The 240,975-nt window shown below is 47.1% G+C and overlaps 9 protein-coding genes and 2 long non-coding RNA genes across 17 annotated transcripts; 10 read left to right on the forward strand and 1 right to left on the reverse strand.

Moving 5' to 3' along the window:
* Positions 1-37,561: 37,561 nt before the first annotated feature.
* IGSF10 (immunoglobulin superfamily member 10) lies at positions 37,562-51,245 on the forward strand. The gene is made up of 7 exons (XM_075761868.1): positions 37,562-37,755; positions 39,426-39,555; positions 41,426-41,816; positions 42,521-45,261; positions 45,697-46,843; positions 47,508-48,408; positions 49,298-51,245. Exons 1-7 carry the CDS (start codon positions 37,562-37,564, stop codon positions 51,204-51,206), a joined length of 7,413 nt encoding a protein of 2,470 aa, XP_075617983.1. The 3' UTR covers positions 51,207-51,245.
* A 2,612-nt stretch (positions 51,246-53,857) lies between these two features.
* On the reverse strand, positions 53,858-203,482 carry MED12L (mediator complex subunit 12L). 2 transcript variants are annotated; one of them, XM_075761762.1, is made up of 44 exons: positions 203,243-203,482; positions 196,738-196,842; positions 194,015-194,206; positions 191,979-192,138; positions 187,998-188,167; positions 187,258-187,368; positions 186,565-186,834; positions 184,268-184,418; positions 183,636-183,734; positions 183,313-183,449; positions 171,721-171,852; positions 170,441-170,567; positions 168,294-168,508; positions 167,074-167,178; positions 165,935-166,111; positions 97,761-97,908; positions 97,063-97,181; positions 95,780-95,923; positions 95,011-95,174; positions 94,423-94,554; positions 91,319-91,546; positions 89,614-89,755; positions 88,633-88,753; positions 87,813-87,914; positions 85,980-86,093; positions 84,390-84,589; positions 83,650-83,838; positions 82,612-82,686; positions 82,299-82,489; positions 81,810-81,971; positions 79,079-79,190; positions 77,816-77,905; positions 75,365-75,474; positions 74,725-74,860; positions 74,044-74,205; positions 72,200-72,562; positions 71,013-71,166; positions 69,634-69,851; positions 62,901-62,990; positions 62,048-62,268; positions 59,979-60,135; positions 59,012-59,101; positions 55,032-55,113; positions 53,858-54,612 (listed from the first exon to the last, which is right to left on the reverse strand). In XM_075761762.1, exons 1-44 carry the CDS (start codon positions 203,339-203,341, stop codon positions 54,563-54,565), a joined length of 6,516 nt encoding a protein of 2,171 aa, XP_075617877.1. In that variant the 5' UTR covers positions 203,342-203,482; the 3' UTR covers positions 53,858-54,562. The 2 variants fall into 2 exon arrangements, with proteins under 2 accessions (XP_075617877.1, XP_075617878.1); XM_075761763.1 differs by lacking the exon at positions 167,074-167,178.
* Positions 92,780-103,042, forward strand: P2RY12 (purinergic receptor P2Y12). 2 transcript variants are annotated; one of them, XM_075761767.1, is made up of 3 exons: positions 92,780-93,063; positions 98,772-99,027; positions 101,313-103,042. In XM_075761767.1, exon 3 carries the CDS (start codon positions 101,338-101,340, stop codon positions 102,355-102,357), a length of 1,020 nt encoding a protein of 339 aa, XP_075617882.1. In that variant the 5' UTR covers positions 92,780-93,063; positions 98,772-99,027; positions 101,313-101,337; the 3' UTR covers positions 102,358-103,042. The 2 variants fall into 2 exon arrangements, with proteins under 2 accessions (XP_075617882.1, XP_075617883.1); XM_075761768.1 differs by lacking the exon at positions 92,780-93,063 and adding an exon at positions 94,384-94,481.
* On the forward strand, positions 104,889-107,759 carry P2RY13 (purinergic receptor P2Y13). Of its 2 annotated transcripts, XM_075761766.1 has the most exons (3): positions 104,889-105,187; positions 105,727-106,399; positions 106,519-107,759. In XM_075761766.1, the coding sequence occupies exons 2-3, from the start codon at positions 105,740-105,742 to the stop codon at positions 106,735-106,737; spliced, it is 879 nt and encodes a 292-aa protein (XP_075617881.1). In that variant the 5' UTR covers positions 104,889-105,187; positions 105,727-105,739; the 3' UTR covers positions 106,738-107,759. The 2 variants fall into 2 exon arrangements, with proteins under 2 accessions (XP_075617881.1, XP_010303165.2); XM_010304863.2 differs by having other exon boundaries at positions 105,727-107,759.
* GPR87 (G protein-coupled receptor 87) lies at positions 127,477-129,839 on the forward strand. The gene is made up of 2 exons (XM_075761764.1): positions 127,477-127,612; positions 128,803-129,839. The coding sequence occupies exons 1-2, from the start codon at positions 127,576-127,578 to the stop codon at positions 129,837-129,839; spliced, it is 1,074 nt and encodes a 357-aa protein (XP_075617879.1). The 5' UTR covers positions 127,477-127,575.
* LOC142602966 (uncharacterized) lies at positions 140,852-145,776 on the forward strand. Its single transcript, XR_012836831.1, has 3 exons — positions 140,852-142,566; positions 142,700-142,788; positions 145,652-145,776. It is a non-coding gene; the product is annotated as an uncharacterized LOC142602966 (long non-coding RNA).
* On the forward strand, positions 145,785-151,373 carry LOC142602965 (uncharacterized). Of its 2 annotated transcripts, none has more exons than XR_012836830.1 (2): positions 145,785-145,916; positions 151,288-151,373. It is a non-coding gene; the product is annotated as an uncharacterized LOC142602965 (long non-coding RNA). The 2 variants fall into 2 exon arrangements; XR_012836829.1 differs by lacking the exon at positions 145,785-145,916 and adding an exon at positions 145,991-146,998.
* Positions 151,890-154,682, forward strand: P2RY14 (purinergic receptor P2Y14). The gene has a single exon (XM_010311711.2). It carries the CDS (start codon positions 152,896-152,898, stop codon positions 153,904-153,906), a length of 1,011 nt encoding a protein of 336 aa, XP_010310013.1. The 5' UTR covers positions 151,890-152,895; the 3' UTR covers positions 153,907-154,682.
* Positions 161,462-164,778, forward strand: GPR171 (G protein-coupled receptor 171). Of its 2 annotated transcripts, none has more exons than XM_075761770.1 (2): positions 161,462-161,696; positions 162,871-164,778. In XM_075761770.1, exon 2 carries the CDS (start codon positions 163,190-163,192, stop codon positions 164,153-164,155), a length of 966 nt encoding a protein of 321 aa, XP_075617885.1. In that variant the 5' UTR covers positions 161,462-161,696; positions 162,871-163,189; the 3' UTR covers positions 164,156-164,778. The 2 variants fall into 2 exon arrangements, with proteins under 2 accessions (XP_075617885.1, XP_075617884.1); XM_075761769.1 differs by having other exon boundaries at positions 163,141-164,778.
* Positions 203,483-210,069: 6,587 nt separating the features above from the next.
* Positions 210,070-221,261, forward strand: CLRN1 (clarin 1). 2 transcript variants are annotated; one of them, XM_075761772.1, is made up of 3 exons: positions 210,070-210,613; positions 217,657-217,836; positions 218,849-221,261. In XM_075761772.1, the coding sequence occupies exons 1-3, from the start codon at positions 210,361-210,363 to the stop codon at positions 219,112-219,114; spliced, it is 699 nt and encodes a 232-aa protein (XP_075617887.1). In that variant the 5' UTR covers positions 210,070-210,360; the 3' UTR covers positions 219,115-221,261. The 2 variants fall into 2 exon arrangements, with proteins under 2 accessions (XP_075617887.1, XP_075617888.1); XM_075761773.1 differs by having other exon boundaries at positions 217,723-217,836.
* A 1,929-nt stretch (positions 221,262-223,190) lies between these two features.
* Positions 223,191-235,959, forward strand: MINDY4B (MINDY family member 4B). Its single transcript, XM_075761831.1, has 14 exons — positions 223,191-223,343; positions 225,263-225,396; positions 225,634-225,661; positions 226,271-226,402; positions 226,748-226,924; positions 227,972-228,091; positions 229,753-229,844; positions 230,461-230,626; positions 231,073-231,138; positions 231,678-231,748; positions 232,593-232,665; positions 232,967-233,119; positions 233,233-233,413; positions 235,031-235,959. The coding sequence occupies exons 1-14, from the start codon at positions 223,191-223,193 to the stop codon at positions 235,183-235,185; spliced, it is 1,701 nt and encodes a 566-aa protein (XP_075617946.1). The 3' UTR covers positions 235,186-235,959.
* Positions 235,960-240,975: the final 5,016 nt, after the last annotated feature.

Raw genomic sequence — 240,975 nt, forward strand, 5'->3', positions numbered from 1 at the left:
TTCGCAGAGTTGAGCTGGTGGAAATCCCTCCAGGAACAGTCTCACCACTGTAAGGTCCAGAAGAGTGCGGATTCAATCAAGGTCCAGTACAGTAGCTCCATCTTTCAATCTGCCAGAGCTGTATGAAAACCAGAAGAAAATAGTGCAGAACACATTTGGTTGATGTTAAAAGTCAAACCATTTAAAGCCAAATTTTAAAGCCAAATCAGAAAATACGTGACCTCAATAAACACTATGAGGGGAAAAAACCCTTTTGTGTATGTATAATCATGTCAATATACTATGGACATTTACCTTATTGCTTCGTTTTTATCTTATGCTAACTTGGACCCAAGGAATAACTATAATGTGATAACTGATAAAAGTTAATGAAATAAAGAGGAAAAAGAATAAATCAAGTGTTAAAACACCCATAGTTTGGTATTTCAGAGATTTCCCCTCCCATCCTTCACCTCACAGCCACCCCCCTCAGTCGGAGCGAGCTCATCAGCACACAACTCCTGGCACCTTCTCTTCCTTGCACTCTTCCCAGCTTTGTCCCCTGGTCTCTGCGTTACCAGAGGCACCGTACCCGCACGGTCCCCGGGCCAGGCGGTGCTACCAGCCACCGACACTCGTGCAGCTGGCCGAGCCCAGGTGAGTAACACGGATCACACTAGAGGCTCTTCTGAGGCTGGGGCTGTACCAGGCGCAGAGGACCTGTTTGTGCTGCCCGACATCCCACTCCAGGAGTGGCAGTGGTGGATCTCCACGCACGCCTGTGTGCGGCAGGTACCATGGCCCCTGCAGCCAGAGCACAGTGTGTCCTACGGCAGAGCCAGCAGCGCTTCCCGCTGTGCTCCTGAGGCAGCTACCTCTTCCAGCTGTTAGTTGGGGTTTTTTTCCAAGTTAATTTTGTTAGACTCGCTGGGGTGGCAGCTGAGGTTGGAGCACAAGAAACCAAAATCTCCCTTCTTGTTCTTTCCTTTTTTCTTTCTGTAAAAGAAAACACATTGATTTTTTTTTTCCTATCCTGCAATGCATTTTTCACTTTAAAAAAAGTGATTTCTTACAAGTCTGAGATGGCCGTTACTGAGCCATAATCATACTAGTCAACCCTACATACATGCCTTTGAACATTCATTTGAGCATGTATTCATGCTCAAATTCAAAATTCAGCTCAAGCATCAACCCAACATCAACCCAACCCGTCTACAAATGCCAGCATAAGGTAACGGTACAGCAATTCCCAGCTTCATGTACCGTCCTGCCTTCTAACAGCCTAATCATAACCACAGAGTGCTGTAGGGATTTGAGAGCTAAAATTTGCCCTGAAATGCAAATTCCAGGGCTGCTTGTAAGAATAGGAAAGCAGTGAGTTTCCATGTAGCAGTTGTTTTGTTGTTATTTTAATGGCAACTTCTGACCTACAACAATTTCCCACAGACTAAACATGAGGCTTTCTGAGAGCACTTCCTTCACACTATTACTTTCAGAACTGCAAATACTGAATGTAGCGACAAGCATTTTCACTACAAAAACAATATACTTAATACAAATATTAAGTCTTCTGTAAAGTTTGAAAAAATATTTAGATATTCCATCTGTAAATCCTTATAATGGGAATTTTGTTCTTATTTTGTCTTTATTCCTATTTTATTGCTGACTGAACATAAGGAATTTGAAGAGAGTCACGGCATGCGTTGCTTTGATGTCTCTTTTTGTAGCCAACCTGCCTTTTTTAAGGGATACCCAGGTGTATCTCTCTGATACTTTCACAGTCTATCTGCTTGCCAGAAAAAAGGCCAGAGTAGTGCATCTATTTTCAGTGGGAAATACGTTATTCATGCTCAGTAAATTAGTGCTTTGAATGAATACACACAGGGTTTAGCCTCAGAATAATTCTGAGAAATCTTGCAATATCAAATAATTTTAATACGCATTAAGGACATGGATTTGCAATAACCAATTGTTAGTGTTTATTAACTGAAGGTTCATTACAGAGACATTTATGTTTTAAAACACCTACAGTGCCCAGCTGGTTGCAGTGCTGCTGCAGAATTCCTGCTCAGTCTCCAGCAAGAGACTCAAGATGCTCAAGCTGAAGCAACCTCAATGTACGTGCCACTGCGACAACGCAGCTGAGTCCGCAAGGTTCAGCAGCTCTGTGGCTCAGGTTCCGCCGTTACAGCAGAGCCAGTGCCCGTACTCCTCACTGGGTGTTCTGAAAACTACCTACAACTGTAACTTGCCAAAACCTTTAAAAATCATTTCTGACTCCAATAATAATAGTGCAAGCTAAGCAAATAACTCTCAAACCACTTTCCTAAGTGTGAAATAGGTTCCAAGACTCTGCATCTCACCTCTGGGAAAACGAAGACAGAAATGGGAAGCAACTTGCCTCTTTGCACCGGCCAAGCGAAAAAGGCAAACCTGAGCGGCAGTACCTGCTGGCTGCCAGGCAGTTTTCACACTCACAGCTCAGACTGCTTTGTGGCCTGACAAAAGCATTTTGGAAAGCACATCCCATAGTTTTCTCATGTGCAAGAACATCAAACAAGCTGCAAGAGAATCCACAGCCATTGCCAATAACCAACACAGCTGAGTAAAATACTCAGAATACTAACAGACTGAAAATACTGCTAGGAATTTCAAGAAGTATTGACCAAACACCTCACAGCAATAGTCTTGGAATGAAAATGGTGTCAAAGACTGAAGAACCATACACCCCTTGCTTTTTAAATAATCCCAGTGATTAGCAACCAGCTTTTCTCATCTCACCACAGGCTAGTGTCCTTCAGTGAGCTGCTTATAACATTTTCCTCCAAGGCATAATGTGTAGCTATCACCAAATCCCTCGTGCCTTGTGCTCGCAGGGAACAGGAGCCACGTGTGCACAGCAAGCGCTGCCTTCCAGGGGCTGCTGGGGAGGCCACACAGGCAGTGCGGCGCGGGAGAGGTGGGCAGTCACCAGATCTGGGGGGAAAAAGGGTTTCTTGGGAAAAAGGGTTTCTTGGAAGCCTGTGTTAAGTACGTTAGTCCGGGGCTTCATCCAGCTTTCACAGGAGCCAATGGAAAGTGTCCCCAGGGTGAACCACATACCTGCACCACAGTTCATACGTGGCAAGAGGGTTTTTCATCCTTAGTAAGCGATACAAAGCTGCCAGTTTTTAAGTCCAGTGGGATTTAATCTAAAGTAATTGAGTCGCACAGACAATACACCTAATTTTGAAATAAAAATACCTTTGCCTGCAGTTTTGTTAACTCTAATAAAATGCAATTCTACAAGAAAAAGTATTTTTAAAATTGTAAAATGCATTACAGAAGATTTAGTTTCTACACAAAACAGAAAAATCAGCTTATTGAGGAATCTTACTTCAAGCCACAAAAAGGCAAATATGAAATTATCACAGTGTATATTTAAATGGAAAGTCTGAGTTCCTGAGAAACTTCATCCCTTCTGTAATCCTGCCATGAGCAGGAACTTGTACTGTCATCCCTGCTGTAATCCTGCCACAACCAGAAACCTCTACTGTTTCTCCTTTCTGGCTAGAAACGTAAATTCTGGCTTTAGCTCCCTCGGCAAGTTTATTCTAGAGGCGATCACAAAGCCAACATTGAAGTGGAGAGCACAGCAGAGTACTTTGCTGGCAGCCACTTCCAGCAGGAAACTGGCCATTAATTACAGCAGCCTTACAACACAACACAGCTCTGGTTTCCCACCTGCCTCGCACCCAGGAGGGAACAGACACCCGCCTGGGGACTGACCCATTGTACCTTCTGGGTGCTGCCGGGAGAGAGGAATGTCACCTCCTGCCAGACAGGGACCCCCGGCACGGCCGCAGGGGGCTGGGTCCAGCAGGGAAGCGGGGAGGAGAAGACATTGTCGCTCCGTTGAAGGAGCTGACAGACCCGGGCCCTCGGTGTCTGACCCCGAGGGCCACGCGGTGCTTGTCGGGAGGCGTCGGCACAAGCAGCAGACATGGCCTCGCTGGAGCTCCCACCATCCAGCCCTGCGGCTGCTCTCCCTGGGGATCCCATCCGTGCCAGTTCCTGTGAAGCAGACGTTTTCCGCATTTAGTTCCTGGGCTACTTAAATAAAAAGCAGGGAAGGCCTGAGAGTTGTCAGTCTGTGGATTTGTACCAGCAGTGGATCTGACCCAGTGTTTTCCCAGGACTTGCTGCCCTCCGCCCGTGGATCCTTCCCAGATACCTGCCCGCTGCGAAGGGCCTACGTGACCCGACGTTTCGGCAAGAACAGCACTTTTTGTCAGATTTTCGGAAGAAAACAGAAATGAGCGCTAGATCCCAGTCAACCAAAGCCAAGAAAGCTACTATCTCTGGGAATGAGCTAATGTGTTAGACATGTCATTCAGGCTTCCTGGCTTGTCTTGGTCTTGAAATAAAAGTTATTTAAATAACTACATCTGGAAACATAACACAGCCTCCTAATGACTCTGCATTACACCAGGCGCCTACACACAATTTAAGCACAACCTGCTTGTGCGAGTGGAAAAGGCTCGCTCTCTCCTCCTAGCGTGTTTCCACAGGCTCGGGAGGAACACAACACACACCCCCTGCCCCCCGAAGTTCTGGGCTCTGCTCCACACCAGAGCGAGGAGGGGCAGGCAGACACAGACAGACCCCCAAGGGATTCCTGTCCCCAAGGGATTCCCCCAAGGACATACCTGCCACTCACCAGTGTTCCCATGCTGGCCAGCCAACACAGCCTCAGCTTGCAGCTCGCACTCCCCGCTGTCAGCAGTGGGCTTTAATGGTTTTGTAGTTGGCCGCCTGGGGCACAAGTCCCTCGCCTGCAGGTGAAGGCTGGAAGGTTGGGCGCTGCCAGGTGGAGGGCAGCAGCTCTGACCAGGCCATGGAGCTGGGAGCAGGAGGAGCTGCATGCTGCTGCAGTGGAGACAGCTGATACCACAGCAATTAGCAATATCCAGATAATGAGATGCCAACATAATCCCTCCAGGCTGTGCTCTAGTACAATCTGATCTGCAAGTGTGTTGGGTTTGGGTGGCAAGGTTTTGGTAGTGGGGGGGGCTACAGGGGTGGCTTCTGTGAGAAGCTGCCAGAAGCTTCCCCTGTGTCTGATAGGGCCAATGCCAGCCAGCTCCAAGACGGACCCGCCGCTGGCCAAGGCAATCAGCACCTCTGGGATAACATATTTAAGAAGGAAAAAAACAGTTAGAGGGAGCTTTTGCAGCCAGAGAGAAAAGATGTAAGGAACTCTGCAGACACCCAGGTCAGTGCAGAAGGAGGGGCAGGAGGTGCTCCAGGCGCCGGAGCAGAGATCCCCCTGCAGCCCATGGTGAAGACCATGGTGAAGCAGGCTGTCCCCCTGCAGCCCATGGAGGGAGGATGAGGGGGTGTAGAGATTCCACCTGCAGCCCATGGAGGACCCCACACTGGAGCAGGTGGAGGCACCTGAAGGAGGCTGTGGCCCTGTGGGAAGCCCACACTGGAGCAAGCTCCTGGCAGGACCTGTGGACCCATGGAGAGAGGAGCCCACGCCAGAGCAGGTTTGCTGGCAGGACTTGTGACCCTGTGGGGGACCCACGCTGGAGCAGTTTGCTCCTGAAGGTCCGCACCCCGTGGAGGAGAGCCACGCCGGAGCAGTTCATGAAGGACTGTAGCCTGTGGGAGAGACTCACGTTGGAGAAGTTTGTGAAGGACTGTCTCCCGTGGGAGGTACTCCATGTTGGAGCAGAGGAATGATTAAGAGGAGTCCTCCCCCTGAGGAGGAAGAAGCAGCAGAAACACCACGTGATGAACTGACCGTAACCCCCATTCCCTATCCCCCTGTGCTACTGAGGGGGGGCAGAGGTTGAAGCCAGGAATGAAGTTGAGCCCGGGAAGATGGGAGGGGTGGGGGCAGGTGTTTTTAAGATTTGATTTTATTTCTCATTCCTCTACTCTGTTTTGCATAGTAATAAGTTAGATGAATTCCCTCTCTAAGTTCAGTCTGTTTTGCTCGTGACGATAATTAGTGAGCGATCTCTCCCTGTCCTTATCTTGACCCATAAGCTTTTCATTATACTTTTTCTCCCCTGTCTAGTGAATGAGGGGAGTGATAGAGCAGCTCTGGGGGGCACCTGGCCCCCAGCCAGGGTCAACCCACCACAGCGAGCAAAGACAAGCTGTGGGAAGGGTGGCAGAGCTCCCCGTACCCCACACGGAGAGCAGAGCCCCAGCACCACCAGCCCCGCAGAGCGGCACTGCCGCTGGGTTGCCGTGCAGCACCCAAGCTGTGTTTTCCACACCACGGCATGAAGCGTGTGTGTTTGTAGGTGTGCAGCCCAGACCTCTCCTGACCAGGGGAAGCTTCCTGAAAGGACTGGTGCACCCAGGAGCTCCAGCAGTGCAGAAATGCCCTGGCAAAGCCTGGGCACCCTGCTAACATGGCAGGCATAACAGGATTTGGGAGAGGAAATACTTTCAGTAATTGACAGAAGCTTCAAACAGGCTGTTTCACCTTCACAGTATCATCTGCAAGGCTATGGTTTTGCATTTTCACCTAGTCTTTAAGCTTGGTCGCTACCTGGATTACCCTGAATTGCTGGGGTTGAATCACATAACTTGGAACCCTGTGCACAACAAGTACTGCTTGAGAATTGTAAATGAAGAATTTGCTGCCTTCCAATTAGTTTTATGTTCCAATGAAAATACGTTTCACATTTCACCTCCACGTTGCACCTCTAACTGCAAATTACTCAAAAATTTTAAAGCTGTTTCAGAATGTAACTTTAAACACCCAGAGGTGCCTTCCCACACCTCTGCCCACCCCAGGAGCTCCAACCCCAGAGGGACCCCAGCGTTCCGTCCCAGCAGCGATCTGTTCCCAGCCCCACTCCCAGCTGCGCCAGGGGCTGCTCAGGTGCCTCCTTCACCACAGTGACTTTGTATTAAGGAAACAGAAAGCTTTCTAGGGCCTTTGGCCTTCCCTAACCTCTTCCTTAGAGGATGGCTGTTGCCATTTGCCATCGTTGCCAGTTCTTCTGAAAAACAGGCATGAAGCTGATCGGAGGGCTGGAGCAGGCTGAGAGAGTTGGGATTGTTCAGCCTGGAGAAAAGACGGCTCCAGGGAGATCTAATTGCGGCCTTCCAGTACCTGAAAGGGCCTACAGGGAAGATGGAGAGGGACTGTTCATGAGGGAGTGTAGTGACAGGACAAGGGGTAACGGGTTCAAGCTGAAGGAGGGTCGATTTAGATTAGATGTTAGAAAGAAATTCTTTACTGTGAGAGTGGTGAGGCCCTGGCACAGGTTGCCCAGAGAAGCTGTGGATGCCCCATCCCTGGCAGTGTTCAAGGCCAGGTTGGATGGGGCTTTGGGCAACCTGGGCTAGTGGAGGGTGTCCCTGCCCGCAGCAGGGGGATTGGAACTGGATGGTCTTTAAGGTCCCTTCCAGCCCAAACCATTCTATGATTCTATGTAATTACTTAAAGAGACAGATACTCTTCCTGTTACATACACTACAAACAAGCTATCACAGAAAAGTGTGCAATAACTCCTATCTGTCAAAACACTCCCCAGAATAACCCCTTCCTCTCATTTCTATTAAGATCCAGGGCTGACATTTTTTCCAGTACTACTGATACAAAATAACGGCTATGCCAGACTATAAGCAGTGGCAGAAAAAACCCAACACCACACATTTACAACATTTTCCCTTGTTTAACAAAACCACTCTTCCATGCGGTTTGGTGCTGCCCTGCCGAGGCATCCCGAGAGCCGAGGGACAGGCCCCATGGCTGGCAGGGACAGGAACAGGCCAGCTCCCCGTATGGGGCCTGCCAACAGCGTGGGCAGAGAACAGACAACGCAAATGATAGTCTGACACAGGAAGAGAGTCATACAACGCTTCTGGACAGATTCATCTAGAAGACCTTTTCACTGGAAAGCAAAGCCAAACTATGGTCTTCCAGCAGCAGTCAAGAGGTACAAACAAGAGAACAGAGTACGCTATGGATTTAAAAACATCCATGATAAAATGCACTGGAAGAGTGTAGAGTATGACTTTAATTAGAGCCATTAGAGTATGAGTTAAATTAGAGCCATTAGCAGGAAGAACACCATCACTAGCAAACATCTGCACAGTTAAGATTAATTTAGGTGCCATATTAAGGGACAAAACACCCAATGTCATGGTTTAACCCCAGCTGGCAGCTCAGCCCCACACAGCCGCTCGCTCACTCCCCCACAGTGGGATGGGGGAGAGAATCAAAAGGGTAAAAGCATGAAAACTCATGGGCAGAGATAAAGGTAGTTTAATAGGTAAAGCAAAAGCTGCACACAAGCACGAACCCAGGAATTCATTCCCCACTTCCTGTGGCAGGCAGGTGCTCAGCCATCCCCAGGGAAGCCAGGCTCCATCACACATAACGGTGACTTGGGAAGACAAACGCCGTCACTCTGAACATCCCCCTTACTGCTTCTTCCTCCAGCTTTATAAGCTGAGCATGACATCATAAGGTATGGAATATCCCTTTGGTCAATGGGGTCAGCTGTCCCGGCTGGTCCCCTCCCAACCCTTACATGCTGGTGGGGTGAGAAGCAGAAAAGCCCTTGACTTGTGTAAGCACTGCTCAGCAACAACAAAAACAACACTTTTCAGCACAAATCCAAAACATGCACCATACCAGCTACTGTGAAGAAAATTAACTCTATCCCAGCTAAAACCAGCAACCCAACAACCCCACAGGACACCAACAGCTCTACAGGGGGGGAATATGTTATTCACTCTCAGTAAATTAGTGCTTTGGATGAATACACACAGGGTTTAGCCTCAGAATAATTCTTGCTCTCCTTGCATCAGCCAGCTGACTTCACCAAAACAGCGAGATTTACATCAGGAAATTCTGACCTGCTTATTGGCTTCAAGCACAACTAAGACAAGTATTTCAACTGCACCAGATCTCCCAGTGCAGCCTGTGACTCAGGAGGAGGATCTGTCGATTTTCCTCTCATTTGTGCTTTCTCTCTGATTTTCCAAAAAGCTCATCCCGTAACCAGGCCACAATACCCCATGCATCCATGGGGCATGCCAGAGATCTCAGAATGTGCTGCAAAATACAGATGTCATGCTTATATGAGTTTGTATTTAAGGGCCTAAAATACAGAAAGATTTTAATATGGTATTACAAGGAAATAATTTTCCAAGTTTTAATCCCTGTTTTTAGCTATTGGGAAGCTGACATTTATTAAAGGAACATTGATAGTTTTTTATTATTTGCACTTCACATGAAATTGCTTATCTGGCAATGACTTCAAATATTTGTTGTAATTCTCCATTACTGAGATCTAATTGCTGTCACCCTTGTTTCTGGCCTCTGAGGTTCAGGCAGACCAATTTCTGGTAAATTCCTCCCTCTGAAAACTCCCCGACCTCCTGCCTTCAGCTCTTCTGCCTGGGCTGCCTTCAGCTGGCAGCTGCAGCTTCTCTCCCAGGGTTGTCCCCTTTGAAGGCAGCAGTTGCAGCAGATGGCTGGTCTTGCTTCTTAGCCCTTACAAACTTTGTCCTTTATGGATTCTTTGCAGTTCCTTCAAGAGCTCTGTACTAAGAGCACCAAGCCAGAGACCTGGCAAAACACCAATGCTTTTTTCCTTCCCTCAATTATTAACTTTAGAAGAAAGTGCCAGCCACATTTATGCCAAAGCAAACATTTATCCGTTATTGCTATGCTTTGCATCCTAAGGCCTGCTGCATGAAAAAACATACAATGCTGAAAAACAGAAGGCCAGATAGATACTACATAAACCATGCTCTAAATTAACTTATTTAAATTTTGATGGAGCTCCATGACACTTGCAACTTAAAAGGACTACTTCTCTCCCTCCCCCCCATAAAAAATTTCAAACCAAACAAAAACCCACAGAAGCAAGAAGTACAGACTACAGATAAGCAGTCCCAGACAAACAGAAGGGAAAGGACCGTCCCAGATCACCAAACTTTGTGCTGCAGTGCACAGCCTTACACCAAATAATCTGAAATATCAACTGAAATGTTGATTAACATCTAGCGACAGCACAGCAAGAGAAGGCAGTTGCATCTGACTGCACTCACACCTCACCTCAGACTCAGCAGAAAAACTCAAGGTAGAAATAGGAAAAAAAAAATAATATCCCTTTCAATATCATTGACACTTACCAGTGATGACTTCTGCTTCTTAGACCCTTGCTCATCATTCCACACTTTTTATTAACAATTTCTGGGCAAAGCACTTTAAACAGCCATTAGAAACACTTCAAAAGGCTTTCAAACCCTACAGAGGTTTGTGCTAGCTGTGAAAAAAAGTGAAGCCTGGGCAGATGTGGACACAGACCAGACCATGGATGCTGAGAAGGTCTGGTGAACCAACGCGAGTCCTCCAGCTACTTCAGCCCATTCCTTGACCTGGTCTTCTCCATTCCCTTCTACCTCACCTTGTGTCAATATCACCAGGAAAATTTAGAGAGAAATGGCTTTTCAAGCACATATTAAGTCCTGCCAAATAAAACAATTTTCCAATGAAAACAAGTATGTTAGTGCTAAGACTCAAAAGTCTGAGTGCTGCATTGGTGCTAGTAAGCTTGAGCAATATGCCTTGAACAAAAGAAACACAGAATGAAGAGCAACATTACCAAGTGAGTATCAACCAAATAGGCAAAGGTTTCCTTGAGCCTAGACATATATAGCAGGAAGTGCGATAAGAAATAGAGTTGATAGTTATCTAAGATCACAGCATATTTCATGGTGGAAAGTGTAATTAAATACAAGCCCAGTAGTAATAGCCAAGTCCACCAGCAATGGAAAGCATGCACAGCAGCTTCTAGAGTGACTGTGGCACCAGACACCTAAGTGAAGGAATGCAAGAGCTGTCAGATTTCATAAAAGTGTTTAATGTTTCATCACAGAGAGCTCAGCCAGACATCAGTATTCAAGCCAAGAGTCCTGTTACATTATTCCTAGCTATGAGAAACAATTACCCACTATCTGAGAATGGTTAGTTGGTATAGTGCAATTCCAGATTAATTACTCCCTTAAGTAGAGAGAATGATATTCATATAATAACTTTGTATTCCCAATAACTAGTTTCCAAAAGCCACGGGGGGGGGGGGGGGGGGGGGGGCAGCAGAGTAGAGAAAAGGCACATTTTTCTTGCTAACTAAAGCACTAAAGTCAGCAAGATTCTTTAAGTGTCTTGTAAAGTGATAATACATGATGCCTCAAGCAGGTTGAGGAGCTACCTACATGAAAGTTGTACTGGCATAACTAGAAGTGCAATACTGAAGTAACAAACAGGCTGCATGGCCACAATTTCAGCTCAAATTGTGGCACTTCTGATTTGTACACTCAGAATGATTAAGGTAAGAATGACTCAAAGTGCTCCTAAAGTCCTTATTTCCTGTGAAACCTTTAACAGAAAAATAATTACCACCTTTCCTATAGGTACGCATAGACAATCTCCAACACCTATAATACATCACTTTTGTATTTCTCTAGAACCTGTTTGACAGGTTTGAAACTACTGGCAAGACCAGTAATTTCATAAAGCAAAGTAGTGTTTTCCATTTATGCAAATCACACGCTCCTTTACTGCCGTGCTTACAAGAATGAGTTCCTGAGATGTGTGAAGGGGGGGGGGGGGGTTAGGGGTGGAAACCCTTTAACTGAGCCCAATTGCCCAAACCTTGCTACAGATGGCATTTTCCCTTTGCAGTACTAACTGTGGTTGGAATGAGACGTACTTTGGAGACAGTCAGTAATCAAGTGGTCAAAAAAAGCATTGCTAGTATACCAGGATAAACTGAAGCAGTTGCTTCTCACTTCACAGCGCACAGAAACCGGGATCCTATCACTAACAAGCTCACACGTCCGTTTTAATGGTTGCATGCATTTTTGTGGCAATTCTGCAGTTGTGTCTCAAATAATTAAATACATTTAAATAAGAATGTTGGGAAGGATTTCAGTAATGGATAGAAAAGAAATGTTTATTCACGTGGTTTTTGATGAAACAGTCTACCAACTCTTGAGATTCATACACAGGAGAAAAAACACAAGTCTCCCTACCACTAACATTCAAGTTGTCCGTTCCTTAAGATGCTGATCTCACACAGTCACTGCTGCAGGCACTTGGCACACATGGCGGTGCACAAGTGCAGCTTTAGCTGTCCCTTGAAACATCATCTGTTATTTCAGTGCAGGCAAGGAAGGTTACAGCCATATTTTACTACCAACTTACCTTCAGGAAACTGGTACAGGAGACCAAATCCAAATACCAGTGGTATATTACCACTGACATCAACACTAGCACTTTTACAGGACAGAAGTCAGTGGATCATCAAGTTTTAGATGCTCAACAAGTCACATAGTCTACTTAACAGCATTTTTTTCAAAAAGAAAATAATTAAGGCTTAAGGCATGGATGTTGTCTACCTGGATTTTAGTAAAGCCTTTAGCACCATTTCCCACAGCATTCTCCTGGAAAAACTGGCTGCTCCCACTGCTTGGACAGGCACACTCCTCACTGGGTAAAGAACTGGCTGGACAGCCGGGCCCAAAGAGAGTGGTGAATGGAGTTAACTCCAGTTGGTGGACAGTCACAAGTGGTGTCCCCCAGGGCTCAGTACTGGGACCACTTCTCTCTAATATCTTTATCAAAGACCTGGACGAGGGGATCAAGTGCACCCTCAGCAAGTTTGCAGATGACACCGCATTGGGCATGAGTGTTGATCTGCTCAAGGGTAGGCAGGCTCTGCAGAGGGAGCTGGACAGGCTGGATTGATGGCCAAGGCCAACTGTATGAGGTTCAACAAGGCTCAGTGCCGGGTCCTGCACTTGGGTCACAACAACCCCAGGCAACGCTACAGGCTTGGGGCAGAGTGGCTGGAAAGCTGCCTGGAGGAAAAGGACCTGGGGGTGCTGGTTGACAGCCGGCTGAACATGAGCCAGCAGTGTGCCCAGGTGGCCAAGGCGGCCAACAGCATCCTGGCTTGTACCAGAAATACTGTGGCCAGCAGGAGCAGGGCAGTGACCATCCCCCTGTACTCAGCACTGGTGAGGCCACCCCTCAAGTGCTGGGTTCAGTTTTGGGCCCCTCGCTCCAAGAAGGACATTGAGGTGCTGGAGCGTGTCCAGAGATGGGCAACAGAGTGGTGAAGGGTCTGGAGCACAAGTCTGATGAGGAGCGGCTGAGGGACCTGGGGTTGTTCAGTCTGGAGAAGAGGAGGCTGAGGGGAGACCTTATTGCTCTCTGCAACTACCTGAAAGGAAATTGTGGCCAGCTGGTGGTCAGTCTCTTCTCCCAAGCAACAAGTGATAGGACAAGAGGAAATGGCCTGAAATTGCTCCAGGGGAGGTTCAGATTGGAGATCAGGAAAAGTGTCCGCCCCAAAGGGTTGTCCATCCCTGGAACAGGCTGCCCAGGGCAGTGGTGGAGTCCCCATCCCTGGAGGGCTTTAACAGACATGTAGATGTGGTGCTTGGGGACATGGGTTAGCGGTGGGCTGGGCAGTGCTGGGTTAATGGTTGGACTTGATGATCCTAAAGGGCTTTTCCAACCTAGACAATTTTATACACTATGTTTCTCTACCCCTTTCTCAGACAGATATTTTTGAACCTAGTAAATGATCTTTTAGTCAAACTAATGATTTTCAGGAACACTTAAACAATTTGATCCCAAACCATTCCTATTACAGTCCTCGTTTTTAGTCTGTAACTGATGACACTATTTCTCTCAGCCACACTTTAAGTTTCCACACCTGCACCTATTTGTAATCCACCCCCCACGGTCACTGCCTGGAGCCCATTCTGCAGTGTCCCATCACACCACGGCAGGCAGGTCTGAGCTCACTGTCAGTCAGCAGGACAGTGTTGGTGAGCAGACACACACAAGCACACCTATGGCAGATTGCACAACTGCCCTGAGCAGACACATCCTTACCTGCATGACCTTGCTTAACTTTATCTTATCTCAGTCTTAACAGGTAGGTATCAGCTATAAAACATGTGCCAAAGTAAGAAATTGTGGAAGAGCTTTATTTCCAGGCCACAGCTACATACGGTGTGTGCAATTCCAGGGAAACGCCACAGATACCACCAATTGTACTTGGTTGTACTGCAGTGTCATGCTGACCAGGGCCTCAGTACACACAAAAAGGAGCAAGCAGTCAGAATTTATCCACATGACCAAACCCATTAAAGCACCAAGGAGAGACACACTGATCCAAACTGTATGAGCCAGGAAAGACGGGGAGAAGGCTATTTACTCCTTCGACATCACTCTCCTGCCCTTGGGTTTGGCACAAAGCACAGCTCTTGCCAAGCTGAGACATAGCATTCACGGTTTGTTAAAAGCCTCTTAGTTCTGAACGCACTTTACCCGTACTTTTCCCTGTATTTATCTAGACAGTTGTTTTACACAAGACACTAGCAATCATTTTGAAAGCGCAGCAGAGGTAGATTGATCATGGTGCACACAACAGATGTTCACCAATACACTGAAAGTGTTAAAGTATTAACGAGCATGGTTCATGCACAAACAAAAATCCCAAGTATCACAAAACTGGCAGGGAAATGAAACCTTGACCTGTTTTGCAAAGAAAAAACAGGTATGATTTTCTTAAGTATCATTTCTCTACATCTTACCCAACAGCATGCCTCAGGTGCTGCCTGAAGTTTCATTAGAGCAGTTGAACCATGGGAGACACCAAGTTGCAGGAGCTGCAGTAATTCTGATACACTGAGTGATCCGCGTGTATTCAAACCATTACTAAGATCACCCGCGCTACTTGGGGATCAGTAAACGAAGGTGTTTTGAACTCACCACACACATATGTAAAGTAGTGTTTTAATCTCCAACTGTTTCGAGTCGGTGTGAGTTTCAAAGTGATGTCACAAGCTGATGCGATTTAGGCAACAGATCTTGCATACAACATTTCGAGTGCTGCCTGCTGCATGCATGGCAGTTACCACAGGAACTACTGCGAAAAACAGGAAACTACAGAAGAACCAGCACAGAATAGCTAGGTGCCCAGGAAAGCAGAGGGGAGGAGGCCCCAGTGAGCAGAGCCTGAAACAAACTTGTTAAGCCATTGCACTGAGCAAAGCATGTTATGTTCGGCATTCCTGAATTCCCTGCGGACTGTTGCTTCTGTGCAGTATTTCAGTTTTAACACAAACCCATAGCTTGTAATATTGGTGAACAGAAAAGTAATGAAGACAACCAGTGTGTACACCCAGAAAGACAGTGGAAATTTCCACATTTGCTTGTCAAGCCAGTTCAGAAAGGAAATTAAGCTGAAACACTCGCTCGGTACAGGCATCCCACAGTCCTGCTGACAGCTATGGAACACACATTATTTGAAGGAACAGATTTGTGAAGCTTAGTGCTAAAATCTTTGTACTTGCATATCTGATTTAGGATACTATTTGATAGTTGCACATGAAATCAGACATTCACACGTCCAAACAGTTCCTCACCAGCTACTCTCAAACTCACCATCTCTGCACATCAAACATGTTTTCCTACCTGAGCAAAACAAGGTGTGAGACAGTAAGGGTTTGAAGGAAAGCTGAATCTGATTCTACCTAATCAACACAACTTCTGAGTAAAGCATCCCCTATCCCACAGTCCTGCTGAGCTGACTAAACGTCACCCACCTTCACGCACTGCACAGAAACCAAAGAAATCAATCCGTAGGAAGGCTGAGCTTAACTGGAACAAAGCCAGTGACATTTCCGTGGCACGTTTGGATCTATCCTGCAGAGCAGGGATTTTTAAGCAGAAAAATAAGTGCCATTCTCAAAAAGAACTCAAGTCTCACTTGAAGCCAGATCCTTTTTAAATCCTAAATTTCCACACTATTAAAACTTATTTCACCTTTTTACAACTTTATTACTAATAACAGTAATATGATTTTAAATACTAGTGATCCCAAAACTTGTTTAAAAATCCCATTTATGCTTCAGTAAAAGTTTCTCAGATGCTCCCTGCAAGGCTTGCATGACAAGCTGTCTGTAATTTACAGCCACATTACTCATTCAGTAACAGGTCTCCAGGGAACCTCGCCTGCTGAGTTCCTTCCCCACAACATAGTTCACTTTGAAGTTCTCGGCCACAGACCTGGGGTCCATGTGTACTTGTTTAGCTGAGCCAATAAATCATGCCCGTTCAGCCTCCCTGTTACAGAACTGTCTCTTGTCTACAGTGATTTATTAGAAAAATAGCAATATCACTACACTTTTTTTTTCCTGAAGGTTTTTATCTTTTGATTAGTCTGAAGTTTTTGAAGCAAACACTCGAAGGAGTCATTGCCTTGCTCACTTTTTCATTTGTTTAATTTCTAGGCTCACTAAATTGACATCAGCTGCAAAATCAGTGCTGTGATGTTGCAAGCACAAGATTTATATCTAGCACAGTGAGCAACAGACACTTTGAGATGCAATACTGCCCCAGATCAAACACAACAGGCTTTGCAGCACCTAATAAGCAAAAACATCTTGTGGATATTTGTTTTTCCATCTTGCATCACTCCTGTACATCAGCTGCTGAAAGCGAGTTTTCCTGAGGTTACCATTCCTATTAGAACCGTAAGGCTATATTTCACTGTCCTTTCAGTATGTGCAATAGAATTGTTGAAATTGTTGCACGCACATTCCGCTTATCTCGACATCAGGATAAACAAATAACCCTTGTTCAATACTTGCACTGCAAGACCTTCGGGGCAAGTACTGGATCCAAATATTTTTACACTGGCTATAACATTAGTGGCACATGCAAAGTATTTCTTTTGCTTTAAAAAATCATTTATTCATATGAAATAACACAGGGTTTCATCTCAGCACACTTCTACCCACCATAAATGAAAGTGCCATGAAAATCTAGGTGGTATTTCAGCTTCACATGTGACACCCCAGCAGCAAGACAAGGGCGGGAAGCCCTCGCTCGGGGCTGCGGGAAGCGCTGCGGGGAAGGAGGCAGCTGCGGGGAGCTCGCACAGCCCCGCCAGCGCCCACTGCCAGGGGAAAACAGGGCTGGCCGAGACAAGGTCTGAGATCTTTGTAAGGCCCCTCCACTGCGTGGGGTTGATGGCATTTCTATGTATTTAATGTCATTTATACCCTCTAATACATCCAAGACACTTCAGCACTCACATAAACATCTGAACTGGAAAAAAAAATGGAGTGCTGGCAGAAAGTAAGCCAAGTGTGTTTGTCAGAGGTACTTGGACTTGCAAAATTAAGTCCTCTACAGCCAAATCTGAATCCTTGGAAACCAGTGGGAGTTTACCTATGTCATCACTGGATCAGAATTTGGTCCCTCATCCTTACTTATTATGACCTAGAAATTAAATCCAGCTCATACACAACCAGCCAGGTATTTTCTATACATATTCACAAGGGAAAAGCCTTCAGAGCTAGCAGAGGAAGCAGTATGGCACACTTACTTTGCTTCAGAAGACTTGAAGCAAAATTATGAGGGGAAAGGGAAAAGCCAACAAAAGACCATCCCTAAAAGAATGTCTGGTGGAGCAGAGGCTCAGCGTTAAGGAAAGCGTAATATGTTTCAGCAAAGAAAACATAAGCTCCATGTTTTTACACTACTTTCCAAAGCATCTGCACTTAAAAGATTTGATCTGTTTGGCCTCTCTGCCAGATGTTTCTTACTCTTTTTATAGCAGAGATGGGTGAGAACAAGCAGAGTGCATCTCCGAGGTCAGAGCAGCCTGCATAGGAGTGACTGTATTCCCTCGTCTCCCTCGGAGGCAACCTGAGCTTCACAGAGCTTGATTTGACTGTTTGTGCCACAGATTATTGCAGTTCTACACAATTTTCAATATGCAAGAGTAAAAAAAAAGTTTTGTTTTGTGTTGAGCAAGCAATTGCATTCAACTCCAAGTGCTTTATTTTAAAGCAAGCAAATTTTTAACCATTTTTCAGTGAAGTCACAAAAAGATTACATGAATTTGAGAACCACTTCTGTCACAAAATCCAAATAACCCACAAAGAAAAGTTTTGACAAAGAGTTGTGCCATGCTGAAATATTTGCAATGCAGTTCTGTCAAAAATCAGGCAAGAACCCTATCTGCTGTGAAATCAAATCTCCATTTGAAGGTGTTATCAAAGCGTAGGTACAAAGCGGACTCGGGCTCCCTGCCAGTGGCCAGCCACACGCCAGGAGGGGCACGAAGGGCAGGTCGGTGCTCGCCGGGGCACACGCCTGCCTCTCCTCCGACCAGCAAGGCACATTCACCTACGGGTGTCCGGCCAGAGCTCCAGGCAGAGCAGCTGCGAGGAAACGTGGGTGCGTTCACACCAGCGTGTGCAGCGAACGCACCAGCCTCACCCCTCCGTCCTCCTGCCAGGCTGTGAAACAAGCTGCAACAGTCTCAGTCCCCTCAAAAAGCGTTTATTAACTCCAAGTTTACACATCTGGAAGATAATTGTCAAAGTTTTGGTTGTGAGCACAGCATTGTAGTGCCACTCCTCAGTGCAGCAATGGAACCCTTCTTAAGTCGATGTAGTTTTATTACCACCAGGTGAGATAACCTTCTGAGCTCCAAGAACATCCAAGTAAGCAGAGCTCAAAGTTGTGACAGCCAGAAGTGTTCATGCACACGTACATGCAGCAGTGGAGACCTGAGACTTCCCTTCCTGGTCCACGACCATTTAGCCTCCTCTCCTAGTGACATCTCCATATGTTTAACTTGCTTTGCAGGCTTTCTGAACTTTCTCTTCCATTTGTGTTTAAAAAAGAAAAACTGCTGCCGCAGACCTTCCCACCCCCAAAAATAAAACCAATTGTCCTCATGTGCCAAGACTGCAGAGCAAGGGTTCCTCTCTGAGCTGCTCTGGGTGCTGCTCCATTCCCCCTCCCCAAGACGTTTTCCCCATGGCTTAAGCAGCAGCACCAGCCACCAGTGACTTTCCCAGTAAGGCACAGGCTGGATGTCCAAGCATCCAGCCACCAGGAGCGAGCACAGCCATGGGAAAGCAGCTGAAGGTTTCAGCAGAAGGACCCGCCATCGCCTCGGGGCTGGCACTCCAAGGTCAGAGCCCACCTGGGACAGCAGCCGGTTTCTCAGGGCAGTTGGAGGCTGTGGGACAAGCTCTCAAGGGCTGTGGCCACAGCAGCCCCATCGCCTTGTCCGACAGCCTCGCTGCTGGAGCGGTGGCACACCGCACAGAGCCCACGGCACATCCCTCCTGCACCGCCACCCAAAATGAAACCCCCACCACCCAGCTCCTGCTGAAAGGAACTCACAGATGCTTGATGCTGCTCTGGGATGGGCACAATAAAACATTATTTTTAATTACACTTAATGCCATCACAGGATGAATGTGGCACAGAAGTCTCCAGTTTTGCACACAAAATTGCTCTCACAACTGTCTAACATCCTTCTGGTGAAGTCACTCTGGACTTCACATTGTAAACAAAACCAGAACAGAGCTCAAGGTTATCTGCTAAATACACAGCACATAAAACAAGTGAGAAGTGAAGAGCATGTGAGTTTACATCTAAGTACTTCCAGACTGTGACCCTCTGGTCTTGGCTAATCTCAGTGTCAGAAAATGTTTTTCCAGGATGGGTGTTTTTTGGGGGGAAGGATTCAGAAACGAACCGAGTCTTTAAAAAAGAAAAAGCCAAGTTGTCCTCTTCATCATTCTTTTCTTTCAGTGAAAAGAGTTCTGAAAAAGTCTTTTCAAGAAGAGGAAAGACTGGTTTAGTTCAAATGCTGGAGAACTGATGATTTTGGCCAGGTAGTCTTGGGTTATTCCATCTATGCTCTGCTTTCAGCACAGAGCGGGTAACTTTCCCTCCTCAGCTGCTCCAAGGGCCACGCAGGGGAAAAAAGCAAGTACTGCTCCGAGGCCGCTGCAAGCACAGCGCTGTACTCCCCGGGCACCAACGCAAGTCAACGCACAGAAGAGAGGAACAGTGCTTTTAAAGCAGCTTCACTTCACATACTCGCTGTTTTCAATGTGTAACTAGTGCCTTTATTCTGTTATGAAACAAAAGGAAAAAATGTGCCAAATATTCACAAATTAAGATGAAAATCTTCTGTGACTAAACATATTTACTTGAAGTAAATGTGGTATTTAGAGATTTGGGTTTAAGTGCTTTGAACATAAACAACTTTATAAATATGCTGGAAAGTGTTTAAACTTCAGCCAGAGATGACTGTTTCATTTCAGAAAGGAACATTGGCTTTGGGCTGACAGAGGAATAGCTCAGCATGACAACAAAGCATCAGCTGGCCTTTTGATGAAGACCAGTTTACAGCAACAGGTTTCCCAGCTTACAGCTGCAATGCACCCCGTGTTACATCGCCTTACAGGGCTAAGCTTGCTTTGGAAAGAATTTGTTCACATACATTACCCAGGTACCAGCAGCCTTAAGACAGCATTGAGAAAAAAAGCATTTTTTCTTCATACCAAGAAAAATGCTGGAAAGCATGAAAGTGAGATGAATGTTGTTGCAGAACTAAGAAAAACATTGCTCAGGTTTCCGAACGGAGCAGTTGAGCATGTGGCTTCAGAACTGCTGAAAGAATTAAGGGCACATTCCTTTCAGCTTGATTCAACAATTTTCTTCATATAAAAATTACAGCATTAAGCTTACTGTTATGGAAAGAAAACATATTTACTAGCTTTTAATAGAAAACTTTCAGCCAGTATTCACAATCCACTGTAGTTTTATCCAAGACAGGCATTAAAATCTTTATTGGTCTAACTATTTAGAGTTACTCATTTCAGTCATTCAAAAGCAGAGCTATTGCCAATGTCCTGATCTAAGTAAAAGGTTATATAAATAACAGCAATATATTTTACCTACAGATACCTCCCCACAGCCAGCCAAAACGGCCATTTCCGATACCTTTGCCTGGGAAACAACAGCCAAACACCACCACGAGACACAACTGCCAGCGTCCGAGCACAAGGACCAGCCACGCCGGGTACCAGACTGCATCTCAGCCGTGCGCCACCGTCCGGGGGTGCCCTGGGCAGCCGCCCACCCGCCATCCCCAGCGAGGCCACATCCCCGTGCCTCTGGCCGAGACGACACGTGCCATGACGCTGCCTGGGTCAGCGGCACGCACTGCTCCCATTCCAGCACAAACCCAACCCCCCGGGGGCAGACTCCAGTGCACACCCACTCTTTGCAAAGCCCAGATGTGGGGTGTCTTCCTCACCCCCTCCGAAGAGCCCAACTGACTGTCACACCCTGGGACCCCTCCTGCGTGCAAATGCTTTTGAAGCAGACCCTTGCACATATGATCCCCCCCCCCATTAACTGATTTCACAGCCTTTGTTTCTCAGGGCTGAGAAATACACTCCATTATGCATGGCAAAGAGGAACAAAACCTTTAGAAAGCAAGAGATGTTTAAATTTGGACTGTTAAAAACGCCATTTAGAAGCCTTTACAAGCACCTGCAGGCTGTAGCACAGGCTGTAACGTTCAGCAGTTAGCCTGCACCACAAAAGCACGACACCACAAGTTTGCCGGTGGCAGCATCGCAAGCCGGAGAACACATCGTGGTCCTGCCCTCCCCGGTCCGCCAGCACAGGGCAAGCTGCAGAGCTGCGGCTCCTCTCCAGCCCACGCCACCGCCGCAGAAGGCGAGGTTTGGCCACGGCGCTGCTTCCCTGCAGGAGGGGCAGGCGGCCTTTGAACATGCCAGACCTCGGGACTGAGCAGCCCTGGACACAGACAGGAGGGAGCCAAGCCCAGGAACATCCATCTCGACATTTCTGGGAAAGTTGAAACAGCAACTGAGCCAGTACGGCATTCTGCTGCTGTTGCACTTTTCGCTTGTTAGCTGTTCTGCTTTCATCTCCTGCTCTCGAAGGCAGAGTTTTGCCTGGTTCTTCCTCCATCATCTTCACAGCTTTTTAAACACACAACTCCATCCCTTCCTCCCTGCATCCAAGCACCTACGTATCACTGAGGGGCACATGGGGAGGAAGGATCCCCCCTCCCTCTCTGCCGTAGGTGGAGGGGACCCCCCCCCCCGAATCTCATTCCAAACCTGCCCACCCCCCCACAGACCTTTGCACCCGGGTCCTGCCCTTCCTCGCCCCACCAGCAATCCAGGCTCCCAGGACGAAGGGTTCCTTCGCAGTGGTTACTCTAGTGAGATACCTAACAGACACCGTGCAATGGAAAAACAACATATTCACTATGTGCTCAGCAAGCTTATGGCTTACAGGCTGAATTGTGAATGAAGGCATGCCTTGAAAAATGCCGTATTGATCATCTGAAATTTGTCTGTGTCAGGTTAGTAAACAGAACTTAGCTACTGACAGACTTATTAATTTCTTTTTGTAAAAAAGGTCACATATATTAGGCTGTTCTGATTCATACACAGTATTAAATATAGCCAGCCTCTTTAAAGTAATTTTTTCCTAGTGCAACAAAAAAAGGAAGTCATGCTTTTGTTTTTGACCAGTATTCAATTAAAGACTTTGGGAAGACAGTCCAAGTTTTAGATTCTTAATGCATCACCATTTAATTTCTGAATGCAAGCCAAGGAATAAACAGAAAAGAACATTTATTTTACAGGCTGTTGAGTTGCTTCCAAATGCTCTCTCTATTCCACATCCCTAATAGAAAACTAATAAATAAAACCAGATTATGCTGGGCCGAACACGAGGAATGCCCAAGCCCAGAGCCCAGCTGCTCACCAGAGGATCCCTGCTCGCCCTGCATCACCTCCTGCCCGCAGAAACACCCCCCAGCCCGACAGCCCCCACCTGCAGCAACGTGCCCAGGGCAAGGGCTGCCGGAGCTGCGCTGCTGCACCCCCCCGCCCTCCCGCACCCACCACTGACGCATTGGTGCCAAGGAGCTGCCGCAGCGCTCCCAGCAGCCGCACAGCACCGGGGCCCGTCCTGGCACACAGCACCTGCCCTGGACAGCGATTGCACCAAGGGTTGTGCCGACAGCAACCGGGAGACAAGAAATGGGAGTAATAAATAAATTTAGGTTTAATGTATTCTGATCTGTATGCAAACATCAGATTTGTGACTTTTAGCACTGCAGCCCGATATTCTATAAGAGGTTTTTATGGAAGAAAACTGTTTTGGAACAGTTTGCAACATTCATCCTTGGAGAGTATATTACATTCAGTAATGGAAAGGTCACTCGAACTGACTTACAGTTCTGACACAAACCAACAGAAACATACAGTTAATCTGAAATATACAGCACATTTCCAAAACAAAGGAAACATAATAGCAGTCACTTAGGAAACGCTCTGTCCCCCACCAGCCCCGTCTCGCCCTACGAATGCACCAGTACAAAACTGCTTTGTTCCACCCAGCGCTGCTGGAGGGTGCCCAGTCTCGGTCGCCAAGCTCAGGATCAGCAGCTATTCCAGAAGAGCTGGTGTAACGGCGTTGCCTCCTCCGTACCCCTTACCCCGATGAACGTCCTCGGAAGTCAGCGCTGATGGAGCCAGCTCTCACAGGAAGCCTTAAAGCTAACAGGCAGGACAAAGCCCCATTTCACACCCAGCTCAGACCAAGTAATGGCAACCACCAAAAAAGTGCTCCCCAGGTAAATCAATGCTATTGCCAATAGCAGCCTGTACACTTCCTTGGATGTATCAGCTTGGGCTCTGGATCCATGGAACCGAGGGAAATCCACTCTAGTGATAGAAACAAGTTCTTACGGACCCCTGAGCCCAAGGAACCTAGACCTGTGGACTTACCAATACATCCACAGCTCAGAGCCACCCCACTGCAACAGAGCTCAAAGCGTTCTAGAAATATCTTTAGCCATGTAGTTAATTAAAAATTCCCACTTTTCCTTTTGATCAGCAAGTCAGTGCAGGACACTAGCAGCACAGGCTTTTAGCCGCCACCTGTACGGAGCTCCTTGGGAGTGACACAGATGATCTCAGTGTCACTGCGAGTTCAGTAGCGTACGCTCCTGGACAGCCCACCTCACGTGTTACCAAGGTCACCTCTCCTCGAGGCACCAGGTATTTGATTTGGGGCCCAGTGTTACACTGAACTTATTTATACACTTTATCAGACTTCAGGCATTTCTACCATTACAGTTAAAACCAAAGTCATCCATGTTTAACTGCAGAGCTATGTTTGCCTTGTACAGAAAAGCATCTGAACTATTGTACAAGTACTGGGTTAAACACGATCTGGACAACTATTCTGTAGGACACAGAAAAAGAAACCGCACCACGTTATTCAATACTAGAACATAAGTAAACAACACAGCCTCCGGAGATCTCATCCCAAGGTGTTTGTAAAGTCACCCTTGGAAGAGACCTGGACTTTCCCTGTGGGGATCCATTTTAAACCAGAACACAAAATAAACACGTTAAATCTAATAAACGACAGTGTAGCCTTAGCATCGTTTGAACGCTGACCTACAACACGTTCAAAGCAGAGTTCAAAGCCAGGCAGTCACTTATTTAATTTTGCCATAGGAGACAGCTATTGGAAGAGCCGCTACCAACAGTCACTGCAAACCATTCGAGAAGCCACAGGACAATATTGTTTAGACAAAAGTAGCAGAACAGACACACAGAGATCATTCTCTAGCTATAACCCCATGACTACATAATGAGAATTAATTTAAGTATTTTTAGTTAGGCATTTTATATTGAAAATGATTGAGATGCACTCTGCTGAACAAACTAATGGGGAAAAAAGGAGAAAGCAACAAGTTTAAATTCTTCACTTTCCACATTTTCAATCCATATTACACTTTCTCACTGTTTTCTCCTCCCAAATGACTTTTCAGATGCTAATCAAGAGAAAAATTATTCAATTACCTAAAGTTGAAATTTTTAGGAAGCCACACCCAGGGAGCATTGCCCCCTCAATCAACTTATTGACACAAGTTCTCCACAATACCAACACCAGTATTACTTCATGAGCATACTCGGTCCCAGAGCCCACACATTTACTAACTGCTAGTACAACTATAGCAGAAAAGCCTTCTAACATAAGCTAAACTTACACAGGAAAGCATACTTTTGATTTTATGCAACCTATCATGGCAAGGTCAACAAATAAAATAATAAATAAAAAAGCTAAAAGCATTCTTACTTCCTATACTGACAACAGGGATATTCTAATACAACACTCAGGCTTTCTTACCTGTGGAACAGGCACCTTCTCTTCCCTCCTCCCCATAGTCCAACCAAGAGAACCACCAATTTTCTAGTGCTGACCTTGACTTAGACCCATACAAGAACTCCTGCACTTGTAGGACAGGTTACATCCTGCTGGTCTGCAGGCACACACCCCAAACAGAACAGAAACCCCCACCAAGAGCAGAGCTGAGCCTCTGCCAACCTTTAAATAGTCCCCGTAGGCTGGCGTGCAAAGCATGAGGCACGGTGTGACTCACCCTTCTAACATCTGACAATAATTAAGTTCTCCAGCTAATTAAAAAAGCTGACAAATTGAGAGCAAAACCTATCAGCTGTGCAGGAGATAGGCTGCAGTCGTGACCTGAAAAGCTAGCATACATGAAAGCATTCCACTGGTAAAATTTTAATGGTAACTGGGAAATAAAACATAATATCATTCAGAAAGACACTCTCACCTGTAGCTTGGCAATAAGCAGCCGTGCCTTGTTTCCTCTACCCAGAGGTACCTGCTTGCGCTGCGGGCAGAGGGGGGTTGGTTCAGGTGGGGGGGTGGTTTTTTTCAAAAAGCTGAATTAAAGGCCATTGTGCAGGGCTATCTTCATGATGACAAATTCTTGCTTCATTACAAGTAAAAATGATCCATGGCATGCATCAGCTTTTTGTTTTCAATTGGCTGGCAGGCAGGTTTTAAGTGTCTTGTTAATGAAGTGCCAGAACACCTTTAACTTGCTGCACCATACCTATAGGTTACATAGGCTTAGAGATTTGTAAGTAGCAACATACTGCCCTTTGGACTCTCTTACTTTTACCTAATTATAATTAGCAATTGTCAAATGGTTAAAGATGATATCAGCTATTAAACAATTATGCTATTCCAATTCCCACTGATACATTACATCATTAAAGATAATCTTTTTAGCCATGTGTGTATATATATGTGTGTGTATATTCATGCCATTTTTGCATCAGAGGAACTGTGATCACATCATTTTATTCGTTAATCTCCCAGTGAGATGAAGTACAGCTTTACCCAGAGCATCATGATAAACAAAAGACATGAAGAACCCTGCTTTTTTGAAAGCGATTGTCAGGACTCGCTCTCCGGGCCGGCTGGGTACCACGCAGCAGGTGCCGATGCCTCCTGGGGGGGACGCGCTCTGCAGCCACCGTGGCCACGTTTGGAGGGAGTCACTTCGAAACTATCAGGCTCGGCGGTCTGAGTTTAGGACTTTCAGTCCCACCTCGAAGTACGCAGAAAATGATGGAAACACCCCAGCTGGTTCTGGCAGGAGCTGAGAGTGGGAATCCCATCAGGGAAAGAACTTGAGGGAAAGGCTCGTCTCGGAAACCTCCCAGGTTTGAATTCCCATCATGCCCGGTCTGCTCAGTTCCCACCACGACACATGGACTTCTCCAAAGTGCCTCGGCCCCCGGGAGGCTCGGGAGATGGGTGTGCTAGGAGAGAAGAGAGCTTGAGCACCAACAAAGTCACTCTGCCCGAAAAACATCCGTCCTGGCTCCAGAAGGAGGGAGATTAATCCTTCAACCTCACGAGATTTCTCACTTTGCAAACTATTTGCTGATACATGTATTTTAAAACACATTGGTCACATTCAGCAAGAAATAAACCCAAACCAAAGCTGCTGGTGGGTTGGTGTAGCCGGGGGAAAACAGGGGAAGCATGCAAATGAAAACTCAAACCTCAATCACGCTTTCTGCACACTATACAAACCTTTTTGCGCCACACCCATTAATCAAAGCTATCGATTCATGGCAAGGTTACTGGCTGGGTGGGAGAAGATACGGTCAGGGTTGGTTTGCTGTTTCTTGTTTTTTAATATACGAACTGCTCACATCAAAACAACAAGGGGAGTTAAATTCCTTAGCTAAAGGCACCTGACTAATTTTGTGGAGATGCAGAAACGTTTCATACTCTCAGCATAACTTTCTTTTCTTTTTGACTGCACGTGCAGGACTCTTCTAATGTATTTCTTTGCCTCAGATCAAACAATATTGTGGCGGAAATCACAAGTCACTTAGACCAATCAAGGCTGGTTGTAAGAATTTCTGAGCCGTGGGGTTATTTTGTGAGTAAGATTGGCATTTTGGATTGAACAGATTCACTCAGATCCTGACAACTTGGCAGAAACCATCTACAAAAGTACGTACTCTAAATGTAAATTCTCCAATTCCGAGGTCAGTTTTGAAAGCTAAGGGGGTGTCTGGAAGGAACCCTGGAACATTTACAAGGCCCAGAGACTTACCAAGTGCAAGAGAATCGGTGCCGCACTATTTAACTGCTTGTGTTTGTGTAGGTAATTTTGCTGACGTTTTATAAAGCCGCCTTCATGCAACTTTTTGGTTCTTCTCCTGTTTTACTTCGTACCGAGGCAGTCGCAGCTGAGCGTTGCTGGGAAGCAGCTGGCTGCCCTGGCTGCCCGGAGAGCCTTGCCGTGGAAGAGCAGCGACTCACCGCTCCGCTACCATGACCGTCCTCCCCTGTCCGTCAGGGACAACGAGCACCGACACCAGCCTGAGGAACCAGACCTGTCGTACAAGACGCGCACCAAATCCTCCCACCCTCCAGGATCCAACCCGCACGCACTCGGCATCAGAAGCCTTACCAAGTCCGATACAGCGTTGTCTCTGGAACTCACAGCATGAAGGGGAAAAGAGCAACCAGCATCTTCCCCCCTCTGACGACCGAGGCCCCTGAAGTTTCCCAAGATGCTAGATCTAATCTTGCATTCATCCTGGTGGCCTGTTTACGCTGCACACTGCTAGAATATTCCTTTCCAGAGCAAGTAAACAAGACGTTACAGCTGCTTCTTCAAATTTAAATTAAATTTAAACAATTCTATCATCCTTGTGCCTTTAACGACACAAATAACCAGCAGCCATCAAGGAACACTGACGTGCCAGGTGAAGCATCCTCACAATACACCTACAGAATGCAACAGAGAGGCCTTCAAACTCTGATTGCAATACTGCCTTTGAAATTCCAAGGGTTAAAACCCCTCCAGCCAGTGTTTGGGATGAGCACTGGGACATCCAGTCGACACCTGCGATAACACTTAACAGCAGTGTCTGCGTTTCAGCTCATCCGCTGCGTGAGCAGATTTGCAGGTGAACGTCTCTGCTCGGAGGAGGTCTGACGGGAGAGCACAGATCTCACTGACAGCACAGGAACTACTGATTGTACGTGTCGCTGTAGATCAAACGCGTAATTACCCTGTTTGAGGGTACGCTCCAGTAACGAGGATAGCAGATTTTCCCCAGGCACAGAGTTTTAAACAAGCTCTAAACTCTAAACTCGAGTGACAGACGATCCCTCTCTTTATGCCCACCTCTAAAAACCACCCAGCTGGAAGGGAAAGATGTTACGGCTTTGCACAAGGCAAGAAAAGACAGCTCTTTCTCGATTAAACGGGTTATTATCTGCGAGCCCGTATTAAATGCACCAAGCAGGAGCTTTTGATGTGGCTGCCAATACTGCGGATGATTGCCGGGCCCCTTGTCATCTGCGCTGGAGAGAGCTCAAAGCGCGGCCGGTGGGAGCCCCCGCCTGCGCAGAGCCGGGGCGGGCATCGGTAACAGCAAAGATGAATTACCTCCCGACCGCACGTCTGAGGCACTCACCGGCCAGGCGGGCAGGCGAGAAGAACAAAGGCAAGCCCCGACTTTTGGAACAGAACTGTGCCTTAAAACACCTGAGCCTGGCAGCATCACCTACACAATTCTGATCGCATTACTGTATTAAAACCATCATCCCGTACCCTTCCTCAGACCCTTTACCACGGGCAGCACCCGCAACTGACACTGTCTAACATTTTCCAGAGCATCTTAAAGAGCTGAGAAGAATCCACATGGAAGCCAGGAGGTGGTAACTTCCACGTCAGAAAGAGAGCTTTTTCCCTCAACTGGTTCTAGCAATCTGCCCGGGCAAAATCTGCATCAATTTAATTTGTTTTGTGTGGTAAGATGCTAACTGGCAATACCTGTCACATGCAGAAGATAAAGGACCAGCTTTATAGCTGACGGGAGTTGGCGATAGCTGCGAAACAGCTGGGTTCACCCTGGACGCCGCTCTCCATTGCTACACGTGCTCACAGCACACGCAGGAGCCTTACTGATGCCCGGTAAGGTTTTTACGTTGCTGCAGTTCCACTGAAATCAGCTAAACTTCTCTTAAGCATTAACAGAGAAGTAGGAGCGGCCCCAGGAGCAGTAAATCCAAGGTGCGCTGTGGAGTCAGCCACGCACGGCCGGAAGGTGACAAAGCCATTCGTTTCCCCAGGAGTAAAACTGGACCCTCACGGGATTACTGCCGTGGCACTTGGGCCCTGGGAAACGGGACCCATGGCCGGCTGCCTTGTTCTTTCTACTTCCGTAGAACAATTTATTTGAGCTTTATCAGAGTTGCACACTAAACCACCAAGGTTCAGGCTGTATGCCCAAATCTGTCTGCTTATACGTCTGAGGGAATCTCCGTCCTTGTTACGTACATTCCTCTGACGTACTGCCTGGTTTCTTGCAGATCAGCATACAGCACTGCGTCGCACAAAGCAGATGTGACTTATAGTCCCCGTATAAATATTGGCATAAATACACTAGAAGCTCAAATCCACGGGCTGTGTTTTCAGAATCAGCTGATGCTTCGCTGGGAGCTTGTCTGGGTCCGTACAATGGAAGTTAAGTGCCTGACTGTGGCCCTGAGCCACAGCAGAATTGTACCGTTACTGTGAAAATTCCCAACGAGGCGCTCCGAGAGTCATGTAGGCCTTTTGAAGGCTGTCCAACAAGCCACTGAGACAGCCCTTAACAAAACCTTGTCGCGCTCATGTTAGTTGCCCTGTTGGTAACCCACGTTGCACAGTCTGGCGAAGGAGATCGCTCGCTTTAAAGCTTATTTAAGGAACCTGATTCGCATCACAAGCTTCAATCAGATGCCAGAGTCCTTTATTGCACTGGAGGTACTGTGATCACATCTAAAAACTGCCGGATTTGCTTTAGAAAACCAGTTAAGACTACCTGAAGAGGTGTTGCTCTGGCTTACTGTGTAAGTTAAGACACTGTAAGTCAACATAAACTTTGCCCTGAAGTCTAAGAACTTGAATATATTGCATATTAAAGCAGAATTTTCTGCATGCTCACTCAAGCACACTTTCCTCAGCTTCTCAAGCACTCAGCCTCAGAAGTGAGAGCCACAGCTCTGAAGAGTACATTGGAAATACCACACTGAAATGTAAAATACCAGCCTGCTTCTGGCACTGTCGGAATGCTCAATTCTGCATAAATACCCAGATATCTAATTTGGAGCATATAAGGTTAGGTTAGCTGAGAAACTAGAAATGTTTTACTGATGGTGCTGCACAATTCTGTGCTTACAGCCTCATCCCCGGGCTCGGACTCGGTGCTCACGTTGTGCACGGAGGAGGTACGGGGACGCACAGCGACTGCTCCAGGGAACCGGCTCCCAACAGGGACTGCTTTCCAGCTGTAGCAGTACTCGCTGCCGAAGATGTGACCTGGGTGTCCTCTCATCTCAGAGCTGTTCTTTCAGGCTTCAAAAACTCTGGCAGATGCACCTGCACCAAGTCGGGTTTTTCCAAGTGTAAACTATGGCAGAAGCCATTCCTTTTTCCAGGGAAAGCGGGTTTTGACAGAAGCACGGGGCTCTCGGAGCTTAGCGACTCCTCGAGCACATGCCCCCTGGTCCGTTTGGACAGATTCCCGCTCGTCTGCCTGTTGCAGAAACCGAGACAGCGGGCGGCCTTGTGCCCTGCGAAGCGAGTCCTTCATGCTGAGTTACGTTCCTGGGTAGGTTTGGATCTCCCACACTTCTGTTAGCTTTCTTTTTCCAACATGAATTTAAAATAACATATTCCTACATCGACAAGAGATGCTGACGTGCTGCTCTATCACAAATTTTAATATTTTATTTTGTTTGTTGTTACCTCCCCGTTTAAGAAAACAGTAGGACAATCCGGTTCTGGCACAATCAGACACAGGATCTGGTACCACACTGTGAACTGGCACAGAAGACATCAAAAGAATTTGGCCAGCAAGGAGCTGTGAAGAAAAAGAACAACATGAAAACATTTTGCAAAGGGCCTTTAAGGAGAACTGGCGCAATATGGAGGGAAGGGATAGCATAAGGAGGGCCTGGAGTCCTGCTCTGCAAAACGGCCAGATCAGTGTCACAAGGAAACTGGGAACGGCCAGCATCTGCAACGGAGGAACAAGTTAAAGAGCAAACACCAATCAAAGGAAAAACGGGTACATAATTCAGGTACATAATTCAGAACAGAATTGCACCAAAAAAAAAAAAAAAAATCCTTTGCTGACATTGATGCATAAAACACATCGGTATGGTGTTCTTTACAATTGTCCTGCCCTCTTAATGTAGTTTCTTTTGACTCCTGTAAATAAAGGGATCGTCCACAATTTCCTTTGAGATTCCAGCTTTGTGCTGCAGCCCCATCACGATTTGCTTGAAGGAAGCTGATAATACACCTAAAGATGCAGCAGCCTTATGCAACAGCTCCTGGTGAGCAGGAAACACGTGCAGCTCCCCTGCACCGCCAGCAATACCAGCATTCTGCCTTGTCAACGGCCTTGGCCACTACAGATGCAGGCTTGCTGCTTGAAAAGACTGTTCCCATTTTCCAAGAAAAGAAACGAGGAATCATTCCTTCCAGACATCATTTGCTCTCTGTGACTTCGTTCCCTGCTTGAGTCATTTTGCACTGACGACTTTGTGCTGAGGAATAAGAAGAAGAAAATGCTCATTACATAAGTAAACAAAAAAATTGAAAAGTGAAATGAGAGCACCGCATTATGAACTCCAGTACAGGGCGGATTAGTGCGTGCACTCGAAAAGTCGGTGCCTGTTTGAATTCGTAGGCCTGGCTTTCTTCAAGGATACCGAGCTGTAAGTGATGTTGAAATACGTAACAAACGAAGCAGCGCTCAGTTCCCGGGCCTAGACGTCTGCTTGATTTGAGCGGTATTTTTGCCCGAATGAAGAGCTCGGCATTGAAGTTTGGAACTATGAATTTTACACTGACACGCTGAACTAAGGTTGAGGAGACTGGTTTGTTTCGTCCCTCGGCGGGAGGCACTGACGCAGCACCCAGCGTGCACCCCTCTCTCCGCGGCGCTCCCCCGGGCTCGGGGTGCCTGCCCGCCCCGTGCCCCGAAGCAGCCCTCTCCTCAGGCAAGCAGCGAGCTGCTCTCGGGGCCAAAAGCCTGACGCCAGCAAACGTCAGACCCGCACGAGCGTAACGCGGAGGAATGCAACCTGCCCCCCGTGCGCTGCACCGCTGCGACAAGCGCGCCGCCTACACGAACTGCCTTTCCTCCCCGCTCGTACGCTGTCGGGCTGTCCCACAGCCATGCGCGTTAGGAACCAAAGCGCTAAAACCCAAACGGAAATTGCGTTCCGTTTGTGGTACGTATCATTCGCTGTGAAGACCCGGTTCAAAAGTACTTTCTTCAGTCAGCTTTCCCCTTCTTAGCACTACCGTGCTTACGCTCAACCACGCTTCCTTGCCAAAAGGTAGTTTCACTTAGCAAAAAGCTCCCTTGCTTCTCCCCGGTAATGAATTCCATCTCAAGCAATGTATTTTGATATCTGACGTGGGCCAGAATTTGCCAGCAAAACAGAGATCAGCGTGGGTTTGTGTAACCATTGTATTTTCCGTAAGGCAGCCCCATTAAATCACAACCACATTATAATGTAAAATATTCCTCTTCAGCAATCTTCTGCAGGGAGAACTCTGTATTTTTTGTAAGTTAATACTCTGTTTCTCAGAAGCGTGGTTAAGAGCTGGGGTTTAATTACAATATACATAGTGTATCCCTAGATGAATACTCTTTTCTTAAAACTTTGACAAGGTACCTTGTAAATTTAACATTTTTTTTTTAATTTTAATGCAGATTTTCAAGTATGTGCTTTTGGAAAATGTTCTCAGAAGAAACTTTCAGTCCCTTTCCTACCACAAGTTATGGAGACTAGTACAAATCATTACAAAATGTCTTCTAGCTCATGTTTACACCCACAAAAAACCAACATTGGAATGTGTCACTGCAGAAGCCTTGACCTCAGTAATCTAATAGAAAAAAAATTACTCATAAAAGCAATTCATCCTTCACCCCTCAGACTGTAATTAAGAAAATATGCCTAATGATAGACCTGCAATCCTGTTGTCACGGCTCAGGGGCAGCAGGGACAGCGCGATCTCAAGTTCTTCCTCGTTCTCAGGCAGCACCTGCAGACGCCAGCCCGTGGTTTCGTGCCCGTGCTCAGCCCCATCCGGCACACACGGCTCAGCGGCTCCTGACAGACGCTCCGGTGCTGAACCCAACTACGACCACCGACGTGTTTCACAGAGCAGCCACCCCGACGATAAGGAACGTCGTCCAGCAGGTACCTCAGGTAAAGTTCTCGCTGGCGTACGCATAAAATCACGTCACTACCAACTTCCCCAACCTCCCATAGTTTGCGTTACGTTTCACAGTTTCAGAATAATTTCATTTTTAAGCACAGATCATGATGTTCTTCACTACTAAGCGTGCACTGTCACTTTATGGATTTAGATCGCTTCCTCATTTGTTTGATTTTGAATTTGTCTGAAAAAATTTAGAACCTTTAAAAGATATTTTTGAGGCTTTACTTTATCTTTTAAAGTTTTACCTTGCCATTACTGCGCCAATTATACATTTGCTATTTGCAAAGAAAACACAGCATTAGCTCATCATAGGATGTTTAGTCATCAAATTAGCCCAAGAAATAATATAGACAATTATTTATATCAGTCAGCCACCGTAGTAATATCATGCCTGCAAAAAAAGATAAAGCAATTTTGAGTTCACATACAAGAATTCACTAAATTGTTCATGTTTTGCGTCTCATTATGTCTTTCATTGTTAATCTTAAGAAAAATTGATAGTCACCCTAACCAGACTCAAATAATACCACCGGTGTCCACTCAAATCTGTGATACCTGGCGCTTATAGTTACCTTTTCCCAAGTATTCTGAGGCTTAGTCAATATTGAAAAATGCTGTCGTGCTGTGGATTAAGTGTTTTCAATTCTCCATGTAGTGTTAATATGGGTTATTTTGCCATTCCAATAAATTAATCCCACTGTATATGCTTAATCCCTCTTCCTGGCTTTAGATAACCTCTGCCTAGAAGGGACTCTCATAGATACTCCAAAAGCCTTTTCTTAGTTATTTCCCCTGGACGGAAGTGTGATTTAGCAAATAACCCACTCCGTCTGAGGACAACCGCGGAAGCATCACACCAGGACTGTCAGCCTCCTGCGATAAGCAGGCAACTTCATCCAGGTCAGGCACAGCACACCTCTTCAGAGTCCATAAATAGGCAAATCCTACCTGATGTTCACGTCGGTGGCGTTCTTCCAGAAACGTCTGACTAGCTGTAGTTTCGGCTTCTTCTTACAGCCCTCACGATAGGACAGGCTGACGTACCAAAATGTGGCAGCATCATCCAAACAGCACAGTACACTCCACCCATGGAAATAAGAGGCAAGCCATCTGAGTAAGTGAGAAAGTTATCTTCAATATATCATTCTCAGAGAATTACTGTTGGTATGTGTGTAGAAACAAGTGTGAAGCACTTAATTAGTTTTCTTGATTCTGCAAGAACAGGGATCTTCACACATTTTTACCAAAAGAGTCTAACAGATTTGGTTTGTCCTAGAAGGAGGCTGACAAGAAAAGAGAAATACTGGGGTACACACACTGCAGCTTCTGCTTGGCACCACGCCGCAGAGGCAGACGTAAGCAGATTCACGCTGACTTCAGATGCTTTGGCTTTCCTCATAGAAAACTGAAACATTTGGCAAAACTAACATGTCTCCAAGAGAAATATCAATCCTGTGGAAAGTGCAAAATCTCGGGGAAAAAAAACCTCAAAACATTTTGGCTGAAAACTCCTACTCAGTCCCAGGCATAAACGTCAATCTTGTCTGAAGGTTCACGTGAAGTCAGTGGCCGGGCAGCGTCCGCTTCCCCACGGACTTCCTTACGCACTGAAAGCACGACCACCGACGTTATGTGGATTACGCTGGTTTCCTCTTCTTCCTCTTGCAAGAAATTATTAGAAATTGCTAGGCAGATTTATTTATGACTGACACAACAACCTGAACGTTTCTCCGTAAGAAAGCAGGGATGGGCTGTTAGTCTGTCCAAACCAACCCAGAGCGTTATGCCGTGGTGACTTTGCCCAGCTTGGCATAGCTATTCTCCATACACATTTTTTGGTGGAAGATGTTTTAGCAACTCCATCAAATACAATCACCAATGATTCCTGAGGCATCATATCTCAGATAAACAGGAGTATTTCTGCAAAAAGAATGTGGGGTTTATGCCACATTGTTAAGGAACTTGTTTCCTGAAACAATTCTCTGCTAATTTGGAACATAGAGATGGGGCCACAAATGTGCAATTTAATCAGAACTGTCATAAAACTGAGTGACGGTTGAATAATGCGTGTGTCTCACCCAAAGTATCTAAAACTCAGCTGCTGTTTCCATGCACAGATAGAATGAATTTTGTGGCCGGACAGTGAACAGCCACGTGAAGGCAATTACTAATGTGCTGCACGTTCAACCAACTGATCTCTGAGGAAGAGAAAACTGAAAGGAATCAGAGACAAGGAGTGGGGAAAATTCAGGTGCTGGACAAAAATCGGCAGTGCTAGTACACGTGGTGGTGTTGGCAGATAATGATATAGAGTAAGAGGCAGAGAGGGGAGTAAGGACCTGCGGGGCTTCTTCCAGAGCCGTTCGGAAGATGCATTTGGAGTCACAGAATCCCAGACTGGTTTGGGTTGGAAGGGACCTTTAAAGATCACCTAGTTCCACGCTCTGCCACGGGCAGGGACATCTTTGACTAGACCAGGCTGGTCCGCGCCCCGTCCAAGCTGGCCTTGAACATTCCAAGGGTTTTCCTTGAAAGTGTCTCAGTTTTCACTTTTGCAAGCAGTGAGGTACTAGAAATTTCCTGCGGCTTAGAGGGTTCCTGTTTAACTTTTGACCGCATAAGGACATAGTAATTTGGTGTTAATCAAAGCATCTATTAAAATGCAACTGTAAAGTTTAGCAGTTCAAGAGCTATCAGAGCGCGAGGTAATCCTGCGTTAAAGTATCTACGAACCTTTTCTCAGACGTACTTTCTGGAGAAACATGCCATCACTCAAGTTAGTCACTGTTAGGAACACCATTTCAAAACGCAAGGCGCCGAAGTATTGATGGGCTCGATCGGAAAAGGCAGATGAATCGTTCCCCCAAACGCAAACGCAGCGGTGGTTCTGAGGCGCCAGCAGCCCGTTCTGTGGCGGGACCGCGCCCGGATCCCCCCGCCCCCCGCCCCGGCACGGTTTAGCGGTTTGGGGCCCGCAGTGGCAAGGGCTGGGGCCGGGCCGGACCCCCCCCGCCTGCCCGCGGCCGCGGAGAGCCCTGCGGGGCGGCGGTGCCCGGGGCAGGGGGAGCGGGCGGCCCCGCCGGGCCCTCAGCACCCCGGGACGCGGCGGGGGGCACACGGGCGGGCTGGCGGCTCCCCGGCCCCCCCACAAGCGCGGCGGCGCCTCCCGGGAGGAGGAGCCGGCGGCGGCGGGGCTCTCCCTGCCCGGCCCGGCTCTGCCCCGAGGTAGCGGCCCCGCCGGGGACTGCGGCCGCCAGCGCGGCCCGGCGGGAGCCGCCGCCGCGGAGGTCGCGCAGGTAGGGGCGGGCGGGGCGGGCGCTGCCGCCGGGCGCTCCGCAGCCTCGGCCAGGTGCCGGCGCGGCCCCGGCCCCGCACCCGGGCGCAGGTGGGGAGAAGCGCGGGGCCGGCGCCGGGAGGGGCCGGGGGGGGCGCGGGTATGTGCGGGGGGCCGGGGGGGCGCGGGTATGTGCGGGGGGCCGGGGCCGGGGGGGCCGGGGGGGCGCGGGGCCGGGCCCGCCGCACGGCGGCTCTGCGCGCGGGCTTCCAAATTAGTTAATTTTGCTTGGGATAATTACTGGCAAGAAAGGAGCTGACGTGTGCCTTCCCCAGGATAAATTGCTAGCAGATTTGTACACGCTCCGCGAAACCGGAGTCGTGATGTAACGACGGCCGAACGCTTTCCACGTTTGCATCCTCCAAGAATTAAAACTTTACCTGGTAGCAGCTGCTCATGGGGCACATCGCACCGAGACGAAGGAGTCGTGAGGCTGTTTCTTTAGAACGACCAGCATTTTCGATCATTGCACAGATCTAAAAACCAAGGGGAAACCCGAGAGCTTTGGGTCTGTTTTGTGGGTTGGTTTTTCTTTCAAGTTACAAAACTCTTCTTGTGCTCACAGCTTCAAACCGAGCAGCTCAGCGCGGCTGGCACCGTAAAGGCTTGTGTGCTTTGTTTTCCTTGCAGGAGTCTGTTCGCTTGTGCCGTGAAGGCTGGCGGCGTGTTTCCCTGCGGGATGAAGGCACTACGCCGGGGCAGCCCCGGGTGGCTGGCCGCCCTCCTCGCCGCCTGCCTGGCTGCCCTCCCCGGCAGCATCGCCTGCCCCCGGCTCTGCGCCTGCTACGTCCCCACCGAGGTGCACTGCACGTTCCGGTACTTCACAGCCGTCCCACCGCACATCCCTCCAAACGTGGAGCGCATCAATCTGGGGTATGTTTAACATCGAGGTTTTAAATATTGTGACCAGTTACCTTTCAGCACTTTGCAAAGCAGTAACTCAGAGTTTCCAGATTTAGGGCTAAAATTTAAACAAAGCAATAAATAGATCTTAATAACTTAATGTTCTGCAGTATTCAGAAGTTGATACAGTCACAGCTAGCAAAGCCTAAGACCTCCAACACTAAGTGGAAATTTTGGGGATGCATCACAGGGCACGTAAGAACTTCAAAAAGTTTTGAACTTAAATGACTTCTTTTATATTACTCGAACATTTTGCATCCATAACATGGAACTCGGGAGTCTGAAATAGAATTCTTTCTGGGAAAAGATAGTTCAGAGCTCAGACAGTGGGCTGGAAAATTGGTATGTGTATTAAAATCTTCAGAGACTTTGGTGTGACTTTAGAATGTCACACAATGCTATTATCCATGCTTGCGCCTATCGAGTCTATGGGAAATAACACTCGTCTGAATATTTCAGCTTCCCAAATGGTTCTGTGCTGTGAGTGGTTAAAAGGAACAGGGAATAGATGATACCCAGGCTCAGCTGGCCCGTTAACGCAGTTTCCAGCAGGTATTCTCTGTCATACAATCCAATGATGAGACCAGTCAGCAATATCTGACTGATCCTTGTATCACTTTTCATACACATAACCTTTGAGTCGTCCATATGTGTATGCAGAACACATAAAAGGAAGTTTCCTTGATGTCTTCCCCCTCATCTGCCTTCTGCTTCCGGGCACGACATATCCAGATGCCAGCTCCTGGCCCCTGGCTGCCCGTTCCTTCCGCTGCTTCTGTCAGCGCTGGCCAGAAGTGCCGTATCCGAAGCCCTGCAGTTAAGTACCAGTACTTTGAGAGGACTGTGGGTTACCCGAGGTGTGGGACATATGTTTGAAATACATTAATTACTACTATGGAAGGCCCGTCTATCTGACTGGTGAAATAATGCAACTTATTTGTCACCACTGGGCATAGGAGGTGTGACTGCAGCGCGAGGAGAGTCCCTGCGTTAGCTAATCACGTCATGCAAGTGTGGTAGCAGTCATGAAGTCAAAGGCATCGCAGAGCAGGTACTCACCATTTGCGAGGCTTATGCAACACCACGAACCCTGGGGTAGCGTAGCATGCCAAGGCCGAGGGCGGGACTGGAAGACACTCTGCAAACCCACCCGCACCGTAGCCTGGGCACGGCCGTCGTCATCCAGGTCCCAGGGGGAAGGTGACACCCGGTGCCCTTGGCTTTTCCTAGTTCCCAGCGGACAGCAGAGGAGGCTCTCTGGTTCGTGGTCCGCTCTGGGATACCACAGCGTTGGGAAGAGAGGCATCGATGCGTTGCCAGCCTCTGCCGTTACAGGAGCTCCTTGCTCTTCTCCGTTGAAGCCCCAAACCGGCATTCTTGGCTGCACGTCTTTGCGGCTGTTTCCCAACCCGTTGTGAATACAGTCTTCAGAAAGCTGCCCTGGAAAAGTTACCAAATTTTGTGCTAGCATGAAGGAATGACTTAAAAATCTCATCTTAGCAAACACAAGTGCTGCCTACCTCTATGCATTTCCAAAGAGTTGTTCGTTTGGTTTGGTTTGGTTTGGTTTGTTTGTTTTAAAACTTGTGAAGTTTAGCTGTCTGACTAAACCCAGGTCTGGGATGAAATGTTTGTTACAGCTACAACAGCTTGCTTAAACTGACGGAAACAGATTTTTCTGGCCTGGAGAAACTGGAGTTACTGATGCTGCACAGCAATGAGATAAATACAATCCCTGATAAGGTGTTCAGTGGTTTATATTCATTACAGGTAAGAATCTTAATTAGGAGATGACCTAATCTTAATTCTTGTTCTACCTTTTAAACAATCTGCAGTAATACTGATAAATGGGAGCAGACTAGCAGCCTGTAGCATTGTGGTTTCCTGTTTCTTACCGTATCCACATGAAAGGTGAGGGCCTCCAGCATCCAGTATCCCCCCGGGAAATGTCCACCCTTCCCAGGTGGGCAGATTAAAGAGTGTGACCAACATAGTGGTAGGTATGTCAGCAATATCTGAATGGGCAACTGCAGTTGGATCTCGCTGTCACACGAGAGAGAAAGATTGCAGAGCTCCAAGTACTGCGGCGGTGGTAGGAAACTTGCCTTCCGTTAATTTGTTAGTCAATTTTACTTTATTTTTTTTAGAATTGTTTTCCATCTAGATTTTCCCTTCAGTACAGTACAGTTCTGTCCCTTTCTGGCCTTCGTTTAAAAAAAAAAAAGGCTCCTACTGAACAGACACTGGACATATTACATATAAACATTGTAATGCTGTAAAAACCCTACAGCTCCTTGGTTTTATAATTTAACATCTATTTGTGGACTTTTAAAATACAGTGTTTGATGTCTGTTTTGTTCTTTAGCTGAAATATTGCCTATTTTTAACATATGACCTATATTTACATATATTGTAAAATTTAGTAAACGTGTGATACAGGGATTCTGGAGCTGTCTCAGCATCACGCTGTGCCATACTCATATATAAAGAAGTACTTACACGATTATTTAGGAACAGCCATTCCCAGGTAATTACACTTACTCTCCAGTTAACTTTCCATCTAGAGCTGTTCTTAACGGCTGTAGCGCAATAATAGTGGTGTAGCTGTGCTGAACTGAGAACGTGAGACCTGAACTGTTCAGCCGGAGAACCTGGGCCTGGCTCCGTTGCTGGTTTAGAGGATTAGTGGGCAGGGGCGGGAGGGACAGGAGAAACTGGGCAGGCGGTGGAGCGTACGGATCTTTGGGTTTATTAGCCCTCGTGGAGGGTGGTGCTGTGCCTGAAGGCTTGCTTGGTAACTCCTTGCAACTCGATGAAATAAGCTTTATGGAGCCTATAAACTTTCCTCCCTTATCAACAAGCAAGATGGCAACACAATTATAGATAGTTTTAATGGAATTATATTTGGCAAATAAAATAAACTTGCAGGTTATTGTGATTTTGTACTTTTTTCCCTCACTAATTTTCAAAATACAGACTTTGCGACTGTAACAGTATAATTCTGACAGGAAAAGTAACAACAGAAGGGGTGTCTTGGGTCCCATATTTAATTCTTAATAGGCCAGTTTTGTTCATCGCATAGTTAGGAATTTGACTTTTAACCTGTCAGCAACAAAATGCCACCTGAGAGCTGAGGTTTGGCAAGTACACATCTTGCATGACACAAATCCTGAAACTGGGAACGCACTTGGCGTTTCGGTTAAACATCAAACACAACAGGCTTTCCTGTGCATTTTTATAGTCTCGGAACTGGCTGGAACAAAAATCACTACCACAGCTTATGCTCAAATTCTGCTTCCCCTTTTCGTAAGTGTGGTTTAAGTGGGATTTTTTTTTTTTTTTTTTTTGAATGAGAAGTAAGCATTGCTTTATTTTATTTTTTAATCACTGCATTTTGTAAATGTGACTGCAGAAATGCCACCTTGATGGACTGGTGGAACAAGAAAGCATCCCTGTAGTCCTGCAACTAACATTGCATTTTTAAAAATAATTCCTCCTACTAAGTTTTTTTCCAATCACTCACATAATTGGTCTGATGAAGTACTTTCACTTCACAGAATAACCGTCAATCAAAATTTGTTAGGTATCTTATAACAATATAGCATGGGTTGATATACACTTGTTGCTTTTTCATCAACAGGTCTTAAAAATGAGTTATAACAAGGTCAGAGTACTTCAGGAGGATGTTTTTTATGGTCTAAAGAGCTTGGTACGGTTGCATATAGACCACAATAAAATTGAATTTGTAAATCCCAACGTTTTCTACGGACTCACATCGCTGAGGTTGGTCCACTTGGAAGGAAATTTACTTAAGCAGCTTCATCCAGATACTTTTGTCACCTTGCGCTATGGACAAATATTTAAAATATCCTTCATGAAGCACATTTATTTGTCTGACAATGTGTTGACTTCACTACCACAAGAAATGTTTTCCTACTTGTCTGAGCTAGAGAGCATTTACCTTCATGGAAACCCATGGTCCTGTGATTGCAATCTACAGCGGTTTGCAGCGTGGGCAAAACAGAGACCAGGTGAGCTGAAGGCTTTGTTTATGCTTTTTAATCATGTTATAGCGTCTTATTCTTTCTGATAAAGGTAACCGTCCTCTATTTATTATTCTCCCAGAAAAGACTGGAAGACAGGATTTTTGTAGGTGCATGTAATGAGGATAAACAGATTGAAACCCTTCAGTTTCCCAGATTAAATGAATCTAGTGGTCTTAACCCATTCCTGAGTGCAGCTTTCCTTAATGGAACATTTTCCTTGGCCAGTCTAAAGCTTCTGTGCACCAGGAGAATCCACAGGGAATAAGGAAGCTAATTTTTATGTGATTGGCAAGAGCGAAGGACGCGTTGCACTCAATTCTTCAAAAAAGCAACAAGGAATGGGGCTCAGGGGCTTCTCTGTTGCTGCCCTGAGTAGAGGTTGCACATGACCGTGTAGCGTTACCCCCAGACTGCTAGAGCCCCCCTCTCAGATCAAAGCTACGGTCGCGTACCACAGCAGAGCCCTTCTTGCGTGGTGTGAAACCTCTGGGACAGGGCGTCGTACTGAGCTGCAGCAGCAACAGTCCTTAAGCAGTTTCAGCTGAGAAAATTCATAGGTTTTCATAGGTTACTTTAGGACTAACTTTGTTAATACTGTATTCAAGAGAACAACTTGCTGGTAGCTATATGTCTTTTTTAATACTAAAAATTGTATCACTAAAAATTGTATGCATTTTTCTTCCCTTCAGATGTTATAAAGTGCAAAAAAGACAGAAGTTCTGGTGCTCAGCAATGCCCAGTTTGCGCTAGTCCCACGACTCGTAAAGGGAGAAGCTTAGTGGATATTCCTTCTGCATCTTTAACCTGCACTAAGCCAGCCATACATGACTCCCTGAAACTGAAAAACCTCACGGTGCCGGGTGATGGGGATTTCAGTTCCGTATCTCCCAAGGACTTCATAGCGCCCATAGGATCCATGGTTTTGAACATGACGGACCAAGCAGGAAGTCGAGGTAACTTGGTTTGCAACATCCAAAAGCCTAAAGAAATGTCTCCCATCTCATTTGACAAAGATGGCAACAGTACGGTACTCAAAGCATCGTTCTCAGCATTTCTTGTGTGCGGCATTGAGTATGAACATATTCAGCAGCTATGGAGCATACTGGCACTGTACAGTAATTCTCCCTTAAAGCTGGAAAGGAATGTCCTAGCAACTCACGTGCCTTCTGTTGGTTACAAATATAAACAAATCTACTCAGAAAAAGACGAACTTTTTACCAATATAGAGACTGAACTGAGAGCTGAACCGTCTTGGTTAATGCAAAGCAGAGTGGCATTACAGCTAGACCGGACAGCAACCACACTTAACACGTTGCACATCCAATACTTTACAGATGCTGAGATTATTTTGCCCAGTGCTGACAAAAAACAGGTGAGAAATAACTGGACCATCATCTCCAGGGACAACAAAACACAGACGGAGCACACTGTTTTAGTCGGAGGGGCCGTCGAACTAGAGTGCCGAGCAATTGGAGACCCCGCTCCTGCAATAGAGTGGATACTGGCTGATGGGAGCAAAGTGAGAGCCCCTTATGTCAGTGAGGATGGAAGAATCATCGTAGTTAAAACTGGAACATTCACGTTACGGACAGCTGACACGTTTGACACTGGGCTTTATCACTGCATAGGCACAAATTACAACGATGCAGATACTCTCACATTTAGAATTACTGTGGTCGATCCTTACGTGGAGCACAACAGCGTAAATGGAGCCCAAGTTTCTGCGTTTGTTGGCAGCACGCTCTACCTTCCCTGTACATCCACCGCCGTTCCAGATGCTGCCATTAGTTGGGTGTTACCTGAGCATGCAATTCTTCAGCATTCTGTGAGAAACAAACATATTTTTGACAATGGTACCTTGAGAATACAAGGGGTAACAGAGCAAGACCGTGGCTACTTCAAATGTGTTGCAGCCAACCAGTATGGCGTTGATCTGTTGGTTTTCCAAGTGCTAGTTAGGAAGGACGAAACCACTCTAAAGAAAAAACATGTAGCTGTGGGAGAATGGGAAGAGGGCGATGGCTCTGGCAATGCAGTGCTGGCCTCTGCCACAACACAGGAGCATCCTTCCGCTACTCTAGCTACCTTGACAGCTGATCAGATCTCTGCCACTACAGCATCCAGAAATCAGGTCACACAGAGCACACACAAAAGGAATGGCTACGGGAAGATGACTTACAGGCACTACAGGGACAAAATAAGCAGGCGGTTTAGAGGACACAGAAGACAGTTTGTTTCCTCAGCCAGGAGAGCTGATCCACAGCGCTGGGCAGCCTTGTTGGAAAAAACAAGGAGGAACTCGACATTGATAGAAAAGCAAGCAGAAGTTGCAACGAAACCACCTCTTCAAGTCCGTAAGTTCTCAGAAGTACCTGGGAATGAGGAGGAAACATCTGGTGATCTCATATCTCCAGAAGAAGAATTCATGATACCAGTAACAGAGACAACCACTGTATCTACTCTGGGGACCATGACAACTGCAGGGCCCCAGATGACCATGAGTAACACTCTTGCTAGGAAAACCTCTCTCCTGGTTGCAGAGGCAGTAACTCCCTTACCCTCTCCTTTTTCACAGTCTGCGTCATCTGACAGCAGAAGGCCTCAAACATATCTAAACCCCACAATTACACACTCGAGGGAAAGATCTGATTTAAGTCAAATGTCAGCAAATGGTATGAAACAATCAGCTGTATCAAATGGAGCAAGTAGAACATCTACACTCTTCCCTGCTGGGAAAACGTTGGTGTATTCTGGGGAAAGTAATAAGCAGCATTTAAAATCTGTATCTACAACACTCGTGACAAACGTTGTGGCCACCAGCAAGTCTGTCGCTTCCCAAACTGCAGCGGACAAGCTACATGTTTTTACTGAGTCTGTTGATAAGATTTCGTCCAAAACAGATCACCAGATACCTGTAGTGACAGTCAGTGAACCAAGCCCTGGATTTAGTCACGTTTATTTTCATGTTACTCAGAAACAAGTAACTCCTAAGCCACCATTGGCCTCAACTACCATTACTCATCAGCAAATTCAGACTATTCAGGATGTTACAACTCATACACCCCAGGCCCAGCAGCAATATGGAAGACGGAGGAAAATTTCTAGTAGGAGACGATTTGTTAGACCAGGACGCATTCCAGGTATGAAAGAGCACAGGTACAATTTGGGGAGGCCAGGATCTGTCAGAGGAAGTACAGCTGTGGCTCCAGATGTTCAAATGAATATGAAATATGTATCAAATTTACCAACCTTAAATAATTTAAACCACTCCATCAACCCACTTAGCCCAGCAGCACCTCTGTCCTCCCCCTCTACCATGACTATGCCATTGGAGCACCCAGCAGGTTCTCATCAAAACACAGCATTCCTTGGGGAAGAGGAAAACAAAGATAACGCAAGGCAAAAAACTACTCCGACAGCCCTGCCTTTCATTACAACGGGAGTCCAACCTTTTAGCATCAGACCACCAACAACGGCAATCCACACAGCTCATACTGCTACAGAAATTACAAATACCATAAGCACTAAGATACCTTCTACCCTTGAGTCAGTCTCACCCAGCGCTAAGCCTAGAACCTCACCAAAAAATTCCCAAAGAGGAAAAATTAGTTGGGAACATCTCTTTGGAAATGGTGCACAAAAAGAGGTTCTGGAGAAGGTACCAAACCAACAGACAGATGTGTTTCCATCAATAGAGGTATCGACCATGCTTCCTAAAACTACGGCAGCATTATCCATGTCCAAAATGTCTCCTTTGCACTTTACGCCTATTTCAACAGGTGGGACTCATAGCAGTGGTTTCTCGTCTATAAACAAACTCATTAAGTCAGAAGAACATCTTCCCACTGCAAAACCACATTCTTACTCTAGTCTTGCAACGAGTGCAACCAAAGAAATGGATGTAACAAGTTTGGGGCCAACAGTCATACCTATTATTACTCCTCAAACTGACTCCAAAATCACCAAAAGTAAAACATTCAGAGTGGGAAGGAAGAGAGGTCAGAGGAGGAGGAGGCCCCCTAAAACACCTGCTTCACCAAGCGTGACTGCAGGCCGCAGCACCGTGGCGATTCCATCGGGGAACGCAGCCCTGCCTGTCCTGACAACAGGTCAATCATTAACGATGCCTACAAGTCTTAGGCCTGCAGAACCTCTCTCCGAGGGTGCAAACGCAGCCTCAGCGACACAAGTGCCACTCAACAGACCGATGGCACCTCAGGACGTGCCTGCGGCAGCCACGCAGACGTCAGCGACCCCCGTCACACCGAGGACTCTCCCGTCAACCACGCCGCCCCCCGACAGTGGGATTGCTCAGAGCCCCGCCGTGCCGCCCCAAACCACACCGCAGCTTTCTGAGCCTTTCATGAGCGCACGGCCTGCCACAGGCCACGCGGCCTCGGGGTCAGAACCCGCCCGGGAAATCAAAGCCACTGCAACCGTGGCTGCAAAGTCTCACCCGAGAACGGAAGAGGGGGTTCTCCAGGAACACCACGTAGCACAGCCTCCATTCCTGGCAAGAACCACGCCAAGTACCAGAGCTCCCGCTGCACCCACAGACATCGCCCGCCCCAGTGCTCGGCACCCCGCCCCGCTGCCAGCCCCCACAGCCGTTGTGCCACCCGCACGGACAGAGAGAACCCACGCGCCTCCGTGGGGGGGAACCCAACGCTGGCAGAAGGCCTCTGCTATGGTGACAGGCAGAGGCCAGGCAGCGCCTGCCCATACATGGACCGCCCTGAGGCCGATGCAGACGGCGAGTCCCCGTGCTCCGCTGCGGGATGGGGACAGGGACAGTTCTGCCAAAGGCTGGTCAGGAAAGAGACAAGATCAGGAGGCTGCCACCAACAGTCCTACTGCCTTGGACTCTTTAAGCAGAAATCATTTTGCAAAGCCCAGAATAATTGGAGGAAAATTAGCTGCTTTTACTGTGCTAGCTAATTCAGATGCTTTTATTCCTTGCGAAGCCACTGGTAACCCCCGTCCAACAATAGAGTGGACCAAGATGTCATCAGGTAAGATTGATAAACCTCCCCAGAAATTACCTCCCGTTACAATCTTGTAATTTGGCAGATGTTTTGTGTGCCGAACTCAAGTATTGCTTCATTTAAGAGTACCGTGAAAGAACAGTGAAAAGATGAACTTGGAAACAGTGGAAAGAAAGATATCCCGGCACACTTGCGGAGTGTCTTACTGCTAATACATGAAACGGTTCTTTAGGGAACTAAAGAAATATATAATCTATATTTAACCATAATTCTGTCTTTATTGTAAGAAGATTTCAATATTTATTGTACGTTACCTGTTATTCCAGAGCAGTGAGACAAGTGAAAAGAAAAATCTGTCTGTGGTAACAAACCATCAAATCAAGTTAAAGCTATGCCAAAATATCTGTGAGTACGCAAAGCTCACAGCTCTGCCAAAGGATTTTTGGATCTGCAGAGCCCCGTCTGCTTTATCCAAATGTTGTCTCTACTGAGGACTAAATTTTGGGTTTTACTTTAAAGCTTTGTCATTGTATTTGCAAAATAGTCTTATTTCTGTCTTTCTTACCACGATTGTTTTAGTTATTTGGGCAAAGTGGAGCAGGACAGGGAGAGCGTTTTCAGGGACCGAGTGAAAAGAAGCTCAAGGAGAGATGTTCTGACGTTCTGCAGCGTTGTCCCCTTGCTTCCGTAGGGACCGATGCTCTGGCAGGCCGAGGTGACGGCAGATGGATGGTGTTTGCCAACGGCACGCTCTCCATTGCCCGAGTGGGCCTGGAGGACCGCGGGCAGTACCTGTGCACTGCGGCCAACCCGCACGGCACCGCACGGCTCCTGGCCACCTTGTCGGTAGTGGCCTACCCACCGCGCATCACCGGCGGCAGGTGGCAGCTCCTCACCGCTCACTCCGGAAAGCCCGTGGCAGTGAGGTGCAAAGCTGAGGGAAGGCCTCCCCCCACCGTCTCCTGGGTTCTAGCAAATAAGACGCACGTCTCCGACTCTTCTTCAGGAAATAACCAAGTTCACGTGCAACCAGACGGCACTTTAATTATCAAGGAAGTCACTGTTTACGACAGGGGCCTCTACACATGCGTGGCTAAAAACCCAGCGGGCAGTGACACGCTGGTTGTAAAACTGCAGGTCATCGCGGCACCTCCCGCTATTCTGGAAGAGAAGAGACAACGTGTTGAAGGAACGATGGGGGAAAATCTGAAACTCCCTTGCACCGTGAAAGGGAACCCTCAGCCCAGCGTCCACTGGGTCCTCTTCGATGGCACGGTGGTGAAACCTCTGCAGTTTGTCAACGCAAAGCTGTTCCTCTTCTCCAATGGGACCCTCCACCTCAGCAACGTCGCCCCTTCCGACAGCGGGAATTACGAGTGCATAGCCACAAGCTCGACTGGCTCGGAAAGGAGGGTGGTGAGCCTCGTGGTGGAACACAGGAACACGCTTCCAAAAATAGCTACCGCCTCCCCAGAAAAGACTCAGTTGAACTTTGGGGATAAGTTGCTTCTGAACTGCACAGCGACGGGGGAGCCAAAGCCCAGGATCATCTGGAGGTTGCCTTCCAAGGCAGTTGTCGACCAATGGCACAGGTAGGAGTCTTTATTTCCCCTCCCCCACCTCTTTGACACTGCAAATGCTATCTTCTCTGGCGCTCGTATAAGAGATCATTACATCACTGAAACAATACATTGTGAACTAAACTCACTTTTAAACATTTAACAGGGATGAAACATCTGTGATGATGGCTTGTTATTATACTCCTCGTTACAGACCACATCGATTGTCATAAGTGAGTGAGGTCTTACCAAAATGAATACAAGTCTTATTTGAATTAAGGAATCAGCTGTTAATCGTGCATCGGCTGAATTTTGTCATTTTATAGGAGGAAAAGTTATTTAGAAGAGATTTGTGTAGTCTCTGCCAAGTCTGCCTCTGAGGGTCTCCCCCCGCAGTTACACTTCACCTTCGCTTTGGGAGGGACAGCCCTGGCTCAGGATGTTCCGAGCAGGCTCACAAGAACTCGCAGCTGGGCTGAGGGAGATCCAGGTCCGTGCCCCGCTGCAGGAAAGGCAGCCAGAGGGCAATCACTCGGTGCCAAGTGTCGTTCTGGACAACCCGTGGCAGCACGGCCAGCTGGCCCTGGCCAGGGGCGAGTACCACAGGTTGTCTGCAAGGAGAAGCATGAGGGAGAGGAGCAGGGGCTGGTGGGATGAGGGACGTAAGGTTCAGCAGAGGCGGCATCATGCAGCTTTGCACACCTACGTGGGTCAGCAGGCACGTGCACTTCCACGTAACTACGAAAGCAACAACTACATCAGGTTATAACCCGCTGGGTCTGTGGGTGATGCGGACACAGCGTCGTTGGAGAGAGCTTCTGTATCGTGTTGTGCTGTTACCACTGTCAGTCACTTTCGGTGCTCAGTATTCACCTCCAACATTTTGTTCCATAATTCTTTTCCTCTTTCTCCCCCACAACAGAATGGGAAGTCGAATCCACGTGTACCCCAATGGATCCTTGGTTATTGAGGCAGTTACTGAAAAGGATGCAGGTGACTATCTGTGTGTCGCAAGAAACAAAATTGGAGATGATCTGATATGGATGAAAGTCAGCATCACAATGAAACCAGCCAAGATTGACCAGAAACAGTCTTTCAAGAAACTGGTGCCATACGGAAAAGATTTCAAAGTGGACTGCAAGGCCTCTGGGTCACCCGCCCCAGAAATATCCTGGAGTTTGCCAGATGGGACGGTGGTCAACAATGCGATGCTGGCAGATGACAGTGGACACAGGTCTCGCAGATACATCCTCTTTGACAATGGAACTCTGTATCTCAACAAAGTCGGAGTAAGAGAAGGAGGAGATTATACCTGCTATGCTCAAAACACCCTGGGAAGAGACGAAATGAAGATACGTATCACGGTCGTCGTGGCAGCCCCTCAGATAAAGCACAACTACAAGACGTACATTACAGTGAAAGCTGGAGATACGGCATTACTGGACTGTGAAGCTGTTGGCGAACCCAAGCCAAAAATATTCTGGTTGCTGCCTTCCAGCGACATGATCTCCTCATCAACAGACAGACACTTCCTGGGCGCCAATGGCTCTCTGTCAGTCAGTCAAGTCAGGCTGTTAGATGCCGGGGAGTACATGTGTGTTGCTCGCAATCCTGGAGGGGATGACACAAAATTGTATAAACTGGATGTTGTTGCTAAACCACCCATCATAAACGGTTTATACGTGAACAAAACAATCATGAAAGTGACGGCAGTGAGGCATTCAAAGAAACAAATTGACTGTAGGGCAGAAGGGACACCTCCTCCTCAGATTATGTGGATCATGCCTGATAATATTTTCCTAACAGCTCCGTATTATGGGAGCAGGATTGCAGTACACAAAAACGGGACACTGGAGATCCGGAACATAAGGCCTTCTGACACAGGAGATTTTATCTGCGTGGCACGTAATGACGGGGGGGAGAGTATGCTGGTGGTGCAGCTGGAGGTATTAGAAATGCTAAGGCGACCGATGTTTAAAAATCCATTCAATGAAAAAATAATAGCAAAACCTGGAAAAACTACCACACTGAATTGTTCTGTGGATGGAAACCCTCCACCCGACATCAGCTGGATGGTGCCTAACGGCACGTGGTTTTCCAGCGGCATCAGGAGTTCCCAGTTCCTCACAGGGAGCAGCGGCACCCTTACCATCTACAGTCCTGACAGAGACAAAGCAGGGAAGTATCGCTGCGCCGCCAGGAATAAAGTTGGCTATATTGAGAAGATGATCATCCTGGAAGTGGGCCAGAAGCCCAATATCCTCACGCACCCAACGGGGCCGGTGAAGGGCGTCAGCGGGGAGTCGTTATCGCTGCACTGCCTGTCTGACGGGAGTCCCAAACCAAACACGGCGTGGACTCTGCCCGGTGGCCACGTGCTGGAGCGACCGCAGATCAGCAGGAAGTACATACTGCTGGAAAACGGTACTTTGGTCATACGAGAGGCCACCATTCATGACAGAGGAAATTACGTGTGCAAGGCCCACAATAATGCCGGAGACTCCTCTGTGACTGTTCCTGTGGTGATTGTAGCCTATCCCCCCAGGATTACGCACAGACCCCCGCAGACCATACGCACGATGCCTGGGGCAGCAGTTCAGCTCCACTGCGTGGCACTGGGAATACCAAACCCAGAGATTACCTGGGAGTTACCTGACCACTCGGTACTGTCTGCGGGTCGCCAAGGCCGAGCTTCTGGGAGCGAACTGCTTCACCCCCCAGGGACGTTACTCATCCAGAATCCCCGACCCTCCGATTCCGGCGCGTACAAGTGCACAGCGAAAAACTATCTTGGCAGTGATTTCACAATAACATATGTTCACGTCATTTGAAATAAGAAATACAGCATGAGTGATTGTTAACAAAGTCTACAGCTGGACCGAGTTCATTCTTGGAATAAGTTTAATCAAAGGCAGCCATAGGCATGTAAGTGCCTAAATACATTTACAGTATTCAGTCTGCGATGACCGTGCCAAAAAAGAGAGGAAGGGATGGGGAAATTAGAGCCAGCATTATTATCTAGCGTTGGTTCTTTTGGTGATTAAATGGCCTTTAATAGAAACAACCCTAAAGCACTTTTGCTCTGCCAGCAAACACCAACTATCAAATACAATTACTTTCTGGAAATGTACCTAGAGATATTCAGTAAAGGACAGCCTTTTTCATATTAGTTTAATATCATCCACCTTGTGTGACTGTCATCAGCATGGATCATATAAAGCAGGTGTATCTGAGAACCAAAGAGCAGATTTGATTGTGATGCAGATTACCTTCATATCTTTGAATATTTAGTATGTTTTTTTAATAAATATTCAATGGTGAAACAAGTAGTGAAGTATTTCTAATACTACAGCTCTGTTTCACACAGTCCTTTTTGCAGAACTTTGGGATGACACATACAGAACAACCTTGTTCTCATGTTTAAACAAGAGAGTAAGCCCTGTTTAGTGCTGTTTAGAAAAAGTACACAGACCACAGGTAGAAACACTCTAGCCTGGTATCATTTTTCTATTGTCACAAAAGTATTTTTTTGAAGATTTCTCACTAGAAAACAATTGCATCACTTTGCATATAAATTTAGCATTCTCTCAATTCAGTAGATAGGGCTAAGAAGCAACCTTCCGTACACGAGGGGAAAAATGCCTTCACAGCGGTAGGAAATGCTTAGCTGCACATTTTACACCAATGAATCACAGCTTGGACTGGTCAAATAAATCCTTAAAAGCCAGTAACTAAGCCAGTAACTAAAGCTCAGAGCTTCTTATAGTCTTCCTGAGAGATGAATGTCAGGCCAGAGGGGTCAAAATACACACAGTGCAGCCTTTCCCCTTAACTCCGTGAACTGGGGACACGTCTCACAGAGGAAAGGATCCCTTGGCCCCAGCCAGCCCCAGAGCTGCCAGCGCCTGGCACTGCCTGGTCTCGCTGGGATGTGTGAAGGGTTCAGTGGAACCGCCCCCTGCCTCGCCAACAACTCATAGACTCGTAGAATGGTTTGGGTGGCCAGGGACCTCCCAGCCCATCCAGTGCCACCCCTGCCATGGGCAAGGACACCCTCCACTAGCCCAGGTTGCCCAAAGCCCCATCCAGCCTGGCCTTGAACACTGCCAGGGAGCCAGGGGCAGCCACAGCTTCTCTGGGCACCCTGTGCCAGGGCCTCAGCACCCTCACAGGGAAGGATTTCTGTCAGAAAAACAACTGAGGTAATGCGGTTCTGGACAACCTCTTGAAGTGCAGGTCTCATCCTAAACTCTAGTCAGTGGAGATCGACTTGAGGCCCAAGCCACTCTTAAAATATAGCTGACAGCTGCTACAACTTCAGGAGCTTCTATCCAATAAAATGCATTAAACTGCTGAAACTCACCCAGCAATCGAGAATCAAACCCGGAATTTCAAATACTCACCATACAACATCGGTAGCAGACACAGGAATTACTCATTAGGGCGACTTCAATACAACGAGCTGTCAGCTATGGCAGCGCCGAAACCACAGAAGGGGCTTTGGTGGCTTTCACAGAACCCCAGACTGGTCGGGATTGGAAGGGACCTCTGGAGATCATCTCGTCCAACCCCCCGCTAAAGCAGGATCACCCAGAGCAGGTTGCACAGGATCGTGTCCAGGCAAGTTTTCAATCTCCCCAGAGAAGGAGACTCCACAACCTCTCTGGGCAGCCTGTCCCAGGGCTCGCTCACCCTCAGAGGGAAGAAGTTTTTCCTCATGTTCAGGTGGAACTTCCCGTGTTCCAGTTTGTGCCCGTTGCCCCTTGTCCTGTCACTGGGCACCACTGAAAAGAGTCTGGCCCCTTCCTCTTGACACCCACCCTTTAGATATTGATAAGCATTGATCAGATCCCCTCTCAGCCTTCTCTTCTCCAGGCTAACCAGCCCCAGCTCTCTCAGCCTTTCCTCACACCAGAGATGCCCCAGGCCCCTCATCATCCTCACAGCCCTCCGCTGGACTCTCCCCAGTAGTTCCCTGTCTGTCTGGAACTGGGGAGCCCAGACCTGGACACAATATTCCAGATGTGACCTCAGCAGGGCAGAGCAGAGGGGGAGGAGAACCTCCCTCGACCTGCTGGCCACGCTCTTCTCCGTGCACCCCAGGCACCACTGACCTTCTTGGCCACGAGGGCACGCTGCTGGTCATGGAGAGCTTGTGTCCACCAGGACTGCCAGGTCCTTCTCTGCAGCGCTGCTTCCCAGCAGGTCACCCCCACCCTGTCCTGGTGCTGGGGTTATTCCTCCCTGGGTGCACGACACTCTCCACCCCAACTCTGTGAAAGCTGGTAGGAGATTTGTTACTAAGGCACCAAGTCAGACACGGAGATCCGTTTCCTGTGAGGCTTTACCAGGACTTGGAGATTTCCCTACGCAAGTGGAGCAAAACCCACTCTGAGGGTTCAATCCGTTACTCTGTCGTGCATGCCGTGACAACTGCTCACCAGTGAATGGCATATTAAAAAGACCAAATATGAAACGCTGCTACTTCTAGTAGGTTTATTAACGTTACATTGTGGCTTTTAATAGAAACTTTAAGAAGTTCTAATACAAGCAATAAACCCACTTCAGCACCTTCTTACCACAATAAGAGCAAGAGAAAATTGGTACTTTAAACAAAGAACTTTATAAAGTGCATATGAAAATTACAGTCAAATAAACACAATTTAAATTGAGGCTTGTTCTACCAACAAAGAGGTGAATATTTTAATGAACAAATTAACTTCTATGCCAAAATTGTAAGTGCCTTTCAATTCAGTAGTTTGGTCCAGTGCAGTTCTTTTAAAAAAAAAAAAAAGAACAAAAAAGCCCCAACAAAACCACAAACCAACCCACCCCCCCAAAAAAAACAACAAAAAAAGTGTTTCCCACAAATAAATAAATCCAGCATTCTTTGTCCTCTTTAAAAGTAACAGGACCTAAAAAGCACCAAATTCATAAAATCTGCAATAACATTCTTCAAATGCGCCCACAAGTCCATACATTTAAATCTAGTTAAACGCAAAAAAAATTCCCCAAACCCAAAAAACCCACCTTGTTACATATTCACATCAACTGCAGCACAAAATAATTACTGAAATAATAAGAGAAGAAAACTGAACTCTGCTTTCTAGCAATAACTAGTGCATTGAATTTTGAATGTTCTGTACTTCAGTGCAAACGTAACACGCCGTCTCCTTCCATCTCCGGTTCAGAAGTGTGAAGGATGTCCGTACTGGTTCACTCCTTGTGGCTGGTTACCTGGTTGATAAAGCGAAGGGAAGCGTTTGTACAGGAACGCAGGAGCCCACCTGTGCTTCAGGCAGCACACCCCAGCCCAGAGGGTCCCTCCACGCGGACCTAAAGGCGGCACGAGGCGCTCCGTTCCCCGGGACTGCGCCTGCGGTAGGACTAGGGGAGTGGGGGGAGGCAACAGGCAGCAGATCGTGACGGGGCCAGCGGCCCCAGCCCCGAGGTGACTCAGGCTTCTCTGGGGACCGGCGGAAATCTGTGGGATGCACCAGAATTTTGGTATGAGATCACTACTGGGATGGGTAACCAGCTGGCAGTATAAATTACATCTATATAGGGCAGCATTTAAACGGGCAGCACACCTCTGGAAAGAGAATTCCGTATTCAAACACGCGTCTGCACTTAGGGACACCCCCGCGCACACTCACTGGAGAGCTGCTTCTGGAGCTGCCTGACCAGCGCCGCTGTCTGCTGCTGCTGCTGCGTCTGCTGTAAGCCTTGCCTCGGAAACTGCAAAAGAAACGGGGAAGATGAAAGGAAGAGCGCGAGGGCCAGGCCAGGCAACTGCGGAAGCGTTCAGCTCGTGCTGCCCCTCGGCTGCGGACAGGGCAGGCAGGGGGGACAGCCGGGGGCGGCCCACGTGCCTCCACAGCGCGTCCCCACCCTTTTTAACAGCGCGGGGGGACACGCCGAGCACGCCAAACTTGAGGAACACGCGTTCTCTTCATTCCCTGGAATGTCCCCCATTTCCAGCTGCGTCGCAGGCATCCCGGGGCCCAGCCAGACACAAGGCCCAGCGTCGCTCTCCATCTGTTCCTGCTCTGGAGGGGCCAGTGTTCATCCTGCAAGTCACTCTAAGCAGCGTTGCTGTCCGCATTGTTCAAAGACAAAGCGAATCAAAACTGCAAATCAAAATTAACAGCCTTTTTAGCATGTTTAAATGCTCACGTGTGATCGATGTATAATAGGCAAATGAAGCTTCTCAAAAAACACTTTTCCCAGGGCAGCGGCACCTCAGGTAAGAAGAGGGGTCAGCCCACAGCCCCTCGCTGCGCTGCACCCTGCTGCGGGCTCCGGCTGCAGACGCGGTTCTGGGCTCCAGTGGAAGGGGAGACGGAGCAGTGCCCAGCCAACCGGGCCCACCCCTCCACTCAGCAGAACAGACATCGTGCCGATCCTCAGCCGAAGCCCGCGGGGATGGAGACAAGGCTCTTCCAGTCCATGGCATTGAGCACAATGGGATTAGACACAAGAAACCTCCAAAGGAATCTGCTGTTAATGAATTAAATCATGTCTTCAATCACTTTGAAAGTACTCTTGGCGTAAATGCATTGACTTTCACCAATTTCCACCTTATTTATGCTTGCATCAAAGCAGAACTGAGTCTTTATTTGCTCCAGCTGACAGCACGCGTTATTCCCTAGTTAGCCGACCCGCGCAGTCTGTGTTTCAAGGATGGGTAGGAGAACGAGCACTGCTTTGCCTTCCACACTCCTGGCTGTCACTCAGAAAAAAAGTCATTCTCTGTTGACAACTTTTATTGATGACACCACGCTACTGAGCTTGACAGACAGATGTGACACAGACCATCGGTGTGCTCCGCTGGGATGGATACCTCTGGTCCCCAAGGCCTGCCTACACAAGAAACATTCCTTCCCTTGGGAAACACATCACCCGTGTGAAAGAAAAACGCCTGTGACCCCGAGGACAGAGAGCTGACGGCACAACTCCCTTGTACCTACCTACTCCTGGGAGGGAAATCGCGATGAGCAGGTACTGCTCTGCTAGCAAGCACAAAAAAACCCCAACCTGCACCATTTACTGTCTGTCATCCTCGGGTCTCTCAGCTCTCTAGATCTGTTTCCTAAGCCCTGGAGTTTTCCTTCTTATTACATCTGCAGAAAATGCATGTGCCTCTAATTAAGTGATTTTTTTTGTGCTTCTTCACAAGGATACACAATACACCTGACCAGTTTGAAAACCTGACGTGTTGAATAAAAATGGAGTTATTTAATGCTCTAATAACATCACATGCGCTACAGAAAACGCCCATGCTTCGTTTCAGCGAAACGTTTCGCTTACTGAAGGGAGTTTCAGTGTTTTACAAGACTTCAGCGTCTTTTCCCTTTCTGAAACCAAATCCTTCACTTAAAATACATTGTGTAATCTTTTGGCTAACAGTCCGTAGTAAATGCTGAGGTTAGTCAAAAGCATTAACCACACCAGGGTTTCTTGGGGACACAAAACCAACACACAGAAAGCTCTCTGCTGCGCTGAGTGCTGGACGAGGCAGGTGCTCTGTCTCTGTGACAGTCCTTCACATAAACACCATTAAGAAAAACTCAAAAATGATCTTTCAATAGCTATCAGATAAACATCTTCCATTTACTGTTACTCTTGCACTTACAAGCCGCCTCTGAGTTTCTCTGTCAGATCCCATTCATTAATGCTTTTAAACTCGGAAGCTAGCAATTTCAGCATTTGCTTGTATTTTCTCCATTTTTCTATAGCGAACTTTTTCTAGTTATCCTCACCGACCTTAAATAAGTCTGGAAAAACTGCCCGAATACAGGAAACAACCATAATGACATGGTAATTCAGTGGACATGTCCAAAAAAATTACTTGGTAGTGGTATTGATTTGGTAAAATCATTCACTAAATGATAAAAGGCTCCAATTCAGCATAAAGGAGTGTCTCAAGTGATTTTGTTTGTACAGTTGTCTTCAGCTCTGTTTTATGACTAACAATTTAATTTTAAAGGACCTTCAAACAACAACCCCCCTTTTCTCCCCAGCACGTTAGCAGGACAACCTAGAAACCAAAGGCCTGAAGTCACTCACCATCCCTTGTGACGTGACTTAAGGCAGGGACTGGAGTTTGGTAGCGGTGGAGCTGCCGGCGTCCGCAGCCGACGCCAGAGGGGCGGAGGGAGCGCGGATGCTCGCACACACTCGGCACAAGCATGGCAGCGTGGAGACGTGCCAACCATCAGCACCTTGCGTTCCCAAGCCAGGGCTGCTCTTGGCGTTACAGCAAAAACTAGTTCCACAAGTAGCCCCAACTGTACACCTCATCCTGCTTTCACTTCGACATACTACAGAGACAGAAAAATCCACCAATTTATACGCGTCAGCAGCAACTACAGATTTCTCATCAAGTTTTTACAGTTAGCAGGGGCTATTCATTATTACTATGATATATTAATAAGGATTACAGTTACAAAAAATCCATAGCACAGCAAGCATGAACTGGGAAAATTAATTCCTGCAGCAGTAAGGCCTTAATTTCCCTTAGCTTGCTGCTCTGGGACTACTAAATGGCATCCTTAGACTCCTGGAAAAAAAGATCCCTGACTTTCAGTGGAGCTTACAGCACTTGGTTCTCTATCAGATTTTCAAAATAGTCATTTATTTACACTGCACTAGCAGTAAGACTGAGGATGACTTTAAAGCATCTCATTTTCCTCCCCCTTTGAATTCACATAAAGAGATTTAAGGCAGTTAGTCTGGGTAGTCTTATTTTACTGGTGATGGAAAAAGAGATGTACAGAATTAGAAAAGCACCGGTACCCATTGTGTAACTACACCCCCGAGTAAGTCTCAAAAGAACTGCTACAGGTGGTTATTTCTATTGTTTGGGATATTAACCATTAGTTTTAAATCAATACTGCTAAGTCTAATTTCAGAAAGATATGTTGAAATGAAGCGTTTGAACTTTTCCCATGCACACACAAATCTTTTCTCAGCCAAAACAACGTGGTATCAGTTTTGAGTACACTGGTGAGCGACCCATGGGGGCGCAGGAGGCAGCGTGCGCTCCGGTCCCAGAGGAGCACCTCCGAACAGCAAACTCGGATGTGCTGCTGCAGAGGCGCTGGGGGCTGAGCCGGGCAGCGCACGAGCGCTCCTTGCAAAGTTCAAAGCTGCATTTGCCTCCCCATCAGAGGTCAGCAGGCGAGGTCACCTCCAGCAACACCTCAGCACAAGCGTAACCCACCTCTTGCCACGTGTCGGCAAGATGGACACATCTACGCGGTCTTCTGTGGACAGATGCGATCTTCCCCGGCACAGGGCTGGAGCCAGCTAGGAGGTTCCTGAAGCACGAGCTGGCTGTCGAGCCCAGCTCATACGCTCTGTTATCACAGCTACAGCTCGTGGCCAGCTCGGGACGCGGGCAAAACGAGCCTCTCGCCGCTGGCACCAGGCACGCACTCCTACGGCGTTCAGAGCGGTGGAGGTGCGGCACTGCAGGCGCCGTGCCGGCAGCGGCAGGGCAGTTGGCGATGCGGGGAAGCTTACACAAACCCTCTCCCCAGGCTGCCACGCTGCCCGTCGCCGTAAGTGACAAAAGCCACCCTGTCACTACCCTCGCACCTCCCCAAAATACCCGGCAGTCCCCTCTGCTTACCAAAGGCTGCTGCGGTTGCACGGGCTGGAGTCCAAGCGCCTGCTGCTGCCCCGGCTGCTGCCCCGGCTGCTGCCCCTGCTGCTGCTGCAACTGAAAGAAGACGGGCATTGAAAGAGCAGCGCCACGGCGCACACCGCCTCAGGGAACAGCTACGAGCCGCCAGTACGGCCTGTCCCGGCTGGCGTCCAGCAGAGCAGCCCCCAGCATGGGTTACTGAGGGCCCCGCTTGGGAGATCAGCCTCACGGCTCTCCACTTTGATCATCAGCCACACCGAGGCTGACAAGGAGCACCGTTAATGGACAAAAAAATACTCAAAAGCTGGTACGTTTAGTTTACTACAATATCAAAATATTTAGATAAAGTACATTATCATTCGACAAGAACTGGCACAGATAGCTATTGAACTAGAATAAAAACATGAAAATAATTGCAACTATCAAAGGGCTACGGGAAGGATCTTTTAATGTAATTTACTTCCCCTCTGCCAAGCCCTACGTATTTAGCTGATAACCTGATACTTACCTCCAAATTAAAAATAAATCATCAAATCAGAATATAGGAGGAAATAGGCCAGACAGGGAGCAGGGCCTTCGATTTCATTCTGCTATACATTATAAGGCCAGACAGGGGAGAGCGCAACCATGGCTTTTGTCTCAGCACAGCTAGGCTGTTCTCAAATTTACCTTCTCCAGAGGCATTCTGCAATCTTGAAAAATCAAAGTACTGAATTTTGCATGTATGTCCAGAGCTCTCTTTTGGGATCCCAAATGTAAACAACGAATTACTGCACTGGAGTAAAAGCAGTTCAGGTTTATAGCACCAGCTATAGTTTATAGCAGCAGCTCTGCTGCTTTAGACTTGAATACACGTGCAAGCGAGCACGTAAGAGCATCACCCGATACAGTGAGTTTACAGCCCTTCCTGCACTGAAATATCTCCGGCCTCTAGTGCAGCCGAGTCCCTCACCTGGAAGAGTCTCTGCTGTCGCATCTGCTGCTGTCTCTGCCTGATGGGCTCCGGAGGCAGCTGTACTGAGTTCAGGGTCGGATGAGGACCCGCGGTCGATGCACTGTCCAGTCCTCCTCCGACCAGTGAATTCGGCTGCAGAGGCTGATGGCTCAATCTGATTGGGGAAAAAATGACGGCTTACACTTCATTTATAGACAGAGCGCGAGTTAATCTAGGAGTACTCAACTATAAGCTGCGACATCGTACTTCCATAGATTTAAAAGACAGGAAGAATGTATTTCCAAATATCAATGCTTTGAAAAATATCCCGCAATAGAAGCCGTGCCGTGCTATTGCCCCGTAACTGATGTAGGTAATAACACGTTCCTCTAAACACGAACAGATCCAAGCATTCAACTTTTGCTTTATTAGGAAGAACGATGAGTTTCTACATTTCAAGTGAGAATTCCACAGAAGCACTAAAATGTTCTCCAGACCAGAACATCTCATAGTTATATTACCATGAATTTAAAACTGATTATAAAGACTTCTTACTTTCTAAAATACTGAAAAAACACACCAAGCAAGAAATACTTTCTTGGGATGTTATGAGAGTAATTAACATTGGCAAAGCAGAAAAATATACATGGGGAAAACATGTTAGCTAGCTTGTAGTTTACCTTGGCTCCTTAAAACTCAGTAAGGACAAACAAATTCAGGTTAGCAGCTTTATTCCTAACACAAGGCACCCTGTAGGTTTTCATACAAGGCTGTCAACCAAGTCAAGGCCAAACTTTTTGAAGAGGTGCAAACATACCCAAAATTGATCATACTCTTAAGATATCCAGGCTTGCAGGAATTTAAAAGAAGTTAAGGAACCAGTGATTATTGCAGAATATAAGGTAACATTCACAATTCTAGAAACGCTGATTTCATTAACAGTAACAAGAGTTGAGAGAGCTGCATAGCCACATACAGGACAATTCACATTCTGCTTACAGCAAGCAATCGATGAGCAAGTCATTTAAGTAACCTGAACTTAGCATCTGAAGGAGATTTTCATTTTAGGATCAAATTAGAGCTGAAGCAGAGAAAGAAGAATATCTCTGCTTGGTAACAGAGCTCATCAGTGGTACCCCAGGAGAAATTGCCCGGGATGAGCGAGAGAGGACCGAAGCTCCGCTGACCCCCTGTGATGACTGACATTTTCGTACTCTGCTGTTCCAATGGACTTGCGACCCGACCCGGGGAGAGCGCTGCACTGCGCAGGTACTCCAGCACAGACCTTGCACGTTGTGACGGGGGTTTTTCCCCACTACCTCTTTAATTGAAGCCTGTGGTTTTTGGGAGTCACTCTACTGAGCATGTCTATTTGAAATGAAAACTAAGAGTGGCAAAATTTCTGGATTCAGTTAAGAGCAGAGTTAGACATACCTAAGCTAGACTGTTAGAAAAAAAAAATCTGATTCAAGACTCTCTCACTGGCAACTCCAGTTTTCCACTCTACTTACACTGTAACACTCCCTTTACAGATTTCATTCCTGCTTCATCTGCCTTCTGTTTCATTGCATTTCTTTACCAGTGAATTCTTCCTGTTTCTCACAGGCACTGCAACTTGGCTGTACTTCCAAACTGAAGTCAATTTGGACTTATTGTGTATTCAAGCTTAAGAAAAATTCCTATGTCTACTGCTAGTTAAACCACCAAGTTGGTCTTGTGTTTTCTTGACTAATGAATATTTGGTAAACCTGGAATGTTTATTAATGTTCAATACCACACATTTGCATAACATGGCTATCATATCTCTGTGTGTGGTCAAATAGGGTCCAACACCCGTCTCTACATTTTTATGTTGTACACACAGGACAACTGGGCTACAACATGTGCCAAGACCAACTTAAAATAAAAATTAAATGAAGGAAAAAATGGGGAAATTGGAGAGAAAGGCAAATTTATTGCTGGTTAGACCCAGCGTTGACCTCATTTTTATTAAGACACTTTATTTTAAATAGAGCTTTAGACATCTAAATCAAAGTTGCCACAAAACTCCTGCAACGTTACCAGCCATGAGAACTGCAGAGGCTCACCGCTGAGTGCCCGCCAAAGGCTGGATGTAGGCAGCAGCCTGCTGTTGGATGTATCCGCCGGGCGGCTGCTGCATCTGCCGCAGCCTCTCCATCAGCGTGGGGCTGGACCGAGCTGCTGCGTACGCTCGGGGGTTGTAGCTGGGGGAAAGCACTACGGCACCAGGCTGCTGCTGCTGCAAAGGCATCGGAGTGCTGTACATCGTGTACCCATGAGGCATGCTCTGCAGGGAAAACGGACAGAAGAGGGACTTCACTGTGCCCATACCTACACGAGCTCAGCTATAAAAGGAAGAGATGGCCTTTAGCAAAGAGCCAAAGCCTGGACAACCGGAGGCAAGCCAGCAAGGTGCAGTGCTGTACCCACGCACCGACCTGCAAGTCCCCCGCCCCAGTTGTTCCCCGCTTCTGTCAGTGGGTCCAGGCAGCCGCAGCGCGGTCACAGGCAGCAGGATGGAACTTGCACCGTGCCGCTCTTCCCCGAGAGGCGCTGAGCCAGAGCGGGGCTCTGCTCCACAGCTCCGCCCTCTCATTTCTTTGTTCCCCCCCGAATCCCAGTGACATAATGGAGAGCCACTGGTATCACTATCTCACCAAAAACTGGCCCAATTGCAGGCTCAACACTGAAGTACGCTTGCCTTTACCAGCAACATTAGGGAAAACTGGGAAGCGACCACGTTAAAAACGTTTACGAGCTACAGCATGCGCAGGTCGCAAGCATCCTAGCACGAGGCCTCACGTTACCCCAGGCCACAGGCGCGAGGCAGGGCCCAAGCCCAGAAAGGCAGGCTGGGAGGTAAAGGAGCGCTCTGTAAAAGCATTTGTGTGGGGTTGCTCCGTGGGAGCAGCGCAGTACCTGTGCTTGCTGCAACCCTGGGTACTGTGGAAGCTGAGACGGGGGTCGAACTTGCGGAGTGAAAATAGCAGCTTGGTCCATCGGCTGACCCTGAAAGACACATCACCCATCAGATACGGCCTCCACACCCCCAACGAGTCCGGTTCTGGACACAAACCCCACCAAGTTGTGTCCTAAAGAGTCACGGAGAGACTGGACTGTTTCCTTCAAGACAGCACCGCTGCTTGCCAACACTGCTGAACTCTATTTACTCATAGGGAGATGGAAGAATTTACTTTTGTTTGATTTCTGACACTACTGTGACACTGCAGCAGTGAAGAAACAGCCATTTACTGAACAGAGGTCTTGCAGACACCCTTTAAAATGGGGCTTTGCAAAGGATTAGAACAAAAAATTCTAGCTGTCTTGAAGACAGTACATTAAATTATACAGGAAGCTTAGAGTGAATGAAAATCTCTAGTAGAAATGCACAGTTGGTATCTCTCTCAGGCTACCTGGTTACTAGCTCTCCCCCAGATGAAGCAGGCAAAATGCTGATTAGCAGATTTTATGATGCCATACAAAATACCAGTATGATAAATGGGTAACGCAAGCATCTCCAGCTCCCAACCAGTACAGCTCGGAAACACAGTCCGTATTTGTGATCAGCAGGCAGCCTAGTCTGCTCATTTCAAATTGCCTCAATATTAATGCCCAATTAATGGCAAATCATTTAAAGATTTCAACTCTAACTGCACTAGTATGCTTTGAAACACCAGAAAAGAGGAAAAAATAAAATGTTAGGCAATTTTAGGACCAAGATTGTAAAACCTGGTGAATGAGAATTTGCCAAGGATAGAATCAAGCCTGTGTATTTTCTGTGCGATTGTGATGCTGCACAACTGCACTTGATCATTTTTAAAATCATTATTCTCAAAAAAGCTCAGTGGCAGACATGAGATGGAAGCAGTGATGCTCCTTCCCTGTAGCTGCCCAGGTCACTTCAAAAACAAACAAAAATTCCAAATCCTCCAACAAAGCCTTTGCCATTTTAATCAGGATATCCTTCCAGAGATGTATTATAAATTAAGGCTAAAAGTGACTTTCATAACACACCGCAAGCAGCAGCATTACAATCAGGGCTACCCGGTGGAAAAGAAAATCTCACACGGGATAAAATACTGAAGCACCATCGGAACTCTCCCTCTTTGTCTGCTCCCATCCCTTAGTGGTAACTGTACCAAGTGTGGACAAGTCTGTAAGCACAAGCAGCAGTCCTCTGGTTCAATTATTATTTTGGATTTGGCTTAAAATCATGTGCATCCTCATCGACAGAGCCAGGACACGAGCAGAGCTACCTCTTGTGAAGGGGAATCGCTCAGGGAAGCAGCACAGTAGAGAGGTTCCAGCTTCCACCGCGCCAGCCCCAGGAGGCATGAACCGCTGGGAGCCGGGCTGGATTAACTGCCCTCTACTTTGGGTAGAGAACAGACAGAAGAGGTCAAAACCAGGGGCAAAGCTACCACAGGGTGCCACAGGGCTGTCACACATGCATTTTTTTATACCTTCCTTTCTTTTACAGGCAAACCAAAAAAGGCTGACCGAGCAAGGCTCTGTGCCAGCCCCCGGGACCACCGCCAGAGGAGTCACTACGGGGCAGAGGCAGTGGGGAGCTACGCTAAGGAGGCAGGAGCTACACCAGGGATTAGTTTTAAAAACAAGCCAGTATCTCATGGAAAAATCTGAAAAACAAATTAGGGACTACAGGAGGTATGAACAGATTAACATCTATCAGTCCTGACAAACATTCAGACAAAATTAAATTTATCTGGGAAAACATCTGTAAAATCAGATGGGGAGCTCTCAAAGCAACAACCCGATAGGCGAGAAACTGAAACGCTGAACAGAACATACGCCTTGCAGATGGGATGCACATAAAACATGTCAGCCAAGTACACAGGGAAGGAACTTAAGATATTCTTTTTTTTAAACAGAGGCAAAAGAAGAAAAACAAAAAAAAAAAGAACAATAATTTCTCCAAGGAAATTGCTTCTGAAACTTCTTCATAAGGTGCTAACCACAGGCTAGATAAAGATGTAACTTGAAGTCACTGAAAGGTGAAATCTGGAAAAACCATGACTGATTTCTCAGAAAACCAGTGCCATAAGCTACTCCGTGCAGTAATACAACCCCCTTGGGGGTTCTGCGGAAGCTGGTCTGAGGAGCAGTGCTCCATCGTTATCCTGGTGCTGCTCTCAGTGACAGCTAACCTGGCGTGCCCAAGAGCACAATCTGTCCACTCATGCCCATGCAGTGGAAACAGCGTCCCTCTGCAGCCCGTGGAAGTTACACCAATGGAAATTGGATCAGGCCCTAATTCTGTACGAACACACTAAATAAGCAGCTGCACGATGCCAGCGATGCGTGGTGGGCAGAGCCACAAGCGAGTCTTGCCCACCGACCCCTGCCCGCCACACGACGCGCACAGAGCAGGGTGCGGGACGCAGAGCAGCGCTCCCGTACTGGGGGCACCGCTTCCCCGGGCCAGGCCAGCACCGCGCACAGAACCACGTGCGGAGCGGGAGCAGAAAGCTGTTCCGTAAGCAGCGACGGATCAAGTTATTCCACGGCAGCACACAGCCACAGAGCAAGTTCCCGTGTGGTGAGAGCGCGCTCTGCATTCCTGAGCAGCAACAGCAGATGTTGCTAAATTCAAAGGGACTTCTCCCTCCAGGCATAACTTAGTAAAGAGTTAACTAAACATGCGAACCAATTGCTGCAAGCCAGAACTGTGCATGCATGTCAAAAAAAAAACCCAAAACAAAACAAAAAAAGGAGAAAAAACCCCAAACACTTTCATTCAATGCTGACGCAATGTTATAGTAATAACCACTGTTCTCTTTGTTCTACTCACACTTTAAATTGAAGCAAAACTTACTGCTTTTTCCTGTTCAGGTATGTGACCATATATTCAGAAGGAATTTTCTTTTCTAGGTGGTGCTGGGACTGGCAAAGGGGACTGTAGCAGCCATGGCGCTGCAGGCTGATTTGACCAAAATCTGACCAAATCTGACTTTGAAAGCAGGTAGTGAAACACTAACATTTACGTAGCTAAGAAGATGACGATAGATTTGAGAGACATTGCTGTATACTTGCTGCATATCTAGGTGTGCCTAATTAACTGCAAATATGGTGATCTAGACCCTGTTCTGACATGCTCCCAGTAATAACAGGAACGATTGCACTTATATAAAATATGGACAATAGGGTAAGCAACAAAGCCTTTTTAAAAACACATTTTGCTTTGTCTTTCCTATTTTAACAACGATGCAGTTTCCCTAAGACAGGAAGAAGGTCCTGCAAGCTAACTCTGAAACAGCTTTTCTAATTAATAGTATCTGGAAGGCTTTCCGACACAGATATTAGGGATGAAACTTCATGCTACCCTTGTTCTTCCCCAGAAACAACTGAATTCTGTGAAACTTAATATTAGCTGTTACTTGTTTTGGAAGTAACAAAATACAGTTATTCTAATAACCGCACATCCTGCCATAGCTCGGGAACAGGCCATCGGGCAGTGCACTGCCATGCTCAGGTGGGACAAGAACCGTTTTGGAAACTACTGCTCCGGCGGGGCCGGGGAGCTGACCCTGACTGGCCGAGCTGAGCGGCACCACCGCGTGCCATCGCAGCGGCAGCAGGCCACGCCGGAACGGCTCCCAGCGCTGCCTGGGAAGCGCTGGTGGCACGCGCCGGCCAGAGGACGTGTGGTCCGTCCCTTGGTGCTCCTCCGGCACCGCAGTCACCGCTCCCCACCTCACGCCCCGGCAGAAGCTGCCAGAGTGGGCGGCGGCAGAGGGGCAGCGGGGGGGATGAGGGCAGCAGGGGAACACACAGACGGCGTCGGACACATCATGCAGCTACTCTAATCTTTCACAGCGAGAAACACAATGGAAGAGGAAAAAAAATAAATTATGCAGTTATTGGAAATATTTGTGAGAAAAAAATATTCTACGTGTGCAAGTGTATTCACAGCCTTCCCACATGCAGCCACTGCGCTACCTGGGCGAGAGGAGTGCCAAAGCGTATCATTCTCATCAGAAGCAAAGTGTGCAGCCTGTATGTTGAAAGAAATGCATGTTTGTGCGAAAGGAAAAATAAAGAGAAGTTCACAGTATTAGAGTGGTTACCATTATGTTGTCAAAGCCATCCTGAAGGGATACAGCAGTGCTACAGACATCCTAAAGGAAAAGGACAGGCGAGAAAATAGCAAACAATACAAAGAATATACACGATTAGGCTCGGCTTGTTAGTGGATCCATACAGCACCTTTACAGAGCTCACTTGTACGTACTCAAAGAATGCCGGTGTTTAGGAACGTTAACAAGGTCCTTTCAGGTGGTTTTTATGCTAATGAACCTCAATACTTTTATGAAATTCATGAACAGAAACTCTAAATGTGGAAAGGACTCCTTGCCATCCACAGGAGCCTATTAATTCTGTCCATAGTACTCAACATTTTTTTAGCAAGTGTGAGTTCTTAAAGACCTTGCACCGTAGCTATTTGCTTTCTGGAGCACAGCACACACGGCACAGCACTGACGGGCAGAGTCCTTCTGGACTGATTTGACAGAACTGTTCACACCGGTGCTGGCAGAACTGTTCACACCGGTGCTGGCAGCTTCAAGCTGATGGGTAATTTCATTCTGCAGCTGCAGAGACATAAAACCCAAAGAAACCTTCCCTATTTAAGTGCTACCTACCAACATACACTGCATAGCAGCAGTGCTTACAGATCATCTTGCTCCTAAATTTTCAAATGCTTGTACCCTGCCACTGCATTTCCCCTCTAAATGCAGGACTGCAGGAAGAACTGCCACAAGCTGCCTAGGGATGCGGTTCCGAACTGGAGCACCGTGCACGCAGGCGGGCGTCCCGTGGGGCAGCCCACAGTGCAGGGAGCGGGCAAAGCCCAGTGCCACCGGGACCTCGGAGGGGTTTCTCTGGTGCCAGCGCTGCCAGCACGTGCCGAGACAACAAGGAAAGCAAATGGGACGGTCTGGTGAATTGATCAGTCATTTCATTAGTGAAAGTTTTCACACAGCAGGCTGAATGAGTCTTCCCAAACATCCTGTAAGGCCAAATGTTAAGAGGACGTGTCCGTCCATGGTGCTCCCCAGCACACCGCACAGGGCCTGGCTCTGCATCCACTGGGGAAGTAACTGGGAACAAAGGCTGGGTTCGGATGGCTCTGGAGAGACTTGGTTTACAGCAGTTTAACTTACACTGACTTATTGCTGAAAGAAAAGCAGGGCTGATACGGAACCGTTGACTGATGAACATCCAGCACATCATATGTTGGCTGAAATACGCACCTGAACCCACCCTGCTGGATTTTAGCACCACTTTTACATTGTAAAAGTTCAATCCATGTCTTATGAAAAAGTTAATTGCAGACACCTTATTAAACTTATTTAGGCATGGATTCATGTCTTCGTAAGAAGTTTACTGTGCTGACAACCTCTCTATGCAGCACTCTGGAGAAGTTAACCGTTGTTCTTAACACCTCAGATACTGTCCTTGTTTGAAACCAAAAGGGTAGTGTAACATCTCTTGTCCTCTAAGCATGACAGTGCTAAATAACAGCATTTCTTAAAGGGGAGAATAATGTGTCATTTTAGATCTTCAGTTATTACTTTTTGATCCACCTAGCCCTAAGCAGTGATCAGCATTTGTTTACTCAAGGCTCTTCTTTAAGCCTGTATTTTATCACAGTAAATGAAAGCCAGATGGGCATAACACTAAAACAGCGAGATGTTGCCTAATGTAAGAAATACTACAGGGTTAACTGTAGAGCCCCGTGCCCGTTTAGGGTACCTAATCCTTAGTAGCTCATAGTTGCCCACAGGACACCAATGAGGGATCAAATATCCACCGTACTACTGATATTATAACACACACATCCAGAGCTTTTGGGCACTGTACCTTTTTTTTTTTTTTTTTTTAAGGTAGAAGACAGGACACTTACAGGGAAACCCTATGTTCACAATTATGGACGGCCCCATATGGGGCTGCAATGAGGGTAAGAATGGGTACGGAAGGACTTTAAAATAAAGGTGAGAATTAATCGGTTTTACCACCAACTACTGCGTACATCTTTCTGGTTATCTGGGACTCAAAACCCAATTTTCTATTCTTACACCATCAGTTCAAAAGCAGCCTGTCTGTAGCCATACTCTGAAATGAGCTCAGGCTCTGAAGGGTGTTGCACAATAGCCATGTGTGGTTTGGCACACAGCGGCTGTACTCTGCAAAAATGTTAGGAGAAATACCAGCTATTTCTAGAGAACATGGACGTCTGTGTGCACGTATGTATGGAAACGGCTCCTGCTGGACTTCCTGGATTTTTAATTGTGAAGAGCATTGCTGTGCCTCTGCTGCTCTTGTAGCTTGGTGGTACACAGCACCATGCGATTCCACTATGAAAGCCTCTGTGACACAACAGGAAACACAAATATCATCACGTAGCAAAAGCAAAACCTGATTTATGAAACATGGGAAAAATAGAAGGGACTAAGAGACGAAAGGGCAAATGAAGTTTACAAGCAGATGGCTCTGGTTAAGCAATATTTAGGGAATTACTGCAGCTCTAAGTATCAGCTGGCTCTCCACTCGGTAAGCCTACGCAGGGCAAGCAGCCCCACGGAACGCAAAACCACCGTGTTGCCTTTCAGACTTGGGGGTTTGGACAAACCTGTTGGAGAGGCCGTGACTGTGCTTGCTGCCTGAGGAGCCGCTGCTGCTGCTGCTCTTGCTGCAGGAGTTTCATCTGGAGCAACTGCTGCTGAGGCGCGATTGCATGGATAGAGGGGGGCTGCATCATGGTGCCGGAGCGCCGCTGCAGCATGTTCGACAGGGCTTGCTTCGTATTAGTTGGAACAAAGGAGCCTGTCGGATCCAGCCTGGAACCACCTAAAAACCACCCAAAACACAAATGTGTTCTCTGCCTTCCATAAGAACGTTGTTGGTACAGATCACTGCTACTTCATCAGCTCCTATTTGGTTAGCTCTACAGTAACGATGATAAACTTACCTCTGGAAAAGGCAGTGAAGTGGATTAAACCAGATTACTGGCCTGAAAAATTAAATGGGCAACATAACTTTGAAGACTACCGCTTATAAATGAGAACAAAAAGTAAAAATGCTACGGGCTGTTGCACGTTCTACATCACATAAAACGTTTGACTACTACTGAAAAAACAAAGTTGCATGTCAGATCAAAAGCATGATATGAACAGCTAGTGATGTCAGGACAATTTTATCATGAGATAGCAATAATTTATGCACTCTATGCTATTTGATAAAAATCACGTACCTAACTGTATGTTAGACTTTTGAAGGTAACCTTACACGTATTTTTTTAAATCAGCATTTCCTTAACTCTGTAGCCACCATCTGGTATTTTCTGAAGACTTTTGTGCACTTAAATACAGATCTAGTTGTATTTGGAGCTTCAGAAAAATTATTTAACATTTATAATTGGAACCAAACTTCCAAACTTCTCCTGCATAGTACCTGAGAAGGACACGATAGTATTTCTCAAAACATCATAAACTGCTGCCCCCTAGAGCAAGTAAAATACCTACGTTAAGCTGTGTACACATTAACTGGAAGAAACAAAACAAGTCTACAAATAATTAAGCACATATCACAAATCCTGAAGAAAAAGTGAGCCCATGGATATATTTATCCCATCTAGCAGATGTTAAATTAGCCACCACGGCTCTTGGCATCAGTCAAAGAAGAAATAACCCAAAGGTCATTTGTTCCTTTTAATCATCCCTCTCTTATTTCACTCCTCACTGAACTTCTACCAGCTTTCTCACGCTATCACCACAGTAGGTCATTTTTGCTTATCTACCAAAAAAGATTTATAGCTTAACAGAGACAGACCTACCACCGGTAACAGAAAGCCCTTCAAAAATCTGCCCAACTAAAGAATAAAGTAAATGGCCTCGGCAGACACCGCCTGCTTCAGAGAAAGTTGGAAACAAAACACGGTTACAAGAAGTCAATTTTTATCTTACACGGAACAATAACGCCCGTGCCTGCGAGGCGAAGGCTTGCGCGTACCTGGAGGGAGGGGCTGGTTCTGCACAAAGAAGCCAGGCTGCGGCTGCCCCATCACGTTGTAACCCCACAGGGCAGGCTGCGGGTGGTGCATCATCGGAGAGGAAAGCGGTGAGTAAGGGGGAGGCACTCTGTATAAGCTGTTCTGTGGATATTCCTTAAAATACACAGTAAAAGTGAATGTTACTGACATTCATACCTTACTAACTCATAAATAATGCCAATTTTCCTACTAAATTATTAAAGGACAGAGACAGTTCCCATTGTCATTTGCAATGATGTAAAAAACAGATTAAGTCTCAGGCTGCCCACAGGTAATTAACACTAACAACTTCACAGATGCACCATCCATTTTTACCTTATTAGCACATATTTTCTGCAGGCTATAATTAGGTATAACACAAGGACAGCTTACTCTATCAGTATATAAATAACAGGAAGAACTTAACTGAAATATCAAAAAGGCCAGAAAATTATTTTAAAGTTACAGCTACTTAAAACACAACACACTGACAAACCGGCTGGACGCTGGCAGAACACTGTGGTGTCTACAACACATACGACTGCCCTGGCAGCAGCGTGCCGAGGACGTAATCACACGGAATGCTGCTGCTGGAAACGTACATTATCATTCAAGTGGTGCCATGCGTGTTTTTCAAACCTGTGCTCTGTGTGATTCTTCAGCTTAGGAACCCACACCTCAAAAAGCCATTAAAACCAAAAGGAGAAGTGTCTCAGAAACCAGAACAAACTGCACAGTACAACAGTTTAGCTGAGTGAAAGAGTGTCTTTCGCAGCGGTTTCCATTTGAATGGGACCTGGGTTTGAACCAACACGTTTGCTCTCAACATAACTGGAACAGGAGGAATTTTAGAAATGGATACAAACAGTAACAGCTGTACTTTACACCCAACAAGAGAAAGCATATGTGGAACTCGGATAACATTTACTGAGCAAGACCCAGTCTAGCACATTTTACATAGCACATAAGGTCCTAAGCCCAGGAGGTTCCTCTAGACTCAGCTCTATTTGATAGAAATCCACCCTCCTGACCTTCTCCATTCAATCCCTTGATTGGGATCCACTCCTCCAGGCACAGAGCAATTTCTGAAGGTAGCTAAGACAGCACCACACCACTACAATGCTTCGGCGAGGTATTTCAAGTTTTGTATCGGGCACTAACTACTTACATCAGCCCTTGAGCTTGACTTTGACTTTCGTTTCCTGCCCTTTGTCTTCTTCTCGTCATCCATGACAAGTTTTCCCTGATCCGAGAGCTCTCCTGACTTTCTTTCTGGTTCCTGAGAGACAGGTGTGGTGGGCTCTTCCTCCTCCTCCTCTGGAGGAAGGGGCAAGGGCTCGAGGTAGTAACTCCGTGGTTTGGGCTTGGTGTGTGTGTGGTACAGGAGGAGATGCTGCTGCTCCTCATATTTTATCACTTTCCTGTCGACACGAACTGTACCAAACCATGCCCAGGAGAGAGGAGCAGGATTTTTGTGACCTTCAAATAAATCCCAAGGGGACACCTTTTGTTTTGTTGAAACCTGAAGACCCTGTTTCACAGTAAAAGTGAAGTTAGTATTTTAAGACAGTTGAACACAAGAGCAGACGACTTGTTTTTGTACACCATTATTTGAGTGAGAAAAATCCAGTAAGGATTCTTTCCCCTCCACAAGACGTACCAAATGCACACTGGTGGGATTTTAACCTCTGTCCAAGGTTGCCACTAGATAAAAGCAACTATATTTTTGTAGTACCATTTGCTTATAGCTATGCTAAAAATCTCAAGTTTCATCTATGCTATTTGGAGGAGAAGTCAAATACATATCAAAAATCACTAATCTGAGAATACACTTGCTAAAAGTTTACATATTCAAACAAGGGGAGAAAGCCTAAGCACAGTATCACAAAAAATGCCTACGCAGTCTGCAGAATAAAAAGCCCTATCCTAAGCTCTATCCTTCTCTTTCAAACAAGTTAACTTAAAAAAAATATGCACCCCTTCATATTCCCCAAAAACCCCCAAACAACTAATACACTCCCCCTGCTCCTTTTCCTCTCTTTTTTGTAAGCAGGATCACATCCTCCATCTTCCTCCCAGCAAGTAACAGGTCAAAAGGTTCCCAGGTCAAATGAGTTCTCAAATGTAGGATTCTGCTTGAAAAGCGAATACTTTTGTAAGAGCTTCTGCTGCTCAACTCCAAGTCAAATCTAATTTCCTTTTTTGGCAACTTTTGTGGAGTTGGCCGATATCAGTCAAGACTCTATATTGCAAAACTGAGCAAGCTCACGTCAACACTCCTCACATGAGCAGTTACAAATTGACTGTGTACTCTGTGGATTTAACAAGAAGGGCAGGCAGCAAACACAATGAGTGCATTTTACACAAGTCAGAAAGCAAAAGGTTACCCAAACTCTCAAATTTGTACGAGTGGCATAAACCTGTTTCCATTAAAGATGCACATATATCTAAAGCTCTGAGACCATCTGCAAGTATCAGCGAATTGTCAGGGAGAGGAGGACGGAATTGCTGGGGTGCTGCTGCAGGGGTGGTGATGCTGGTGCACGGTCCCAGTCACTCCGGGCTGCTCGAACTCCTTCAGCCCGGCTGTACCAGCTCCCCTCGTGCCGCTCTGAACCCACTCCAGGTTTCACACTCTGCCTGACAATTTTCACACAGGTTGTGCAAACAAAGACTGTGCAAGAACATTTGGAACAGAAATGCATTTGCTACCAAAAAAGGGTCTGTCGTTTGCACCTATTTTTAAAGGCATTATTCTACAAGCCCAGCATTCCTCACGTTTGGCGTCACTGCTCATAGAAAGCCTACCTGTTTGAAGGAGGGTGCATTGCTCTGGCTGAAGCACAGCAATGACTGAGAGTGCGTTAGAAAGCTGCGCTACAGCAGAAGTGCAATGCTTTTACGATACTGCATGTAGGCGCATGTACTGTACAAGCTGTACCTGTTTGCTTGAACTTCCTATGCTTCAAAAATCATGGAAAAACTGAGATGAAAGCAAACATTTACTCTTGCCTGTTTCTTATCAATGGAGTCAAATCCTGCAATTTTGTTCCCCTTGGTGTCGATCAAGGATCCCATGGGCTCACAAGTAATAATGTCACACGTCTGCTTTGGCAAAGGGAGCAGCTGGCGAACCTTGTCAATGCTTTCTGACCGCTTGTCTCCCAGCTCTTTCTAAAGAATAAATACATCTATCAGTCACACAGAAAGGGGAGAGAAGGAAGAGAAACAATGCACTGCTTTCACTATTAGAAAAAGTCCCGTTTCTGGATGAATCATTTCCTTGTACTTTTACTAAATTTAAACAAGTGGCTTTGCAAGGGTTTTTGTGTTTTCTTTTGCTTTTTTTAAGAATGTAAGTTATCTTTTCATCTCTTGTTTGAGCAGAATATAGAAAATACATATTACAAATTAAATACAAATCTATTGTCTCAAACATGAATGAAAGTAACTAAGTGTCTTGCAGGGTCCCTAACTGTAATTTAATACGAAGAAACTATTAGAAGTCCATCTTCCCACACCCCCATTCCTGTATTTTTATTTTCTTCTTTTTCTCCTTGTTATCAGCAGTGCTGTTTCAGTCTCTCCTCTTTTTCCAAGAGGCATTCCCAGAATTAGAAACCACAGGATTACAAGAGGAGCACAGAATGCGACTCAAAAGAAATGTTGAAAAGGACAAGACATAACACTTACTTTTAATTTTTTCACCAGATTCATGTAAGCCCTTTTGTTTTCCTCAGGCCCTCCTTGGGAAGCGTTCGACAAGTCCGAGGCAAGCGTCCCGTTGATGAGGACGCCCAGCATATCAAGCACGGTTGTGAACAATTCGCTGAGAGTAAAGACAAGTATTACCCGGAGGAACTACCGATTGCTGAGAGATCCGGGGACAGACGCTCACGGCAAAGGCCACAAACGCAGCTCTTCAGACAAGCCGGGGTGTTCCGGGCTTTCTGCATGCACACACATCCCAGCTTGCATGCAGAAGCCCCAGCATATACGTGCAGGTAGGCTGTCAAGACGTGCACACGGATCTTATTATAAAGCCCAGCTCAGAGCTAAGACAGCACAAACTGCTAACAGACAGTCGTTAGGAATTATGGGCTCCGACTTAGGAAAGTGCTCAGGTACGTGCTGGTTAAGGAAGAATGTAAATAGCGGCTCCAGAGCTTTCCAAAATAGAGGTGCTGCCCAACCAAGACCAGCACTGAGCGCGTAAGTTGTACTCAAGCAGTAATAGGATAATAGTAAGAAAAATATAACAATAACATACATGCAATCTAAACTTAAAAGCACTAAGGATAGGAATTAGCTTGTTTAAATAGCGCAGACATACTTGTTGGTCTGCATATCAACAGTTCCTGAAGTGATTATCTGGAGGAGCAGAAGTGCCCAGTCTGTGGTCCACTGGGTACTCCTCTGCACAGTGTCAAACATGCCACCTACCTGCAAAATACACAGCAGATAACAAGGTTCTGCACATACTTCACAGGTGCACCTTCCCTTATCATGTGTATTACTTCTGAATAAAACTGCTGCCCTGTCCCATGAGTTCTTGTGTGCTGAATGCCATCTTGAAGTGCTGACTTTAAATAACTTTTCCTCCCCACCCCATGCTCCCAGTAAAAAGCTTCTCCTGAGAAGGAACTATAGAAAAGCAAAATGTAATTACATTGCTCCTTCAGTTTCACATCTTCGCTTTCATGTTTCATGCAACAAACTGAAGTCAGCGAAAAAATTCTCAGCACTGAAAAGGTGTTGAATTAAAACTTCATAGTTATCACCTTCCTTCCGCACACAAAAATCAGACAATAATGTCCAGTGCAAAGAGAAAAAAAATCTGAACAACATAGCATTGACTGAAAATGAAAACTGCTAAATGATGTACTTTACCCTATGAACACCTTTTCACTATTTCTACCAGTCTAGTATGACACTGTAAAATATGCCTTGGCTTTGAGAAGGAGCCATTTTACCAAAACTCATCCTTCAAAGGATCAAATCGCAGTAACACAAGATACCCACTCAGGTTGCAAGCCCAATTACCAAATGGTCAGAAGAGTCCAAATCCCGAATTTCAAAGGTACACCACTTCTAGCTAACAAAAGCTCAGCTCAAGCCTTCAGACAGTGACAGCCCTGTGAAAGACAAACACCTCCCTGTTGCACAAGCTGATGCCCGAGGGAGCTTTCATCAGGCTGACACTGCTCTCCCCTTACTGCTGCGCTGCAGCCCAGGGTCTTCCTACTCTGCCACGATGCCACTGTCACTTCGTTGTTTTGCACATCATCCCTGCACCCAGTGTCGGCACCAAATCATCTTTCCTGATGCTTCCCACTTCACAACTCTCCAAAAATAAACCTTTTTATTTTGTCATCTTTATAATCACTCTAAATCCCTTCACTCTTTGTGCTTGCAGTTGTTTCACTTCACACAATTCTTACCAGTGCTTAAAGCTTATTTCAGGGTTCTGTCTTGCCCAGCAAACACAGAGACTGTTTCAATCCTCAGTACCTGCTCTTAGCTCCTAAACCTTGCTGAGTTGGTATCAAAGATTACTCCTTGAACTACATAAGTGGTTTATGGTTTACAAAATATAAAATCTTGCTGCTTTAATAATAAACCAAATATTGCCCATACCAAGAGTTCTCCCAACCCATGATGAAGTACCTGTCTCCGTGGTACTCAGGGGCAGGTGACAGCTGCTTTACTTCAAGCACAGCCACAGCAATCCCCAATCAAGTCCCCTTGGCCTGAGCCAGCGGCAGCGTAAGGCCGTGCGTACCCCTCTGGTTGCACATCTAAGCAGCTTCCAAAGAGGTGGGAAGAGAACAACGCTGTACTGTTACTCCTACCTTGGTGCTCCCTCATTTGGCCTTACGCGCAGTCTCCACACACCTACGCACTGTGCTAAACGAGCCGCGGGGCCCTGACATCCGGTAGAGAGCTTTCAAGAGATGTGGGATGTCAGAGAACTTGATGGAAACTAAGTTGATTAATACATGTATCCAAGTAGCAGCAACTGAAATTGCGCAGGTAAGTTAAATAGCCAAATGTTACACTCCCCAAGAACTCTGAAAGTCTCAACTAGATTATTAACTGCCTAATTCCAGAAAATCCTCACATGTTACATGGGGATAAGCCATCAGCAGACAATGGCTTTGAATGTCCACAAAAATATGACACATTTCTGAAAAGTTCCAGGGACAGTGAAGGAAGAAAGCAGCACAAAAATAAGGCGCAAATAAGGAATAGGCTGTCTTTCCCATTTATTTTTTATGAACAGTGTCCAAACGTTACGGCCAGGAGGCATCAGCTGAAACAAGAGAGATGGAAGAGCAGAGGTGACACCAGTGGAGCAGAGACCACCCCTGTGCCAGGGTAGATGGGACACTAACAGCCCGGGCTGTCCCTGGCCAGCCCCACTTGGGGCCACCTCCAGCCCAGGAGCCCCAGGTCAGGAGCCTCAGCCTGTCCCCATGGCCCTGCCTGGCCATGCCAGGGCTGCCTCGGACCCTGGCTTCCCTCGCCAGGGACCCTGAGCCCCCACACCATGGGCTGACGTCCTGGCATGGCCTCAGCCCGTCCCCACCCCAGTGGGGGTGCCTGATGCCTGGGGCTGCGGGCTTGAGGGACCCCCCAGCTGCCTGCTCTCAGGGAGCCCTGGCCCCCATGGTGCCCTGACACAGTGCTGCTTGCTCCTTACACCTACTCCAGAGGTGCTACACCTACTCCTAGCTGCTACATCTTTTTATAACGTCAGGATAACCACGTCCATTTTTCTTACCAAGTTAAGACGAAGTTGTAGGGCTTCATGCATCATTTGCCTAGCTTTAACATCGTCCTGGTACCGTTCTTCCCTCCAGTTACTAAGGATCTAAGAAAAAACATTTGATTAAGGTTATTTTCTTCCTGTAAAGGAATGTTCTCCCTTTGAAATTAAAGTATTATCCATTATCTATAAGGAATCATAAAAGATTTTTAACCTTTTAACCTCATCCCTGTTTAAGGCTTAGAGCAGATTAAGCAAACTATCGGGGGAAAAAATTAATTTGTAAAGAGCTGATAATCTGCTATCAATTGTGTGACTAGATCTTCCTGTTGTGGCACAAAGAAAATAAGCAGCTTCCTGATGCATTTATTAAAAATATGGTTTCAAACACCCTATTTAACTGTTCACCACAGGTAAGTAAATAGATCTCTTGCACTGGATGCAGCTTCCCAACAGGGTCTGGAGGGATCTCAGGATGAGACCAGCTGCATTTCAGGGGAGAATGCATACAGCAAAAGGAAAGCCCAAGTGGCAGTAACACCCAAAAAAACCCATCAAAGGAATGAATTTAGCTAGGATGTGGACCTACATCATAGCCTGGACCTCAGCTGAGAGGCAATATGAGAAAATAACGGCTCTGTGGGTATCAATTTTCACTGTCACAGAAATTCATAGAAACTAAAGACAGAAAAAAGTAAACATGCACCCACTACACTGGGCACTGTGTATACTCATTTTAAAGACAGTCTTAAGGAGCTGTTGTAGGCTAGAGGATGAACCGGATGGGAGCAGGACGTCTAGAGCAGGACCAGCAGATATGAGCAAGCACAAGTGATCCAAAGGAAGAGCTGCAGGCAATGGGCCAGTTTGGGACTAGCAATATTGTTTTTTAAAATATGACAAACTCTTCATCTGTACCAGCTGGGGAAGTTGAAGGGTCTTCCTAAAGAAGGAAAGTTTCAAACTTATAAAAACTTTTTATGATCAAGTAGCGACTGAGAAGACTGTTCCTCTCAGGACTAACATATTTTATTATTTTTCCTGGAAAGAACGGAAATCAGACTCAAGTTCATTATGTTTCTCTGTAACAATTTTAGCAAAAAGATGTATTCACTCTCTATAAAGGAACAAACACCTCCCCATTCTTCCTTCCTTGGACTTCCTTTTAGCATACCACTGCATTATAATTGTCCTGGTTTTACACCATCGTACATACATAAAACTGATGACACATAAAACACGTAACGAAGGGTGCTCACGGTTACGTGCTTGTTTTACCTGATTAACTTGATTCTGCAGTGATGTTAGAAGCCCTTCCCGTTGCTCATCCTGCCCCTTAAGGCAAGTAAGTACCAATGAAAGGAAAGGTTGCTGACTCAAGAGAGACATGCTTTAAGAGAGGCAAACACAGAAGTCAATTAGTAAAGTTACTTTGATACTTCCCGTCCTCGCTCCCTTCCTTGTTGGTCTACTTTTTTTCCTGGAAGTGGCATTGCCTGCATCTGTGTCTGTTTCTGGTTTAGTAGATGAAAGCCTTGCCAGAGGAATTAAAAGAACATGCACACAAGACAGAGCACCAGCCAGTCCAACGCACGTGTAAGGCATGTCATTACTGAGAGCCCACCTAGCTCAGGGCATTGAATGACCAAGATTTTTGCATGGACAATTTAAGGCCTGACTCAGAAACAGAACACGTTATTTTACAACTGCTTTAATTAACCAGGGATATAATTTTAGTGGAAATTAGGCAGACAAAGTTTCCAATCCATGTTAGTGGTGTGAGGTGAATCCCAAGTGGGTTTCCTTTGGAGCACCGATTAGAACGACAGCTGCCTGAACTCCACTAAAATTCTAACACGGCCTTACTGTAAGTAAACTGAGATGCAGCTGTAGCTGGAGATGCCATACCAATCTAAGTGCTTTCAGATTTTCTAATTTTTTTATTTTTTTTAGATTTGTGTGTACCCATATACACAAAGATGAATTTGGAAGTACAACATGTGAAGTAGAAGTTAAAAATGTCAGCAAAGGGACTGGAGTAACAGGTCATGCAATGATTTTTGCAGTTTAGGTATTTAAGCTCCTAGAAAATTACATGCATTAGTAAACACAATATAAATACATATCCACACATACACATGTGTATTTATTACACGTATTCATTTCAACAGGTTTTTTAATTTGGCATTTAACCTCCCTTCAACAATTTAGGTGATGATTAGGATAAATGAATGGCAAAATCCCAAGGTCCCATAAAAGGAGCAAAATAGAAAGTCTGCGTTTTCAAAAGTCATGTTAACCAGTGATTTTTCAGATTTTAGGAGCAGCATGGTTCATTTTCTTCTTCATTTTCTCATGAATTTCCATAAGGAAAATTTACAATTTCCCAGACAGTTGTTATTGCGATTGCTATCCCTGCCACACAAAGCAGAGTTTGAAAAAAGAAAAAGAGATCTTCTATATGTTATGTGAGATTTCATACTTTCCCATAGTATGATGGGTTTTGTCACTCACAGAGCAGTAAAGCTTGTTTTCAGTCAAGAACAGATATTGAAAAGTTTCAAAAAGCACACAAATAATTTATTGTTAGAACTAGAACAACTTTGTAAATGCTTTTACTTCTGTGAATAAGCAGCACTATGGAGGAAAGGCTTGATGGTTTCTATGGGCATTTTATCTGGGCTTTGAAAGAGGCTTGGTTTAGATTTTCTACACTAGAGCTCTCCCGTAGGAAAAGAAACAGAAGACAGAGAGAGGTTCCATATTGCTTTCTACTGATGCAAGCAGCGAGAGAGCCAGTGAATCACAGAAAAGTGCTGAAAAGCCCAGAAACACCTAACAAAGATCCGGAAAGCAAGATGCCTTTTTTATCCAACAACAGATGGAACAGGTATTACAAATTCATCAGAAGGACGAGGAAGAGATGGCTTCATAAAGCTAACACAAAGCATACTTAACTCAAAAACTGAACATGGCAAACAGAACTTGTACAGGTCAATACATCCCGTAAGAAGCTTATTAAAGAGACAGTCCAGATGAACTAGGAGGGCCAGCACAACAGAGAGTAATGGGCATACTGCAATTCTGATGGAAGGAAAAAAATTACATTTTCTAACCTTAAAGGGAAAACAAGTTAGGTGGAAGAGGCCGGAAAAGAGTACTAGATTTAAAAGGCTCCACAGAATTTAATGACAACCACAAGTCAAAATCAATACACGCACCACAGGTTTACAAGAGCACTACAAAGCGGTGACGCCCAATTATTGGCCCCACGCTCAGGGAAAGCACACTGCATGAACATCGAAGGTGATCAAAAGACAATGCACAGTAGTAACTCATAAGAACAAGGAACTCGTGGTGGGACCATATCCAAAAACCAAATACCACAAGCCTTTAACAAGTGATTTGTTTTGTTGAACAACTGTACTTTGGAAGAGCTTCACGACAAGAAGAATGGTTGGTATTTGAAGCTAAGAGAACTTGCTATGTATAGTATTTAACGTAACTTCTATCGTAACTCTAAGAAAGTACAAAAAAAATATAGGCACTGTGGAAGAATATTTTACTAAAGGAAAATCAATAACCAGTAAATCATTACAATTCTCACGCACTTGGAAAGTTAGAGATGAGCTTAAGCTTAATTCCCAACAGGAATTAAGTCACATCTTACAACACTTATGGGATCTTAATGGCAAGAAAAGTGGCCTACTGCCACACAAGGGAAGAGATGACAGGTGCTCTAACTGTTCTTTTAAATCTCTACCATTTCTCATCACCAAGCTGCTGACTGGACACTGGAAGATGTGTTACAAAGCCTTCACATTTCCTCCTCTGAAACCAATGATATTTCTTCAATCTGAATGCAACCTGAACCCTGTTTGTGGTTGATAATTTTTTGCTTCACAAAAGTGAACCAATGAGGTTTTGTGAGCCAAGATCCACTCCTCAGTACACTCCTCCTTCAAAAATACCTTTCAGTTCTGCGTACAGGGATTTCCCAAGGGCATACCTTTTTTGTTTCTGTCTATCTCTTTCCTTCTTAGAAGATGACCCCAAATGCTGACCTTTCTCCAGCTCCTCTCCTGCAGCTTTCAAGACCCTACCTTGAACTGAGGTAGGCAGTTTTGCAATCAAGGGAGCCACCAGCCACACTCCTCGCCGCTCAGAGGAACTAGAAGTACAACAAATTTATTTCAGCCAAAATATCCATGTAGTTTTGCAACCAGTATTAGCTGTTGTACGACTGAACTGCTTTTATTAAAGTAGGTGACACAATGCATCTGGAGTAACTACTGTGGACTGAGCAGTCACAATTTCTGGTTTCCAGAAAATTCAAGAACAGCAACTATATTTACTGTTAAACAAAAGTAAATAGCAGTAACCTTCAGGTAACTCATTTCTGTACGTTCCTGTTTCAAGTGCAAAAAAGTCTAGGCAATCTACACATAATTAAGCATCGCATTGGCCAAAATAATTAAAAAGGTGCTACAAAAAATACCTTAGGAATGTCTTTTTACCATTCTGTCTTGTATTACTTGTGTCAGCATTTCCAACAGAGTTTGGATTGAAGAGGCCTATACCAGAGTTAGAAGAGTTATTGTTTAGATCAGCGGATTGCTGAAACACCTCTATTGTCGCCTTTGCAATATTATCCAACAAGCTGTTCATTTCAGCCACAGACCCAGAACCCTACAGTAAAACATAAGTAAACTAGCACATTCATGGTATGTTTGCTCATGGACTACGTTAAAATTTAACATACTTATTTGCATTAAATATTTAGATAAGAAAGTCTGAAAACAAATACTCACAGGCTCCTTCATGCACTGTTTGATCATTAGTTGCAGCTCCAACCAAGACTGCCGGAGTGTCCACTGATCTAAATTCTAGGTAAGAATTAACATGAGAAATACAAGTGTCAACACTTTACAGGTCTGAAGGAAAAAAAGTCTCATAATTGAATACATTACATGCAAAAGCCTCATCTTATAAGCAGATCATCAGTCACTATTCTTTTTAGTAGCCTAGTGACATCCCAAAATATCAGACCTATTAAAGAATGTCTGTTAACTTGCACATCTTTGCAGCCAATATTGTTACTCAGTACTTTTAACTGTGCAACTTTTCTGAATAAAAATCTCACTCTCTGCAAAACCTGAGTTTAGTTAAATATGAATGTAGAAAACATAATTTGTTCTTTCATCAGTAATTACATTAATCCATGGCGTTGCCATCCAAGTGGACACGTTTGTATTTAGCACAAGGCCACCCAGACACTATTAAAGTAAAAGCAGCAGCTGAAGCGATTGTTCTGCAGGACACTGATCGCTGTTTGTCCTGGTCCAGATATCGCCGACTTGATTCTTCACAGCTCTACTCAAGACAATCCATTTTGTACTTTAAGACATGGAGTGTCCCTAACGCAGCTGAATTTGAAGACACGATCAGTTTAGGACTGCCTGTGAAGGCGTCTGAGCCTTTTCCATGGAGCAGGAGTGTCTTTCACCACAGTACTGTCACAGAGCCCTACTCCCACCTCAGCAGCCCTACAAGCAGCTCCCTTTTCAGTGGCTGCCTAATGACTGGCAATGATGAACAACAATGATGAGTGTGCTGCACGCTTGTTTCCTCCACAACTGTGGAGTCAGAAGTAACGAGACACCAGAAGTCCCACAAGAAGACATTTGCCGCAGACTGGGGATCCTGAGCACATACAGTCTTTAAAGAGGAATCTAATGCTTGGTTGCACCAGAGGCTGCAAATCAATGTCACTTGGGAGTGCTGCTGAATGACGGGGTTAGAGTCAGCGCAACACAGGTCGTTTGTCCACCTTTTCCCCACTGCATTACCTGAAGTATGCGTTTGATGTGCTGCCTCTGAGGGTTGTCACCCTCCATGCACTCTTTAACGCCATGAGGGTAACAGATAAGTTGAAGGAGTTTCTGTGCTTGTTTGTTTGAAAGAACAGGATCCAAAATAAGATCTTTGTCTGTGCACAGCCTCTCAGGTTCTTTTAAACAGTGCTCTCCAACCCATTCCTGTAAGTAATCAGATAACAGATTCACAAGATAGGCAATATTAACTTTTGGTAAGCTAAACAGAAAAGTGATTTTTCCATATGCAAAACCTGAAGTGACTGTGGTTAATGCAACATGTGAGATTAGAAACGTCTTCTGTCATTCAGTACCACCTGAAAGTATAAGACTGTTTACAGGTTTTCCAAAATTCATTTCTTCTATCCTTGGAAAGTGACTTTGCAATAAAACAAATGCTACTGCAAAAGCATTTGAGCAGACAGCTGATGGAATGGTCCTACTGTCTTCTCAAAGTGCTCGAGAGTCAGGTAGGACAAACAAACACCTCAATTCTAACAGAGTGCAGGGAGATGCTAATAACTAACTAAAGCAATTTTTTTCCCCCGCTTAACATACTACTTGGTGCATAAATTGTCCAAGCCAGGAAACCCAACTAGAACTCAACTATTGAGTTGACTTCAACAGTCTTTTTGCACCAAAATGTATGTTACACTTTTCAGATAAAACAACATTGTTTCTCCAAATGAAGACAGAAGAGTAGTTTTACACATTACCTGTTGGCAAATTGTTCTTAGCACGTATCTAGCATACTCGCTTAAACTAGCGGTTTCTATGGAAACAGCTTTTCCACATGATTTCAAAGTGTGAGAGGAACCCCAGATTTCATCCTCATTGAGTTCATCTAATAAGCCTCTCATATGGAAGTCTTCACTCTTCAAGGAGCTGACACTGTTGCTGCCAATTTCTGCGTCACCTGTACAGCAGAAGCACAGAAGCACAGGGTGAACTGTTACCCAAGGCCCCGAGCCCCCAGACCGCTTACCCGCCAAGGGACGCCTTCGGAGGCACAGGCCAGCTGAGGAGTAAAGCAGGAGTGAGGCAGTCGCATTCAAAAGGGCAGCACTAACGGACTCTGAAAATCACCATGTTCAAAGCATTGTCTGCTTGCTTCATTTTGCATAGCATCTTGTGACTGGGTATTTCAGAAGTAGGAAAAGGTTTATACAAATCAAACACAAATAAAGCCACTACGTGCTCACCAGGAAAAGGTCTGTGAGTGAATGGAACTGCTTTGGCAGATAAGGAAGAGTTGGGTTTCTCGCTCTTCTCAGATGTCCCTTTTCCAAGTATTCTCTCTTACTTTGATTTATTAACACTCCACGGATCAAGAACCCCAGCAAATCAAGTACAGTCTGTAATAACTAATGCAGGGTGCCAACAAGAGACATCTCCGAGTATAGTATTTTGGTACAGGAGGAGATGTGCTGCAGTGAAGGCACAAACTAACGGCGTGCCTAAACCTTCCTTGGTACCACCCTGCACCAGACCCTATCCAAACCACGTCCCTGCAGAGAGATGAATCCAGGTGTTCACACCACACACCATTAATGAGAAATAGCACATCGCAGCACTCTGAATAGCAAGGGAACATAGATAATGGCCATAAATGTATTTCAAACTCATTCTCAGATTCATCAGTCCATCCCAGATGGCTAACAGCTTTCCCAGTACAGTCACATCACCAAGGATCATGGGGTTTTTGAGGCAGTTCTGAGACACCGGCCAATAAAGGCACTCCAGCTGGAGGTAATCCTCTGTGGGTATGTCCACATCTGGAAGCTCTTGCTTGTTTAACTGCACATTTACTTAACTTCAAAAATACACATCACCAGAGGTCACAAGAGCTTTAACTGAACTTAAGCCAAACCAAAGCTCTGAGGTGGTTATTTGTTTGGAAAAATAACACACTTGTCGTTTGTGGAGAGTTGCTTAGCAGTGATTCTTTTGCACTTTCCACAGTAACAGACACACGTGATTTGTGGTAAAACACAGAAAAAGGTGGGAAAAATGATCTGAGACCGTATTTCCTCTCTGTATTTGAGAGGGACTCTGTGGCTGGGGTAAGGGTCAAAATGTGAAAGTCAGATCAGCTGGGGCTGACTCACCAGAGAAAAATTCTGTCTCTTGACCTGTGGGGGAAATGCCACTCACATGCTACAGAAGTACGGACAGCATCCACATTTTTCTCCTGTCATCAGGGTTTTCCTTTCCCAGGAGCATCCCCAGGGAAGTGAACTAGCACGATCTGTTTTCTACCTGAACGCTAGAACAAAAACATTACACGTGACTCTGCGTAATCTTACCAAGCATCAAAATTGCTTTTAAGACTGCAAACACAGCTCCCACTTCTATACTGTTGTGAGCAGCAGCCAAGAGGTGACGATCACAGGAAGAACGAATTCCAGGAAATAACTTCCCTATGGAAAGAAGAGTAAATCTTGTAGAAAGTGGTTGTTATCTACCGACTAAAATTTCCTTTGTACAAAATCCTTCTCATCTACAATAGCTACAGAAGCACAATAACTGAATGAAGAACTGAATTTTCTGAAATTGAAACTGAAGACCTACAGGTAGGTCATTAAAATCAACTGGGATGCATGGGTATGATGTATTATTATCAAAATAAGCTATGATCTTTTAAATAGAAAAAGGAGCCTGTCATTTCACTGTGTCCACGTAAACACTGAATTTAACTACCATGAGACACTGAAGTGTATTTTGGTTTTGACTTCCCAGATTTCGGAAACTACGTCCCCTCATGTAAGCTTCATAACAAATGAGGCAAAATGAATTAATATAAATGCCTGTTGCACAGTTAAGCCGAAGTCTGCAGCTCAGCAGCAGACTGCAAAAGAAGTCAGTGTTCTTCTAACTTCACGGAGAAGGTAAACAGACTGAAAGGCAGGGAGGGAGGGAGACAGGAAGGATGAATCCACCACCTTTCTCAGGTGGTTAATTGGGCCATGTGTAAGACAAGACTGCGACGTGGCCACATTGTGTTTGATTTGTAGAGTTGAGACATGATTTTTCCTATCCATTCAAATCCACTTTTATTTCTAGGGAAGCCTGGGACCATGTAACATATGTCTGTTCCTCAGACAGTATTCTTCATGCCTCTCTTACTTGTTTTCCTCAAATACGCAACAAAAGCTCATTCATTTCTGGTCAAAAGAAATTTAATATTACTTTTAGATGCAAGATTTTGATACCACTGAAAAGCTGAATTTTTTTTTCTTTCAGTTCCGTTTTTCCATAGAAATAGTCTTGTCATCCAATTTGCTGAAATAGTAAGTCAAAACACAGGTTATTTCCAGGCTTGTTTCCTTTTAATTGTCAAGTGCTTGTTCCTTGCCTTTTTCCTTCCTCTTTTGGTCTGTGGCAAACACACACAGGTCAGACCACAGAATATTCAAATTTAAAAGGAAAGAGAATTCCATTAATATATTCTGAGAACTATTTCCTCATGTTTCTTCTGTTGGACTAGATGCTTTATTATACCCTATTTAAAATCACATTTAATTTCAATTTTCATGCAAGGCTACCGAACTGCGTGATGTGAATCCCTACTAGTTTCTATACCGCCGCAAGATGAGCCACTGCAGGAGCCGTCACTGCACCGACAGAAGTTCACACGAAGGAGGGTGGGGACTGTGGTAAGTGCTACCCCTGCCAGCAGCCACACTGGCACAAAACCAGTATTAATAGGTCCCAGAGTCACACGACTGTTTCAAAGAAATTCAAAAGCAAAACAAGAACTATTGACAGAACAGTTCTTCTAAACGTGTTCCTCTTTGCTGAAGTGTACACAGATGCTGTGTTAAAAATTAATTTTCTTTTTTTAAGATGTAATATCAATATGGCTGAGTTTTACGTCAACATTATGCCACACCTGGGTGGCCAGGTGTTGGTAAAGAATAAGTTTCAGCAAACTTCTATCGTTTTACATGAATATAAAACATCTCCTAAACAAGTGAGAATAGTATGTATCAACTTCTCATGAGTGACACTTCTGTAATTTTAAACAGGCTATTGTTTCTACTCGCACTATGGGTATTTTCACACATGAAATGTGAAGCCATCAAAAACCCTCTGGGTTCACTTTCTGAAGCGAAAGGCACACACAGCAGGCCACTTACCTGCTCCCTGGGGAAAGAGGCAGACCTGGGGTGTCCTGAAGAGGTGCAGGAGTAGCCGACAGGTCATCCTCGCCCCAGGCTCAGCATCCGGATCTCCACAGGCTACGGAAGATGGGACGTGGACATCAGACATCTGCCCAGAACCTCTCAAGTCCCAGTGGCAGGCCTGGAAATGTTCTACCTCACAGCCCCATTTTAAATGGGAATACAATAATTTCATCAACAGGAATCAGCATTTATGGCCTTGAGTCATTAAAAACAGGAAAGGATAGTATGGCTTTTGGTAAGCAAGAGATGTAATTAATGGCAGAAAAGAATACATGGCTAAAATGGCTTTTGACAGTCAAAGCAGAAATAAGAAACACAAATCCAAGCAGTAAGTGAAAAGAAATGTGTGAAGTGGCCGACAAAGAGGACCATAGCTACAGTACTCCAGGGCTGGAGGCAAAGACGATGAGGTCAGAAGGAAAATGCCAACGTCAGGCAGATTGATGCCAGAAGGAAGTGCACAACCTGAGTAGATCTGGCAGACATTTGAGCATATAGCGCAGAGCAGAAAAGAGCCGTGAGCAGAAGGTGAGGCTGCATAACAGAAGGGGACAGTGCGCTGTCAGCAACTCTGATACCACTTGTCACGTGTGGGTTCTCTGATCTAACTTGGCGTCGCTCCTTTTGGGAACTGCAGGGACACACATGCTGCAATGCATAATAGGTGGCATTCCACACAAGAACGCGGTTCAGAACACACTACTTATTCAATCAATGGAGACTTCTTAAGAAGTCTTTTTTCATTTAAGTTTATCTCTTGGTAATTTCTTACCAGCTGCAAGAAGAGAAGGCAATGCAACATGCTGAACTACATCTTCCAGAGAAAAGCACTGCCGGGCAATCAGCACAGCGATGAAAGTGGCCAGGGAATCGTGGAACGACAGGTCGCTCACCTCGAAGGAAAAACATTGCAAGGCTTCACACAACAGTGCACACACCACTGCCATGATTGTTAAGGAATTAACGATAAGAATAAACAGTAACGTGTTTACGCATAAGCATTTGTCTCTACATTTTAATGCATTTCCCAAACATTTTATGGCAAATACCAATAGCTCTGAACTTCACTTTAACAAAAAACCTACTTCCACAAATTCTGAAATAAAAAACATTAGTCTTATAAAAACTTGAGGAAATTGTATCATTCTACAAAAACTGGTAACACCAATGCTCATTCCTTAGCTTCAGGACAAGAATACATCCCCAAAGTACACAGCTTCAATCTGTTCCCAAAGGCATATGTAATCAAACTATAGATAAATATATTGAATCAGATATTGGGTAACATTAGTCACCAGAATCCTGTTGACTTTAACAGGACTATGGTAACTTACACCGGGTGGGTAAGGAACAGCAAAGTGCACCACCCCTTCTACAATCTGAGAATCAATGCCAAAACAGGGTCTTTAAAATCCAAATAGTGATTTGCACATCCATCAGCATTTTAGAAAAAGTATATGGACGTGGCTGCTCCTTTCAAGGAGTACCTTTGATATTCCTTATCATTCCGTAATAAAGAAAAAAAAAATTACAAAGAGAAAACTCTAAGCACTGCCCAAATTCTACATTAACCCTGAAGATGCAGGAAAGAATAAAAATCAATCAGGATTCTCACTGGAAGTCTTGAAAACTCAAATGGATACAGGACTAAATTTGTGTGCAGCATTTTGTATTGAATGGAAACCTTACTACACCTCTAAGCTCACCCCAGGTAAATAGGTTTAACAGGTACTTCAGCAGCTATTGAACTTACATCCACACTGCAGAGCAGATCATTGAAACCCCAGACGTGATTTGAGGAGCAGCAAAGAGCTTTTACGACCCCCAACCACTCTGAGCTGAGCACTGTGCAGCATGCCGTCAGCTCTGCGCAAAGGTTTGCTATGTCATTAATCCTAGGAAAGAAGAGAAAAACTAATACAGAAGCAAGATATTTTGTAAATAATAAATGTTTAGGTCAAAGCAGGTCAGCGCTTGGCAGAAGAACTGGTGTTTCCTTACTCAAGGTGGGGGTTTATGGCCAAATGTGACTATGCTCCTGTACATATAACCTAGTGGTATTCAGTTGTGGACAACTGGAGCATCTGGGGAAAAAACAGTACGTGACTTGCACCCTGTAACTTGCACTCATCCAATCTACGTAGCACAGGGCCTTTATTTATTTTGTGTGAGCCCTACTCTGTTTGCCCTGCATTCCTACCAGCTTCCCGAGCTGTGCTGAGCTGCCCCGGAGGAGGGATGGAGCACCCAAACCCCCGCCGCCTGAGCCCACCCCTCTCTACAGGGGCACACTCCAGCCTTTCCTCAGTGCTGGCGGACAAACAGCAGCTCCATCCTCTCTCATGCAAAACATCACGGGAAAGTGGTGTGTATGGTGCACATCTCCCCAGCCCCAGGCCAGCACTACTGTTTAGGAGGGAGGAGAGTCACAAAATCAATGGACATTAATGAATTTTGCTTCATATTGTGTTATGTGTGACTCGGTGTATGATTCAGAGTTATGTAACATTTTAAAGAACCCAGCAGAGTTGACTCATCCCAGTACAAGTTATTTTTTCTCTGTTCCACAGTGAAACTCGTTTGGCCACATTTAGATGTTCCTCTTTGCTGCTCTTACAAAACTGCTTCCTCTCAGGTACTCTGCTCTGCCCACATTTCACAGAACCCCAGCCTGGTTTGGGTGGGCAGGCACCTCCCAGCCCATCCAGTGCCACCCCTGCCATGGGCAGGGACACCCTCCACTAGCCCAGGTTGCCCAAAGCCCCATCCAACCTGGCCTTGACCACTGCCAGGGAGCCAGGGGCAGCCACAGCTTCTCTGGGCAACCTGTGCCAGGGCCTCAGCACCCTCACAGGGAAGGATTTCTGTCAGAAAAACAACCGAGGTAATGCGGTTCTGGACAACCTCTTGAAGTGCAGGTCTCATCCTAAACTCTAGTCAGTGGAGATCAACTTGAGGCCCAAGCCACTCTTAAAATATAGCTGACAGCTGCTACAACTTCAGGAGCTTCTATCCAATAAAACTCTTAATAGTTTAAAAAAATATTTTTGGAAAAATCTACAAATTACCTGTGAAGATGAATTCCATAACGAATAAATTACACATTTAATAAATTCTGATTGGATCAGAAGGAGGAAATGACCTAATGCAGAACCTTCCCTCATTTACAGGCTTCTAATGAGCAAAGCTTGTGCTGAGCTGTCCTGTCTGAAACGGCACAACTGCTGACTGTCTTACAGCAAGCACTTCCCACTTGTTACTCCCTTCTGTTAAATTATGCAGACCGATTTAATGAAATAACTCAGAGAAAACTTATTCAATAAATTTTCAGCAATCAGAAAGAGTACTGAATGAAAATAATTGCAAAAAAACCCCACAAAATGAAAAGGTGAAAGGAAACCTCATATAAACCACATAAAAAATCCATCCAGTTCCGATTCCAGCACTGTTTGCCTTACCTCCCTGCGTCCTGGTGCCCCATGCACACATTCATTAGTGCATTGCAGACAAAGCTGTAGCGGTTGGCTGCGTTATCGCTCAGGATCTTGCCCAGCATTGAGTAGTTAATGCTGTGAGCAGAAGGATTCTCGATAAAATCTAGCATGAACTCCGGGTCCCACAGTAAATTGGAATTTGAAGGCTGAACATTGCTGTATATCGTTTGCTTCACCTTAGAACAGGCACTACTGAGGACCAAAAAAAGAGAGAGTTGCCAAAAAACGTACTGTGCAGAAATGCTGTTGAACATACCGTGTGGGATTAGAAAATCCTAGTGTGGTTACCATTCTGTACACATTCTCAAACTCATTTTTGATAAGGACCATCTACCAGAAAATAACGCTGATAAATCAATTTCATTTAAGTTTTCCTGCAAATAAAGTCTCGAGTTTCCAAATCGCTTCTATGCCTTTTTTGTGACTGGAGCTGTGAGCAGCTGGCTAAGGACCACACATTCGTCCCTTACTAGCAATGACTTCCCAGAGCATCAGATGCCTCTCCGTGAACTGGAACATTGCTCCCTTTCTTTCTGTGTTATGGCATAGCTAGCTGCAACAGTGGTAAGAAGAGTTAATTAAGGAAAAAAGAGAAAATTTATCTAAATTGAAAACCTCTATATTTGGTAATAACGTGACACAGCAGACAACTTTTTGAAAGATGAAATCAGTAAACAGAGAAAAGACAGTTAAAGGTCATATTTTGTCATTAACGATTATGACAAAACGTCAGGAAACGTTCCAGGCTAGGAATACCTGTATGTTAATTGGCTTTCTTCAGGGGGAAAAAAAAAGGTCTTAGTGAAGAATGCAAATTTCACACACAAAATGTTCTAAGGAGCATTTGCCTCAAGCATTGGGTTTTATACCACAGCTGGAAACAACACCCACATGGACAAACTTCACAACTGGGAAGACTTCCTCATTATGGAAAAAAAAAAAAATCTACTGATTGAAATTAACTCAAAAGACATAAAACCTTTGGGAAGTTTTAGAACTCCACTGGCCCCAGGATGAAAAGACAGAGGAAGCATTGTGCCACCTGGAAGGTATCTGTGACCTGAGGAAGGGTCTGGGCAGCAGCGCCAGGATGTGGGGCTTGGAGGACAGCTCTGGGGACACCCAGGGAGGGCAGCCCTGGGGACACCCTGCCACTGCCAGCCCCTGCACACACACTGCTCCTCCTGGATGCTCCAGGGCAGGAGGAAGAGGCCATTAGCAGGATAATTAATCTACTGGAAGGGTAATGCCTGACGTTAACCCTTTGCTCTAACAGCCAGCATACCAGCAAAGAAAGAAAACCAACCAGTAGAAAACAAACACCCCATACCTCACACACCAGGCACTACGTGAACGGGCATCCTGGGCACACATACGTCCTGACACTCTGTCATCGCAGCATTTACCTACGCTTACCCCATGGGTCACAGAAAGACAGGTCCAAAACCCAAATAACACAATACTGAGTCCTGAGCAAAGCAGCCTCTGAAGCTGTACTTGCGCAGGAAGTAACGCTGGGGGAGTGGTCAGAAGATAAGATTCAAAAAAAAAAGTGAAGGAATGATTTAAAAAAGGAAGCTTAGTGAATACAGCTAAATATACCAAGCATACTAAACCAAAACATGCAGCTCACTTAGTAAAACCCAGTCATGAAAAACACTGCAGATGGTATCAGAAGCCATTTTCAAAGCACTGCAGTAATACGGAAGGTAAGTCTCTAAATTTGAACATTTACGACTGTACTTTGTTGTTGCTTCAAAATGACTTAGAGAGAGAAAAAGCTGGACTTACAGCATGCTAAGAAGGAGCTTATTAAGTTGCCATGTACAGACAACTGGGTTTGGTTTTGTTCCAGTTGCAGCAAGGAAGCCAAAAAGAAAATGAGTGTAGCACTATTACCTGATACACAGCTGTTTAAAAAATGTATACAGAAATGTTATTACCAGTTTTCAGAGAGTTTCTAACTTCACTTGTCTGAAAAAAGGGGCTTCAAATCAAGTACCGTATATCACATATTTAATATATGACTTAATACCCTAAGTATCTCTATATTACTAGATGATGTTTTGATTTGCCCTTGTAGGTTAGTATTAATAAAAATGTTATTTTTTTATTGTGTTACTGAACTTTAGGTTTTAAGCGGAAAAATGAACATACAGCTAAGACACTTCTGTATTTCTTCTATATTTCATATTTCTTTTTCCTAGTGTTTCTCATATTAAATGCTATGGTTCCCATGTGTTTGTAAACCTATTAAAACATTAAGATTATTACTGAGAACTCTTTTCCTGCTCCCCATGAAATGAAAACCACAAATCTGCAATACGCAAACCAAACCCAGGTACATAAACTAGGAGGGGAACCAGTAACTGAAGTGGTTTGTAAGTCTCACAAGATGTGTATTTGCATATGAAAGGTCTCTGCTCTCCCTTTAAAAAGTAAGAGCCAGAAATACAGCGTATGGGTACCTAAAATACTTTTTTTAATTTAAAAATCAAGGAACTGACCATTTGAGCATAAAACTTCACAAACTCAAACATGTTTGTGCCTCTCCCCACATCAAAGGCAATATTTAATAGAATATTACATCTGCACCAGCCAAGATCTAGTTATGTTTTCCTCCACCACTGATTGTATTACAGCCAGGTTGCTGATGCATTAACGGAACTGAATCAGTCACCTCACAACCTGCAAAGCAGAGGTGTGCGGGGAGGGGTCCCGCTGTGCGGGCGCAGCTGCCTCGGCAGCCGACCCGATGCCGATGGTCCCCATGTCCCACACGCCAGCGCTGTGTGCTGGAGCAACCCGCTAAGCTAACCACAGCGCTGCGAGGAGGGCTCAGCCTCTGCTCCTCCACGGCAGGTACCAGCACAGCGCGAGCACTTCGCAGGCTCGGGACCACATGCTCTGCTGCCACACTCGGCACAGGCAAGAGAATTGCACCGCTGTAGGTAAAGCAGCAGAGGCAACGGCGTGTTTTCCAGGGAAAGCAACCCAAACTGAAACCACGGTAGCCTGCGTCAGTGTACAGGCTAGGCAGTGGTGAGAAAAATCCCCTTACCACTCACCTGAAGAGGTCTCCAAACTTGCTTCTCAGGTGACTGCAGGACACGTACAGATCATAGAGGTAAGCTAAAATACACCTCTCTGGGGAGGAACACTCTGAGGGATTAACGACGTGCTTTACCACCCCACACAACCTGCAAAAAGAAAAATAAAACCATTCTGAGTTCATTCTGACGCGCCTTAAAAACACATCTCATATAGTTACATATCATATAAACCCCACCATTAGCTGGACGAGGTGATGACAGACCTTGCACCTACAAGCTGCCGAGGCTCATGTGAAGCCTGGTGCCACCCGTGCGCTTGCCTGGGCGCCAGGGAGGACAGGACAGGACACAGAGGCACTCAGGGAGCCCAGCACAGGGCCAATGGGTGGAAGCCCACAGTCCCCCTTTTCCTCGGTTACCAAGTGCGTGGGTCCCCCAGCCCCAGCAGCGGGGAGCCGGCTCCAGAGGTGAGCCCTCTGCTCCGCTCACCTGAGCTCGCTTACAGCCTTCCCATGGCAGTGCGATACTGGCTCACTACCTGAACCCAAATGCTTAAGAGAGCACACCAAAAATACTTCTTGGAAAATTGTAGCTGCCACAAACCCTTCAAAGACTTGTGCGGTTTGCTCTGAGTTGAGGATGAGGCAGGCATGGTATCGCCGCAGAACGGCGACGATGCAGACGCACAGCCCTGTCGTGTAGCTTCCGGCCAGGCTGGACGACTTCAGCAGCAGCTCTGCCTCCACAACGCTCAGCTCATTCAACAGCTGAAAACACGTACACAAAAATAATGAACTGGAAATAACTTCCAAGTTAAAAACTTAAAATAAAATAGGTGGGGAAAAAAAAAAACATTAAGGAAAAACTATATGGCAAACAAAAATGAAATTCCTTACTCACTACAGAACAAGGGAAAGAGGGGAGCAAAATAAACTGTTAAAGTAGAAAAAAACCCCTTCCCTCAGAACTGCTCTTCAGAAATACATGGCATTTCTGGCACCCAGATGCTTTCCTGTGTAATATGATGGTTCAGTCTGAAATAGTGAAGCCCATCCTAAAATACTTTGTGCTAAAAAAATCCAGAATTTTATTAATTTTGAAAGATTAAAAAATAATATACATCTATTGCTTCTCCAAATTGTCAATGTAAGACAGAAGTAGTATTTGGCACTCTGTTTCAGAGGTAGGGAAACTGAAACATAGATAAAAGTGCATGAAACACTGAAAAAGTGCATGAAAACTGAAACAAGATAAAAGTGCATGGCAGCAAATCAGGAGAATTTGAGTTCAGCCCTTGTTTTATTTCTGGTTTTACAGAAATTGCATCACAGCTTTATCCTGACATAACCCCCCCAAAATGAACTTTCTTTACCTGTATTGCAAAGTCTATAAGTCCATTGATATTCAGTGCTGGCTCCATGAGATCAAAGATGAGCTGTATATGGTGAGCCAAGGGAAGATGATATGAAGTTCCTGAGGCAAAACTAGTTATCTGTTCGAGAACGTTACTGGAGATCTGTGAAAATAAATGTTGAGAAGTTGAGCGAGGGCTTTTTAGACACACTAGTGCTCCAAAAATCCTGTTCTATAAGCGATAGTAGCAAGCGACAGCATTTTGCAGATAAAAGCACTAACAAATCATGCATAAGTACATCTATTTACTATTGTGTGAGTCAGTTGTAATGCCGTTTTATTTTCAAAATTGACAACACAGAAAATGCTGTTCTGCTGCTTTACAGTTGAGGGTCAAACTGTTCTTAACATTTACAATACTGATTTTTATACCATAGAGCATTTTGCTTTAAAGAAGAGGCAAAATCATTTTACTTTTCACCTTACTGCATTGTGCTTTTTTATTGATGGTTTTCAGATAATTAATAACATGTTATCCTGTAATAAATTCATTCAGAAGACCAGATCCAAATATGTCTTATAAATTAACATGTACCTCTTTTACTTATGCTAGCCTCTGATTATTAAAATATACTTTAAAACAGTAACACTGGACAAAGTGATGTAATTCTACGCTGATACATTGGCACACTTACATGTCCTAATATTAACCAGGAAAATCAGGTTTGTCATTTAAAATAAATTATTTATGTTCTCCAGTCAGCCACTGATACAGCTTTTTGTCAGTAAAGGTTGACTATAAATTCTCATTTCAAGAAAAGAACAAACTGTCTTATCCACCAGCTTCTCAGAGAGACACACTCTGTTTGTTGCTCAAAACCAAAGAGCTCACCATCCCCCATAAGCACAGATGCAGTAACATACCTCATACATATCCAAGAGATTGGTTAATAAGTATCTAATTTACCAACGAGTCCTGAACAGTGCTGTTAATGGAAATTTCTGTAAAATTTATTTCCAATTTTTCATTAAAAAAATCATGACATCTATAATAATCCTGAAAGCTTCTTGTAAGACAAACAAACAAAAGCCACAAACCAACCCACCCAAACACCCCACTATCTACTGAAGCAGATATTTCGGAATACTAAGGTGGCATTTTTTTCTCCTGCCTTTGAAGCAGTAGTGCGCTGACAATTCTTGGTATATACAAAACACTTCTAAAACCTTCAGAAATTTGCTTCCTATTTGATATCTCTACAGCAGAAGGTAAAAGGCTACGATTTTATACAAGGGAAGTACCTGAGATGTCACCTGATGTTGATCAAAATAGGACAGTTGCTGTAGTTTTGTGAACACGGTCTCTAGGGTTGGAAACGCTTCTTGTTTGGTCTTCCTGGCTTTTTGCCCTTCATCCCCAACTTAACAGACAAAAAGTTATTTTGGTCATTTTATATTTAATGTAGCCCTAGTAGTTTTGCATTATGACTGATTTAAAAGACAATAAAAATTTGAATAAGCTTTACTCATGACTACATAAAACCCTACTTGCCTCAGTTTTCCATTATACTTGGGACAAACATATGCCACATTGTGTAATGATATCAAAGCTACTTTAAGGTTATTCCAACGCAAAAAAGTGACACCCCACAAGAACTGAAAACCAGTGGTGCATTTTTACTAGGAGGGTAGGCACACGCGGCTCTCGCTGGCCAGCATCTCTGATTCCAGGCTTTAGCCTAAGGCAAGTGTCAGAGCCAAGCTGGTGTAACGGAGAACAGGGATTTCTAACCACAGGCCCCTCGTTGCCCTGGTGCAGCTCTAAGGCAAGCCAGCGCTTCGTGCTGCGGGACTCCGGTCTGTGCTTCACCCAGTGACTATGAAGAGGATGGAAGCCAAATATCGTGGTAACACGCATGACTCCAGACAACTTGCTGAGCACCTCACAGCTCCCGTGATCTTAGCTACAGGCTACCATACAGCGGCATTAAAGCATTTACCACCCATTTCAGTAGTACTCTTCTTATTCAGAATTTTGAGGATGTCTTTGGTAATCTTCTTCAGCTGATGCCTCGCTTCATCACGCTCCTTACCAACACCATAAAGGAGAATCATGCGCTGGTTACACTCGTGACTTGAAGATTCATCCTGAAAAGACCAGATATGAGTGAAGCTTCTTTTCTTTTTTCTGTCACCACTTGGAGAAACCCAACCCGAGCAGCCCAGACTGCAATAAGCAGTCAGGAACTCTTTGTCACTGAAAGCATCTCCTGTGGTTATCGGTGTGGAGGAAACAGTGCCGAAGGAAATCGCTACAGGGGCAGGGTAAAAATACAGAGGGGAAAAAATGTCATCCCATATTATGAATTCTGTGTGTATTCTACAAGGACAAGGTCAGAGGATGCGTGCACATGACCCTTCTAACTGTCCCCTGGATTGATATTCAGCAGTAGATTAATAGACAGAAGACAGATGGCTAAAAACTGTGTGTCATTTCTCTTACTATGTACAATACCATTGAAAAGAAGATGCAGCCCAACTCCTAAAATTCTGTTTTGCACATCCAAAAGAAATTGAAGTATGTAGAGTTTATTTAAATTGTAATTGGTTACATTTAGTCTTCTAATAAAATGTATCATATCATGTTGATGCACTGTATATAGTTTAAAAACTCGGAGAACTGCTCTGCAAGTCATTTAAGGTATAAATATTTTGTTTGGTAATATACTTACCTTCTCCAAACTAACCAATCACTACTCCTTTCAACATAAGACTACTTAAAAAATCTAAGGTGGCATACAAAATTATACTAAATAAGGCTGCATACAAAATAATACTAAAGAATCACAAGGCAAAAAGGTAGCAGACGGGAGCGCAACTCTACGCTCAGGAAACTTGCAGTATTACAAAACACATGCTCTTGTTTAAAAATAGTGACTCTGCTAGGAGGGCAAAATCAGGAAGTAAACCTCTAATTATTTTTAAAAATTCTTTTTCTCTCTCTATTCTAGAGGAAACAAAAGCAGAAGCACTGAGTGCGTCACCTGGAATTTGCAGCTGTTCTGGCTCAGAAGCCAGTTCAAAGCCAGAGGAAGGTCTAAGTCTCAGTGGGATGCACAGCTGCCCCTCCAGCCTCTCCTCGCCCGTGGGAATGCTCCTGCCCGCTCACATGGTGAAGAGCTAGAGGAACCGCGGCCGACCCTCCGTCAGCAACACGAGCTTCCCAGCAGAGCCAAGCGTTCCATCGCTTCCCAACAGCACGCCACGGTAATCTGCTCTTGGATTTCTGGGGAGGGGGACTGGTGTCTGACTGGGCACGCGTACGGAATACTTACTTCATTAGGATTAGACTGGGCACTTCAAAGCATAAGCTAATTTATTTCTATCTTACAGATAGAAACAGAACTTTGCAGGTCTGTAAGGAAGATGTCAGGGATGTTTGGGCATTGGCTGACAAAGCGTCAACTCCCCTGAGTGCCTTACGTTACAGAGGCAGAGATCACAGGGAAATACAGCAATTTTTACAACTGCATCACTACACACCTGAAAAGTTACTCCTTTTGAAACGCAACACTGACTGATTCAACATCCCTGCCTGGCTTTCCCAGGCAGCCACTTCGGATCAGACCCGATGTGATCAAGGTTTTCAGACTAAGAGCCACAGCGTTCAGCCCAGCCCGCTACCAGTTACGCGGACGCCAGCCCTCGCTGTTTGTGGGTGACCGGCCAGCCGACGCGCTCTGGGCAGCACGACGCAGGCTCTCAGCAGCGCCTTCATGGGAGGCTGCAACTCCTGCGCGTTGGCCCCAGTCAGGGAAGTTTTAGACTGATTTGCAACACAGCACTGGTAAAGCAACTGATTTAGGAAAATGACAGGATAAACTGTCAAACTAGGAGTCAAGGTATACATAAATAAATACCTACATAAATAAAGCTACAAATAATTTCAGACGTTGCTGGCAAATGTCTAACCACTGAAATAACCGACCCCGTTAGCCATCCAAGTGCTAACGTGTAGGGCCCTTGGAAGCAACAACCAGTGACTTTGTGGGGTGCCACATCCACCCTTTGCGCAGCAGGGTGAAATGGCGGCAGCCTGCGAGCGGCCGATCCCGGCGTCTGAGCAGGGGCAGGGAGGGGAGGGCAGAGACCTCCTTCAAGGACAACCAAACGCGAGGCTGAAATAGAACCATAGAATCATAGAATGGTTTGGGTTGGAAGGGACCTCAAAGATCATCTAGTTCCAACCCCCCTGCCATGGGCAGGGACACCCTCCACTAGCCCAGCTTGCCCAAAGCCCCATCCAACCTGGCCTTGAACACTGCCAGGGAGCCAGGGGCAGCCACAGCTTCTCTGGGCAACCTGTGCCAGGGCCTCACCACTCTCACAGGGAAGGATTTCTTTCTAACATCTAATCTAAATCGACCCTCCTTCAGCTTGAACCCATTACCCCTTGTCCTGTCACTACACTCCCTGATAAACAGTCCCTCACCAGCTTTCCTGTAGGCCCATTCAGGTACTGGAAGGCCGCAATTAGGTGTCCCTGGAGCCTTCTCTTCTCCAGGCTGAACAACCCCAACTCTCTCAGCCTGTCCTCATAGGAGAGGTGCTCCAGCCCTCTGATCAGCTTCGTGGCCCTCCTCTGGACTCTCTCCAACAGCTCCATGTCTCTCCTGTCCTGGGGCCCCCAGAGCGGGACGCAGTACTGCAGGGGGGTCTCACCAGAGCGGAGTAGAGGGGCAGGATCACCTCCCTCGACCTGCTGGTCACACCTCTTTTGATGCAGCCCAGGACACGGTTGGCTTTCTGGGCTGCCAGCGCACACTGCCGGCTCATGTTGAGCTTCTCATAAATAATGCCACCAGGAGAGACGGATGGCCAGCCAAGCAGAAATAGAATAAAAAGGGGCATTTCATTCCTTTTACTTCAGCCTGGCCCTGTTAAATCTGCAGTGAAAAGGAGTTTAAATGCTATCCCTTTCCACGCTGAGGAAGATGCAGAAAGGGACATCCTCCCTTCTCTGGGAGGAGAGGGACACTTTGGGCCTCACCAGCTCCTCTCCATCACCAGGCCATGGCAGCCCAGCTCGGGCCTCACAGGCTGTAACGCCAGCAGCAGGGCCGCGGGGGCCGGGAGAGCCACGTCAGAGCCCCCAGCCCCATGCCGTACCCAGCCAGAGCTGCGCCGTCACCTACGCGCCCACACCAGGAACAGGCGGCACAACGTCGGCCACGCTGCCCACCGCCATGGTGGCCCCTTGCCCAGCCGGGCAGCGCGGGTCTCAGGGAAGCTGTGTGGGAAGCGCTGGGCGGAAGCCCGGGATGGAAGGTGACCGCAGCGTTTCAGTCACGCAGACCGAACAGGCCACCTTACAAACACGGCTACATCTAGCGCTCTTCTCCTGTAGGAACCTGACTTCCTCAGTAAAATAAACCACAACAAAATCCCCCAGGAAATGTTCCCAACACAAAAATTAAAAGTAGACTAAAAAGGTTGATGTCTTATGAAAGATATAACTCACAGTTTCATTTTTTTCTTTTTTGTCTTTACAGGAAGAGGGGAAAAGGCAAAGTGCAAATGAAAGCCACAACCAACTTCAGCTACTCTAGAAACAACAGCAACTGCACCAGCGATAACAAAATCAGTCAAGTCATTTTTCCTTTGCTTTATACGGTCCTGTTCCTGGTGGGCATCACCATGAACAGCCTGGCAATGTGGGTCTTTTTTAAAATATCCAGTAAATCCAATTTCATCATCTTCCTCAAGAACACTGTCATTTCTGACTTCCTCATGATCTTGACTTTTCCGTTTAAAATCTTTAGCGATGCTAAGTTGGTATCATGGGTACTGAGAGGATTTGTGTGCCAGGTAACCCAGGTTGTGTTTTACTTCACCATGTATATCAGCATTTTGTTTCTTGGTCTGATAACTATCGATCGCTATCAGAAAGCCACTTCACCGTTCAGAACATCAACACCAAGGAGCCTTTTAGGTGCCAAGATCCTGTCCACAGCAATCTGGATATCAATGTTTGCTCTCTCATTACCCAATATGATTCTAACGAACAGGGAGAAAACGCCTGATAACGTACAAAAGTGTGCTCTCTTGAAATCTGAGTTTGGCTTAGTCTGGCATGAAATCGTAAACTACGTTTGTCAACTTATCTTCTGGGTTAATTTAGCTGTCATAGTTGTATGCTACATGCTCATAAGTAAAGAACTGTACAAATCCTATAAAAGGACAAGATGCACAGGAAAGGCATCCAAAAAGACTGTAAACGTGAAGGTTTTCATAATTATTGCAGTGTTCTTTATTTGTTTTGTGCCGTTCCACTTTACCAGAATCCCCTACACGTTGAGCCAAACAAGAGACGTTTTTGAATGCTCTGCTCAGAACACCTTGTTTTACTTGAAAGAGAGCACGCTGTGGCTGACATCACTAAATGCGTGCCTAGATCCATTCATATACTTTTTCCTTTGCAAATCATTTCGAAAGTCCTTGCTAAACATGCTGTGCAAGCACGTGGCATCGTCAGAACTCAGAGCACGGATGAAGGAGCAGAACGAAGGAGACGACACAGATGAGACGCCACTCTAGAGCTAAGAACTACCCGTAACCCTTCTTGGCCACGTACGTTTATTGGTGGGTAGAAGCAGCACAAAACCTGCAGGAGAATATCTAGAATTTCACCGTCTCCTGTGGAAATTGTCCTACAGATAAAGCACAAGCACCCTGGAACCAACATCACCGGTTGCAAAAATGGCGAAACTAGAAAGCTTGACTAAAACAAGAGCACCACCTGATCACAACTTCCATGCTTGTCAGAATTGCTAGGAAGAAGTTTGAACTTTAGTTGGAGCTGTAAGGAAAAAATTAAAACACAGTCATGAAATGCTACAAATGCGATTATGAATGGCAAACATTTTGCAGAAACAGATGAACTTGGGCCAGAGTAAAGTCCACAACAAAACAAGATCTGCGAGATGCAAATAACCTCCACAGTGATGTTTTAATACAGGGAGTTGTCACCTCGTACGCAACTGGCAGACAAACAGAAATACAGGACATATGTAGATAAGCTATTTATCTGTGCAGATTTTTGGTAACAGAATAACATTTTGCTTATCTCATTATATGCTTGCAATTCTTAATCCATTGACCAATAATTAATAGTTGTATGTCAGAGGATATTATTTCATAATCAGGCTTGTCTTGATGTGAGTTAAATCTTCAAATATTTCACCTTACTATATGAATAAACAAAAATGGACACTTCTGTAGACAACGATGTATTATATTAGAAAATACACAAGGACTCAATTTACAGAATATTTAGACCTTATGGAAAGAAAGACTCATGGTAAAATCTTTACTGATTAAGGGCAGGTTTTTTGCACTACACAAAAAAATTAACCACTGCCCCTTTTTCATTTGGAAAAGTTGGGGGAAAAAAAAAAGGGAAGCATTTTCAGATACATAACATTTTCAGGTATCACAACAAACACAGAAAAAGATCTGAGGCTATTGTAATAAATTATGGCTCATTTATCATCACTGCAAACCAGCTCTAATTCAGAAACATGTTTCACCATCGCGCAATAGCTCAGTGCGGCCAGAAGCCATTGCCGGTCTGCTCTTCTTATCTGTGCCTGGCAGGGCACCGGGCGTTTTTACGACCGATATCCAATTTCCTGAAAAGGACAGTTCACTCACTTCAGCACTCAGCCTGAGAGCTTACGCATCTTCTATAACCCCCCTGGATGAATTAAGTATTTCACAAAACGTTTCATGCACTGCTTACGCTGGTATACACACCAACACAGATCACAATCGGTACCTGGGTTACACAGCAGGTAAACGGCGCTGTTACTTCCCCAGAGCCAGCGCTGCCAGTCGCTGTGGAGCGGCTCCACAACCAGCCCCACGGGCCCCAGGACCGCTCCGCTCCCGCTGGTGCCTGGAAGGTTCACGCCAGGGGCCCCACTTCCACCCGCCATTTCTGTACCTACCCGTGCAGAGCAGCAGTAACCTGGCAGCTGCTGCTCCCCATCAGGTGAGCTGCTCAGACAGCAGACGCTACAGTGACCCGCGTACCACACGGCAGCCCCTGGTAGGGGACGCAAGGCACGAAGTGCCCGCTCCTACAGTGGGGAACAGCATCAAGAGGCCAGTTGGCACAACACGTGGAAGATGCAGCCTCGGACATCAGCCCTGGGGTGTCGCAATGGACCGCCTCAGCTTTATGTAGTCCTTGATGAACAAATGCAAGTCGGGTCAGGCAGCGAGGGACATGTCACGTTGATGACAATGGCAAGGGTGATCTTCGTCCCGGCCACCCTCAAGGCTCTTTGCTCTCTGTCAGCCATTTAACACCGACACCGGCATGCACACCTACACTAACCAACGTGTAGATACTAACGCACAAACTTCCCATCAACACAGCTGCAGCCCCAGAACCTCGAAAAGCAATCCATGTCTGCCCACAAAGGGATGGCCCAATGAGAGCCACTTCCCACAGCGCAGCAAGCAAGGAGCAGAACCCAAGTCATCAGTTGACAGGAAAATACAAGACAAATTGCATGACTCAGTTAAAAACTTACACAAAAAAATTGTGTGTACAGAGAAATGCACTAGATTCCAACATTCTACATAACAAGCACATAGTAAATACAAAGCATACCATGCAGCAGCAGCAGCTTCTGCCAGACCCAGAAAGCGGCTGTAACCAGCACACTGCATCACCTGGCTACACTGACACCAAAATAAACCAGAAATGCCATTCTGGAGGTGAAAAGTCAAGTTCAGGTTCATGTGTCAATGCTAACAGGCTGCAGAGGGAAGGTGCAGCTTCTGAATGTGTCAGTGCACGTGAGTTTCTAGCCGAGTAACCCATGGTAAGGGTGGCTCTGAGCAGGCTGGCTGGTCGCACATTTGATGATGACTAGTGCTGCCAGAACAGGGCTATTGGCACACACAAACAAGAAGTCAGAGCTACGTTTGAGGATTATCCTGGAAAACCGCTGGGACACACTCCGTGTTTGTTCATCCCACATCTCTAACAGAGCCAAGTCGTAATGGCACAGCGTAGGTGCCATCAGGTCTGCCCCACACAAACAAAAAGCCAGAAAATGTGCCTGTCTTGATGGACATGGTCATTTTCTTCTTTCTCAGTATAGGAGAAGGTAGTGTACTTTCTGACAGAGAGCAAAAGGAAGAGAGAAAAGCAACAGCAAACACGACTAACTCAGGCAACACATGAAAATGAGGAAGTAAATAACACACCACACCAACAGAAAAAGTCTCATCTTTCTACACATTTCCCCATTCTTAATACTTTGCAGAAGGCTTCTGTCAGCAGAGGAACAGCAGATGAAGCGGAGGCAGCCCAAGACCCCTCTCTGAGACAGTTGCTGCCAGGCTTGCTCAGGTACGTGAGCATGATCAGAGCGTTCACGTGGTGCGATGGGGCACTCGGTCATTTGGCTTTCTGATGTAAGAGGCTAATAACTAGCAGTGTGCATCTTATCTTGAAAATGTTATTTATGTCTGTGCTGAGAAAGGAAAAATGGTGTGTGCTTGGTAAGAAATACCAGAAGTCGCTTCCCCAGAAGCACCTTGCGTTTGGGCCACAACTGTAAAATTTCTCTTCAATGTTAAAATACATTTCCACATAAAGACAAATGGTGGTCTAGGCAATCTGCTGTCATATCATGCTATTATATTATCTTAGGCCTCCATAATGAATATATACCATTTTAACTTTTCATTAGACGTTAGCTTGTAAACAACTTAATCTTAGGCAAAGATTTAGATTTTTCTATGAACTAGAAGAGAAATCTGTCAGTCCATTTAATGCACATTCAGGTTTTGTGTTTATTTGCGTAAACCTGCCTGTCATTGTAAGGAACATGTAATTCTAAATACAGAATGTCATGTTTTATGTTTTCTCTCTCCTTTTCACCCAAGTCTGTTTCAAACAATGGGAGACTTTGCAAATGGGAGTACCGTCGGTAACTCCAGCGGAGCACCCTCCTCTGCGCCGTGCCACCGAGACACCACAGTCACCCACCTGATCTTCCCAGTCCTGTACACACTCGTCTTCCTTCTGGGACTCGTACTGAACAGCCTGGCTTTTTGGGCTTTCTTCCATATTCCAAGCACGTCAACTTTCATTGTCTACCTGAAAAATATCTTAGTTTCTGATTTTATAATGACCCTGATGCTTCCTCTGAAAATCCTGACGGACTCTGGCCTGGGACCGTGGCAACTCAAAGCCTTCGTCTGTCGCTTCTCAGCTGTAGTATTTTATGACACCATGTATATTAGCATAGTGCTACTTGGTCTCATTGCTTTTGACAGATTCCTCAAGATTGTGAGACCTTTTGGGAAGTTTTGGGTGCAAAACCTGACCTCAGCAAAGATCCTGGCGCTTCTGGTCTGGCTCTTCTTCTTTGTTCTCTCGCTGCCTAACATGATCTTATCGAACAAGAAAGCAACGCCCCAATCCGTGAAGAAGTGTGCCTCGTTGAAGAACTACTTCGGACTCAAATGGCACGAAGTTGTCAATTATATCTGTCAGTTTGTCTTCTGGACTGTTCTCATCCTCATGTTTCTATTTTATATAATTATTGCCAAAAAGGTATATGAGTCTTATATAAAAACACAGAAGAAAGACAACAAAAGTGAAAAAAGGATCAAGGGGAAAGTATTCATCATTTTTACTGTATTTTTCTTATGCTTTGCCCCCTTTCATTTTAGCAGGGTTCCCTATACTCTGAGTCAGACGACCACCCGAATGGACTGCCAGCTGCAGAACCAGCTCTATGTTGCAAAAGAAAGCACGCTGTGGCTGGCTGCCACCAACGTCTGCATGGACCCCCTGATATACATGTTCTTGTGCAAACCGTTTGTAGAAAAGGTGTTATGCAGGAGAGTAAAGTCATTTCGGAAAACAGTTCACACAAACCCAAAAACTGAACTGGACACACAAGTGTCTCCTACCGAATCTTGATTCTGCAGCTTCATGCTCTACAGTCTCTGCATATTCATAGGGAAGTTAAAAAATAATTTGTTTTACTTCTGCTGTAGAAAATTAAAGGGTGTTTGTACTGTAATATTAATACTTAATAAAAACAGCAAAATTAATTTCCCTATTTATGCTCCCTGCTTAGCCTTAAGAGGCCAAAAGCTGTCGCTCAGAGTGCCGGCCCTGACGTAACACGGCTCTTCCCCCTGAGCAGTGCTCTCTCACCCACGCCGCCGTCGCTGATGAAGGCTGTGGAAGCCCGGCCGTGCCTTGGCTGTGCCTGCCCCGCCACAGCGCTGCTGCGCTCGCACCGCAGAGCCCTGTGCTTCCCAGGAGTCGCTCGTGTGACTCCACAGCCATAGCCGCGTCGCTCTGAAGAGGAAATAGCATCGATGGTGCATGAAACTAGCAATGATCAGTCTGTAGTCTGCTGCTGCTGTGCTGGCTCTGCAAGGCTAACGAGAACAGAGATTTTTCCGATCTGGTCACTGAATCACGTCCACCTCACAGAATACAGACAAACCATAGCCTATGAATTAAAATACTTTCCTATAACTTAAGACAATCTACAGAATAATTCTATTATCTGCTTTAAACAAAAAAAAAAAGTACATTAAAAAACATGTTCAAATTTACCTCAGCCCTCAGCAACGCTTCCTTGCTCCTCAAACAACACGTTCCTACTGCTACTTGTCCCCCGACATACCGCCAGCCCCGAGGACTGCCCTGCCTCAGGGGACGTGGCGTTGCAGGAGCGGCCCCGGGGAAGCACCACAACTTGCTCTGCCACCGGCCCGTGCCCCGTGCCCGACACTCCCGACACTCCTCTCCTGCCGCTCTGCAACGCTGCGGAGCTGCGGCGTGAGGGTCCCCAGCACCTGGCGCAGAAAGTCACGTCCCTATAACAAAGTTCCCTTCTGAAGCTCTCCTGTTAGCTTCACGCCTTCTCACACCTGCCAGGCACTTCGATCACCACTTGATTGCTATTTTTAGAAACGACATATTTACAGCAGCCTAATACAGTCAGGCAGGGTGCTCCACGCAGCCCGATTGTTTCAAAACTGGTTTTAGATTACTGTGCATTAATTACAGCTGCCGTTGGGATTCCCCGGCCTCTGCCACACAGGTAGATGTACGTCTTATTTAGCAATCCGTACTCACTGTATCTGCTCCACGAGGCATGTTCCATACATAACTAACACCCTTTTACAACTGGAAACTGAACCAATCCTCCACCAGCTTCCAGTTGGTTCCAAACTTCCCTACAAATCAACGTTATCTATCTATCCATCTCAAAGGGTGTCTTCCTCTCAGGGTTAAACGCTGTTCAGGAATTAATTCCTCTCTCCCCACACACAGACAGTGTTTAACAGGATTAATGGAGCTACTTTAGTAAAAGCAAATATATTAAATTCTTAGCTGCTAAAACAGCCACCACTTTAGCAAGTGCTTAAAGAAATGTATGAGGAGTCTGAAGACGTTTCTCTAAGCCCGATGACTGCAGCAATTAACGTAGTGACCAGAGCTAAACGTCAGGGGAAGACACTTTGTAAATCTGCTGTGATCTTCCACCAGGCAGGCACCCGCGGAAATCTGTGTTCCTGACCTTTGGGCACACCAGGGGAGAACTCAGCACGAGACTTGGCGGCTGGGTCCTCCCTCGCCCAAATGAAGCCCCCGGCATCGCTCCCGCGGAGCTCCCCAGGACTCCCCGCACAGACTCACATCCAGCTCCGGACTCAAAAGTGGAAGTCTGGTCCATTTTTGTGGTTATTACAGAGAAAGACAGTAACACAAAACGAGCAATATGGCAGCGATAAACCATGAAAGTGCTGAAGAACAGAAAGCTTACTCCACTGTGGAAGTTTTATTTATTATCTAATTTCCATGGCTTATAATACAGGGCTCCTTTAACGCCGTGCACAAACACACACTGGCACTACACACAGGTAAGTACTAAGAGCCCACGTAAGGGTGGGTGTAACCACAAAACGGGCTGAGCTGCTCCTTAAGTAAGGGGTGTGCCAAAGGTTTCAGAGGAGTCTTAATCATCTGTTTTTCAGCTGCTGCTTCTCAGGTAGGTAAAAGGGAGCCGGAGTTACCAAACTCTGTAGCAGAGAAAGGCAAGGTGACTGCAAAGACAGGACATCCGGTTGATCCACCTACAGAAAAAAACGTCCCCTAAATTCTAACATTTAGGATTTTGCACTTTTTTCTGCAAGTTTGTAGATCCCTGCCTCCAGGTGGAAGTAAGAATTCTAACAGTTAAAAATGCCTCAAAGTTTAGGCCTCTGCTTTTTAAGGCTCAAAAAAAAAAAACCAAAACCCAACCAAAAAACAAAGTGGCATTTTATATTTTACACCTGACCAAAACGGAGACAAGTTTCGAGAACAGACTTCCCTCGGAGACAAGGAAGGCACCAGCCCAGACCACAGGCAGGGAGCACCAGCAGCATGCACAGTGAGCTGCTCTTCTGCACCCTCCAGACTTCCTTAGCACAGTCAGGGAATTTATGTAATTCCATACAGTTTACCAGCGTATTCAATACAACAGCCACCATTTCTCCAAATCTGATGTTTGTCCCAACTTTCCTTGCAAAGGCTGGTACCGACACTCAGGAGCTGCTGAGAGAAACCTTTGCTTTTCCTAGATCCAGCAGCTGTACAAGTCAGAGCAAACACATCTGATGTTCCCACCTCACGTGCTCCAGTGCATTGCCCCCACGAGGCGCCAGCTGGGCTTCTCCTTTTGGCATCCAAGCGCCCATCTGCTTGTCTCCACTCCTGACTAGCAGCAACAGGCAACCTAGAAATGGGAAAACTGGTACCAGGCCTTAAAACTTGTTCAGACAAATGACCCTTATTCCAGGCTCCTAGGGTCCAGGATTCGCACAAAAACTATTGACACTTATTCTAAACATTTTTAGAGGTTGTTGGGTTCCCAAAAGGGGAACCACTGGGCACTAGGCAGTCGAGTTTTGTAGGAAATCAATCCTATTTGGGTACACAAAGGCTTACAATTGCTTTGTATTTTTTATTTTACTTGTGTTTCAGAAAAAGGAAATAGAATATACCTTTGCTAATACACACACCATCTAGCCTTCCAGATTTTCTATCGGACTGCCTCTCCTCGGACGGACAGCAAGTTCATTGCTGAATGCCTAAAGACAAATTCTGCACTTCACACACGTCCCGACTCTGGCACAGCGACACGTATCCCCCCATCAAGGCTCCTACGACTCTGAGTACTGAGAAAGCTCTCATAACATACAGCAGTACTTCAATTAATGAGAAATGCAAAACAACAATTTGCATGATGAACAAGAGCTGGGAAGCCAAGTCAAACACCAAGATACTACCCAGAGGAGGGCACGCAAACGCGCAGAGCCAGCCGGCCGCATGTGAAACGCGAGGGCACTGGAACAGAGCGAAGTCTACAGGCGGGACCAGGCAGCCGAGGTGCGTAACGTCAGGTTACCTATCGACATCAGGTGAGAACTCGAGGACAGAGGGAAAAAAGAAATGAGTTTTTTAAAAGTCAGTTCCTAATTAGCTCCCTTCCTCCCTCTTTCCCTTCTAGTGACAGCCATCGAACAGCGACTGAAGGAAACCGCCTACGGAGAGGGGAAGCCTCAGACCCTTCCGCTGACAAAAGCGCCTCTGTCTTGCACATCTCACGTGTAACGCTGGAGGAATCCTCCCAGGGTTGCAAGCTCTGATCCTGCTACCACTTTCCTATGTTTAAAAACAAGAAAAAGCCAGTCTCGTATATTATCCAGGTGGCTAATCTGCTTTAAAAATAACCCTGTAGTTCATATTGCTAAATATGATAGTAAAGGAGTTTTAGACTGAAGCAACACACTAATTGTTGTAATAACGTTGTTCAGGCTCTTATGAAATCTGAGGATTGCTCTCTAATCACCAGAATACAAAAAGGGACATCCAACCTTTAAATAATGTGAACAATAGGAAAGTTATAGGTTAGCTTTCAGCTTTTCATCAGAGCTTCACATTTCTTTCGCGCTGTTTTTATGACAAGCTCCACAGCATTTCCTTTTCATGTGCCGGCTAGTCCTGACTTGCTCCAGCCTGAGAACAGCCAAACACCACATCTGAATAAAAAGCTTGCTAGGGGATGCCATGACAGTGGTTTCTAACCCATTAAGTTTTACTGATACACGAAAATACAAAGATTTTAAAGAAGAGTTAATGTGCCATTGCACCACATTCAAAAACCAAACAAAAAACCCATTCTCACATAGATTTTATTAACGTATTTAGTATTTGATCACTGGTAACACGCAAGCTTTGGTGTGCGTACTCCGCTCAGACTACCAACTACTAAACACTTGGATCTCTGTAAGAAATCAAATTATATTTTTTAAACATTTCAGTTTTCACTTCTAATTTCTTCCCTTCCTCCCCACGACACGTCCTGCAGCGCTGTTTCTTAGACCCCAGCCTAAGGTAACACCGGCTTTAGAAGTGCCTGAAGAACAACAGCACGAATCAAACCACCACGCGCTGTCATGCCGTATCTTGACTGAAGTCTGCAGGACCGAGGCCAGGGGAGCGGGCACGCCTCCAGCACCACCCCTGGGTCGGAACCATGCCCCGCGCCAGGGACACAGTACAGCACCCACCGTGGGAACGCATGGTCTTGTGCAAAACTTTCAGATTTAGGGTTAAAACTTCTGGTTACGATCTATCTGCAAATCTGCTTCCAGCCCTCAGCCACGGCACTCAGACGTGCAGGTTCCCACGGCGCTGGTCCCCGGGGGTGCTGCTCCTCAGAACAGAGACGGGAGCCTTCACCCCCCGGTCGAGGGACATGCTGTCAGGCAGTCTGCGCACAGAAGCACTGGAAGCAAGACCAGCAAAGCATGAATGCTCTGTTCAGTGCCCAAGCTGCGATGTCTCTGCTCCTCTAAGGACCTCTGACGCTGGAATTTTGGGCTGCCCAAACACCCCGGAGAAGGGCCATCTATTACGAGATCTCTCGATGGAACAGAGGTTGATGTCTCCTGCAACTTCTGCAATGTTTCCCTGTTGGCAGGTCGTTAACCGTTTCCCCTTGGATTATGGGGGCTTCACTCTGCTCCCTGTCCGTCTTCCAGCTCAGGGGCTGGGCACCCAGTGAACAAAGGGCATCGAACAGGAAACTGGCCTGAGACAACTGGCCTGGTGAAGATAAGCTGTGCACAGAAGAGTCACAGACCATGGCACTACTCAGCTGCTCCTAGTACAGGAGTCCTCTGCACAATCAGGCCCCACAAGATACAGACAGAAAATCACCGCTGGTAATACCCACGGGAGAAGACCAAGAAGTCATCACCTTGTCAGAGCTTAACCTCACAGAGCTCTGACACAAGTACTGGCGGGTCTAGGTTGCAACAAAGCCAAAGAATAGACCCTTCAGACAACGGTGGTGTTACCAGCGGTAACTGGAGAAGAGATCACAGTGGTGAAAAAGTGGTGCTAAGGTAAGGTGCAAAGCTGAGTATGAACAGGTCTGACTTCAGCATCAAACATCTGGTATTGGGGAAAAGAGCTGAGAAATCCCCAAAAGGGCAAAGAAACAAAGAGATTTTAATGAAATCCCCCAAATTCTCAAAAGGAAGGAGATGAGGCTAACCCAAAATCAGCACATAATTTGCACAGCAGCCTGGTAAACCAGATCATGCTGAAAGTCAACCAAAGAGCTCAAAGTACAAGGCCCATCCAGAGCGCGATGAACAAAGGCAGATATTCTCATAGCTCTGGAGCCTCCCAGCTACTGCAAAGCCATGGGAGAAAGGGCAAGACAAACAGCTGTGTACGCTCCCCAGAGGAAGAATGAGGTCTCCTCTTAACAGAGAGCGTAGACAATGATTTACAGAGATAGGAGAGAAACACCTTAAAAGAGATGTAATGCTGAGACATCAAGCTGTTGCGTGGCTATGCAGTGAGCTGCACCGTCCCTGAGCTGCGCTAACCGATGACAGCACTCACCGCTGTACCCCGGGGATGCTCTCACTGCCCTCCCCACAGGATAACTTCTCAGCTCGAAGGAGCAGCCCACGGGACCATCAGTCAGGCACATACTCCTGTCTTACACAGGCTCCACTCAGAACAGGGAACTGGATCAGCACAAGTAACGTTAGGGCAGAAAATGACTGAAAGCCACTGAGGAGGTGAACCAGAGATTGGAAGGAGAAACCGAAGGCACCATTAGCCTAGGAAGAGCGCAAGCAGTTGAGAAGGGCACAGAACACAAGCAGTTGGAGCACAAGGGACAGCCGAAAGAAGGTGAAACAGTGGCTGGCACACACTGTCCTACGCAGCCATGTGCAAGGTCTGCGCGAGGCAGAGACCATCAGGTCTCCTCTCCCTAACTGCAGGAGGAGCCTTCCCCATCCCCAGGTGACACAACGTGTGCGCTCCAGCATGTGCATGCAACAGGGACCATCGCTAATGCCAGAATATCCAGCTCCTGAGATCAGTTTGGCAGCTTGTAGCAATAAAGCTGAAAACATATGACAGAATGTAATGTATGTTCCTGCTGGCTTCGTTTGCATTATCTGCTTTGCCTTGCAAAAGCTGGTCTTCAAAGAAGAGCCATGTCAGAAGTCTCCTACAATCAGGGACTGCACCTGATTCAAGGGAGAGGTCCTGAGGCAAGTGGGAATTTCACAGTCTGCCCACTAGCAGAAACGTGGAAATCAGCACAGCCCCCCCAACACACGGCCAGGGGAAGCTGTTCACCACTACGGGGGGCAGCTGGTAGGTCCAGGTCCAGGTCCTGCTCCTGCTCCGCACAGGGCTCCACGCAGCTGCCAAGGGTACGGATGCAGAAGCCTATCCAGTCCCAGAAGAGGGGGGCTGGGGATTCAGACCCTCAGATCTTTGAGGAAAAAAGAAAAAAATGTGTATGGAGAAGCCCAGGCAGAACAGACAGAGCAGTCCGAGAAAAGTGACTTGGCAGCCATCGCTCTCGTAGCATTATTTTTTTCTTTTCTCCTGATGATTTAATGAGGAAGATATATATTTGCTTTCTTTTTAAGAAGGTGGCAGAAATGGGAAATTAACCACTTCATCCTCTACTGACACGAAGCAAAAATTTGTCCTGATACAAATACTGCCTTGATTATTTCAATGCTCTTAAGGAACCAAATTATCTTTAACTGTGTGTCCACCCAGGACCCCTGACAGCAGGGCTGCAGGAGTCAGCGGGCTCACAGTCAGAGTCTTAAAGAACACCGTGACAGTACCAAGCATGCAGTAAACACTCTAGTCATTTTAGCTGAAATATTTAGTTACAGACTTAACATTTTGCTTTCATCCTACAGGCTATTTAGAAGAGAGGATCTGTTCAAAGCACAACATTCAAGTTGTCTAAATACAGTCAAATGAATAATTGACGTGATAATCTCAATTAGCAGATATTTGCATCTATCCAGCACAAGATTTTTCAGTATCACATCAAATTCGCATTCACCCTGCAGACAAAACTGTATTAACCAAAAGGCACAGGCACAGCTGCACAGGTTGCTGTAAAACCCGACCTCAGCCTGTCTGCACCGTCTCCCTGCGCGAAGGCTGCTGCCTTTCGCAGGCACTAACCCACCTCTCGGGTGAATCACTGTCTGCGTCCTGGGCGCCCGAGCTGCTCGGAGCCAGGAAGTGAGCAGGAGCGCGCTGCTCACCTACCCTGGCATGTGAGTCATTCCCAGGAATGAGAAAGCCAGTTGCTCCAGTTGCTCCTGGCCAGGGGAATTTGGACACTCTGATCAGGTATCGCAAAAAAAGCCATCGGAAGCAAAAAAAGCTTACTTCCAGATATGGTTTATTTAACTACCTTCTCGCAAGAAATGCTCTCGCGCCTACTGTAGTTTCAAGATGCAGTTTGGAGGAGTCTAAGGCACTTTCGAGATGCAGCTCAGAGACAAGTGGAAGGCGGCGATGGTGACAGGTAAGCGATCTTTGAGCATCTGAAAAGCGTTTGATAAGTTGTTGTGTGAATCTTCTTGCTCTTAATCACCCTCAAGTGGAGAGAAAACAGGAATTAAGCTACAGTTGCTGAAAACCAGACTTGGAAGCATAAATCAAATACTAGATCAATTAAAAGCGTGAAAAGTTCTCAAAATAGCGAGAGACTTTGCTAACCTTTTATTCATTCAACATTAAATGTTACTCGGCATCTTTTTTCTGATGGCAAAAAATTGGTTTTCTACTAATTATTCCTTCTAAGATATGAATCGAAGCGCAGGAGGGTTCATGGTTTCAATAACTTACTTCCTGACAGAGCTTAATTCATATCAAGTAAGATTCAGTAACTATTAACATCTGAATTTGGTATAAAAGGTTTGTACCTGTATTCCTTTTCACCTCTTTCAGTAAAGGAAAGCATACTTGAATTCTCTTAATTATATTCTACAGAATAAAGGTTCTCCTCCTTCATACTTCACTCAGATCATGTCAAAACTTGTCAGGTTCACTGGAAAAACCACATAGCTCCGAACAAGCAACTCACAAACTATACGTCCGATTAATCTCAAAGTTTAGGAAATATATAAGGCACTTTCGAAAACCTATGGCATTTAAGGAGTATTTTAGATTGAAAAGGTTGTTTTTAGTTACGAAGAACTGAAAGTAGCAGCGCAATTCAAGCCTCTGTATGTTATGACTTGCCCTTTGTGCATTAGAGGGACTGTAGACATCCACCTTCTTGTTACGTATGCTTGGTCTGGAAACTCTGGTAGTGTTTCACGCTTTTTTCCCATCCTTTTAAAGAAGATTCTGCAATCTTTCTTTAAAAAGGGAAACCAGGAAAGTCAGGCAAGCATTCAGCTGATGCCACTGATTCACTCCCAGAAGCCCAGGCCTCAGACCACGTGAAAGCCGTCAGCATTTCCCGGGTTGCGAGCGGCTCTGGCGGGCACCCTGCTCTGGGGGATGCAGCCAGCTCCTGCGCCAGCCAGACTGTCTCCTCTGTGCCCACCCTGCGGGACGGGGAGCTGGCAGCACCGGGCACAACCTGCCTGAGCGCAGGGTGCGGGTCCCCTCTCGCAGGGGAGGGGAGAGAGGCCGGAGGGCGTGCAGGACCCTCAGAACCAGAAAGCATCTGTTTGCATTAGGGGGGTGTGAGAAAAAAGCAGCAAGTTCTCAGCGGCACCAGCCGCCGGTTCCTCCTCCCCGCGCAGGGTTGCCTTTCCCAGCTCAGCCCTGCTGTCTCACCCTCGGCTCCCCTCCCTAGCTGCCAGGGCCCCCCCGGGGCAGGGAGGGAGCGGGGAGACCAGCTCGCCCAGCACCCGCACCCCGCAGCCCGTTGTGCGCTGGCACGCACCCGCGCGCCGGGTGCTGGAGCACCAGAGCTCCGGGGCGTCGGGAGCTGCCTGGCCACGCAGATCCGGGCAGCGCGGCTGAGCTGGGAAGGCACCCAGGCAGGGCGGCCACGCGGGGAACGAGCCCCAGGAGAGAAGCAGCAAGTCACAGAACAGCGTTTGTCCGACACTGAAGCAGCCCTTCGGAGGCCAGATGCTCCTTCTCAACCGGAAGCCTACTCCACTGGCCCCACGTCGCCCAAGATGAGATACATCCAGGAACCACTGAAGGGGGAAGCTCCTTCTCCTCGTTTTACAAGAAGTCACTTGCTCGCCTCTGCAGAGCCAAGTTCAGAAAGACCTCCTCTTTGAGCAAGAGAGCACTAGGAAAAGCCAGTCAAGACAGCTGCAGTAAGACTGCAGCGTTAAACCTCAAGTGTGCAATACTTATTGAAGGTTTGGAACAAAGTGAAAACGTGCCCGACGTGAACCAAGAGCTACAGACGCACCATACTGCTGGCAACTACCCGGGCTCCATAGGAAACCTGGCTGCAAGAGATACTAACCCCAGTGCTGCCGCGAAAGCACAAGAGGAAGTCAGCGGTATTAATTCCTACATTTCAGCAGTCATAACCCTTCCCAACATAAAAAATTACACTACCTTCTTAAAAAAACCCAAAAACCTCACACCCTCAATTATCAAAAGCAGGTTTCCACATCTGAACCAACACTGAACCTCACATGACATACTACAATAACCACTGCTTCTGGTTTTTCCTTGGGGAAATGTCAGCAACACAGCAGACTGACAACTGATGATGAGCGGCATAAATTTGGCTTATATCACCTTCGCTGCAGCAGCAGCTTCTGCCAGTACACAAGGAAGAGCCAAGAGCTGGCAAAGCAGAGGGGTCAGAGAGGAGCACCCTGAAACACCGCCCTGGGTCTGCAGAACGGCAGACAGAGCAGGGGCTCTCCAGGCTGCTCAAGAAAAACTGGGGTTGCACGAGGCTGAACTTCTCCCAGTCATATCCCAAAATCCCCACGTCCTTGTCCTTCCTCTTTACAATAGTGGTGTTGCTGCAAGTAGCTGACATGGTTAATTGTGCCACAGCAGTATATACTGAAGCACAAAAACACCCCAGCTGACAAAGCAGACGAGGGTTTTTTGGTCCTTTTGCAATGCGAATTAGAACGTGTACAAAAAAAATCAATAGAAATGGTTTCAATGCAAAGTAAACCACCTAAAAGTGAGACTGGAATTACTTCAAATTTTAAATGGTACTGTCTACATGCATGTACCAATAATAATTTTTTCCCCATGAGATATTTTTTCCACAGTATCCCCTGTAGCATTTGAGAGACGTGACAGAGGCACAATAGCGAGAGCTACAACGGATGAAGGCGTAATGCGAACGACCACATACCTTCTTTATTTTTTACCTTGTAACCCAGAAATCTTGACTGTTTCTAACGTTTCATTATGAGCTTTTTAACGTAATGTTTTTCATTGCGTAATACCAATAACGAAACCTAAAAGCTCGTACTTTCAGCAAAAAGCTCCAGCAAATCTAGCCTGACACCCAGAAGAGCCTTGGCCTCGCAGGCACACTGCGGAGCATCCCGGGAGCGGCTGCCTGGCACCGCGCTCGGCGGCAGCATGAGCAGAGCAGTTCCTCTGGAAGCCAGTTCCTCTGGAAGGAGCTCAAGACCACCCAAGCACCGAATGCTGAAACTTAATAACCAGGTTTTGCTTTTTGCCCCAATGATTGTGTTTAAAAAACTTTTCAAATTTAAAAAACTAGGACTTCAGGATAATAAAGCACACTGGGTAAGTAAGGAACAGCCTATGGAACTGAAGGGTGATCATTTGAGAAAAGACTTCCATGCTGCCCATTGTGCCAAGAACAGAGCCCATGAAAACACAAGCAGCACAGGAATGGCAAGGCTGGGAGAGAAGCTTCTGAAGAGATCACAAGAAAGAAAACGTGAAGTCATTCTGGAGAAATACACGTAAATGTGAACCTGCTTCTGGCCACCCCCTTGGAAGGGAAGACTAGAAAAATGACCTGGTGAGAGACTAAAGCTGCGTCTTCCGAGCAGAACCGTAATCCAGAGGGATGGAAAGGGGACAAAGTTTGCAAACGACACACGCTGGGAGGAGCAGGCGATACCCCCAAGGGTCGTGCTGCCATCCAGAGGGACCTGGACAGGCTGGAGAAATGGGCCGACAGGAACCCCACGCAGTTCAGCACGGAGAAGTGCAAAGTCCTGCCCCTGGGGAGGAACAGCCCCCTGCACCAGGACATGCCAGGCACTGGCCAGAAAGCAGCTCCACAGGGAAAGACCTGGTGGACAAGCTGAACGCGAGCCAGCAGCATGTCCTTGCAGCAAAGCAGGCCAGCAGCCTCCCAGGCTGCGTTAGCCAAAACGCTGCCAGTGGGTCGAGGGAGGTGAGCCTTCCTCCTGGCTCAGCACCGCGAGGACACGCCTGCAGCACCGGGCCCAGCTCTGGGACAGGCGTGGACACGCTGGAGCCCAGCACCAGGCCACAGACGACTCACCTACAGGAGCATCTGATGTGCTGGGGGCTGAGAGCTGGGACGTGGAGGAGAGCAGCTGAGGAGGACCCTACCAATGTGTACGGCTCCCTGCAGGGAGGGTGCAAAGAGGACAGAGCCAGGCTCCTGTCAGCCGTGCCCAGGACAGGGCAGGAGCCAGCGGGCACAAACTGACTTGAACAGCATAAAGCACTCAAGGAAAATCAATCTGCTGAACATAGGGCTTTGGTGGTGGTGGTGTTTTGGTTGTTGGGGGTTTAATTACTGTGAGGGTGGTCAAGCCCTGGCACAGGTTTCCCAGTGAGGTTGCGGAGTCTCCATCCTTGGAGATACTCACCGCCTGACCGGACGCGGTCCTGCTCAGCCAGCCACAGCGGATGATGCTCTGAGCACGGAGCTGGAGTTGATGAGCAACTGCAAAGGATGAAGTCAGGAAGGAGTTGGAAAGACTGCAGGTGGAGGCTCACCGGGCAGCGGTGAGCAAGCGGTGGTGCGGGGTAAAGGCCAGGACCGCACCGCTCAGAACTTCGGGACTGCCACCAACACCTAACCCCGACCAGAACGCTGCCTTGCAGGACACATTCTTAATGGGGATTCAAAGAAAGCAACTCCATAGGGTTGCAGTACAGCTGCTACTACCAGTAGGTTTTGTGCAACCAGAATCAACCGTCAGCAGCACCTTCTGGAAAGAAGCAAAGGAAATGTTTCAGAGTTAATTCTTTCCTCCTGTGTAATTAGAGGCTGCCATACTGACAAAACATTAATTACCCCAACTCTGCCAGCCATTGCATTGGGCTCTCTTCTTTCGTTTTTGTTGTGTTTTTTAAAAAAAAAATAAAAATCAAGCAATCGTAACACTTAGCTCCTCTGCCACCACCACCAGCCTTCGCCTGCTGCCCAACGGTATGCCATTTCTGTGGCGGTTCTCTCCTGACTCTTCATGTAAAAGCAACTGCAGCCCACAGGAGAAGTACTTCAGCACTACACTTCATACGACATGGCTTTAGAACCGGCAGTCGTGCCAGCCTCTTCCCCAGAAGAGACCAGCCTGCACGCAGCCAGTTGTGGCAGTCAGCAGGGAGCAACGCACAACACACAAGACCAGGACCCGCAGTAAATATGTGACAACGGTTTCTGCTTTTTTGTTCCTGAAAAATGCACATGCTTGTCATCAATGCAACAAGGGACAGGAAAGCATTTCTTCAACATCACTTAGGAACTGCGATGCATATACAAGAGGAAAGAGAGTTCAGGCATCTTTAGGTTCTGCGAATAAGTTTAAAAAATAAACAGTCTTACAGTAATGATTAACAACATCTACTAGAAAATCCGATTCAAACTAAGTAATATTAATCCATGAACTTTTAACGCGGAACAGTTCAAAAGACAGAAAAAAAAAGAGAAAAAGAAAAAAAGAGAACTTGATAGTTCAGGCAGCACCCTAAAAAGGTCTCATGTCAGAGCTATCCTACACAGGGGAAAATAACGGTTCATAATCATTCACTTGAAACAAGAAAAATAATGAATGGCTGTATTTGGACATAACATTCCAAAAGTGACTTCGAGAAAATTAGATATGTCCAATTAATTTATTTTTTATTTAAAAGTGAGGAAATTATGTTATCCTAAGGGTATATTCCCCCAAAATTGAGAATTTTGCATATTAAGCAGGATTATTTAATGCTTACTGCAGCATGCTGCTACACCCAGCTCAGGCTCTCCCGCAACCGTAAACCAGCTGAGTTACAGGTGCAAACTGAAGGTGGGATCTCAGGCAATACCCGCAGTAAGCACGGGCAGGGACTGAGGTGGGAAGCGCAATGAGCACATTTAGCCGGTTACTCAGAGGCAAGGTACATCGAGCGCAGGCACTGGCAATACGCATGGTGCTTTTAGCTGGACAAAGGACCAAGAAAGACTAAACCCTGAATTTCAGTAAGTGGCTGCTTGCGGGAAACTCTGCAGGTTACAGGAATGGTGTGTAGAACATTTTTCTTGGGGACACCTCTTGGGCAAATCATCGGTGGGGAAGGAAGTCTCGTTAGCAGCGTGTCTCAATGCGGATGTGGAGGGACAGCTTCTCCCACGTGCCTACCGACAGGCGCCAGCGCGGGGTTCGGCAGAGGCTCCCACGGGGAGCTGCGCTCCCTAGCCACTGGCGTCACGTGTCTTCTGTCAAAGACAAAGGGACAGGATGGGCAGGGGCAGGATAGGATCCGGGAGACAAAAGAAGCTGCTCCACCAGCTGAAGGCAGATGGAAGCAGGTCACACCGCAGCTTGCCCACAGCCAGGCTGCTATGCTGTTCAGAGAGAAAAGTTAGGCTGGAATTGAGGGGGAAGTTCAAGGAGGAACCTGAAAACCAAGAAGGGGGTTTTGTACTAGATAGTGAAGCAGACGAGAAGCTTTCTGAGCAGAGGCAGCGGTTCCCGTTTCTGGATATGACTAAGCAGACAGGCACCGTAAGCCACAGCTGAAGACAGTTATACCCTAGTTCTTATTTTTCATTTCAGCCTCTCCACACTTCAGGCAGTTAGGCCTGGCATCGTTACCGCATTACAGGGAACTAGCCCATACTGTCCGCAGGCCCGCAGGGAGGTGGGCTCCGGGAGCCAAGGGCACAAAGCCCATGGAAGATATGCCCACCCTCTCCCGCCACCCCACGCTGAAGCAGGTCCTGTATGAAGCAGCCAGCACGTGCCGGCTGGCTGAGACAGGAGGGTGGGGGACGCCGCTTAGCTCAGCCCCGCCGCAGCGGGCACTCAGGGTCTCTACCAGGGAAGCAGAGTGTGGCTGAGCCAGGGGCACCCCAGGAGCTCCCCAGCCCACCCCGGGCAGGGCCAGCGACACCAGGCTGCAGGGCCATGCCCAGTCGGGGCGTTATCTCCCAGGATGGAGATCCACCTCCTCCATGAGCAACCTGCACCCGCGTTTGACCACCTGCACTGCAAAAAAGCATTTTCTTGTGCTCAGACGTAACTTCCCAAGTCTCAGTTTGTGCCCACCGCCTCCTGTCCGGTCAGCAGGCACCCCTGGGGAGCAGGAGCCGGGTCCCTCCTGTCAGGCAGCCGTGCAGCCCTCTCTGGCCCAGGCTGAACCCCCGCAGCTCTCCCAGCCCCTCCGCAGACCAAAGACGTCGCACTTGGTATATGGTTACATAGGAGCACAAGTGGCCGTGGTCTGCGGCGCGCAGGAGTCTAACACAACCCCTGGTGTTACACGAGTTCTTGTCACGCTTGCGCTGCTGCCAACGGCGTGGCGCCTCTCGGCACAACTGGCACAGGAGCACAGTTCCAGGGGCGGGGATGTGACAGCTAGAAAAACGCAAAAAATAAGAAAGCGTGCAAAGCACAAGAGAGTAAGAGGTGCATACTCACTCGCTGTAGGTACAAATTCCAACAGGAATATCAAGTTATTCCACTATGCATTAACAGTACATTAACGTACGCTTTTACCAGAAGGGAGATGGACAATTTACGGCAGGGGCCTCTGAGAAAGGAAAAGGTGGTAGTGTCCTAGTTATTGGGATTGGGCTCTCTTTCAGTGAACAAGGAAAAGCACTAAGGAAGATAAATAGATGCAGGCAGGGAAAAATAGAACATTAAGGCTTGCTTAGGTGATGCAATATAGGAGTGGACTGAAATAAAGACGAGAGCAGGGGCGCAGGCTCCACTTGTCTGCTTGCAGAAGCTTTATGCACACATACACTTACCCTGCAGCCTACACCAATGTTTTTTTCCCCTAAATCCTTACAATTAACTGAGTGTTTTGGTTCTGATGGGCAACAGAAAAGAACACAATTGCAGCCAGTCAATAGCAAATTCAATAAACTGCCCCACGTTTCTACGGTTTACATTAACTCTGTCATTTACCAAACTTCACGGTGAGGACTGCAGAGTGACTGGCAAGAAGCCCCACATCAGAAAGTTATGTGCTCAAATAAAAAACTATCACTTAAAACTCTGCTGCCCTATGACCTAGAATATCTAGTGTAGTTCACAAAGAGAATTTTCTAATTCTTAAAAAGTTGTAAATAAGATGAAAAAAGAGCAATTGGGTTTGAGGATATAGAATTAAACAGTGAGGCAACTTAAAGCTTTAGTCATTAGAAAAGCTGTACAGTCATTCCCTACCCATAGGACACTGAAGTCAGACATGCAGCCTATTGTTTCATTTCTCATCTGAGGTTGTATCAGTCATGCATATAAACCAGTCTATCAACATCAGCAGTAAAAGATTACCTCATCTGTGAAACAGTATGTACTTAACTTAGATTTAATGCAGTTGACAGTCTTTAGGGGAGCAATAGAAAAAAAACCCAACAACCGACCAAGTGCATAAACTACAAGAAGTAACAAGTATTCTGGTTTAAAAAGCTACTTGAATAAAGGAGCAGCTTCTAGTGGATCTTCAAAACCACCCAAGCAGGCTATATCTATATGGAAGAATGAGACAGCTGGTCAGGATGAAACTGGTCAGAAGAAAAGTCAGGAGAACCGGACAAGGAGTGGAAAACCAACCTTGCCCAGCACAGAAACACCATATTCAAACAAGTAAAAAAGTCACTGTCAGAGTGCACAGTCAGTGAACGGTTATAAAATTTCTTCAAATACTCTTTAAAAAGAAGGCATTTTTCATCTCCCATTCCAAGAGAACACACAGGAAAGGGCGAATTCTCCGTATGTGATAACTTTCTTCCTGCTCCTAGAGTCTGCAATATAGTGCTCTTCATCAGAAAAATGAAGCTTCTGGAGTACAAGGATACAGCAGATTTGACTGAAGTGAGCCTTGCTCACCCACCCTAGCATGTAAATAACGAAGCCACACTACTCCACATGCTCTGTCTCCCACAGCACCCCTTAGCCTGACAGACTTAGGTAGGAAACTGTGGAACAGCTTTGGACTGGTGAATCCAAGCAGGATCATCTCGGTATACCCCAAAATTTTGTCACACAATCAGCTCTGTGCAGCTGGGGCCATCGTGCCTGCGCTTCTCTGCTGCTCTGCACAAACCTGTTTGTTTAAGACTTCAAAGCTTCAAAGGAGAGCAGCGCAAGGGAAAGTCTAGCGCATAATTAGGGCAGTAGTAGGTGTTGTCTCTAACATCCACCCCATGCACACACCACAGCCTCTGCTGAGCTCAGCTGTGCCAGCAAGGCAGGATACAGAACGCTGCTAATGTAGCTTGGCTGTCACAGTTTACATTTGTGAAGAGTTTGCTGTTTTCTTTTTCCAACCCATACTTTACTGGAATATTTTTGGACCATGTTTTAACACTAAACTCATCAGGAATAAGAGGACACAGAGATACCCATTCAGACGCTTGATCCTAACCGGTCTGCAGGAGCGACGAGCAAGCTCCCAGTATGGCTTCCAGGTGACCTGGATTTCCCGGGGCAATTAGAGTGTGGTCACATCTTCGCTGGCCAGAAGATGCATGTGGCAGGGATCCCCCACGGTCAGTAGTCTGGGCAGGAATCAGCAAGCCCACATGAGATTCACTAAAAGTAAGCAGCGCTGACTTGAAAAGCGTTAAGAGATGGGATGGTGCTGCTCCTGTCACCCACGCAGCATCGCTCCTGTCACCCACGCAGCGCCTTCCCTGCTGCGCCTGGAAGGGACAACAGAGCCCAGGAACCAAGCAGCCAGGCTGCTTCAGCGAGCACGGGTTTGGCATAGACTGGGGAGCTGAGCAGACTGCACCTGAGCAGACAAGTTGCAGGGCAAGCACACGAGCAGCGCAGATACGATCAAACCCCAAGAGGCACAAGTGAGCCCACCAGAGACTGGGGACGGCAACGCATTCCCTGGGCTGAGAAGAAATGTGCCTGTCCCAGCAGGGCCTTCTGTGACAGTAATGTCTGTAATTGCATGTCATTCCTGGTCTGAGGGATTGCGGTCCATCCTCTGCAGTAGCATTCAGCTGTAAAACGACGGGCTAAATCCCACGACTAACAGCCCAGTGGGTTCCAGTAACAGTACCCAAGGAACAAGACACCACCCACAAAGAGGAAGGAAACTGGATTTCGATCCACACTGAATAGGGGCTTAAGAGTCTTAAGGATGCTGCGGTTGGCCCGTCTCTGCTGACAGCAAGGCACAGGATGCAGATGGGAACGGGAACAGTGCAAGCTAGAGAGAGGACAGCTAGGCAGATCCCCAGCAGCAAGGGAGCTTTCTCACCCGCGTCAGAGAACATCCATCAGTTTTCTGATGTAAACCAAGAGACAGAACCTTTGGAGAGCGTAGGGGCTGTCTGCACACGAAGAGGCATTCACAGATACTACCTCGTATTAGATTTTTGCGGTCTCTGAGTGACGACACCCACCTAAATGGCCGGATGCAGAGGTGGAGAAAGGCAGGAGCCTTTTTTTGACAGGATTTACAGCAAATCCCTTCAGGACCTGGAGCAGCGGACAGTACACGAGAAGTCCATTAGCACAGATGTGATCCCCAGCTCCATCCAACCCTGCAGCGTTTCCCAGGGTCATGGCACGGGACCACAGGAGTCGTCACTCGCACTGCCTGGAATCTTAGGCAACGCAATCGATGCTTTGCTAACTTCTCTGGACTGGGGATCTGGGAGAGCACTTGCCTGAAGAGCAGGGAGCTTTCCAGGGACTAGGGCCAGGAATTACGCAGACTTAAAAGGAACTCTGAAAAGCAGGAAAATAAGCATCTTATTTGCATAAGATAGATAGATATGCATCTTTTCATAAAATCACGTATTCTTTTGATCTCGGTGCCTTCTGGGCAGAAAAGGATAGCTGCAAATGATAAACAACAGCCAAAAAGAGATAGGTTACTGCTTCTTAAACCAAGAGAAAACAAAATATCTAAAATACCCCTGACAATCTCACGATGGACCCCAGTTATGATCAGAGCAAACAATTCCAGACAAGAAGCCAAACCGATAAAAAGCTTAAAATACCAGAATGAAAATTTTCACTGACGCTTTACAATGCAATGGTTTGCCTTACTGCCATCTAGTGACAATTCAATGCAGTTCATAACACAGTGAGAATCACACTAAACAAGTTTAGATCTGTAAAAGGGCTTCACCAATTTTATCAGCTTTTCATTCCCATGTAAGAGGCAGTCAAGTCTAGTGTAATTGCCGAGAACTGAACTATTTTGCTAGCTTTCCTATCAAAAGTTTTAAACAGAAAGTGAAGCATGGAAAAATTAATGCATTTGCATACTGCAGGAGTAAAGTGATAATCTGAAATGTAGTCTTATGAATCAGTATTGTCAAAATTTCTTTGAATGATATCAAAACATTATAATGCCATCATAGCATAAACGAGATTCTGTTTTTCAGTATTCCCTGTAGGCTGGCTTCTAAAGCAGTTCATTCCAAACCCTAAGAAAGAAACAGGAACTTACAGTTCCCATCCCAATTTCCTGGATACATTATCAAGTTATACATACTTATCTCATAGCTACATATGAAACTTTTTTTACTTCTAGAAATGAGATTATAAACTCAGAAAAAAATCCCACTCTCAGCCATCTGTCACTGAAACGTCCAAGATCGAAAATAAACAGAGCTCTAAGAAGTCCAAGCAAGAGATGCCGGGAATAAGGTCAAGGGCCTTTCCCAAGGAGTACGAAACCAGCTGTGGCGGCACATCACGGCAAAGGCCCGGAGGCGTCACACCAGCACGTGCTGGCAGTAAGGACACAAACCTCACCTGCTGCGGTCACTGGGATCCTCTGTTTGCGACTCCTGGTACGCCAACCTGCTTTTAAAGCCGAGAAGGGTGGTGCAGAAACACCCGCCTGGAGACTATGGGATGCGGTACCAATTTAAGAAGAGAACATTCTTGGCCAGGCTGTCCAAGGCTCGCTAGTCACAGCCCAGGGTTTTGCAAAGGTTTAGTCCAAATGTTTTGAACAAAATCAAAATAAGGAAAACAAGTTTTAAAAAGTTGAAACCCAATGTATCTTTACAGAAGTTAACAGACTTGACATTTGCTCAGACAAAAAGCCCACAAGACCATGCAGCTAGTGACAATAAAACGCCAGCTACACAGTGGCAGGATCGCTGTGAAGCACCGAGGGGACAGAAAGCGTGCCAGAGCTGGTCCCGGCACAGCCGTTTGCCCTACCTGGGGCGGACGGAAGGAGGAACTGAAGAAATGCGATCCCAGAAAACGACAGATGAGGTGTTTCAGTGGTGCCAAGGAACCCCACCACCATGGCACAAGCTCCTCTTTAAACCTCATCTGTAAATCAGCGCGCAGTATTTGTCAGCGGGATTCAGGGGAGATGATCTCGACTGGAGCAGACACAGAGAGGGCTGGTATCTTTGAGTCTTACAGAAATACGGGAAGGGTTTGGGCTTGCTTCGTCACAGTAAGCGACGTCTCAGCAGAGTAAGAAACATATGCAGACGGCTAAGTATGAGAGATGGAGACGGGTTCTTTAAATGAAAGGCACTGGTACAAGAATATATGAGACAGAAAGTGGCAACAGAGACATTTCCATTCAGGCTGGAAATGAGAACAGTGTTGCTACATATTATAGAAATAGGCTCCATCACAGCTTTGGTAGTGAGGTGGAGAAAGAGAAATAGTTTTAGCAGTGGAATTGATAGGCTTATGTGGCAGGATTGCCTGCAACGATGCAGCGGCGCCCAGCCGCACGTGAAGATGTGGCAATGAAGACCTCGATGGCAGAGCAGCTGTGCAGTCTCCAGAGATCAGCCATCAGCCCTTTCACTGGCAATTCTGGAGGATGTTCCTTTCACAAGGCTCCTCTCCATGCTGGGGAGAGGAAGGTGGGGTCTTCTGGTTTGCTTTGGTTTAACTCCCGTTTATTTTCCCCAGAAGGTAACGCTGGCACAGCCCCTGCCGCATCCTGGACCTACGGCTGCCAGTGGGACTCCTGAAAAGCATTTCAGCTGAAAACCTACAGCAACGCAAATGATGGAGTACAATTTGTCTTATGGAAAACTGCCAGGTAAAATAATGTTGGAAATTTAAGTGATTAAGAAGTGTTTATTGTATCACTATCCGTTCCTACCAGCATTTAAAATAAATAAGTCATTTCAGAAAGGGCTGTCTAAATACTGCTGAGTGCTGTCAGTCCTGGTTTACCACATCAGCCAAGTTCAGAGTATAAACAATACGAAATAAAATGTGCTATAGTTTCATGAGAGAATTTATAAGTCTGAAGTTTTTTCACAAACATTTACACATGAAATCTTAAAATCCCCAGAGACTGATTTTTAAATACATTTAAGTAAGCTAAGTTTTAAATCAGCATTTTAATAGGCCCACAGAGTGTCTCCAGAGTCCTGTCTCTTGATAAACAGATCATCTCAGCCCACAAGCGGCATTCTGTCCGGACAGCCAAGAACTGCCACCCCGTAATTTTTATTAGCCGCTCGCTCCCGACACGCCAGTACGCAGCCGCATTTGGCCGCAGCCCTACGCGAGACGAGCGGCGGGCAGCACAGACCCTGCGCCGCGGGCAGCGCCCAGCCCCACTGGGACGCAGATGGAGGGGACTCAAATCCTCACGTTTCACTGACCGCACTCACTGGTTCTCTCTGCAGCGAACTTCCCGGTTATTTTATCTGCTTCAAAGGCCGCAAAAACGTTTCCTTGCGCAAAGCCACCCTGCCGTGAGGCTGGCCAGGCCCTGCTGCTCCCTGCCCAGCACCCCCCGGCCACCAGTGCCCACCAGAGCCCCCCAAAAGCCCACCTCGCCTAGTGGGCCCTTCCCACGGCCCGAACCCACAACCCCTCAGCAGCAAGCGGTGCTGGGGGGGTGCTCAGCACCCAGCTGGGCTTCTGGCCGGGCAGCAGCAGGGAGCTCCCCAGTGCTGCGGGAGCCTCGGCGATACCCACGCACTCACACCCTGGATTTTCTTCCTGTCAAACTAATTGCAGAAGCACCTTTGTGTTTCACTGGAAGCACAGACGTTGTGCTCGGACGCTGGCAACCCACAGGCACATTTATTCGGACACGTGCGATGCGATAGGAGCACTGTTTGAAATTCGGGTTTTCCGGGCTGGTTAATCCAAGTAGCCTCGGGAATCGCCCAGAGATAGGACATTTTCTAAATGGGACATTTTCTAAACCGGCCCCATTTGTAAAGCTCTAAAAGCATACTTTACAATTGTTGTTTTCCCTCGTTCCCGCAGATGATCGTCTGAGCCAAGACAACAGTACCTCACCCAACTCCACGGCCGGCTTGCTTGGGAACTCCACGCACAACGAATTCACCACCATCGTCTTGCCTGTGCTTTACCTCATCATTTTCCTGGCAAGCATCTTGCTGAATGGCCTAGCAGTGTGGATTTTCTTCCACATCAGAAACAAAACGAGTTTCATATTTTACCTCAAAAACATTGTGGTTGCAGACCTTCTCATGACACTGACATTCCCGTTCAAGATAATCCAGGACTCGCAGCTGGGACCGTGGCACTTCAACTCTTTCCTGTGCCGATACACCACGGTTCTGTTCTATGCAAACATGTACACCACGATCATCTTCCTCGGACTCATCAGTATCGACCGCTACCTGAAAGTAGTGAAGCCTTTTGGAGACTCCAGGATGTACAGCATCACCTTCACCAAGATCTTATCTGCCTGCGTCTGGGTCGTAATGGCTTTCCTAGCTTTGCCAAACCTGATTCTTACCAACGGCTACCCGACAAAGAAGAACATAGACGACTGCACAAAGCTGAAGTCCCCGTTGGGAGTCAAGTGGCACACAGCGGTCATTTACATCAACACCTGCATGTTTGTAGTGGTGCTGATAGTGCTGATCGGATGCTACATAGCGATATCCAGGTACATTTATAAATCGAGCAAACAATTTATTAGCTCATCAAGCAGAAAGCGAAAGCATAATCAAAGTATAAGGGTTGTTGTGGCTGTATTTTTCACTTGCTTTCTGCCATATCATTTGTGCAGAATACCCTTTATTTTTAGCCATCTAGATAAAATTTTAGACGACTCTGCACATAAAATCTTATATTATTGTAAGGAAATGACACTGTTCCTGTCAGCATGTAATGTCTGTCTGGATCCGATAATTTACTTCTTCATGTGTAGATCATTCTCACGAAGGCTGTTCAGAAAATCAAACATGAGAACCAGGAGTGAGAGTATTAGATCACTGCAGAGCGTTAGAAGATCAGAAGTGCGCATATACCATGAATACACCGATGTCTGAAGTCACCTGCACAGAGACTTTTGCTAATTTGTGAGAATGTTTGTATATCATGTAAATAAAACGTATCTTTGAGTATCTGACCGTGGAAGTTCATTAGGGGCTGTGCAGACATGTACAGCTTTTCCGTTTCAGCTTACTAACATCCATCTCAAAATTCAAAAGCACACAGAGATCAGGTGCACCTCCAAGGGGTTCTGGGGCTTCTTTTGGTTGGTTGGGTTTCTTAACAGCCAGCAGAAACTAAGGATGCCTCAGCTCAGAAAGCAACCTGGAGCTCCAGGAGGCTCCAGCCAAGATCGACAACCTCTGGCCTCGGAGTGGGATCCAACGAGACGAGTCCACATCCCCAGGTCTGGTGGTGGCCACTGAAGGGCTTGTGGCAGGTGAAGGAGAGGGGAGGAGGTGGCACACGCTCCTGCAGAGACCTCTTGGTGCGCCCGCAGGCAGGGCAGCCGCGGGGCTCAGGCTGCGGAAACGGCTTTGCCACCGGCCGACAGCGTCTTGGCTTTTCCTCTTGGGCGCTGGTGGTTCTGGCAGCACCATCGTCCACGGATCAAACCTACCAAAGTGCTTCTCACCCCTTTCAAAATATCAAACATAAAAAATTCAAACACAACCCTAGTTTAAGTCTCTCTCAAAAAAAAAAAAAAAAAAAAGAAAAAAATCAGGAAAACACTGGTAAAATTGCTTTTAATTCCTACTAGTCTCAATCTAAGTGAGGACACAACAAAAAATGTCCCTTGACAGACTTGTACGTGATAAGTCTGAGCAATCAACATCAAGCTGAAGATTCAGTTTCCCAGCACTTCCTATGCCTGCATAATACAACAGGAATAAAACTTAAAGTATTAGGAATTTTTTGTTCAAAATTATTTATAACTTCGGCTGCTTTCAACTCTTGGAAGCAATAATTGTGTGCGATAAACAGGTGAAATTCACTTTTGGAGAGCAGTTCAGGCAACACCTTCAGGGTATTGTTTTATACTGTGGTACATGCAACCAGAGCAGAGGAAATATTAAAAGGGAGCATCCAAAATCAAGGCAAGAAGAAAGGAACAGTAAAAGACCAACACAGAAGCTGCTGCATGAGAAAGTGTTGACTAACTACTACATTACTTAAAAGAAGAAACCAAGTCCTGGAGAGCACCCACCAGAGCTAATATTGACTGGGACACCTCAAGTGGTTTCAGTGAGATTCTGGCAGGCTTCGCACCACGCGAGCAGTCGACAGCACTCCAGATTTGCTTATAACAAGGGCAGAAGAAACCAAAACCGCTTGTCACACCCACTCACAAACATTCCTGAGCTGGTTTTGCACCAGCTCGTCCTGGCAGAGCGGGGCGGGTGGCCGAGCTGGCCTGGGCACCCACACCAACAGGGCGGCAAGAGCCATGACGGGGTCCAAGGCTGCTCCTGCAGTGCCTCCACCCTGGGACGTGGCACAGGGACCTCTCAGGGAAGGCAGAGGCAGAAAGACAAGTGACGGCTGCACTCTACGAAGGAGGCCATCTCCCACCGAAGGGCGTGGGAACCTGCCCCGGGTGCCTCCCCACGGAGCTCCAAGCGGCTCAGCCAGGCACCCCAGGGGAGCAGGCAGGGACGGGGGGGAGGGCAGGCTCCCCAGGGACGAGCTCCCGGGGCTCGGAGCCAGATTTGCAGAGGGACGGGGAACCATCCCCCAGGAGCGAGTTCAGTCGCCTTCAGCCAGCGGAGATCACCCTGAATTCGCAGCGCTTCAAGAACAGCCTGGGCACGCGGTTCACCCGTTCACTGCGCAGCCCCGACACCTCGCACGGACGGCCCAGGCACACACGTGGTACCGCGCAGCCCCGACACCACACATGGATGGCCCAGGCACACACGTGGTACCGCGCAGCCCCGACACCACACACGGATGGCCCAGGCACACACGTGGTACCGCGCAGCCCCGACACCACACACGGATGGCCCAGGCACACACGTGGTACCGCGCAGCCCCGACACCACACACGGATGGCCCAGGCACACACGTGGTACCGCGCAGCCCCGACACCACACACAGATGGCCCAGGCACACACGTGGTACCGCGCAGCCCCGACACCACACACGGATGGCCCAGGCATGCCCGCAGTACTGTGCAGCCCCAACACCTCCTCCATCACACCGCAGCCTCCCTGACTGTCCTCAGCGTGGCTGCAGAAATCAGCAGGGCGCGTGTACTCGGCCACTCAAGGCTACAAGGATGCGTTTGAATTTAATCCTGTACACAGAGCAACGTTTACATGAATCATTTTGTCCTGTACTTCACTGGGGATTAAATCAGATTTGTTTAGAGTAAAAGCTGCTCGTATAAAAACTAAACTTTAAAAATGTTGATTGTAAGGAGCTGACGGGTGCTTTGAGCAATTAATTTTTATACGTAGCTTATGCAATGTAGTGCAATCGAACAAACAGAAGATGGCAATAGTCCATCATCAAGTACCTTATTCATATAAGGACTTTCCTTTTAATATAGAAAGAAATGGTTTGAGAAGAAAATCCTGAAAATGCAGCATTCAAATAAAAAGTTAAAATACTGCATGAGAACATCTTTGATGAAGTTTTCTACTGAAACGAGAGCTTCTTTTTTTTTTTGTTAGTTTAATTTTAGATTCTGTTTTATGCATAATGAAAAAGTTGAAGATTATAGTACTAGGATTATGTATTTGGATTAATACAAGTATAATAAGACTACTTACATTGTTCAAGGGAGATAATTTCTGGAAAGGAAGATAGGATATTTTGGATCTTTATCCTACTTTAAATAAAAATATTTAAAATGGCTAAAATGCCACAAAAGAAACCCTGTTTTCCAGTCAGCTCTGTGGAAAACTATGTTCACACACAACCTCAAAGACTAGTTCTGGGATCAGAGCTGCCATTTTGTACTCTGAGGGGTCTATGCACATACAAAACCAGATTAAAGAACCATTTTTTGAGCTGGGTGGCATAGTTTAAATTCTCATAAGCACCAAATTAAAAGGAACAGCACACTGGCTTGGTTTTGTGAAATGGCAATATTTAGAACTGCAAGATCAGTTGTGTACAGACAGACATTAATAAGCAAAGACTCTCTTATTAGGTCCTACACGGTTAGAGACAGCCAAGACCGAGTACCTCCGGTCTCCCTCTCACGACTCCAGTATCGGTAAATCACAGAAGGGTTTATGGCGTGTTAAATCCTGCTAGATAATTACTGCATTACATCCATACACACACCCCACCACCTCGGTCTCTGCTTTGCAGCTGTGCCCCTCCTAACACCTTTGCAACACCCACACGGCTGCGAGCAGGTACACGCAGCTCGTCTTTTCCATTACGGGAGATTGCTACACAAAAACCTTCCAGTGACAAGATCATTGATTTATGAGGCCACAACTTCTTCCCACCCAACTCGGGGTCCTCCCCTCCATGCTGCAAGGCTAAGGCAGGTAGCTCATGCTACTGCACGTTCCCTGATGTGCTCCATGGGCTCGGCATGCAAGATAGATGGGTATCATCATATTTTTACTTTCTTATAGCCTTCTCCAGTATTAATCTTTTGAGGTAAATTTTTCTGTGTACTACAAAGCCTATCTTGATTTACCCCAAACCAACTTTTGTCTTGAAGAAGGCACGTGGACCCATTACAACAAGTTTTACACCTGCCTGGAGAGAGCTGCTAGACTCTGTGGTCAAACCATGAACGATTACATCCCTTACCAGACGGAACTACAGTCAAGCCCATCACTATTGGATCGGCTGTTTGCAGAGTGACTGCGCTACAGATGAAGATGGCTCTTCCCCTCTTCGTGCCTACTACCGCTCTCAAACCGTCTCCGCTTGCACCGTTTGGAACAGAAGCTGATGAGCCTGCCCGACAGCAGCCAGGCTACGCGTGTCCGCCAGTCTCCCCGACACCCGGTTTCACCCCGTCCGTCCCCCCTCAGCAGTGCTCCAGCTCCTGCTCGCCACAACGAACCAACAGCTGGGACTGCCCCACACGCTGCCCTGAGCTAGCTCCGATCAGAAGCAGATCACGGAACAAGCACACACCTCCTAAGATTGAATTCAAATATCCTGGCCACTAGGCAATATTTAAATATATAGTATAGTGGAATATTTCTATATATAATGTATGTACATGTACACACACTCTATAGGATGCATCATATATATGCAGAGCAAGAAAGCCTGAACCCCTCTCAGACCCACAACCTTTTTCCGGGTGGATGCTGCACTCCCTACCCAACGCCAGCAAAGTCCAAAGAGCTACTTCAGTGGAAACATCCCTGCTCGTCCCCAACCAGGGGCACAAGGGACGAGAAGGAGACCGCAGCCCAGGAGTACGGGATTCAGGGTTCTCCCCTCGCACACAGTGGAGTCTGCGCACCAGATGGTGAAGCTCAGTGATGGCAGAAAACATGACTGGACAGCCACCTACATCTCTCCTAGCACGCTGCATGCTCTCCTTGCAGGATGCACGTGCACACACACTACGCTTTCTCACTACCCACTTAACTAAAGGCTGCAGTGACACTGGATTTCCTCCTAGGAGAAACAGTACTGCTGTTCCCTCGTGATGATGTTATACCAGAAAAATCTATTACCCACAGCAAGTGCACCCAGGGTGACCTCCTTCGAAGAATGGCCTAAAGATACCCTTTCCAGGGGACCAAAGAGAGAAAGCAGCCAGCTTTCTGGAGAGTGGGGTCCCACAAGGGAGCGGTGGGGCATCCGTACGGAATCCCGCACTGGGAAGGGAAGACGAGTCTCTGCTCTGAAGCCTGACAACTTGGATGCATACAACACTCCACTGTAAAATCACCCTCAAAATAAGTTTACTTTATCTTGACAGGATGCATATGTGATAATCCTTTATCACTGGTTTATACACACACTTACATATACAACAGTTCTTTGAAGACGCTGTTTGTGAAATATTTTCCCAGGGCTACAAATGAATTATGAAACGATATCCTAGTCCTCAAATACTAAATAACTGCATTTAATTCGTCTGGATTTTACATGGAATGTTGGTCATTAGAAATTCTTCTTGGAAAAAAAAAAAGGTACAAGAAAGTTTGTAGGCCAAGCCTCAGGCCCCGGTCCATCGCTGTCATTTCGGAGAACCACATCAGGACAGAATATACGTACATTTTGGTTGTGCAGTCCGAGACTCATTTTTCATAGGGAGTGAAACGTGTTTTTCCAGGTGGAGACACAACAGCAGACCAGACCCAAGAATGCAAGGAGCACACAATTCGTGAACATTTGTGATTTTTTTCATTTAGGAAACTTTGCATTACATTGTAATTGTAATTACAGAACTCTCTGTGCCGTGAGGTGACTGTGGAAGAACAGATATTTGAAGATGTGCTTAGGGACAGCTCCAGACTGCTACCTGTGCAAGATTTTTGTCACTATGTATATTATGCCCTTTACTTTCGAGGTTTCTCCAGAAATAACCTTTACTGTGGCTTTCCACCAGTACAGCTTCCTAAGCATCTTAAAAAAGGAAACTAAAACCCCAAAAGTTCTAAAAATGTATCTTTGTACCGGAATCTCATGAATTAAGCAATCGTAATTGCGTATCTAGCACAACCATGACTGGGCTTATTCACATGCGCGTCAGCCCCATTCCTCCGCTCTCCCTGCTGCCCCCAATAAGGCAAAACATTTGCACTGTATGGCAGCAGTACCATCCGAATGCGGCCCAAGACCCGAGGACAACGTTTCAGGCAGAACCTTGCAGGGCCGCTGACAGCTATTCAACAACGATGCGGAGACACCTACCTGTCAACAAAGTATTTGCCAGCAGCTTTGATAGAGGAAAAAACAAAATCCAGAAGTCCTGCGATGCTCTTGTAATTAGTGGGATTACTCTATAAAAATATTTATCTTTTTCATCCTGCTTTTATCAATTCACAGAGCTTGGCCACAGATATAACACAATCTATGCGTTTTCATATTTAGTAGGCTTGGAAGCACCAACTATTTCATTAGAAGGTTTTGATAACGGGGCACAGACCTGTAAGATTAGTAGTCAGAGATATCGGTTATATACGGCAATAGTCTGGTGGTGCAAGATCCTTCATTTAGAAAAAACCAAGCCTGAACCCGCCAGCCCCGCTGCTGTTAGCAAAGGCTTCAGAGCTGTCACCCTGACGTGCACTTCTGCCATCAGACACGTGAAGAACCGAATCACCCGGCAGCCCTCAGTCCCCAGATGTGCTCTGACACACTGCCAGTTTTCTCCCATCTCTGTCTACGAATCTTTATTCTCCCATTCTGGTACAGAAGTCCATCAGCAGGACCATAAAAAAGGTTTCCTTTCACAGGCACTGAGCTCAGACAAAAAGTTAAAATTATTTTCTTAATAAAACAACAGCACCAGCAGAACAGAATTTTGGATTTTGGGGGAAGAAAAAGACTTGTATGGCTAAAGCTAAAATACGTTATCAGTTTGTTCTTAAGCCACCAAAAGTATACGATATACCGCAGGGGTCTTTTGCAATCATGCTCACTGCTTGCCTTCTAACCCTTTGGAAATAGCAGCCCTATCTTTAGATCCTTAAATATGGCTGGCATTTTGGAAAAATATCCATGTTTGAATAAGAAAGCGACCCTTCAGTTTGCCCTGCTGTCTAGAGTCATTCCAAGGGGGTGAAACTGTACACAGAGCTGAGACATCCTAGCTGCCCTTTAAGCCCTTAATCCTCTGCCCTGGACAACTGCTTACTCCTCTCTGAAGCACGCAAAAAAATTATCTGTGCTGCAACATTTAATCTATCACAGAATGGCAGCTTACACTTGAAAACATTGCATTTCTCCTTCTTTTGGTACTTCACACACTCACAGAGCGCTGCACACTTCAATCTTTTACTGGAAGGAGCATTGTGACTGACGTACTTAGTTCTAGTTTAACACTTCTAAACAAGTTTTAACCAAGAATGATGTTTCAAACTAAAAAGTACAGCCATGCCATTAGGCAAGCCTACAGTGACACAATTTCAAAATATAGAGTATGAAAAAGTCATCCCCAAGTGGCTCACCCTTGGATTCCGTTACCTTTCAGCATATTACCATTTTTAAAATAATTTCATACCGATGGCTATGAAGCTTGAACTGTCCACTACACCCTGAGACCTGCACAACTTTTCAGAGAGAAACCACATAGCAGCCAAGCATTTTAGCACTTCAACTGGTATTTGAAATGTTATTGGAGCAAGTCCAGAGGAGGCCACGGAGATGATCCGAGGGCTGGAGCACCTCTGCTATGGAGACAGGCTGAGAGAGTTGGGATTGTTCAGCCTGGAGAAGAGAAGGCTCCGGGGAGACCTTAGAGCCCCTTCCAGTCCCTGCAGGGGCTCCAGGAAAGCTGGAGAGGGGCTGGTGACAAGGGCAGGGAGTGACAGGCCAAGGGGAATGGCCTGAAGCTGCAGGAGGGGAGATGGAGATGGGATGGGAGGCAGAAATCCTTCCCTGTGAGGGTGCTGAGGCCCTGGCACAGGGTGCCCAGAGAAGCTGTGGCTGCCCCTGGCTCCCTGGCAGTGTTCAAGGCCAGGTTGGATGGGGCTTTGGGCAACCTGGGCTAGTGGAGGGTGTCCCTGCCCATGGCAGGGGTGGCACTGGATGGGCTGGGAGGTCCCTGCCCACCCAAACCAGGCTGGGGTTCTATGACTTTGCCTGCTTAGAAATTATATACGCTGGCTACTCGTGACCTTCAGAGAGGAAGGCCAGTGACACTTCACTTCTGGTCCCCTCGCAAGTGGTGTTCTGCTTTTATTGCTCAAAAACTCTGCGGTGGCCAGAGCTCGCTGCAGTTCTCTGCACGGGAGCAGCACTGAGGACCACTGCTGGCACAGCCTCCAGCCTGACCACGGCACAGCTGCTCCGAGCACACCAGGTATGTCCTTCCCAAGATCAGCTAAATGGGAAAGATCATCCTCTATCCTGGGCTTATCCCTGGCAGCGTTCAAGGCCAGGCTGGATGGGGCTTTGGGCAACCTGGGCTAGTGGAGGGTGTCCCTGCCCAGGGCAGGGGATTGGAACTGGATGGGCTGGGAGGTCCCTGCCCACTCAAATCAGTCTGGGGTTCTGTATCTGCATCACGTATTGTTTTAAATTAAAATTCCCCCCCCAACTGAAGTCTTGGTAACTATTTCCATTATAATCCATTCTTAAGGTATGCATATTAGCACTGGCTTGTTTCATTACATGTTTCATTTTGTGTTTTCCCCTCTCCTGTTGAAGGAGGTAACAAGTTTTGCAAAAAGATATATCCAGGATCTCGTTTACATATGTCGGGGCAGCAAAACATCCTGGTTCCACGCACAGCCTGGAGCCCTGGATGTCTATAAACCAGTGAGGGCTTTACAGTGAGAGCAGCACACAGCAGGCACCTCTCTAACTGCCTGCCTTCTTATTCTCTTCTTCCTAAGCAATGACTCCTAACCACCATAAAAAACGATTTCTGAATTAATTAGTATATTGGTTTGAGTTAGTTCAGCAATTTTATGTTTCTGTCAGAATATTATCAAGTTTTAAATGATCAAGAGACTAGATTTTGGACAAAGAGAGCATGTGAGCATATCAAACGCGTATGTCTGGTTTACCACTACATCTGTATAAAACTACTCACCCGTTTGATATTGGCCACTGCCAATAGTCTGCTAGAACTATACCGTGGAAACACTCTGTTCAAATTAAGTAACAAACTTGATAATATGTGAAGTCTTTTGTTTAGTGTGTATTGTGTTTCAAGTACAGTGATAGTCATCACTGTAAACAATAAACAAAATGGAAAAGTAACACAACAGATAAAAGGGAAGTGAGAGGGAAAAGGAGATGTCACTAACCAGACTGAACACAGGATGGCTATTTAAAACCACTGGAGCAGCTTGGAACATTTAACATGAAAAGGCACATTTTGAGGTTTGTTTTTAAGCTTTTCCTCCTTTACTTCAATACATTAAACACACCTACAAAACTGTGTTCTCACTCATGTCCTGGTTTCAGCTGAGAGGGTTCATTTTCTTCATAGTAGCTAGTATGGGGCTATGGTTTGGATTTGTGCTGGAAGCAGCGTTGATAATCCAGAGATGTTTTTGCTCTATGGAGCTATTGCTGTTGAGCAGTGCTTACACAGAGCCGAGGCCTTTGCTGCTTCTCGCACCGCCCCGCCAGCGGGACGGCTGGGGGTGCACGAGGAGTCAGGAGGCGACACAGCCAGGACAGCTGACCCAAACTAGCCAAGGGATATTCCATACCATATGATGTCATGCTCAGCATAAAAGGGGGGCTAGTCAGGGAGGGGCGAATGCACATTCACCAGAAACCCACAATGCAGACACGGTTAACTTTATTTCCTTCTGGGCAACAAAGTCAGTGAGTTACAACATTAAACTGCAAGCCTGAGCAGCAGGGTCACACTGCCCATCCGAAGATCCCACTGAATTTATTTTAAAATACTTGGGGTTCAACTCCCCAGAAAAATTTTGCAATGCACAGAAAACAACCCTTGACTTTGCAAGAACTAAATGGCAACTCTGGACTTCAACCCAAAGAAATCTCCCCTCTAGAAAGAATGAATTTAAGATTCCATTCAAAGGCAGACTGCATTTAACAACAACTCCGTACTCTCATTCTGGGGATGCAACCCCATTGCATAAGTACAGCCAAACAAAAATAGTTCTAAAAACATCTCACTAAGTTTCAGCGGCTATTGGTCTGAAAAGTCACGGGACTAGAAACAGCAACTAGGGATTGACACAAAGCCTGCCCGAGCAGAGCACAGGCGCGTGATGCTCCCTGGAGCATCTGGCTCTGGTCTTCACCATGTCACCAAAAAGCCAATCAACCCTCCCAAAGCAAACCTGGACTCCCATTAATGCAACTGCTGGAAATCAACTGCAGTATCAATCTGCTTACTTTGTTATTCCCAGTTACTCAGGATAAATGATTCACGTAATATTCTACAGTAGCCATAAATAGGGTGCCAGTATTGTTTTCTTCAGAGAAATGAAGTTAGGCCAAAACGACAGCTGATTAAACATTCACCCACCCAACATCCAACCCACCAGTGCTCACTTCCAGAACGTCATGACGCAAGGTTGAAAAATACGGAGAGGCAGCAGTCGTTCACAATGCACGTGTGGCTGGATGGATCCTCGCGCCCAGCTGAGCGGTCACAGCCAGCCCTGCCCTACGCACGTTACACAAGATGGCTTGCCTTTAATGTTGTCGGGGTTGACAAGATGCCTCACTTTCTGTTTCAAAGCAATCTCTCGTTTTTCTTGGGGGGGGGGGGGGGGGGGGGGAGATATCCAAACAACTATGATCCAAACTAAGTAATCTATCTACTTTACAACATCAAAGCCCCATTTCTAGGCTGCACGAGAGCAGCGCATGATTTGACACAAGACCCCAGAAAAGGGTTAGAGTGTTAGAAAGCACGGAGAACCCCTTTTAAGCAAGCTGGAACTTTTCGAGTCAGACTCTCAATTCAAATCAAGCCTTTCAAATAGGGAATAATAAATTTGCAATCAAAACCCAAACACGCAACACGCACGCAATCAAAACTGTCCTACAATTTGCCTCGCATTGGAGATCAAGTCCAGCGCTCTGCTTCAGCTCTGCCTGCCTTGGCATCGGTGTGTGCTATGGTCACGCTCCATCCACGTGCTTTCACTAAGAGCCGAAAGTAACTAAAACACAAGTTCTGCCCTTATGACAAATGAACACCTCATGACTGATGACAAAACCCATAACTGGAGATGACAACTGCGTAAGACTTACTGCTTTAGTACACCCAGAATTGGCAAATCTTTGAAGCAGTTCCCATTTACAGCCTCGCAGTTCCAGAGCCTGGTCTTGATACGGCAGCAGGGATTTAACATGTACCTACGCTGCTACCTGCTGCAAGACCAGAGACTAACAGTCTACCACACAAAAAAATCGAAATGATTTTCTCCATGAAGAACCCCCTTCTCGGACGAGTCAGACACATGCCCTCAGCACCAGCCAGAGGCTTACAGGATCAGTTGATCAGCATGGTAGGGCAGATGGTGGGAAGATGACACTGCACTGCTGAGAGGAGTGCCAGATGTGACATTTCCAGGAAACCGCTGGTTAGAAAAGAAAATTAAAGCATAAACCTAACAGGCAAATCCCCTGATGGCACAAGATATTTAACATACCACAGCTGAGTGCCAACAGATAATTTCATGGACTTTCCAATTAAGATGCTGCAGAGCACAGCGTCTGGGTCTGTGGATTTTATGACTCTAAAAAAGGAAATTTGCAGGCAAATCACGGAGGAAGTTTACTGTTCTTATTTATAATAAAAGGACAACAGAATCCCATGACTGAAAGTTTCCGTAGCTGTTTCCATCAGAAAGGACAGACAATAGGCAACTACGTACAGAACCCAAATGTGTCTGTTCCCTACCGGTCACTTGGTGGTTACCTTGAGGAGTATTTATTCACCAATGGCATCCCAGAGAAAACCAAGATAATTTCTCTCATAGTCCGATGAAGAGGTAAGCGTGATGCATTTCTCCCTCTGACCAGAGCAGCGAGACGGTGCAGAAAACCAGCCCCGGGACAGGACCACGCAGAGGAGAAGGGCAGTTCCCGCTCGGCAGAACCAGGGAGCTCACCCGCAGCAGAACGGGCTGGTCGGGACGGAGCCCTGCCTTCCCTGAGGCAGGAGCACTGCAAGTTCAGCAGCACTCCAGATCACCTGCCTGGGCTCACATCCACCTCAGTTAGCTACGAGAGGTCTGCTTTAGAGATCTAAAAATAACAAGTGACTGAGTCATTCAGGGATGGAGGCCTACGATTGGGCTCTACATCAGCTAACCAGCCCAAGAAGGAACATTATGCTTCAGAAAAACATAAAAGAGTAACTGCTCTGCACTGTAGAAATGAGCTAGCTCTAGCTCAAGCGTTCCGTACCCAGGAGCAGGGCACGGCTCTGCGTATCTGCATCACGCGGCAGTGAGCCTGAGACGCTCTAACACGGTAACGCAGACGTGGCAGAAGAGGCACCTGCTCCCACACCCGTACAGGTAACACTACCAGGCCCTTGGGCGCGCTCCCCTGGAAGAGCCCTCTGCCAAAAACCAAGCAATCCTTCTGACAGGAGTCCCGCTTCCACGCCACATCACTACCTTCAGGTCTAACACGGTGCCGATGGAAAGCACGTCGGTGGTTTTGGGCCACTTTGGGGGTAGAAATCACCTACTAAACAATAGCACTTCCTCCCCACTTTGCCCGCAAAACAAAAGAGAGTGCCGCAGCGTAACACCTTCAACCCCTTTGCAACAAGCCTGTCAGGATGCCTCACAGCATCCCTTGGAAATCCTGATGTCTTCTCAGATCTGCTCTGTAACCACCTCCTCAGCTTCCTTCCAAGAAGCACCAGAGGTTAAAAGCAGCCTGCACGCTGGTGCCTCTGGAAACCGGCCAGCAGGAGGGCGTGCAGAAGGAAGTAGAAAAAAAGCTTCCCATTCTGCACTGGTAATTAAAGCTGAAGGAAACCTGCAGAAGCTGGCTGCCAGCCTGGGCCGTGCCCTGGCTGCACTGCCAGTTTGCTTTGAGGTGCTCAGACTTCAAACGAGAATCTTAGTTTTGTTGCGTGGAGTTTTACTCTACCGGAGCCCAGTCCTTCGGTGACAAGTTTGCTGTATGAGCCCGTAGAACAACTATTTCTGTCGCACAAAGGTGGGTAGTCTGATCCAAATTGTTGGCTGCAGGCTCAAGTCCTGATTTTCTGACACAATCACTGGAAATAATGGGAATAACTCGTGAATGTTTTAAGCTATTTTCTTACTGCTCAAATTTTCCCTTTTGCTAGGTCTCTGAACCACGGCCCCCTTCACCAGAAAGTCTGGGGTGCTGCGCATAAAGTGAGAACCGCCCTTGGGAGGGAGAGATTTAATTGAGGTTGGTGGAGAATTTTGCTTTGCCAAGAAGTTCCTCTTATCCTTTATTTTATGCTTCTCTCTCAAACTCACTTGTCTTGGCAGATTGCGCTTTTCTTCCTCTTTTGCAAGGATCTCATCTGGACACAAATGGAACATTGCTTATTTTAATTTTAGGCTTAGATAAGGAAGCTATTGGAAAAAGTTTGTTATGGGTCAGACTCTGAAAGTTGACCTTGGTCCCAAAAGGGATACTGAGGCTTCTGCTGCTGCTTCTGGGGAGAGGAAAAACAAACCAAAAAAAAACCCAAAGAAAGAGTTTTTATAGAATGAATTGCAAACTCCATCTCAGAGGGCCAGAGGCTTTTAAAGCACTTGTGATCAGCCAAAGCCTTATCTGGCCCATTCGTCTCGTCCTTGCTTCAAAAAATGACAGTAGGGTGGACGGAAAGAGGCGAAAGGTTTGTCTGACTGGGTGCTCTCTGGGGAGCAGCAGCAGCAAAGCCTCGTGCATTGTCCTGCCTGGCCCTGCCCCGGCGGCAGCAGGTCAGCAGAGAGGAGAGGCGAGCGGGCAGGCTTGCCCTTCGTCAGGCCTCCTCGCCCCACAGCACAGCCCGCTGCTCCCAGGGAACAGGCCTCGTGGCTCGGATCGGCCGGGAGATGCCGGCATGGGCAGGCCGCCGCACCAGCTTCTGGCAGCACAGTCTCTCGAGGAGCCAGTGGCACCCGTGCCCTGCAGGAGCAGAGCGAGATGCCCGCCGGAGCGTGGGCTGGGAACAGCAGCGCTTCCCCCGCCAGAGCTGCCTTCCCGTCACACAGCTGATGGCCTAGGCTACCTCCAAGTCTGCACAAAGCCCAAGTCCGCTGCCACGGGACTGCAGACCAGCTGCAAAGATGAAATCGCTGGTGCTGCCACCAGCTCATGTCTCAATGTGAAACTGGGCACCCAGCTCAGAGCCGTGATTCCTCTCTAGCCGATTTCCACATTTGGAACAAGAATGAGAAAGGAAACAGAATCCATACTTTCCTAAAACATGCTTCAGTTAACATAATACCCCAAGCCAAACAGAAGGAACAAGTTTCTCCAGGGCCTCCTGCCCTGCCTGAAACCCTCACCAACGCCTTGAGCCTCGGTAAGGGAACACGTCCCAGCAACAGCAGTTCAACTGGCTTGAAACTGAAGCCTGAGGGTACGAGGTGTGACACAAAGTCCACGGGACGTGAATCCCAAAGCTACGGCCCAGGGGTCCACAGCAGCAAAGCACGCTGTTACCAGCAGGATCCCAGCAGGAGCTGCCGCAGCTCGAGGAGGCTGCATGAAGAGGAAGGAGCTGGTGCCAGGCAGCTGAGGGGGGACCAGAGCCTGCCCCTGCCTCTGACACACGAGAATAACTGAAACCACACTTTGACATCACAGCACCTGCCTCCAGACCCGGTGAGCTCGGATTCAGATTCTCAGAAAGGCTGAACGTTCACGCTGCCGCCAACGCAGAGTATAAGGCAGGGTAAAAACCGTCAATGAAACGAACATCCAAACTCACCACCCAAAAGCAATGAATAATTGACCGCTATGGCTTTCATCCAGGAGTCTCAGAAATAAGAGAGTACATGCAATCATGTAAAGGCAATTTTGTTTCTGGAGATACCCCCCCCCCCGATTTCACCAAGAGAGATTCACTGAAATCTGGGGCAGGAAGGGACCACAGGTTCAGGTTAACATGCGCTGGCTCCGAGGAAGGGACGTGTACGCAGCAGCAATGCATTAGCAGAAGGTACGTTCGTTTGTCCGTGGCTTTGGGCCCCTTCTTGTAAGGTGATAAACACTCACAGAAAGAAAGTCCATGAGGAAATTGTGCATTTAATACACACCGTAAAACAGAGCTCAAGTCATGTACTAAATGTTTATAAACACTAACATATACAACTTACCTATTTAATTTTTTTTTTTAAATAAACATATAAAGCTCTCTCTCTCCAAACCTTAGATCTTTCTCAGAATATACTGTTTGAGGGTTTAAGGTCCCTTCCAGCCCAAACCATTCTATGACTCTATGATTCTATGATTTTCCCAGATTCACAGAAAAGATAGTAGCTTTTCCATTACCATACATTTCCACTAATTTTGTGCTTGATTTCAAAGCCTCCCAGTAAATGTATGGGAAAAACAGGACGGGAGGGAGACAGGTCATGAAAAAAAGGGAAAGAGAGAAAAAAAGCCATACACCAAAGATTCATCACTTATCCTACGAATACATCTCTCAGCCTTTGAGCACGCCCTGAGCAACCCTGGTGCAACCCCGTGTGCTCCAGTTCAGAACACTCCCATTAGCAAAGGAGAAGCTATCAGAGCAGCAAGCTTCAGAGAAAAGGTCGCAGCTAGGTCTGGGAATGGTTTAAGAAAACACCAGCCCGTAAGATCGCTTACTGCTTTGCCAACCGCACAAATGCGTCTTTCTTGAAACCAGTTCAACGCTGATCTTCACAGAAGTACGTGTAAGTACACGAAAATAGCACTGGCCATCTGCAGGGCTAGACATCTCGACCACATTTGGCCAAGCAGCAAGGGACGACTCACCAGCTCTTCAGCTGTCAGCCTGCAGAGATACAGCACGCTCTGCACCACCGTCCCCACCGAAGCAGACAGCGACGATAACGCTGCAAAGCGCTCCCTTAAAGAACTGAAGCCCGTCCAGCTGCGACGGCGCCAGCGGGTAAAGCAGAGCAGAGGGCAGGCTGCGCTCCAGCCCACGAGTGAGGGATCTGCTGCTGCGGCTCACGCAGCTTTTACAGGGTTTATACCGAACGGTGGTTGTAAAGGGCTTATTCTGCAAGTCTCTTTCACAGCTGACGAGGGACCACACACGCAATCTTCTACTTCTTTCCAGGTGAAAGGCTCTGCATTTCATTACGTGGTTCTGTACGTTACCAACGCTCGCAAATAGTTGCTTTTCATCTTTAAGAAACTGCCACTATACTTTGGGAGGGGTTCACTGACAAATACAGCGAACAGCGAAATAAATGACCTGGAACACAAACGAGCAGCCATAACTGTAAACAAACAGCGAACTCCACGGCAGACAAACTCCCACACCTTTTCGCCTGGGACGGGAACAGCCTCGAGCTACACCACCAAGGACTGCGGACCTACAGGTGAGGAGTGCTCTCTATTCTGTGTCTTAGCAAGAGGTACTTTTGTTTTAATTTATGACTGAGGAAATGTAACTATATAAACCTCATAGTTTAAAACATCAGAAAATAGAAATAAAAAATCAAATATTTAAAAGACAAATTTTACAATTCAAATAGAACATTAAAGGGAATTTTTTTTTTTGAGCCACATTTTACTACCTTTAAATACCCAGTTTTAGGACAATAAAACTACTAATCATTAAAATGTTTTATTGACATACTGATACTAGAATAAGTCCAAATTTGACAGTACAGTTGTTTCTAAAAGCTGGCCTGTTTAATCCTCTAACATCAAATCGTAAACTGACCATTCCTAATACCCCAGTCCCAACTATTCCCCTTGCATTCACTACTCCCTAATTCAGATACTATCACTGATGGGAGACAGGAAGGATCTCGGTGGGGTTTTCTCTGAGGCTTAATTAATAAAAAACAGAATATTTGGGGTAGATCTGAAAATGATCCTACAGGCAAACAGCTCAAAGCATTGCCCGGTTTCAGTGTGAGTATCAGGGTTTGCACAGATACTCATAGGCTCTAATCGTTTAATGCTAAAAGGTTGTGGGTTTAGAATCATTTAGACTCTTGTCTAAAAATCAGAAATAAAAACAGAATGAAAAATTTAACTTCTCAGGAAAACGAGGCTGTTAAGTTTCAGATTTCAAGAAGTCATACAGGGACAATAAGAAGAAATGAAACAATTACTGGTGGGTTTTACGAGACTGAAGTAAAATTCTGCCCTTGAGGTATCCTCACGCTGCAGCCAAAGGAGCTTGCGCCGCCCTCCAAGGAGCCTGCTGCTGCCACAGGCAATAAACAACCTTATCTGCAGCGGCTCTTTGTGCCTCTCGGCTCTCCTCGCCAGTCTGTCCTTCCGACACCGGAAATTCATCATACACACCAAGGAACCACCACGTACGATCTCACTGCCTGTAGGAACTTTGGTCGGGAAAACCTGTTAGGGAATGCCGTCGGTGCGGAACACGCTCTGCGGCGACCGGTGCCACCCACGCAGCATGCTTTCCCCTGCCGCCCCAACAGCGGTAAGTCTGTTCCTTCAGCTCTGCTTGGGGCCTCGGCAGGGCGACGCGCAGGAGGGCAACGCGCTGACCACAGCCGGACCACCCCGCGGTCCAGCAGAGGCCAGGGTGGCTGGCGGGCCCCCACCCGGCCCCTGTCCCACCAGGGCGGTGCCGTACACCGTGCTGAGCTGAGCTGGGACAAACACGGTCATGTCCTCACCGCCGGGTTCCCTGAAAATGTCAGCTCACAAGGTATTACCTTCTTTTGAAGGGTGAGCAGATGGGCAGGAGAGGAAGGAAGGAGGGGAGCAAGGAGAATAAAAGCTCAGCACTCAGATCTGCATCGGGGTTAGAAACAGATGGTTTATATCCAACTGGAAATGAGAATTCATGCACAATCGTAACAAGTGAGGACTTTGTACTGCAATGCTGCATACTTCTGCAGGTGTTCCTGGAAGTCCTCTCAGCCCAACCACTGGCAGGAAATGTTTGTAATGCACTGAACTTGCAAGCTGGGGAATTGTTTTTGCAAGTATAAGGAATGAGAAACACAGATACAATCATTAATTCATAAGGATTTATGAATAGTGTCTGTGTTATACCAAGAAGTTCAAGTCTTCACCCCCTCACCCCAGGAATTATACAACCAACCAAAAGAACAGGCAGCCAAGGTAAACGTAGTCCCAACAAAGAGACGTCATGGCTTTATTCCATGTTTGTTGTTAAAATAACATTTTAAAGGTTAGATGATATAGCTAATTTCTTCCAAACTGAGCAAGTCAACTGTTCCCTTCGGTTAAGAGATGGGGAAGATGAGACAATCCAGGCTGGACCTGCTGCCACCCACTGCAAGGGGCTGCAGACGGATGCAATGGGACTCGGGGCGCTGCCACCCGCCTGGGTGACGCAGGGTCCCTGCGTACCAGGTCACTGGGGAGCAGCAGTCCCTCCACAGGCATCAGCAATGCCAAGTGGGGACACGGCAGAAGGGGCAGCTGCGCAGGGCTTGGGCAGCGATGCGTGCAGGAGGAAAGAAGCAGACGGTACACAAGACAGACCGTTCACGAGGCCCAACAGCACCATTGGGACTGGCACGCGATCTTAAGAAAGCCCCAAGCACGGCATTCTGAGGCCAGCTTTTCGTTTGATCCATTCCACGTTCGGGAAGTCAGGAGTTTGCAAATGAAATAGCACGGCATGAAGAAATACCTCACTCTGTGACTGACTGTTACTTCCTCCCCAGAATATCCTGAATTTTGCCTTTTTGGATCAAGGTGAGAAGTACGGTTAAGATGTAAAGAGTTGTTTTCTATTCTGTTCTCCCCATTGCCAACCGTAGCTGCAGACAGGACATAACGGCAGCGTCACCAGCGCTCGCTGGGTCAGCAGCAGCTACTGCTGCCCATGGGGACGCAGCAGCAGGGACCTTCATGGACACAGGGCCTCTCTCAGCCACTTTCACAGGGGACACTACCCTCACCGCTCGGTCGGTCCTCTGTCCTCTCACACCACACGTGAGTGGTCTTGAAGCAAGAGCTGGAAGGCACAGCAGCAAGGAAACGAGACCCCCTAGACGTCACTGCCACGCTTATCGATCCCCCTTTTCTCTGAGCCGCGCCAGAGGAATTGTGCACTGAGCACCACCACGTACGATGCCACCCCACAGTTACCCACGTACGATGCCATCCTACAATTACTTGCTTAGTACTTCCTGCAAGAGGAATGCTATTTTAATTTTCTGTCATCCTAATCCGACTATTCATCCCATTTTCCTCCACTACATTCCGTGCATCTATGACAGACAAGCACAACTGCCACCCAATACGCCATTTTAAAGGCCTGAAATAGCACATAGTGTATTTTGCATACTTTTATTCTCTTAAGTATTAAAATCCAGACATTGCCTTATGACAAATGTTATAATAAGAACAGAAAAATAACGAAATCTTAGTCTCTTGGCAAACTTGCAAGAAGTCAAAAGTACCAACATATCTCCAGTGTCACTGCAAAAAACGCCTTCCAAAGGAGACCAGCATTTACAACCGTGAAGCCTGAACATCTCCACCATGGCACCTACCCCGCCGGCTGCCCGGCCAGACACCTCCGCGGAGATGCGGGAAGGGGGCAGGCCAGCCCTGGGCACGCACCGCTGAGAAATGCCCAGGCGAGTGGAGGAGAGGGCTTTCCCTCGGACAGCCCCCCGACCCCCAGAACGCCCGGCTGAGCGCCTCCAGAGAGCAACCTGCAGGATGGAGAGGCAGGATCCCGCCGCCTGCAAGTCGAGCTAGCAGGCCCTGCTTTTATTCCCCTCTGCTGGTCCAGCTCCTAACGAACAAGCGAGCACGTCCACCCTTGTAAGCCTCCAAGGAGGCGCAGAGCAGCCCGCCCTGATGGTTTCCAGCCAGCGGCTGCCCATGTGCCCTGCTCGGAGCAGGAGCACGGGAGAGCGGGGCAAGCAGCAGTGCCCAGGGACGCACGTCCAGACGGGGGGCTGCTTTCCCAGGGATTGCGCCAGCGTGGCTGGGGCTGCAAGTGCAGACCACTACCGATATTCCTACCACATTAGAAAAAAAAAAATCTTAAAAAGAGATTCTTCTTTTAGCACAACTCAGCACAATTCACAATTGCTGTGTTTTGCGTATTGCACTTCCTCTTTCTCTAGATTTCTCGTAACACCGGAGATAACATTTGGTGTGATCTTCTTCCCTGATAAACTTCATTCTGCCAATCAAAAAAGATTTCTGGGGACAGTGACCGCTGTCAGCAATTCCTGACCCAGTAATTGCATTGCATATTTATCAAGCAGCTACATTAACTCCCATAAAAAGCTAAAATGTGCGGTCAGTACTACAGAACCTTCATTATATTCAAGATAAGGAAAAACACTCGAAAACTTGTAAATATAATTCTGCTCTTCAGTAAAGCAGCTATGAACTTTGAAATCTGACAGCCAAGTTACAGAAGTGAAGAAAAAGTGCCTTAATGCTATTGGAAGGGTTACAAATGATAGCATAAGAGTTTGAATACAGAAGGAACTAAGCATTTTTAATGGTTTATGCAACTTTACTTTTATGTATTTTGCCAAGAAAACATGATTTGCAGACTCCAAGTTCAAAACTTTTATATATTATATATATAAATATATAGATATATTTAACCAAATCAACTTTGTTAATTTGGTGAATCAAGTTTGCTGGTTTTGCACAACTAGTCGGTATTAATTACACAGAATAAATATACTTTATGCTAGACCAAGCATTTGAAGACGAAATGCTGCTCAAGTATGAAAGGCTATTCTCACACACAAATCCCAAATTGCTGGGTGCTAATACCTACCCTCCAACACATGCCCACAAACAGCAGTGGTTACGCAGCAGCAAAAAAAAGCAGCAATGTTTTAAGAATTGGGGGGGGGGAAGAATCCTTAAGCTTAGTCATCACCTCAAGTAGTATTTGGACAAAAAGGTCCCAAATCAACCCACCAACTAACATCAAAGGAGGAGTATTCAGTCTCCCCATGAGCCCCAACGTGGAATGAGAGGCGAGTGTCTATGCTCATTGCAAGCGCGTATCACTTGGTGGAGCCACTGCACGTTCGCACGAGAGAAGAGGATGTTCTCGTTATGAAGGATTAAGGGCAGCTTGAACAAGAACACAACCAGAACAAGTATGAAAGGGCAGCTCCTCTCTAAAGTGGAAGCATGCCTCCCGCCCACTACACGCAGCCCACCTCTGCAATCCCCGAAGGGCAGAGGAGCACAGCCGTGGCGGTGGCTGTAGTTATGAGGATCCAGAAGCACCAGGCAGCTGCACGAAGGCCCCTCTGCCAGAAGCATTCTTTACCAGAGCACAGGAGTTAGACCTCGTGGTACCACACCGCCCAAACTCCATAGGATCCACACTGCGACCCACAACCGATGGGGGGAACAGCGTTCGCTATCAGTGCTCGATTACTTGGAGCAGTAGGGACAAGGCCTTTGGGAAAGGGCCGAGTGTGTGACTGGGTGACCAAAAGAGCAGGTAAAATTGACCATGAATAGAAATGATGCGATGGACGGCAGGGGGGACACAAAAGCCTCTAGCCTTACCCATGCAGTGATGGGCTCCAAGTTGAACATGGCTGCTCTATGACTCTGTCCCTAACCAATTTTGAAGCCCTGCAGAAAGATCTGAAGACTTGTCCGCAGTACCAGTCATTAGACGATCTCAACAGGCGCTGCACTGCGGGAAGCCCTCAGTGCCGCAGAGTTACACTGTCCTGTGTTATGGTACACAACTCTAACAACTGCATTTTCCTGTCTCTCACATAGGTCTCCTGGCAAAAGAACAGGCCCTGTGCCTGAGAATGGAAGGCACTCTAGACCCTTAACAAAACGCACCAAGCAGTCAAGAAAGGTAAAGGCAAGCCATTGATATTGAAATATTTACACAGCCTAGCTTGGACTTTGGCGGTGGGGAGAGAACAGTTTTCAAATACAGCGTGTTACCATCTTAATTAAAAATGCCAATCGCTGTTGGTGCTTTCCAGTTGTCTGAGCGGATGGTTGAAAGATACAGAGGGAAAGTGGAGATCCTTGTAGTTACAGCAACATCACCCCAAACCCTACCCATTATCACCTCCCAATCCTAACACACCTATGCACGCGGTAGCTATAACACCCGCTCTCCACGCCACCTTTTTCCTTTAAAAACCCAGCCAAACAAAAACAAATGCCTTGGTGACTAGAGCTTAAACATGGAGATAGGATGGCAGGCGGTCTTATGGGAGAACTCCCAGGAAGACCTTAACTGGAGGCTTTGGGTGTGAACACGGGTAACGCCTGCTCCATTGCTCCAGGTATCCATGCCAGTTCCAGAACAGCGCCTACACTGGTCAGCCTTTACAGTATCTGCAAAAGAGATACCGAAAACAATACACCAAAGGAAACAATTTTACCTATTTAAAAGAATTTCCATTCCTAGTTATTGCAAGGTTGCGTTCAGGTTCCGATCTGCTACACGGAGACATCAGCCACCAACTCTGAACTGTGGCAATAAGGAAATTCTTTATTTTCTAAAAGGCGGGGTGGGTTTTTTTCCCAGCTCCGTGGCATGAGTTTTCCAGCTGCCTAGGTTTTCATTTGCCAAATACAGCAGCATTTTATCTATATCTGTTCTGCCCTCCCCACAGAGGATAATCCACCCCCGTAAACATTCTGTCAAAGAAAAGCAGACAGCAGATGTGATTTCTTCTTGGAGATCCTCTAAAATTTAAATCTGAATGACTTGAGAGGACAGCTCTAGCTTCTGCGTTATGCGAACAGACACACTCCTCTATGTCATGCTGCTAAAAGTTTAAAGCAAACTGTGCTAGCTGCACATAAGGCTTTCTTTCAAGTGAACATTAGAAAATATTGGCATACACCAGATATTTCCGCGCCTGACTAACAGTTGAGTGTTTTCTATGCTTGTATACAAAACAGAACACTTGTACAAGGAACATTCATATCCCTCACATGCTTCCTGGTAAACCAGTGCTAAAAATACATACTGGTCCTTAGGAGTCAATGAGCTGGACTGAGAGTCACTAAACCACTGTGCCTCAGCCCTCCTCCCAGTTCGCAGCACGTAGGCTCACACCCACAGGAAAGGGGCAGCACAGGGCTTGGAGACCACGGATTAAAGTCAAACGGAGAGGCAAACGGATTCCCTGTTCAGAACAGCAGTACGCCCTCGAACATCATCGAAAACTGAGATGCCACCACTTGGAAAACACTTACTGTGCATCCCTGCTGGAACTGATGTGGTGATTTCTGAGAAGTGTGCCAAGTTTATGTTGAACTAAGAGTAGAAATCTTCTACTGATTAGTGGAAAGTGTATCACCATTTTATCTTACTGAGATAATCTTTCTCTGCTTCTAGGAATAAAGATATTTAAGATGTTCAACTCCAGCACAAACTCCTCGGGAAACAACTGCAGTCACAGCACAGTAATAACCAAGACAGTCATTCCCGTGGTCTACTGTTTCATTTTCATAGTAGGACTCTCACTGAATGGCATGGCAGCATGGGTCTTTCTGTATGTTTCTAGCACAAAGAGTTTTATTGTCTATCTCAAAAACATCGTCGTTGCCGACCTCCTAATGAGCTTGACGTTTCCTTTCAAAATTCTGGCCGATTCAGAAATTGCACCTCCACAGCTCAACATGTTTGTGTGCAGATACTCTGCTGTTGTTTTTTATACAAACATGTATATCGGGATAACATTTTTTGGCCTCATAGGTTTTGACAGATACTACAAAATTGTGAAGCCTTTATTCACCTCCTTTGTTCACACGGTTAACTACAGTAAGGTGGTCTCTATAATCATATGGTTATTGTTAATGCTTATATCATTTCCAAATATGATCTTAACTAATGAAATCACTAAAGAAAATTATTCCAGAAAGTGTATAGGTCTTAAAAGCGAGCTTGGCAAACAGTGGCATAAGGCGTCAAGTTATATCTGCACAGGGATATTCTGGGTTGTTTTTCTTCTGCTAATCGTTTTTTACACTTCTATATCAAAAAAAATATATAGCTCTTATAAAAAATTCAGAAGGAACTCAGATGCGACCAAGAGAAAAACCAGCCGTAATATATTCAGTATCATGTTTGTATTTGTCATTTGCTTTGTGCCCTATCACGTCTGCAGAATACCATACACTCTAAGTCAAACTAGCTCTCAATTCGACTGCCAGTCAAAAAAAACTCTCTTCTATGCAAAGGAGTTTACTCTGGTACTGTCTGCTGCAAACGTGTGCCTCGATCCCATTATTTATTTTTTCCTCTGCCTACCCTTTAAAGAAAAGCTGTATGAAAAACTGCATCTCAAGCTGAAAACTTCAAGTGAGGTTGAAATTTCTAAATCCAGAAGATCAAATACACGGGAAAGTATAAACATACTGTAGGCTCAGGTCTGTACAATAATGCACATTTCAGAAAGTTGATCGAGAACTCAAGTCCCAAACTGAACAGACAGGAACCAGCAATGAAACAGAAACAAGGTTTCAGCATAAAATACTGAGGGGCGTTTCTCTGTATAAAGACATTCTCGCATGTTGCCAATACATTTACTCCGTGCTATTTCAGCTGATCCTACGATTGCATTGTGGTGTGATATGACCTATCTCAAAAAGAGCGCGAGCACTGACTGGAACAGCACGTTCTGGAGCTGCAGGCCAGGGCTCTCCCGAAGCATTATCCAGCAGACCCAAAACCCAAACTGAATTGCCGTGTTTCTCAGGAAGCCGGGCACGGCACCCGTGACGGTCAGCAAACCAGCGTGAAGGGCCGGGGATCGACTGATCTGCCTCGGCGGGAGCTGACCCCGCAGAAGCGGAACGATCAAGTTCAGCGCAAGTCTCTGACTCCGCCAGCCCCAAAGAGGACGGAGATCCTGAGGGGAAGCGCACTCACGTATCTACCAGCTCACAGAGCAAAGCATTGAAGGCAATATGCAGCTTAAGGAAGGACTCTATTCCAACAACTAGGGGGGAAAAAAAAAAATTAAAAAAGAAAAGTAAATACAAATCAAATCCTCAAAGATCTGCAGGGATCTTTGCAGGGATCTGAAAAACCCTTGGTAAAATTTATATATATTTCTTAATATATGTATATGATTTAAGGGAAACATTCTATAAAATTAAGAATTAAACATGATTATTTGTCACCCTTAGACACCAAATGTCAGAGTACTTCTATAAAATGTGATGCTCAATTTAAGCAAGTGTTTAAAGGGGATCCTTCTATAAACTAAATAGCAGTTACACTGCACCGCATTCCTCAGGACTCTTCTGAAATAACATGGTGTATGCCAAAAATGCTTAACCCAACCTGACTGAGATTTTAGCAACTCCTCTCTGCAGCTGCAGGAGGAGGTAAGAACACTCAAGGACTTGTCTGAAAACACACAGGTACAGCTGCCTGGAAACTCTGGGGTATACTGAAATCTAGACAGAATGATTTGTTAGTTTTCCCATGCTTCTGGCACGTTGATTTCTCTCTGTACAAAGGTAATAGCTGAAAGCCACCAACCTTCTCTATATAAATATAATCTCTTTTTGAACTGTATTTTTCAGTGCAGCCTTTTTTTTTTTTTTTTGATTGATTTTATCATTGTACAGGAAAAACACACTAGTGCATAAAGTGCCCACAAAAGCTCACCGGCAATGGCTCTGGAAGCTGAATGCTTTCGTTTTACTTAACAAAGAAGATACAAGAACAGAAATAACACGTGCTTCACCTTTCTGCCACTCTGTTTCATTTTAGTCCTCACAGATAAATCTCTCAGGGTGAAAGATTTTTAAACATCTGGTCTTTGAACCTTCTCCAAGGCGTAGGTACACTAAGTATTCTCCCACACGCAGGACTGTATTTCGAGGAAAGGACCGGGCAGCTGTTTAACCTGCCCGCCAGGTTTAAACGCACCTTTGCGCAGCGCATTTACCCCAATTATTTCCAGCTGGCCTGAAGAGCGGTCCCAGCCCACCCAGCACCCCGCGGAGCCTGGGTGGTTGTCTGACTGCAGGGGCTGGGGGATCCTCGGCCCCAGTCAGCCCCCCAGCATAGGGACTACCGCAGAAAGTTGCATTTGGGTTGTGTTTTTTAAAGAAACTACATAAAAGATTATTTATATGGTTCTTTGAGAGCTCCCTGACTCTTGTCAAACTGAGACTTCGCAGGCTCTTCCCTCCAAGCAAGGGAAAGAGTCTGCAGGGGAATCTGTTGCTTTGTGGGAGACTTTTTTATCATTTATGGCAAAAACATTTAGTTCCTTACATGGCATGGCTTGGTATTTGCCTACGTAAATGTAAATAATTGCGGCTGTGAAAGCACAGTGGCATACAGAGATGAAAACACTTCCACAATATACATTTGTATTAACTTTTGAATTACTTTGCAAGCTTTGAAAAAATTATTTATGTTGTAAAATTCTTTCCTCACCCCACCAGATTACTGGTATTAGAACAACAAAAATCTACATAAGGCACCCAGGGGAAAGTACACTGACCAACACACACACTTTTGAAAGAGGTACACTGAATTTCTAGCTTCTGGGTTGCTTTGAGCTGGAAAGGTAGGGGGCCAAATTTTTTTCTGCACTGGGTAGGTTAATTCTTTCACATCTTTCCCAGCACATCATGCCTCAGATAAACCCAGCCAGCTCCTCCCATGGCCAGAAGTCTCACGCTTACACCAAGTACCAGCTCCTGCCTTTGTCAACCTACCGCCTGGAGGAACGTCCCTAAAATTCTTACGGGGAACCCAGAGCTACAGGAGGCTCCCACTGGACGGTGACCTGGTCCCCAGCTGCAGCTCATCCTCCCGACTTACTCATGATGCCCTCCTTCACGCCGCAGGAGCAAGAAGCTGGGTTTGGTCTGTTTGTTCTTTGGGGAGCTAAGTTATTCAGCCAGACCTGGTATCTCTGGCAAAGGCATGGCGCCCCAGGAAGGGCAAGCGTGCACTGCAGGCTACCGAGAGACGTCAGGCACACGTGTGCACAGAAACGTTGTCGTGGTCACACATTTCAGCCTTTCCCCCCAGCCTGGTGGAGCTCCCGCTCATCCCTTTCTAAGGGGACGCTGTTCTGCTGTTCAAAACCCTGAGATATGCCACCCAGAGTGGCATAAATCTGCTTCTAAAGCCCATAAACGTCTCACATTTTAAACTACACATCACCTCATAAACCTGCCCCAGCCTTTAGTGATCTACCCAGAAGCCATCTCAACATTACACTGGGCAAATGACAATGCTGCAGGTCCTGTGCAATGAGTTATTTATGCCAATATTGTGGTGTAAGGCTTCAAAATGGACCATCTGCTCTGCCTCAGACTATAGCAATTTTTCAGGAAAAGAGCTAAACCTAGCAAATGGAAATCCTTCCTCCAAACACTATTTCAGGACAGAAAGGTCACTCCACAACTGCCTCAACATACAAAAAAAAATCCTGGTGGTGTAGAAATCAGCAACAGGACTCTCACAGAGTTTAATTTTGCAGGATGTCATCTCAAAAAATTATCTCTATTGTGAAAAAAAAAAACCCACAACACAACTCACCAAAGAGGGGGTGGATGCCACTTTAATCTACCTAACAAGGCCGCACGGGAGCAGCCCTTGTCCTTGCTAACTTTAACACAGAAGGGACAGGAGGGAAGGGCTAGTTTCCCCCTACCAACACCCTCACACATATTCTCCCATCTCAGCCCCAAAAATCAGTCTGTTATTATTTTTATGAGAGCACCTTCATTAACACGTCTAATAATCATCACTTCGGGGCACTGCATATCTGTAAAACAGTGTTCACCAATTAAAAGTGAATATTGATAATTGCCAGGAGGCGACAGGGCAGGCTACGGAGCTACTCGCTATTTGACAGTAGGTGCTGTGCTCCGCTGGCTGCCGAGGACGTGGTTATCTGCCTGTAGCATCTGGACTTCACCCACCCTTGTGCGCCAAGCAGAGCGACAGGCTATACTGAACACATCTTACCTCCTTTTGCTCTGAAATAAACATATGAAACAGGTTTTTCTGCATCAGAAATAGCTGTTTCTGCTCAGAATTCATAACTACCCCGTGCCAAGATCACTCCTATTTTTTCATTTACAGTGCAGACATTACAATGGGATAAAAAAAAAATTAATCTGCCAATCAAAGTCATGAAAAGTGGCAAAAGAAGATACTTAACTTGCTAGTTTGTACATGTTTGTACATGAAAAACACTTCTTGGCTACGTGATGAAAGGATGGCAAAGACACCGCTCAAAGACTTCTCCTCAAAGACATACCTCAACACCGAAACAGGGACTGTGACAGTTGTGCACAGAGAGGAAAACTCAGGACTAATTTGTACCATCTGCTCATTACCGTACCTCTGACGGTGATTTTGAATGCTTCTCTCGCAATTGAAGATAAGCTGAAAGAAAATAAACCAAGGGGGTGTTTTGTTTTTTCCTGTCTACCATCATGATAAAACCAGGGTTTCTCATCAGTTCTCTATCGTACATCGACGGCAGGATTTCTACCCGTGCACATCTGTCTGGCTTGTACAGGCACAAACACACACTGAAAAAATCAAAACTCAAACTCAAAATTAAATCTCAAACTTGCAGTGCCTTTAACCACGCATTTATACAGAGCGAAGCCTGGGAGAGGCACCCCCCTCCTGCCAGTAATCCACCCCAAAACGTTCTCCCACACAGCCGTCCCGGAGATGCGCCCAGGGCAGACAGTGTCACCGCCTGGACAGAGAGGAGGAACCCCGGCCGGGGCTCTGCCCATGCCTACACCGCTCCCGCCGGGGGCTCCGGGCTCGACCCCCTGCTCCTGCTCTCGGGCTGCGTCAGGCAAGCTGCAGAGGAAGGACACGGCGGCAAGGGTGGTTCTCCTGGGAGAGGGAAGGTCTCCTGCTCCACCACACCACCCCACACCACAGGAAGCTAACAGTTACTTGCCCCCACACAGCGTAGGTGAAATTTCTCCCACTGGATGGAGAGTCCATGTGGGCACAGCATGCAAATAAGCCTTACTTTTGTAACTGCACAGAAAGTAGTGTCTAAAGCCGTGTGGAAAGGAAGCATGTAACTCTAGGCTCAACTACCTTCCTGATCTACAAGATACAGAGATATGAACGATACCGATTCAAACATGAGCTTCCTAACAGATGGATCCGCAGGTTGTTATGCATTTTCCTCATTTAAAGAGAGATCGATCACACTGAGCCTTGAACACCCGTGCCTGGCCAGTGCTTGTTAACATTTAATGTTCTCCAGAACTGAGGACGAGGAACACACAACAAAAACGAGGGGCTCGGAGACATCCCCACACCATAACCTGCACCCGCCTGGCAGCCGCGGAAACAAGGACAAACGTACTGCAAATGCACACTCACAGGCAACCCTGCCTGCGCTCCCCCGATGCAAAATTAAAGGAAGTTGTCCTTCTAAACTTAATTCCACCCCTTATAGTGCACCTTTAATTGACTTTCATCCTGAGTAAGTCCCAGCAGGCCCTTATCTGAGGAGCCTGAAGCAAGTAACCCCTGAGGTGACCTGCTGAAGGGGGAGGTGAAACCAGAAGGTGGCATCTCCTGGGGAAATCATCAGAAACCAGAAGGTGGCATCTCCTGGGGAATGGTCAGCCAACCTAAGCACTAGCGCACACCCAGCGCGTGCTGAGTGCGTCACACAATCCTTACACAAAGTGTTCACCTCCAACATCCGCTGTCCCACGCCCCGGGCAGCTCTGCCCCGCACAGCCCCGGCACTCCCCACACACGATGCTGCGATGGAACTTTTCACAGCTTTGACAAGCCAAACCCCAGGCGAGGGGAATCCACACGAACACAGAGGTACATCCAAACTCACCCCCCATCCATAGTGGCCACTCTCACACCCTTCCCCTTCTCCCAGCAGCAGCCCTCCGGAGCCAGTCGAGCTCTCTGCGACGCCGGACGCTGGGCTCCCCCTTCCCGGGGAGCTGCTCCCTGCTCTGAGCTGGCGGCGGGTGCTCAGCTGGACCGCACCTGCGGTGGAGGGTGCTCGGAAAGAAAAGAAATAAAAAGGCTAAAGCTTACTAACAGCAGTGCTCCAGAAAGCCTCTGGAAGCTTTCTGGACGTGAAACCTTTCTCCAAGTGAACATGCAAAGCGTGGAGAGGTATCAGAAGTGATCCTGACACAAGGGCCACCCACGTAAATCTTTGGTGCGTCCAATTCAAAACACAAGGCTCCTGATGCGCTTTTAAAGGTCATCAGATTTAGGGTGGTTTTTTCAAGGTTTAGATGTTATTCTTCCTAGTTTTGTTCTCAGACATGATTTAATCATTCTGGCTGCATTCCCACTCACACCAGCACCCCTTCCCTTCCTTGCACCACCCCCCAATCCCGGGAGTCAGCCTAAGCAGGCACACATCATGGAAAATTTCAAATCAAAAGTCAAAAATTCAGCAAAGTTTAAACCACCAAAAATAGGGGTTTATGATGAGAAGTGCTCAGCACTTTAATTACAGCAAAATCTACCATCTGCATCTGTGATTTATGAACTGAAATGGCCTTTTAAATTAGACATATAGACAGGGGAAGAGAATGACACTGAACCGCAATAAAAACAGAATTACGACACAGTAGACTCACGTTCTCACGTTTCTTCTCCTCCCAAAGCACTCCTGTGGGAAGTGCAGACCTTTTTTCAGTAAAGGTTTACCTAACCATCACCTTGTCTTTTCAGACCTAGAAAAGTTTTCTGAGCTGTAAACTGACTCTACAGAAAAGGGGAGACACAAACCCACACACTCAAAAAAACCTGACTGAATGCTACATTTCAAATTTAAAAAAATAACAAAAAAAAGAAAAATACAAGTATGGAAAGGCCAGATTTGCATGATGAGCCTACACCATAAAACCAGTCCATGTTTGCTCAAAACCGAACACAGGCTCATTCCAGATTATGAAGCTGTGCAAACAGTTTGACAAATATGGTCTGAACTTTAAGTTTATGACTAAACTTAAAACCAGACATTCTTAATTTGCTTCTTCACAAAGCTCTGGTACGTGATTTGTAAATTCCTGTGGATTCTCAACTACAACAAAGCGCTAACATTTTGGAGTTTCAGTATCATTCAGTACCTCAGCCCCCTGGCTGTGGGGTTACACATTTTCTCCTGGTTTTAAAAAAAAAAAAAAAAAAAAAAGCTTAATTATAAACATTTCCCCTATATCCCTCATGTGACAATTTATTTTTGATAGTGTTTGGCAAATGTCCAAAGGTTTCAAATTTTAATTGCTATCAGTAGAATCCTTATGTGTCTTTACATCTGCAAATTAGGTTGGAACTCTAGAAAAAAAACCCTGGAATTTCATGCAGGAATACTATAATGAATGAGGGCAAACTACATTGCAAATCCTCGATTCCAGATAGATTTGAAATGTAAGACATATGGGGAGGGGGAAGAGACTTTCAGGTTTTTAAAAGCAAAGGCGATTGACGTCACACATCTGCAGCCCTAGGTCAAGAATCTGGGACCAACCTAATGAGGTTTTAGGACCTACAGGAAAAAGTCCACATGCTGGGGCTGACCAGCACCCTTACGTACATAAACACATGATAAACATTTAAACTTCAGTCTTCAGGCTTCAAGTCAGGAGGAGAGTGAAAACCGCGCTGCCTTCAGGTCGGCCAGGTATCAGCCGGTTTGCAGCACTAGTCACCATCCCCATCGGCTCTGACGCAGACAGGTCAAGGAACTCTGACCATCTTCCCTCCACAAAACTGTATTTTGAATTGCAATAATCGTAATAATCCACGCTACTGGCACACCAACATGTCTAATTCTGCTCTTTCACAGCCATTTTTCTCCCTGTCGTTCTCTATTCCGGCCGCGTGCAGAAGGGCACTGCCCCGGTGCTCATCCCACTGGGCTCCTGTCGAGAACCAGCAGAGAGAGGTCACTCCAGGCTGTTCCGTGAACGCTTACGTTTTTCTGTCACCTCTCTTTTAGGTAACTTCCGTGTGGTTTAGCTATTTGAATGCTGGTTTTAACTGCGTCAATCAGCACATTTAAAAACCACAGACACCTTTCAAAAAACCAAAGACACAGCCAGAGGAAAAGATTAACACGCTATTGGGCTGCGAGAGCAGTCGCCGAGAGACACCCGACCTTTGCAGACTAATGCTCAGAAGACCCCAGAGACCCCTAAGACAGGTACGTGCTTCTAGTCTTTGCCTGTTCCAGCCTATCTAGATCTCCGTAAATATCCAGACCGACATATTAGCCGTGCCAAACGCACAGAAAGTCAGGCTCAAGTATTTAGCAAAACAGCCTTTGCTTCGCCCGTAGTCAGCATTACTCAGCTGCCGTCACGCCGTACCCTCGGCGGCTCCAGCTCCAGCACTACTCCAGGGCGCAGTCGGCCGGGCTGCCTCGCCACCCCGGGGCTTCCCAGCGCAGGAAGCTCCCACCGCCTCGGCGGGGAGCCCAGCAGCTCCCTCAGCGCCGCGTGCCCCTCGCCCACGCCGCGCCTACCCAAGCTTAATTGGGCTCCCTTACCTGTCCCTTACCAGACAACAGCGACCACCTGCAGAAAGCCAACTGCAAGAAACAAACTGCTTTTCCCCCCATTTTACATCATTGGAGTGTCTGCAATCATTTTGGTTTATAAATTATGCACAGCTGGATACATGTTTTACAGCCGGATACATATTTTACAGCAGAAAATAAATGTGCAAATGCAGTAGTTCTCTTATTTGTATATTAAAATTAGGAACAATATAGCAAAATAAAAAAGTGTTTCAGTCTGATGCTATTCAAGACAAAAATGTATTGGTTTTCATTCCACAAAATTCTCACGAACATGCCTCCTTTCCCACAGACATTCTATGCAGCAGTCTGACTGTAGCAAACAAACAAACAAAAAAAACCCCCTTGGTCATGGAGTAGTTAAAATAATATTTAATAATATTTAGTTACAATAAAACTGAAATTTTCTGCTTTTCTTCCCTGGAATTTCTAGTGAAGCCTAAAAAGGAAGCAAGCAAAATTACTGAATAGCTGGTTCTTCAAAATCTGCTTTTTCTAAAGGCTTCATCAAAACGTGATTAATTTATCCTCTGTTCAAGTAGGAAGAGAGAGAAGTTTGCAAAAACTTAGAACGGTTTAGAACTATTTGCTCATCTGACGTATCCGCATCTTGGTTTGACAGCGCATTAAGTTCAAAACTCCTAATACATTTTTATAGAATGAGACTACTGCAAATATTATGCTTTTTCTAGGCATAGTTTCAATTGTTCAAAAGTTATGAAGTTTTAATATGACCGTTGTTAACCAGATGTTTAAACAGATTCAAATCTTTTTCTTTCATGTTTTGGCTGGTTGGAAGAGGAGGGTTTGAACCAAACACTCCCTCAGAAAGACTGCTCTAGTGGAAGAGTTTCTCAGACGTCTATATGCTTTCAGGAACAAATCCTAATACATTTCCAAACTTTCTACAAAGCCCTCTTGAATATCTCTGAAGGAGCATGAGGAGAGAAAAAAGTATTTCCTCCTAATTGCATTTTTTCCATGAAATTAATCAAACAAAATTCTCAGAGTAACTACTGTTGTTCGGGAAAAGCTGATGTCATTGCTGTCGTCTTGGTTCTTTTTGTAGGTTCTTGGTATCGCCTAGCAGCAAAACCACCTTGCACAAGAAGTTTACAATGTCAAGCAATGTTTCACAATGCCATTTCAGTAAAGAACTGGAACCTTTTACCTATTTTTACTACTTCATTTTTCTTATGGGATTTATTGGAAGTTGTTTCGCATTATGGGCATTCACACAAAGAGATCAGAAACAGAAGTGTATGAGCATCTATTTAATTAACCTCTTAACAGCAGATTTTTTGTTGACTTTGGCATTGCCAGTAAAGATTGTTGTTGACCTAGGAGTTGCGTCCTGGAAGCTGAGAATATTCCACTGTCAAGTTACAGCCTGTTTCATCTACCTGAACATGTATTTATCAATTATATTTTTGGGATTCGTAAGCATGGATCGTTGCCTTCAGCTAATGCACAGTTATAAGATCTACCGCATTCAAGAGCCTGGATTTGCCAAGATGTTGTCTGCAGTCGTATGGACAATGGTTCTCCTTATAACAGTGCCTAACATGGCCATTCCAATAAAAACTATTGAGGAAAGACCTGGTGCAGGATGCATCGATTTCAAAACAAAATTTGGAAGAGACTGGCACGTGTTTACTAATTTCATATGCACAGCAATATTCCTGAATTTTTCAGCTGTGATACTGATTTCCAATTTCCTTGTTGTTAGACAACTCTACCGAAACAAATACAGCGAGAGTTACGCAAACGCGAAGAAAGCCCTCATCAACATACTGCTCGTAACTGCTGGCTACCTGCTGTGTTTCGTTCCATACCACATTGTTCGTATCCCCTACACCTTGAGCCAAAGCGATACCATAACCAGCTGCTCTCTGAAACAAGCTCTCTTTAAAGCTAAAGAATCTACCTTGCTGTTTGCAGTATCAAACCTCTGTTTTGACCCTATTCTCTATTACCATCTTTCCAAATCATTCAGATTGAAGTTTACTGAGACTTTTGCAGCACCCAAAGAGGCAAAGATTTCCACAGACACAGAGGCTGAACAGCAGATGCAACAATACTGATTCTAAAATACACCAGAGAGCATGCAAACCTGTTGTGCAAGCAGCCGTTGTGCAGTCGCAAGCGTGGCCACCACAGTCAACACCACTCCTGCTGAACCGTAAGCCCAAGCAGAAGGAAAATACCTGAACAATACCAATCGCTTCGTTAGAGGTTCACATAGTAGGTCTGCAGCAAAATGTTCGATCCTGCCTCTGAGAAACAGCTCAATGCACGAGCGGTGACCTACCGGGGTCAGCAACACTGAGGAATACAACCTGTTCAGACGGACTCGAACATACCTTACAACTATTTATGGTAAACACCGAAACTCACCTTCTCTAAGTTAAATATTGTATACTTACTATATTAAATGACTTGGTGCAATCAAGTGAAGAGATTATTTAATAGCAGTTCTTCAGCTGTGAAGTTTTCATGTATACAATTAACCCAAAAGCATTTCAGAGGGCATTATTTACTCCAGAAACTGATTTTAAGGTGCACTCATTAAAAAAAAAAAAATTTGTATCTGCTTACATGACACCTGCAGTTTTTATAAATAAATTTCTTGCTCTTGCCAAGTTCCATTGCTTTTCCTTGCTGCTGCTTCAATGAATATGAAAAAAGCTAACATGTTATTACAGAAAATGCAAGGAAATTTTAAAATTAAGATAAAAAGTATAAATAACTGGTGTGTTCTCTTTGCTTGTTTTTTTTTAATAAAAAATGTATAAAACAGCAACTAAGATTATTAATATTCTAATTTACAATTACTGCCAAAAATAATGCATATGTAGACTAATCAATAAGCAAAATTTAAAAATCAATTTGCATAGGCAAAATCCAGCTGCCTGGATTATCTCCATCTGTAAATCGAAAATATTTCAGAAACAAAACCAAGTCAAGTTATCTTTTTTCTAATCCTTAAAATGGGCAAAACATAAATCAAACTTTAAGCAAGCATTCAAAATAGTCCTGAACAGAAATAGCTCCTTCAGTATTCTCATAACAATTCACCTGCAATAAATCAGAACCAAAACTTTGTGGAGTAAGAAATTTAAAGCAAAGCAAGCTGGTTATCACATCACACTCTTACATGACACTTCCTGTATTGACAGGATTTAATATTTTTTAAAAAGATATCATTGTTGTTTAAAGAAAAATAAAAATACTAATTCTTGAGTAGATACATTCCCATTCCAGACTTGTTCAGTATTTAGGCCCTTTTTCCAGCACAGCAGAAAACATGAGAAGTCATCTGAATGAGGGTTTGGGATCAGGAATGCTATTCATGGGGCTTGCTTCAGTTCCCATGAGCCTACAGACAAACACAGCAGCAGCAGCCACCAAAAATCCACGCTAGAAACAGCAAGGAGTGGGTGGGAGGAAATGACACCATTCTGTCCCTTACGTTTCACAAGGATCCCTTTAGATAGCTTGGTACTCATCCCTCTGGCACTCTACAATATCGAGTTTTCAATTTACTAACCTTTTATCGGACCCTGGAAGGTGGTGGTTTCATTGCGGCGCCCGTCTCCTTAACCCGAGCAAGCCGGCACGCAGTGCTATACCTCTCGGGCGTTCTGCCAGCCGAGCCCCTTCGATGAAACAAGATGCCCGCGCGCTGCACTAGAGCCCCCCGCCGCGCACAGCGCGCACGCTGGCAGCAACAGCGTCACGAGAGCCCTCGGGCCGAGGGCACCCAGCCCAGCTCTCTTCAGACACCGGGCTTTTCTTCCTTTAGGAGCTTTGCTATGACATCAGGCAGAACCGCCGCGCGCACCAGCGCAGAGGTCACTCACCAGAGGTATAGGGAAATGTGTCGCGTACTGCAAATGGCGGAGGAGGTCATAGTTGGATGGAAAAATCAGTTCGCTCAGTCTTTCCCTCTTGACTGACTTCTCGCTGGTAACTGAAATTCTTCTGTCTAAAGAAGAGTTCACGTTCTCACAAGACTCCCCAGGCATCGGAGAAAAAATCTAAGTCATGTAAAACAAATGTTTAAGGTAAGTGTAACCTCTAGCTTTTGAAATTCAGCAATTGCATTCAGAGATACGATTTCATTCTTGCTTACAGTTACTTTTTAAACATCTGAGGTTTTTCAAAGATAGGCAAAGCAAGGGCAATCATAATCAAGCCTGAAATTTAAGACACATATACACATTATATCTCTATGCATACCTCCATTGTTATTAGACAACTTTTAAGCTAGTGGTATTCAGTCAGGAAAAAAAAGCATTATGATTCAGAGCAATCTCCATACTTCTTATGCTGCTGTGACACAGAAACCGAGGCCACTGCAGTGACTGAAGGAAAATAATGAAAAGGGTAAAGTGGGAGGTGACACCAACATGACAGATGTCAGGGAGCACCAGGGGTCCCGCTGTCCTGCCAGTGGATCTGCACGGACAGGTCTGGGCACAGGAGTCCACGCGGATGCAGAACGAGGACCAGTGCAAAGGAAGAAACTAGGAGATTCAAGAGTAACACAGAATCAGGCTAAAACAGAGGGGAAGCAGATTTGGAAGACAGGGCCAAAACACAGAACAGTCACTTGAAAAGGAAGCAGTATCAGTTTGGGGTTCCTCAATGTCACAGAAGTGGGTAAATCTGCGTATTTGTTCATGCTTAACTGTAACACACAGCACTCTGAATATGCTGGAGGCAAGGGGGAGGAAGGGAAGGAGGGAGAGAGGAGCGCGAGTGCATGCAGGTGCACAACCAGGGGAAGCACAGAAGAGCAGAGCTGTCAGACAGCAGAGATGCAGAGCGAGGTGACGATGTGCCGACACAGAAGGCAGCAGGGACTGGATGCCACAGGCCATCGGCTGTCAATGGAAACAGCAAGAGGGTGCTAAGGGCATGGAGAAACATTCAGTGGCAGCAGCAAGCAGCAGATGCAGGCATCAAAGGCATGCAGAAGATCAAAAGTTAAACCTACTGGAAATTCCGAACCAAAATCTGCCTTAAAGTCACTCTTGTCTACATCATCAAAAATACTAGCGGCTCCTGAGTCAATGCCCATGTGTTCCATAATACTATGATCCTAATAATTGCCAGAGAGAAAAAACAAACATCAGTTGCATTTTATTGAAGATCTATTTCACTGATCACAGGTAAACCCAAGCATCCCATCTACGTAAGAATTAGAAAAAGTACTGATGGTAGGAAGTTTTCAGATACTGACTTTTAAATCTTTATGGTAAGCCCTAATTCACAAACGTTATTTCTCAAGCCTAAATCCACAAAAGCACTGGAAAGGGCAAGAGCCAAAGGAGCAAACAAAACTCTACAGTATCTCCCCGTGAGCAGTTCTGCTCCAGGGACACGTACAGAACGGGAAGCTGACTCTTGTTCCTTCCCAGGATTTGTTTCCACTTGTAGAAACCCTCTGTATTCCAGAGTAAATCTGGCCATCAGACTGACATCAGAGATACAGAAAAGAAGTTAAAAAGAAGCGTAAGAGGATGCTTTAGCTGGCCACAGGCTCCACGTGGATGGTGCAGCAGAACAACAGGCTGCATCTCACCACACAAGTACAAATGTGGTCTGCAGTCTTCCATTTAAAATTGCCTTCCTCTTGCAACAGTTTTAGAAAAGGTTATGAACTGCTCATCTGACGGAAGACTCGGGACCACGGCTGGACTGTGCACGTACGAGCCATGAGGTCTGGTTTACAGCCATGAGCCGGTGGCTGTGCGGCACGCAGGAAGCTCCTGATGGTCTGCGAGCAGGTTACCAGGCTCGCACCGCTCACGCCTGCACTGTGACAGCACGCCCCACGCTACGCAGAGGATGTGGGGCTTACCCCACCGACTCCTCCTCCTTAAAGCTCTCCCTTCTCATCACTGAAGCAAATCTGCAAATAAGCTTTTCCACTGGTACATTTAGAAGTCTACACTGTGCCTTTTTGTTCATCCCGAGTTACTGAGATCACCAGAGAACTCTCAGTTCAGTATATTTGCAGCAAACCAGCAATATTTACAGCTATATACAAGAATGAAGCTAACGAATCACTTTCAGTCTTCCCAAAGAGAAAGAGACAAGGAGACACAGATTATAAAACTTAATATCTCATGTCTGAAACACTAATGCTTTGGTGAGAATCTACATTTAATGAAACGGAGTAGCAAACATGGGAGAAACAGCACAAAGTGTTACCTCCAGTTTCGCATCATGATCCTTAGAATAGCGCTCATCCACAGTTTCCCCATTAGGTGAACGTGGTCTCGTAGTTGCAGTGATTGACAAGTCTCCCCGCGATATTAAAGTGCACATGTATGCATCATGGGAGAAAACATCATGCCGAGTGAACTCAGAAAAAAGCAGCACCAAATTCACAAACTCTGTCTTCTCATGGTCACTATTTGGGTCAGCTACCCCCCCCAAAAAAAAAAAAAAAAAAAGTTAGATTGTAGTTTTGATTTTTGTAAGTATTTGGCTTTCAACTATCCAAACTGCAACCCCCGGCAAATTCATTTTAAATGCCAATAAAAACGTCTCAGGCATCCTGCGCAGATTCCCCAACTCATTCACAGGCTTTGCTGTCAGCTCCAGCCGTGCGGCAGCACTGGGTTCCAGAGCATCCCACCACCCCGCACACCGGCCCCAGCTGGGGAGCACCAGCAGCTCAGTACAGTGTCCAAATACTCCCAAGGATTAAAAAGAGGGGAGAAGGAGGCAAGGGCGTTCCTTGTGTGAAAAAAAATTACAGCCGAAGCTTTGGAATGTAACAGATCACCCCATGGTTGTCCTTTCCTCCCAAATTCTATTACTATAGTGAACGTTACTGTCTTATCTATAGTACTTTTGTATTCTTAACACAGAACCTTTTAAAATATTTTCAGAGAAATCAAGATCTCTGTGTGCCAGGCCTCCAAGATGTAAAAGCACTATTTTATTAAGGTTTGATAATGTATTTTATGTAATAAACGTGCTCACACACATTAGGAAGAAGTTTATTAAAATAAATGCATGTTATTTTGCGGTGACAAAGCAAAGCCTAGAGAAATACAACATATAAAATGTTGTTATTAAGTGTTCATTTGTCACAGGTATATTTAATTTGACTTGTTCTGTAACACAGAGAGGTTTGCAGTTAGCAGAAAATAGCTCTACACCACGCCAGCTCTATTGGGCAACAAAATCTCCAGCTACAGAACTACCAAATCCAAATCATCCGCGCTTATTTAAAAGCAAACGGTGCTTTACAAGTTCAAATGAGTTCAACACAGCGCTGTTTCTCTTCAGAAACCCTGGCTGCCCTGCAGCACAGAGGCAGTACCAGGCAGGCCGCGGTGCCCCACCGCGAGGCGTGCGGAGCGGTGCCCGGCTGGAGGGCATGGTAAAACACACTCCTGCAGAGCAGGCCATCCGCCCGCCTCCACAAGACGGCGGTTACACGCCTTTCATTTCTGGAGACGCAGAAGCTCAACCACCGTAAAAACAATACAATACTGCAAAAGTCACCCGACGCTCGACAATACCACAGAACATTTCAAGCAAGGAGCACGTTCCCCAGCTGCTCTCCCTGCCCTGCCTCGCACGGCTCCCCGCGTGGAGGAGGACCAGACTGCCTTTGAAACAAGCACGTCAGAAACACGAGTCTAAATAACACAAATAGTTTGGATGGTTTACTGAAACCAGGGTCATCGCTGGCAGGAAAACAGAGCACTGCCAATACCTCAGAGCCTGTAACAAATTTTTACAGAGTTTCTCCTTTTTAGGATGTTGAGAGTTTTCAGTATCATGTTGCAAACCACTTAAAAGTCCCTTCAACTTAAGGGCATCTGGGGGGGGGGGGGGGGAATACTCCAGATACCAGAAACAGGAGCTACAATATCAGGCAGTTTTATTGACCAAGACACTTCAGAGAGCAATCTACAATGAACAAAGATCCATTTTTCAATCCACCTATTCGTCAGCTAACAGCTTTCAACTTTAACGCTTGTGTGTAATTTCCAAGTCAGTCACTTTGAACGTGGATGTGTCAAAAACAGGCGAGTGTTTGATGTTAAACATGTGTGCAAATATTTTCCCCAAATCTCTCACAGCTTAAACAGAAATAAACGTAGTTTCTGCCAATTTTCCTTTTGTGAAAAGAAATAAATAAAAATCACAGAAAGATCCCATAACAAGGCAGGAGACTTAAAAAATAAATAAATAAATTGAAAATGTGCATACAAAAATAGAGCAGGTAATCACGGAAACTGTGAAACACCCACCACAGCAAAAGAACAACTTCAGCAGCCAGAGAGCAGACTAGTTGCTTCTGACCTACTCTGGAACACAAATTAGTTAATACTCACATAACGAGGGAGCTTGCGTATCTAAAAACCTTAGCAGGACATTCTGAAAAACGGGAAGACTGGAACCAGTCAAGGAGGCTGAAGACAGAGATTCCTTTTCATCTAGGACTTCAGATTCACCACATCTCTGCACAGTTAAATAAGTTAAAAAAAAACATATATCTACACACAAATGCATATAATATACCCACAATTTGCATCTGAGGCAACTGTATGTGTGATTGTTTCCTACCACTTCATAAAATCCAGAGTTGCTCTAGAATGACAGGTTTTTTCCCATTACCTAGTTTGGTTATTTCTAAGGTATTTTATTTAATCACTTTGGATTACTTATTGAATGCCTGAGACATGTACCATCATCTGCAACGACATGGTTTCATACAAAAGCAAAAATTTAAGATACAGATTCCGGGACCAATGTGAATACAAAAGTTAACTCCTCTTGTTTGTGTAAATGACACTAAATATAATAAAACCCAGGGCAAACATCTCTGCCGCGAGTGGACTGTGGTGGGAGCGAGGCAGTAACAGCACAGTAATCTCCCTTACCCCTAATGAATGGTTTGCACTGAGGAGCGGACAAAGCAGAGGCGCTTTGGAAAGCGAAAATCCTTTTGCACCCCACGCTGTCTGTATGTCTGTCTGCACAGATGCACTGCTGAAAGCGCTCATCTGCCAGCCCCACGCCCAGGCTGCACAGACACCACGCACCGCCATCCTAGGGACCCTCTTTTCTAGGAAAAATAACCTAAATGGAACAGCCATCCCGTAAGAACTGCCTGCCGGCAGGTGAAGCCAAGACAAGGCTGCTCCGGGCTAGCAGAAGCACCGCCGACGCAGAGAGCTGCGGCACGGCCGCGGGGCACACGCTGCCTCTGTGCAATCCTTCCCAGAGAGCAGGTTCAGCACTGCTGCAGTGTCAGGGAGGAGCATCAGCTTATGCAGGCTGGAGTACGATCTTTGCAGAGCACAGACAGACAAACAACAGTTTACATCAAAGATGTCACTACAGCATCCTGCTTCTCCAGTGGAACATTCATTTCCCCTGAAAACAAAAGGAATTCTGCAGAATGCAAGATGTGAAGTCCCACTCGGATTTTGCCTCAAAATGGACTGTCGTTCGGAACGCTCCCCAAGCCCCCCACCAGGAGCACGCACACCCACCCACCCCCTCAACTGTGTTGTTTTGTAACGAGTAGAGATTAACGTGATGTTTACTCAGAAATACCTTACTTTTTAAGCGTATTGTTCAGGCTATTCTAGAAGTAGAAATAACTTACTTCTGCTTCAATTTCTGCTTGCCTCTTCTCCAGGAGTTTGGCTACAGCCATGGCCCTGTGCTTACCAGACCTTTTACAGCTCACAGCCCATTCACAAAGCAGCGTTACCACAGCTTCGTCGTTCGGGGCTACCTGTTCAGTGCGAGAGCAGAGACAGAAAACCATTTCACCCACGCAGTCAACAGGCTTATTTCTGAGCAAACAGCTTACGGCAAGCAATGTTCTGAGGAATGAAAACAAAAGCTGGTTTTTGTTTTTTAGTGCTGGCAGATGTACACGTTTGCTTTATTTGTAGTCTTTTCAAATTCAACATAATCTGGAAGCAAGAGACAGAAATCTCAGTTTTCACACTGCTGTTACTCAAATCAAAATTTTCCTTTATCATGACGTTGCTTCACAAAAACAGAAAGGGGTGATCTGCTTTACGAGCAAGAGAAACAGGAAAAGCATACCGCACAGAGCCTCTCAACCCAATTAACCACACAGAAGTTATGCTTTCCTTACATTAATTCTTCCAAACCTCCTCTGTCTGTTTCCAGACCATTATTCACATCCCACTGACACATTAAAAAAACAAACCAAACTAAAAAACCCTAACCTCAAAAGGGGTGTCTATCACATAATCAAGGTCAAAAAAACTCCCAAAAGGCTCAATTTCTGACTTGTGCTTGCCTAACACAGACATTTTAAGAAACAGTACAAGTCTTCAGAAAATCCCTATTTACAGAATAGCAATGGGATATAGTATGCTTACATCTGCTGAGCATTCATCTAATCTCTGCTTCCACCAACACCCACATTTTGGAAGTATTTTTTTCTTGTGCGCTGCTGAACCTCCTCGCTCCTGCCCAAGCTGGCTCCCAGCCCTAACACTTAAACATAAGACCGACCTGCAAATTACACAGATGTGATTTTTTCTTCTTTCCCCCAGATTAGTGGACACTACACTTAGAAGCAAACATTAGAGGGGCTTGAGTCAAGCACAGCACCCTCAAAGCGAATACGTTTTCCAGAGCAACTAGGGATTACAGACCCATCAGCACAAAGTTACTGCTTCAAAGCCATCTCAATCACCTCCTCAAAAAACACAAAGCCAACGGTGTGCTAAACAAGGCTGGTGTGTACGTGCACACACCTCATGCAGAGAAGTCTCCTGTAAGTACACTTCAATGGGCCGGAGACACTACATGCCATGGGGTGGGGGGAGTGGAGAGAAGGGGAAAATGCTTCTCTGCTACCCAAAGGAAGTGACATGGTAACATCACCACTGCTGTGGTTAGACGCAGTCAGCAACAACAGAAGGATGGATACCATGTGTTTTTGAAGGCGGTGCAGAACTGTAAGAGTCTGATCTTCACACTGACTTTCTGCTAACGAGGGAAGCCATGCCAACAAAAAACCCAAGTGCTTCTGTATCGCAAGTAGGAGACCCCAGCTCAGAGCCGAGGCGAAGCGCGTCAGGTCACTCGTGCCCTGAAGCTGCGCCCATGCTGCCTCACATCCTGCGGCATCCCAGGGACGGCATCCCGGCACCTTCCTCGCCCTCCTTCTTACAGGGAATGGCACCTCGCCCACAACGGCCGAGCAGCTTATCTTCTCGAGCAAGGAGCAGGCGATGCTCCTACAACTGAACCCTCCAGAAAAGTAAGGAGGGAAAGCCTTGAAGGGGTGAGGCCACGGGGCACTAGTGCTGACGGCCAGAGCTCACCGTGCTAAGGCAAACACAGAGAGGGAAATCCTGGCAAGGGACGTTTAAAGGAAGACTTACCTGGGGTACTTCTGAAGGAAAAAACGGCTATAAAAGTCTTACTACATGCTTTTTTTCTGGCCTAAAGAAAAGGGCTTAGGTTGTTTTGGGAAATGTCAAATCGTAGAAGAAGAAAGCAAATTTTTTGGCTTTCAGTTATTTTCCACTTGAGAGAAATGAGGGTGCTTTTCCTCCAAGGAATACGCACACTGTACAAACACCACCAGCACGCAGGCGCACACCAGGACACGTATATTCATGTGCACATGTACAAACATTTCCTTCAGACGCTGCCTGAGACACTAAGCCAAGAACATCATCTTGTTACTGAGCTGTCCTCAGAGCTCCACTCAACCACACCTCGCACTGAAAAGCAAAACCTCCGGCGCCTCAAGCTGGTGAGCTAACCACTTCCACGGCCGCTGCCCAAGGGAACAGATGTTGAAGCCTTATGACAAATGTGAAAACGGCCCAAAGTAAAACTCTGGTGACATATACAAGCACAGACACGAACAAAATTCAAACCAAATTTCACGTGCCTGTGGTTTTGGAGTCTTAGCAAGTATTATTTGTAACTCAGTGCATGTGCCAAGTGCTTACCTCTGGCCACTACGAACACAATACTGAGCAGTCCCCGACGGCCATCGCTCTGGCTAGTGAGCTGGGAGCACTGTGCCCGCAGCAAGCCCAGGGAGCAGGCACACTGGGGAGGAGGTCATACGAGACCGACCCACCTCACGGTGGGCTCCCACGTCCCCCGGAGCCTGCGCACCCCCGGGTAACAAAGCCAGACGCCAGAAGGCCACAAGCATTTGTTACGAGACGTGCTGTCTGTACGTACGGGTTGTAATTAACAGGATACATCGTTTGAACTGCACACCCAACTGTCCACGATCGAGGGCTAAGGCTTATTTACCCAAGCACATTTCTTTCAGAGATTCTATGTTTGGTTGGTGTTTTTCAATCTTTCATGAAGCTCCCTGACATTACGTGCAGTGGAAACTGAATACCGTTGTGATTAACACCGAGTTGTACACTTACAGTTTTAGGAATTAAAGATTATATAAATTACTCATTTGACAGCCCAAAGAAAAGAGAAAACCTAGGGCAATCTGATCCTTTTCTGTTAAAGCTGAATGTTGTTTCAGTTTTTCCAAGAAATGCTGTGAATCCTTACTTTTGAACAGCACTTCGACATGTAGCTCTGTACTAAAATTCTTTTAGCAAAAGAGATAAATAAAGGACAGACATTTGCACTTCACAAGAACGTAACATGAAATTATCCTGGTCAGGACCGCATTGAGGTCCACCTAAGTTAACTACAGATTAATTCTTGTCTGCTCTACCTGAACTTCAGAGGATTTCACAGAATGACTGATTTGCTTCAAGCAGCTTATTTTCAAGGGACAATCTGTTTGTGGGGTGGGGGTGGTATTAAACTTAACGAGAAAGAGACAGTTCTACAGCTCTGCAGAAAATGCAGACTGTTAATTCTGTTTCTAAATGAGTCATCTGCTAACACTGTGATATTTATTAGTGCAAAAATATAAAAATAACTCCCCATTCTACACCTATAAAAAGCAGAACTATGTTTTCAGAGATGTAGAATACAACACCACCACAAATCAAATACCTAGCAGTGACTGTGCACCTTAAAAATCACAGCGTTGATTCTGCCATTTCACACAGATGCAGAGTATAACCTCTTTTGAAAGGGAAAAAAGCCCACCATAAAAACTTGAAATATCAAAGTGTTTATCCATCTAAGAATTACAACCACACCACTTCTTAGTGCCTAAAACCAGTGAGTTTGGTTCTCAGGAAGTAACATGTGCAGCAACTAAAAAAAGTTATCTGAGTGCATGTAATTATTTAAATTCTCTGACACAGAGTTTTGTTGGGCAAATTGGCATCACCAGAGCCATCCCCACACATTGGGCTCTTGGGACATGGGGCCCTGCAGCAGCAGGTAAAGTTGAAGTATCTAACCATCAAATACTTTATTTTGCTTTTGGCTGAAAATAACAAATACATTTGAAAGCTGTATCAAGTATCTGCCATATAAATAATTACCCAAAACCCCTACAGTAAGTACATGGGCAGTGGAAGACTACGCTAAGCAACCCACAGCTCGTCTGTAGAGCCACAAACTGGAAAATGAGCTAGTCCAACGCTGGAAACTCCATTGCTGAGCGCTCGCTGCTCTGCTGAGCATGGATCAGGCTGTGCTGCTCCTGGGTGCTGGGACGGCCGCAGCCCGTGACGTGGATAACACGCACGGGAGAGCTGTGGCCCCCGGCCCCGCTGCACAGCCGCAGCAGCCTGCTGCACACTGCATGACTTCCTTCCTCCCAGAGCTTTCTCACGATAGCTGTATCTCATGGTTTCCTCCCTTCTGACACTGTGTTTACTTAAACATGCTAAGAATGCAATTCCTCTCAGACTAATCAGGTCTGGATTTGTCTAATTTGGGATCTCTGTACCTGCAGATAGTCTCGCCTAGGAAAGGGTAGGTTTCAGGGGGGCTCAAACTATTGCCTTGAAGAGCAGCATTAAGATCAATTTTGTACCCTTAGTATTTCAGGGGCAGGAAACAAAAAGATCAGTTCACACATTACTTAATGACTCTGTTCTGTAGGGAAGATAAAAACAGTAGGAGCTGGAGCAGAGAGCAGAGGTGGGCAGGCACGAACCGCAACTCCCTGGGGCCAGGGGAAGCCCTCCCATGGACGAGACCCTTCCTTGAGACTCCCAAACCTTCTACAAGTCCTAGGAAAGGAAAACACTTCAAGGTGGCATCAAATGGGACAGATTGTCTACACCAGGTGGCACACACCTTTGAAGCAAGATTTTCAAGGTAGAGAGCTCACAACATTTGTTATTTAGCTGTGACTCAAAATAGCTGTAGCCTTCTGAAAGCCACTGGTCAGGCTCCTTCAAAGAAAACCAAAGGCCCTCGTTTGTAACCGGTGCAGAAGGTGGTGAAGAAAACAGTTGGTTTGTTCTTATAATAAAGTAAAATCACACCACAACTAGTAACACAGGAAAGTATCAGAAGGAAAGTATTAAACGCTACTGATTGGTTTGGAAGTAGGAAGCCAGAAGTACTATTAAACCTTTGTTTTCCATAACTCTGCGCCCTTTTCCCACTAGTCCTTGCTTTTATTATTTAATTAATGTGCTACTGAGGAACTAGTTTGACTCTGCGCTAGCCGAGGGCACCGCTGAGGCATCTGGACGCAGAAGTCATCTTTTCGTGGCAGAGGCAGGAAGAGCAGGGCGTAACGCCCAGGAGATCAAATCGCTAAGCAGAAGGAAACCCCAGCCTCCTCTCACCTCACCAAAACCTCTCCAGAAAGCAGGTAGGTGTGTGACTCGGTGCCGGCGGGGAATGCCCGTGCTGTTTGTCACCACTGCTGCCCGGGCCAGCAGGCACACCAGGGACCTGCGCCCAGCCCAGCCAAGCATCCTCTGCGCGCCTCAGAGCTCTTACGGGAACTCGGTGCCTCTCGCACCACCACACCATGCCTGCTGGCCTCGACACGTCCCAAGGGAGAGGTAAAAACAGCACCTGAAAGCCTTTGCTCCTACCGAGACACACTTGCTGCTTCGGGGGCTAACGGGGCAAAAAGGCTTGTAGCGGGATGCTCTTATGCCAGTCACAGATGCCTGCAGAAGATATAAGTGAGATACTTGGTGTATACATATATGGCATACGTACATACACACACGGCTATTCCTTTTCCTTTCAAAACAGGAAGATATTGAAAGTGTATTCAATCAAATCATTCAAAAAATCTGAGCAGGTGCTTATTGCAAGTCAAGTCTCTGTCACAGGAAGCCAGTCTGTCCTTAAATCATGAAGAAGGATTAACAAAAAACCAACAAAAAATCTGATTGCTTCTTACTAAGGTAGAGTTCAGTCTCAAAATACAAGCTGCTTTATTTCTAACATGTAGAACTTCTCATCTAAGAACATTCCCTTTAAATACTAAGCTTTTTTTTTTTTTTTTAATACAGCAATGTTTATTAGTACAACTCACGTTTCTAAAGGAACAGTGAGGAAAGATGACAAGAGCCAGGAACAAGAGCACTACTGGATTTTTGTAGGAAAAAAAAATGGGCCTGTGCCATCCACAATTGCCTGGCTCAGAACGCCCAGTCCACACAAGTTAGCTCCCTCACAGACACAGTCAGGCAGCTCATTCCGCTGGCGAACACATCTGCATACGTGTAACAAGGGGCTCTCAAGGTGTACAGCTCACTATGGAAAAACTGTCCTCAAAAGCTTGGGGTTCTTAAATCAACTAAATGCACTGACACTAGCAGTGCACACTAAAATACAGAGTATGAAGAGATGCCTCTGACTGCAGCCCAAGAGGAACAAAGTCATTACAGGACAGCAGGCAAGCTCTACACGCACACCGCAGCACTAACAGCTCAAAGACAAACCCTTTTATTGGAGTACATTTTGCATATTTGCTTGAAATTATGAGACCACGTTCAACAAAATATTAACCACTGCTTTGAAGTTGTCTAATATGGAAAGAAAAAACAAGTTGTGTGCTCTTTTTAAGGACCCCATCAGTTATTTAAGTGACAGAATAAATTTTTCCCTTCCAGAGAGACCTTGTACTGTAACTCCCTCAGACAACTAGGTGAGCAGGAACCCAATGTTACTGAAATAAGAGAGTGAAAATGCCCAGACAAACAGGCCACAGATAACTAAGCAATTTGAGCAACTGACCTAATGCTAACTGCATTATTAACTGTATCACAAGAACGCTCAGAACACACTCTATTTACCCAGCACTTGTGGAAATAGGCTCTGATTCTGCAGATATGTCAATCCATTTGACTTTGCTCATCTTGCCTCTCCTACCCGTCACACATCCCAACATACTCAGATTCTGGTCCCTTAGGCAGTAACAGACTGTTAAATCGTAGCTTACTAACTGAAAAGGCATCCTTAGGCCTCCTTCCCACAGACACAGTGGTTGGGGTTTCTGTTTGTTCATTTCCAGCAAAGACAAATAGTAACTCTCTGCATTTTTAACAGCCCTCTTCGTGAGAACCAAGTTCAAAACTGGACTTTTTCACTCTAAAATGAGAAACATCTCTTGGCATAAGAGCTCAGCTGAACTTCAAAGACAACATGAGAAACAAGACCTAAGTACAAGTTCAGAGACCTAAACTTTAAAAGCAATCTGAGAGCGCAAATACCCCTGAAGTTTCAGGATTCTACATGATGATTTCAAGAAATTCAGTACCAGTCCTTAAAAAAAAAAAAAAAAAAATATCAAGCGCTCTCTCCCTTCATCCATTTACTACTGCATACTAGCTAGAAAATGCTGGTATGAAGTTTCATTTACCAGGTATGCCTCCCACTGCTTAGGTGTATTTCAAGCTATACCTAACCAAATTGTATTTTTCTACACACAGACTGACAAGTTAAAAAGTCTCACCAACCATTCTAAACCAAAACAAATTAAGAGGAAAAAAAAATAAATCCCTTTCTCAATTCTCTTCCTTAGTTGTGCCTGTGAAAGACTGTGACAGATAATGAAATACAGGTAGAGCAGAAGTTAGGTGAGAGTTGGGTGGCTTTAAGCCACAGGAAGATGACAGGTGAACTCAAAAGATTTTTCACAGACATCACGGAAAAGTCACTATTGCATTCTCTAGCTCACTCTTCTGAGGACTCTGTTGTTGCACAAATTGACTCAAGGCTTCAGAGGGACTGATCTTTAAAAGGGCGTGGAGAGGAATCAAAGGTGTTCTAAATCTGGATGAGTGCAAAACAATTTTATTCTCATTTAAAACTATATGGTAGCAATACAAACTGGATTTATTTATTTAAAGATACCTCCACAATAACCATCACAGTGGTAATCATTCTGGAGCTGTGCACAAGAGATGTTTGAGTCAAGGAAATGCCAGATGGAAAACACCTGCAGCTACAAATAAGGCCAGTAGTTTTCTGTGCAATAGCATCTCAAATGAAAGTGAATTTACTGCTTTATGCCACATCATAGATTTCTAGATTTCAAATCCTCCTACTCAGCCAATCTGCTGAGAAAGTCTACACAAGTTAGTGAAGCAGAATTAGAAAGGTCCTTTTGTATTACTCACTGTGCACATGGGCATACTCACAAGGTAGCTTCGTTCTTACTGTATTAATTGTGGTATTACATTTTTATTGGCTGTCAGACCTTCACATCTAAAGAATTCAACAACTGTTATTATCATTTGGAACTTCACGGATTAAAAGCTGAGCATCTGACAGATGTAGTAAGTGCTACTTTTTGGGTTGCACACAGAGCCCGATGGAAGCCCCATGCCTGGGAGGAAGCCTACCACCCAGGAGCACCCAGGCTGTGATCCATGATTAAGGCTCAGATGAAGCTATTCCTATGGGATTACACAGGGACCATCACTCTTAAGACACAGGGACAGTTGGTGCGAAATTGCAATTCTTGTATTTAAAGACTGCTTAATAATGCAGCATTTAATAATGCGAGCAGTGCTCCTCCATGCTAAGTCTTCTCCACTTCTGTGGCCTCTCTCGAAGTCGAGGATGGAGGGTTTGTTGTGGGTCTGGTCAATCGCATTTCTTGCACAGCTTCAGTGTGCCATCTCCGTCATGTGCAACATGATGCTCCAAATCTGAGCTCTGTTCAATGCTGCCATCCATCTGCCCTATTTGTCCTACTCAAACTCAACATATGGCCACAGCTCAGCCCCTCACCCCACATTTTTCTCCATTTTGCTCTCTGACATTCTGTCACCAATGTCACCAGATCCCAGCCTTCAGCATCATTCCTCTATATGTCCCTGTGGGATGAAAAGAAACTCTTCCGCTTGGCCTTCCAGCTAACCTCTCTACACCCACCTACCCTCCCTCATTCCAGCCCCTTCCCCTAAGTCTTACTTTTGCTCTGATGCTTGGAAGTCATGAGTTATATATTAAAACAATTCTGAAGAAATCAATAGCATGTATAAAAGCAGCATACTGAGCACATTTGTTTTCAGTCTTTCTCAGAGCCTAAGTACTTTGCATCAGGAGACACCTTCCTTCCATTCCAGTACATGCCTCGGAGCATCGCTCTCATGCACACTTGCACTGGCATCATCTGCAGTCTTCACAGCAATGTTCTGCAATCCAGCAGGAAAAACAGACAGGAAGAAGGTTCCAAACGTGTTCCACTTGGGCTCACATCAAAAACAGGGTACTAGACAGCTGTCCTTCAAAGTACATTCTGCTTTAAATAACAATGTCAGTAAGCAAACATCCGAGTGGTGGACATCTTATTTATAAAGAGTCATGAGTTGCCAGCTGAAAACAGAGCGTACATGACCTCATAACTTATGGCCTTTTCTGCCAAGAAAAAACAGCCTAAGTAAACTTAAGGGGGATGGAAACAGTGACAAAAAAAGACAAACAGCATTGCACGTGGCAGCATCCTTGTGAGCTTAACCTTGCAGCGCCGCAGCCGATGCGCAGTCGGTGCAGGGAGGCGCCGACATCCAGCGGCTGTCTAGCAGCTCCGCAGCCCTGCTCCGGCACCACGGGCGCTCACACATCCGCCTGCCCAGGAAATAAGTAGCTGAACACTGCACTGCTAACTTGAATGTAACTTTGGAAGTTCAAACGTCTAAATGCACAAGCACCACCAATCGGGCATTCAGCATCTCAAGGCAACCTCTTGTCTAGCTGCCAAAAGTTAAGCTCACACCAAGCAACAACTAACAGTCTGGAAAACTCAGAGGTGGTTAAGAAGCTGCAGATAATATAAAAGTTTAATTTCATATCAGCTCCAGACTCAGTAAGGCAAAACCGAAACTTTCAAAGTTAAGTTTTCTTCTCTCAGAAAGAGGTCAGCATCTTCTTTGCTTCTGCCCTCCCTACAGTCTCCTGTGACTACTGTGCAAACACATCGTCACTTAGGGATGATAATGCTTTATTCCTACTCAGCATGCTTCATCTTGGAGTAAAATGTTACGCCACTAGAAGATAGAGAGCCCTGCAAATTAACTAGATGGGCCTTCATAGAAATGTCTGGTACCCAGAACTGGGGAGCACATCTTTAAGAGAGCTGTGTAGGGAACAAAACAGGCATGTTTTCAAGGCAACCCGACCTCAAGTCATTATGTACCATAAACCAAAGGCAATAACAGCAGACAACCTACAATAAGAACAGAATAATTACCTTACTTTCAGAAGCCTCCCTACTGACACTGCCTTTTGGAACACAAAGAAACTGTTAGTACAATTGTAGTTGGAAGTCAGAAAAACCTTCTGGAATGCAGACAGGGAGAAGGAAAAAAAAGATACAAATACAACTGCAGAAGGGCAACAGCAGAAAACCACATCATCTGACCCCAAAAGCAGATGAAACAAAAAGCCAGGACTCAAACAGTAGAGCATATCACACCCCTACCCATTTTAAAAATACAAAAACACCTGTGCTGAACTCCTGACTTCATCCACGCATTAGGGTTTAAGAAACATTCAACAACTTCATGTGCCTGCTACAACAGCTCTCCGTCCTCTGTCTCTCTCTCATTACCATAGCAGTGTATTTGAAATACAAGACAGCTCTGGCAAGCATTTGCTCCTACCTACCGGTTCTGAGCTTCACATACAGAGTTTGTTGGCAAGGTGTATCTCTCCGGAAATACTTCCGGATGGAGAGGGAGTATTTATCAGGGAATGTAGTGACAGGACAAGGGGGAATGGGTTTAAACTAAAGAGGGGAGATTGAGATGAGATCTGAGGCAGAAATCCTGCCCTGTGAGGGTGCTGAGGCCCTGGCACAGGGTGCCCGGAGAAGCTGTGGCTGCCCCTGGCTCCCTGGCAGTGTTCAAGGCCAGGTTGGATGGGGCTTTGGGCAACCTGGGCTAGTGGAGGGTGTCCCCTGCCCATGGCAGGGGTGGCACTGGATGGGCTGGGAGATCCCTGCCCACCCAAACCAGGCTGGGCTTCTGTGATTCTATGTTATCCCCCCAACACCATAATTCTGCTTGTTCACTGCAAAGTCATTAAAATGCTGATTGACAATCACTATGCAGTATTTCTGTGCAACAGAGGGTCTTAAATTATGACCGTCAATCACTGAGAACCTATAGTCATGAACAAGTGTATTCAAAAAACAAGCCATTTTGCTTAAAAGTTTTTTAAAACATTAACATGAGCAGCTATGACAGATTCACTAATATTTTCCACTTTAAAATTTTACTTCAACACTGTATGATTAAAGCTGGCTATTTCTTTTCCCCAAATACTTTCCAAGGACACTCAAAAGTTTGACATTTTATGTAGACCCAGTGACATTATCATCTGCACTGCACAAAAAAAAAAAAAACCACCCACAAACAAACAAAAAAACCCCCAAAAAAACCAACAGTAAAAAGTTAAAGATTTCTGATAAAGTTTTTGATGATCTCTGAAAATGGTTCTAGGAACACTGGTAAAAATACCAAAAAACATAAGTAGTTCTAGAATATTTTACTACGCTTAATAACCTATTGATTTTAATACTTTCTACAGTAGATGTAAAGTTGTTATCAAACAATAATCCAGAATTTTACTTGGCAGCACCCAAAAAACAAACCACAAAACCTTGACAGATCATTTCTCCTAAATGAGGTTTACAGTACGTGGAACTGAAGAATTCAGTTATAACAGCAAAGAGTTGTTTTCTCTTAATAAACCAAGTAGTAAAGAAAAAAAGCACCAAAAAAAACACAAAGCTTTTGTATCAAATATATATACACACAATTATCATCATTAAAAATAAAATCTGTTTTCTACAGATGAAGTGAGAGGAGAGTGTAGCCATTACCTCTTGGTTATCTTTATTCTGATTTGCCCAGAAAATCTTATGATAAAGTGTCTCCATTGAATTGCTGGAATCTGATCTGTCAAAACAATGTCGATCCAACACTTCTAAGGTGTGCAAAACTCGGCTGATGGTCACCCCTAGAGATGGGAGTTAGAGGAGAAAAAAAAAAAGGGAAAAAAAGGTTTCCACAGGTAGACACTGCATTACATCCATCTGTCAAATCTATTACTAGAATTAATCATGGTGCAACAGGAGTATACTCAAAGAACAACAGATGTAAACCCTAAAGCTCCCAACATTCATCTCATTTTGAGTTGTCTTACCTGCAGTTGATTCTTGGCACTTGTCAAAAGACCACCGCACCTCCACAGCACGACCTCTTTGCTTTATCTGCTGTTCTACTTCATAAATCTTTGCCCGAAACCTGTAAAAAGATAGTTGCTAATTAGCTAGTGGTGGGAAGTCTCAATTTTCATTTCAAGTTTGTGACAGCTTTCTCAGCAGGAGCAAGGTACCCTGTGGTGTTCTGCAACACTCCCTATGTTTGGGAACAACAAACTGAAGTACGATCTGTTTGAATGTTTTTGTCTGTTACAAATCATCTTGCACAGTAAAACATCTTTTGCTTACATTCAATCCAGCAAAAGTTAACTTTCAGCATGTATGAACATTCGCATCTCACAATACAGTGCGCCAAGCTTCCTACTTGCCATTTTACATCTTAAAGTAATTTCAGTTTAATAACAGAAAACATCTGAACTTAAATAAAAATTCCTGATGTTTCACAAAATCAGTACCTGAATGAAGTACAAAATAAGACCATCAAAATTAGCACAATGCTAGTCTTGAAACTAGACCTACAGAACTATCTAAACTTGGCTGTAGTCCTAATGATCACAACTCATTACTTGGGATATAAAACAGATCTTAGTAACCTGACAATGAAAAGAGCTTACCTGCTGATTAAATGCTGAGTTGCCACCTGGCATAGGTAAACTAGATGGAGCAACTTGAAGTAAATCCAGAGGTGAGCCTGGATTGACGTTCTTATTTTCATTTGTGGAATAATTCCACACCAAGGCACTTGGGCAACAAAGAGTTACAGTCTGCAAGCAATAGTACAAAACAGAAGTAATTTCTTTTTCTAAACACCTGTGATAGACAATACAAACAATAAGAGAGTCCATGAAACTAGAATCACTTTTGGTCTAACTACTACAGTGAAAGAAACAAAGACAGGCCTATGCACAATTATTTTAAAACACCCATTTGAGGACATTCAACTACTATATTGTTTTCCTCCTTCATTATTAGAAAAATTATTTAAATATATGTGTTCGATTCCCATTTGTATTGCTTTCATAACACCAAAGAACATCACCAAAGGTTAATGTCAGTCAGATCCTTTCTGTGAAATGTGAATGGGCTTTAGAAAAAAGAACTCACAGTGTTCAGCTTACAGAAAGAAGCTACATGTGAAAAAATAAAATTTAAGAAGAGAGTCATTGAAATGCACCATAAACTTAAGATTTACTTCAAAAGCAAGATTTTGCATTGACAGCCTTCAAAACAGTCACGTTACAACGGCTTGTCAGCAGGTTCCTATTAGCCAGTAGCATTTGGTATCATACAGAGCAAAAGCAGAATGCTTTGGTGGTTTGGGGTCAGACCTTAAATATCATCTAAAATGATGGAAGTTGATTAATCTTATAGATGTTTATTTTTGAGACTGCTGGATTACTTCTTGGGAAGTTCCCCCAGTCCAGATCTGGATTACAAAGCAGCACCTTAGCAAAAACATTGCCCAGAGAAATGCTCCTCTGAGAAGACAGAGCTTGTCTGAATCCAGGCTGTCCTCCAGATCCACTCGGTAGCACAAGAAAGAGAGTAGAAAAAAAGAGCAGAGAAAATACACACACAAACCCAAAACAGTACAGGAAGTGTAGAAAGATTACCAGCTGTGTTGCTAGTAGAGAAAGGCTGTAAAGCTGCCAGAGTACACAAGCATACCCCAGCAGCCCAGGATGGAGACAAACGCTGATGTTCCCATGACAGATCTATGTTCAAGAGGAAAAAAGTCACAGCATGCTGAGAGCCAGACGGGATCTAACTCCCTGACTCACGCACCCTCAGCAGACAGAGGGATGCAGATACCCTCAGCAGAGGAAGGGATGCAGATACCCTCCCACTTTCTTTCCTCAGATAGCACCGACTGAGCCTTCCCTGCATACAGCAAAGCAGAAGCCCTTGGAGAGGGAGCTGCGTACCACAAGAAAATGCTCTTTTACTGTAGGGGTGGTCCTGCGCTGGAGCAGAGAGGTGGTAGAGGTGTTAAAAATGCAGCAGGATGTGTGTGGTCCTGGGCAATCTGCTCTAGCTGACCCTGCCTGAGTGGGGGCGGTGGATGACATCATCTGAAGAGTTCCCTGCCAACCTCAGCCGTTCTGTGATTTTGCGACCCGACGAGCATCAGTATACTCCTGGTGCCACCACCAGGACATCTCTGTGCAACCCCCAGAGACAGACAACTGAACAGACAACAGCAGAAGGGTTTGAGGAAGTCTCACCAGGTCAGCACTCAGGAAGGCAAACAACTGCAGCTCAGCATACAAGTCCTTTTTTAGAAAATAATTACTCTCTTGACAATTCCGCTATTGCCGAGCAACAAGCGCAAGCGAACAGTCTCTTCTGTTCCACTGTTTTAAAAACTGTGGCAGTTGATAAGACAATATAAACTGCTCATGATTCTGACAAAACCAAAATGAAGCAGCCTGCAGTGGCTCTGAGTATCAGTGACAAGCTGGAAGAAGCAAGGAAATCCTCACAGCTTAGAGCTCGCAGGAGTCAGCACGGCACTGTCTTCTGTCCAGCCACGCTCAGCAGACAGACGGGGTCTGGCACAACCGCGCAGGTTCCCTGGTGATGAGAAGGTGATGAGATGCGCAGAGCATTACTGCGACCAGGAACACTCCATCACAGAGGGAAGGCTTGGCTGCCCCAGCAGCAGAGTCGCTCCTTCCCGCAGCAGAGGTGCGGACAGACACATGGACAGCACAAGCTTCTCCAGGCAGTTCCACCATCGTGCCTCAGTCGGTGTGGAGAATCCACCCACTCAGTCCTCACGCTTTAACGGACGCAGGTACATTTCAAACCACAACTAGCACACCTCGGCACACCCAAAAAACCCTCTGTTTTCCAATAAACTGAATGGCTACGGCCTTGAAAACAAAGAGCAACAGAAGACTGGCCTACCTGCAGCATGCAACTAAGTCCATACACCAGTGGACGGTGTTGAGGGCAGGAGAGGAAATCCGAGCAGGCCAGCTGTACCGGGCTCACCACGGGACCAGGGGCAGTCGGACTTGGGGCTGCCAGAGGAGGGTTACTCGGTCCGATAATCATATGAGGAGAGTGTGCAGCTACAAGGTTAGGACCATCACTTAGCAATAAAGATAGGCGTCTGGCACAAAAATAAGCAAGGCGTCGGGAGAGGTAAGCTGACTGAACAAACTCTTCCGAATACTGAAATTTAAGAAAATGCATAGTTTATTACACAGTCTACTCCATGTATTTGCTTTCTTTAACAATCTAACGTTGGACATGCCTAAACTAGAAGGGATCACCTCCTATATTTAAGAGTCCATAAGTTAAAAAAAGAAAAAAAGAGCAGCTCAAACACAAATCTGTACTTCTGTCTCTTAAAAATTTCATCTGCCCTCCAGGACCAGTTACAGTAACAGAATCCTTCCACCAATTCAAGTTAAGGAGTATAAAGCATAAACATTTTAAAGGTGTTTATAAATTCCAAACATGCACTGTGCAATATATTTCCCTAAATGTCCTAAGTAAAAATGTTTATATAGATTTTACCACCACAAATATTAAAATCATTTACCATGTAAATACCACGCTTATATTGATGTTGGCTTTAAAACATGCGTGTACCTGCAACATTAGCGGCAACAACAGTTTAAGAAGATCATCATCAGTGGGTCTGATTTTTTCCAAGACGTCCAGTATCCATGTCAAATACTCGTGTCTCTCAAGCATTCCTTCCTTAAAGGATTTAAAGTAACACATTAACTGGGAGCACTGAACAAGAAGGTGCGTAATTACAATTTTTAGTTCATTTCTGGTTTAGCTCTCATCACCCACGTCAACACAGAGCTACCAAGACCCCCAACCACCACTGCACACGCAGGGACCAGCCACCATCACGACAGCCCTATGGGCAGGGAAGCAACTGCGTACAGCACCAGTCATCTCTGCAGCTGGGATTCGCAGGCTGCCCAATTCACTGCCGACAGACTCGCTCCCTCCCGGCAGCCCTTCTGCTGTTTCTGTCCTTGGGCAGAAATAACCAGACAGTTACTCTGTGCTAGAACCGCATGGAACTGAACAGCCAGGCCACCACTCCAACATCCCAGTGGCCTCAGCCTGACCCACAATCATTAAAACACCCTTAAAAGATGGGATAATGTAGAAGAGATGGAATAATTGAGTACATTGCTGCAATCGTGATCAAACACACTAAGCAAGTCAAAGCTTTTTCAGCAAGCAGATCTTTATAATGAATTAGCATTTACAATTTATGCAAGTCTTATGACAAAAGCTACCAGTAAGTTCCAAAACTCTCCAGGAATGGTAACCTCAGAAAAAAATCCATTCACTTCTTAAGGTATTACCTGAAACATATAAAATGACAATTTTTCATTATATTCCCACTGCTTCAGGGCTTGTTCCATCTCTTGAGGCATCACTACAGAGCTGTTGCCTTGACTGGAAGTCCCATGATAAAACTCCGCAACCTTTGCCAGCTGCTCTCGAAGGTATCTGGTTATAATTTGAGTCCATTCTACAAAACAAGTTTACAATTAGAACACTTCAAGTGATAAAAGGTTTCTTTCACAGTGAGAATTGAAACAAACTTATACTGCCTTTGTCATCAAAAATATTCCTCCAAAATATTAACACACAGTTGCACAATGCAGCACCTATTGTGAATTAATGGGCTTCTTACGTGCCCCTCCTGCGCGATGGTCTCAAAGCACACATACTGTCAAGTGTGCAAGTAGCTGCTTGCTCAGCATGATGTAAAAAGCACTGACACAAGGTATGCCTTTAGGGAATCACCTGTCTCTTTCATCAGATTTCAGCATTCAGCCACAAAACAGCCTTGAAATAGATAAAATAAATATATTTCATTACTTCCTTCCATCTGGACCTTTACTCTCCTCTTCCATTCCCCTCCAAACATAGCCAACATAAAACTCAATGGCACTTTGCACAAGCAACAGGATATAAAATTGTTCTTTCTATAATCACTCTGAAACAAACAGCTCCTCCAGATTTTTACTCTGATGAGAATGCAAAAAGCTCCAGAGCAGTTTCTTAGGTCAGAGTGACCAGCACAGCGCAGAGGTCTGCCAGTAAGACTGATTATCTTTCCTTCGCCCTGGATGCATCAGCAGGTGCTGTTCAGCAAATACACAAACCTACTAAAAATTATCAGGATTTCTCTCTGCTTCAGCAGTGATTCCACATTTAGTATAACTTGGAGAAATTAGTGAACAAAAGTAACTTGCTTGGTCACATACATAAAGCTTTGGGAAAAAAGGAATTGTAAGGAAGGTGTTCTTTTAACAGGGACTGGAACAATCCAGGATATTTGTTAATATCTCGGAGACAAACACGTGACAGAGCTAAAATATGCTGCATGCTGATTAAATACAGAAAAGCACACTCTTTTCTGAATACATAATGCAGTTGCTTTGACAACCTATGCCTGTTTACTGCCAGAATTACAGGAACTACCACTCTCACACACAACTATTTTTGCTGTTTACTACCCACCTCAGACTTTAGCTAGCCCGTTCATTCCTTCTTCCCTTTGCATTTGTAATTGGCAGTTCTGTCAACATATACAGACTACACGTTAAATGCTTTTCTATCCAAATCCACTGGAATTTCTGTACAAAGCTAGTGGGTTGTAGTGTTTTCATAGAGCCGTTTGAGTACGTTTACTTCAAACATTCACTTACTTTTGGAAAACCATTCCAAATCCACTACTTCAAACTTATTTCATGTGACAGTATGAAAGAGTAATTTTCCCAAAGCAATTACCAATATCTCTGTGCCACTGAGTTAGAAACAATGCAATTGTACCGGAGGCACAGATATAAAACATTTTGGGACCTGTCAAAGGCTGCTCAGTAACCCGTGGCAAACTATTTCCCAAAAAGCTCTCAACAACTGCAAAACAGGGAATTTGGACAGAGGACGTAACCTTCAGCAACCTACCCCAGAGTACTCGTTGATAAAACTCACGGGCACCGCAGCCCACTGACACTCTTACTGTCTTCCTTCATCCTCGCTGTGCAGCGGGCCCCCCACGGTGCCAGCCCCGAGCAGAGCCAGCGCAGGAGTGCCTGCCTACCCCCCCAAGGCACACCACTGCCTTGCACCTTCCCAGTCAGCATAAACTCCTTTTATTTTGAAGAGCTACTACTCCCAGCCAGAGCAAACTAGGTCTAGATCAATTTATCACAACAGAGCGGCCAACCGTAGCTTTCCTCACCTCCTCCTTACTCTCCTTTTTCCCCCCACTCCCAGACAACCAACGAAGAGGGTGTTTGTTTTAACTCCACTGTAACAGTACAGTTCCCAAGCGAAGGCGCAGCCCCAGTCCTGGTGCACAGCATCACCACTTGAGCCCCCCAGCAGAGCCACAGGTTCTCCTAGCAGAGCTACTCACATCAGATGAGCAAAGCAATCAACCCACCCTCGCTGCCTGCTCCAAGCCTCCTGCTAGGGTCTACCCCAAAAACGCTTCTGTCACTCAAGAGAAAAGGGAGGACAACCTGAGAGGTTGGAGAGAGGGGCTGTTTCAGCATCCCTTGGTGCCAAGGACAAAAGGGGAATCTGAGAGAAGGAAGGGGCGAGTCACCCAGCCCTGCTCAGCAGTGCCCGAACAGCTGGAAGGAGCCTGAACCCATCCCGTGCCAGAGGAGGAACTGTGCTAATGTCCCACCAAACCAGCACTGACCTCACTACAGAGAGGCTAACCCCAGCACGACAGCCTCCCAGAGCTCATACACCAACCTTGCTGCCCCAAAGGTGGGCTCGTTTACCCGGCGTGCAGTACGCCGATATACACACAGAGCAGAGATATTTTATTTACTTCATGTCTGCGCAGAGATGGGCGCTAGGTGGTAATTCCACAAAGCTAGCATGCCACACAGAATCTACAACACATTTATTGTTACAAGATTAGAAAAAACTGCCTAAATTTACACTAATTGGTTAGTAATTACTGCATCATCTGCTATTGATTAAGCATATTTAAATTAACAGGCATGTTCCTTGAGGGTGTGGGGGGTGTGATTTGCATAGTCCTTGAATTGGGTAGGTGGTCGTGAACTCCCCCGGCCACCTTTCCCTTCCCCTAGTTACTGCTGGTTTTTGTTGACTTCAGGCCTCTCTAGCAATCACCCAGCTCTGGGCGCCTTCTGGGGCAGGATGTTTCCTTTTTATCAGTTTTTCAGCTCTTCTTCAAGGATACTCTTTAGCAAAGCATGCTTTTTATCGGTTTTTCAGCTCTTCTTCAAAGGTATAGTGGTTAGCAAAGCAAGTAGTGCATTTAACCCTAAATTAAACAGTGTCTAAGCACTAACCCAAACACATTTCTGTCCCTGTAAAGTGGAAAATTCTACTTTATAGATATCAACCTGACTTGGTATCTGGGCAGGTTTCTCTTTTCCTTCTTGCCAGCCACACGTGCTGCCCCCCCCTTGCCCTCTGTCTCTAAAAATCAGACTGATTTTTTAAAAGTATTTTTAAAACTATCAACAAAGAACAAATGTAGGATGTTCGATAGAAAATACACTTTTGAGGCTTTACCTAGGAAGTCATAATGAAAACTAGTGTTATGAGCTTACAAATAATAATAATTAAAAAACCACAAAGCAAATTTTGAAAGAAACAACAGAATGAGTTGGCAGGAAGTGGACATTTCTCGCAGCAGTACAGAGATGCTGCTAAACAACAGTGAAATTGTCTGTTCTGAGCACAGTTATTTTGAGGACAAAGGCAGCAAACATTCATTCCAGACAGTAGAAGAGCTGCAGGTAGCATATGTAAATCGAGAGAGTAAAACTATAACTTTGATTAACTGTTAAAGTACCTTTGAACACCTTAAAGGTGTTCACTGCTTGGCCCACTGGCTTGGTGCCAGGCAGTCATTTAAGGTTTGTATTTAAAATGAACACATTGCCACCTATGTTCTAATAAATAAGCTTTATAAATTAGCAGTTCTGTTCATTCCCCAGTAACATTTATCTTAGCACAGCCTTTGCCACTCCTGCCACCCGCACCAAGAGCGGTGTCGGTGGTGAAGACGCAGCACAGGCAACTCCTCAGATGCTGAGCCTGGAGACTTAGGGAGGAATTGGCTGGGAGGAGAAGCCGCCATAGGGCAGGATGTATGCTGCACGGCTCTTTGTACTCTGACACACATTTCTAAGCAAAACTGATTTAAAAGAATTTTTATTCCCCTTCCCACTACAAAGATTCCTCTCTGGACACCTAGTAACACTAAAGCCATGAACAAGAGGAGCAGGACCCTTCACCTATTACTATGCATTTAGACATGAGAGATGTTTATTTACCAATATTTGGGTCAGTGGCCTGGCGTTTCTTGATTTTAGCTTCAGAAATAGCAGCGTAGTAGGCACATGTCATTTTGATCAGCCATGCCGCTCGCAGCAGTGGCACAGAGTATTTTGCTAAATAAGCAAAAACATCTTCTTTTTTACTGAGAATAGGAACCTGAAACAAAACAAAACAGGAAGGAAGTTATAGCACACAGTCCAAACAGCAGCTGGCACCTGCGGGTTAGCCCAGGCCGCCTCTGCTCAGCCCCACACTACCTGGAGAGCGGCAGCCCTCTTCACCAACCCTCCACGCTAACACCACCTATTGTCTGGACACATAGAAACAGAGACTTGACAAAACAGAGATACTGCCCCACGTGTCGCCCAGGTTTCACCGGGACCATCCTTCCCCTGCTCAGAGATGCCTGCAGGGCCACTAGCAAACCTCTCAACAGCCAAAGGCATCCAAAGTGCAGAAAGTCCTGCAAGCTGATCCTCAGAACCTCTGGAAAACAGAAGTGTACCAAGGTTTTGGTAAGGGTTCAGTTCATAGACACTGCCGGTTTCATGGGTGCCCCTGGTTCAGGGCAGTCCATAATAACCAGAGCGCACCAGGGCAGCACAGCCTGGGCAGCTAATGCTGCCTGCACTGGCCACGCACACAACAGGGCTGGTCCCACGAGACTTCCAGGTGAAAAGTTGCTCTATTCTGGCACAGCAATCCTTACTCCTTTCTGCATAGGGTAATTTTAAAATGCATTGTTAAAGCAACATATATGAGAACAAGAAGACATTTCATACCCAGTGGAGACAGAAGGCAGTGGAGGCACAAATGCTACACTTACTATTCCCTACCAAAAAATCCTCATTACTCCTTCAAGCACGCTCAGCCTTTCTAACAGAGCGCCTGGAGAACAGAGGTGCGTCAATGTTGAAGGCAGCAGCAAACAAAGCACTAACCCTTTCCTGTAATGCTCTTCAGTGGTCAGCTCAGGGACTCTACAGAATCAGTTTCACAGTGTTCTTAACATGCTTATTTACTGTAATCAGCAGGTTTATAAATCTGGTTATTTAAAAAAAAAATAAATAATGAAAGAAATCTCTCTAGCATTTCTAGTCACAAAGTTAACCTCTCAGAAAGTTAGGGAGAAAATTAAGGCGGTGGCACGCTCGAGCACAGCAAAGCTCTTGTTTTTCTGGTGTCTCTATTGGTGACAAAGCAGCACGTGTTCTTCACCAACTGCATAGCAACAAACCAAAAACTGGTGAAACTCGCACCTTCCCTCACTTTGATCCATTTATGCTCAATAGTCTTGAAATAAGGGTTCACTTTTCCACTTTCATTTATACTCAGAATAATTCCCAGATACTGTAAGATTTGCTGCTTGTACACAGAGCTTCAGGAAAGAAAGGCATAAATAACACCACCTTTGTTACTGTGTTCTACGTGCCACCTTGGATGAGTTTTAATGACCACTTCAAATTTATCTTGTACTGCTGTTCTTAACAGCATGCAGTATCCAAAAAGATAGCTCAAAATTGCCTTTTTGACTTATACAAGGACCACTACAAAGCAGCAAGAATACTTCTCCTTAACTGGAAACTTAAACGAGAATGCAACTAATAAGACTGTTTAACAAAGATTGTTAATATAAATACAAATTTAAATGTGAAGAGCATGCAAAGGGGTTGGAGTTAGCAGGCAGGTTCTTTTAAGAATGCATTAGCTTCCTCGCCGATTATCTCTTTGCCAGACACAAGAATTTCTGTTCCTCTGCTTGAGAAAGAGACCCTTGAAGTGAAGCGTACAGGCAAAGAATCTGGCTGTCAGTAAGATAAACATGCCTGAGCTGAAATACAGTCATTTAAAGGAACTTGGTACCAGCTAGATCAGAAGTTCCCCTTTGCCCACACACCCTCCTTGCAGAGAGGGAACAGGCTGCTCAGCAGCAGCTGCCTCCAGCACCGCTCCACATCCAGCACATTCAGAAATACTGCCCAATTCAGTACAATCCAATATCCAAGAAAGAGAGGAAGGAGTATTTTGATACCTTTTTTGCTAAAAGAGTCAGTGGTTTACTTCCTGCTAAATCTGTGAACCAGTTGTGAATTGCACTCTGAGACCGAGCAGTAACCAGCCAGTAGTTGTCTTTGGCATTTACTTGTGGTTTCTTCTTTCCCGTGTCCTGGAAAGTGTTAAGTTTTAGCTTTTCCGCTAGTATGCTGCTAAAGTAAGCGCCAATCTGGTGGGGAAAAGAAAGCAAAACATATATGACAACCCAGTAAGTAAGCATCTATCGTGCATTAGTGCACAAAGGATTTCCACATGAATAGACGTAGTCATCACTCTAGTCCAGGCTATCAATCTAATAAGATCACACTGCAATTTCCTGCAGCTAGGAGGTGGGGATTCATGATATCAAGCACTCATGCAACACTTCTGCGTTATCACTGCAGAAGCTGCAGGTCAGCAAAACCATTCCAAAGAGGACCAGGTCCCAGAGACAGCAGAGACGCACCTGCCGTTACGATGGGTCACTGAACGCCCAGAGCCACGTCACTCCAACCGACGCGCGTCTCGGATTTAGGCCCGATTCAGTGTATTCTAAGAGTGTCTCAGAACATTCCTCCCCTTCTACACTTTACTATACCATAACGTGTGCAAACACGTGCTTTTCACTTCTATTTCGAACAAACTATGCTGTCACAAGAACTGCATTCATTGGCTTTCCGTCATCGGGCAAAACTTCAAAGATTCAGATAATCCAGAAAGCATTCCAAATTCCATTCAAAACACCTCCACTACCACTCGATACCTCCAGAATGAAAAGCTTTGTAAGATTTGCTTCCCCAGTACCTTCAATCTCAAAACAGCAGAAAAAAAGCCCAATAAAGGTTTTACTTCCCATGTAAGCCTATTTACTTTTCAAAATTACCATAATAGGAATTAATTTAGGCCTGTCAGTGAGATTAAAGTGTTTGATTTTCTAATAAATATATTCATAGTTGGGTAATTTAAAAATCTATGAAAAGCTTTTAGGAGATACAGAACTTATTTTGGCAATTCTACACTTAAATCTTCCAAATAACTATAAGCACTTCCTTGTGCATTTCTGGTTTACTTTTCAAACAGTTATGTCAAATAGTCAAAACACGAATAATTTAAACATAAGACAGAAAGTGCCTGCAGGTAGCAATTCTAGAAAACAAAATCAGAATGTGACAGGAAAACCTTTAACAATTCAACAATAACAACCCTGTCACTTACTTGTACCTTTTCTTTTGCTAAAATAAGAGTATCACTGTATAAGTAAATTCACATTTTCCAATAAGCCATAAAAAGTTATACATTTCAAAATTCAAACAGCAGAAAATTACTTTGTCTGAAAACATTTTTATAAGATTCTTAATAACATTCTCCTTCAAAACTGTTTCTTCCTGCTTTCCCAGCAGAAAAAAAGGGGAGAGTACATGAACCTGGACAGATCCCTCAAAGAAATACAGGATGGATTTTTTTTCTAAATAGCTACTATTTTCAATTTGGAGGTTATTAACTAACCTGTTAGTGATTTTTATTGTTCTTTTGTATCTCACACTTTTTTGACTCTCAAAAAAAAAAACAAAACCCAAAACCCAAGACAGGAGAGCTAAGTTAAATTTCACTAAACAATCCAAGAATATATTTCCAAGAGACCTGGACCACAGTGACCAGTTTCTCTTGGCAGAAAACAGCCTGATGAAACAGATATAAGACCAAAGCAAGCTAAAGATGTGTAAACACTAGGGACTTCCAGGGAAAGAGTCACTACTGTCTTTCCAAGTGAAGCAAATAAAAGACCAGGAGCAAAAATTAATGTCTCTCCTACAATGAAGTGTGCTAGTGTCCTGGGTACAGCAGGGATAGAGTTAATTTTCTTTCTAGCAGCTGGTAAAATGCTGCATTTTGGATTTAGGATGAGAATAATGTTGGTAACACACTGATGTTTTTAGTTGTTGCCAAGCAGACAAGGACTTTTCAGCTTCTCATACCAGCCTGCCAACGAGAAGGCAGGGGCACCCAAGAAGCTGGGAGGGGGGACGGCCAGAACAGTGGACCCAAACTGGCCAAAGGGATCTTCCATACCATACGACATCACGTTCCATTTACAAGTGGGGGGGGGGGGGCTGAGAGGCGGGGCAGCTGGGGGTCTTGCACAGCATCGACTTCGGAGTGACGGTGTTTGTCTCCCCAAGTCACTGTTACATGTGATGGAGCCCGGCTTCCCTGGGGATGGCTGAGCACCTGCCTGCCATGGGATGGAATGAATTCCTGGGTTTGCTTTGCTTGCGCATGTGAGCTGAGAGGCTGGGTAGCTGGGGGTCTTGCATAGCATCGACTTCAGGTGACAGATTGTGCTGTTCGTCACTTGTTTTGTATATATTATTATTATTATTATTAGTGTTTGTCCTATCAAACTGTGTTTTCTCACTTTCACTCTTCCAATTCTACCCCCATCCTGCTGTGGGGGGAGCGAGCGAGGGGCTGTGTGGGGCTGAGCTGCCAACCAGGGCCAAACCATGACAGCTAGTTATGTTTTGTTCTTGGCATCCATGTTTTTCTCTGAAGACTGATAACACTAGGTAGCGGAAACACAGCTCAGCGTTCTTGTATTAGTTCTGTAATTAATAAGAAGACTTCCAACTAGAAAGTAAAGCAGTCAGGAATCCAGTACAACCACTGCCAGCTTGGTTCCAATTTTAGTGAGTATACTCAGACTGAAAAGCTCTGTCTTACCTTTGAGGCATTAATGACAATATTTCTAGCAGATCCATGCTCGTCTCCAGAGAAGGCAGGTTGATTACTGAAGCCTTGCTTTACATTCACTGCAGTTAGTTCATCCTGTAAAGAGCGTTTTAAAGAAAAAAAAATGAAATTACAATTTAAGAAGTCACATAATTCCAAGAAGCATGTTTTTATACAGAAAATGTATGTGTTTGCTGGTATGTCACACTCTGCATGCACCTGAACAACCCTCAAAGCGCTTTGCACAGTCACAGGATTTTAGTGAACACGATGCCACTCCGATCCTCCAGTGCCCATTAAGCGTTCACCTTACTACAGACTTCAAGGCCATATCTTGATACGGATGCCACTAGTTTTGCTGAAAGAGGATTGCTGCCCACGAGAAGGGTGGCAGGAAACAAGGTCTTGGCAGCCTCTGTAAAACCTGGAGTGCTCCCAGCACCCAGCCCTAGATCTTCCTCATGAAAGTGGTGCCAGTTGCCCGCCGTCCTGGCCAGCGGAGGGAGAGCAGTGCCTCCTCCTCTCCTCCAGATGCACTGGGATCACTGGAGCCACGTGCATCGCTCCACGACAGAACACTGCTGCACACCACTACCCCCAGACCCCCACGTGTCCCTTCCCCCAGCACAAAAAAGCTTTTGCATCGTTGTTTTGTTGAAGTTTAAAACGTTACTATTTCAGTTTGTGGCCTCACAACCACCATTTGAGAATATCTAATGAAATAAGAAACAGATCACCTCCAGCAGAAACAATTTCAAGTAAACGTCTGTCCCTGTTGCAACTAAACCCAGTTCTGGGGTTACTTGCATAGTGGAAGCATTACTAGTCTCCTACTACACTACCAACACACCTTCACTTTGCTGCATACGGGTATTTTAGCCGGACCATATGTACAGCAAAAGCACAGAACAGGCAGAAGTGGGCTCAGTAGCATTAAGTGCCGACACATTCCCAAGTCTGCACAAATGCAACAACTTCCTAAGCGAGTCCCACCTTCGCCCCGTCCTTCCCCGTCTTCACTCCGTATCTTCACCCAAGTTAATATTCTTCTACGGAGGCTGAGCAGTTTATTCACTTATTTAGGATCACGTGCCTGTCAGACTGAGGTTTACCTACACCCCAGATCAGTACCCCAGATGAATGGGAACTTGGCTTGTTTGTTTTTCTTAATCTCCCTCTGAAGAAAAGGCACAGATCTCCCCCACTGAATCAGTTACTTGCCACCAGAAGTACTCTGCACAAGCTCTAGTGGTCCACGGGCCACTGGTAGCAGACGAGATAACGGAACAATCCCCAAGATGACTGTGAAATAACCTCCGTAAACAAAGAGTGACTGCTGTGCAACCAAGCAAATAAAACAGGGAAAAATAAAGTTAAGAATGTCATAATCTTACTAGTTTTGGGCAACATCTCTCCCCAAAAAGAGCGAGCCAGAAGCTTCCATTCAGTTTATTCTCTTACGCTCTGCAGTGCATTTTGCTTTTCAGCATTTTCACAAAGCTTGGGAGTAACACAGAAGACAGTAATGTATTTAGAAGAAATCTAAGCTCTGTAGGGCTTATGAAGTTAGCAAGCCTCATCTGAATTTTAAATGAAATCAACAAGGAGTGCTGGAACACTCCTCCACCCACACTATACCCAAGACAGCCTTGAAAACACAGATAAAGGCAGAGATGAAAGTGATCAAAGAGATTATAAGCAAATAAATAAAAGGTAAATGCCAAACAGATGGAGATATATGTTACTATTAGTGCCATTTCCACAGATGACCCCAGTTCCGTTATCTTTAAACTTCTCCTCTTTCGAAAAAAGCTGCCTAGATATCATTACGCTGAAAATAACTGAGCCGTATGTTGTACTGCTATATCTACCACTACTGTAGGAACAAGCTGCGGAAGGACTGACAACACAAACACATCACAAACACACCACTGTTTTGGTTTTGTCTGGCTCAGATTATTAGCTCAGATTTCTCCCTGCCTTCAGCAGTAGTTCAGAAATTTTGAACACGGAACATAGCACAGTTGTATAACCAAACACCAACTAGAAATGGAAAGACACGTCATCTGTGAACACAATGCACCGAGATACCTTTACAAACAAATTAACAATAAAATGGTCGTTCACGGGAGCTCTCATTACATCTCTCTCACCAGCTCCATTAACAGCTCGGGGTTATTTTCTAAGAGCACAGCTGTCCCCTAGCAGAGGGGAAGCTTCCTGGACAAACCAGCACAGCTAAGTTGTACAATACTGAACGCACTGGGGTTAAGCACCCTTTCACTCGCTTTGCAAGCCCTCTCCTAACGAGAGGCACAGGAGCACCGCACGCTGCTGTCACTAAGTGACCTGCGCCGCAACACGCTGGGTCCTCCGGGTTCCTGCAGAGATGTCAAGCTTCCTTGCAAAATGTCAAGCAGGGCCCCATGCGAGTCCAATCAAGGCTTAAAACCCTTTTGCAATTTTAAATAGCCAAATGAACATTCAGGCCCAAATTGCATTAATTTGTTTCAGAAAGAATTTTAATAGTTTCGTGGGGGATATTCAAGACCCACCGATGCACCTGCAGCACTCCGTTTGTGAACGGAACGCATACAGATGGCTATCTTTACATGAAGAAAGGCCGACAAGTCCAGGCCGACGTTCACAGCAGCTGGGCAGCACCAGCTCTGTGAGAAGTCAGAGCCCATCCTCAGTCTGCGTGCGTTACTTCGCTCCATCGCCGTCGTGACTCCGGCAACGCCTGTTCAGAGCAGTCAGGGCACTCAGATCCAGACCGAGAACAAATGAACCGACTGTTAGGATCAAGCACCGAGGCATTATCATTGGGCGTTCTGGGCTGTATAATTCCATATTATTTTACTTTTAATTAACAGGAACAAGCTCCTTCAACTTAAGCATTCTCCTGCTTCCTTATTACTGCAGTAATACTTGCTCACTGCAGCACCAAGCCAGGAGGAGAACAGGAGAAAGCTAACAACGTATAGATGTTGTGAAAAACTAGGAGCTGGCCAGTTTATTCTGACATGTGAGTGGAGCAAACAGGCATGTATAGAGCTTCACTGGCACTATTTGGCAGTCTTTGAAGCAATTTTTGAAATACATTCTTTTTCTCCCTAACCTCGAAAATTTCTTTCGGAAGAGAAATTTAAAATAAGTGCATATTAAACTCATGAAAGCAACAAAATGGATCTTCTTAACCAGTCATTCATTTTAGACCCTTTCACACGCTCCAGCTCTTGCTTTGTGTCTGTCTATTGCGACAGGGCTTGGAGCAATCACTGCGTTATGGTGGAGACCCAAAGCCTCTGCAGGAAGGCCCAGGATCTCAACCTGGGCTGTAGCTGCTGCAGCACAAACCTTCCACTCACGCTCAGCTTCCGCTATGCTGGCCTTGGTTTGAACGATGAGATCTAACAGTAACTCCCTAAAAGAGACAGCATAAAATAGGGTGCCAGGTTTAGATTACTAAACAAGCTGTATTTTGTGATGAAGAGAGGAATAACGATATTTAGAGGAACATTATCCACTCTGAATCAACAGCTCGGAAGCCACAAACAAGGATTAGCCAGACCCAACAGCCAGCCACAAGCAGAAGCAAGTTTTGGCGGAGAATAGGAAGATGACATACTGGCCACGTTATAAACAGATACTGAGAGCGAGAGGAAGACTGGTCTCTTCCAACACTGAAGGGTCCAGAAAGCCAGGTATATTCCCAGCAGGCACAAGGGGGACAATCCTGGAGAGGCCTCCCTGACAGAAATTTCAACTGCTTTACCCATCCTACCTCTGAGAAGGTGTGCTGGGCTACTGGTGATGGTAGACGTTGGAGAATTGAGCCTTGGAAGGGTCAAACCCTGTGCACTATGTCCAAAGAAGGCAACGAAGTTCCTTCTGTCCGAAGGCTATTTCTCAGCATATTATGTTGGTTGTGCTTTTTTGTGCTTTGAAACCAAATTCAACTGCAGTTAAAAGCATTACTCACAAGTAAAATCATCAGGATCCGGCCCTGCTATGGTACATTTGGTGTTTATATCTCTGGCTTGTAATAAACACAATTTGCATTCTATTTTAGCCATCTTAGGGAGAGGGTAACAATTTAGAGCACAAGAAGTGTTAGAAAAAAAGTCGATTCTAACACCTTCCTTCAGATGCTCCCCCAGGACCTGACTTCCAAACCTACCTTTCGCTCCACAATCAGCAGCAGGGAAACTATGCGCAAAGCACGGTTCAAAGAAAACACATTACAGAAAGACAAGGAAAGCTAATTCCTCCTATTCTTTCTCTCTTAGGGCAGTACCAGGTGTTCAAAGCAGCCCCAACAGGTAACTGCATTCAAGCAGAAGCTATGCGCTATGCAATTTGAAGACTTCCCTTCTGCTGGCCCCTTATTTCTGCAGGGAGTGTTTTGCACACAGGGCACGTGCTAGCGCCCAGGGGCTGTGTTGATTACCCCAGGGTTTACAAGGGGACCTTGCAAAGGATCCACTTTTCCAACCAGCACCAGGTGAACGGGCTCTGGAGCCAGCTCCGGAGCGTGAGAGCCCGGGGTCCCTGGAGGTGCCAGCTCCTAGCAGAGAGGGAATTTGGAAAAGCACAGAGCGACAGTCTGCAACACCAACGTCACCAGACAGCCCATTCCCACCTCTACCTGTAACTCCGCATTTGTCTCCTTTTTCAAATGACAGACAGACTTCACCAACCCCAAGGGTGAAACGACACAGGACTGTATCCTGTGAACACCCCGTGCAACACGCACTAAAACCGCACGTACACACACGGAACGAAGACATTCCCCAAGCCACATTTCAATCAATTACATTAAGGCAAATAACAATGAGCCTGTTGCAGTTATTTTCTACTTACTAATGCACCCGTGTAACATTTTTTAAATATTAACCATCTGGGCACTTGCCACTTCCATTCTTATTGTAAATGGCTGCGTATTTATAAATGTGTCTGCAAGAATCAATCCACCACCTGACTAAAAATATGCAACAGTCCAGAGCTAAAAATTAATCTCCATACATTGTCATAGCTGAGTTCAGATGCAGTTCTGCAAGCCTGGTCACGATCACATATAAAAAAATACACGTTAGAGAAATATTTCTAGTTACCATAATCATCAAGTTTGTAAGTATGATGAGTAGTGGTATAAGGGTGAAAAGATAGAAAGATGCTAGAGGTCAAAAAATTGAGAGAGATGGCTGAAAGGATTAGTAATGGACTCGAATACGCATCGTTCACTGCGTGTTGTCCAAGCCCCTCTCAGCCAGCGCAGACCAACAGTCCCTCTCTGACAAGTGCTTGCCAGCCTATGGGACCAGAGGACAGCACTCACAGACAGCTAACAAACCACCCTTAATTAGTCTCCTTTCTGGAAGACAACAGACCAGGAAGAGAGCAAAGCATGAAGACCATTGCATGGCTGCCCTGCTGTACCTAGTCAATTTAACTGGAGTTCATCCTCTACACGTCAGACCAACAACTTCTACAAGCACTGAATTCACCGGACAGAAGATGGCCAGGAGCACCAGCAGACCTCCCAGACCAGCCGCACGAGAGGCGGGGGTATGTGGCACGCACGGCTTCGTGTACAAGTCACAACCCAGCACACGAGGCAAATCTTGGAAATCCATGGACTTTGCTGGGAGACATCCCGGTCACAAAACCCAACCAGAGGCTTCTTCCACCCACCCATGGAGGGCTGGTGGCACAGAAGCGAGACTGGGAACCCAGGGAGAGCCTAAACTGAGCCGGCGGCTTTGCTGGACATGCCAGCCATGTCACTGCACCCACCTGAACTACGTGCTTGCCCCCAGCACCACAGCGGGTCTCCGTGGGTTTGGCTGTGGTACCCAGGAGTGGCACAGCCACAGCCTGATGCAAGAGTACAAGCTGCAGCCCCGCTCACCTCCACCCTGTGCCGTCAGAAACATTTCCCGACCTCCAAACCCTCCGTCCAGCCCTTTCGCTCCTCCAGCCACGGGTCCCTGCTGTCAGGGCGGGCAGCTCGGCTGGCCCACGCCCCCCCCAAGCCAGCGGCACCTCTCACCCTCCGGGCAGCCATGCCCCTCAGCGTCCCTCACGGGCCGGGGTGCCCCGCACAGCACCTGGCTGTGCCCCTCACGGGTCCGTGCCCCTCAGGGGCCGGGGTGCCCCCCACGGCAGGTGGCTGCGCCCTCCACGGGCCCTTCCCCCCCCGCGGCAGGCGGCCCGGCCCCCCTGCCCCGCCGGCCTCACCGCCGCCCCGCAGGGCGAGCCCGGGTGCCGGCCGGGCCGCGGGGAGGGCGCCGAGGCCGAGGTCGCGGTGAGCGGGACCAGCGGGACCGCCGCCCCCGCCTCGCCGCAGAAAATGCAAGTCAGCGGGCGGCTCCGCGGCCGCCCGGCGCCGCTCAAAAGTTTCGGCGGAGGCACCGGGCCGCAGGCGAGGGCGGCGGCCCGCCGCGGGCGGGGGACGGGCGCGGAGCTGGCGGCCGGGCTCCGGCGGTCTCACCTCCTTCTGGCGCGGGTCCTGCGGATAGACGTCGGGCGGCCCCAGGCGCGGCCGCTTGAGCGGTCTGTGCTCATAGCTGAGGAGCCCGAAGGCGGCCATGATCGCTCATGTTCGCCGGCGCGGCGGGCGGGCGCTGGAGCGGGCTCCGAGCGCCAGGGAGCAGCACTCGGCGGCTCGCCCCCCGCCTCACCCCCGCCGCGCCGGGGGCGGGCTGCGCGCCGCGGCGGCGGACGGGCGCGGGGGCGGTGCGGCGCGGCCCGGCCCGCCCCGCTCCTGCCCGCCCCGCTCCCGCCCGCGGCAGGTGCCGGCCGGGGCCGCCCCGAGCCCCCCGGCCCCCCTCCCCTTCCCGGGCACGGCCGCTGCCCACCGAAGCGCGCCGCAGCGGGGCGATGGCGGGGCTGAACGCCGCGCTGGGCACAGCGCTGGGGGCCGGGTCCGCGGCCGGGGACCCCCGAGCTGCCTCAGGGGGACGGCGAGGAGGGGCTGGGGCGCGGGGAAGGCGGCGGTGCCCGCCCGGCCTGGCGGGGCAGAGGCGCAGCGGACAGCGCTCCGGGGGGAGCGGAGCGGTCGGCCCTGCTGCCTCAGGGCGCCTTCCAGCCGCGGGGACGCAGCTCCCGCGCGTTCCCCCTGTCGTCTCTTTCCATTTTAATATCATTCATTTTAGCGGATAATTCGCTCGGGAAAATAACCGCCCGCTGCGGACGAGGCAGGTCCGCCCATCCTCCGCCGGCTCGGAGGCCGCCACCCCGCCGGGCCGCCCCCGCAGCGCTCCAGCAGAGCCCCGCTGCAGGCGGGCCCTCCCCGGCGGCTCCCGAGCCACAAGCGGTCTCTCGTCCTGCCGGGAGGAGTTGTAGGGGCCGGGCACAAGCTGCCGGGCGCGGCTAGCAGCTGCTGAGCAGGGTGCAGCCGAGCAAAGCCAAGCCTCCCCCCGTGTTCCACCCGGCCCTCCCTCCCGAGCGCGGCCCCTCGCTCCGCTCCAGCCGTCCGGCGGCCTGAGGCCGCGCAAGGCGGGGGGCGAAGGGCACCCGTCCCTCCCGCTCTGCTGCCGGGGTCTGTGAGCGACCCTGCTCCCGCTCGGCCTGCAGCCCAGCGCCCTCGGCTGCCACCCCGGCACCGGGCGGCGGCGGCGGGTTGCTCCGGGAGGGATGCTCCCGGGGGATGCTCCGCGGGGGATGCTCCCGGGGGATGCTCCGGGGGCCGCTCCGTGCCGCCCAGGCAGTGGGACAGGAAACGTGATGGCAACGGCGGTACGGTTTCTGATTAATGAATCTTCAGAACAAAAGTAATACAACAACAACGCTTCGGGGCTCCCCTTTTCCAGCGTGCGTGTCCCGTACTCGCCTGCCTGCCTGGAAGGGGCTGCGGCCTCGGTCACGGCCCGCAATTAGTGTCCTGCGGTGCAAACAATTCCCCTCCCGCGGTGGAGGTGCCGTCTCCGTAGGTACCGGAGCGGTGGGTGCATTCCTGCATTAGCATTACAGTAACCAAGCGTGAAAGCTTCCCCCCCCTCTACCCACCATTTGTGCCAGATCCTCTCCTTGTTCCACACCTCCAGGACAGCACAAACACGAGGTATTTCGGAAATACAAGATTGGATAGTCGGTTGCGAATAAGCCCAAATAAAATTAACAGCAGCACTCTACAAATGAGTTTATGTTCACATTTAGGACGAACAAGAACAGGAAATACAGACAAACCACATTTATTTTGTCTCTAAGCAATTCTCTAATCAAACCACAGATAACTTAAAAGCTGAGGCTGAACTAGGCAATAGCAATAAAGTAGGATAGTAATTCCCTACCCTGCCTAATGTTTGTTAATACATCTTCTATTTAACTTTCCACGCATCCAGCTGTGGTATTCACCAAAGGCAAGAGTCAACAAGTCTGAGATCTTCAAACTTTAAAATCTAGCTCTGAGATGCCTTCCTTGACACGTTTATCAGACTCCGCATGTGACCCAAGGGCATGCTCCCAGGACAGTAGTGTTTGTCAGCTCTTTTCCTTGGCTCCACCAGTGGATAAAAATGCTTCCGAGCTTTTTCTAAGTTACACTGGCACACCGGGTCAGTGATCTGATCGCTGGCTTTGGGAAGATTAATCTCATGCATATTTTAAGATAGTATCATTACATTTTATTCCTGAGACTTTGTCTAACACATCTTGATGTATTTAAACACACAGATCGCAGTCTTTTGGTGGTTTTTGTCATGCAGAATGGCCTGACAACCTCATAACGACACTCACTGTTCCGTGTTGACTCGTCAGCACCTCTGTGGGGCAAGTGTCCCAGTAGAGACTGGCCCCGTGGAGTGCGTAGATCAGGGTTACAGGTCTGGCCATAGATTTGCACTATCCACTGCTCCGGTCCTCACTTTAGTCACTGGTGTTTGGGAAGTCTGGGTTCAAATCCAGTTTTTTAAACCCCCATGTCTGCAAACACTCTGGTCTGGAGCTTTAGTTTGTTTTTCTCTAGAAACACTGCCAGGGGAGCCAGTTTTGGCTGAGCTCTCTCTGTTCAGAGGGTAACAAGTCTTTCATATCACCTTTAATCAAGCGAGTAGTGTCTTAAGCCACCGCTGTAGTATGGGAATTTGAGGAACAAGTTCAGAATAAGGAAGAGCGGGAAATACTAGTTCATAGTAGGTTTTCTTCATTATCATGACTAAATTCTTGTCATTTGCTTTGACTTTGCTGACAGTAGTTGAAAGTATTGCATTAATTATTGGTTATATGCTTTCTTCAAGGACATCTCATTTTTAACATTTGCTGGTCTGTCGATTCTCTGGTAGTGAGGGACAAATGACACCACTCGTCTGGACTGCGGCTGACTCCAGCCCACACACAAACTTCCCACAGGTGTTTCTGCTAAAATGCACGTTGCTACGGGTCCTCATCACACCTGGCGTTTTCATCCTGGCTGTTTCTACAACCACGGACCGCATTTCGGGTAAATTGTTATCAACTCTACAGCAGTGGTGACATGGTGGAAAAGAGCTGAATGTAATCAGCATCAGTTCTACGTGTATCACGAGTCGTTACGTGACTGGGGATGCACAGAAGTTGCAATCCGTAAGAGTTATAAAATCCAAATCTCTTACAAAACTTGGTGGCAGTTTTGGAGGTCCTAAAATCTTTTTCTGGTCTGTCCTTACCATAGGATACATTTAATTGATAAAAATAAAGTGTCCATTTGACTGCAATGTTTGCCAAAGATCAAGTTAGTGCAGGACATTCCAATCTCTGTAAGAAGTGGTATGCTATTACTGCTTTCCAAGTTCATGTATACAAGCCACAGTTCATCATCTATCTATACCTCACGTTGCGTATTTACCCTTAAGAATCATAAACTGGGGTTTAGGCATCCGTGGGAGAAAAAAGGGGGTAGTTCTTTTCTGCTCCTCGCTTAATGGGTGTTTGCTCTCATCAAAAATATCTAGTTCAGTGCACTTGTCACAGAGGTTGTTCACCTCATGCACTGTTGCCCTGCACTGGTTGCTAAACGCAGTCGGTGAACCGGCATGGTACGTAGCGCTGCTCGTTCTGGGGACCGACTGACGGAGGAGCCGGCCGAAGCCGCACGGATGGCAGCGTTTTATACATCACCGCTGGTACTCACACAACATCGTGTCGTACTTACAACAAAAAGTGGCATTAATTAGTTAATCATCATACGACACTCCAGTGACTTGGGTTGAGAAGTATTATAGTCTATTTCTTTAAATTTAGGGGTTTTTAAAAAACTTTGTGGTTGAGAGAAAATTTGAGGAGAAAGTGCATCAATAACAATTAAAAATCAGCCCTTTTCCAGAACAGCTACACAGGAGCAGATAACACCACGTTAAACAGGAGGAAGAGTACCGAGCGCTCTACAAGGTAACGGCGTGGTGGAAAAGTCTCCCGAGACTGTCATTATGCCACTGTACAGCTGCGGCATCAGAGACGAGGCCCCTGTACAGCTCCGTGTCCGAACGGTCAGGATTGTCTGACAATATACCTCGCCCAAAATTTTTCTGTATAAGCTGAACAATGACAACAGTCTTTCCTTTATCTTTTCCATTGCATGCAGGCCTGAAGGGAGAAATGGACACTTAGGGGGACAGGAACAAAAACATTCTGTCGGCAATCTGCTCCCCGAAAAGCTGGGAGTAAAGAGCAGGACCAGGAGGGAGCAGTGACCGGCCGGGGTTCGGGCAGAGGTCCCAGGGTGCAGCAATGCTGCGCAGGCACCGAGGAGCTGAGCCCTGGCGCAGGGCAGGGGGAGCAGCGTGCCTGCAGGACGAGGGCAAGGCTCCAGGCGCACGGGAGAGGGGCTCCGGCAGCCGTGGGGACGGCCAGGGCCTGCGAGCCGGCGCGGGGAAGGGCGGCCATGTCTGACATTGCAGGGAAAAGCAGCAACACGTTTAGTAACATCTTGGACATACGGGATGGGAGAAAGGACTTGAGGAAGACCAGTAAGCTGAAGAGGAAGACTCTGTGCCGTGAACGGGATGGGACTATCGGGCAAGACCCGAGACTGCGACACAGACTGTGACGCGGCTCACGATGCTGTGTGATGCTCTGCTCTCAAAAGGAGCGTCCCAGCACTCGGGCCAGGAGCGAAGTGTCACCCCAGTCACAGCAGTGATTTTACAATATTCCTTGGCTGCTTCTGTTTGGCTTTTAAGCTTGTCCATGAGCAGTGACTCACCCAAGTCCTGCTCTCGTGTGATATTATCAGAAAGTGGGGAATCTAATGCTTCTGAGGGAAGAAACGAATGCTTCTGTTTCCCCTTTTTATCTTGTAATTTGGTGCATCTTCTTTGCTGTTGTCCTACATTCAAAGCAGTATTCATTGTGGTGGAGCACACTGCATTGGCAATAGAATATTTTCTGTGGTCATCAGATACCTCAGCTTCACTTTTTCAGTTAATAACCCAATAATTATCCACCGTTCAGTAATTAACCCATTATTTGCTTCACGTGCATTAGATGAGGGAAGATGTTACAAAAACCTGTCAAAAGCTCGTCGTAGGAGACCACCTTTTCTAAAACTGCTAGTCTTTAGCATCAGAGAGCACGAGCTTTTTTCCCTCTACTTGTTTGATAAATACAGTACCCCAGATACCAGGAAATATTATTTTTACAGCCCTGAAAGCAACTTTGTGTTACTGTGCAAACGCAAACAGACCCTGTCAGACGCCTCCTTAGCGTTCGCTGCGGAATTCGCAGCTGGAGTTGGAAAGGCACCTGCACTGTCTGCCAAACTGCTTTGTTTTCCAACGAATGCAGCCAGGATCCACAGCTGATAACAAATGTTCCAGGAAAAAGTTACTCCAGGGCAATTCTTGACTCTACTTTCTAGCTTGTCTACGCAGTGTTATCTCCAGCCCGAGCCCATCTCCGCTCTCGTCATGCCGCCAGCCGTTGCCTAGCCTAGTGCAAGGCAAAGCCCCTCAGTGCTGCACCGCACCTCCGCTTTTCTGGGGGATTCTGAAACATCTTAGCTCATTCAGGAAACAACATAATTTTCTATGGCATAAACTATTGCTCCCCATGAAAAGACTATTAGAAAGCTGACTCTTGAAAAAAAAGTACTCACCGAAACAGATAAATGCAATTAAATTTTTTTTCTGCCCATCAAATTCTTTCTAGGACATAGTCACTTTTATATGCACATGTTCAAGTCTGTTCCTTTCACTGCTATTGTGCTGGTGATAATCATAGTAAAATATTACAGTCCCTCTTCAGGGAACCATAAATGCATTCTGCTCAAGTATTCAAAACCATCTTTAAAAATCAGCATTTTCCCCAACCTGCCTGTAATCAGCACTGCGCGCAGCGCACGCCCAGTGGTAATGGACCCCGGTGACGCAGCAGTCCTTCGGTTACACGTGATGATCGCAGCAGGAACCACAGCTTTAACCATTAGCTTAAAAAAAAAAAAAAAATCATTTGTCTGTTCGCAGCCTTGCTTCATTTTAATTCCAAAGTTGTCTTAAAACTTCTGTAGTTAAACCAGACTCAATTTTTAAGCCTGACGAGATACTCTTAAACCACCCAAGATTATTCCTGCAACAGATACGCATCTAGCAACAAACCACTTTCTAAGCTGATCTGGTTAGGAAGAAACCCCAAGCGCTGTGTTTGCCGAAATCACTGGCAGGCAGTAGATCGATGCAGACGGCCGTGCTTCTGGCCCTAGCCGAGACGGTGAGTTAGCCGCTCTCCGGGGGACGGTTTATTTCGTGCCCGTGACTCTGTCCCACATGAAGAGCAAGGCACGTCCCCGGCAGCAGCGGGAGCCAGCGGTGCTTCTCCTGCACGAAGCGCAGGGACCCGGCGTGCCGCCGAGCCTTGGGGTACACTGGGTCTTCCGTAAAGCAGAGAAAACCTATTTGTGTATGTTTGTTTGTCTGAGCACCCTACGCACTGCAGCCAAAAAAATACAATATATAACAGACACAGTGCCCTTCTCAGGGAACGCCTTGACGGGGAAAAGGAAGTGCCCAAATGCAACCAAACACTGCAGAGGGGCCCCCGGGGTTGGCAGGGGTTCCGCGTGTTACCTGCCCCGTTGTGTCAGGAACAACAACAAAAAGAAGAAAAACACTCCTCCAAAAACAGAACAGAGCAGGTCAGCACTGCCAGCTTTAGAGGAAAACCTGGAGAAATAAAACCCTCTGAAAACTCCCTTTTTGGAGAGCAGATAGTCAGACGCAGCAGCCACGCCAGGCTCTGAAGCCCCCCGCTCGCCCAATCAGACAGGGGCTGGGCAGAGCTGAGCGCTCATCGCATCGCAGAGAGGTTCCTTCTGTCACCTTACACCCGTCATCGAGTGTCAGAGGATGCACGCCAGCACTCCACAAACTGCTCTGCTTTCCAGCTTTTTAAACACGTTAGCGTGCGCGCTGGAGCTGTAGAGAAGGGGACGGGGAAGAACAGCCCGTGCGGCACCTTTCAGGCAAGGCGTGCCTCGGGGCTTTGGCTGCTGGAGCTCTGCGAGGAGAGGGCTCTGCCGAGCGGGGCTGGCTGGGTGCCCGGGGCTCTGCCAGGGAGCTCGGCTCTTTGCCGTGCCGATGAAGACCTGGCCGCTGCCTTGCTGAAAGCTGCGTCCCTTAGAGGACTTCGCACGCCACCATGCCAGCCCAGCAGAAAAAAATTATCTTTTGCGCAGCCGGGGTGCTGAGCTTTGCTTGTGCGCTGGGGACCGCGGCGGCCATCGGCACGCAGCTCTGGGTTAAGGGGACGATTCTCTGCAAGACAGGCGCCCTGCTCGTCAATGCCACCGGCCAGGAGCTGGAGAAGTTTATTGGCGAAATCCAGTATGGGCTTTTCTACGGCGAGCGTGTGAGACAGTGCGGGCTCGGGGGCAGACCTTCCCAGTTTTCATGTGAGTACCGATGGCATTTGAATTATTTAACACCGCGCTGCTCACGGCCAGGGAGCAGGAGATAGCCACCCCCGCGTCCCATTGCTCATAGGCAGAGCCTAACAAGCACGAAATATTCTAAAGCAAATGCTGTCGTTACGGTGTTCTGATCTTCAGGTTCAAATGACATTTCTTCTGATACAATCCACGCTAACATTTTCAACAAACTATATTTCAATTACGCAGATATCTACATTTCAAAAGATTTATGCTATTCCTTTAAGAAAAGAATATTTTTTGTTTTCAATTAACCTGTGCAATCTTCCTCTGTGTGCGTGGCAACGTTACGTCCTCCGTTCCCTCGTGAAAGGATGAACTAAACTAGCAGAAATCTCATGAGAGAGCTGAGGCATAGGTACAGTTAGCTGCTGCTGGGAAACACAGCGCCCCAAAAGTTAGCATCCCGCTGCCTTAATCGGAAGAGCGGCTGGCTGATGGGAGCTGGCACTCAGTCGGTTGATCTACAAACCGAACTCGGTATCTGACGTACAGAATTTTATCAAAGACTGTTAGCAATGGCTTTGCTTCACATGTAATATTCATAACCTATTTATCTTCAAGGATAAGAAGATCAATAAAATGTTCAAGTGCACACACGGTTTGGATATAGCAGCACATTAAACAGATAATAACAAGCAGCCATTTGTTATATGTACAATATGCCACCTGAAGTTATTACAAAACACAGTTTAGAAGCGTTCCGCTAAGACAGTGCTGGGAAACTGCTCGCAGGAGTCATTTAAGGCAAGGTGAGATTACCAGATTAGATATCAGAAATTATTTACTTCATAATATTTTTCCAAAGTAGTAGACCAAATTAATTTAATATAATATTAAGATTTGCTGTCTCTAATTAAATTCCATCAGCAGCCTATTTGGACAGCTGAAGTTCTCCTCGATTGCTTTGTTTGCCATCACTGCGTGCAGATATTCCACCCTGCCGGTTACAGGCTGGGGTGAATTTTCGGAGGGCTCTACTGAATCCCTCTGGAATTAGTTTGCTGCTGTAGGTGGAATCGTTACGAACCAGAGCCGAGAAGGCCGGCGGCAGTCAGCAGCTCCGTGGCTGGGGCTTGGCGGGGTTTATTGCAGACAGAGCCATGATGCACGGCTAAACTGCTGCAAGGCGAGGAGGAGACGCAGCTGCAGCCCGAGGCCAGAGTCACCCCTCACGGGCAGCCTCGCGCGGGCCCTGGCCGGGTGCGCACCCCAATTCCCGCAGCTCCCTGCCGCGGGACGGAGCCCCGCTGAGCACCCCCGGGACGGAGCCCCGCTGAGCACCCCCGGGACGGAGCCCTGCAGCCCCAGGGCTCGCCCCAGCCCCCCTGCGGGAGGTCCCCAGGCAGGGAGCAGCAGCAGAATGAATCGGTGGCCAATTTGGCACCCGTGAAGCCACAGAAAGGTCGCCCACAGCGACCCCGGCCTGCGGCAGGAAGCCGGGCTAATCCGTAGGGGCTCGGTGCATGAGGCAGGGTAAACCCCGGCAGGACGGAGCCCCCACGCCAGAGAAGCCACAGTCGAGACAGCCCGTCGGCTGCTGTTTCTGATCGTTTCCACATATTTGTTACTTGGATGCTTTTAAACCACTTCGTTGATGTGCCTTGCATTCAGGCTCTCCTCTGTACTTTTCAGCTTGTTAGGGCTGAAATATTTTAATATACTGCTAGTGTGATTGTAGCAGTAGTTGCAAAAGAATTTCAATTTTGTGGGCAGTGTGAATGTTACAGGTATGAGAGAGAATTCAAATGCGCGACTTGTTTGTGATGATTTAATAATATCAATCATCAGGTACTTTCAAATATCTCCAATTTTTAAGGTAAGCTCTGGATCTGTGCAAGCACTGCAGAACATTTTCAACCAAAAGTACTCCAGGGTTAAAGGAGTTTGCTCTCACTGTGGCCACACACTTTCTATCCGTGCTGTCAGAAATCTCATGTAACCAAGCTTTCCCATCCAAATGTTTACCAGACTTGCATTCATATGTGTTATTTCAACAGAGCACATAAACACAAATGTAACCAAAGAAGAGAAATAATACAATGTGTAGTGTTTAATTAGTCACAGCTAAGCAACCCACTTTGGAATGGTAAAAAAACCCCACAAACCCTGAGTGTTCATACAGGGCTGCAGAATCCTACTGCACAGGACAACATTAAAAATTAATTTCTTTAATATGAGTGCCAAATGTACATATTAAAAGAACTCCAGGGATTTCAGGAATTGCATAAAGAAGAAAACATTGAAAAAGTAATTCACTCAGCATCAGTAAATATCACCGTTCCCATTTTCAGACATAGAAAATGAGGTTTGAAGCACGTGCTTCAGTGCCCGTTCCCAGGGTCTGAAATCAAGGCTGGATTTAATCTCATGCCCGAGACTCCTCGAGGCAGAAGCGGAGCTGCTGAACACTCGGGACGGCGCAGCGTCCTCCCCGCAGAGCAGCCCGTCCCACGGGCACCGCTCACGGCACATCACCGCCCGCAGCAGCGGAGCTGGCGGGGCTGAGGCACAGCCCGGAGCCCTCGCCCCCCGAAAACTGAGCCCAGGCCTGCTTATCAGACCGTTCTTTTACCTTTTATTCTCCTTCCATACAAGCCGAGCGTTAATAGTGAAATATTTCCGTAGGTCTCACTCGCAATACACAGGGCCGGCTTTGCCTCCGTCAGCTTTCGTTGGCAGCTGAGGCTGGAAGGAAGCATCGCAGTCCTCCTCGCCTGTTGTTCTCAGATCAGTTTTTATTTGGATTAAAAAGCAAATGCAACGCTTACTTTAATAGGATTTATATTTAGAAGCAAAGATTGGGCGGCTTAGCAAACTACGCCTCTGCTGGAAGCGTTCGCTGCAGAGACCACGAGGGAGGGAGGCTGGTTCACGTTCTCCGGCTGTGGCAGACCGCAGCGTCCCAGAGAGCGGGGCGACCGTACGCAACGCACGCATCCCTAGCTTAATGCACTGGAGTGCACTTCAGCATGTCTGGGAAGGGAAGGCACGGAAAATAGGCTAAATGATTTAGTTCTGTGTTTGTTCCCATTAAATGCTCCCCTCTGACCGCTATATCTCTTTTAATTGTAAAATGAATTTGCTCTGCCAGCAAACCCGGTTCGGCTGGGGAAAGCCTTCTGCTTCATTTGCTCTTGCTGAATCTCATCAGCTTCTGGGTCAGCAGTTCATTTTCTAAAGGTCACCGGCATGCATACCTAACACACAGTTTCATTCATTACGATGAAGGAATGCTTTTCTTTCAAGACAACATAGCTGCTGGAACTAATTTTTCCCGATATGTCACATATAAAATTTTAATGACATAAACCACTATAAATGCAGGTGCCGAGGGAAAAATTCAATACAATGCAGTAACGTGTGTTCTTAAAATAAACAATACAAAATTGTATTATTAAATACACAGTTTTGTACGTTCTCCCACAGGATCAGGTAGCGTTGCAAGAGCTAATGCTGTTCCTTGCAGGAGTTCGGCCGTTGTGTTGGCTGGCTCAAATGGTACCACAATAAAATCGTACTTTACACCGCGCTAACAGTACACCTGCCTCTTATGCTTGTAAATACGTGATATACGTAATACAAGGTCCAATAAACACAAGGTCTAGTTTCTAAAACATGCTTTGTGTTTTACTAGGGCGATATAAGGAATTTAAGCGCCAGTGGCCAAACTGGACAGAAAGCAGCCACCGGCAGAAGCGCAGGCCAATTCTTCCTTTAGGTAACCAGGCAAATTCAGCAAACGGGTAACTGCTCTGTGTGCGTCCCGCGCCCCCGCGGGCGCTGGGTCCTCCTCTGCTCCCAGCCAGCCATCAACAGCGCGAAAGGTGATATTTATTTAACACAGCTCACAAATAGTTTTCAGACGTCGGCTTCATTAATTTCCCTTTTGTTCAGTCAGGGAGATAAATTGACTTGACGCCACGTTACCTGCTTCCCTGTGCTGACTGCACGGCAAGCTGCAGAACTGTTTGCTGGTAAACATTTTACAAGGTAGAGTAATTTATGTGAGGCTTTTGTACTCTCTGCACGTTACAGCTGCGGCGAGGCAGCGCCGAGGCGTTATTACCCCCGCTTTAATCGTGCCCCTGTGGATCAGGAGCAGTTAAGTGTGTTTGATGATTCCTTCTAAAATACCCGTTGTTGCCAAACAAACAGGAATGATTAAAAATTATTCTCTCGTACCAAGTCTGATTGACTATCCCCCGTGCCCTAGCTAGGCAGGAACACAATTTGAAATAGCAGCTAAAAAGCCGCATAAAAGTTTTTAAAATAACGTATCCCGAGGTGTTTGCACCCATCGCGGCACCGTCCGTTCCTCGCCTGGAGCTCAGCACAGCCTCAGTCCCTCCCAGGGCAGAGCCGCACGTGCCGTTTGGCTGCTGCTTCCCGCTGTCCCCACCTGCGCCCTGGGCTCCCGCGGGGCAGCGACCGGGACAGGGGATGTGATGGCAAACACGGCTAGCGCGAGAGTTCCCGGCTTTGGGAAACTGAAAATCACGCACACGCGGTGGAAGCGTTACGCGAGCTGCTCAACACGCGCGGTACGCGCAGCCTTCTCGGTCCCGAAGAACCGGCATCTCCCCCGGCGGCGGGAGAGCTGGCAGGGCACGGGGCAGCACCAGCCCTCGCAGCGGCACGCTCGTTTTATTTGTTCTGTCTTATTTTCACTTGGTATCCCACTTTTTTTGGTAAGATTTCTCCATTTCCTCTCATTAATTTACCATCTTCCCTTTTTGGCCTTGGGCTTCCAGACACAATACATTGCATAAGTGTTTTACTTGGGGAAATACAGGGGAGAAAATTTTGATCATACAAAATTCGCTTATTCTTTCAAATTTCATTCAGAGAGTTTGTTGCAAATAGCTCTTTGCTGTAACCTTTGCAAATTTCTCCCTCTTTAGTATCATATTTCATTTTAAAATAATTTAAGAGACTAATGTATGTCCAGAAATATATCCTTTTTCTATTTTTAAGGATTTTTATCAAAACTCCATTTTTTTTTCTATTTTCTAAAAACAGAAAAGTGCCAAGGGACATCAGGTAAGAAACCTCCGATCCTTTTAGGTGTCTACATGTCTCTTTGGCAATAACTGCTGGTGGATTTTTCACAGGGAGTCTCCATCCCATGAACAACTTCACACGTTATGTCCCCCAGGTATCATACATTCCCGGAGCCTTGAGCGTCTCCCAGCAACACGCAGCGCACAACGCGTTTAACCTGCCAGTGTGTCAGCACCACGGCTTCACTAATCATTTCCTGCTTCTTCATAATTTGTGCGGACCTTTTAACTTACACATTTATGGCTTAAGGTTTTCAGAAAAAACACCCATGTATTTTTAGCCAAAATTCTTCGGGTATAAACTTCGCAAAACAGCACTGCACAACTCGCATCAATGAAAGCAGTGGGATCGCTGCTCCGAAGCGGAATGGAAAGCAGCATCCCAGGCAGGAGCAGCCCGTTGCTTCCCTGGCAGACGGGCAGACCCTGACGTCTGTGCACTTGAGACACGTCAGACCTAAACAAACCGCACGCGCTGCTCCAGACCGCAGGAGCGCACACCCGAGGCTGAGCACACCTCCCATGTCACCTGCCCAGCCCTCCCCTCGCTTGTCCGTACAGCCAGGACTTCAATGCTCCCGAGGACCTCATCCATCATGCGGCGCCTGTGACATGGTCCGGACCACGAGGCCGGTGCGAGGGAGAGGGGCCCCAAGGGACCCCCGCGCCCACGGGGGCTGCCCAGCCTCTGCCCTGCCCACGCACCCGCCCTGGGAGGGGGACCCAGAAGGAGCATCCCCCGGGAAGGGGAGCTACCTCATCCTGTCCTGGGTACCGCAAGACACACAACGCACGCAGTCAGGGTACTGACACAGAGACGGTAACTTCCCGTCCTCACCGGACCCTCCCCGCACCTCTATTTTGGGAAATAAAACAAGTACAAGACTTTACTGCCCAGAACAATCCAGCCTGAGAAACGTGCTTCGTGTGAGTTGCTGACCACTCCAGGCAGGGTCAGGTGTGAGAGTGACACACACGTTAATCGTAACCGAGCCCAGAAGCTGATACAGACCCAGGCAAGCAAATAAATATCAAATGCCCTCCGCTTGGTGAACGAGCCAAGCAGGCGCAATTTCATTTCCAAGCACGTGTCCCTCAGTGGGGCCTCGTGAGCAGCAGTGGGGCTGCTTTTGGATTTACTGCCGTCCCCCCCAAAGGAGATGAGTAGCCGGCCAAGCGTCCAGCTGAGGGGCGCAAGATCAGACCCGTAACATGGGCGCTGTCAGCGGCCTTCACGCCACCATGCAGAGCGGTGCAAGGTGGCTCTGCTTCCTCAAATACAGCTTCTGATTTTTTTTCTCAGAATATGCTGTTCGCATTAAGGACTGAACGGCACCCTGGCAGACGGTAGGCACGTTACCCTCCAACCTGCTTCTGCATGCCCTGGTTCCTGAGGAAGGACTCACCCCCAAAACCCCGCAGTGCCGAGCAGCACGTACAGGTGCAGAGGAGTTTGTTCTGCCCGCCAAGGCACCGGGTGGAGGGAGCAGCCACCGAGGACGCTGACGCACAGCGGGTCCCCGGTGCTCGAGGAGCCGGAGGCGCTGGGGTTGCACCCTGGAGAGCCCGCGCAGGCGCCAGGCAGGGACGGCCCTGGTCAGGGTGCCAGGACCGCGGAGGTGCCGTTCCGCATCCCGCACCGGGTACGGCCGGGAGGGGGGAATAACGTGTGCAGGGAAGTGCCCTCGGGAAGGGGAGGAGAGGATTTCCCTGGAGCTGGTCTTTCCCTCCTTGCCAGTCTGCACTTCCAAGTGTCACAAAATGCTTTTGCCTCCAACCATCCATGAAAACCCATTTTTAGTTAATAACTTCACTTTCATCTTTGGTTGCGTTCGAAGAGCGCAATTTAAAACAATTATCACAAACCGGCAAGAGATCCCTACTCTGACTTCAAAACGACTCAGCCTAATGTGTATGGTAACGTTTTGTTCCTTTTGTTTTCAGTTTTTCCAGATTTGCTCAAAATTGTCCCTGCAAGTATCCACGTTAGCGTCATTCTCTTCTGTACAGTACTGCTCGTCTTTGCTCTGGTGGGAGCAGGGTTCTTCATGTTCAACGCTTTCGGCAGCCCGTACGAAACTCTGCACGGCCCTGTCGGGTTGTACCTCTGGAGCTTCATCGCATGTAGGTACCACCCTCAGCCCACCAGGCTAAATCTTGCCCGTACGTAGCTACTTATGACGACCGATTTATCAGTGTAGGAGGCTGTGTCCAGGACCGTGGCTGCATTGACTCTAAACTGGCAAAATGAAGCTAGGCAGAAAGGTGGATGATTTTGCTATATCAAAATATGTTTTTTTCAAGCTGGCATTAGGAGATAAAATGCCGAAATCCTCCACGAGGGTGGGCAGCGGGATGGGTGGGGCGAAGCCGTGGCAGGCAGCCCAGTGTCCCCAGCCCTTCTCCGTAAGCTGGCAGAAAAAGGGGATGGAGCCCGCGCGCCCCGGGGACCCGGAGCTGGGGCCACATCACGGGGGCACGGCACACGGTCAGAACTGGGAATTGCACCGGGGTGGGGAATGAACAAAAAAAAGTCAGTGATGCAACTGCTCCTGTTCACCAAGATGGGAGGTTTCCAGCCATGTAAGCGAGATCACCATTTACACCAGCAAGACTTTCTCGAGGAAGGAAGGAAGGAATTGAGAAGCAGAAAGGGAGAGACTGACAGCAACTCCCTGCAAAAGTGGCCTCTGAAAATGCTGCCCACAGGGATAACGGACCGTCCCTGTGTCTCTGCCACTTACAGAGAGAGAGGGTAAAGCCCATTCTCTGTGTCGCTGGCTTGGCTGACAAGGAGATCTACCATTATTTCACAAGGTATTACATATTACAATCATAATTTAACAAAGGACTGAAGTACGTATTTATCTTTAAATGTGCAGACGGTTCAGTTATGTTCAATGGGACAATGAGCAGCTTACAGCTGAAAAAGAGCACAGATATGTTGCTGGATCAGGGCACTGAAGCAGCCGTGCTAAATATTATGGGTCCTAAGCCAAATTCAATTAAAAATAATCCCTGTTCAAGCCAAGTCACGGGGGCCATAATAACATTATCGGTATGACATTTGGTTGCAATGTACATGGCCTTGCTGCAGGGGTTGCTGAGATGGTGAGTGTCTCTCCCTCCGTTGCAGGTTCCTGTGGTTGCCTCATCATGATTCTCTTCTCTTCAGAGGTGAAAATCCATCACCTTTCGGAGAAAATCGCTAATTTCAGAGAGGGAAGTTTTACATTCAAGACTCACAGCGAACAGTTTGCAAATTCATTCTGGATCATCCTGGTGTGCTCCCTGGTGCACTTCCTGAACGCCTTGTTGATACGAGTGGCTGGATTTGAATTTCCCTTTTCAAAATCAAAAGATTCAGCGACAACCACTGGAGCAGTTGACCTGATGTATTAGAATTGCGTAATTTGAGAACATTGAAAGCACAGAGGTTCATCACTACTACGTTCAACAACCACCAGATGTACTAACTTTTAAGTGATTAGCTCTAAAGACATTTTAAAAAAGTGAAGGTTTCAAATAAATGTCAATATGGCATATGCAGTAAACAAAAGACGACACACTGTTTGGTAACATCTAACTCAAAATACCCTCTCTTTCTTGGGGTAAGACCTTATGAAGACATCTGCTTTTTTTCCAGGAAGTTATTTGAAAAGTAGCTGGTATGAAGAAAACTAGGAATATCGATAGCATTGAACTGGACCTGGAAAGTAAAATAAATGGGTTGCGATAGAGGCAGACACGATCACCAGCAGCAGTTTTGCCCTTTAGCCCTGTGAAGGCAGGGATGCGGTTGGTACCGCGGCAGAGAACAAGGATGCCCAGCAAATCTACAAGCACCGAACACGAGAAAAGAAAACACAAGGGCTTTGCCCGTAACACGCATCAGGCCCCATCTCAAAAGCACAACGCTGAGAAGGAACACAATGCTGTAGTAAGTGCTTGCAGGACAAAACCCGAACACCTGAACCCACTACTAACACCTTAAACTAGCATCGCGTGCGTGGCAATGCCATTGTTTCTGTCCATAAACCTCTCTTGGGGGGGGTTAACAAACCAAACTAACTCTTTGAGCCTGAAGTCCCAAAAGCCACCGTCCCCTGTGCGATCACTATAGCTGGGGGCTTCGTGACCTTGGTTAGCAAGGCACACAGAGCAAAGCAGGACGTAGAGAAGATGACAAATCCTCCCTCCTGCTTGCCCGAGAGAGGCAGCCTGGCTTGGTGCTGCTGAACAGCCCCTCTGCAGCGCACCAGGGCAAAGAGACAGGAATGCAAACCAGGCACCTTTCACGTGGAGCTGCATCCTCCCAAAGCCTTACAGTCAGAAGGACGGAGCACCCTGCCCAGAAAACAGCCCTGCAAACTCCCTCTCATCAAACGCCACAAGTAAACAAAACCAAAGCCCTCGGCAAAGGGCAGCCACGGAATAACACAATAGACAGGCTTACAAGGCACGCTGCAGCTCGGCAGAGACTGGTGAAGATACACGAGCTTCTCTATCTCAAGGCGTGCAGGAAGCCGGAATGGACAAACACGTCAGCCCTTGCACCCTTAAACTTCGGCAAGTCAGTTACAGCAACCAGACCGCTCATCCCAGCCCAGTTACGTACGGATAGACCAAAAGAGCATTATGCCGCCAAACACTACCTCCGTGGGACGATGCGGGTGCCTTGGAGATGAGGTGTTCCCTGCAGGACGTGGGGATGACATTCAGAGCAAAGACAAGAGGAGGTGCCCGGGGGGACAGCCTCTGCACCAGCAGCCCCGTGGCTGCAGCCTGCTTGCACAGCTGCAGGTGAGGGCAAACCCACCCCACAACCATCGTCACCTGTGGTGCAAATCAGGCCCCGGCACCTGGTAGGACTCGCCTCTGAAAACTGTATGCTTCAAGCTCCAGCAGCTTACAGGATGAGCTCTGTGACACTTACGCCAGTTTTTATACTCATACTATGAATGCAAAACATTGCTGGGTTTTTGTACAAGGTTTGTCACCTGCACCCCTCCTCCACAACCCTTTCACAGAGCAGCTCTGCCCCCCGTGCCGTACCATCTGTTCCCCGGCTGTAACAGTGTGTAAGGGCTACTGCAAGTCGCCACAACCCCCATTTTTTTCCCATCATTTTATTCTTAATTAATATGCACATTCTTCTTAATGTTAATCTATCATCTTAACGCATAATTTGTATTACATCTCATGGTATTGTTTACTATGCAGCCAATTATGAGAAGTAATGTTTCATCCCTCGTGTTCCTGATGTTTCATGAAGCTGCTCTGCATGGAAGCTCTGGAGCAGCTTTGGCAATTGGCAGCGTACAGGATCGGACGTACGGACCACTCACGTGTGTGTGTCTGTCCTGGCACGATCCTTTGCCAGCCCTGAGGAAGGAGCTGGCCCAAAAGTCTAAAATACAGAGTTGCACAGCGCTGTCTGAGCACAGGAGATAAACCCGTTCCTGTCCCTTTTGCTGTGCAGGAGAGAGCAGCCCCTGACCTGGGTCCAGGCATTTTCATGGGGGGATCACCTCACAGAGCCCGGCTCCCCCCACTCTATCCCATCCCACCCCATCCCACCCCACTCTATCCCATCCCCCCCCATCCCCATTCCACCCCATCCCATCCACCCCACCACACCCCATCCCCCCCCATCCCCATTCCACCCCATCCCATCCACCCCACCACACCCCATCTCACCCCATCCCATCCCCATCCCCATCCCATCCCATCCCCATCCCCATCCCATCCCCATCCCATCCCACTCACAAGCCTGCGGCCAGCTGTTACTTTCATTTGTATCCAGTTCCCAAGGCAAACATAGCAACTTCTTAGCAAAATAAAAGTGAGGAAATATTTGTGAGTTTGACCAGCTGAAAGCAACAGTTAGACCAAGCGTGACCTGCTCAGCCCGCGCTCCTGGATGAGCACCAGCACCCCCTGCGTGGTTCACTTGTAATCCATGAGTGTCAGCTAAATGAGTTTTGCCCTGTTTCATTTCTAGACTAGCATACTTCATGATTTAAAAAACCACAAAAATTGTATAGTGAGGAGAAATATATAAATATATTTTGAAGGTTCTTGAAAAATCAGATTTTTTCATAGCCCAATAAAAAGTTGGTATGCATGTGTGTCTGTGTGTGTGTGTGCATGCAGTGTGAATATGTATGAATACAAATGTATATATATGTATGAATACAAATGTATATATAATAAGTATATAAACCCCAGGGTGTGCACCAGGCTTAGACCACTGGCCCATGGTGCTGATGTAGGGGGAACGGAGCAGCATCGCGTTGCAGCCGTGGAGCTCAGGGTGCTCTCTGCACCCAGTGGCACCCCCCTGCTGTGACTGCCCTGGGCAGGGACCCCGGAGGTCACGGGGCTGGCTCCCACAGCAACCCTTCTAAAGCATACCTGCCTTAATGGGTTTTCTTGGAAAAGCAGAGCTCATTTATCATTTGGAACCAGCGTGAACAAAAGACTTAGTCGACTTCCCTGCCAGGGCACGAGCGATGCCCCCACACTGAAATCTGTGGACGTAGCTCCCTGAAGCGCAGCCAGGAAACAACACCCCCGGCAAGGCCCCGCAGTACGGGACGGTTCGGGCACTAGCGCGGCGGGAGCGATGCTAACGACGGCACCAGCAGCCAGACGCCCCGCAGCCTGGGCCCGGGGAGCGGGGGGCTGAGGGACACCCCCCCACAGCCTGGCACAGGGGGGACGCTCAGCGCCGGCTGCGGAAATGCCAGCTGCTGCCCCAGCAAGGAGCCTTTCCTCCCTAGTCACTGCAGAGCTGAGGCTGCGCTAGGCAAGAAGTTCATTAAGCTTCACAGCTTCCCCTCTGACATCTGAAAGCGTTTCCCTACCTCACGGAGAAGTTGGGAGAAGTCTGCGCCAAAGCCCCGCTGACACAAGTGGGGGTTTGTCCCCGTGGGCCAACGTTCGCTGCTCTCTCTGGGGACACGGCTCTGACGTCTGGAGACAGAAGCTGCCGTGGAAACACGAAGTTTCATTAACTTCTTAACTGCGTTATTTTTGCCGCCAGCCGTCATTCCTGTCAGAGGCTGAGGGGTGCAGGCCCATGTCCCCTCCCACAGGCCCATGTCCCCCCTCCATGTCGCTCAGCTGCCGTCACCCCAAGTTTGGACTTCATCCTCGCCCTGGGGGCACCGGGCGGGTGGGTGAACAGCCCAGCCTGGATGGAGGTGGGAAAGGGGTGAGGGGAACCAGACCCTGGGGGACACGGGCTGGGGTGGTGTGGGCACTGCAGGCGGCCGAGGGATGGGGTGTCCTGTGCCACATCCTCCCTCCGGTTTTCCAGACCAACTGCCGAAACAGGCCAGGGGGGGCCTGCAGCCAGGTCCTGGGCTGTTTGCCATCCTGCTGCCCGAATTTGTCATCGCCACCAGACCAAAAGTGGTGTGGACTTGATGGGCAGAACCACGTTTCAGTCCGGCATTCTGTGGGGAGACACAATGTCAACACGTTACTGGCAGGACGATGCCATTCCTGACGGAAAACACAAGCGCGAGGTACGGGACACTGCTCCCCGCCACAGCAACGGCTCTGACGTGTCTCCAAAAGGGCACGGCTCCTGGGAAGCGGTCGGCATGGTGGGGGAGGGACAGGTAATGACACTTCCACCCGTTTCTCAGGAGCCGGTGCCTGGTCCCAGCGATGGCCAGTTCTAGAGAGCCGGGTTCATTCTCCTCTGCCATGAAATACCCAAATTTGGTGAAGTCCCTAAATCTGGAAAGGCAGCTTGTCCCACACCCTAATTTCTGACCCCTGGAAAGACACAGCCTGGTTTGCATCAGCCTGCTCCATCCCCGTTTACTTACAAACATGGAGTAGATTTGATCTATTTTATTCTACTTACAAATCCATAGGTAACTCTATTCTCCTTATGTCAAAAATCTGAAGAAATGGCAAGAGCTAACAGGAGCCAATAACGAATCAGCTTATGAGATAAGTAAGGCAGTGTTTATCAGAGGGAAGGACTGACTGCCTGGTTTTCCAGGTCAAACTCCTTTTGTGCCCACACGTGTCCTAAGGAGGCAATTGGGTGAAGCAGGACGCACGCGGTAGAGCACACGTTGCCGTTACAGCCCAGCTCCTAAGGGGCATCTTCCTTTCCAGCCAAAGTCAGTTCTTAGGGCTCCAGAACGGAGCTCCTGTTGACTGCAGCAGCAATTATCCTCTGCTCCCGACCCCCGGGAACGCGCAAGCGAGAGGACAAGGCTAGCCCTGACTCTGATCATCCCCATCCGTAAGCACCCTGGCAGCCACGGCCGTGTGTAGCACAGAGGTGCGGAGCTGCTGCCGCAAAGCCTCCCTCCCCGGCGCACGGAGGCGGTTCCGGTGTGAGAGCTCTGGCCCCTGAGCACAAGCAGGTGCTCACCCCAGCACACACAGCGCAACGCTCCCACCCGGCTCTTCCCCAGCCCTCCCCGGGCAGAAACGCCCGGCTCACTCTCCGTTTGTTGGGAACCTGGTGGGTGCTCTACCCGTCCTACAAGGAAGCGCTACTGCAATGGAGTCAAAGGGAACGAGGGATCTTATGTCCGTTTTTAGGAAGCCAAAAGACTGCAGCCTGTGCAGCACCAAAAACCAGAGCAGCTGTTTTTACCAAGCAAAGCCACGGCTCCTTCAGCTGGACTAAAAACCAGGCATTTGATGTCTCACGTGCAGCCTGGCCTGGATAGTTTCTGTTTTCATAACCCAAGATTTGAGGCAAGCTGTTCCAAATGACCCTGCAGAGAATGCAAACCCGTCGAGCCAGACCTCGGCTGCCCCAGACAGACCGAGCCTAGGCACACCTGGGGAAACCCAGAGCAGCTCTCCGGCGTGCCACGGGCAGCCAGGCTCAGCTCATCAACACCAGCTCAACCTTACGTTTTTTCCACCGAAACCCAGACAGATACCCCCGGTCGGTGCGTTCTCACAGACCGAAAGAGAAGCAAACAAACCGTGAGATTTCCGTGACCCCGCAGCACGAAGCCGGCGGGTTTCCCCGCTCAGCAACGCAGTGCCTGACCCCCGCCCCTGGGTGCCAGCCCTGCTACAGCGAGCAGCAGAAGCCACGGGAACATCACTGCACGGATTTTTCCCTTTCTCCGGCTCGTCTCCCCAGTGAATTTGCTCAACTTGACAGACATCTGCTAAGTCCACTTTCTTTTTCCCTTGAGCTGCGCACGTCCCAGCCGGCCCTCGCAGCCCAGACTCCATCCCGCCCAGTGTCAGCTCGCGCAGAGGGAGCTGCAGCTGGAAAATGCCCCCGCTCCCGCACCGAGCCTGGAGCCAGCGCTGACAGAGCAGACACGTAGCTGCGGTCAGCTTTACACAGCGCCGCGTCTGCCATTAAACATTCATGCTGCCTATACCGCAAACAGAAAAACACAGACTCTGACCGGCTCTAATGAAAGTTTAATCACGGTGTGACGCTGGGACCTGACGGCGAGCACCGGGGCTGACAGGAGAGGGGATTCGGTACCTCGCAGAGGCACAGGGCTAGGGGAGCTGCTCCCCGAGTGCCCGCATCCCTCAGCGTCGCCTGGAGCACGGCCGGCTGCGGATGGGTGACCGGGAGGCTGAGCACACCGTGCCGCGGACAGAGCTGGAGGAGATCGCCAGCAAAATTTCAGATCTAAACAAATGGAGAGAAATTTTTAGCTTCCATGGGTAAGACTTTTATTTTGGTTATCACGTTTTTATTTCCATGCATTTTTTTAATATCATTTTTTGTGTTATATTACAATACTTGTGTGACCATGGAAAAAGGTCTTCATGTCCTTAGTAATGCAAGTACTACAGCTTTTACTCTTCTCTTTTGAAGTTCTTTTCTGGCTGGTTTCCTGTTTCTTCATGTTAGCAATGCCTCTCTTTTTTAAAAAATTGTATTTTATTTTCCCTTTTCAGTTTGGAAATCAGCAATACGACTCATCAGGTAACTGTTTCTCTAGAAGGTAACATTTTGTGTTTGTCTAGTGGTTTTTGTGACTGTTCCACCAGGTTAGCGTACTGAGGGAATTACGCATCTACATGTGCTGCACAGCAGACAGTCTTTATGGAGATTGAGTTCTTATGCTCCTCCTTTGAGAAACAATCCTTTTCTTCAGATATGTTATAGGAATATCTTCCTGATCTAAATCAAAGTGGCAGAGCAGTCCAACATAAATTAACCTTTCTGTCTAAAAGGCAGAGTTTTCATGGTCAATTTTAGAACACAGGAAAAAAGGATGGTGAATATAAGCATTTGGCAAACCCGCTGGGCCCTTTGGTTGAAAAGCACTGGAGTTTACTCCCTGTAGTTCGGACAAGCACAGCATTACTTTATACTGCAGTCATTAGCTCGTAGGGACGTATTTGTAGTGGCTGGAAAACCTGGAAGTCGCACAGACCAGCGCTCCCTGACCACACGTACCCTGCCTCCCTGGCCCCTCCGCCAGCCCGTCGCTGTGCCCACCCCACTGGGAATACTGGGGGGGGGTAACTCTGGGCACACGCGGGGCAGCAGCCGTGGGAGGATGCACCGTCTGCTCCTCTCTCTGTCCAGCGAGGCCAGGGCAGCAGTGGAGATGGACCGCCCGGAGCAGGAGAGCCACCTCACCCGCCCTCCGCCATCCCCAGACCCCTCCTGGTCTCTCCGGACGTGGGCGGCCGGCCCATCTCCTTGGAAATGGCAATGGTGAGCAGGCCTGCTGAATTAAGCATGGGCTGTAATTTAATCTCGTTAAAAGAAAGAGACTCGGGAGCCTTACCTGGCGTTACGGGAGGCTTGGCGTGTTGCTGGGCTGAAGGCTGCAGCCCGCTGTTATCTGTAACAGATACAATCGTAATGATTGATTTATGAGACTTTTAAAGAGCATGGTTGCACAGAACCTTAAACCGGATATACTATAATTCTCATCAGATAACAGGCCAAATGATGAAGTGTAGTGGTTCCCTGCTCTTCAGAGCTCTCCTAGAAAACAGCCCCAGAGCAGGAGGCAGAGGGTCAGGGGATCGGTACGGTATTTCCACTCTCACCCAGACACCCGGTTTGAGAGCACCGATGACGGTACCCACTGCCTCCTCCGTAGGACGAGCCCTCGCCAGAGGCTCAGGGGTTCTGCCGGCGGTGGCCATACCCCCCATGGCCTCCCGCACCCACCGGCCCCCGTCACGTGGGCACAAACCCAACGAGAAGCTCAAGGGCTTAACTGCAGCGGTGAAAGCCTGGCCAGGGCTGCGTCACCGCGCACACATCCAGGTCCAGTCCTGGAAACGTTTGGATACGTAACGGCACTGGCTGTCAGTTCACGTGAACCACCTCCTCCGGTTTGTGGCCCGCTGGCACAAATCACCCAGGTCAGAGGCAGCTTCTCACGGGAAGAGCCATGATGTCCCTTTGGTTTACTCGGCTCCGCGAATACGTCATTCACCAAAGTTACAACTAATGAGGAAAAACGTTCAGGGTGGGCCCAGGCAGCACCCACAGACCGGGGGTGGTGTGGGGTGAGGGCAGGAGGCAGGGTGACCCCCGCACCCAGCCCGGGCAGGTCCCCTGCAGCACCCAGCATGGCGGGGGACACACATCACCCCGGGCCGCCCCCCGGGGGCACAGCGCCCGCCTGGCCCGCTGGCAATGTGCCTGTGCCAAAAATCACCATCAGTGAAACTCACTGACAGTTAGGGACTGCGAGCACGTCCACTTTGGGTGGAAGCCGCGTGGGTTTGAAGTTTCTCTTTTAATCCTGCAGCCATCCCACAAGCTGGCTGTGCGTGCCTGGACGGCTCCCGGGCACGGGACACGCTGAGCCCTGGCCGTGCCTGCCCCCGAGCAGGCCCACCCGTGAAACCCTCTGCTTCCCACCAGCGCTGCGCTGCCACGGCCACGGCTGCACAAGCGCTCTGTGGATTTGCACGGGCAGACTGAGGCGTTTAATGCTGTCCCCAGAGGCACTGACGATGATGGCGAGCACCTTGCCCAGGTCTTTCCCCAAAAGGTGTAGTGTATCGGAACGTAAATTATTTACAGACTGCAGCTGTACTTCACAGGAGAGGTTGAATGCTGAGCAACATAAGTCACTGCATTAACCACAAACCTTTGCTTCGAAATTACGGGGCCCGATTCTCGGCAGAGGGTTTTACGCTGCTCTGGCTGTGAGCACACGCACTGAACCCGTACCCCGAGGCCCCTCTGACGTTAAAGACTCTTCACGATGCTGAGACATGAAGGGACCTGAACCCAGCCCGTCTTTCTCCTCCTCCACAGGGGCTGCGTAAGCTGCTCTTTGGGAACGTGTTCCACCTCTTCAGCTGCGAATGGGCAAAAGCATACTTCAGGTTTCGCGAGCCGCACTCTGACCTGGCCTACGCTTTGGAGGCAGAAAAGGTAAATGTTCGGTGCGGCGACTGGCACCGTCTCCCCAGCGTCTGAGCCACTCGTGGGAGCCGGCAGCCAGTGCTGGGTACCTCAGGGGTACACAAGCCTGCTCCCTGTGCTTTGCACGCGTGTACCCCACGCCTGCTCCCCACACTCTGCACACCTGCATCCCGTGCCCTGCATGCCTGCACCCAACACCTGCGCTCTACACTCTGCACACCTGCACCCCACGCTTCCTCCCCACACTCTGCACGCCTGCACCCTGTGCTCTGCACGCCTGCACCCTGTGCTCTGTGCCCCTGCACCCTGTGCTCTGCGCCCCTGCACCCTGTGCTCTGTGCCCCTGCACCCTGTGCTCTGTGCCCCTGCACCCTGTGCTCTGCGCCCCTGCACCCATTGCTCTGTGCCCCTGCACCCTGTGCTCTGCGCCCCTGCACCCTGTGCTCTGTGCCCCTGCACCCTGTGCTCTGCGCCCCTGCACCCATTGCTCTGTGCCCCTGCACCCTGTGCTCTGCACGCCTGCACCCTGTGCTCTGCGCCCCTGCACCCTGTGCTCTGCGCCCCTGCACCCTGTGCTCTGTGCCCCTGCACCCTGTGCTCTGCGCCCCTGCACCCTGTGCTCTGCGCCCCTGCACCCTGTGCTCTGTGCCCCTGCACCCATTGCTCTGTGCCCCTGCCTGGCCGAGCTTTCTCCACAGCCACGCTCCACAGCTGTCCCGGGCGAAGCTCCAGCTGCCCTTGCGGTGGAGACGTTGAAGCGTGTCTGGAAGTGGGGTCAACTGTCCTGGTCCAGCAGCATGCTGCAGGCACAAACTTTAAATACCACGGTACTAAATGCTTCCAAGGTGGAGGCTCAAGAGAGAAGCAGTAGGTTGTTGTAGGTGGGCACAATAAGCGGCCCTTGCCCATTTCTTTTTGGGGAATTAGATTTACCTTGTTCTTACTGCCCCGCCTGGAAAACAAATCGGTGAATTCACCCACATTTTCATTTACTGAAAGAGGCAGGTTTTCTTCTTTGTTATTTACCATCATAATACTGCCCCCAAAAAAGCAGAAAACCAAGATACACACTTAAAATTGCAAATCCCTTTAACCCGCCAGGAGACTAAAGTGCCTTTTGCAAACGCAGGTGAAACTCCCTGAGCTCAGAGGCTCTGTGCCTGCAGAGGGGCCGGCAGCCCTGACCTGTGCAGCCAGCACAGCTGGGAGCTGGGCAAGGTCACCCTCGTGCTTGGCCCCACGTCAGCCCCACGCTGCCCCAAGACCCCGGTCCCTTTGCTGTGAGGCCAGAGGAGAGAAAAAATAAGCCACGGTGCTTCCAGGCGTACGCGGTACCTGGGAGACCTTCCCTGCAGCTGCAGCGCTGCAAGGAGGGACCCCCGCCCAGGACCTCCCCTCCCCGGAGCACACAGCCCAGGCCACCCCGGAATCTTTTCTTGCATAAAGGCTTTTTGGTTTTAGGCACATAAAATCTTTTTCAATTTACTTTTCCATTTATCTCAGGAGTTGTCAGCAATGGTCCTGAATTCCCAGGGAGAAAAGAGAAATTATCCCCCTGATAGTGACAGCGGGATGGCTCAGACTGGCCAAGGACTGCCAGGACTTCCAGGAGATCCACAATGCATGTGCCCGTTCAGGCTCCTTAGGAAGTGTTGTCTTTCTGTTTCTAGGGGGGAACTAGAGCCATTCTGATGGCTGTACAAGCGCACGTCATTAAATACCTGCTCTTCGTAAGAAACACAGAATATACTCACCTGGAAAGGTAAGAAGCCGAGCCTTTCCACAGGACAGATGAAACATTTCCTTGCGTTATTTGGACTAAGACAGACTAGCACCAGCCTCTAGGTTTAACCGAACCAGACCCGAGTTCAGGTTTGCAGCTACAGGTGGGGATTTTCACCCAGAAAAGCTTTGTCTGACTCCCAGGCAAGGCTTTTTCCCACCCAAACATTTGGTTTTGTAACGGTGGCGCTTGCCTCCTCGTCGCACTCCCTGGCGCCGTGATCACAGCCTGTGGCAATGCTTGGGCAGCATCGGCGCTGCACGGCTGCTCCCCAGCCCCAGGTGCGTTGGGAAGGGGAGGGTAGGGCTCAGCCCCAGTGCCGGCGACACCCACGCGGCAGCCCCAGCCGGGGTGACCCCCCCAAGGCACACGCGTCACTCCCAGAGCACGGGAACCACGTCCGCACCAGCAGCAGCGATGGCGCCAAGCGAGAAGTGGAAATTTCAAGGACGACGGGCGCAGCTCGGCACGGGAAGGGGCCCTTTCGCACTCGGGTTCAGCCTGAGGGTCAGGGGGCTCTCCGCACCACTGAGGACAGACCCTGGATGCAGCCCCCCCGGCATCCCCGTCCCACGGCCTGTCTCCCGCACCACAGGCTGCGCAGGATAAGCTGTCGGGAGCAGGGGGAGGCGCTGGCGGCTGCCCTGGCAGACACCCTGTGGGCAGCAGGAGGAGGCGGGAGAGCCGTCGTCTGCCTCGCCGCCACAGCCGTCCACGTTACGCCAGGTGGGGACTACAAAGCCGACAGCTTCACGGAAAGAGTGAGTACGAAAATGCCTTCTGCAAACAGGATTTTCTTTAAAGACACGTTTGGCCTGAAATTTTTAAAGACAAGAAACATAAAATCTCATAACCCTGTTCCCTAAGTCACGGTGCACCACGGATCGTGAGCAGTTCAGAGCCAGGTCCCAGCCGCAGCCTGTAAGAGGCTTCTGCCTCCTCGGAGGGGCTTTAGGTGGGTCCGGAGGCTGCCGCTCCCCCTCACTGGAGGCTCAGCTTGCTTCTCCCACAACAAGGAGAAACCAGTTAACGTAAAGCCGTTCTAACTCTTTGTATAGAGCTGAGCTCCTCGGTTTAGGAAGGGGCAGAGCAGACTGTCGCATGACTCTTTCATTTCTCTAAAGGAAACACTGGATCAAAAAGCTCGGCTTTTTGACATAATTAATGTCTCCTTTACAACATCTGCCCCTACGCTCATGCCCGACAGATCCAGCTGTTTGAGTTCTGTGAGAAAGCAGCAGCTCGGGAGTTCATCTTCGACCATATAAACTCCGTAAGTATGGGTATTTGCTTTATTCTGAGTTGGGTTGTTGCTTGCTTACATCTGATTTCCCATTCAAAAGTGAACTTATGGAGATCAATAGTATCACCTTCGGCAGGACGCACAGACTGTTAATGTGTTCATGGACCATTTCTAACCTTTCTACGGGAAACGATCCAGCTCCCACTAAAATCCCCGGGACTTCACCCACCGATGTCGGCACTCTCAGCCCACAAACAGTGGGTAAACAGGGGCAGCACTCTGTACGTCACTCAAATATAAAACGCCATTCCTTGCAACTGAGGCAAAACTCTGGAGGGGGGAAAGAAAGTGTGCAAAGCCAGTTTAGTCAAAAACTGGGAGTTTCTCCTTTCTTTTTTTCACCTGATCCTATTCAACAAAATTAGTTACAAAATCTTCCCGGAATGACACTATATTCGTTTGGCTCAACATACTCACCTACGGTTGTATTTAAGCAGAGGAACCATTTTAATTAAACATCACGTACCTGCCGTAATTCCTTCCCTGTGATTACTTATTTCCTTTTCCAGTTCAAAGGCGAAGGAAGTCATGGAGTTATCCTATTTTTATACAGTTTACTTTTCTCTAGGACACTGGAAAGGTATGTTTCAGTTTTTTAAATATTTTCCTCTAGTTCAGTTACGTCTTCTGAACTGGCCTTTGCCTTGGTTTACTTAGGAAATTGTTTTACTTGGGAAATGTCCGTTCTTGGCCAAAGGAGGAGAAGCAGCTGCCCAAGGGGCAGACGCAGACCCGCTGGCTGTGTTTGACGGGTACGGATGTTGTGCGCCTGGTACTGCCCAGCCCTGCGCACCCAGGAGCGGGCAGGAGGGGCAGCAGAGAGGAGAGAAACCCTTTGCACGCACAGCAAAACCAGCGCGCCGTGTAAAACTGGGGGCTCTCCCGCTGACAGCAGTAGTCACTGTCACGGTCAGTTAAACAGGAGAGTCACAAGAAGTTTATTAAACACAGAGGAATTCTGCCACGCTGGCAGAGGTGACCAATAGGCTCTTTCTAAATCTGACACAGTTAGATTTGGGTGAGGATGCTTCAGAAAGGTACAGAGGCATATTTATACCGATACGAAACATGATTCATCCTCATGTGACACTATGACAGCTATTTAGCAAAAAATTGCACCGCTACTTCAAACAGGTGTGTTCAGGCTACGCCCGGTGTAATCGAGGCCGCTCGGCAGTAATTGCACCGACGGAAATCCCGGCTCCGTCTGCAGGGCTTTGACCCTGAATTTGAATTTTAATAGGAGCAGGTTGGAAGCGCAGGAGCTCCAGCTGAGCATAAAACTGCTGCGTCAGGATAGCACTGCTGCGCAAAGAGAAATAAATGAGCCTATGGAATTTCTCCCTGTTTCCTGTTAATCCGACAGCGATCGCCTCAGGCGCTGATCTGGCCGCTGCCGTAACTCTTTGTGCTTGGTCGTACAGGGTCCAAGAAGATTTAGGCTGCACGGCAACTCCACTGTTAGAGTTCAGTTTTGGAAACATCACCTGTACACAGGTAGGATTCTCAAGTTTTCTTTATTTATGATTCCCACATTTGATTTAGGAAAAAATTCTCACTTGTGAATCCAATGAAAAAAAAAGCATTAGGCCAGAGGAAAATATTTTGCAAATATTAATCATGGCTATCCATTTAAAAATGCATGACGATGATGCCAATAACAGTTATAACAATGACAACAGTAACGAAGCCACAGGTAGGCTGGCGTTGCTCTGCTCACCACAGGCAGAGCACAGCTGGGAGCGGGCACCAGCTGCCGTCAGCAAAGGGCTTCTGCTCTGCCGCCGTTTCCCCGCAGGCCGTGCTCAGCCTCCTCCTGACAGGCCGAGCGAGCCCCCACCAGCTCAGCGGCGGGCAGGACCCGGGGACCGGCGGCGGGGACGTCGAGGCATGGCAGCGGCGGGGCCCGGTGGGCTACCTGCGCTGGGGGAGGGCGCTGGCTGAACGGCAGGTGAGAGCCGGCACGGCCCGCGGCCGGCAGACCGGTACTGCGGCGCGCAGACCAGCCGCCACGGCTTTGGGGACTCAGACTGCACCCACGGTGGCTTTGCCCCCTCTCCCCAGGTGTGCTGCGGGCTGCGGACGCCCCAGCTGCCCGTCTGGCTGTGCAGCGTCACCGGCCGGCATGGCGTGCTCTTCGGCACCGACAGCCTGCTCCTCTCTGACTGGAGAACAGAGAGAGTGTTCCACCTGTACTTGTACAGCGGGCAGCGGGAGCAGACAAGAACAGCCCGTCTAACGATTGGTACGCACCCAGCTCGCGGGCAGGATGGGAGGTACGGGCGTCACACGGACCACGTGTAGAACCGTGCATGTGTATAGCTAGGCAGGTCTGCTTACGTATACGATTAAATGCTGTGTATCTGATTTATATGTACATACACCGTATGTAATATTAACCTTTCGTGGAATGTGAGGAGCCCACTGCAAATGGCGGTGTAAAAGATGGGAATCAAACCACGGCTTTGAGAGGACCGAGACCGTTTCGGGAGGGGCAACGCTCTCAGGCAGGTGGCCCATTGCTGGGAAGAACTATAGGAGTGTTTTCTATAGAAGCAGAAACTCCTGATTCCCCCCGTGAACTCCAGTTCGCTGACGCCCCCCCCCCAGCCCACACCTGGTTCCCGGGCACGGCGGGTGCTCGGCACTGGGCAAGCCAGGGCCGTGCCGTTCCCCAGTGCCGGGGGGCTGGGCGGGCACAGGCGGGCAGGCACTGGGTGAGCCGGCAGCGGGACGGGGTCCGTGCCAGCAGCACGTGGCGGGGACGGCCACCGGGCTCAGCTCCCTGGGCCAGAGCCCACGGCCTCATCCCTGCACGGGGACCCCTCGGGACTTTGCCATTTTTGTCTCTACTCCAGATGTGGCCACAGAGTTTTTACTGGAGAAGTGACCGCTTCTCAGGATACGAGGTGCAACTGTCGGTCCCGTGTTAGATACTCAGTATGGACACACCGTTTAAAACTGGGTCTCACCTTCCGTCACCCCCTCAGTCCAACATGACTGCCCTGCTGACTGAGTGTCCCAGGACACTTTGCAGGAGAAGGGAGACCCGCAGCCACCCACCCCTCCCGCGGGACAGCTCCCCAGAGAGAAGGTTCCTGTAACCGCAGGGTTTAAATACGTCAGGAAGCAGAATCGTTTCACGATTGAAAAATTCAAAATTTTGAATAAACCTGTTTCTAATGCAGCAATGGCATGCAGGATGGGCTAACAGCGTGTTTTCAGCATCTGACTTAGACTTGAGTTGATATTTTCCTGCCCAGCAGCCGGTGCCACCATGGCCCTCGTGTCTCCCCTCAAGTTTTAAATCCACACCGGGAAGAACGAACTGCTCCTCGTGGCATCAAACGGGCCGTGAACCAGGCTGTGTGCTTGGGAAGCCAGATTCTTGTTTCTCCGTGGCATTGTGCACAGCTTACCTTCATTTTCTGAGTGCCCAGCCCCTTTTCCTTGCTCTCCCTTCACTACAGCATCTGAAGTAAGAAACTCGAAAACGCCACACTAAAGGCTAAGTTCACAGGAAAGAAGGGTAAATCGAGATGCACGGTCATGGTACGCAGCGTGGCTGCAGATAAGGATGTGCGCATCTGTTCAGAAAACCAGTATGCAAACATATGTCAGGAGGGGCCGAGAGCTGCGTTTGCAGCACCTGAATTCCCCGAGGCGGGGGCCCGCGCAGCGCGGGGGGCAGCCCCCTCCAGCCGGGGAGGCCGAGTCGGTGCTGCCCCAAGCTCCCTCCTGGGCACGGCGGGCAGCGCACCTGCAGCAAGCCAGTCGGGGCTGCTTTTAACCTTTTTTTAAACCCTTTTTTGGGGGTGGGGGTGTTAGTTTAGACATTTTTGTAGCTGGGTTTCCTTTTCAGACACTCATTCGCATCACTGGGAAGAGGGCCCATGTGAGGACCCATGTGAAGACCCACGCAGCCCAGGGAACAGCCGCCCATCCGTGGAGATGGCAATCAGGACCAAGTGGCCGGGCGCGACCGTCAGCTGGAACGGGACAGACCCCTTCTTCTGAGGGGTCCCCGCACTCCCCACCGACACACCAAACACTGCAGTCTGCAGGAGAAAAAGTGTTTTCACCAAGAAAACAGCCTTTGACACCTTGAGCAGGTGCCCTCTTCGGCAAGGCATTACACCCACTGCGAAAGGCTGTGCCGGTGAGGAAGAGTCGCTAGCGACGCTGCCTCGCTGCACACGTTTTCCAGTGGTAGGATGCAGGTTCTTCTGCTTCCCACGACAGCTGGCAGAAAAAGGAAAGAGGGTGGCAATTTGCTTTCCTCCCATGCCAGGCAGAGATGTTAAAGAAATCAAGGTGTCTCTTAAGTGTGCAGTGGAAGCGAAATCAGTATCGAGCATTGACAATACTGTGTGTATCTAATTTATTTAATCCAGTGTGTGCAACTAATTTAGCTGTTTGCAATGAGTAAGGTTTCCTCCCCGCTCTCTGCAGCTGTGACTTCTGCAGCTGGGTCTCTGTCCTACTTCAGTGACAGCTCGAGCACGGACCTCGGCCAGGTCAGCTCCTACTCTGCGTCCTGCACACTAGGGCAAGAGAAAGTCTCATGAGGTGCTCCTTGCTGTGAATTCAGCGATTGTATCAACTCTGGGCACGGCCAAGTCCTGGCACCCTGCGGCAGCCTGGCAAGTGTGGGCAGGGCGCATCGCTCCTCACTCGCGTTAACCACTTTCCCCTTCCTTTTTTATAGACATCACCCAAAAAAGTCCTATTAGTCATACCAAAATGTGTGTTGCTAATGACAACTGTACTGAGAACAATAAACCTTTCTGCAAGTGATCCAGAAGTTTGGCTTAAATGATTCGAATTTTACCAAAAAACAAAAAAAAAAAAAAAAAAAAGAAGTGGTCACAACCTGCTTGAGATTCAGCCCGGCCGGGCGAGGAGCCTGCTGGTTAGCAAGCTGACGTGGGGTCTGCGCTTGTCACTGCCCCCTTCTTCAATTCCTGCTCAATCCAGAGCTCTCCCGAGCACGTGGCATCCCCGCTGCAGAGCTGTGGGTCGGCTGAGGTGCCGCAGTGCCCGAGTGCCCGTGGCCCCAGCAACACCATGACAGGCGTGCCACCGCCGCCCAGGCACGGGCACCGTGCAGACGGGCCAGGGGCAGGGCTGGGAGCACCCAAAACCTGGGGGCATCGGCGAGACGGCAGCCCCCAGCGCCAGCCACAGAGCTGCCAGCACAAGCCGGAGCCGGAGGGTGCTGGCAGGCGAGAGGCAGCCTGCCTGCAGGCAGGAGGGCACGCCGTGCCCCCTCCCCACCGCAGCCTCCTGCCAGACTGGGAAAGGCCACGCTGCCCACCCAGCAGCACCGGGGCCACCCGCGGGGGCTGCGTGCCGCAGCCGGGACAAGAGCCCACGCGAAGGCAGGGGCCTTGCAACGAGACACTGCAGGACAATGCTTATTTTAACCGGGGAATACTGGCATGCGCTTATGCAAATAATGAATTAATAATGAATGAATGAAACTGGGGTACATGCTAATGAAGCCCAGTCACCCAGCACAACGCAGTATATTGCGAGGCTATGTATGCTGTATACTAGTTAAATGGATTACTACGGAGATAAAAGGGTGCGAAGACCGGCCTTCCGGAGCTGTTTTCCACGGCAAGGCGGCAGCGCCGGCCCTTCCTCTTGCTCCCGACAAGCCGTGGGGACCGTCAGCGCGTCTGGCCCTGCCTGCACCGGCTCTCGCTCGCGTTGCAGTGAGGGGCCACAGGGCTGCCACGGCTGCGCCAGCCCGTCACCCTGCCGTGACCTCACTGGGAGCTCTGGCCACCGGCACGGATGGGGGAACGGGGCGTCAGGAGCAGGGCCCCCCGTCCCTCGGGCCGCACCGTGGGCCCCAGACCCTGTCTCCCACCCCGGCCCCTGCTCACCCGCACCCCGCAGCTCCCTGTCCCGCTCGCAGAACCGAGTGCAGGTGGTGCCCGTCCGACTGCTCAGGCAGAAAAAGGAAGAGAAACCGTGATGCACCAGACTGCAGGAACACACGCCCTCGCCACCTCCCTCGGGCTTTCATCCCTCTGCCCCCACGACTTCATGTCTTTTTATAACTTTCTTGCAGTGCAGGGCTAAATTTAAGCTGCTAACTTCCCTCAGTGAGCACTAAGCCCTTGCTCATTACTGTGAGGTAGCATCACGCTTTGAAGGCTTTAAAAATAAGAAGCAATAATGACACAATCTGGCTATTAGTCAAATTTGTCTGAAAAAAAAAAAAAACAGGTGAGGGACAGGGTAACTTAGCGGCTCCGGCACCTCAGAAAGCTCCGTCCTCGTGACGGGGACAACAGCTACAGATTTTTTCACTTCTAGTCTGGAAATTTCTTTGCAGAACACAAACAAACCTTGCAAAACCCCACACTCATCCCACAGATACTCAGGGGTGCTGTCATGCACTGAAATACAGGAATATTTGGGGGGATCAGGGGCTACCTGAGAAACCGTTTAAGTCTCGGCAAGGAATGCGAGAAACAAATCCAGGCACGCACCAGTGAAACTCGTGCCATGTTTCGGCACCTTGCGTGAGCCAGTCTCAAGGTGGAACCAAGTGTCAGAGCCTCTGCCAGCTCCCGGACACGCTGCAGGTTTTTATCTCCGAGGGAGTTGCACAAGAGGGAAGGAAGAGGGTCAGCGGCATGGAAAGGTCTTCGAGGGCCACGCGCTACCCCGAGATAAACTCTCCGTCCCTGGCAGGTAGGGAAGGTGTCAGCCCTTCCCGGCTGGATGTGCCGGCATCGCTGCTGGGCACTGCCGCTTCCCAGCCAGCCCACCCAGCTCCCCTGGCCATCTCCAGAGACCGGTGTCCTTAGCGGAGGGTCAATGACGGGGAAGCCCGTGGCAGGCTCGTTCCCTGCTGGCACTTACTTGGCCAGTTCAGAGTCTGACTTCTGCTCTCCCATTCACCCCACGCAGAAGAAATGGACTCTATTCAGAGTGTCTTTAAACCAGACTCTGACCTCCTAAAAACTATTTATTTTGTACGTTATTTATTTAAGAGGAGTCTTTGGGGCTGCTAAAAACAAGTGGGATAGCCACATTCTGACATTTAAAAAAATAATTATATATATATATATAACTTAAACAACATATTTTTAAATTACCCTGCATTATTGAAAGCACAGAAAAAACACATTTTATTCATATAAACATCCACACCATTCCCATCTATTTGTGAAAAGGCTCTTATTTTTCCTCTGCCCTATATCACAGAATACATAATAAACCCCAAACCGAGACCACAGGACTATTCTGGCCTTGTTTTCACGCCAGGCTGTGGGATCGGGGGGAAAGGACTGGGCACTCCGGTATGGAGATGCGAACCTGGGGCCTGGTGACTTCGATTCTCTAATCTCACGTGCCTACAGCAAAGTCTCTCAACAGCTTTTACAACCGAGTTCTCTGTTTCATTTTAATGCAACCTATAGATAAAAAAGATAGAGAGAAATTTCTCAAAATCTTAATAACTCTGTAGTTATTAAACCCTTTTTAGTCTATATATTGTGTGGCCATGTATTTTCTAGAGAAAATGGGACAAACATCCTAATTATACTGTCTCTGAATCTACTAAACATTTTTTTTTTGCAGCAGTTAGTTATCAAGAGTTTGGCTTTCTGTTGTGAATGCAGTTCTAACTGGAAACAGTTTAGTAAGCCATTGGTGAAGACTTTAAGCATAATTTTATGCCAAGACGCCTAAATACTGTCATTCTTTGACAGCAAATTTTTTTTTTTTTTTTTTGGTAAACTACTCAGTGTAACTTGCAAATCTTTCCTCGGTGCTGTCTAACTTCTAGGGCTCGTGGAGAGATGGCTGTCAGTGCTCGGTTCCGATAAAAACCTAGCAAGAATTCAGGTGCTCATTCCCATTTGTGCTTTCCTGGTGAAAACTTTCTGGGTGAAAACTTTCCTGGTGAGGTCTACCGTATGATCTTGTTAATCTGTACCTTATAAAGTGCAAGACTTTTTCATTACGCCTGAATGCGCGGTGCATTATTGAATGCTTTCTCAAAATACGAAGGAAAACAACCTGTAAAACGCTGTCAGGAGAACTGTGTACCAAAGGGTTTTTTCTCATTTCTTGGCCTGTGCCATCTCAGAATCAGAGAATCATAGAATGGTTTGGGTGGGAAGGGACCTTTAAAGGTCATCTAGTCCAACCCCCTTGCAATGAGCAGGGACATCTTCAACTAGATCAACAGAGACCGTTTCAGCTTCCCAAAGGAGTCACCTGAACTTCACAAAAACGGGAAAAAAAAATCAGGCTTCAGGTAATGAGGCACCTTCCTTTTAATGGAAGTCGAGTACGGATAGTACCTCAATTGGAAATTTTTCTAGGCCTGGAGTCAAGAACGAGTCACACATGAGCTGCACATCTACAGGGTCTTTGGCAAAAACGCCACGTCGGTGAAGTGTTAAAAATGCTCAGTGCGGCTATCTCAGAAGAAAGCACCGCTCGTTTAAGGACAGGAAGCCTTGGAGCCAAATTGCAAGGAGAACTCTTGGGAAAATAATATATGTGAGAAAAACTCACCCATTTTGCTGGCAGGGGAGATAACCTCGTGTGACGGAGCTTGTTTCTGGTCACCCTGGTTGGCTATGCTGCACAGGGCACCGAGGTGGGATTTTGTAGGAAACAGGTGAGAATTACATCTACGCCCAGAGCGAGGAGAGCCATGACATCACAGGGTCAGGTGAATATTGAACGATACGCCTATATACATACAGGCACATACGATATTGAACAATAAGCCTATGTACCAATATGCCTAATTAACAATGGCTCCACCACCTGCAAGCAAACACTCTTCTTTCCTCCTGAACCTCGTGATCATAGAAAAGGGATTTTTGGAAGATTTCCGTCCTGACGCTTCAGTGTCTCCACCTCTCCAATGTTACTGAAACACAAGATGTTTACAGTATCGCATTTTTTTCCCCAATCCTCTTTTACCTGGGAATGAAAACAGCCCAACTTCTTTCCTTGTCCAGTCCCCACATGTAAAACCAGAACTAAGAAGATACCTTATTCTAAATAACATTTTAAAACAGCCCAAAACACCTCCTATTGCTCTTTTTCACATTTTTAATACTACACCCCCCCCCCCCCCCCGAGCACAGCATCGGCCCGTGCCCGACTCTCCTAACGCACACCGGCATTTGCAGGAGTCACCTCAGTCGTCCCAGCGCAGACCCATTGGCCCAAAGGCAGGCGGGAGCAGCTCTGCGGCGATGGCCCACGCACGAAGTGACGCGCAGCCCCGAGGGGGGATGCCCTCACACCTGCCCAGCCCCCCTGGCAGGGCGCCCCATGCTACGCCGACCCGTCACCACCACCGGCATCGCCCTTTGGCTGGAAGGGTTTGGGTCCAATGATCGTGGAACCACAGAGTGGTAGAATGGCAGAATCATAGAACCCCAGAACCCCAGCCTGGTTTGGGTGGGCAGGGACCTCCCAGCCCATCCAGTGCCACCCCTGCCATGGGCAGGGACACCCTCCACTAGCCCAGGTTGCCCAAAGCCCCATCCAACCTGGCCTTGAACACTGCCAGGGAGCCAGGGGCAGCCACAGCTTCTCTGGGCACCCTGTGCCAGGGCCTCAGCACCCTCACAGGGAAGGATTTCTGCCTCCCATCCCATCTCCATCTCCCCTCCTGCAGCTTCAGGCCATTCCCCTTGGCCTGTCACTCCCTGCCCTTGTCACCAGCCCCTCTCCAGCTTTCCTGGAGCCCCTGCAGGGACTGGAAGGGGCTCTAAGGTCTCCCCGGAGCCTTCTCTTCTCCAGGCTGAACCACCC

The sequence above is a fragment of the Balearica regulorum genome, chromosome 9 (genome assembly GCF_011004875.1).
Source record: "Balearica regulorum gibbericeps isolate bBalReg1 chromosome 9, bBalReg1.pri, whole genome shotgun sequence".
Classification (NCBI taxonomy): Eukaryota; Metazoa; Chordata; class Aves; order Gruiformes; family Gruidae; genus Balearica; species Balearica regulorum.

What these genes read in the sequence shown, in the direction of transcription:
- IGSF10 (XM_075761868.1), top strand. Translation starts at nt 37,562, where the DNA reads ATGAAGGCACTACGCCGGGGCAGCCCCGGGTGGCTGGCCGCCCTCCTC. An exon ending in GTGGTTTATATTCATTACAG is followed by an intron (nt 39,556 to 41,425) that starts GTAAGAATCTTA and finishes TTTCATCAACAG; the next exon opens with GTCTTAAAAATGAGTTATAA. An exon ending in GTGGGCAAAACAGAGACCAG is followed by an intron (nt 41,817 to 42,520) that starts GTGAGCTGAAGG and finishes TCTTCCCTTCAG; the next exon opens with ATGTTATAAAGTGCAAAAAA.
- P2RY12 (XM_075761767.1), top strand. Translation starts at nt 101,338, where the DNA reads ATGAAAGCCACAACCAACTTCAGCTACTCTAGAAACAACAGCAACTGC.
- P2RY13 (XM_010304863.2), top strand. Translation starts at nt 105,740, where the DNA reads ATGGGAGACTTTGCAAATGGGAGTACCGTCGGTAACTCCAGCGGAGCA.
- GPR87 (XM_075761764.1), top strand. Translation starts at nt 127,576, where the DNA reads ATGATGGAGTACAATTTGTCTTATGGAAAACTGCCAG. An exon ending in GTCTTATGGAAAACTGCCAG is followed by an intron (nt 127,613 to 128,802) that starts GTAAAATAATGT and finishes TCGTTCCCGCAG; the next exon opens with ATGATCGTCTGAGCCAAGAC.
- P2RY14 (XM_010311711.2), top strand. Translation starts at nt 152,896, where the DNA reads ATGTTCAACTCCAGCACAAACTCCTCGGGAAACAACTGCAGTCACAGC.
- GPR171 (XM_075761770.1), top strand. Translation starts at nt 163,190, where the DNA reads ATGTCAAGCAATGTTTCACAATGCCATTTCAGTAAAGAACTGGAACCT.
- MED12L (XM_075761762.1), bottom strand. Translation starts at nt 203,341, where the DNA reads ATGGCCGCCTTCGGGCTCCTCAGCTATGAGCACAGACCGCTCAAGCGG. An exon ending in ACCGCACAAGTCTTTGAAGG is followed by an intron (nt 94,555 to 95,010) that starts GTTTGTGGCAGC and finishes TTCTTTTTGCAG; the next exon opens with GTTGTGTGGGGTGGTAAAGC. An exon ending in GGGCACCAGGACGCAGGGAG is followed by an intron (nt 89,756 to 91,318) that starts GTAAGGCAAACA and finishes CTTCTTTCCTAG; the next exon opens with GATTAATGACATAGCAAACC.
- CLRN1 (XM_075761772.1), top strand. Translation starts at nt 210,361, where the DNA reads ATGCCAGCCCAGCAGAAAAAAATTATCTTTTGCGCAGCCGGGGTGCTG. An exon ending in CAGACCTTCCCAGTTTTCAT is followed by an intron (nt 210,614 to 217,656) that starts GTGAGTACCGAT and finishes TTTTGTTTTCAG; the next exon opens with TTTTTCCAGATTTGCTCAAA. An exon ending in CCTCTGGAGCTTCATCGCAT is followed by an intron (nt 217,837 to 218,848) that starts GTAGGTACCACC and finishes CCTCCGTTGCAG; the next exon opens with GTTCCTGTGGTTGCCTCATC.
- MINDY4B (XM_075761831.1), top strand. Translation starts at nt 223,191, where the DNA reads ATGTCAACACGTTACTGGCAGGACGATGCCATTCCTGACGGAAAACAC. An exon ending in GAAATTTTTAGCTTCCATGG is followed by an intron (nt 225,397 to 225,633) that starts GTAAGACTTTTA and finishes TTCCCTTTTCAG; the next exon opens with TTTGGAAATCAGCAATACGA. An exon ending in CCGACAGCTTCACGGAAAGA is followed by an intron (nt 230,627 to 231,072) that starts GTGAGTACGAAA and finishes CATGCCCGACAG; the next exon opens with ATCCAGCTGTTTGAGTTCTG.